General features: G+C 40.2%; 5 protein-coding genes across 11 annotated transcripts; 3 read left to right on the top strand and 2 right to left on the bottom strand.

The window, feature by feature from the left end:
• Positions 1 to 9,164: 9,164 nt before the first annotated feature.
• slc36a1 (solute carrier family 36 member 1) lies at positions 9,165 to 56,433 on the bottom strand. Of its 3 annotated transcripts, XM_072663847.1 has the most exons (13): positions 56,216 to 56,433; positions 54,833 to 54,927; positions 54,287 to 54,398; positions 54,104 to 54,194; positions 53,315 to 53,403; positions 52,662 to 52,751; positions 51,461 to 51,545; positions 49,503 to 49,721; positions 46,843 to 46,941; positions 46,016 to 46,182; positions 42,274 to 42,443; positions 10,766 to 11,056; positions 9,165 to 9,683 (listed from the first exon to the last, which is right to left on the bottom strand). In XM_072663847.1, the coding sequence occupies exons 2-12, from the start codon at positions 54,858 to 54,860 to the stop codon at positions 10,788 to 10,790; spliced, it is 1,419 nt and encodes a 472-aa protein (XP_072519948.1). In that variant the 5' UTR covers positions 54,861 to 54,927; positions 56,216 to 56,433; the 3' UTR covers positions 9,165 to 9,683; positions 10,766 to 10,787. The 3 variants fall into 3 exon arrangements, with proteins under 3 accessions (XP_072519948.1, XP_072519947.1, XP_072519949.1); XM_072663846.1 differs by having other exon boundaries at positions 9,165 to 11,056; XM_072663848.1 differs by having other exon boundaries at positions 9,165 to 11,056; positions 56,280 to 56,433.
• An 846-nt stretch (positions 56,434 to 57,279) lies between these two features.
• Positions 57,280 to 60,188, top strand: atox1 (antioxidant 1 copper chaperone). 2 transcript variants are annotated; one of them, XM_072663484.1, is made up of 4 exons: positions 57,280 to 57,420; positions 57,619 to 57,691; positions 58,813 to 58,937; positions 59,153 to 60,188. In XM_072663484.1, exons 1-3 carry the CDS (start codon positions 57,415 to 57,417, stop codon positions 58,935 to 58,937), a joined length of 204 nt encoding a protein of 67 aa, XP_072519585.1. In that variant the 5' UTR covers positions 57,280 to 57,414; the 3' UTR covers positions 59,153 to 60,188. The 2 variants fall into 2 exon arrangements, with proteins under 2 accessions (XP_072519585.1, XP_072519584.1); XM_072663483.1 differs by having other exon boundaries at positions 57,281 to 57,420; positions 58,813 to 58,977.
• A 17,534-nt stretch (positions 60,189 to 77,722) lies between these two features.
• sparc (secreted protein, acidic, cysteine-rich (osteonectin)) lies at positions 77,723 to 91,041 on the top strand. The gene is made up of 10 exons (XM_072663812.1): positions 77,723 to 77,810; positions 85,663 to 85,732; positions 86,106 to 86,132; positions 86,540 to 86,627; positions 87,281 to 87,402; positions 88,308 to 88,428; positions 89,051 to 89,184; positions 89,997 to 90,145; positions 90,315 to 90,463; positions 90,559 to 91,041. Exons 2-10 carry the CDS (start codon positions 85,676 to 85,678, stop codon positions 90,585 to 90,587), a joined length of 876 nt encoding a protein of 291 aa, XP_072519913.1. The 5' UTR covers positions 77,723 to 77,810; positions 85,663 to 85,675; the 3' UTR covers positions 90,588 to 91,041.
• Positions 91,042 to 96,458: 5,417 nt separating this feature from the next.
• g3bp1 (GTPase activating protein (SH3 domain) binding protein 1) lies at positions 96,459 to 101,683 on the top strand. Its single transcript, XM_072663264.1, has 12 exons — positions 96,459 to 96,581; positions 97,632 to 97,748; positions 97,907 to 97,988; positions 98,093 to 98,266; positions 98,504 to 98,594; positions 98,684 to 98,777; positions 98,984 to 99,194; positions 99,386 to 99,487; positions 99,631 to 99,751; positions 100,457 to 100,582; positions 100,776 to 100,885; positions 100,975 to 101,683. Exons 2-12 carry the CDS (start codon positions 97,654 to 97,656, stop codon positions 101,203 to 101,205), a joined length of 1,437 nt encoding a protein of 478 aa, XP_072519365.1. The 5' UTR covers positions 96,459 to 96,581; positions 97,632 to 97,653; the 3' UTR covers positions 101,206 to 101,683.
• Positions 101,684 to 110,754: 9,071 nt separating this feature from the next.
• On the bottom strand, positions 110,755 to 179,546 carry glra1 (glycine receptor, alpha 1). 4 transcript variants are annotated; one of them, XR_011977900.1, is made up of 11 exons: positions 178,326 to 179,546; positions 169,924 to 170,048; positions 160,747 to 160,785; positions 147,867 to 147,934; positions 143,362 to 143,585; positions 141,363 to 141,445; positions 139,826 to 139,963; positions 132,984 to 133,198; positions 128,698 to 128,844; positions 115,244 to 115,688; positions 110,755 to 111,532 (listed from the first exon to the last, which is right to left on the bottom strand). XR_011977900.1 is itself a non-coding variant. In XM_072663619.1 (11 exons), the coding sequence occupies exons 2-11, from the start codon at positions 178,379 to 178,381 to the stop codon at positions 115,401 to 115,403; spliced, it is 1,383 nt and encodes a 460-aa protein (XP_072519720.1). In that variant the 5' UTR covers positions 178,382 to 178,469; positions 178,846 to 179,546; the 3' UTR covers positions 114,284 to 115,400. The 4 variants fall into 4 exon arrangements, 3 of the variants coding, with proteins under 3 accessions (XP_072519720.1, XP_072519721.1, XP_072519719.1); XM_072663619.1 differs by lacking the exon at positions 110,755 to 111,532 and having other exon boundaries at positions 114,284 to 115,688; positions 178,326 to 178,469; positions 178,846 to 179,546; XM_072663618.1 differs by lacking the exon at positions 110,755 to 111,532 and having other exon boundaries at positions 114,285 to 115,688.
• Between the last annotated feature and the right edge of the window lie 40,708 nt (positions 179,547 to 220,254).

Below are 220,254 nucleotides of genomic sequence, written 5' to 3'. Positions count from 1 at the left end.
CTTGTACAAGAATTTACAAGAGAACAAATACAACAAATTGCAAGAAACATTCAGTGAGCCTTTATTATCTGGATTTATGAATTGATCACTAAGAAAATCTTGTCTGACTGTTATCTACATCACAATTAAAGACAGTCACAATCTAACAAAACTAATACAACAACAGTTGTACTGTTCATCCCTTTTACTGAGCACATTGAGTAAACATCCAAAGTGCAGGCTAGAAAAAGTAAGTAAACCTCTAAAAAAATTACTTCTCCAAGAGTTAATTGGCTAATTAAGTAGAAGAGATTGAAAGTGTTGCTTTCACAGATGTCTTGCCCATTAAATAAATTCACACAAAGCCTGGATACTAACAAATGAGTAAATCGCAAGAAAGACTGGTTAGTGTGAATCAGGTTAGTGTGAACCAGGTTAGTGTGAACCATGCCTCAAGGTGGGCAACATTTAGAAGACCTGTTATAGACGTGTTATAGAGGTGTGTAAAGCTGAAAAACAAGCTTGGCTACAAAAGTATTGCTAAATACCTAAGTGTTGGACAAACTGTTGGACAAATTGTCTACAAATTGAAAAAAAGCAGGACTGTTAAGGTCACTGCAAGAGCACAACAGACAATCCATAAAGAGGTGAGGGAAAAAAACATCAAAAGACCCAAAGAGGAACTTGTGTCTCCACTATTAGAAAATCACTCAATAAGGACACCACAATGGAAGGCAATGTTTTCTAAACCAAAAAAACCCTGCAGCCTGACCGCTGTACACTTAAGACCATCTAGATCTTCCACAATGCTTCTTGGAAAACATTCTGTAGATGAGACAAAAATGGAAGCTTTTAGTACAAAACAATACATTTGGAGGAAAGAGTTCACTGTATACAAACACCAAAACCTCATCCTAACTGTAAAGCATGGTGAAGGGATGAATGGGGGCTTCATGCTTTGCTGCTTCAGGATCTGGTTTTCTTTGTGATCACTGAGGGAACATTTCACAGTAAAATGACCCTAAGCACACAAGCAAATTAACTGAGGAATGGTTGAAAACAATCCGATTTGTGTTTTGGAATATCCAGGACAAAAAGTCCTGACCTTAACTCTTGAGAAGCTGTGGCATGACCTGAAGAGGACTGTGTACACAAAGTATCCTAGAAAAACCGATGCACTGGCACACAGTTACAGAGGAGTCATCCAGAACCCTTATCCTTAACATTACTCCTCACTGTGCAAATCTTTTCTGCAGCTACAGGAAACATTTGACGCAGGTGATTGCTGCGAAATGGTTATGTACTTACTTTTTCTAGCCTGCAATTGGGGTGTTTAGTCAATGTGCTCAATAAAAAAGACATGAACTACAAAACTAACTAGGTTAGTTAGATTAGTTTGTGACCACATTTTATTTGTTATCAAAGCAGAAATCCAGGTAGTTTCCAGGGCTACTTTCTACTGGACACCTTTTACACCTTACATTCCCAATTATATCTTCAAAAATTTAGAAATTGTTTGAGTTACAGTTCTCAAAGACGCATGAATTGCCACCAAACAAAGAAAACAACTATTTATTTTTAAATGTGTTTCAATATATATGCTTTTGATTTTTACTCAAGTCCACACTTGCATACATACACACAGTTAATTGACTACGCTTTTGACACAGTACCCCCACTTTCACTTCAACAAAATGACTTTTTATACCCATGGATACAGCAGTACACAAATGTCTGAGCACTCCTGGTCAAATGAAATGACTTGATGATTTTGTAGAAATAGACAGAGTTTATAGTCATTTATTTTACATACCATATCTCATGTCATGTCATGCCTTAGCTTCATTTATCAAGGGGGTGTCTGGTCCTCTTGCTCGAAGCAGAAGCCACCTGAACTCCAGCCAAGTTCTTAAAGTTCTTTTCCTCTTACAGTAATGCATTCTCCTCCCATACCATAGTCACATGCTGATAGTACAGTTCAAACCTGCTAACTGAATGAATGTACAAATGCTCTGCCAAGAACATACTTCTTTACCTATTAATGGACAACTACTAATTATTTTACCAATTTAACATTGGAAAACACTAGTGCAAAAAATAGAGCATGTACAAAGATTATGACACCTATTGTATTGATATGTTATGTGGGTCTTTTCCTCCAAAATGTTACAAAGAATATAGAAACTGTGTTGTAAAATTTGAGAAAAGCTATATTACAATTCTTCTTTCTTTGTTAACGTATTTTCACTTAGAAAATCAACAAAACACGTCAAATTCAATCTTGATTCCTGAATAACTACCTACTCTTAATCACAGCGTAGGTCTGTGCTGACCTTACAACAAGCTTCCAGACTGCAGTCCAGACAGCCAGTCACCAGTCCAGATTTTGGAACAAGCATGCTTGTCCGCTCATCAGCTGATGTTGATCAGACTGACTACCTACGTACTGAAATTTAGTATTGACTGGCTTGTAACTGGTTCGGTTCTTCAAACCTAAAGTATTGGATTTTGATATCCAGCCCAAGACAAAAAAAAAAACAAACAAAAAAAAACACACAAAAACAGCTAAACTGGCCTTATCAGTGCTTGTTTCTGTGAGCGTAATATTTAACTTAGAGTTCATCAGGGCTTCACAATCGCAGCTCTAAGACAGCTCTAACACCTTGGGTTTCATCAGAGGAGTCAGAGCAGGGCACACAAGCAATTTTCCAAACGGAGAGTGGCTTGAAACAAATTATTGATCTGCAATTTCCCAAATGACTCCTGAGATGATGCGTTTACTCCAAATGGGTTTGATCCTATTTGAAGAGGATCTCTTAAATCAGACGGAGGAGTCTGTCAGGATGTTCCTTTGTCTGCTTTTGAAATCCTCTAAGCACACATTTTAATTCCATGCATATTTCATTAAACCTACATATTTAGGCCAGTACCTAAGTGTACAATGTAATATAGCAAACATGTCATTGCTGTCAAAGCCTTGAATCACCAACACTGCAGTTTTCCAACATACAAACGATTTTATTCCGAGTCATTTTGGAGCATTGTTATTGGTCCATTCAACATGAAAATGTTGATACTGTCTAAAGAACTGCCAGATTTAAATTATGTAAAAAATGAAAAACGGTACAAAGGGAGACTAAAGGTTTTATATGACATTGGTGATACATGTGAAAACATTTTCCACTCATTTTGCACTATTTTGAATTAAGTTGTTACAAATATTTAATGCAAGTAAATTAAAATGATAGGACAGATATAATATATTATCTTTAAGAAAATATTTTATTGCGAGATCACTTTAATACCTCAATTTAATATATGATTACATGCTTTATTGATGAAAACCCTTCATATACATTTCAATGTGATCGTGGTTTGTTTTTAAAAGAAATTGTGACAAAACCAAGAGAAGAAGGTTGCTAAGGTTCATAAGAAGTGTTATTTGAAATGAATGTTCGGTTTGTGGAAAAGCACGAGGAATGTTATTCCTTATGAGTTATTTTGTGTTTGTTTGTGTGCCTCAACCCTAACATGCATAAAATGTTTGTGTGTGTGTGTGTGTGTGTGTGTGTGTATGTGAGAGAAAGATACGGGTGTATTGAAAAGAACTAAAAAAGAAGCGCTCTTTCACTCTCCACTCTTTGCACATTTTCAGGATGGTTAAATGTTTATGAACAATCATATTTTTTTAAATGTAGATACGCCATGACCTGAGGTCAACTTGAGTGTTATGTCCATAAACTCAGTAAAAATGTTTGAAAGTCTTAATAAAGATCGATCACTGTGCTCTGCCTCCACTGTTATAATATACTGTGTGCATATATATGCATGAGTATGTATATATACTCTTCTTTATGTCTCAATATTTCACAACTAAACTATTTTCTCTTTCAAAAACATGCTTTCTTGACCACAACAAAAGTCACAAGTTTCACCTGTTCTTTGCTCAGAACAAATGACCATTTAAAGAAAAAAAAAAACAACTAAAACTAGCGATCACTCAACAAACCTCTGCCTCTGTTTTGACAGAAACAATTGCAAAGGAATTTAGAAGTTCGCCTGCAGCTATTCTCTCGTAACATTGACTCTGGCCATCGTTATCCTTTCAGAGCAGGTGAAGCACATGGAAAAAGCAAATCTCTGACATGGAACTTTTCAGGTCAGTGGAAAATGGCTTAGGTGGCAGATTTAAGCCTCAGGAAAGGTGCAGACACTTCATCCAGATGCTGGGGTTATTGCAGGGGGCTAATAATGCCGCTGATCAGACACACACACAGCAAGCCGTCCCTAATGCTGTTAATATTAATGAAAACCTATTAAACGAATTAAAGTCATGTACAAGCCTAAATTGCACACTTGCATATTTAAAGTGTATGTTGCTTAGCTAAAAGCAGAGCCGACCCAAGGCATACTCAAATTAAGTGGCTGATTAGGGCCCCAACGCCACCAGGGGGCCCCCAAGAGCACCAAGATATCATGATAAAAAATACATATTTTAAAATATTTTAAAAATAACATTGAATAATAAAACTAAATGGTATTTCACAGCACTGATGCTATTTCTATATAAGACTACATGAAGCGGCATTTAAAACTGTACAGTGATACAAGAAAAGAATACATGTGTGAATTTCATGAAAATGAGCCTATTTAATTACAATATTTTTAGGTGTAAATTGGCAACTAGTAGAGTAGTTGCTCTGTAGGGCAACAAAAAATTTATATGTGGAAAAAAGCCAGACAACCAGCTTTTAGAGTCTCCTCGGAAAATGTTAGCAAACCAAACTATCCTGTATGCCATCCATCCCTGTTTTTTTTTGCATGAGCAAGCCGACCATCACGCTGGGCTTGGCATAGCTAGATTAGAAGTACAACCAGAAGCTGTAAGTAAATTAGAAACACAGAAAACAGTCATAAAAACAGCAATATACATTGATTACTAGATTGATCTTTCAAAACAGGGCACACAATGTCTCTCTGCACCTGTACTTTTTAAAATTATATGTACATGTATCAAAAAATGTTAGACACAACAACGCTAGAAACCATCTTGAAGCCTGAATTGTTCTGTTCCCTTCTCAGTATTTATCTTTGTCTAGATTCCACAAGTCTATGTGAGATTACTTAACATCTTGACACGGTAAGGTGGGGTAAATGTGAGCTGAATTAGGTGTGAATTAGGTGTGGCATAAGCTGCCAATGTCTCATAGTGCACCAAACATGCCTTGGCTGAATGAGTATATTTGGGATAAAGGGAACATTGAGCGAATCTGATTTCTGATTTCCAGCCAAACTATCACTGAAATCCAAATTAGTAATTAGAGCTTCATTTCCCAAAAGCACTGTAGCACTGTAAACCTTAGCACAGCTTTGAGCGTTTTTTTTATAAATATATATATATATATCACAGCATAATAGATTGTCACAACTACAAAGCTATTGAGGAATGCAGCCAAGACTGGCTCACTGGTGACCAACCAAATTATTCTTTGGCTACAGTTAGAAAGCTTTGTCATGACATGTTGATGGAAGTCGTCCAGGTACATTTGGTGCAGCTTATCAACAAGCAGAGCAGTTAGGTTCACACAGTGAATGACTGGGAATGAAGACTTCTGGCAGGTCTGATTTAGTTAATGACCACAACAACAAACACAAATATAATGATGGTTTACGGTCTATGGTTTACTGTGGATTCCATGTACTTCATTCCATGTAATTACCGTGTAAATAGTTTGTGGGCATTTTTCTGGAGAGAAAACAGACAAATAGGTCCATAAGTATTCAGACAGTGACAATGTTGGGGTAATTTGGACTCTGTACACCAACGTCATCAGGAAATTTAATATTAACCCTTAGGTAACTACACTCTAAAGCACATAAAGCTGCTACAACAGGTTCTTTGAACGATGCCATAGAAGAACCACAGTTGGGTTCCATGAAGAACCATTTTTGTAGCAGAGGTCTGACCTTTAAATTAATAAAGAACCTTTGCACCAAGAGAAAGGGTTTTGGGTCTTTAAAGGTTTCTGCACACTGACACTGATCTATAGGACAAACATGGTTCTTTATGGAAGCAGAGGTGGTTCTTCAGTGTCATCACTTAAAGAACCTTTTGTAAACCTTTATTTTTGTGTGTACAGCCAGTTTTAACATATTCCCTCCTATTTGAATATGCTCAAAAGTAATTGGACAGTACCACAGCCCTCTTAAGTTGCTGCTTGTCTGTGGGTCTTTCTGTCTTCAGCTAACTCCCGTTCAAATTTGAAGAGATAACAGAGATAATATTCTGACCTCTAACCAGAAAAAGAAACAGATAGAGATAATAATATACAAGAATGCAATTATCTAATCACATATACACATGCAGACCAACGGTTTCAGTTCACATCAACCATCAGAAAAAGGGAAATATATGATCTCTTTTTTTGAGTATTGCATTGCCAAATGAACTGGTTGGAGTATTTCAATAACTGCTGATTTCCTGGGATTTAATGCAACAGTCTATGTATTATGAGTTTACTAGTGAGTGGCAGGGTGGAAATTCCTTGTTGATGAGAGCAGTCGATGAAGAACAGAGACTGGTTCAAACTGAGAGAAAAACTACAGTTACTCAGATAACCACCACTTACAGTTGTAAGGAGAAGAAAAGAGTAGCTCAGAACATCTCTAACACTGAGGTGAATGGGCTACAACAGCAGAAGACCATGTCGGGTTCCACTTTTGTCAGCCAAGAACAGAACGCTGAGGTTGCAGAGCACAGAAGTGAAAGACCTGAAGCTGTTTTGATGTCAACCATGTCAACTACCATTCACATATCATTTACTTCTTTTAACATTTAAGAACACTGTGTAAAATTGAATTACCAAAAATAAAAAGCAACAACCTCAGCCACTGCATGTAGCTGCTCAGTTCTGCCACCACCACACCTTAATGAAGCATTAATTAGATGAACTAGGTCTTGGATGGTAACTCGTTAACTCGCTTACATGAAATCAACATAAAGAACTATTATAGTAGCAAAAATCAGGACACTTACCATCATATTACAGAAAAACTTTTGAGGACACTGAGGAGGAACCTTTGAGGAATCTTTTTTTTCTAAAACAAAAATGTCTTGAAGGTTCCTCAAAGCACCATAACCGACAGGAAGAGCCATAAAAACTTCATATATCAGTACTTAGTACTTCAGTTGCAGCATCAGTTTCTAGTGACAGCCCAGGAGAGGCAGGGTAGATGTTCAGATGCCTGCTCTGCTTGTTGTAGCCCTAGAAGGAAGGCAAGGTTGTGTCCTTGTTGGGAGGTCAGCTGAGAGGGCCATTTTTTATTTTTTATTTATTTTTTTTTTACTCGTACATGTTTTCAGTGAACAGGGTGATCCGACAGCATGAGTTAGTCCGGTTTGTGGGCAGGCAGTTGCCAAGTCGAACCAAGAGATCTCTGTGATGACCCTGCAGGGGACACTTGTCATTTCCACGGCTTTCACTGTTTCCAGCTCACACAGATACGAGACCTTACTTTCTCTACCTTGTAGCAGCTGTGTTCTCCTCGTCTGTCAGCATATACCTGTGCTGTTGCTCACTTTTGACTCTGATCTCACCAGAGTGCACAGTGAGAGTAGCTGAGCCATATAGGCTGCCATACTAAAAACAGATCGCTCAGGTCTATTTTTCCTTACTGGAATTCAGGTTTTGTATTCTGGTCTGTCAAACGGATACCTGTATCTAAAAGGGAAGGTCTTCTCAAATGTTACATTTGTTTATCTTAGCAGTCAGTGTGTTTTGTCCGCCTACATCAGCGCAAGAAAAAGAAACAGAAATAGAGGATAAATGAGCCAGATGGGTTGTTTTCAGTAATGGCATTGATATGTTGGATATAAGACACAGTTAAAAGAACAGATTAAATTTTTAATGATGCATTAATTAGCTAAACTGCTGTTTACAGATGTGGGGACTGTCTCCTGAAATAGCCCCCAAAAATCAAACGCCGTTCCACAACAAATGCTGAGATGTGGGGAAAAAGACAACACATTTTTTTTGCAGTGTTTTTACCTGAGCCACGGTCTGCAGGAGAATAGCTCAAATTCAGCTAGCTAGCTTGTCAGCTAAAGCTATCAGGTGCGAGCCTAAGAAACTGAAACTTGAAATCAAAATAAGGAATTGTTACAAAGTACAAGGAGGAACCTTCAAGGAATCTTTTTTTCTAAAAAAACAAACACACAAAAAAAACATAATATTTATATATAATGTTATATTATATATATAATATATACACACACAATATATACACACACATTTTCTTCATACATATTATATATATATATATTATATATAAGTGTGTGTGTGTGTGTCTTGAAGGTTCCTCAAAGCACCATAACAGGGTTTTCAAATGGAAGAACCTTGAAAAGTTCCTCAAGTATCAGTACTTAGTACTTAGAATCATGTAGAAAAGAATATCAGTTGCATCATCAAATATTTGTGTTTTTACCCGAGCCACAGTCTGCAGAAAAATAGCTCAAATTCAGCACCTAGCCTAAAAAAACTGACCTCATGGAGGAATCCCTTCAGGAAATCAGTGCGGAAAACACTCTTCAGGGAAGCGCAGCCAATAGCCAAGGAAAATGCAGTTTGGAAAGGCCTAGCCTTGGGAAACACCCCTCTGGGATAGTGGCACAGGTATCAAACATAATTATCCACAGTGTTCTTATTTTAGCATTAAAAACAATGCTAGGTTAGGCTAGGTCATCTGTAGCACTGTAGCAGAGCTACAACAAGCCAACCATAAAATCCACGTTTTCTTCATAGGTAAAATAGCAAGGGTATTAACGAGGGTGTTATACATTAATAAGCAATTAATAAACAACTTTAAATCCTCAATAAATGCAGTCTGTGGCACCGCTAATAGTAAAAAATGATTAGTAATAATAGTATTAGTAGCAACAGCCTCAGTAGTTGGTCATTTTCACCAAAACTAAACAATAAGAACTTTTTTTATATAGAGAGAGAGATTATATAACAGGGGTAGATAGCAGTCGCTTGCTAACAGCACTTTATACATTTTCATGGCTGTTGACATTATTGTAGTCTGCACATGCAACATCACAGCCCCCCTACATCCAGATGCAGCTTGCTTCATACCAGGTTCTGCAGCAAAGCGAGCTAAAAAAGACTCCACTGCACAGACATGGAGAAATCTCACGAGCACTTTTTATTTCACTTTGCATTCCCACAGAACACTTTCATCACTTCGTGACCGTGACCGCATGTGAACAGATATAGATGCAGTAAAAAAAACAAAAAAAAAAAAAACCCCAAACCGTTCTGCTTTAAATACCATGTTTACACACAGTGAATCAGTTGTTCTGTACAGTTTTTCATGTTGTTAAACTGTTGTTAACCTAACACTGATGATACACTACTGATACAAGATGACCCCCTCTAAGAGGGCAACAGACGATGACATTTACAGTGTAATGTATGTACATTTACAGTCAATGGACATGCTGTATATTAAGGCTCACAAAAATGCGTTCAAATTACAACTGCAGTACTAAAACAGACAGAACGTGAGTGCAACATGACGTGCAGCAGAACATGTAAAGAAACTTCAAGTTCTCTTCTGTTTGGCACGGATGTTGCAAAAGCAGCTGAAACGATAAATTCAAATAACTTATCACATGATCTGCTTACCTGATGCATGATATCCCCCTAAAAAAAAAACAACACATAGCTGTTCTTTTATTAACTCAATATATGAGAGACATTCAAAATATCTACAACTGATTCATCTCCCAAACAAGAATTTTTAATATTTTGGTGTATATGGTTTGTTTTGTTTGTTTTTTCATTTCATTTTTTTTTTTTTTTTAAATCTCCTGCAAATAATTCTGACAAATCACATCCAAGTTTCTTTGCCAAGTGAGGTGTGAAGTCTTTAGCTCCAGATCAGGCTCGCCAAATGACTCATCATCTGTGATTCATCTTAAAAACACAATCTTTAAACTGTAACGAAACTCTTACATTATATTTAATGTGTTCGTTCCAGAAAACCTCAAGGAAAATACAAACAAATAAACTGTCAATCAGGTACCAAGTATCACAACATTATGGTTGCTTTTCTACAATTAAACAATTAAAAAGTGTAAACTTCGAGCAAGGTTCTTCTTTTGAAAGAAACATGTGTCTTGTGAAACCACAAAGAGACTTCATTGTGCACTGGCCGATAAAATCCTCAAGAAAATAAAACAAGGCCGCTTTGTAGAATTTTAGGTAACCCAGAGCATATCAGAATAGTATGTAAATCAACAAAGTGCTGATTAATGAACGGTAAAAAAGAAAGCTAAAAAAAGCAGCTCAACCTCATTAATTGTCTGCATTTCTATTCCTAATAGGAAAAATTGTAATGATTCAGGAAAGAGCTTATGATGACGTTTAGATTAAAAATCTATGCAACACTGTGCCCTGATCATATTAAAATCCAGTTAACTAAATGAAATAAAAGAAATGCATACACATAAAAACATAAAAAATAAAACCCACAGTTAAAATAATGCTTTTTCATGGGCATTTAATGACTAGTTTCTGATTTTTCATTCAGGCGCTCACTGTGACATGTCCATAACCCAGCTCTGAGGAATAAATAGACAAATCTAAGCCACTTGGGGTCGGTAGTTCCACTGAACTCAGAAGTCAAGGTAATTTTCTAGACTAAAATAACCCCAAGTGTCATTCAATTCAAACTGATGGCCCATTTAGTGCGTGAATGGCTTTCGTTGTTTCGCTGTTTTCACCTTTTGTTTGATAGGACTGTCATCACATGACCTGAAAGTAGCCGTCAATCTGCTTGGACTGGCTGCGTGAGATGATCTCCACAATGGAAATATAGGTCCCAGCCACAAAGCCAACCAGGCCGAAAACGCTGATGACGATGTTCTTGAGCACCACCCAGGTCGACAGCCCCTCGTTATGGAAGGTGAGGATTTGCAGGAACGGAGGCAGGATGAGTGCGAGGGCGCTGCTGCTGACTGAACCCACCAAGGAGATCACCAGGTCCAGCTCTGGAATCATTATGGCCAGTGCACCTACAGAAACAAAAAATATGCTTTTATTGACTAAAGATTTCAAGACTTATATTCTGGTTTATTGGTAAACCTTGCAACCTTGTTGCAAGCAGGATAATAAGCACTTTTCAACTCTACATGTAGGGACCTGCTGATTATGGAAACACATGAAAATGGGATGTCATTTTACAGATTATTGTTGTTTTTTTTGCATCAAACTGAACTCGTGTTATACATACTGGACACTGCAGTGGTCTAGTTCTTGCTGCAATTAATTAAAAAAACAACCCAAGTAAAAATAATTAAGTGTATCAAAGAAAAGTGAAAGGATTTACTAACTCAGTGCGTTCTCAATGCTTGGATCCCTGTAGCTCCGTGTAAGCTGCTTTTGGAGATGGAGCAGATGACAAACCAATCTTTTTTTTTTTTTTACATTTGTCAAACTGACATTTGTCAGTTCTAGCTGCTGGGACACAGCCCATCTGTCATTTCGGTTGCTGCCAAGCCAAAGCCATAGACAGCAGTAACTGTAGTGATCACATCAACTGTAAAACTTTGCAGGATGAATAAAGCAAAAATTGTGCTTGAACTAATGTATTGTTATCAGGAAAACAAGAATTGAGCGTAAAGGCCTTAAGACGAAGGATCCACCATCAGGTAGTGGAATAATCAGAGTCGGTTGTACTTGCTAGGTTAGCTTTCATTCACTAAAGCAAGACCTGGAATTTATCAGCTTTGTAATAACACTAGCTTAGGACTGTTCATAGGGCCTACTTTATACATGCATATTATGTACCCATAAGACTTGCATTGACCTAGTATTGAATTTGATTTTGATATTGATTTTGGTTCCTTGGGACTTGGAGACTAACTATCCAACTACCCTACTACGAAACCAATATGTAAGCCGCATAATTATGAGCATCTTGATGACTTATTGGAGTACAAGTACAAGTGGGGATACTGGGGACGGTTGTTGTGGGTGAAGTGAGTGCCAGCCAAGGCCAGTCATAGGTATGATGCTGATGCCTGCTTGGGGTGGATTGCCAGGGCTGGGCCTTCTGTATCTGTTGCTAAGGTGATTGGAAAGAACATGAACAGGAAACCCAAATAAATTGACTCTGTTGTTGCGCTGCTCCCCTCCAGTATATTATTCCCGTTGCTCACACTGTGCACAGCAGGAAGAACAGCAGAGAACCGAATCTTCAAACGCTCACTTTGTAAATTCTCTCCCTCAACACACATGAACATATTGCTCCCGGATCCACGCTTGCTGTCACTTACAACTGCCTTTTGCAGGGACTGTTGCAGGTACTCGTTGAGCAAAGCCGACACACTTAAGAGCGGCTGATAAAAGACGCTTTGAACAGTTACTCTATTGCCTGTGTTCGATTTCAGAGAATCTGTCAAATTAACCAAGAAGGGGAAAGGGAGGTCAATCCTTTGTGTGACATGCTGCCAACCACTCTAAGGCACTGAGAGCTAATACATCAGCCAGCTTCAAGCACCCTTTCTTTTTGTTGTATGGGGGGGGGTCTTAAGGCCAAATTTTATGCTCATGGACTCAGACAAGACAAATGATGCGCCAGACCAAGGTGTTGGCCACTTTGAAGATTGGTTGACAGCAGAGCAAGGTGCACTCCGAAGCAGACCCAGGTGACAGAATCCCATAGAGGGTGAAAGAAAACAGAATAATCAGGAGCTTGAAGGCTATAGAAGGTGAATACAATGGAGCGACATCTGCAAGGCCAGCCAATGCATTCTAACTCCTAATACAATATCCCTTGGGTGCGTAAGCAGGAGCGAGCGGAGAAAATGACTCATGTATTACTGACCACAACAAGAGGAGGGGATCGGAGGAGTTTCCGTAGTTCTGGAGAGCACTCTTCTGCAGTCTTATGCATAGGATTGGGACCCCCTGTTTAAATGAGCCTACCCAAATCACTGGGTTTAAGGGAGGAATACCCCCAAAAAAGCGTGCTAGCCCATTACAGTGAACACATTCTCTACAAGAAACAAACTTCCATCCATCCATCCATCCATCCATCCATCCATCCGTCTTCTTATTCGCTTCTTCTTGGTCAGGTATGCGATGGGTCCGAAGCCTATCCTGAATCATTTGGTGTATGGCAGGAATACGCCCCCAACAGAATGCCAGTCCATCGCAGGGTACCCCAAACTCTCACACTTGCCCCTTTTTTTTTTTTACCATAGCTATGTCACCAACCATGTGGAAACCTTTGGCACAAGACTGCACATGAAATTCCATGCTTTACACCTTCAAATACTCCACTTTCATGTCTAACCTATAAGAGCCTGAATTCCTCAAGAGAAGAGCACTTGAAATTTATTTGGTCTCTACTGCCTCTGTAATCAGCTTGCAAACTGCTCACAATGGCACGTTTAACAGCACGGTGAGACGGAGCTTCCTTTAATCCATAGCTGTCTATCTGCATTTATCAACGTTCTGTGAGCTGACGAACACTTCACATTCAAAGGACCTTCAGCCTGCTTTCGGCTTCTCGGTTCGTGGGACACAGACAGCAGCTGGGGCTCTCGTCGCCTTATCTGCTATCTCTTTTCTCTCTCTGTTCTGCAATTCCGTGGCCAGTTCAGATTGCGGCTGGTACATCTGCGTGCCAGAGTCAGCCGTTTTAGTCTGGCTCCAGCTGCTAGGAGGTCACATCCCAATCGCTCCTCTACACTCAGTCGGGAGGTGTTTGTACATCATCTTTGGAACATAAGGAAAGCAAATCATCCACGATTGGAATTCATAAAAAACAAACAAACAAAAAAAGCCAAGAGATACAGCTTTTGATTGGATGAGCCAGACCCTTCTACTTATTAGTAGGACATCACTTGTAGCTTTGTTCCTCTCATCCATTTCACAGCTTTGGCTAACCTTGTTGTGTCACTGTCGCACTGTGTGAAGTCAGCACATCTTTCTCTTCCTCCTCCTCTCTGACAGAATGGAGAGAGAGAGAGAAAGAGAGAGAGAGAGATCTCTGCCAATTGTGGTGCTTCTAGATTAATGAAATCTGTTCCAGCTATTTTTATAGCTGCTGCCCCAACAAAAAAAAAACATTTGATTTGCCCATGCTGCAAATTAAACACCTCTGCTGATGACTGAGAACGAAACTGTTGAACAAATAAAGACTGTAACTACTTTAACTGCAATATAGTAATAGAATATAATAGTAATATAATAGTGACATACTGAAATACAATCATAATATTACAACTACATGTTATTTAATGGGCTAGTTTCTCAGACCCACACACAAAAGGTTCTTGGCATAGACAAACCACTTTTGGTTATTGGAGAACCATTTCTGTATAAGAGATGTACAAGTGTGTAGAACAGCATAAGCAGTTCAAAGAACCTCCATATAATGTAAATGGCTTAGGAAAACCACCCACGGCAGTGTGTTTTTGGGGATCAGATGGTAATAATCCATCAATGGCCTGACAAGGAACATGTTGAGAACATCATGAGTGCAGCAATACCAGATAATCCTAATTCAGAGGCCAAATCAGTTTGGCACATAATTACTTTTAGGAAAACATTGATTAAAAGGCATCTTACAGCAGGTGCAAACGAGGACGTGTTCCATGCTCTTGATTCATCTGCAGTCAACGTGGATACGCTGAAGCAGCGCTTCTGGGTCAAAGCTGGGGTGTCCGTGTTGAGACTCCTTTTCATAGCAATCTCTCCCTTTAAAGGGCTGTTACATCTGACACACAGCAAATTGAAGTTGGAAAAAGGCCAGTCTAATTTGAGTCTCTGACACTTTGAAAGCTCTCGAGTCGCAGGGCCACAGCCGTGAGATAATTTAATAACAAGGCGACTGAAAGGCATGCTCAGCTGAGCTCTTCTCAGGGCGGACCTGGGACAAAAGCGCTGAAGAGGATGAGCCAACTAACCTATTACACTCAGCTAAATCACTGCTGCAATGAGAGCCAGAGTGGGCCTTAGATAAGAACCTCATCACTGTCAGAATATGGATTAAGTACATTGAATCTTTGAAACCTCTGCTGGAGAAATGCTTTCATTTGATCAAATTGCTAATATCAAAGGTTGGATACAGAACTTTAGACAGAAGTTTAGCTCCATATAAAAGGTTGGGCACCCAAATTTCTCCGAACAGCAGCTATTATCCTGTCTTTGCCGCTAGATTAACACTATGCTTTTCATGTCATGCAGGATGGATTCGGAGCACGCCAGACAACGGTTCTTAAAAACCTAGATAGCGCACATACATACTGATACGCATCAGTATCATTATACTCTGTAAGTTATTGGGGTCATGCAGCAGAATCACGTGGTCAGTCACACAGGCGCACATCTTACCTGTGAATGAGCGTGAAGGTTGCTGTATGCTCTCTCCTAGGACGTTGATCAATACAGCAGCATGACTCATCAACACATGCCCCACAGAAAATCACACACTAATAGCTTAATATGTCTGGCTGCTCATGAGCAAACAGCTATTTAATGTTCTCTGGAGGCAGATAATAGTCAGGTGTTTCATGCAGGTCACCACTGCAAACTCTAAACATGCATTTTCAGAGGTTTGTTCGGTTTTAGCAATAAACTCTTCATTTGGGAAAGAAAATCCAAAACCCATGATTCATGGAGAAACCATGTATATCACGTAAATACTATATATATATATTTTATAATATTTTTAAATGTTTGGACACCCCCGAAATATCTCTCAGATAACTTTTACCAAGGTCTCAAACCTAGCTTCTTATGGTATTGCCTTGTTCACGTTCATTGTTAATAAAGGCCAGGTGATGCAAATCACACAGCTTTACTCCAAATACTCTGACTCCTTAAATCATGTCCCTGCAATCAGCAGGCATGGGCTGATCCAAGCTGCTGCTTAGCACTCTAAAAATGAGAGGAATTAATGGCCATAAAGCAAGAGAAGACTACAATAAGATAGCAAAGTGCTGTCAGGTAGCGGTTTCCATACTTCATAATGCACACAGCGACCCCTGCGCAAATATGACCTTTATGGAAATGCTTTGGGCTTGTTGTGCAGCCAGTGGCACAGGAACATTACACCGAGTTCTACAGCAGGATTATGATCATAAACACATCAAAATCTTCAACTGACTGCTTGCCGCTTGCTGAAGGTCATCCAGTACTCGCTTTCACATTGACAGAAATTGTGACCATTTATATATGTCAGGTCAGGGGACTATAAGGGGCCTTGCCAAAGTGCAAAGCAAAATGACACAGGAGATGGGGGTGGGTGGGATTTCGGTGTGGTGGGGGGAAACAAACGGTCTATGAAAACAACGACAAAATTTGTTTACACAGATGAAAAGGCTCCCCAAAATGATACGTCTATGCCGGCTTGGTACACAGTTTCTAAAATGATCGGTTTCAGAAAGTGTTTGAGGCCTTCATTACAACAGAGCTGTAATCACAGCTGCATGGCAGCATCGCTGAAGACAAATCAGAGGCCATCAATCTCATGAATGGAGCTGTGGGAAGCAAGACAGCTGCCCACAGTCAATAGAACAGATCATCACTGTACAGGTATAGTAAAAGGCTGAGTGCAGCACTACATTAGCTAATAAATGTATAGCTGCAATTCTGAACAAATACCAAGGAAAACAGTCAATAATATACTAAAATAAGATAAATGGATAGCGTTAGCATTAGCGTTAGATTAGCAACAAGGACAACATAGGTCAAAATAAGACAAGTACAAGTAGGGGTCACCGAAATGTTTTTAAATATACTAATATACTATATAAATACACTTATAATAAACTTAGAATAGTTTTAAAATAATAGATAAAGGCACAATGAAATAAATAAATGCAATTCAAGCACAGAAACAAATGTAAGATCATGACTAGCTTTAATTCTAGCTATAAAATGTGATGAACAACTGTATCTACCTTCAAAGCCTATTACATGCTTCTTTCATTATGATTAGAAATGCTTCTCTAGAGCTTTTTGTCTGTTATCATAAAGAGCAGAACACTCAGCCTTCAGTCTGTTTCTGTTTCTTTTACTGTTATTAGCTGGAAAACAAACAAGCAGGCTTTTGTTGTCTAGATCCAAAGACAGTTGTTTTCTGTAAAGTCATTTCAGATAAATGCCTAAGAAAACAAAAGGCTTGAACACTTTTCCTCTCCCAAGAGCTGCATGAGTCACGTTTCTTTAGCTAATTCACAGATGGTTCTGGACTGTGTGGTCCAGCCTCGGCATGTCTTTATGTCTCTCAGTCTCTAACGTTCTCCGTCTCTCAACCACAGAGGCACGAAAACAAAGTTTGACCGGTTTCATTCGACACACAGACAGTAATAATCAAGGTTTGATTGACCGTATTTGAAATATACTTATTCTGACCAGTTCAGTTGTGGTTGTGGGATTGAACATGAGGAGGACATCATGTATAAATATGATTTTTATTGACAAGAAAACTAGCTAAAAGGGATACAGATCATCAATACAATGACCACCATTGACTCCAATTATCAGCTGGGTCAATAATCGGTCAATTCTGGCTTACAACAGTAAAAACATATCAATTAGACCAGTGGTGGGCAATGGGGGCTGGAGTCCAGCACAGTTTGCTTGTTTCTCTAATCCAACAGACCTGCTAAACCGGGCAATTAACAGGCGAGTTGAATCAGGTGTGATTAAGCAGGAAAAGCACTAGACTGTGCACTCCCGAATTAGACAGAACCTACATCCCACATTTTAGAAAGACTTCTAAAAAAAATCTAACACTTTTGATAGGGAATAGCTTTATGATACTCTTATAAGGCCAGTATTTTAAAGGTAGTGTTTTTTCATGCTATGTCAGCGGGTCTGTCGTTATCTTGGATATGCCAGCTAATCACGGACACTGCAAGCAAGACAAAAGTCAGGCTATTTGTGACAGATGACACACAGCAGTGTGTTGGAGCTGTACATTGAAGGTCAACCTTACACGTGTTGACAGCGCGGAGTCTAAAAATAACAGCACTTTTACATCTGTCTTGACCTGACATTTATTTTGACCTATTGTTATGTAAGAAATGCCTGATTTGCTTACTCTATACATAAGCATGCAAACTTCAAATGGTAAAAAATTATCGCTACAGTTATTCCAATAGTGTCGGAATCCCAGGCTTTCTAGTGTTAAATAGACAGTAATTAAAAACCCAGTCTATTTATTACTAGATAATCAATTCTATCATTCCAATTAGCTAGTGGGACAGTGTTCATAGCACAGTACAGATCACGAACTGTCAGGAGAAAATCAGCTCATCTTAATTATCATAATTAGTATTAATGAGTCCATTCATTAGAAATCATTTAGAAGATTAACTAATACTCTGTATAAGATGCAGAATACAGTGCTGTAATGCTGAAAACCTTTAAGATCAGAATGTGGCTCAAAAATATGGCCTTCTTCACTTTTTGTTAAACAAAAGGATTCAACAGGTGAACGTGATGATGAAAGAAGTATCCTTTTTTTTGTTGCTAGCACTCGTCTTGTAAATGATGGTGGCTGGAGAGAATGGGGATGCAGGGCTTTCACCAAGTAACGTTCCGTACGTTTGTGTGTCACAGCCCTCCAAAACCGCACCACTTTGTAGTCAATAGCATGTACAAATAAGAAACTCTGAGTTTAAGAAGTTTTTCTCCATGCAGAAAATAAATGCGGTTTTGGAAAATTGCCTTTATTGCACAGTGCATTAAATGAAAATGTCCCACAGACAATATTTTCTGTCCTGTGCCTATTTTTCCTCAAGGAGGTCACTGGATCCTCTGAATTCTGAGGTTTTTAGGCAGTTGCTGATTTTGCTACTATGCTAAAACAGCTACAAATGCGCTACAAGGAAGCTTAAAACACTTGTGCAATTAATTGACATCACTAGTGAACGGCTTCAAAGTGAACAACACTGGTTTGCATAGTGTATTTTGGTGAAATTGCTAGATCATTAATTAAATGAGCAGAAGTGTTAGCTTGCATGTACATTTAAGAATTTACTACCTAATGAGTATACAGTACAAATAGTTCAGTATCATTCGTTCCCTTCATTTTCAATTGAGAATCCACTAACAAGAAATTAGGTCATTTGATCATTTCATATACTTTATTAATGTATCCGATACAAAGCACCAATTAACATCATAGCCATACTGTTGATTTTTTATACTTTCATATTTTTATGCTCAAATCAAAAACTAGAAAATGGAAAAACAAACTAGATTTAATTTGTGTGTTATCTGTACTGTTTTAAATAATACGGTATTGACACAATCACATCAGCACATCATGCACTTACTGAGAGGCGTCCATCAGCCATAAGAAATATGGCTACATTGTGTTCATCTGTAATGTAGAGACTAGGACCATGTACCGACCAAACGTAAACAGTGAGGCAAGGGGTTTACCTAAGGCTGTGCAATTCATCTAAAATGAATCAAAAACCAACATTCAGAAACTCTAATCGAGAGATTTAGAAAAAAAAATCATACATCCTCCCTGTGTGTTCATGGCCTGCCCCCTTAAAAGCACACTCCCGCATATGTAGTCACATGACTCCGCCCCGTACAGCGTGCGACACAGAAGCAACAGACGAGAACTCAAACACAGAGCCAACTAAGCAACTTGAGCAGCTTATATAATTAATTAATTATATATTTTTAGATTATTTATAGTTTATTATATTAATTGTAATGGAGATAAAATGCTCAACTAATCTGGATACTGATTTGGTCATCTCGTCCAACAATAGGGATACAAAATAATGTATGTTCAATTTACATAACTTTACATATCACGTTTCTTGATGAAGCCGCAATTGCTTGAGTTAAGGAGAGTTATTTTATCCAGCTCTCCTTAAAGAGATGAAACTCTTCACATTCCACTCCATCTAAAACTGTGAAACTCCAAGACTAACCACAACAAACACAGCAACTGCTGTTTCATGATAGATCTGATACATGATCCGACTGGATTCACGAGTTTCTCTTTCCGACATCCAATCCAGCACTTACTGCAGATCTCAGGCCAATACCAATACCTGGTATAAGCTCTGTGAATTCTCTGCTCATTGGTAAGCCATAGAGCACAAGGAGACATTTTCACAAATGGAATATATTTTTCTCCAATATTAAAAAACATCTTAGACCCAGGGTTTAAAAATGATAATGTGTCCTCAGAGGCCAAAAGTGCCTTGCTTCACTTGGGTATGTTTGATGGGGGACATGATACATTTATGTCCACTTAAGTAAGTCCTTCATCCCTCCTAACTGAACAGCACAGATCTTTAGATGTTGTTTATCTTTAGACGATGTCCAATGCTCACCCTCAGCCATAATCAAAAGGCCTTAGGGTCCTTCCAAAATTGTTGTTGACCTCCTTATAGCCTCTGATTAGCCTCCTCAGTGGTGGATGGTCCACTTTTAAGGAATGATCTGTTCAGGGCAGGGCAGGTGGCACCTTATCACTTTTTAAAAATTAGTTTAACCCTTCATAACTGGAGGTCTTGCCAACAAGACAGAAAAACAAGCTCTCTATAAAGCATCACTATTTTCAGAAAAGTCAGCAAGAGTCCCCCACCTCTAAAAGTGTCACTAATTTGTCAATATGCTGTCTTAGCCAAACAGTGTATCTGATTCAGAGATTTGAAAGACGTGGTGCTGAGCAAAGAGGAAGAGCTAAGCATCCATGAACTCTGGGGCGGTTTGTTTGTGGTAAGAAAAAGATCCAACCTAATATCAGGTGTATTCCACAAGTTTAAGCTAAACGGTTCCTAAAGCCAGCTATGAACAAATGCCATCTCTGCTGTTGCTCCATGGTAAATCTGTTTAATTTTATGCTCCCGCCCCTGACAGGTCTGACCAATATGTAGAGAGAACATTCTTACGTGGTTTGTTGTGACGCATTTTGGTTCGCTTATATGTCTCTGTGTGAAAATGAACCAAACCAAGGGTGGGAAAAATGCTCCAAGACTCGTTAACCGATTTGGACCAGAGCAAACAAGCTATAGGTGTGAAAATGCCTATTGGAGGTGACCCTCCAGAAGCCCAGAGCCAAGAGCAATGGCCTCTAACCCTTCTCCTGGAGAGCTATCTTTCTACAGGTTTCGATTTCCACCAAAATCTAATAGCCCATTTAGCCAACAAAGGACTTCTGAAGGCTATAATTAGTTGGACTGGGTGGGGTGGATTCGTGTTGCATCCTTTCAGGAGAAGAGTTTTCCTGTCCTTGTTTACCTACATACGTTCCCCTGTCCTTCTTTAAGCTCCAGAGTTCATACTACAGGAATACTGTTTGTGGACAATGACACCACAAACAGCTTCATACTCCACAAGGAAACTGATGAATGCAGTTGAATAGAAGATGCCCACGACCCACCAGTACTTCTGGAATCCTCTGTCTATATAACCAATGGGAATACCACTGAACTTTTGTCCTGGTGAGGAGAGGTACAATGAGCATGCATCAATGGCATTACACAGCCGGAAGACAAGACGAATAAAGCATCTAAAGGATGAAGATGATGCAGTCTCTGTAAAAAACACACACTTTCTGATGTAAGGCTTGCTAAGTGTTCCTCTGTGTAACTGTGGACAAAAACAGTCACACAAAATGCCATAGCCTATAGCACTCCCAGAACCACTGTCCACAACAATGGGCATTACGGTTTTGTGTTACTGAAGTGTCATAGGATGGTTGCCCAAAATAATGGTTTGAAGTAGTGTGTAGAAACATTTATTGAGGGGGATCTTATTGGCTGGGTTTGTGCCGAATACAGTGAAATATAATTGCGGTGTCAAAAATACAGCGCAAACCACAAAAGTATGCAATAATAGAAATCTCTCAGTGTAGGGCTTACAGGGTTAAACAGAGTTCTAAGGGAAGGTCATCACTTTCAGACAGAACACAGCCCTTTTTTGGCCCTTCTCCTGTCAGGAAGGTCCAGAAATTTCATTTGAACTAACTGAATGTTTGCTTTGAAACTGCTAACCCAAGGCAGGGAACACTCAGGAGTGACCATTATTTTTCAGATGGAGCCAAAGCAACCTGACACATTCTTTTGGTTGACCCTATGAAACCCAACGTCTAAGGTCCTGTTCATACCTGGCATTTTAAATGTGTCTCCTGTGACCGCTTGTGATCGGATTTTGGATTTCTTATTGTGGATTTTGTGGTTGGGGCAGTGACATGGTTGATTCGTCTGGTCCTTTGCTTTTAGGGACTCCTCGAGATGCTTTGCCGTTCACAAATAGCAGCACAATGTGGTCATATGCATCTCTGACCACCTCAAAATGTGATTTGAGTGATCAGATTACAGTGCGTCCTCGAGATACACTGTTCCCTGGTCACACCTGAATTCTGTGCCAATAATCGGATCACCCAAGAAGCATGTTAATGCCAGGCGTGAACAAGGTCTAAAGGCCATCATGTGGGCCCATAACTGACCTTCAAATGCCACAATGAATGCTTTATAGTACTTATTAAATACATAGTATTTACATATCCATTTAATAATAATAATAATAATAATAATAGTCACAGTTCCTTCAGATTACAAAAATGTAAAAAGGTGTTGCTTTACAAGACAGTTGTTCTTTACATTTTGAAAAACAATTATGATGAATGGACCAATAGAAGTGCTCCAAAATTTCATAAATTTTTTTTCATACAAGGTTTTTGTGAGAAAACAATTATATATATATATATATATATATATATATATATATATATATATATATATATATATTTTTTTTTTTTTTTTTTTTTTTTTTTTTCTTCTCATCACAGGAATAAGGGTGAGGCTGAGAGTCAATTCCAAAAAGAAAAAGTTGCTTCTTCCAAAACCATTCCAGTGTCAGACAAAATTAGTGAAGAAACTACTGCTATGTGCCTCAAACAGCTTATTAAAAAGCACAGAACTAGGTACAGGCCATCAGAGAATATTTGAAACCAGCGAGTTTGAATCCACCATCGGCCTCCTCAACACCATTTAACATCTCATCGCGGTCAGGCTGAGAAACTGAACTGGGAAAAAAAAAAATCTAATTAAATGAAATGGAAACTGAAAAAAATGTCTTTGGGGTGCTCGTCTAGTGAAGAGTCTAGTTACGGATTCTCAGAACACTGTTCATTACAGAGAAGCACAATATTCCACAGTGTGTTCATGGCTGTAGGAGATGCGGGAGTGAGAGAGAGAACTTGCTCTTTTGATATGGTTTAATTGAGCGAATGTTTCATCCATTTCGGAACGTGACCGAAATAAAACGCATAAACCCAAACGTTTAAAAATAAGAAGCGGCTCTGAGGGCTGCTTATACGTCTCTGGAAAAATGGACCGGAGGTGATGAAATGTGAAATTGCCCACATACTCGAAGAGCACTGGAATACCAGAACTCCAAATCAAAGCTTGATAGAAACATGAACTTTTGTGTTGCTATCAACATTCCTTACTCTGCTAGTTCTTTTTATTTGGTTTATAAGGTCTAGGTCTAATAAAATGTCCTGCTCTAATTCCAGGAAGGCTACAATAGCCCCCCCCCCCCACCACAACCACCCTTCCATGCGCACACATACAAACACATGCAGTCCAAAGGTGACCAGATCATGAGCACTGCATAAATCTGATCCTGAAGCCATTCACCCTTTATCAGCAAGCATTCTTAGAGACCCTGCAAACCTCCTGCTTCGGGTGTCTGCTTTAGTTTCACACAGGGACTGGATGGCGCTGGTTCGTGATGAGATAAGGAGGGGGGTGGGGGGCTGGTGGTCTGCAGGAGGTCAGTTTTAGCAGCTTCGGGGCAGCGCCCGAGGGTCCGGCACACACCACAATCCCTGGCGCTCACCTGTCACTGTTCTACCAATGGTGACAGTGCACTCGCAGACAAAGTACAGGACCTGAGGGGGCACACGCACTGTCCTCTCCACTTTCCATCAACAGCTAACACACACACACACACACACACACACACACACACACACACACACACACACACACACACACACACACACACACACACACACACACACACACACACACACACACACACACACGTCTTTGTGAGCCCAGCAGATACAGATCCTCCCTCCTCTACTGAGAGAACACACTCTTTCATGATAACTCCCACGTCAACGCACCTCTGGCACACAAGCAGAAAGTGGCCTAATAAAAGAAGTGCAGTTTCACACCCACCGTAATTCTGATGCCTTCCTTTCATGGTCAGTTCACCTTTGAACCTTTGAAAAGTCACAGACATAGAGGACACGCACATCTCTTTCTAAATAAGTGAGGATTAGGGCAGACACCATTTAATCACATTCTTTCTTTCGTACAAATCCTCCACAGCCCTAAACAAAAAAGTAAGGACTTGGCTCGCAATTAGTGAAATTGCAAAAAGTTAAACTTTCTGGGGTGCTCCGCATTGTACGTCAACAGATCACCACAAATCAGGGACGGATTAACAACAGGGCCTACTGGCTACGTAGCCAGGAGCCCCAGCCACCAGTGGCACTTGAGCAGCATTGGTAAACAATACGTTGGCCAGTATGAACTTGCTTTAAAATCACAGACAACTCAACCAAACCTACGAAGACATAAGCGGAAGCACAGTCACAGAAAGCACAGTCAGTCTCGGAAATGGGTGCCCGAAAAAAAGTGAGAAATCATTTCAACCCTTTAACGACCATTCAAACCTATCACATTCCAAAATGTAACAGGGTTGAATGTGACTGGGCTGAAAATTTTGTGCTAAAACGGCTAATGCTTTTCAATGCTAGCAAACATTACTGATGTGAAAATCACATTTTGTACAATTAATGTCTGAACTTGGAACTATGCCAAACATTTTTATGTGAAAAGTTGTTAACTAAGGTCTAAAGTAGGAACAAGGTTGAAACATTAGGCTTGACAAGCCTAAAAAAAAAAGTTTGAATATTTAGACAAGAGGGAAGATAATCTCTATAAATCTCTATTTGAACCACGCAGTCAAGGAGACTTGGTGATGTCACATTCTTAAAATTATGTCAAATAAAAGATAAGATAAGATAATCCTTTATTAGTCCCGCAGTGGGGAAATTCTCAGTGTCACAGCAGAAAGAGATAGCAAGACACTCAGTTACAAAAATGTAGATAAATAATTTACACTATATACACAATATAAATAAGAATTAAAAAAGCAGTAACAATATTATTAAATGACTCTTCCAATGATCCAACCATTATGTGGGGAAAAAGGACAGGGTTCTACGAGGTTCTACGAGGCTGAATGGGACTGAGGGACACCAAAAAAGCTTTTTTAAAACTTTTAATACTCTATTACAATGAGATGTCAATCACTGGAGACGTGCAAAATGCTGATATCTATCAGTAAACTAGCTTTAACTATTTATTTTATTAATTTGTTTTTAATATTTTAACTGTTTAGCATTTTTCATAATTATTAATATTAAACAATCCCTGATAACGACCTAGAAGTGTCCCACATTTTGTTTTTTGGGTTGTGTTCAGGTTGTTTATGCCAGGTACATCAGTTTATATCTTCCCTAACTGCACTGACCGCTGACCTATAGGCACAAACAGACATGGCAGAACCAATCAAAATCTCCATTTTAGCTGGTGCGATGGGACATTTTGTAAACAATGAAACGTGTTCCCTGAGAAACCGCTGCAGCACAAGGACACAAGACTTCTAACTCATAGTTATGCACTTGGTCACAGTTTGCAATGTACTAAATGCTGTCTTCAGAATTCCTTACTGCAGCCATGAAGAAATAGGAGCACAACTGATGCTATCTGTAGTTCAGTTTAGTCAGTCTGTGAGTGAAAACTTGCAATCATCAAACTTACGTAGCTCCTTTCAGCCCATCTGAGCCAATAACCTTTCTATAATATTGTGTTGTTAAAGGCAAGCCCAGTCTCTCTTAATAGCAGCCCTGATGGTGAAGAGGTGGGTAAAAGGGGCCAGCCCTTCATTCATTACTTATTACTTTATTGTAGTTTTTTTTTTACTGATTGTGAAAATGTCCACTTAAAGACTGTATTTGTAGAAGATGAACCTGCAGTCTCTGTAGTCGTTTACGAGCTTGTGTGAAACTTCATTTGTAGGTGTGGTGTTGTGTGATTTCTGATTTTACGTGTGTTTAATTAATCTAAAAAATACCAGCTGCAGGGAAAGTATGTATTGTTATTATTATTGGCATATATACAGTTGGTATAAAACCATCACAGTGCTGAGGGCTGCCCTACTGACATTCATGCCCAGGGGCCCAAGATTTATTAATCCGCCCTTTTCTGCCACAAATAGAAATTTGAAAAAGCTAAACACAGCCAGCCGCACATGTTGCCAGAGAACACAAAAATGCATTAGGACACCATGTTCTGACTGAGACACACTAAAGTAATGATTCTGCCAGGTCTGAGTGCAAGACAAATACAAAGTGTCCGCAATAAAGAGGGAGAGGGAGATGTGCCCTGCCAACAGGTCCAGAGTTCAACCGGAAAACAAGTCATCATCATTAAGTGCATAAAACAATATCTGTCATAAATAGTCATAAATAAGTCTTTCTATCGTTGTAGTAGCCTTAGGCCACCCAGAGAAGGATTACCATCTAAATAAAGGAATGCTGTTAATATGTGGGAAAGTTCTGTGATTTTCTGAAAGTTCTGCAGAATTTCTGGAAAAGGATCATCTATATAGTTTCATTGGTCACTGACAATGACCTTTGGGGTTTCTGTTACTGTTAGCTCTGGATAAGAGCGTCTGCTAAATGCCGTAAATGTAAATGTAAATGTTACACTGCAGTCAGGTCCATATCTGCAATACTGTTCCTCTTGAGGCTTCACGGCATAGCAGGCTAGATATATTTACTCAGTAACAAAATATAAAAGGTATAAATAAAGGTGCACGTATTCGTCACTGTACAGTGTGGACTGTACAGCGAAATGTGTCCTCCGCATTTAACCCATCTGGTAGTGAACACACACTCACACACACACACGTGTTAGGGGCAGTGAGTACACACACACACCCAGAGCGGTGGGCAGCCAACTCCAGCGCCCGGGGAGCAGAGAGGGTAAAGGGCCTTGCTCAAGGGCCCAACAGTGGCAGCTTGCTGAGCCCGGGAATCGAACCCACAACCCTGTTATCGATATCCCGGCGCTCTAACCGCTGAGCCACCACTGCCCCGTTAAGCATTCAATTATCAGTCATTAAAGTCAGCAAGCCTCCCATATATTGTTTAATTCTTTCATTTTGCCCTCAAGATATTTTTCTCATACGAGAAATGACCTCTTAGTCCTAAATTGTTTATTCTTCATATATTTCCAGATGACTTTTAAGTGCATAAAAAAAGAATCCCCCTTGATCTACCCATGTCTCCTTGAGGCCAAACGTTCAATCTTGAAAAATGGAAGAAATTCCTGTCACAGTGGAAATTCCTGTCACAGTGGTGAGGAATGAGGAATGACCTCAGGTCTCAAAAATGAAAAAATAACTTCAGGGCAAAATGAAAGAATTCAACAATATCTGGGAGGTTTTCCTGTATTTTCTTAAAAACTGGGAGCTTGCTGACTTTAATGACTGATAATTGATAATTGAATGCTTATATTTTGTTACTGAGTGAATATATTTAGCCTGCTAAGCCGTGAAGCCTCAAGAGGAACAGTACTGCAGATATGGACCTGACTGCAGTGTAACAGAAACACAAAGAGTGAAATTTTATCATTTATTTTCTTTATATATATTTTACTCTTTCTTATGTTTCCGGTCCTTGTTTTTGGAAAGTCATGAACTGTCTTCATAATCATTGTTCCAATTCTTTCTATAGTTTAGAAAATATATACACATTACCATCAGTGACTATGTGAGGTTCTGTAATGCTCACATGTGGTATTTTGTAAGTGAATTACATTTGTTCATTGTGATAATTCTGTGATAAAACCTTAATTTACATTATCATTAAATCAACAGCCAACAAAGACCTAAGCTAAGGCATTTCCATACACATCACACTTCTACACATCTCACTTTTCAATGCAAATGAAGACAGTTAATTGAATAGAAAAACTAATGTAAGCTAGTCAGTCTTGCAGTGCTCTGCGTCCCATCACACTGAGGCTGGCTGCGCTGAGATCAGACCCTACACACACAAAAACCAGCCGTGTTGGCTTTGAAGCTATGCTCAAAAAAAGCATCATCTGCATGTGTGAGGATAGTATAGCATTATATTAAAACGCTGCACGCCTCTCATTCAGTCTCGCTTACTTCACATCAAGCAAAGCAGCCGCTGTATGAGTGCTCTATGCTAATATATGGCTCGTTGTGGCAGTGTGTTAGCGTTAGAACAGCAGCCTCGTACTGCAAACATGCGCTAAGTGTATGTGACATCACTTATTTGTGTCAATTGGACACGCACTAAATACAAAGCCTAAAAACACGCTTCTGTGGGAATGTATGCACAGGTAATACAGCACACACTCACAAACTCACACACTTTCAACAGCTTTACATTCATTATTATCAAACCTAATGAGAGCCTAATCCAATGTGCATGTATTTGCAATATGCAAAACAGAAGTCCCATGTGTCCCAATTGACATAAAGCTTCAAACAGAAGGCACATCTACTAGATCAACATTAAAATGCTCTCGTGTTGATGGCGAGTCACATGCTGTTGGGTCATGGCCAATCACGCTGACAAGGGAATGGGAAATAACCTTCAGGGAATATACTTAATATGACAGCGTCAAATTATGATAAACTGCTGAATAGTTTCTCGTGCTTTACAAAGCAAAACGGATACAAACAAAGTCAATACAGCTGCAAACGCACATGACGGGCTCCTGAAAACAACTGCACTGCAGGTGCACCATCCATTTTTCAGTCTGCATCTCTGCATTTCATTACAGCCCATTTCACCAGTATGCTTCACTGCTCCAGAGAAACACCTCTTGCATTTTCTGAAGGTTTAAAGCTTCAAATAAACAAGTTTAGTTGATGCGCCAGACCCTGTGGATCAAATTATTAGCTGCTTCTGGGATTCTGAGAGATTTGTAAGCATGCAAAGTTACCGATCTCCGCTGCTTCAATTTCCTTTTCTCTGTGGTGGTCTTTTAGAAAACACACATTACCGACATTCAAACACGCCAGTTCCAACGTCAATAGAAAGTCTAATTAAGTGGTTCAGGCGTTCATAATTAATTATCCAGGGTATAATATTTAGTTACCCTTAAAAAAAACAAAACTACTACTACTTAGGCTGCAAGGCCATAAAACTATACACTCTCTAGCCTATCTCTGTTCCCTTTTCCTCAGTCTTCTCGCAATCTGAGGTGAGTATCCTCGAGCTAGCCCTCTACTAAACCTTTCCTCAATCTCTTATAGGGTTAGCCCCACACCTGCATCTCCTGAGCTGAACAATTTCACTCTGCAGGGGAGTTGCGGTCCTAGAAGAGTGGATTAAAAAACAAGGGTAAATAAAATCAAATCACAAGGTCTTAATCTGTAATCTGTTTTCTGTGACCTAGGTTAGAGACATCACCCCTCTCATGAGCTAGCTGTGGGCACTCAGGCACGCTCACGGGTGAGCGGTGTCTGCTTTGCCTCCCTTTTGGTAAGTCTACTAGGAAACAGACAATAGGCAAGTATTACAGGTAGGTGTCCAGGTACATATTACAAAAACACAGATATTTCTCATTGCCTCATCACACCCGGTTAGTTTGCTTCATTAGAGTAAGTGTCTTTCAAACTTGGGTGGGTCTCGGACCATTTTTAGACTAATTCTGATATGGTTCGCTTGAAGTATGACCACTATACGAACCAAAGGCCAGTGGACCCCTGTGTTTGGTGGTTGGTCACTGCTGCCCACAAACTCTAGTAGCAACCCTGCCTACCCCCTCTGCCAACGTAATGCCGCCCACATCTGCCCACTTCATCATGGGCGAGACTCTGTGCAGACCTGACCACATTTCTGTGCCTTACCTTTACTCTGTTTGAAGCTTCAGTTTAGCAGGGCTGTGTCCCAAACAAACCACACACTACCACACTACACAGTGTTTAAAACTGTCACTATTAGAACTGCATTCTTTAGCGTACAAGGGATGCAGATGCATTAACGTTATCTTTACACCTTTAATCTATGTCATTCTGTGAACAAATTAGCAGGTGTACATGGTAGCATGGTGTTGAAAAAAATGCAGCCAAACAAAAAAATTGTTATTAGAGTTCATAAACACATTATTCCAATAATTATAATTTTCCAGTTTCACCTCGTGTACGGTGAGTTATTTTTACAAAAATCTTTTAGATATAGCCTACTTCCATTAAAAAAATTGGTTTGTTTAAAATAAATAAATACATTAGAAAACATGGAGGCTGTGGTTCCATTCCTTTCCGTTCTATAGAAATTAAGCCAAAACTGTCCATCATGTAAAATTTGCAACAAGTGTCTGTGCAGTAGAGACCAGAGGCTGAGCCATATACGCCTACTCATTTGATTGACCCACCCACCTTCTCCTTGACCAAGTGTGTCTCAGACCACCTTCACTGAGCTTATAGCGCATAAGCAAAGCGGATTTTCCCCTGGATTCCTAGTTTGTCCGGGCCAGTATTAGCACAGGGAAAACTGTTGGAATTAGACACGGGAGATGGAGAGACAGTTTAGAAGAGAAAAATTAGATGTGAATGGGCTGTTTTGTCACTGAAACATATATAGATGGGCAGAGCTGCACATCATTTCACAACCCATCAGCAGAGGCTTGTTGTACTTTTGAGAGAAGCTGTACATACCAAAATGGCAATTCAGCTTTTCAGCCTTGAAGATACATCACATTTAGGATACTGTATGTACCACTGCCCATGCATTGACCGACAAAGCCCTTGAAGCATTTCAATCAGAACTGGATTCTGCTCATCCTTCTGAACCTTCAAGATGGTTCTCACCTTAATTCTCAGCTTGGATGTATGGTTCAAGGTAATCATTGATCGGTACTAAACCTGCAGAGATTCTTCATACTTTTTAATGGTTCATCACAATCCTCTCAGAACTATCCACTCAAAGGTTATTTAGGTGGTTCTTCAATAGCAGCCTTCCATAAAACCTTTTAGTCCACTCTGAGGTGCGTATGAGGTGTAGAAATGAAAAAAATAGAGGGTGGTGTTATGTCTAATATGAACATAACCTTCTTTTGCACTGAACTACTGCATGTTTAATTCATCAGTCAATTCAAGTCTTCTTCAGAGAGGACATCAGCAACTGCTGGAGGAACACGCCGTCAGTTAATCCGCAAGCCTTAAACTGGATCAACGTCAGAGCGCAGAAGCGACATGATGAATGGTAAACTCAGCCTTTTGTCCATCTCCTGCTGTGCATTTCCCAAAGCACTGGGCTTCACTGTATGTGTGTATGGGGTGAGTCGTATGGGGAAATGCGGATATCTATTTGTTCATTCATCTGGGGTGATTAAACCACCACGTTCCCTGCTGACACACCAATTACAGCTCAGAGGCTCGCTGCACAGACTCAAAGCACAGCTGAGAACCTTGAGAAACTTCCATTAGTTATGGGAGCAAACAAGTTGACTGACAAGCTCAGGTCTCCAGCAAAAGCCACAGGAGGAGAGAGGGGCAGACGAAGGAATGTTAATTTATCTGCTCAACATGCTGTTGAAGCTGTAAGAACTTCCAGTGCCCCGAAAGAACAGCAGCTGATCAAACAATCCCACAGATAAAGTTGTAGATGTCCTGTCGAAGCGCTGTATGGACTTTGAATCAGCTCTAATGGGTTTAAGCAAAAAGGAAATAAAAGTGTGTTCACAGGAAATCAAGAGCATTCAAATCTATACAGGACTGATATTAACTCCTTATGCTCCGCGACTTTCATTACACCCTAAAGCTGCTTTCACACTTGGATTTTGCATTTCACAAGGCGTGGCTGCGAGCAGGCCTGGAAATCAGAGGTGTTAACGGTCCCCCGTTTTGGTTCAGCAGTTTTACAAACCAGCTAACATGCTATCAAAACTACTAAAAACCCCATAAAAAAGGGTAATTAGCATCTAACCCCACCTCCCGACTGACTGCGTACCATCCTGCCTCACACTTGTGTTGTCGCATGAAAATATATTATCTCCCGTTTTTACAGTGCAACAAACAGCGCTTCCCCCATGTTGGCTCAGACAGAGCAGAGACAGTCAGGCCACATTTGAAGTCACACAGCCTGAGCCTCAGCGCTATTGGTCAGGGAAGAAAATTCACATGTCAAAGTGCACCAAAGTTAAACTTGATGCAAAAGTTTGCAGGTGAAATTTGGAAGAGCACAAAATTTTCCTGCCACAGAGAATCTCATTGAAATTCATAGGATTTTGCACATGAAAATTAGGGATGCACCCATGCCACTTTTTCCTTTCCGATACCAAATTTTCAAGTATCTGCTGAAACAGAGTACTGATACCGATACCAAATCTGACTTAAATACTCAATAGATGGCTAGAAATCCTGATATTTGTAGTGTTCCACTTTTCTGTGAATCTCTACTTTTTTTCTATCTGATCCCAAATGAGATATTATAAGCTTGAAGGAACAGCATGTACTGGTTGAGTAACTGCACATTTGTTTCAGAGCTAAGAAGAATTTAAAATTGCCACAATGCATAAACATATCCTATTAAGGAAGCATAATCTTGATCAACCAGCTCTTTAATTGGTGTTTAAAATTTATTTCAGAGCAGTGGGAAAAAAAGTGCTCATGCAGCAATTTTACATTCAAGTACCATGTAAAATGTAAAGGCGCTAAACTTCAAATTGCGAGCTTTAAAAAAGCTGCTTAAACTGAACTTTTGGTTTCAAAACCTAAAAAACACCACCTGGCAACAAAAGTGCCATTAAATGTCTGTTTAATGGTAAGAACTATTTATGACTGGCTTTTACTATTTGTCTAAACGTTTATTTTTTTTTATAAATTATGCAAACAAAAATGTAATTTTTTTTTAAGCTTCATGGTATCGGTGCTCTCTACTGCAGATACTGTGTGTAGGTGCCAGCATTGGCGCAACACTGGCGAAAACTCAAAACCCAGTGTGACCGTAGGGAAAAAGCCAGGAACAACAGGTTAAATAAGGTGAAGTAAAACAAACACACAAAGTGTGTTTTGTCCAACAAGAGCTTGTCATTAGGGCTGAGCAACTAGGACCCAAGAAGGCAGGAAGATGTGATGTCACAACATGCTACAATGTGGCAAAAGTCAACAATACATACATGTACATTTAAAACAATGAAGGCTCTACAAAAGGTTTCTTATTTGTAACAGAGATGTGAGAATTCAATTAATAAAAAAACCTTGCACCTAGAGAAAGTTTTTTGGGTCTTTTAAAGGTTCAACACACTCACACATCTCTAAGACAAACATGATTATTCATAGAACCAAAAGTGGTTCTTCTATGGCATCACTCAAAGAACCATACTGTATGTAGCACCTTTATTTTCAAGAGTGTAACTGGTGCATCAAACCCACCCTGCTAAGTTTTTGGTCTCTGTTGGTCTTTTTCTCTGGTCCAAGGTTAACACTTACAGGCAAAGAAAGGCTAATGAAGTGCTTTAGGCGGTTGATAATATCCAAAGGTAATATTCAGTTACTCTTGATAATCATAATCCACCTAAGGAGATGTTTCAAGGCCTCATTTACCTAAAGTATCTAAGGAGTTTAAGTGCATTGATGTCTTTCTTGCCTCAGGCTGCTAAAAAACATTTCGGCACCTCCAGCTATATGTCTACTGCCACTTGTTAGCATATCTATTCACTATTTATGTAAAAAGCCATAGCATTTAACTTTTTCTTGCTAAAAGAAACAATATACATTGAATCTCAGGATCTCTGAATGTGGGCTCACAAGGCTGTCAGTTGGAATACCTTTTAGAGCAACTGGTCCTTCAGGACCACAGCTGCCCACAAAGTTACTTACCATGAAGCCCCAACAATGCAGAAAAGGTCTATGAAATACATTAGCACTCAACTACAGGCGAAGGGTCAACCTGAAAATCCCATTACGCATTAGAAACACGCACTTTAGCAGCAACCTGATACACAAACAGCTTAAAACATCCATCCTCCACGACAGAGGATGAATGGTCCTCATAAATATGTCCTGCCAAATGCTCTCGCTCCCTGAGAGGCAGCAATCACACAGCGGTGGCCTGATTATGGAGCTGAAGATAAAGTATCTTGACTTTTCCTATTAGTCAATCCCCTTTAGAGGATCAGTCTAAATTGACGTCATAAACCCTCTACAAAATGCAAAGCAGATGCATATTTGTACACTCTGATCTGCAATTTCCCAGTTAAATGCTTAAGCTAAAAGATAAGCGTGTGAAAGGAGAGAAGTGTAAACAGACTGACACTACATCTGTGGAGGCCTTTGAGGAGCTGACCACATGCCCTTAAGGGGCGGGCTTGAATACTGGCTAATAAGAACAGAAGACAAAAGTCCTTAAGGATCCACTTACAGAAATGAATGCTGAATTCCCTGCTTTTCCCCCCTTTAACACAGGGAAACGACAAGAGGATTAAACACTACAAAACAAACAAATCCTTGACAATGGACGTGCATAATTAGATATTTTTCTATTAAGACAACTCATTAATCATTTAAAGTAGCAGACTAATGACAGCAGGAACTACTTTGAGGAAAAACAACAACACTTAAAGTGATAGGGATGTAGTCAGTAAGAAGAGTTTTTGAGCTAGCAGTCTGTAAAGTAAGGGAAGGCGAGAGTGTATTATGAAATATGAACACAGTTGGTCGGTGTGATGCAACAGATAACACCACTACCTGCCAGTGAGCTACCACACCTTGTTGGATTCCTAGTCTGGGTGAATATACCTTGGGCAAGACTACTAACACTGCACTGACCCACCTCTGTTAATACAAGTAACCTTGTAAGTGTATGGTATTTATATATATATATATATACATACACAAACACACACACACACACACACACACATATACACACACACACAGACAGGTCCATTTAAAAGTCCACTAATAGGTTCTCTGATGGAGCTACTAAAAGCACACTGAATAAACTCTTACTGCTAGATCTGAAGAAACCCTCGAAAAAAAGATTCACTATGCTGGGGATGGCTGTAGTAGAGGGTGATGTAATACATCATTCAGGGAAGTTCAGCTAAAGGCCCAGAAAATGAAAGAACACATAGAAAAATGCCGGAACATCTTCAGAGTATTCTAAGATATAATTTGTGTAGATGAATTTCAAAGCTCTGTTTGCATGCAATAGTAATAACACGGCAATGACTCAGTAATTGCACAGATATGATCTATAGTATTTCATTAAAAATCTACATTTACACAATCAAAACAATACTCAACTTTTTATACAGGTAAAAACCATCACCGAGGTCCTGATGCACTAATGTTGCAGTTTCAAATGCACAAATTATAAGTCATCTACAAGAACATTGCGCATTTACATTTTAGAAAGGGCCGGGCACAAATTGTGAGGATCATACAGATATTAAAATGGGGATATTGGAAGTCTGGGTGAGTATAAATTCCACCTGTTTTTCTACAGGGCTGCCCGCAATTAATTGAGGATAGTGAAACTGTGAATCGCCAATTACTTAACCCATACGCACTCCACTCCCCATCACATGCAATGCTCCTGACACTGTTGGATCTATCTGGACATGCCTACCAAGAGGAATAAACAACACCGACATAAGCCCTTCCATGTAATGTTCAGTTGTGCACATGCTATTCTTCACAATACAATTGAGTAATTATTAACAGCTCCAGAAAATGTCAATGTTGGATGCACTACATATGAATACTGCACCTGCGCTCGCAAGAACATGGCCAGAGTTCTCAAACATGCACTTAAAACTTATATTCAGGAGATAAAACAGGAGACGCATGTGGCAGGCTAAGTCAAGTGGAACCCTAGTGCTTTTACAACAGACGCCAGTCCTCCAGCTAACTATTCTGAAGAGTTTCTGTTCAGAGTCCCATTCTTGCTGCACTGAACACTATCAGCTCGACCCAGCTGCTGCTTTCCCTTTCAGTGGATCTAATGTACACGTTGTGATCATCCAAGGTGTGAACAGAACTCCAGCTCAGCATGCTAGATGAAGCCCCCTGGGTTTTTCTCAGGAGATCTGAGGATCCTGCAGCACACGCCAGCACACTTCCCCACCTCTCTCATCTCTTCGACGAAGGCCTGCACAACCCGGGCGCTCTCCACTGAATAATCCAGCGGAGAGCCTTTGGTGTATGAATTCAGAGTGATTTGAGTCTGTTACACAGTGAATATAATATTACATAGGGAATGTTCACACAATGGCTAAAGGATAACGGGAGAAAGAGTATGTATTATTCTGTGTGTAGAGTCATTAAACAGAAACCATTATTTTAATGTGCTAAGAAAATAACTTCTACTACAAATGAATGGAAAAAAGTTCTCTTTTTGGCCCTGAAAAACCCACAGTATGCTTAGGAAGCTGTGAGTGAAGTGCCAGGCAGTGAGTCTGGAGACATCTGATTGAACCATAGCAGTCCAGATGCTTTTGTTTACTTCCTGATCCATTCTACTAATGCTATCAGCAGCCACCTCAGCAATAAACACAAGCAAGTACAATAAGCAAGTGATCTAGGTCATACATGTCTGTTTATCACAAAATTAAATAAATAAATAGAACTGTTCTCTGGAATGATTGAGTTCCATCCAATATTTTTGGAAGGAGTTGGAAAGTTAGTGTGGTCAGGATGTTGGATGATTACCACTCCACCGCATTCCTAACGCGCTTGTCGCTGAATGCAATCAAATACTTACAGCAAAGCTCCAAAATCTAGTAGAAAGCCTTTCCTGGACAGTAGAGACAGTTACTCCAGCAAAAACTAGATATACTTGATTTCGGAAGATACAATGAACGAGCAGGTGTCCCAATACTTTTGTCCATACTTTTAGTGAATGTATAATAGGTATGCATGCATCAGAATCACCTTTCAGAGGTACAAACTAACGTTCTGGCAAATTACACACAGCATAAAAATGCTAATGTTAATACTCCTACTTGAAAACTTGTAGGGGTGTTACCTCTACTGACAAAAAGATCAAAGATCAAACCAATGATGGACCGACTGGATGGCAGCGCAATCAGTCAAGCAACTATCAGCAGGACTGTGCTCCTTCCCATTACACTGAGGGATCAGTGCTGGACAGGTGACTTCCATCTGGTACTGTTCAGAACTGCTTTTTAGGCTGCTCTGGCCTCTAGCATGCTCACAGTGGCATTCACACCCAAAGGTGATGAATGGTGGAAAACACGTGGCATCTAAAGATTGCCTGAACCAGATGGCTACTGGAGCATCGAGCACTCCGTTAAAGTATCATTCTGAGGAAATGACAACAGATTGCAGCCGGCGCAGGCTTTGATTAGGTACTCCTGAAGACAGCCATTTGAAACTCCCCAACACAAAGAGCGGCGGACTGTGAAGGTGGCTTGATGGCGTTTTCACTCCAAACCAATTCACATTCCATATGATTAAGATTCAGTGCGCCGGCCTACAATCAGGGGTTTTCACAACCTGCAATCGATCTGCTGAACCTGCCAGCCTGTGGAACACAGCTCTAACTTTAGTTTGTTTAAGTGAAATTTCAAATTTCGTTTTGCACATTTAATGGCTGGGGCGGGAAGGCAATGTAACAAGACGTACAGATGGAGATTGTTATTCCCATTCTTCTGTACAGAAGTCTAAACGATCTCAGTGGTGACTCCCACACAATCTCCATGTTTTAACTGAAACCTGTGCGAGCGATTACTCAGAATACAAAACAGCAATTATATTTTCAAACCAGTGTCGCATTGTTTGGGCTATTCCTCCAGCATCCAGGAGTCTATACTGCTGTTCTGAAGCCAGTGAATCATGGAAATTTACATTTACATATGCAGCATTTAGCAGATGCTCTTATCCAGAGTGACTTACAAAAGTGCTTTGCTGTTCACTCAGAATATATCCAAAAGACACCTCAAGCTCACAAGAGCATGGATACCGAGAAACAAGATGTTAATTATACTCGACAACAATGTACAAATACTACACTGTGGCTGAATTACCAAAAATCTAAGTGAGGGGGGCTTTCATACCTACACTATATGGAAAGAAGTATTGGGACACCTGCTCGAGAATTGTTTCTTCAATAATAAATAAATAAATAAATAAAATAAAAGGAAATTTCTAAAGAGGTTCTACATAGAGTAACTGTCTCTATTGTCCAGAGAAGACCTCCTAGATTTAGGAGCATTGCTGTCAGGATTTGATCCTATCTGAATGTTGGATGATCACTTCCCCTCCAGCCCATGTCTGTCATTAGGCATGGCGCAAATACGTTTAACATATTTACCCGCTCCAGAGAGTCCTATTGTATTGACACTGCTTTTCTGCAGGGAGTAGATGAGCTGTGTGTGTGCGCGCATTTGCACATCTATGTCAGCAATGGGTGCAAAGGGCGATGTAGCTGAATGCATTCATTAGAATAGGTGTCCACAAATATTTGAACATAGTGTACCTTGCATGGTCTGGACCTCAAGACTTTTCAGTTTGGTCCGAACCAAATAAGCAAGTGTGAATGATGCCTCGGCTCACCATCTGGACCTGAAGACCAAAATTTGCTCAGAGTAAAAGACACGCTGTTGGGCCGGATCATAACTGAACCATAATTCGGTTCAGATGGTTTTCAGATTTTCGGACCAGTTACAGGAAGTAGAGGCATCAGCTATTGAACGCTGGTTCATGTAGAACACTCAGAAACACCCAGTCACCCACTTTGGTGCCAGGAACAAGAAATAGACTGGACGCTGGTCTCCCATAAATTTTGAGGGAGGGTAGGCCAAGCTGAGCCGTACTTAAAGCTCTAAGGATTTTCCAATCAGGTCCAATTCATCCGATTGGCAGCTACAGGAAGCCAGCGTAGAGAACACTGAAGACAAATGTTGATGCTGCATATTGGATCATACATAAGAAGACCAGCCAGGACGAAATTGCAGTCTTAAAATGACGAAGGTCTGATCGAGCACCTAGGAGGCCTCTAAGACATTGTAGATATTTTTTTTGCCAATTTGCAGCATGAGTCAAGGACGCTAACTTTGCAAATGGTTAACTCAGGTTTGCAAATGCCAGGAAAGATGTTCCGTGACTTTTGAGAGATGCAGGAATTCCATTCTTTTTACATGCAATCGTGTGTAATCTTGTCATTAAGAGTATGGACCCACATGTGTGTTAAGCTAACTGCAAACTGTCACGCTCAGAGGACACATACAGAATTGATAAACCACTGAAAGAACAGGCTCATCCTCGGAGCTCAGTAACACACACAAATCTCTTCACAAGGCCAAAATAACTGCATTCAATGAATACTGTTCCCCCCAAAAAATCAATAATCCTTCTGCAGTGACGCGACCTCATTTGCTTTTGCTTACAGAAAGAAACTGATAGAAGAAAAATGGAGAACCTTTCACTTCAATAGTGAAGGAACAGCCTACGTCTCGGTTATTTAAGCTGCATATCTTATGAGCTCTGCTGCCTGTACAGCAGAGGACAGAGCCATTGGGCAATGTATTTACTCTACAGGGTTTGCGAGTGAACAACATTTACAATGTTCAATTTGACTAAAAACTACATACAAATCCCCAGCTGCACATCACACCGCATGCTCACCTCATAACGCTGACTGAATGAGGAGTGGCGAAGGCGAGCGAGAAGAAAAAGAGACTGAAAGAGAGAGAGAGAGAGAAAGAAAGTAGCACTAAAAAGAGAGACACTGAAAGAGAGAGAAAGAGAGATAGACAGCGAAGGGGAGAACAGTGATCAAGGTGAGAGGGAAGAGAGAGCGCCACTAAAAGAAGGAAGATAGAGGAAAAACTTGATACAGGTGAAAGAGGAAAGAGAGAGCGAGAGAGATAAAGAGAGATAGAGAGATACACTGAAGGGGGGCAAAAAGTGAATAAGGTGAGAAGAAATGGGGGGACACTGAAAGAAGATCAAATAAAAGAAAGAAGTAATAGAAGTGAGAAAGAGAGAGAGACAGAGAAAGTAGAGCGAGACAAACAGTGATAGAGGTGAGTGTGTGAGAGAAAGAGAGACTAAAAGAAAAAGGTAGAAGGTGAGAGAGGAAAGAGACTGAAAGAGGCCAGAATTGACAGAGAAAGAGAGACAATAAATAAGAGAGGCGGAAAGACAGAAGCGGTGAAGGTGAGAAAAGAAAGAGATATTGAAAGAGAGAGGAGAGAGAGAGAGCGAGCACTGATAGAGGTGAAATAGGAGAGAGAGGGACACTGAAAGAGGAGAGAAAAAAAGGTAAGAGATAAAAGAGATAGTGAATGAAGAAAGAATGGGGAAATGTAGTGATAGAGGTGTGAGATAGAGATAGAAAAAGAGAGAGAGCGCGCGAGCGAGGGACAGGCAGAAGCATCGAGTCATTGACGTATCACTTTGTAAAGCGTTTAGTAAACACTGCTGTTTTGTGAGCGTGACTGTGTGTTCTCGTCTGTTCTGGCTGGCTGGGGTGTGTTTTTCTGCCTCCTAGTGATGGCATGGGCCACGTGAGCTGCTGTGGCAGGAGAGAACCCTGACCGCTGCTCACGCGAGGTGCTCGGAGACAGAGGAGAATTAAGAATCTCAGGCTGCAACGGAGATCAATATTATGGAAAAAAGGAAAAAGTCATCCTCAGGTGCTAAAAATAGGCCGTCTATACAGGGGAGAGAGGGGCTCAGTGCAGCGTCACGCGAGCCACGCTGATCAGCGCCGCTAAGAGGAGCGATTTCCCACGTTCGGAAACATCAAACGTGACTCCTTTCCACCTGCGGCAGCTGAACACGCGGGCCCACTCTGATGGTGGTACTTGACGACACCCTGCTGCGAGCACACACACACACACACACACACACACACACACACACACACACACACACACACACACACACACACACACACACATACATACATAATGCACGGTTACACACACGCACACCAGAGAGTTGAACGTAACAAGATGCTGAGGACAAAAGCTAAACCTCTGGAGTCCAATTAGGAAAAGAAAGTGGACGGTTTGCGAGGAAATAAAGCTAAAAACAGAAGGCATGCTCCTGTCTTTCTGTGACCGATGACAGATTCAAAGGCATAACCTTGAATTGAGCTAAAATGGGAACACACTGGCTAAAGTGCATGCCCAAGCAAATGAGCTGCAGAGAGAGAGAGAGAGCACCAGGGACCCCAGAAGAGAACACACCTCCAGCTCTTGGAAATGAGGCTTAATTCCCTAAACATGTGTGATTTGAGCTTCAGTTAGCTGGTACACAGTCTGTGCTGTGGTGTTTAGCCTGCAAGCTAGCTTATCTATGCCTCCAACACAAGTTGCACGACTTAAAATACTCCATAAACATAGAACCATCTCCACTACTTGTGCATCTTGTGCCAACAAACCCCCCTCCCCCCATTCCATGCGTTAAGACCACCTCTACCTCTTTTAAATGCAAATAACTATTATACATGAACTAAGACTTTTCAGATACACTACTATCAAAAGTATGTGCGCTCTGTGGCCCCACACTGTCCTTGAGTCAGTGTGGTCTACTATTTCATAATAGTAGCACTTACAGTTGACCAGGGCAGCTCTACTCAGGCAGAAATCTCCCACACAGACTTGTGTCAAAGGCAGCATCCTCTTAAAGTATAAGTCACAGAACTTTTCAGTACTGATCTATTCTAGTGCCAGTGTTTGTCCATGGAGATTGCATGGCTATGCGCTTGATCAGTTTATAGATCAGTAATATGTGTGGCTGAAACACCTGAACTTAGTAATAATGAGGTACGCACACAAAATGTATAGCACAAGGAATTAAACAGTATATTAAAATGTCCAAAAGTATTCAGACATTAGTTGACCATCCCTCTCCTTTAGGAGGAGTTGACGTGGCATTTGTGAAGCAGAACTAGTCATTCAGTACCTAGTACCTGACCTCTCTAATGTTTTACTGGCCGAATATAATCAACAAAGAAATGTTACAACAAAAAGTCGTGTGACAATACGTAGTGAAAAGCACTCCCAGAACAGCTGTAGTGTTACAGCAGCAGATTGGAAGTGATTCCTAAGTTTGAATGGTAGCATGGGTGCATGTGCATGTGTGTGTGAGTGATGGTTGTGGAAAAGGTGTCTGTGGTCAGACTTACATGTGAAGATGACCAGGCCTACACGGATGCTGAGGTCCACCAGCAGCTCCCACCGGGGGTCTACCCGTGCCACGGCTTGGGGAATCAGGATCTCAGCTGGGACGTAAAACTGCAGGGCGTACGTGATGTAGATCCCAAATGAGTACAGCAGCTTAACGGCCTGATACAGCCTGCACACACACACACACACACACACACACACACACACACACACACACACACACACACACACACACACAAGTGAACAGTCTGGAAAGCATAAGGATCTGAGCTACTTTCTTAAAGACCATGCAAATGTTGGTCTGTATTGCGTTTATACCACAAACAAACCTCACCAAAGATGCCTAAATTGAGCAAATCCAGGACCCTAGAGTTTCTGCTTTGGTCGATTGCTTTGGTTCATTGCAAGTTTCTTCCCACAATGCCATCAGCGCTGGGTGCTTCCTCATAGACAAGCCAGCCAAACGCATCTTATTAAACTGCCACTAACTGGACTACTACAATTAAACAGTTCAACACACTTGGAGGAGAATGCTAATGACCAATTCTGTCATATAACCTACATCGCCTGCGATGTGGGGAGATGGAGGGTCATCCTACCTGCTTAGAGAGAGCAAAGCCAATTATGCTTTCTAGGCCTCAGACACACAGATGGCGGCGGCATCACTAGCTATTCAACTCACCAACCAACAATCGGGCGAATGCTTAGACGGCAACACCGTCAGGAAAACCAAAGTATAAATATAAGTGCACCTTTACGCACTAGCAGCCAAAAACAGCTGCACAAATATCATACACTAATGTTCAGCAGCTGTTTCGGATGGGTTTGGTCTCTCTTCTTTTTCACGTGCATAACCACAGAAAATGTGTTATACTCTGACAATACAATTCAAGATGGCATACTGCTCATGAAGTGATGGAGTGGGAGGAAGAGCGAGGAAGGTCAGGTGATGTCATTGACTACACAATAACCAGATTTAAAACACAACACACAGCTTCTGAGACTTTCTATTGTGTTTGATCCTGGTTATTGTGTGGTCAGATCTGACCTTTTCGACACTTCCACCCACTCAATCACTGTATGAACAGTTTGTCATCTTGCATTGTATTGTCAGCTTATCAACACATCTTCTGTGGTTATCCTCAGAGGTCCATTTAAACCCATTGGATTTGGAATGTGTGGAGAAGAACAGAATCCAACCACTATAGGGGATGTGTGGACAGCTGTGAAAAATAAAGCAATCATTTACATTTGATTGGTGTAGATCAAACACCTTATATTTCCAAAATGGAAAAAATGGGGTCAATTAAAAATAAATGTGTGAAGGGGGTTTAGGGAAGATCAGCCAGGGTAGAAAGGAGCCGGACGGAGGCTTTTTCAGCTTTGTACGTTGCTGCAACGACCAGTGGAAGCTCACCATTCGGAAGGTGGCCACCCATTGCTACATACCCTCTATTTGATCATCAATTGAGGGCGGAGTTACAGATGCAGCAGAACTGAACTTTTAACCTCTTGTGCCACACTAGCCAAGGCTGGAACAGCAAAAGTGTAATGGCTAGACAAGTCACTTTCTTAACAAATTACTACAAGGAGTACATGTATGCTTGAGTAAGTGTTTGTAGAAATAAATGAATGAATAAATAAATAAATACATTACAGAGTTAAGCATCAAGTTCACTTTAATTCTAACCTGAAATTCAATCTTCTAGAGGCCTTTATACTCCCTCTACATTCGGAAATGAACATGTCTGCTTTGAAAGTTGTACCCGTTACTGCCCACATTCTTCCATCCATCCTTGTTGACATGAATGTAAAGTAAAACATTCACTAGAGGGCAGTTCAGCATCAAACATTTCTGACAATAAACATGGCAGTGATGTAGGAGGTCATGATTATGAACTTAATAAAAAAAAAGACAAAAGAGGAAACAAAAAGAAAAGAAAAGGTTTCTTCTTTATCGTGTCTATAGTCGTAGTCGTGTTTCATTTAGACAAAGTGAACACAGTACAGCCAGAAGGCTCCATTTATGTTGACCATAAATGAGCCTCAAATGTGCTTTCTCAGAGACAAGCCAGCCGGCCACACCTTTTCAAATGGTCACTAAATGGCCTGCCCCATTGGACAGCTCAACACGCTTGGAGGAGAATGCTAACTGCCAGTTCTGTTAAGGAAGCTACGTTGGCTGAGTGAATGGGGATATGAAGGGTCATCCCACCCACTCAGAGAGAGGAATATCAATAATGCTCTTCTGTACTTCTGTACCCGGCCACAGATGGCTGCTGCATCCCTGGGTATCAAACTCACAAGCTGTGGATAATAGGACAAATGCTTAGACGGTTACACCACTCGGGAACCCAAAGGGATGTGTGTCTAATAGTGTTTTTGGATAAAACATATTCAAAGACATTATAAATATCTATAAAACACCTGATGTGCACACTTATGATGGCACACATTGTTATTAAAGTTACCTATTAGGGTTTCGCTGTTTTCTAAAAGCAAATGTGTGTTGCCAGCAATTTCATCACACTTCCCTTTATGGGAACACCATGGTGGCATTCAAGCTGACTTTCCCTGACTTTAACACAGCAGATTAAGTTTCACCAGCTAGTTAGTTACAAACTATAGGTGACTAAAATAAAGTGAAATAATAATAATAAAAAAAACGGACAGATTGAAGATTAGTACTCTGATTCATTAGTCTTGGGCTCTCTAAGCCCCCACTCTTCACACAATAGCGATTACACAACCGCTCTGAAGACGTTAACAAAAGTAGGATCACATGACTCAGTTTTGTTTCGATTCCAGCTTTCAGTGGTTTTACAGTGATGGACTCACTGAAAGGAGTGGAAGAAGCCAGTCTTAAAGCCTTCTGAAAAGATCTTATAACCAAATCTGGCAGATGAACAGAGAAGCTAGTAAACATACAGACATGCAATTGTCACTGATGCTTTACATAATCAGCAGCTTTTCCCAGAGATGACTCATTCGTCTCATGCGAGACACTTGAAATCACCGCGTGTCCCTAATTGCTCCTGGCTTGGGGGGTGGGGGGGTGACTGACGCCTCTGCCCGGCTATTAGAATGTACACAGTGGCCGTGTCTTCAGCGTTCCCAGCAGACGTCCTCGCACTGACAGGCATAGACTCAGCGGACGCCTTTTTAGGCTCTGTGCCAGTTCTTTTTTTTTTTTTTTTTTTTTTTAAAGATATCTTTTCTGGTCAGCTCTTTTTTTCCCCCCCTCGCACTCAGTGACCTGTCTGCATCCTCGGCACACCAGCCACAGCGTCCCGGGCTGGAGAAAGAGCCTAAGAGCAACCTCCTGCCTCTGCTGCCCAACTCGATTACGGAGAGCAGCGGTAGGCTCACTCCTGTAAATTGAATTCCTCCATGATCAAACAGTCTAAATGCACTCGTCTTCAGAACCTGAAAATTCGCTCGACTGATGGTGTGCATGGTGTCCGCCCATAAAGCGTATTAAAATGCACAGCAGAGTCTTGAGGAGATTAAAGCCGAGAAACAACGGCAGGCAGGGGGGCGGGCCGGCCGAACGTTCTGCGCGTGAATACAACAACTCCCTTGAAAATTCAAGCTTCTTTGTGATGGCATATTAAGGCATGGGCGTTTTATGCATTGCCTGTATGCCTCTAGAGTATCTTCCAAAGTAGCATGGGAAAAAACAGATCAATATATTATATAGCTCATCAGAAAAACAGTGATGTGTGCGTGTGTAAAACTCACCAGCAGTCCGGTAAGTTGAGGGTAATGCTTCCTCCAATGTGATTTCCGAAGCAGATGTAACCGATGGTGCCCAAGGAAATGTACAGCATAGTGACAATGCCCATTCCAAGGTAAAGGACCATACTGAAGCTCTGAGGTTTCTGCATTTTGTTTTCAAGTGGCAGAACCTACATGTTGGAATGCAGGAACAGCAAATTTTAGAAAAATATAGACCATTTCTGATTACATAAAAACATATCAATTAAAAACAAAAGATTAAATAGTAAAAAAAATTAATGTCTAAATCACCATTCACCATTTTTGTTTTGTCCAGACAGGAACTCCACAACTACACCAATAAGAGTCCATGGTTGTTTGGACTACAACTTTTTATTTTTTTTTAGATCTGGAACTCCAGCAAACTGGTAAAAGTTTTAGGTCTTATGGAACCTCAGGCTTTGTTCGCCTCAAATAATGTCAGTGTTTTTGATTCCAGCATTAGATAAAATTCTAGAAATTCTGGAGGTAAGAGGGTGGTACAGATGTCGCAAAACATTTTTTGTAATTAAATAAATCAAATAAAAGACCTTCTTGTCTTGCATTATGTTTTGTATGACAATCTGAAACCAATGACTGTGAAAGATATGCAAAAATGGCAGATATCGCTGCAAATACCTTTTCCTACTACTCTTATCGTATGAAGTATCATCAAATCACACTGTGGGGTCTGTGTGTGACACACAGTGACCAATGCATGGAACGCAGACAGAACAGAAATGTAAAAATAAATAAATAAATAAATAAATAACAACAACAACAACAACAACAACAACAACAAAAAAACTCACCACACCAATTCCCTCAAAGGCAAATATAGCTGTTCCGAAGAATAGAGGGAAGTCAATGGCTCTTCCAACCTTTGGGAGGTCAACGGGATTTGGGATATGCTGAGAACATGAAAGAAAGATATTGACGTTACAAAAAACATGATAGCTTTGCAAAAAAAAACAAAAAAAAAAAAACACAACAACATGACAGTGGCTTTGAGTAGAAGCAGTGGTGGAACACAAATGTCAGTAGTGTAAATGCAGACATTTCAAGCATCAGGCAGCTTTGGGTAAAATAAGATAAGCGCGAGAGGCACACTAGATAGTGGTGCAGTGGGGGTTCCTCTGGGAAATGTCGGCAGATTACAGAAGAGAGCGAGAGTGGCAAAACAACCAAATGAATCCCTGGTACAGGATTCGAAACAAGAGTTAAAACAGGCACATAATTGGGAAAACCCTCCGACATTGTGATGAATTCATTTTCCAGTCAGTTAGCACTTCTGTATACATCTCTGAGGCTGATCTCCCCAGCGTGGAACTTCTCTGCTACCAGCACATCTTCCACTGCAGAGATAAGCCACGCTGCAGGCATCAGTGTACAAATCACAGCTGTGTCATGTTCAATCTGTGGCTGGAATCCTTGGAAATGCTCTTTAGGAATGAAGGACAAATGTGTTTGCTCTCCCCTCCATAAGTACATGTAAGTAGGGGTTCTGGCTGGTCACATGGCAGAGGCAAGCCCTTCTCCAAGCAGCTTGAAGCACTGCTTGAAGCACAGACTGTGGAAAGGTCAGTGGTATGGTGCTGCACATGTGGTGAAGGATATGTGTGTGTGTGTGTGTGGGGGGGGGGGGTGGGTGTGTGCTGCATTTGCCTCCCAAATTCCTGGACGTATTACATTCTTTTAATTAAAAAGGTGCCAAGAAGAATTCTTTGTGCCATGCAACAGAAGGAGCAGTACAGGTTCTCTAAAGGATCTTTCAAAGGATCTACAAGAGGACCATTTTTTGAATCTCACTTTATTTGGAGAATACACTTCAGCTCCCCCTATAGACAATCTGAAAATCTTTAAACTACAACTATCTGAGGATATGGCCAGGACTAGGTTTGGGATCAGGATGAGGGTTAGGTATAGGTTTTGGGTTGAGGGTAAGGTTAGGGACCAGTATCTCGGTGAAGTTTAGGATCAGGGCCAAGTTTAGATGTTGGGTTAAGGTTAATGTTAGGGTTAGAATTAAGACCAGGGCTATGTTTTAGTACCAGAGTAAGGGTTAGGTTTAAGGTTTGAGTTGAGGTTAAGGTTATAGTTAGGATGAAGACCAGAGCTAGATTTAGGACCTGGGTGAGGGCTTTGGGTAAAATTTTGAGTTAACATTAGGATTAGGACCAGGGCTATGTTTATAACCTGGGTGAGGGTTAGGTTTAGGTTTTGAATTGAGGTCCTTTACGAATGCAGTGGAGTGCATTCAGAAGGAGAGATAATGACTGCACTAGATGTAAAAATAATCAATGTTATATATAAATAAAAAATAAAAAAAAGAAGTTAGTATAGAAGGTTCTGACTGACAAGGATTTTTGCATTTGCACATGGCATTACAAAAAAAGGTTCTTTAAATGATCTTCCTTTGAAAAGTTCTCTAAAGAATTTAAAGCAATTCTTCTACGGCATCGTTCCAAAACACATCAGCTAGTTTTTGTCGCTTTTCTCTGGAAACACACTTTTTTGGATCCAAAGAAAAGCAAACAAAAACTAGCTGCCCATCTTTGAAGATCTCCAAATGTTATATTAAAATCAACCCTGGCAATCACTTTATACACAGTGAAAGGACTTCACTCACTTCTTTCTTACTGCATGCAGCAGCTACCCACATATCACAGACAGCCAAGCAGACATTAAACGCTTCCAGTAAGAACTGGGCAAAAAAATACAACAAAACAAAAACATCTTGAGAGATATCCTGAGGCTGTCGCTTGCAGTTGCCTCTTCATCCATAACCACCAGCATTCAATCAAGAGAGAGAAAGAGGGGTGTGTGTCCAGGGGGGAATAGTCTGCGCGTGCCCGCAAATGTGATTATTTCATAGCTGATGTGCTTGAAGGCTCAGATATTTCAAAAGTTCACTGCAAACAAAATAAAGCAAGTATCCATTCTATGTATGACTTACACATGCATAAACACCATGTCCAAATGTTTGTGGACATCCCTTCTAATGAATTTGTTCATCCACTGCTGACACAGATGTACAAACGCACACATACAGCTTGTTAGTCCCTGCAATGAAGTACAGCCAATAGAGTAGGACTGTCTGGAGCAGATAGACATGAATTTAATGGTGCCATTCCTGATGCCAGGCGTGGGCCAGAGGGGTATAAAGCCCCTCAGCACTGAGCTGTGGAGCAGTGGAACTGCGTTCTCTGGAATGATAGTTGGTGCTCCATCCAACTTATGGAATGAGTTGGGGATGAAGTGGGGTGGTAATCAATAGACATCCCGACCTCACCATTGCTGTTGTTGCTGAATGCACTGGACAGTAGAGAAAGTTACTCCGACAAAAGCAGGAAAATACCCTTGCAGGTGTACCAAACCTTTTGTCCATGTATAACTAATTTTTAGTATGACCACATGTCAGGAGGTTAGTCAGTGTGTAACTGGCATCTGTGTGTGTATGTTGTGTGTGTACCGTTAGGCAGTAGTAGTAGATGAGGACCAGGCTGACACACATGACCACGTTGGCCACAAAGGAGAAAGGGGCCAGGAATTTAAGGTTGCGGGTAAACACCAGCAGAATGATGAAGGGGAGGATGAAGAGCATGTAGAGACGGGAGTCATAGCTGGGAACGATCACTGCAGTCTGGTTGGTTTCGCAGTTTCCTGTGGTCCCATTGGCAGCTTCTACCACCTGGACAATACAAAGTTTGACATGAGTTTCTGGAATTTTAACAAAAGGACTGAAAAAGTGAGTTTCTACATCAGTGATAGACTGTTAAACAGTTAGACTGTTCCTTGATTTTGATTGGTTTAAACCCATGAAACCCCTTTCTTATTAGGCTACTAATCTTATCAGTCAGAAAGTTGTTGGGTGATGTATAAATAGTAAGTATGTGACTTTGGTTGTGGCTAAAAATGTTCAGGTGCAATGTTACAAGCCTATTTACGACCCTGTTATTTTGACTGAATGAATGAAATACACAGACTTTCGTGTTTTTAAAAAAATGATAAGCTCTATTTTATTAATCGGCTCATGGCACTATGGCGACTCACAAAAGTCGCCCATCATGGCATATTTTTAACGCTGTGTTAGAGTTACCATACAGAGCTTCTGTTCTTTTAGTGCGATGTGCTGTCAGCAAGCTAAAGTGTTTGTAACAAGATTAGCTAACAGCCTTTTGCCCCATTTGCTTCCCCAGGTTTGGCTTTCTTGATTCTAACAGGTAAAAAAAGCTGGTAACTCCCGTTTGCTTTCAGGGAAGTGGGCAATGGGGAGATGATAAACGGCTAGCATTTTTTAGCAAACAAATTGACTTACTGGTTTATGCTGAACCTTATACAGACCTATGTATCATAATATCATAACAATAATTTTTATTTAAACTTAAATTATGATTATTATTATTATTACTTATTAAAGGCCTTTATTCTTCATATTGTGGCACTACTATTTTTCTACTTCCAAGTAATCAAAGTTAAAAAAAATATATATTTATATATATATATATATATTGCATCATATTGAATCACAACATATTTTGCATCATGAACATAAAGTTTAAGTATATTCGCTATACAGCTTAAACCTAATAAAAATAAAAGATTATTTAATCAGCAGATTTTATTTTGCTTAACGCAATTACACAAAACGGATGTGGCATGGAAATATAGTGTGTAATCTTGAGTTGCATGCCTTATCAGCTGATTTCTGGAGCTAACCACAAGGAAACCACAGGTATGTTGCAAACAGCACCAAGCATGCAGATTTCAGCTTCAATAAAAACTGCTGACATAAGCTAGGTGGTCAACGGAAGGCCAATGCTGCCCTCTTGTGGGGAAGGAAAAAACAGTAAAACAAAAAGGCAAACGCCTTTTATATCCTGGACATCTTAAGCTCCTCAGCAAAATCTCACACCTGTACACTCATGTGTCAATGTGTTAAACAGACAACAAAAAACAAATGTGTACACACTTTCTAAATATGAGCACCCAATTGATTCACCTCACCTCGCATTTCATTCAGTTCTGACAGCAACCCTTTCCAACAGCCCTAACTAACTAAACTGACATTATTACCATTGTACTATATCTCAAATTAGACGGTGCCTCCAGGAAAGTTCCAAGTGCTCAACTATCCACTATGCACCGTTCCATGAAAATCTGGCACTGCCTCAGTTTTCTGTCATTTGCTTGTGCTGTTAGATATCCATAAACCACCCCGTCACACTAAAAATATTCTACATGGAGGAACTGCACTGGAATTAATTCTCCTTTCTACAAGTTTTACACACACACACACACACACACACACACACACACACACACACACACACACACACACACACACATACACATACACATACACACAGCTGGTTACTTCTAAGATTATATAGAAAATTCAGCATCATGACTAACATCACAACTCCTCACCTGTTTGACGTTGTCACTGAGGAACACAAAGTACACACAGCAGAAGCCCAGCTGGGTGACGATCAGGAAGAAGTTCACCACGCGTCTAACATTAAAGCAGAAAGAACCAAAGAAAGAGAAAAGCGTGTTAACATACCTGCGAGACAGCTATTTCAAAAATAGGCAGAATACTATATGGTCACAAGTATTTGGACACCTACAGGATCTTTTATGACATTCCATTCTAAACCCATAAGCATTAATATAGAGTTGGTCCCCCTTTGCAGCTCTAACAGCAGGTTTGGAGCTCTGAGCTCAGCACTATGTGACCCCGCTCGGTCTCTTTGTGGCTGAGTTGCTGTGGTTGCTAAACAGTTCCACTTTTCAACAACACCACTCACAGTTGATTGTGGGGGGAAAAGATTTCACAAACTGACTTGTTGCAACTGTGGTATCCTACTGTAGTACCACTCTGGAATTCAGTGGGCCCTTTCTTTCACTAATGTGTGTGAAGGCAGACTGCATGGCTAGGTGCTTGATTTTATACACCTGTGGCAACGGGACTGAATGAAACACCTGAACTCATTAAGAGGTGTGCCCCAATTTAGTGTAAGTGAAAGGCCTGGAGGGTCTGAAGGAATCCTACATTAGAGACACATTAGAGATTACAAAAACCTCCCACATATTATGATTGCATGTGTTGATATGTATAAATGTAAAATAATAATGATATTATTCATATTATTATCATATTATATTTGTACCACGCTTTTTAAAACTGGTGGTCATAAAGCAGCTTTACAGAATCAGTAAATCGGTAAAAAATACAAGAGGTCAACAACATAAGAAGACATTAAAACCTAAGACCTCCAATGAGCAAGCCAGAAGCAACATAATAATAATAATTTTAAATAAACATTCAATGACAGTAACTCAGAAGCCAGGCCTCACGAAGTGATTTGTGTGTTGGGGAAAAAAAAACCTTTGACAAAAGAAGAATGTACCTGTTGCAATGCGACAATGCTGTGCTGTACAGGGTTAGAACACAGTGTCTACATTGAGATGCATCTTAAAAGTCATTTATAATATAATGCAAATAAATTCTGCCAAAACAATAACAAAGAGAGTTTGGACTGGATGAGATTTTAAAAAGATCTAATAAAGAGTACGAGTAAGAACAATCAAATACAATAAATTTACAAAACAGTAATAAATTACACACCTTCCCCAACGAGAATGATTCCTCAACCAAGACACATTCTCCATTCCATATTCTACCGCATCCCCGTAGGTCAGAAATGGTTTACCAAGCCTACAGAGAAGGAAAAAGAAAGTCAAACCCATTACACAAACACTTCATGCACATACATGCTCTATTAACTATGCTTAAACAGGTTTCATATTGTGTAAGACATAAAACAACCTTTCAGCATGATTGTCTCTACATTGGAAAGTCACCCTAATGTTGAAACTGCATTTACTGCATCAGATTCAAAGAGAGTCAAAATGCAAAACAAAAGAATCTAATAAAACAGTTTGTATTATAAAATATATATTTTTTAAATTAAATGACATCATTAAGCTCTGAAGTTAAATTTCTTATCAACTTGCAAACAAATTATTCATTCACTGTAGAAGACTTGTTTACAGTGGAGGCATGCGCCTGCTTGGTCTTGCACAGAGCTGCTGTGTATAAGTGTCTGAGACTAGTTGAATGAAGATCAATGAAGAACTAGTTAAAAGCAAGCAGTGATGTCCTACAGCAATAACGGTAAGTATGACAATACGGGTGTGACTCACTTCCTTATATGACTGAATTGAGCAAGCACACTCTAGACTAGCAAAATGATAACAGGTGTTTTTTAAGATTCTTACTTGGCACTTAGGTGATGGGAACATTTCACAAGGATACTCATGCAGTGCACAGCCACAATGCCCATCACCAGGAGACTTAGAGGACCCATCTGCAGAGAAATACAAATCACTGAATTGGGGGTATAAATACCAAAAAAATTTAAATAAGTAAATATATACAATATATAAACTTAATCTCACAAGTACCACATAAGTCAAATTAGTATAAATTAGTATATTCCATTTTTGCTGGTTTTCACTTTGACATAACGTGAATTTAGCGGTTGTCCTTTACATTGTCAAACAATTTAATGATGAATGCACCAATAGAAACACTCCATAATTACATGGAATAAAGCACTAGTTTAAAAAGACTCATCCTACATTTTCTCCCTCTTTAGTCCATTTATGAAAGGTGTGTGAATTTACATACTAAAAATAGCCAGAATCATCTTTTACATTACCACTTTCATTACAAATAAATGATCTTTGTTCTGATTGGCTGTCCTGTACTGAGCTTTATTTAAAAGCAGTCCAGACTAAAACACTACTTCCACCAGAGTCGGCGAGGCAAAACTGCTGTAAGCAGAACAGCTGGACGTATGTAAATGACTTTGTTTTTTTGACATCACAAAGACAATGAATTCAAAACAAGCAGCTTTCAAAGGCTAGATGCTGCATGTGACATGGGTCTCTTAAACGCATGTCATGCAAAGACAGCAGGCAAGCTACTGAGCAGAGAGATCAGGCTAAACGTGTATAATGTAACATTCGTAATGTAATTAGTTTAACTTGAGTGCAGCGTCCTACCACAAGCCCTGCATTCTTTACAGCCAGAGGCAAGCCGAGCAGACCAGTGCCGATGTTTCCCTTCAGTAAATGAATTAAGGTCTGGAAAAAACTGCAAACACAAAAAACATGGGGCGTGAGACCAGTGGTCTAGTCAGAACAACATCAGACCATTCTCTCAACTGACATAATGACTAGTCTTACGAGGATCCAGTTCTGCCTCCGATCCGCTCGTACTCTCTCTGCATGCGGGTGGGCGAATGGACGGGTTCTTCATCCTCCGCTGGGCTCTCCTCTATTTGGGAGAATGCAGGCCCTGAGACAAGATTTAAATACATTTTCAACCATCATGTTTCCATCTAATCTTTAATATAGCTAAAGAAAACTTGCACGTTGTTGACAGTGTAACAAAACCTTGTCTCTTTAGAATGGCTGAACCTTGTGGGAGAAGGAAAAAGCAATCATAACTTTAACATAATTTGCTGCAAGTTATTTTGGGCCAGTTGGATCAATCCATCTATCCTGAAATGTGCATAGACAGGAAAGGGCACAGTGCTACTTTGGAGATAGAAAGCTAATTACCCGAGAATACAGACAACTTAAAGGGTATAGGGACAAACACAAGAAATAAAAATCTTCCTCTGACCTGCACTACAAAGAAGCACTGAGACCTCAAACTACAGTGTAGGTTAATAAAGCAAAACAGGTCGCAGCACAAATGTTCTCCTAATGCAAGCTAAATTTGGTTACCATCCTGATAGTTGATGTCTGAATTCATGGTTGTTCTGCTTGGCAGGAAGCTTCACTGGTCCCCAGTGTTACTGTGGAGACGATTCATCCAGCCACTGCAAACCATCAAAGACAAGCAAACCATTATTATCTTTATCAACCTCATCATCATTTATTATTATTATTATTATTATTATTATTACTCTCCTGGTTCAAAAGAACAATGCTTTCTCTTTGCACATCAAATACTGCTCTTGATCACCTAAAAATTGCAAAAAGGCCACAATCCCTGTGTGTATGAGACATAGTACTAGTATATAAATATATATGTGGAGTATATATGAGGATATATACTATAACAGAGTGCTAGCATGACACATTTCACTACATATCTCAAGGGAATCTGTTATGTAAGGTGTATGGTTAAATTTAGCTGAGTAATTTCTTTCACACGTCTGTGAAACCACAGCATCTACATCAGCACTCTGCACGGGGGATGCTATTAACTGCTGAGCACTACAAATGTTAAACATGTGACTTTTTTTAGTACACTAGTCTTAACTATATTAACCAGGCCGTCCTTTTGAAAGCCTTCCTCATTTAGCTGATAAGGCTGCAGAAAGGCCTGTCTGTGCATGCATTCATTCAGTCAGCACTGGTTGTTTACAAGTAGCTTGGTTCCCTTTTACAGAAGGCTGGTCCACCCCCAAAATGTAAAGGTAATATGTTGAAATATATACAGAATGTGATTCATTATGGGTTTGAAATAGTTGGGAGATAATATATAAAAAATATACTAATTTTTATGAGCTTAATTCTAACTATTTAAACAAGGAAGGGCTTCATTGTACTGACTACTAACCACACACACAGTAGTTATATTAACAGTGCCGCCTTACAGACCTGAGGGAATGGTTCACTGTAGAGCACATTTAGACAATTTCCCCCTTAAAAGCTGTTTGATTAAGCAGAGTGTGTTTCTTTACCTGACATACGAGCTAATGTAGCTTCAACAGAGGTGTTCTATTAGTCTGTATTAGTCTCGTATCTCCAATGCAAAACTGCAGCAGCAACCATCAGATAGCAAACCTGCTTGGTCAACTGACTACGTTTGAGGTAGGAGGACAGTCGCGTGCGTGTATGTGTGTGTGTGTATGTGTGTGTGTTAGCTAATTATTTTAATAATGTGCTTTATTTAAACCGTTGCTTTAGCACAAACGCAGGGCTGTATTCCCTAGCCTGTGGTTAATACACTTTTAACAAGTACGTATAGATATAACACCCTACAGGCTAATCCTCCAGTGCATTCCCGGTTAACCTGGCTGACACACATTCGCTTCCTGCTGCAGCTAAGTCCTGCTGTAGGCGCGAGGCTGAGCATTCACTGGACTGTCAGTCACTTACCGTGAGGTCCGGACCACCGCAGTGGCTATGAAGAGGCCTTATCACGCTAGCGAAGATGACTGACCTGGGACATTTTCCAGTAACAACTTAAACGGATAGCACTGTTATGAAAGTGTGTTCCGTTTCGGAGCCCTCAGCCTTCCACACTGTGTGAATCCCACCGCTGCTCCCGCTGCCTGCGCCGCCGCCGCCGCCGCCGCCGCTTGTTGTTTCCTCAGAGCTCAGAGCGCGGTCACACGCGGTCACATGACCGTGCTGATCAGCTGATGCAGCTTCAGGGAGCTTCTGTGTAAAGCCTGACCAGGCGGGCACGTTTATGGCAAGCCGTTTAGACTTTAATCTAACAGTACCTCTAGTAGCAGGAATTCAGCAAAAGAAAAGTAAAAAATACATTACTTCTAGTAGAAAATAATAATAAATAAATAAATAAATACAAAACTACAAAGTTATTAATGGAGCTAATTTACATTTGCTAAAATTTACTAACATGCTGTGCTTCAGTTTGCAGCTATTAAAATAAAATGTAATATGTTAAAGTGTAAATAAGTTTAATACTAATAAAAAATGTTTAGTTTGCTAATTCAATTCTTACATGTAGAAATAAAACGTTTTTAGTCTTTAGGTTCACACTAAAGGGCCATTGGACTACATATTCCAGTGAGCAGGCAAAAACAACCCACAGCAGTGGACTTTGGGACAGAACAAACGTCACATGTGAGATCACATAAGGATTTTTTACGTTATTATCTACAGTATGATTATTTTTTTATGATTTAGTTTTCCAAAACATTGAATTTCAAAATATCAACATATCAAAATAAAAAAGCTCTTTAAATAGTCACCCAGACAAAAAAATAATTCTGGTGGGGCAACAGGGACTAAAATATGTATAAAATGCTGGAAAATTACCTTAAATTTGACTAGATAAAAAATAAATTAAAAAATAAAATATAGTAATAATAATAATAATAATAATAACATACTTTGCTCTTTAAACTCTTTAAAGCGCTTAACTAAACGGCTCTGTGTAGTGATGTGGTAATGAACGCTTCAGGAAGGGTTCGGTCATTTAGCGATCATCCCTAAGTCACACGTCTGGTCAGCACGAAAGAGCAGAGTTCCTGAAAGCGCTGGGTTTCGTTTTACAGGAGATTTGGTTGACTCGAATGTTTTGACCGTCTTTAAGCTTTAATCAGATCATGGCAGTGAGTGCTTTTTATCTTTGATCTTCGATAGCGCCTCTGTTCTGTCTGAGACCAAGGGTTCATTTTCCTGCTGTGTTGCTTTAGCTCGCTAAGCTAAGTCGCTAACTTCGCCTGTTGGACCTAATGGCTTAAGCTTGAGCGGTGTGGGGACTCGGACTTTAGACAGTCTGAAATAACGCTTATCTTATTTCTCCACAGACCCACGAATTCTTTGTTGATATGACCTGTGAGGGATGTTCAGGGGCAGTCACCCGGGTTCTCAAAAAATTAGGTAGGTCTGCAGTGCCTCTGTCGATGACCAGGGATTAGCCAGCTAAAGTTTTTCTAACGAAGCGAATAAAAAGGAGTACTACAAGTACAGTAACAGTAGAAGTGATAGTCTACATTAAAATGATGAAAGAAAGTCCAGTTAAAGATTAAAATCATACAGTTACAGTATTTAATATTTATAGAAGAGTTGACCTATTCAGTCCATTTTAATGTAAATATGGTAGGACCACCAAACCAAAATTTATAATAAAACAATTATTATAATATAAACTGTTAAAGTTTTATAATGTACAGTCCATATCCTCCCTGTCAAAACAAAACTCTCCACAATGGCAATTTTACAGGTGAAGGAAAAAAAAACGTTCTAACTTTTAATGGAAATCAATATTTAAAAAAAAAAGCTTCAAACCATTTTGAAAAACATATGTTGGTCCATTCATCATGAATCTGGACACAATGTAAAGATCAACTTGGTTTAAATTATGTAAAAAAAATGAAAAAGTGGATTTAAGGTTTTTGCATGATGAGTGATGATCTCGTCGCTGTCCCATGAAAAACATGTCTCCGAAATGATGACTACAGAAAGCAAAAAGGCCATACCTTTGAATGGAAGTCGATGTAAAATAGGACTTAATTTAAAGTAATATAGAGCATTTCTTTTAGTCTATTCATCTAGAATGCTTTAAACAGGCTACAGCACAGCTACAGGCTTCAAAACATGGAGAAACTAAAAACAGACAAAAATGGAGAGACATGTTTTTCATTGCACAGCAACAATATACAGTATGAAAAATAAACAGGACATGTAAAATTCCTTGTTTTTGTGGTGTCAGGAAAACCACAGTCTTCCTGTAGTTTAGTCTCACCCACTGGAGTTTCGATCTAGACTGATTTTCGAATGGTACACATAGTACAGGCTGTAGCATAGTTGGTAACAGTACTGGCATATCCACAGTAGACTGGGGTTTGATTCTTGGCAGGGCAAACGTGCCACACTACACACGTTATACACTAAGAGTAATAAAATATAAGAGCACTGTACGGTGTAAATTGTGACTGCAGTAAGCTCATGGTGCAGTGCTGAATGAGTAAAGTGCTTACACCCTGTTATTAATTCCACAGATGTCAAGTTTGACATTGACCTTCCCAACAAGAAGGTCTTCATCGAGTCAGACAAAGATAGCGATGTTCTTCTGGAGACACTGAAGAAGACTGGGAAAACCGTCACGTACATTGGCACAAAATAGGCAAGAATTTCAACCTTGAACAGCTCTTCTTCAACACCATGTAAGCTGTACATGTACTTCAGTTCTAATTAATAACTAGTGGTTGTTTATTTACTGAAGAGATAAAAAATATTCTTTTAAATAACTTTTATTTAGCAGAAAATGACACACGTATTGGTTTTTCTTCTGATACTTTCAGTTTCAATCTTATTTATTCATAATTCTCCTCTTGACAGGTCATAATTCCTGACGAGATTATGGGCAGGTGTGTGATCACACACTTCAAGAATGTGGTCTGGTGTGACTTTTGGGGACCAGTGGAAGGAGCTTCTTAGAAATATTAGTATCTAATGCAGCATAGTTTTAGTAGAACTGCTCCTTTTTTGGCTGCATTATAACACCAGAGTATAGATATACACTGCTACTCTACTGACTGCTCATGACTTTGTTTACACACACATGCAGAAATAAAGACAGTTTTCATGTAAGAAGTGTATTAAATAGGCAGATCTAAATATTTTACATTGAAGTTTTAAGGGTGGATTCATAGCATAGTTATTAGTTATATTGTACTATTCACTATAAAGAAATTGTATGTTATAGACACACCATATGTTATAGTTATATATAATTGTATGTTATAGTCCACACCCATGTGCCATGTTTCATTGTCAAAATATGAGTTTCAGAAACTAGAAATAGTCCTACTTAAATTTGAATGCACTGTGTCAATATTACATACAACCCTAACATGTGCAACAACTGGTGCATATAAAATCTTTCACATCTACATGACATGATTCTGTTATATTTGCATGTACTTTTCAGTGCAAAACTGTAGACGCACCTGGTCACATTTCTCAGTGAATAAATAATCAAGAAGCCCCAACAACGACATCCTCAACTGTGAACACCTGCTGCACATGTTAAAGGGCACTTTGCTTGTTTGGCCCATGCCATATGATTTTGGAGAAGACTGTAAGAGAGGGTAGAGAACTCAGAGGTGGGGGGCTGGAAATTGGGTGGCTTCTGCTTTGCTGTAGGAAGCCAGGAATTATGAATGGTGAAAGGTTGTTAAGACTTTGGTGTAGACATGTGGCCATGTAGACAAAGTGAGTCCCTCACTTTATTAAAATGTGAAAGTGTAAAGTAATATGTAAACACTGTTAAGGTTTTAAATGGAAACATCCTAGTTCATTTATGGAGACTAATTGTTAAATTCCTTGTTCCTCTGATGACTCAAGCAGGCAAAATAAAGGAAAGCCAATCAGAGCTCATTTATCTTACATTTGTTTTAAAGGTGCAGAAACAGAAATGGTAAACACAAACACAGTAGAAGGGAAAAATCTAATCAAGAATTTAGTGAATCGAACATAAATATAGAGAAATAGATAAATTGTGCTCAAAGATTTGCTGAAATTGTCATCTTGCAACATTTCTAAATTTTGACACAGTGAAAAAAGTTGGCAAAAATGTGTATATATATATATATATATATATATAATTCCTACAGAATGACGTGAGAGGCTGATAAAGCCGTAGAGAAAATGACTACTTTTCAGTTATTGCTGCTAAGGTGGTTATACAAGCTATTGAGTCCTGGGGTGTACCTATTTTTTCACACATGGCTTTTCCATTTTGGCTTCATTTTTGTCAAATTAACAAATAACACAGTGGAGTCTGTTGTGTGGTGTTCCTCTGAGGTTGTATTTACCTCATTTGTAAGCCTGTAAAAAACAGATATTTTATTATGTCCTGATATGTAAAACCATAGAATTCACAGAGGGTGTAGTTTGTTATGCAGATGGCTGTATATATAAAAGCAAATATAAATACAATTCAAATGTGACATGGCAATATGAAATACACACTCTCAGCGAATGACTGTGTTAGTGCATATGAGTGTGTCTAGAAGTGCCATCAGCTTGCCAGTGGGGGGCAATATTACACTTCATTAAAGGAAAAATGGCACCCTACTGCAGTCCAAACATAAGCCACAGTCTATTCCCTAGAATTTGCCAAGATGAAAACATGGCTAATACATTGGACTGCAGTTGAATGGACGTCATTGGCCAACATTACTAAGAAGATCCATTAATGCCTTTGTGGACTAAGGGGATATGACCGGCAGGCCCTGACAGTCCTGAGGGTTTACTGGCCCCACGCTTGAGGAGCCTTCCGCTAGTCCTAGAACCACAGATACTAGAGAAGCATAGAAGAGGGTAGCACAGCAGGTGTAAAACGCCCAGCCAAGGAACTTGAGCATGTCAGGCAAGCGCTCCTCAATGGACACCATGAAGGCAATGAGGGCACTCACGCAAAACGCCACTGTAAAAACAGAAAGAATCATGTCAGTCAGTTCATAGTAACAGCCCATGCCTCATTACTTTAGACTGAGGCATGAAGGGCAAATCCAAGGACACAGCTACTCCATTGTACATGCAACCACGCTGGCAGCAGCTGTGAGGGTTATTGTGATTTATTGGAAATCACAGGTTGTCAGATGTTGGTGAGATCTGGCCATGCAGCACCAATGCCTGCTCAGATAATTGTGTAGAAAACTGCAAGTGCAGCTGCTCCTACATCTGGCAACACACGAGAGCTCAGACAGTTCTTACCTGAGATGATGTTTAAAAGAAGGGCTGCAACGGCTCGCTTTCCCTTGATGAGAGCTGATCTAATGGCAATGAGTGTGGCCAAAGAAAGTATGGCGGAGCCTGCCAGGAACATCCAGGTCAAACTGTACGAGCCTAAGCAGGAGAGAAGGACATTCTTCAAAAGGACGGTGCTACAAAGAAATATTTGATTGATGCTTGAACCACTTTTGGTTCCATAAAGATCCATATTTGCAAAAGACGTTTGAGTCTGAGGAACCTTCACTGAATGACAGGGTTGTGGGTTCGATACCCGGGCTTGGCAAGCTGCCACTGGGCCTTTGAGCAAAGCCCTCTCTACTTCCCAGGTGCTGCAGCAATGCCTTCCCACCCCTCCGGGCACGTGTGTTCACTGTTACTGTGTGTGTTTTACTGGTTTGGTGTTCACTGCACGGATGGGATAAAAGCGTTCAAAGAGTCCAAATTTCATCTGTGTCTGACACTAACGGTAAATATGGTCTTGTCTTGTCTTGTAATGGTTCTTCTTCAAACTCTCAGCTCCTTATGGACCCAAATGTGGTTCTTTTATGGTGTTGCTCAAAGAACTCCTTGTGGCACCTTTAGGTGTGTAGTGTAAAGCCCTTAGCTGCAACTGTGAGAAATTAACCAAACAACAAAGATTTGTGATCTTAAACATTCCTATAATGATCACATTGGCATTGTTCCAGGTGGTGCTGGCTGATATTAGTAGAATTCAATGTGACAATATTTCCCATATATACAGTCCAGCACAAAAGCGACTCACCTTCATTTAATTTCCAGGTCATCCAATAAGTGGAGCTGTGATATAACAACAAAATTCCTCAGCCCTTTATACACCCTTTATTCTCACCCCACCTCCTTTCCATTGCTCACCTTAGCTACAGGGGAATTGGGTGTGTGGGGGGTCTCTGCTTCAAGCACCCACCATGAAGCCGCCCTGAACTCCAGCCTAAAAGGACTTCTGAGTTCGCCTCCCCATTCCGGCTCCATGGGCGTGGTCCATTACAGCACAAGTACAAGTTATTCACTCAGGAAGGTTTTTTTCCCAAACAACTGTGGGAGACTTAGTAAATTACCATAAACTCCCCTTCAGATAAACAGCACTTAACGGTTTCAACATAATCAAGCTCCACTCTCGGTTCGGACGACTTTAAGGGGCTGTGACTGACAGAGGCCTTGAAAATGAATGAATTGAGTACTTTGTCAGAATTATTGAGTTATGGGGCTTATTGTAATATCTTTTCATTGGGCTCAAAATCCATGGCAGCACCCCTGCGTGGATTAGATGATATCTACAAAAAATACTGAGCTGCTATGACAGGAGCTGTGAAATGTTGAGCAAACAAGGTGACAAATGTAATGCTATGCATTATTATTTTTAATAAATGTTTACTGCCCAGATAAATAGCTTTTTTAATGGACTTTGCACAGGTGCCTTGATGTACACAGTACTGTATGTTATCAGCTTTTTCCCCTGCCACTGGAAAATGAATAACATGCACTTACTGGCTGTTTTGACTGGAAATGAAGTAAATAGAGGGTGGATTCTGACTTTTGTATAGCAGTGTATGACAGAATCACAGTATAAGACTATGGGCCCTATCTTACACCCTATCTCATTGCTATCTTACACCTCGTCAACAGTCCATTTTCATGCCTGCGTCATTTTAATAGCAACGGTGCTTGCAAAAATATCTACGCCGATGGGCATGGTGATCTCGAAATGAGGTATGTTCAGGTACATTTCTAGGCAGACGTCAACAGTCAGACGTTCATTGCTATCTTGGCAGTGAATTGTCACAGGCACACCCACGCTTGTTTCACGTAGACACATGGGCGTGCAGCAGTGCACAAACCCATGGCGTGTGCCACTTGGCAGTAAACAAAACAATAAACAAAAACAAAATAAAATATTAAAACATTATTCTAGAGGGGAGGCGCTCCACCACTTCAGCAAGCCTTCCCAGACTGTGTGCAATGCGCCATTGAAATAGCAATCGGCCAAAGTCAGACTGCACTTGGCTTTGAAGGGGAATGGCAAGTGACACGCTGATTGATTTATTGCACATTACACCCGAAATATACCTTTGATTAATTAAGATAATTTATTAATATTGTTGCGATGTAAAAGACACACTGACACGCTCTAAATCAAGCTACGCTGTGCATGGTTGATGGCTCGAAGTCATGCTTCCTGAGTGCTGTTAGGATTTTTTATTTGATGGTTCTTTAAAGAGTAGGAAGTCTTCTTCTGATTAAAATATTAGAAAGGTCTAAAGTAATGACAACCAACAGGACACTGCAGTTAATATCAGTTAAGGGATACTGATATGGACATCAACAATATACTGAATCTCCATCAGTTCTATATTAAATATATTTGATGTTCACGGCCGACATGGTAGCAGTACAATTACTTCATTGTTGTCTAGGATGTCTGCTGGGCTTTGGAAGGGAAAGATAAAACGCAAGGAATGCTCACCCATCCAGGCTGGAAACGTGGTGCAACTGGACAAGCCTCTGTACGAGTCACAGATAGCAAAGAGGCCTTCGCACGCACCCCCCGGCTGCACCAGCCACTTAGGGGCACACAGGCACACGGTGTACAACAGAAACTCCACACAGACAAGGGCGTTCAACACTCTTCCTGAATTCTTCATGACAATTCCCAGTCCTGAATTTTTCCCAGTTTTTCTTTCAGTCATATGATGTGGATTCTTGCTTTATTCTTGATCAAAATCCTCCTCACCCAGATGCTGCTGATATCAACATTTCCTTTATGGATTACCCAAGACAGAGTTAGAGTTCTGTTTCAGCCGATGCAAGAGACATCCTGCCCTGCCTTGTTTACATTCTGATCGTTCAGGTGAGCTTTGATGGCGATAGTCTTCCTAGACAAGTTCTTATCCAGTGGGCATGGTCAGCACCGAGATGGCCAAATCAAAAAGGGAGCCAGATTGCCTCAAATAGAGCCTGTTTGCTTTCAAGGTTTTCAGCAAACAGAGCCCACCAGATATGTACACTGCAAACACACACACATGGAGTGAAGCAGCAGGTAGGGTGTTCTGTAGCCTTTTTCCATTATCTGTGTAAGGATAATAGCCTTGCTTATCTGCCAGAATGTTTTAAACACTCCATTACACTTCAAAACAGCCAGGGTTACCATGTTCATACTCCATCTGTATGTAAGTTGTAACCGATTATGCAAAAACACAGAAGTGCATATATATTTTTTATTACTGTACATAATTTGACAAATGGCGATGTTAATAAATCAGTTTCAGTGATACAATCTGTATAAACTGAAAGGATAAAGGATAAAGGTGCACGTATTCGTCACTGTACAGTGTGGACTGTACAGCGAAATGTGTCCTCCGCATTTAACCCATCTGGTAGTGAACACACACACACACACACACACACACACACACACACACACACACACACACGTGTTAGGGGCAGTGAGTACACACACACACCCAGAGCGGTGGGCAGCCAACTCCAGCGCCCGGGGAGCAGAGAGGGTAAAGGGCCTTGCTCAAGGGCCCAACAGTGGCAGCTTGCCGAGCCCGGGAATCGAACCCACAACCCTGTTATCGATATCCCGGCGCTCTAACCGCTGAGCCACCACTGCCCCTACTGGAGCAAACCCACCACACCTGAAAAAAAATAGGTAGGCCTCAAAGGAGATTTAAAGGTGCGCTTCAATGGACAACTGTAGTTGTTTCACTGTCTCTTCATTGAAAGAAAAAAAAACAAGGCTCTAAAATGGGCCAAATCCAAATCTCTTATTAGTCTTGTTTACAGTCACTTAGCCCACTAGCTAAAGCCCTGCTAGCCATAGTCAAAGCAGGCAAAGTGGTAAAACACAACAGCAACTTTTGGAGACAACCAGCACATCAACTCCAGACTGCCTGTTATAGGAATACAGGTCTCTGTGGGTATCTGCGCCAAGCCAAATGTCCATGCCATCTAAACAGAAATGGACTACCTCAGACCAGAGCTTATCACACATCAGAAGGGGAACTCAAACATGCTGTGTAAGAAAGTCAAACCAGGGGAAGTGAGCAAGTGCTTGGCTAAAAGTTAACAAAGGAACTGTAGTACTGTACTTCAATTCAATGTGTGCAATAACTCAAAATATTTATTATCAGTTATTACCACGATGCCACTTTACTAAATTCATAGAATTGATATATATTTACATTTATATACATACATTTCAAGTTTCTTGATTTTTCTTTCTCTTTTTGTTCTGAATTTATTTTATTTATTTTAGAGTGTTATTCTTACACAAATGGTTGCAGCTGTAACAACTATAATTTCCCTACTGGGATCAATAAAGTATATTCTAATAGAATAATATATATTCTGATTCTGAAAGCTACAATATTCAGCTATTCAGAGGATACAAGTACAATAACAACACTATCCGGTAAGACTGGGGAATATAACAAAAAATAATTACACTATTCTTGTACAATGTTTATAATAAAGCTATACTATGCTACCTGGCTTCATTGAACCCCTGAAGGTTGTAAAAAAACAAACAAAAAAAAAAAAAACAATAAAAGCAGAGCTTTCATTTCCACCATAAAAAGAAAAACAATGTGTTTCATTCTGAGGCAGAATAGCAGGGTTTTAACTGGTGTCTGAACTAGGTCTGAGCATTTTTTGCTAACCAAAGTCACACTTACTATTTAAACATTAGGAAGTTATTGACCAAGGTTGACCATGCTGATAACCGCATCTCCAAGCTGGATGATCAGCATTGACCAATGCATGACCAAGCATGACCAAAATCAAATACAATATACCCTACGCTGGTCAAGAGCTGGTTAACCAGCTAGCTTACCAGTGTAGGGTATGTTTTCACCTGGATAACCAGCTTTTCAACCACCTTGACCATGAAAGACCAGCTTAGACCAAAACCAGCTACCAGCAAAAGCTGGTCTCAAGCTGGGTTTTTCAGGAGGACAAAACTGAATACATGCAATCTATAACACCTTTAAAGAAAAGTGTTTCATCTGAAGTAGAGAGGGGCTGAATTGATCCATCAAATCAATGAAGGCTTCTCCTAACAGTTGACCATCCTCATCTGATCAGCAGGCTGCAGTGTGTAGCCAAATGAAAAATATTCCATTCATATCCTGTGTACCTTGGCAGGCTGAGATCATTTAATCATATAATCAAGGACATACTGTCCCTGCATTGATAAGGACAAATATGCAGCATAAAAAAGTATTCCAGCTTTCTCTTCAGATCATGTGCAGTAAATAAATGCAGACTAGAGAGCAGAACTGATGTGTCAACCATGTGAAGCGCACTCCATTCAGCGCACTCCAGTTCTGAAAAATGAAAATGCCTGAATGAGAGATTTGATAACATTAAGCCAATTAATGTGAGATGATGCTAATAATTACATCTAGTAAAAGTATTAGGTATCTGGGAAGAAGCTATTAAAGAAGCTATCTGAGAGATGCTATCTGAAAACAAGCTATTAAAGAAGCTATATGAGAGATGCTATCTGAGAACAAGCTATTAAAGAAGCTATATGAGAGATGCTATCCGAGAACAAGCTATTAAAGAAGCTATATGAGAGATGCTATCCGAGAACAAGCTATTAAAGAAGCTATATGAGATATGCTATTTATCTGACCAGCAAGAAAATTATTTAGAATAACAGAAATAAATCTAAATAGGGCCCCATGTGGTCCAGCAGAATAAGGCGCTGTCACTACGTTCAGAGGATTCGCTGGTTCAAATCCCGATCATGCTTGCTAGCCATCGGCAGACGAGGCCCAGAGAGAACACAATTGGCCTTGCTCTCTCCAGTGTGGGTAGATGGTGCTCTTCCCCCACATCGCTTTGCTGAGCTGCTGGCTGTCACTGATGTCTGGAGGCTAGCGCATTGGATCCAGGTATGTGATGCTTCCCTCCAGGCGCGTTGGTTGGCCGGCAATATTGCATAGGCAGCAAACGAGCAACTAGACTGTGCACATGTAGTCCAAATCAGAAAAAGAAGATTCTTCTTATACATACAAACATACAATATACAAATATACTAAATACAACTTTGTGTTTTGAGGTGTGAGCATGTTATCTAAACCCTTTCTGAAGTCCTGCTATAGATAACCCAGTATTAACAGTCACCATTCAGCACCTGTACTGCATTCGGAATGGCTCTCGCTACTGCTTCATTGAATTGGAACCGTGCATGTAATGACCAAAGGGTTTTTTCAGACATTCAGAGCTATACAGTATGAAAATGTTTGGGCACCCCTGATAATTTTGATGATTTTCCTTTATAAATCATTGGCTGTTCGGATCAGCAATTTCAGTTCATTTATATAGTTCATCATATAGCAGATGAACATAGTGATATTTGAGAAGTGAAATGAAGTTTGTAGGATTTACAGAAAGTGTGCAATAATTACTTAATTATTGGGCACCCTTGTCGTTTTTATTGATTTGAATACCTTTAGAACTAATTATTGGAACACAAAATTTGTTTTGTAAGCTCATTGCCCCCTCACCTACATAGACGGGAGAATCCATTAAGTTGGCCAATTGCCTAATTTCATTTCAATAATTATTACATACTTTCTGTAAATCCTATAAACTTTATCATTTTACTTCTCAAATATCACTGTGTTCGTCTGCTATATGATATATATATTTAACTGAAAATTGCTGATCCGAACAGCCAATGATTAATAAAGGAAAATCATCAAAATGATCAGGGGTGGCCAAACTTTTTAATACCACTGTATTTGTGTAATGCTTTCAGGTTATGGTTAGAGCCATTTAGAGCCAGAATGATTGGTTTTGAAATTAATGAATAATTAAGATGTTTACACACCGAGTTAAAAATAATGAATAAAGTAATGAATTAAGGGTTCTTCACAAACTTCTTTCAATGGCTAACACATTTCTAATAAGCCGAATTCAACAACATGCTACGCTGCTAAACTGCTTGTTGTTCCTAACAGCTTTCACAAGACTTTCTCATGTGACTGTTTTGCTACTTACTGTTCAAGTACTGCATCTGGGACCAGGGCTAAACTATCTCTTCATCTAAAAGTCCAGATAAACAGCTGACAGCATAACGGTGAACTGTGTTCAGAAGCTTTGTTGCTAAGCTTATATCATTACAGAAAGCCTGAAATAGTTGAAAATGGTAGCATTGAAAACGAAGGCGTCTGTGTGAGGCAGTTAAAATGACTGAGGATGAGGATAAACTCATGTTACCGTCACTCCGACAGCAATTATAGATTAGCGTAACTGTTATGATTTATAGATGCAGTGATTTGATTTCTGGAAGACAGACGCCTAAAACCCAACACTGGTTTGCTGAGGTAAAATGTTGGGATGGATGAGCAAAACTGGCAATCTGTCATACTAAAGCTGCTAAACCATTTATGTTTCCAAAAGGCTACTGCTCTTAATCACAGCCTGTGACTTATCTAGGACTTTTAGAAGGTCTGGAGTGATGTTATGTGACACAGAATCGATCCAACCCACTGGAAATCAAAATGTGACAGCTTGATTTCGCTGTCAATTCCTAATTATGTTGGTAATTAACTCTATTCAGTTCATGTAGGCCTCAACAATATGAGAGTTTGCTTGGCTGTAACTGCCTCGATTCCACAGAGAGAGAAAAAATCCTGAACATTTCCACTGGGTGTTTCGAGATTTACCATGCATACTTTTCAGTTCTCAGAAATCTTTAGGCTTCCTTGGAAGGCTAAGAAGACCCTGAGGATTCCCCCATTGCTGTATGGTGTATACTTTGTAATTCTTTGTATCCCAGATAGCCAGACAATCAACAAAATATTGTTTAGACTGCCCTCTGCTCCACTCTAACCATCTACAAAAAAAATAATAAGAGAAACTAGCACCTGCAGACATGCTGGAACGGAGCTTTCTTCTTCCTTTTAAAAGGAAACACTGAGATTTCTGCTGCTATCGCAAGATCGGAATTACGCATCAGCGTCAGGCCAAAACAGCAGAGGAGAGGAAAGAGATTCATAGGTTTCACACAAAAGAAGCTAGTATATGCTAACATGAGCTCCACAGAGGATGCGGCATATGGTAAATAGCATGGTGGAATCTTTCAGAATCAGTTCAGAAGGTGCGTTCGATTTTCCTGATAAACTGGGTAATACAGTGACATAGCAGGCCAGGAAGGCATCCCCTGATAAATGCAAGGTTCAGGGGTACAAAGCAACATTCCTTCTTTCTGTTCAAAGTGTGCAGAGCATGCAAGGCTGAATGTTTGCCTGCCTTACAGGTAGAGGCAAGTGCAGTCAGGCGAGCTGATAAAAAAAGAAGTCTCAAAAAACGGCTTGATTTTTTTTTTTTTTAAGTTGTAAGTGATCTCCACAACTCACTGTCCACATTTGTCCACACGGTTTTCTTTTAATAGCCTTCAAGTTTATTGGTAAACATTAAGAGAAGTCCACATTTTGCGACCTGCCAAAAAGAGTATTTGGAGTGATGCCATAGAAGAGCCACTTTTGGAATCCATGAGGTCCTGGCATGGCTGAGAAACTCAACATTTGCAGATATGAAAACCCTTATACACACAAACAGAATCTACTGTAATGTTGACAGAACAGGCTATTAGGTATCATAGGTGATGTAGAATGGATGTGAAAATGTATTTTGCTACATTGAAGTGACAAACTATGAACCTCACACACGTGTTTTTTTCTTTTTAAAAATCCAGCACAACCATAACAGGGCTGGCAAACAGGGCCAATTCAAATTCATTTGATTCTAGTTACATAACAGTCTTGGCTAATTTTATTTATGCCCCCAAAACTGCACTAAGACCAACAGTGAAAGCTCTGCTAGCCCTAGTCAAGGACGAACACGTGTTGTTGATACTCCAGACTCTGCTAAGTGAACTAGGCCTTGCGACCACCTCTTTTGTTGTGCCATTGTCTGCATGACAGAAGCTCAAACGAGATGTGAGACAAAGCAAAATCTGGGAAAGCGAGTGGGAATCCATGCTAGGCTAAATTGCTAACCACTTTTTCCATCTTATTTTTCCCAACATCTATGGCTTTGCCTGTGCCAGTGTTCACATTACGGGAGCTCAAAAGCAGTGTGTGATGAGCTGAAACTCAGAAGCGTGAACAAGTGCTAGGCGAGTGCTAGGCTAAAAGCTAACCCAGCTAACAGTCTCTTTAGCTAGGTAACCACACACTGTGCCAGGAGGACACTGAGAGGACAGTAAAACTAGGTGAGATGTTTATGATTACAAAAAACACTCAGCATACACTGTTCTTTTTACAGCCCTAAAACGATGCTAGGTTAGGCTATGTGGCTCCTGTAAGCTGTTGCGGTGGTGCAAAAAAGCCAATCAGAGCAGAGCGTATAATTTTTTTTCATCTGTTCCTTTGAGTTCACCGTAAAAGAAAAAATAGTGTGTTGTATCCTAAGGCAAAATAACAGTGTGGTAAATCGACTTGTAACACTGCATCTGGACATTTTTTGCCCAGTCACATACTTTAAAGCACCAAAGGTTTTAAGTCAAGGCCTATTTGCTAACCCTTACACCAGAAAAGGCGTTTTGCTTACCAGTTCAACAGATGCAGACAATATACAGTATTACTATAATTATTTATCTGTGGAAATTTAGACCCAGTGATTCTGAGGTATAACTCCTTTAAATGTCACTTAGTGGACAGACCAGCTACGTCAGTAATCAAATGCAGATTAGGCCTTTGAGGCAAAAGTGATGATGTGGCAATATAAGTACATGAATGGGATATAACATTTGACTCATTTATATTCTAATCACCAACCTATTAAAGCTCTTTAATCTGCTAAACTGCCTTTTCCTGTTGAGGAATAAATGAAATATTGAAATTCATTCGCTGCAAGCTTGTTTTTTGAGGACAGTCTGGCTGACACTAGCCAAGTTAAATATTAGAAATGCATCACACTGACACTTTTATTACAATATTGTGGAAATGGATTCAATTAGAAACAGATGAAACTACAAAAGACAGAATTCTTTCCTAAGTCTATACATGCTTAGCAGTCATTCAAACTAAAAAGACTCAAACCTTCAGGGCTCTTGAACTAACTCTTATCAAACTGAAAGCTTTCATCTTATCTCATCAGGCCTTAAAGTCTCTGCAGTTGCAACATATGCACAGCCTAACCATAGCCATGAGACTCTTTAGCCACTGCACTGCACTTTACTCCTTCTTGTTGTTTCATCAGCCGGCTGCGGACAGCCTGCTTGGCCAGAACAGAATGTGCAGCAGTGGCTTGGTCTCCACTGTACACGTCACCTCCTCTTCAGCAGTCAGGTCCAAACGCTGGCATTGGGAGTGGCCCCGCCGCAGACAGCCCTTGCTGTACCCCCGGTCCTGCCGTGCTGCCATTACACCCACTTAACAGCTGCAGGAGAAAGTTATAGACAATGCAACCTCGCCATGCTCACCGTCCCATTCGCTCGCTCCATCTGTCTCTTGACTGATCCCCCACATGTTTTCATTTTAGTTCTGTCACTCTTAAGGAAGTAAGTAGAGGAAGGAAAGGATGAGCAGCCATTGTGCTTCTAAAGCATGCATCCTGCTGAAGAGCCTTTCTCCTTTGGGCTCTAACTGCATTAGAGGTCCCAACAAAGGCTCCTTTACACCCTCTTTCCATTATTTACCCGTTCCTATTGTTAATTGTTACTGTTGTTAACATTACAAACAATTGTTCCTTAAAACGTATTGAAACAAAGGGATAGGAGGGAGCAGGGCCAAACATAGCTATTTAAATAACATGGACTTAATATAACTCTAAATATGTTAATATATATATATATATACTATCACATATTATTAACAAAACCATATACGGTTGCAAGAAAAAATAAACAAACCCTATGGAATTACCTGGATTTAACCAAACTAACAGCACACAAGCAGTTGTGTAGTTTATGCCTTATATTGAGTACACTGAGTAAACATCCACAGTGCAGGCTAGAAAAAGTGAGTGAACCCTTGAATTTGATAACCTGTAGGTCCTTACACATCTGCAAATGAGATTTGAACAACATTACAGAGGAATTCTGGATCATTCCTCCCTGCAAATGTGTTTCAGTTAGTTCATATTTCCAGGATGTTTTGCATGTGTCGTGTATGTTTCCTCGAGTCATACCACAGCTTCTCAAAAGGGTTAATTCGGCCATAATTTGGCCATTCCAAAACCCAAATCTCCTTTCAACCATTCTTTAGTTGATTTATATACCAGTGGTTTTATGTGTTAGTTTCATCATGGATCACAGGGCATCCAGGCCCTGAGGCAGCAGAGCACCCTCAAACCATGATGCTCCATCCACCATGCTTCGCAGCTAGGACGAGATTTTGGAGCAGTGCGGTGTTGTTGTTTTTTTCTCTTAACATAGCATTGTGTATTTGTGCTGAGAAGAAGGAGAGGAATGGTGAAACATCCAGGTCCTTTGACGAACAACACTCTTGTAGAAGTCATTAGCACAAAGCTTCACTTACTTTTTCTAGCCTGCACTGTGGATGTTTACTCATTGTGCTCAATAAAAGACATGGACAGTACAACTGTGTGTGTCTGTTGTTAGTTTAGTTAGATTGTGATTGTCTATAATTGTGACAGACCACATTTTATTAGTAACCAAAGCAGAAATCCAGCTCATTTCAGATGGTTCACTTACTTTTCCCTGCATCAGTATAACTCTTCTAAAGGTTAACGACAGAAAGAATTGCCAGTGCGCTGAGCTGTCCATTTCAAAATTACAGACCCAGACCAATAATCTGAGACAATGATGATCCTTGTGCTGAAAAAGCCTCTTGCTTTGTGTTGCTTTGTGCGGGCTGCCTGTGAGGTGATGTAATGAAAGAGAATGTGTGCTCTACCTCAGGCAGGGCAGCTTATGTCATCCCACATGCTGTTAGTGCATTTGTTTTTATCATGTTTTTAAATATGAAATGATTTCCACTGACACCCCACCTAAACTCACACCTTTACTCTGCTTTTGTTAGCACCTCCCAGAGGTCGGAGGTCATGCCATATTACTGTTTACTGCGTGGAGGTGTGGCACGTCTGGTTTATCTCCACTGTAAACTCAGGTGCTGTAATTTATTCCAGTCCCATGTTTAATATTATTTGCCGTTGCAGGATTTGATGTGCCCGGCGTTTACACTGGGGCAAAAACAGGAAGCAGGATGAATATAGGCCTTGTATCGTCCACTGAGGCTGTGATCCTTTTAAGAGTCTGTGGCGCTTTATTGAGGAAATGATGGTCAGAAAGATTCATACCGTCTGCTGCACGATACAGATTCTGTTTTCAGGCAGGCCCCCAATAGAGGTATTTCCCATAAACTGGCTAGAGAAAAGGTGCAGTCCAAAATACATCACACCCCCCATGTTTGTGGGGCAAGAAATAGAAGCTGCATTCCAAAGCAAACATAAAAACATTCAATTGAAGGACTGTGTGGTAATAAAGTGCAGTGTTTGTATGAACATAACAGGGTATTTTAAAGGAACATTACACAGGAGCCTCAACAACTAAATATAATATCAGATATTTCCGTATTTAATGAGTCCACCCTTTCTACTTTTCTTACAGCTTCCATTCTCTTCGGGAGACTGTTTTCAGTATGTCTGCAGAAATCAGCAGAAATATTTCGCCACACCTACAAAGGTCAGTCCCAGAATTCATCTTAATAAAGTTGAGGTCTGGACTCTGGGCTAGTCATTTTAACCGAAAACAGGGTTTCACCCTGGAGACCATGTAGCAACAGCCCAACAACTGCCCAAAAGTAGGAACCATTTACTTTGAGCTGTGCTTATAAGTCCATTGTTTTTGAAGAACAGCAGCAGATTCACCAGTTTGATTTGCAGATTTTTTTTGTGTGCTGACTGTCTGATGGGGGCAGTTGTGGTGGTGGTGTTGGTCTACCAGCTCATTTTTCTTTAAAAGCAATCACATTTTCTCTGTATCCCTTGGACCTACCAGGCAATGATATAGCACCCATTTAGCAACACTGTCACAACCCCTTGGGATACAGTGGAAACCACCTAGCAACCACCTAGCTAGTGACCACACAACAACAGCCTAGCAACTGCCGGAAAGTGGGAACCACTTACTGCAAGCTGGCCAACCATTCTGCATTTTCTTCAGGAAACGCACTTTTCTGTAAATGCTGAGGAGAACATCTTATGACTTCCCTAAAAAGGAGAACAGCAAATGGGAATAATCAGAAGACTCTTTTACAGCTTGTCCAATCAGGGTCAAATGCAGGCTCCCTCTGGATGAAGAGTGAACTCATGTGACTCATCCTAAAATAATCTTGTTTTGGTGCTTTGCAAACCGAAATCTTGATCACTTTTTACTTTGACTAGCAATCACGAAGCAACACCATAGTCACTACCTAGTAAGCCACTTTGCAAAAAACTACCTAGTGGCCACTTAGCAACTGCCACAAAGTGGGAACCCCTTACTGGAGACTGGTCAATCATTATGTGTTTTATGCATATGACTTGAAATATGAATATGTTGCACTTAATAATATGAAATAATTCAAATCTGATGAATGCACATTACTCTAAGCATCCCTTCCTGTTTGGCAACAGCGTGTCAGTACAGAATTAAAGCAAACCACGTACAATTGCATCCAATTTCAGATGGTAGCCTGTAAAATTACACCTAATTATGATTAGACTAAGGGGTGTGGATAATGGGGGGGGGGGGTGTTCCAGTGAGTCCATGGCCATGTGAAGACTTGTTAGGCTTCATAGACAGCGCCACGTCTGCAGCTTGAGAGAGCCTGAGTAATTACACCTCCTCCACCACCACGGCCTGTTCCCACTCCAGCTCGCTCTGTCTGCCGCAGCCAGAATGGAAAATGCCACGTTGCATAGCTGCTGTTTTTTCCAGCCTTTTCTCATCCAGATGTTTCTCTCTTTACTCGTCCACAGGCTGGGAAAGTACAGACATTAGCAATCCACCGCAGAGAGTCTCTCTGCCTGACCAGCGTGTCTGAGGCAAAGAGGCTGAAAGCTAAATTGAAGAGCTGCTGTGATTACTTTAGCCTGATGTACATTTCAGCAACCCGTGGTACACAGATACTCTCACACACACAAACACAGACACTTAGTAAGAACAGTAAGAATGGATTGAGGAATTTGATTCTATGACAAGGATTTTAAAGAATTGAACCGTATAGCATTCCCTTAGAAGCAGGTCTAGATACATGCCTTTTAAACATGTTGGCACACATGTTTATATCAAATGAAGTGATTGAGAATGTGTTTGCGAAGCAACAGAAACGAGATTATTTGAGGATGAGTCACATGAGTTTGGGAGTTGACTCCTACATCCAGAGGGAGCCTGCCTTGCAGGCCGTGCCGTCAGTTAGTAAAATGCATTGGACCCTGATTGGACAAGCTGTAAAAGAGCTTTACAGTCTTCTTATTCATCCCGTTTGCTGTTTTCCAATTTAGGGCAGCCATAAGACGTTCATTGAACTCAGCATTTACAGCTGATCTTAAGGAAAAGTACACAGTTATCCTGTCACATGTATCTACTGGACTGCCTTGTCTTTTGGGCCCATTGTCTTGTCTTGCACATTGTTATCCACCTCATTTCCAGTATTTCACACATTCTATTGTTTTGCCTGTGTACACACAGCTGTCCCCACTATACCACCCCTGCAACATGACAGTAAGTCCTCTTGTACCTTGAACATAAAGTGACCCTAAACTCTGAATAATTAGGGTGCCAGCACTGAGATGGGACCCTTCAGACTATACATACTGCCACTATCACCAAAAACTTAATACACTATATGTCCTAATGTTTGTGGATACCCATTCTAATAAATACATTCAGCTACTTAAAGCTTCACCCATTTCTGATACCAATGTAGAGAAGTACTGCCAACAGAATAGGACTCTCTGGAGTAGATAAACATGGACCTAATGGCACTATGAAATATAAAGCCAGGCATCGGCTAGAAGGGTATCAAACCCCTGAACATTGAGCTGTGGGGCAGTGGAACTCAGTGGAATGATGGTTGGTGCTCCATCAACAAAATACTTTTGTGATGAGTTGAGGAGTTGAGAATGAGGTGGGGTGGAGATGATCCAACATCCTGGTCTCACTAACACTCACTAACTCTTGTCACTGAATGCAATCAAATGCTCCAAAATCTAGCAGAAAGCCTTCCCTGGGCGAAAGCAGGGCGAAATCTGTTTAAATATACATGATTTCAGAAGAAACAATGAATCAAGTGTCCCAATACTTTTAATTTGTCCCAGCAATTTGAATCAACCAGATAAAATTAAATGTCACAACAAACTAAACAACAAAACAACAAACAAAAAGATATATGTTTACATTAACTTCTATTATTAGTAAATAATGTTTTTGCTTCCCCTGTAAACATACTATTTTGGAGATGTGTGGTTTTGTTCTGAAAAAAACAACAACAACAACTTTATATTATGATATTATAAAATACTCCATTTACTCCATGTATTAAGTTTTTCCTTATCCTGTAAAGTTACATTTTTTAAAATCCAACTGGTTCCAACAGCAATGATATTGTGAAATAACAATTACTCTTCAAGGTACATTATTTTAGTAGCATTACCATGTCCAGCAGACAAACATCTATACATATAACACAGAAATAAACACTTGCAAACACCCAAACAGCAATTTTCAATCTCCCAACCATATGAGACTATAATCATGCCATGCACATGCTATTTACTTATGAGTATTATTATTTGTATCAGTCTTAGCTGTACTGAGAGAAATACCATGTACAATGTAGACCATCACTGTTAATGGGTATCCTGTTTCAATAGTGTTCTCTCAAATGCAAACAATTGAAAAAATCAACAGAATTGAAATAAACCCCTCGTGATTTACCAAATTCAACCTTTAACATGTCCTCAACGATACAGTTTAGCCTAAAACCTTCCTTTCAGTAAATAACTGAACTGCTTTTAACAGTGAGTACAAATAACTGCCCTGTCCAAACACGCTTAGCAGGCCTGATTTGCATGGAACTGAGATCTTTAGCTGGATACATAGAGTTAACTGTGGGACGTCCCACTCCAGTGGAGCGGGGGGGGGGGGGGGGGGTGTCTACAGGGCCTGCCCACTGCAAATGTCTTCTTTGAGAACTTGTGTTGCTGTTAGATAGTTCCAGACCCCTGCACCAGCTGACTTCTCGCTTTGGCTTCTCGGCTCGCCGAACAGAAGGTAAGAACACTGCTGCACCCCATCACCTCTACCTCCACCTCAGACCCACGTCCAGTGTCTTTGTTAAAAATGTAACAGGCAGTCAAATGTCACTGATAGTGCATCTTTGATTTGATGCTTTGTCTGAGTAATCAGTGACATACCTGTATTAAAGAGTTTTCTGTTCCTGTAAAAGTTTCACTTTTTGACAGAAAGGACCTTTTTCCCTGCCTTTTGCCTTATTATGGGCCTTATTATTTCATATGTGTGCTACATTTCAATAGACTACAGGTCACTGAGTTTGTCTGTGTTAATATGGAGTTATTTGTGTTTCTCTGTGTGAGTCTAAACCTAGTTCTGGACTACACTCTTGGTTCCATTAAGAGCCATGTATGTAAGACAGAAATGCTAGTAGGAAAATCCTCTAAATTGGTAAAGAACCTTTACATCTGAAGGAACCAAAAGTGGTTCTCCTGTGACATCCCTCAAAGAACCATTTGTAGCCCTTTTACTTTTAAGAGTGTATATTTTCTGTTCAGTATAGAATCTCCATTCAGAATGCCATGCAGTCTGAGACTAGCCTTAATCCCTTTTCTGGGAAACCCGGAGTGCTGCGTTCAGTTCAGGAGCCCTGCAATAAAGTTAGTTAAGCTTTTCTCCTGCAGAGCTCATCTCAATTTAAAAATGACACCCACTTTAAGTCTAGCACAATGTAGCAAAGGATTGTGCCACATAGGCAACAGAAGGGGGGGACACAGTAGTGTGGGAGATGGGGGGAGGGGAGATCGAGCTACAAAGCCTGTGGGGGAGAGAGATAGAGAGAATGGAGAGAGAGAGAGAGAGATAGAGAGAGAGAGGGTTCGTTTTCACGGTCCCCTTCCCTCCCACTTACTCCCATCAAAAGGAATGCGAGTTACCATGGCAGTTCTCACCAGCTGTTGGGGCCTGCATTAAGACTGTACAGATGTCTATTCTCTTGACAAGCACAGAATGTCGTGAGAACACACCGAGCGTCCACAGCTGCAGGAAGGGCTGCTGTTCGATGAAGACAGTCGACTGGTGCCAAAAAAGGGGGGGGGGGCAGCTATGTTCCACTCAGTTTAATCAAAGGATGTTTGCTTATTTGTTTGTTTGTTTATTTATTTATTTAGGTGGGGAAACATTGCTGCCCGCTGAGTTGTTATTCAGCAAAGCCTACTGAGAGATGTTCAATTTCTCCCACCCTGATTCTCTTTTTTCCCAAAACAGACAGAGAGTGTCTAGCATTTCACAGTCATTGGGTGAAGGCTAATGTGGTAATCTGTTTTCCTCCACAAGTAGTAGATAATGGCTGATCCTTAAAAGTCCCTACGTGTTTTAGAAGGACGGAGAAGGGCTGAAAAACAAGCCCAGAATACCACAGGGCCTTGGAGATGTGTGGCAACCCTAAAAAGACAGCTTTCGGGCAGTCAGCATAGGCCTGCTGCCCATATGCCGTCACAGCTCCATTTGTGCGACACTGACATGTGAATCAAAACGTTAAGTTGCAAGATAAATAACGGCGGACAGACGTAAGCAGCTTTGGGCAGGAGAAAAAAAAAACAAACAAACAAAGAAACAGACTCTCAGGGTTGCAGTGGCAGGCCGGGTGAGAGAGAGAGAGAGAGAGAGAGAGAGAGAGAGAGAGAAGAGGTTTGCTGCAGTCCCAAAGGGAGACTGACCATTAGATCAAGCCAGACACTTGGCATGGAGCCAGACAAGATCTGGACAGACAATTCATACACAATATAAAAAAGAGCGTCTATGGAAAACCTAGTTGCTAAGATGGAAAACAAGAAAGGTTAGTTGAGGAGAGATGAAAATTACATAGAAAATGTGCTTTTAAAAAAATGTGGAATGTCTAGACGTTTGAGACCTCACTGAACATCTGGCATCTGATCATTTAAGCCTGGAAATTTGGAGAAAATATCTCGGTGTTCCGACCAATCTCAAGTGAATCTTCTCATCAGAGGTTTTTGCTTCTTGTAAAGTCTCCATCAGCTCCTCCAGCTATGAGAAAGATGAAAACTGCCATTAAAGCCAATCAGGACAAATATTTGCACTGAAAAACCCAACTTCTGCTCCACAAATCAATTCTATTGAATTATAAAAGGATGCAAAAAAGGTTTCTCACATTTACGAGCTATAGAATAAACAAGAGACTCACCGCTGGTTTAAACGAATATGGTTATAATTAATACATAAACATGCATGCCTCATCATCTCTGACACACCATTCTCAAGTTCAGAAGCTAATAAGGCAATGCAGGGAGATAGAGGGAGATAGAGGAGTTCAGCTGTTGTTCTTTTGGCTCGACTCAAGGAACCGGATGGAAGCTGAGTAGAGCAATCACAGAGAGCTTTTAGTTAGCTAGGGCTGGGGGGCTGGGGGCGGGGGATGGGCAGGGTGGCTCCGAGAGGTCAGGTGACTGCAGACTCAGGTTACACCGATGCAAGGGCTCTGCTCTGCCTCTCGTCTTTGTCTTTTGTCCAATTCTAAGCTCCTGTCAGGCGTGTCAATGGCAGCCTTTTCAACAAAGGATGGGATTTCACTCTGTGGCTCCTTCGTCCTCCTCACCTTTCTCTTTAGAATGAAATGGAGGCTCAGAACCTGGGGGCCCATCTGAAGCTAGAGGAAAAAGCGGTTGAGGTTAGGTCGAGAGGGAGAGACAGAAATGTTCATTTCCTGCAGACCGCAGACCATCAAAGCCAGCCCCTGACCAACACACCTGTGGTGTTTTTGGACAGAGCGCCTAGCGCCAGTTTATGGTCTTTCTTTGAGTGCCAGGTTTACGTTTTTCTAAAGCTTGTGGACTTCTGTCAGGTTTTTTCAGATCATTTCATTTCCATGCAGCAGCCGCCCTGCTGGCAAATTCCATGTTTATTTTTCAACAGGGATGGGACTTGTTTTCTGCATAATCGCTGAACATTGCCCAGACACAGGGGAATAATTGCCGGGTAATGGACAGGTGGCTTGCGCAGGAGTTTACTTTTTTTAGCCAAGTGGTTTCCTGCACCATAAATCAAAGCTGAGTACCACCCCCTGAGCTCAAGAGCCTGGGACTGGGCACTGATTATGGTCCTAACCATTTACTAAGAGGTCTAAACATTAGCTTGGAGCTTTTTAAGAGGCCCTGAATTATACTGAAGAAGCAGCCACCCAAGATCTCTAGATGTTTTCTGTGATTCTGAGGAAAGGCATAGTCCATTTATTCATGCATCTGGGTGCAGAGTGTTGTTTTGCACACGAACCGTTGGGTTGTTTCTATGGTGAACTGCTTCAGCAAAGGAAGAAAACTCCACTTATTTGTGGCTTCAGTGTCTCAGCGCCACTGTTTTTCCAGGCTCCAAACCACCTGTTAAGTCACTCTGGAATAGCAGAAAGAATTTCCTAATCCTTTGCCTGAAAAAAAGGTCAAAAGCAGTGCTGTGTGTTTCTGTTTTCCTCCCAGTTGACGACCCACAGCTTGCTTGCTTGCTTACTGAACTAACCCCTAAATCAAATAGAGAGCAAAAAAGACGGCCTTTATGCCTTTTGCCGTCAACTAATTTCGAGCCTGTTTGATTATGAGCGTGACTTTCCAAATAAAACAGCGTGTTTTGCTGTTACGTCAGCAAAGTCCACCGAGCTAACAGCCATTCGCCTCATCGGGGCAAAAGAAATAGCGTGCAAATGTAGAAACGCCTCTGGAAGGGCACAGACTGACCCCTCTAGGCCAAACACAGGAGACGGTCCTTAAGTCCTTTCCTTTGCTCGCTTTTGCCAAGATTCTAATTCCCAGTCTGCCTAAACAGACGAGACGCAGCTCCTGATGAAAAAACACCTTTTTCCCTCCCCTCCCTGATCGTTTGGAGAGATTTCTTGTGTGCCACGTTTGGATAAGTCAGCATTTCCAGGGCAAGCCAGGGCTTCTGTATTTTTCCAAAGTCCAGAGCTTCAGGCTGTCTGACTGACATCAGTTCCTGAGCACAAGACCTTTTTTTCCCTTTCCAGTGAAAGCAGACAGGGGAAGAGGCCTGGCCTGAGCTTGTCCCAGGCTTGGCTGGCCTGACACGCAGACGTCCCAGCCCAGTCTGGCAGATCTCTGTCTGCATCTGCGCAGAGAAATGTGAGATCGTGCCACATCGGCACAGCAAGCTTCTGCAGCTAAAGGATTGGTCTCGGAACAGAGTGTTCATGAGCTCACCATCTTTATAATGACACTCCCACCTAATGATGGGCCTGGAGATTCATAACGTACAATTGAAAAAGCTTGTGAATCTCGCTCCAGCTTTTCAGATGAATTCAAAGTAGCTCAACTTTCAAAGTACAAAGGTGTCCGAAAGGACTGGAGCACTGCCATGAAAGAAGTTCTTCAGTGGATGTTTCTTTAAAGAAGCCCCAAAGGACCTCCACATCTAAATGCTGTGTTGGATCCAAAATGACTCAGGTGGCCAAGCTGAGACACAGCCCCCCTTCCAACACACAAAATAATTTCATGATTCAGCCAAAGCACAAATACATCATAAATGAGTCATGATAAAATACAATAACACAATGATACATAGATTATACATATTTATTAACAAAATCTTTGGATTTCCACCCATTTCAATGTCTAAAATACAGTTTTCCTACTGTGGAGTAAAGCCTACATTCTCTTTACATGACAGTAACAACAATATTCTATATGGAAAATCTTAAATGACAGTACAATTGTTACAAATAACTGTTTATTAACTATTACTAAATAACTATTTACTAATTAGTTAATAAACGTACACTCCTCTGGTCAGAGACATTAGCTAGCTACCACAAATAACAAGCTAGCAGGTGTTCCCTCTTAACTGTTATCTACAGGAAACTCATCTTTAAATCCTTGTCTGAAAATGCAAATCTACAAAATAGTTGTTAATCATCTTCATTCCTTAAGTAAAACTTAAATAAGGAGTCCGTGTTCAGACCTTTACAGTACATGTTTAGCACAGGCACAGGAAGCTTGCAGACCGTTGCATTGTAAATATCACATATGATGCAATCAGATTTGTGCATTTACTAACAATAAATATTGAAATGTTTAAATATATTGAATTGTAATTGTATTTGTAACTGAATTTGACATTCATACATCAAATATTGATTTAACTACTATTTAGCTACTTTGATTACACAACTGGATCACAATGCAAGTTAGACATGAAAATGTTCTGGACCTTTGCTTGAGAACAATTTCTATAGCTGGAGCTACGAATTTTGATTAAATACACCCGTTCTATGCTATCTACAAAATTCCAAGCATTCTTGCTGACATTTAGCTGTGCTAGATAACACTTTTTTTTTTTTTTACTAAATAGACATATCAACCTTGACTGATATAGACAATCAACCTTGAACACATTCAACTGGTACCTGGAATAGTTTGGATAGCAGTTCAACTTTATTTGACAGCAAATTGAAATAGAAAAATAAAATGGCCCATTAAATGACTGTGGTGGCCAATGGAATTTCAGGCTACCCTTTAAATCCAGCTCAGTCTAAAAGTTCCACACCAGAACTGTACATGCAAGCCAGGGCCCGTTTCGGAACCTTTAGAAGTGAATGAAAAGCAAGTGTGACAGAACGGTCTAGGACTGATGACGTGCATGTTGTGCACAATAGCACAGTAAACACAATGCTGCATTTATGTCAAAAATCTCTTCGGACTCATTTCTGCAGAAGAATGTGAGGCGCGCAATGAGCTCTTTGTTAGCCCAAGCACAAGAATTCCTCCATCCTAAAGTGGCTGAGAGCCAAGAGCCAAGAGTTTTTCAGTTAGTTGCTGGGCAAATTGTTCATGGGTCAGTGCTTTCAAGGAGCCTATAAATCCCCCCAAGAACGTTACAGCTGGGCCAATTATGAACGTACAGATAAAGCTCAATAATCCCTCTCCATATTCAATCATGTGATAACACATCCATCACGGCTTGAGGAGTGGCAAATAATTCATCACGTAGGAGCTTCCACAGTCTATATGCTACAACGCCACCAAACTGTATAGAACAAAGTGAAAGAGCCACTGAATGCTCCTCTTGTTCATACTGAGAAGAGTCCTTAAACATCAGAGCCATCCCTGCAATTTTGTGGAAAGATGGGTCTTTGTCTTTCATGTTCATAAATGGCGAGACGTCTCATTGTGTTTTCACAGCAGTTCTGGACAGACGCTTTGACGACTGCCTCTCTGCATAGTTACAAAGCAAAACACAGTCTGTCTGGCTTGCATCAATGCTGCGTTTTAGACATCTAGCAAGGATCGCTTGATACCATCACTGAAATGACAACAGGCCCATGGCTTCTTTGAACACCCAGCCATAAACAAAAGCTGCAGAGCTCCATGGAGGGGAGGAGGATAAGGGAGGGGGTGGGGGGTGGCGAGCAAGAGAGTCTGCTGGAGATGAAAGAGAGAGGAGTGGAGTGAGCTTTCAGTCAGTCAGAGTTCCCTTATCGACCAACAGGGTAGTGAAGAATCCAGCATCTCTTGGAGGGACCCCTCTAAACTAGAGGCAGATCGAGGTGGGCCTAGCAGTACAAAGCCATTCACAGCTGTTATCTCAATCGCCCGCCGCCGTCTGGCCTCCCTGTAGATGCGAGAGTCGAGCAGGCTCACTGCTGGGCATGCAGTCGTCCTTCAAATAGCATGCGGGGCAGGTCTGATGGGAAAATGCTAGCTGTTATCCCGTCTGTCAAAGGCTAGTACACGGATGAAATCTGAAGCGTGAATAGGAGTAATATTGATTTCACAGCTCAGACAGACTTGAGCGGGAATGGGGGATGAGGCACAGCTTGAAGTGAGCTGCCATGCCGGGAAATGTGACAATGTAGAGCCTACGAGCTCTGGCTTCTGGAAACATACTGTCACTGTCGTAAGCAAATCTTGAATCCAGGGCCTGATTTTAGGGAGGGATGAAAAATGAAATGATAAATTGCCACGCCCTTTCCATGCCCCTAATAATCCCTTTTTTTATTTATGTTACTATGTAATTCTTTCAAAAAAAAGTCCCACACTAATGTCTGTGGGATTACAAACTCTTCTGATGTTACGCTTCTAATTTGTGTTGTGTATGAAGTGGCATTTTAATTACAGACTAAAATATCAGAGTTTAAACCCTGGCAATATCAAATCCATGCATGGCTGAGAGCCCCTTTCTCTCTGGGTGGGTAGAACTGGTAGTCAGTGTTCTCCTCCAAGCATGTTGAACTGCGGTGGCTGATTTAACGAGTTCTGGAGGAAGCATATGCTAGCCTTCAGCCTCCCAGATTGGTAGATAGCAAGTGTAAATGTAAATCATATGACCAATTTTTAATGCGATTTGTATCTCTGAAATGGTCAAAAAAATATATGAAATAATAAATTGTTACTTCTGATTGCCACGCCCCTTTCCATTCCCCCAGTAATCCCCTTCGCACTAATGTTACTAGGGATTTTTTTTACAAAAGTCACACACTTAATGTCTGTGGGATTACAAACTAAGCTTCTAATATGTGTTGTGTAATAAATAGTAATTACAGAATGACTAATTACAGAATATCACAGTTCAAATCTTGCCGATATCAACGCCATGTATTTCATGTAAATGTGTCTTTAAAAAATCTCTTATAATAATATAAAATAAATCAAATATGAAAGGGTTGCTTTTTAAGATTTCTGTCAATCCATTTATCATTCGAATTTCCCCACATAGTAAAGAGCAGCTGGTGTTTGGGGGGGGGGCTGCTTTCCCAACAACTCGCATGTAAAGCTTCTCTGCAGAGTAGCTGCTAGATATATAGTAGTCATGATTACACTGTGAAAAATGTTATATGGGTTAAACTCAGCTAATTGTTCCATTTTTACTGCAGGGTGAATCCCAACATGAGGGTGTGGATCGTCTTCCTTTTGTGCCTGGCTGGAAAGGCCATCGCTGCTCCAGTAAGTTCACAACCTTTACTGAGACCATACTGCATGTTTGTGTTTGTGTTGTGTAGCTATGGCGTACTGTTATATGCACTCTGTTACGTGCAAATGGCGTAGCTAAACAGTGAGTTTATGTGTGTGTGTGTGTGTGTGTGTGTGTGTGTGTGTGTGTGTGTTTTGAAGGTTCTAATAAAAGTGAACATGATGATTCAGTGGTTTTACAAGGAGCTTTATTTGCTTAAGCTAATTAAAAGAATCCAGTGTCTGTACTCCTTTGGTAGCTGAAGTCAGCATAAAGGACTTTGAAAAGAGTACACATCTAATCACAACAACACAACCTACAAGCAGTGAAGTTTGAAGTATTTATACATTACCATTTATTTTGCAGGCAGAGGAGGAGCCAGTTGTTGAGGAGGTAAGACCCATTTTATTTGGATATTTTCCAAATATCGGGTTTTAAGAATAACTGTGGGGAGGTTTGCTTTTAAGCTATGCTGGGCTTTGCATTGGTCATAAGTGGCAGGCCTTTTCTCTATATGGCAGCAGATGTCTTTTTGTATGCACATGTACAGCTTCCTGTTATAAGTCCTCCAGGGCCTTAAATCCACAATAATGTGTCATTGCTTTCCCACGTCTGTTCTTTTTGGACTCAAAACCACTCTTTGCATGGCCTGGTTAGAAATGTAGGCCATTCACACCCATTGGTTTCCATCGAAACGTCTTTTTCTCTATTAGCAGCTTCTAGAATAAAGAGTATTGTGCAAACGTCATTGGCAATATAGGCTGTTTCCAACAATGCTGTTTCCCTTTCTCTTCATCCAGGGAGTGGAAGTGGGAGCCAACCCAGTCCAAGTGGAGACCGGGGAGTTTGATGAGGCTATCGAGGTTGTGGAGGATGTTGTTGCAGAGAGTAAGTGTAAATATCATTATGCATGTCAGACTGTTTAGCGAAAGGGTCCGTATCCTGCATTTGTATGACGATGACGTTTGTATATGTCATAATTTATATTTACATAACCATTTTCTGAACTTTTTATCTCCTAAACAGGCCTTTTTTTACTGTGCCTTTAAGACTAATATATGTAAGTGGCGGCACTAGCAACAGCTATAGGCTGAATAGGTGTAAATATGTAAAATATATGGGTTTTATGACTTCACAAAAGCATGATGGATAGGTCCTCCCCAGCCAGTTTATTGTTGTTATGAGGACTGCAGATTGAAATGCTTTACTTTATTAAAATGAAATCTGGGATAGGTCATCTGCCACTCGGATACTGCCATTTTCATCCCGTGCCACCATGCTTTGTTAGGCTGAGTAAATTATACAGCTGCACACTTACAAAGCCCCTGGTAATGAAAGACTGCACATAAGTCAAAACTAGACAGCTATAATCATGGGTTATCCAGGCTACGCTCTTAGACAACCAAGCTCAAGTGCCACACATCCAGCAATGTGACGTGTCCGTCAGCCACAAAATAGCTTGACCAGAAAAGGGAAAGAAAGAGAAAAGAAACATCAACAAAACCTGCTTTTCCTTTTTTTACCAAACTCCCTCTCTTCAGATCCCTGCCTCAACCATCACTGCAAGAAGGGCAAAGTGTGCGAGGTCGATGACAGCAACCAGCCCATGTGTGTGTGCCAGGACCCTCTGACCTGCGCCGCCCCTGTTGGCGAGTTTGAGCATGTGAGTCTTTACGAATGCTAAGCCTCTGGAAAGCGAAGCCATTTACAATAACACATCCAGCTTAATGTAAAGTCAACTGTTCAAAATTGTTTTCTTACCCCTATTCTATTAATATATCATTAATAGATCATCTGAGACATGTTCTGTCTCATTGGTTTGCTTTGCTGGCTCTACAAGGCTAATGCATGTCCAAATCGTCACATAGGTACCATGTCACGCATGTCAGGTGATCTTGCATATGCTTGTTTTTGTCTTTTCTGACACTGCAAAGCATTATGTTGCCTTTACAAATGGACAAAAGTACATTGTGTAGCTAGTAGTTGCCAGCTTGATGCCTGACGTTTGATGTCTGAACTAGCTCATTTTTCAAAGCTAGCTAGCTACCAAATCTCATACAGTGTCGGAAAACACATCAGCAAGCCTATCTGAGAAAACTTTACAACTTAATGAGGTACAAAATAATTCTGTGATGATTATATGCTAATTTCAGAGGTAAATCCTAAATGGACCCCTTTGTACAAGGTTTCTTTAAAGAACATGGTAGTAAATATCACCAAAAGTGTCTAACCATTGTGAAAGAACCCTTTTCAGTTCAAGCCACTGTACAGAACCCTGCTGGTTAGCTACATTAGCTACAAAATCAAACCAAGGACACCAAACTATCTTGTCTCTAAGGCTTTAAATAAACACTGACAGCGATGTCTAGGACTGCAGGGACAGCATTCTCCTAAAGTCAGAACTCTGAATGAAAAGAATATTTGTGCGTCTGATAAATATTCAGTTAGCGAGTTGCTATGACAATGCACTTTTCGCTGGCAGGCGTACCTAGCTCTTTGATGAATAGCAATCTAAACCTGCCAGGTTGGAGAGCGTGGCATTTAGTGTTGCCTTCTTGCACTTTATAGGTGTGTGGCACTGACAACAAGACCTATGACTCCTCCTGCCACTTCTTCGCCACCAAGTGCGCCCTGGAGGGCACCAAGAAAGGCCACAAGCTCCACCTGGACTACATCGGACCCTGCAAATGTAAGTGTGTGCGTCACCAGGGCTGAAAAAAACGTGATCGAGCAAAAGAGCAGGGTGTTTGCCGCAGAGGATGTTTAACATTTAAGCCAGTCGTGGCGCAGGCTGTAAAAGCTGGGCGAAACCGAGTGCTTTGCTGTGATTGATGAGCTGCAGGCTGGAGGCCTCCCTCGCAGGGCCGTGCACACGCTGAGCACAGGGCAGGCCCTAGCAAGCCCGTGTTACTCTACTCCACAAAGCAGAGAGAATCCCCTCCTAAATCTCTTAGGGCTGGGCCAACTCGCTGGACCGAAAGGTTCAGATGGAGCTCCTGCTGCGGCTGAAGGCCTGCTGCAGAGCAGACGAAGCAGGGTGCCTGAGCTGCAGATGAACTAAGAGAAGCGTATGTGTTTTGACGTTAGTGACTTAGTTAATAACACCGTCACAGTTGTAACTGTGGGGTCGTAATTCAGCCAAAGGATATATTTAGCAAGGGCACGCTTCCCGGTTTTGTAATTGACTGTTTGCTATTACAGTCTGTCGAGACGTTTAGTATACAGAGTGTGTTAAGAAGCATGTTGGTATTTGTGGCGTTTCAGCTTTCGCTTGGCTTTTACTAAGTGTTCCTGTTGGCTGTCTTCCCCAGACATTGCCCCCTGCCTGGATAACGAGCTGAACGAGTTCCCCCTGCGCATGAGAGACTGGCTGAAGAATGTGCTGGTCACTCTGTACGAGCGCGATGAGGACAACAACCTGCTTAACGAGAAGCAGAAGCTGAGGGTGTGTTTTAGATTCTCTCTCTCTGACTTCACATGATCTGGAATTATTTTACATTATAATGTACTGACAGGCCATTAACTGCTCCAAACCATCAGCCTGCGGATTATACAGAAAATAAACAACATGGTTTCAATGGTTTCAGTGAGAACCCTTTTTAGTTCCATAAAGAACCATTTGTACTCCAACAAAATACATATTTCCAAGTAAAATAATCCTAAATGTTTTATGTATGCATTTTTTTTTCTTATAAAAGTATTAGATTATATAATTAATACTATATTTCTACTTTTACTTTGAATTATTTTATCAAGTTAAATTATTATAATTATAATAAGATAAGATAATCTTTTATTAGTCCCACAGTGGGGAAATTCTCAGTGGCACAGCAGAAAGGGATAGCAAGACACTCAGTTACAAAAAAATGTAGATAAATAATTTACACTATATACACAATATAAATAAGAATTTAAAAAGCAATAGCAATATTATTTACAGGTTATTGCACATGTGAGGTTGGGATAATAGGAAACACTCTCGACTCTGGTGGGACTCGAACCCACAACCTTTGATTAGAAGTCCAATGCGCTATCCATTGCTAATTATTATTATTATTATTATTATTATTATTAATTATATAGAAGTTGTTGGTGTTTATTATTTTGCTATTTTTGTAAATGGGATGTTCAAAGAACCACTTAGGAACCTTTATATAACCTAATATTCATATAAAACGTATTTATATAAAATATGAATGCCTCTGTTGACAACAGAAGTGTCCTCAGTTCTCTAAAAGTTCAGTGTTCCACATTCAGGTGAAGAAGATCTTTGAGAACGAGAAGAGGCTGCAGGCTGGCGAGCACTCCCTGGACCTGCTGGCCCTGGACTTCGAGAAGAACTACAACATGTACATCTTCCCTGTGCACTGGCAGTTCGGCCAGCTTGACCAGCACCCTATTGATGGGTATGTTCCCATCAACCTCTCCAAAGCTGTAGTCTCGCAGCCTGTAGCAGACACTATGGTGGCTTATTTTGCAGCAGTTTTCATTAGTATTCAACAGCCAGCAGCTCATTCAAGTCACATCCATCGGAACCTGTAAAGCTAGTGTTTGACCGAAACGTGTGCTTTTCAGGTTCCTGTCCCACACCGAGCTGGCTCCCCTGCGCGCCCCTCTGATCCCAATGGAACACTGTACCACCAACTTCTTCGAACAGTGCGACGCTGACCAGGACAAGTACATCGCCCTGGAGGAGTGGGCCAGCTGCTTCGGCATCAAAGAGCGTACGTTTCGGATTTCCCACTTTTTGACATGCTTTGTTTCCAGATGGTTGAATGAATGTATTCACTAATTCCTCTCTTTGTGTTTCTGCTTGCAGAGGACATTGACAATGACCTTGTCATCTAAACCATGGCCACCATCAACGCTTCCTAGTTAGCCTACTATTGGGATGAGGTGCTAACCATTAAATTAAAATCACATTAATGGTGCTAATTGCGATTTCCAATAACCTATGTATACCACTAAAATTAAAAACTGTAAAAAGAAAATGCACAGTCCACACTAACCATCACAGTAAGTGATAATGTCCCATTTTTTATTATTTGCTGTTGTCATTTTTTTTCCCAATATTGTGCAAATGCTAAAGCCAGCTGATGGAACTGAGTAGACGTTTGAACGGGCAGAGCAGGGTGACGTCGAGAAACATGATGGACTTTGTACGTCGAAAGGTGTTTTTTTTATGGATGCACAAAGAGATACATATTTTTCAAGGAATCAGGGCTTGAATTTAATGTCAATTCGGAGTTACTGAGGTGAACTTGTAAAAAAAAAAAAGACATAAATAAAGTTTCCAAATAAATATTCTTTCTGCTTGCTTTATAAACCTTTTAGTTTGGTTTGTTGCACTCTTTCGGTGGGGGATACACTGTTTTTTGTTTCTTTCTTTTTTTATTATTTGGATATTCGCTAGATTTTGGAGAGCTCCTTTAAATTTGAGCCCTGAAAAAAAAAAGCCTGTTTGTTTATTAGCCTGTCGTTTCTTGACCAAGAAACAGGGCACCATGTAGAGTGTTTAGAAAGTTGAACAAAAGGAAATATTCTTTGAACTCAAAGGGGAAAGACTCTCGCCGGATGAGAAACCTCTCCCACAGACCTGTTCACGTACGTTTGCAGTATTTGCCACAATGTGAGCACTATGAACCTCTTTACATGAATAAAGCTACTGAAATTTCCAAACATTGCATGCATTTTTCTCTATGTTTCATCTTTCAGCTCTGGATAGCTCACTGCCTGCCTTCTGCTTCTACAGTTACAAACTGCTCATCTTTGTTCTTTAGAGTTCTTTATATTGAAGCTTTATTTTGCTCAGTTCACTGTGTGCAGTTCTCCCTGGTTCCTGTTCTCATCATTTGGGTCAGACTGTGAAATTGTCATATTTCATTTGAAACAAAGGCATTTAAGGACACACCAAAGCCGCAAAAGCTGTGAAGCAGGCTGCCGTATAAACCCAATAACTGCATGTGCTAAGAAAGAAACAACAACGCACTCAGATCTGCAACACACACATGTTTGCAGTTTTGCTGAGGGTGGAGCGGGCATTTATATAATGTTTCTGCTGTGCTTTGGCATGAGAGGGTATTTCACTAGCCTGTACTTAAGAGGTTATTTCGAAGCAAAAAAGAGGCCTGCATTGAACTGCTTTAAAAATATAAATAAATAAAAAAGACCACAACAACATTTTAAAATGTATAAAAATCAGCAAGCTGGGACTGCATCTACAGTCTATAGTAGCAGTAACTGGGTAATAACCCTTCAACATTTTAAGAAATTATACATTTACTATAGTACTGTTTCATCAAATATTCCTATAGTACTTCCTTAGTGAAACTAATAGCTGCACAGTATAGTAATCTACAATATATGAGTAGTGTTCTAAAGCTGGAATAGAAATCTACAATATATGTAGATATATATATATATATATATATATATATATATATATATATATATATATATATATATATATATAAATAAATATATATATAAATAAATATATATATATATATATATATATATATATATATATATATATATACAAGGTGAGCAGTGCCCTATGGTATAATAACCTGCAATGTATGATCAGTGCCCTAATGTAGCAATAGTAATCTTCAATATATGAGTAGTTCCTATAGTAGCAATAGTAATATACAATATATGAGTAGTTCCTATAGTAACAATAGTAAACTACAATATATGAGTAATGCCTGATAGTAGCAACAGTAATGTACAAAATATGAGTAGTTTCTATAGTAGCAATAGTTATCTACAATATATAAGTAGTTCCTATAATAGTAATCTACAATATATGAGTAGTTCCTATAGTAGCAATAGTAATCTACAATATATGAGTAGTTTCTATAGTAGCAATAGTAATCTACAATATATGAGTAGTTTCTATAGTAGCGATAGTAATCTACAATATATGAGTAGTTCCTATAGTAGCAATAGTAATCTACAATATATGAGTAGTTTCTATAGTAGCAATAGTAATCTACACTATATGAGTAGTTTCTATAGTAGCGATAGTAATCTACAATATATGAGTAGTTCCTATAGTAGCAATAGTAATCTACAATATATGAGTAGTTTCTATAGTAGCAATAGTAATCTACAATACATGAGTAGTTTCTATAGTAGCAATAGTAATCTACAATATATGAGTAGTTCCTATAGTAGTAATAGTAAACTACAATACATGAGTAGTGCCATATAGTAGCAATAGTGATCTACAATATATGAGTAGTGCCTGATAGTAGCAACAGTAATGTATAATATATGAGTAGCTCCTATAGTAGCAATAGTGATCTACAAGGTGAGTAGTTCCTATAATAGCAATAGTAAATGACAATATATGAGTAGATTCTATAGTAGCAATAGTAATATAAAAAAGTGAGTAGTTCCTATAGTAGCAATAGTAATCTACAATATATGAGTAGCTCCTACAGTAGCAATAGTAATCTACAATATATGAGTAGATTCTATAGTAGCAATAGTAATATACAATATATGAGTATGTATATATGTATGATCCGTGCCCTAATGTAGCTGTAGTAATCTATAATAAAAGAATCTAAGAGTAGAGTAGAACAGCTCTATGCATTTTAGCTCCGTGCCCTTTAGTAGCAATAGTAATCTGTAGTATTTGAGTTGAACTGTATAGTACCAAAAGCTCAATATGGATATTTAGATGCATAAAAAAGCCCTTTTTTAAAATGTTGTTTAGAGTGTGTAAAAATCTTATTTAAATCCCTGCAGTATTGCTGAAATTCTTTTTCATAACCCTGTCCCTGAACACAGGACTGACAACCAGCTGCAGATCCATGTCTCATTCCCTAAACATGTGTGTGTGTGCTCAATATCCTGGGAAATACTAGTCAGTGGTCCCTGTAGAGCAATGAGGCTCAGTGCAGGCATGGGAAAAGCCCTGCTACAGTGAGCTGATTTCACCCAGTCACCAGCTTTACCCTTCTAGCCAGACACTCTGGTCAGGAATCTCAAACAATGGCAGAGCTCCAAGCACAAAAAGCGCGAGCGGCCCAACCCCTTCCACAACAGGGAGGAGGAGAAAACCTCAAGTTTCCAATCCTGCCTTGAGCAAGCCGATGCAGATAACTTGTCCAATCCCATACGGAATAAATTAGGAACTTTTGTGTGTGTGTGTGTGTGTGCATGCAAACCCATACATTCATACAGCAAGGAAAGTTTTAGAAGAATAATACTGAAGTATGGTAGTTAGTGGGCTACAAATAGGTCTGATAGGTGGTGAGTAGCTTAAAACATTCTAGATACTAATGACCTGGCTCATATATAGCAATAAATATGGAGGCTACTGTTAATTCCACATAGACATTCTGTAATTAGTTAAAAATAACCAGTGCTGCCCGGCTGACCTCTTTTAATAAGAATGTGATGGTGGCCTTTTCAATGGCCCGTCCCCCTGCGTCCTTGTGAATGGGATGTGGCGCCCCCTAGTGGACAAACAACTTACATTACAATAACTGAAGCTGACCCTGGACCTGGAGTCACCTTTTGTCCTGCACATTTTAGTTCTGTCCAGCTGTAATGCATCCATGTCCCCTCAGACTTATTAATCCTTTAGTTAGTCTTGGCTTTGTGACATCTGTAAGAAAAGGGGGTTCTTCAAAGGTTCTTTAGAAAAGATGATGATTACCATAACAGCTGGCATGGTTCTATATAATACTATGAAGGGTTCCACTATCTTTCTAAGGCAAAGAACTTTTTCACTCTACATACAATTCTACTGGCCAAGAGTGCAGGATACACACCATGCACTTACGTTTCTCAGTTCTGGTCCAGGAGTAGAACTGTTGTATATTTCAATAGATGTCACTGGGAAGCTGCTGGATTTCATTAAAATATGAATTTCATATGAAATTTGTAAACTACAGCCATTACAAGTCTTAATATGAGACTTCCAATATGAGACTGTTCTTATTAAGTTTGATCCAACTTTTACTGGATAAACACTAGAGCAACACAGCAAGGCTTCATACCGAGGTTAGACATGCCAGGGTTCTGTGCATATTGCTATAGTGTAAACAATGCTTATGACTAACCCAACAGTGTGTGCTACCAAGACAGCTACTGAACATAGCATTAATATAAATTCTGTGACTCATAAATAATGAGAATTCATCTGGACCAGTTTCTGTATTTTATACAATTTTGAATAAAAAAAAAACACGAATAGTTAAAAAAGTCACTTCTATGGCACAAGACTACACAGGTTAAATGTTGAGGAACATCAGTCTGATTGCTGTTAAAATCTTGAAAAGAAAGATGATGTTGATTTGGGAACAACACTCAGAAGATGGTCAAAAGCATGTTTTCTTTCAACCTGTTTCACTACATAGAATACCCATGCTTTATTTCACCTTGCATTAGGTTGCCCCGTGCTCTCCCCACCATGTAACCCAATCATGCTTTTATACTGTAGTACTACAGAGCATAGTAATACTTTTACATTAGTCTATAGCATTGGATAATCCAGGGTTTCTTACTCCAGCTCCAGGAGAATTCATTAGAAAATGGCTTTAACATGCAGTTCTGGTGCTGAACAACTCAGATGCACCACCTGTGTAGTGTTATTTCCGGCCAAAACAATCAGAAAAAAAACCCACTTCTGGCCGAATGGGAGGAGCTACATCAGGTTCGACACCACCTATAGGGACAGGAGGTGTCCTGAGTTTAAATAGTTTCAGATTCAATTCCATCAGTTTCACTTTCTATTTACAAATAAATGCAGATAATATACCATACAAATAATAATAACAGATCAAATAATCTTCTGATAATACATTGAATTTGCATGGTGTTTAAATACATTTAGGCTGCTGTCTGTTGGATGCACATTGGATGATATTTTATATCACTTTTATATCAACAAAAAAACCCACATGATTTATATATATATATATATATGCAGTGTATATATACAGTTACATATACAGTTGCTCTTATAATTAGTCTAATAGTAATAATTAAAATTAGTCTAATATTTTTGCAATGCAAACAGAAGTTCTTTTGTGTTTAAAGCAAACAAACAAAAAGCAAATGCAAAACTATGGAATAATTTAATTAAGTTGTACAGTACAACATTGCTTTTATATTAAAGTTAGCTGTTCATACTATAATCATGTCTTTAATAATTTACATTTACATTTACAGCATTTCGCAGACACTTTTTTCCAGAGCGACTTACAAAAGTGCTTTGCTATTTACCCAAGATAAACCTCAGCTAGTTTGAATAGACTAATAATTTAAAGATACCTCTAAGCTTAGACACTACTGCACACAAGTCAATATGGTGATCACTCCGCTATTCACTCTTCTATATTAATATGATACTAATTTTAGGTTATAGTACTGTACAGTATACCATCTTACTATTTGTATTATCTTATCTATTTACGCTTATATTTATTATATGATATAATATTTTCTTTTAGATCAGAAGATTTGGTACTATAAAATTCACCATAGAGTTTAATGCCAAACAACCAATCAGTGATCAAATGGACAACCCCCCACCTTCAGGATTACCCTATTAAAAAGGCTGTGTGAAATTAGCAAGATCATTTTTTATTGGGTGATTCTGCGGAGCCTCTCATCGCTCGGCAGCTGATTGGTTGAATCGACACCGAGCTGTGAGCCTATTGGCCTGCATTAATCGCGTGCGGCTCCATCGCAGCCGCAGTTGAAGCGAATTTGAAACCGGCTAAGCACGCGCTGCCATTCTCACTCCACCCGGTGCAGGAGGCGATTACATAAACCCGCTGGACGTTTCTACGCTACGAAATTAGAACATCCTCCCTCCTGGTAAGCAGTCTGAACATGAAGTGTGAACAAAATGAACAGTTTTTAGTTTGGGAAAATCAGATTTTTGTTTTAATCAAGCGTGTAGATAGTTAGCCAGCTTTTAGCTTAGCGGCTTCGGTATTATGTGGGCTAATGGACGGTCTCCTCTTACCGACCGCGTTTTTCAATAATCCAGTAATCAGCGTTGATTATTTCGTTTTAATCCTGCCACTTTGATCAAAATACGGACTCTCTGTGTGTAATTGAGCTGTTCTGAACGAATTTAGCGGTGTGAGCGTTAGGATATGGCAGAGTTAGTTAGCTAGCGTGCTAAGCTAAAGCCATTGTAATTCAATCAGCTATCGGCTAGCTAGCGAGCTTCCCGGCTAGCCGGAGCGCGTATGAACAACGTTAGACGATTAGAAAAAGATCGGTTTGTACTTTAAGGTTATGGGCGAGTTAATGTAGTTTTAGTTATTTTAATTGTAGATATCGATCTATTTATCAAATATAGTCTACTTTGTTCGTGTCCGATGTTCTAGGGCACGGCGCCTGGTTAGCCTAGCTAGCTAACTCGGCTAACCTGGAATAATGGTGAACACGTGCTTATTTTCGAAAATGCGCTCTCAGATATTCCGGAAATCGAATTAGTCGACGGTTTCCAGCGTGTTTCTGAATTTCTGGAGCGATGAATATTTGTCGGATTGGCCACAGTTAACGTGGGTATAACAAAGCCTGTCTCAAGCTGGCAACGAGGCATCAGTGAGCATGGCTTAATCACATGGGCCTGGTTAGCGAGCGAGCTAGCTAGCAGCGTCTCACGTCCCCTTCTTAACGAGGACTGAAAGGGTGTGCCTTCCGCTGCTCCTGGAAACCAGGTTTACTGATCCAAACGTGCCTGGAAGCAAACGGTTATTTAAGCCAAGGGCAATCCATGTGCCGCCACCTCGGTAGGCTTAGCTAAGGTTTTGTTTGTACAGGTAACGAGGTTAGGAGCCATTGTGTGTCCCCCCCCCCCCCCCCCCCCCATATGCCTTACTGGAGTGGTCACTCGATTTTATTCTGTTTCAGTTGAAACCAGTTGACCAAAGAAATGGTGATGGAGAAGCCAAGTGCCCAGCTTGTCGGGCGAGAGTTTGTCCGACAGTATTACACCCTTCTGAACCAGGCTCCTGACTACCTGCACAGGTAATTTCAGCACTTATTTAAACGTATAATTTAAAGTTGGTCAACCCATGCTTTATAAATGCTAATTATTCCATTTAAATGTGTTTTAAAATGTGTGTTGCGTCAGTGATCTTTGGCTGTAGAAATAAGGAAGTGCTTACCTGGGTTTTGTTCCATAGGTTTTATGGCAAGAACTCCTCTTATGTGCATGGAGGACTGGACAACAACGGGAAGCCGGAAGAGGCAGTGTATGGGCAGTCGGTATGTGAAATTAATCAAGACCTTTCCTTCTCAAACCTTTATTTTTCTGTCTCCTTATACATTTCTGAAAGCTTGTCTGACCCATTTTCTTCTCTTTTGAACAGGAGATTCACAAAAAGGTGATGGCACTGAGCTTCCGAGACTGCCACACTAAAATCAGGCATGTTGATGCTCATGCAACCCTAAACGAAGGTGTGGTAGTGCAGGTGATGGGAGAGCTCTCCAACAATATGCAGCCTATGAGGAAATTCATGCAGACCTTTGTGTTGGCCCCTGAGGTATGTACACCTAGTCAGTATTTCAGATTATTGTACCTGTAATTACATCCAGAAATGTGGTCGGTTTATGAGAACCCAGACGGAGTTATTATATTGTGGCTCAAACAGAACCCTCTTGTTCACCAGGTGTCTTCATTATGTCAGTTTAATGCTTTGTTTCTTGATGAAGTGTTTCTTATGGTTGTCTGGGGTTCATAATGGATTATGCCTATTCATTTGGGATGCCTTTTGTTTCAGGGCACTGTTGCAAACAAGTTTTATGTACACAATGACATTTTCCGCTATCAAGATGAGGTCTTTGGGGACTCAGACTCCGAACCTCCTGAGGGTGAGTCACTGAAACGTTATTTACAGGGCCTTTAGTGGCGGCCACCTCAGTGCATCACAGATGGCATCATTCATCTCTCTTTTTTACAGAGTCTGAAGAGGAAGTGGAGGAGCTGGAGGAGAGGGTGAACTCGCCTGAGGTGCAACAAGAAGAGACTGCTGCATTCTACGAACAGACACCATGGTACTGCCTTGTCCACTTGATGACCTTTTTAAAATCTGACCATTCATTCTTACCTATAGTAGTCTGGCGTAAAGAGCTGCGATGTTGGCTTTAACGTGTTTTATTAAGAGCTTCTGTTTTGCTTAAGGTGAAGTTTGCATAGCATGGAAAACTGTAGATTCTGACCTAGACAAACTGGTGTAACAGGAGTATGTGCACTATTTCAGCCCAGATCCAGAGGCCCCTCAGGAGGAGGTGGTTGTAACCCCAGAGCCCCAGGCTGAGCCTGAGCCAGAGCCAGAGCCTGAACCAGTTACAGTAGAGCTCAAACAGGAGCCAGTTATTCAGGCAGAGCCCCATCCTGTGGAGAAAACCCAGAGAGCCCCACCATCGCCCACGCCGGCTGACCCTGCACCTGCTGCACCAGAAGACAACCGGGTATGCCCTATTCATCTTGCTGTTATGTAAATGTAAATCTTACCAATGTAAAGTGGTGGGTTTTTTTTCCCTAACCCTTCTAGTTGTAAGTTTTTATTTACTAGTTATGCCTTTGTTAATGCTCAAATTAAAAGCCCTTTGTTTTAACAAATTATAAAAGTATGATTTAAGATTTCCCATTTGTCTTGCAGCCTTTCTCATGGGCATTAGTCACCAGTAAAAATCTCCCCCAAGGAGGAGTTGTGCCACCTTCAGGAATTCCCCCTCATGTCGTCAAAGCTCCAGCAACTCAGGTATGCGGTCATAAACAGCTTTTTGGTTGTTTAATGTCCAGTTGTATTTGTGAGGCTATACCGTTGTCTTGATCAGTTGTATTTGCATGCTTTGGAGATGCATGCTTGCAAATGTCCTGTACTGAATATGATTATTCCTGCAGCCCCGTGTAGAAGTAAAAGCAGAAGTCCCGACCACAACACAGAGACCTCAAAGAGACCAGAGACCACGTGACCAAAGACCAGGTCCCCCTCCTGCACAGAGACCTCAAAGACCAGGAGGAGGTATGCAGCACTGTTCACACTTAATTCTGAATATTTGGAATTTAGCGTTTTAAATGTAACCTGTATTGGGGTTGCATGACCTACTTGGGTGATTAGAAATTGTGGACCATTCCCAGTGAAACTAGCTCATTGTACAGTGGAAAAAGATGGTAAAAGATTGAGTGGCCTCTTGCTATACTGCTGAAAACCTGCTCAAAGAAGAGCGTTTGGCCATGTGACTGCAGATAGGTTGTTGCTTTGCATATCCCATGGCTACACAAGATACTGTGCCGTTTCTTTGGCCTGCTCCATTAGAATGTGCAGCAGATGGCATACAGCAGCTAGGGCCTAAACCTGAGGTGGGGGTGAGGTTTGTTTGGGGTGGATGTTTTTTTTTTTTTTTATATATATTTTTTTCCTTTTTTTTTTTTTTTTTTAAAAGGATGCCCTTAGGGGAAGTAATTAGGACTTTTTAATCAAAGTAATTACAAAAGACCCACACATGAATGCCTTTTTCCTTGGTAACTTAATTTAAAAATTGCCCTGCTATGTAGTAAGACTGCCTGCAGCACTTTTTCCCTTGTTTATCTATGCTATGCCTCTTTCTCCTGTCTGCGCTAAGCAAATTGCACCTCATCCCACCAAATTAAAATTATAAATAATGTTGGATTGCTATTGTGCTGGTCCAGGCTTAATTTCTAAAAATTTCAATGTGTATGTTTGCAGTGCGAGAGGGTGAAGGTGGAGAGTCTGAAGTAAGGAGGGTGGTGAGGTATCCCGACAGCCAGCAGCTCTTCGTAGGAAATGTACCTCACGATGTGGACAAGGCTGAGCTTAAGGAGTTCTTTGAACGTGAGTGTCTCAATATTACATGCTTTCATACATGCATACTAGCATGCATGCAATCCTCAATGTGTAAAACATGCCAAATGCACTGGTTGGGTCAGGTTCAAAAAATGGCGGTCGAAATTGGAGCAGTTTTTGATAGTCTTGAAATCAATCCTGCTTTGAGGTGGAGTTAATGGCGTAAACTTTCTCCCTGTAGAGTATGGCACCGTACTAGAGTTGAGGATCAACAGTGGTGGAAAACTGCCTAACTTTGGATTTGTGGTATTCGATGACTCTGAACCAGTACAGAAGATCTTGAGCAACAGGGTAAGTCTGATGACTGTGTCAAGATGCAATGCTTGTTTTACTGCATGTTAAGGGAGTCAAAGCAGTAACTCTCTAAACCTCCTTCGCAGCCAATCAAGCTACGCGGTGACGTCCGTCTTAACGTGGAAGAAAAGAAGACCCGTTCGGCACGTGAAGGAGACCGGCGGGACATCCGCCCCAGAGGCCCTGGCGGCCCACGAGACAGGATAGGAGGGCCGAGGGGTCCACCTCCCAGAGGCGGCATGGCTCAGAAGCCCAGCTTTGGTGCTGGTCGTGGAGCAGGGTCTAGCGAGGGTCGCTACGCGGGACCACGTCAGTGAAGCAGCTTTCATGTCAAATCACTGCTGATGCAAAGTCACCCGAGTAACAAACGGCTTCCCTCATCCCCCGTTTCCGTGCCACGCCCTGGGCTGTGCAGTGGCTTCCCCTTTTATCTGGACTCCTCCTTGTATTTGAGTTTGAACTTGAATTTGTTGTAGACAAGCAAAAACTACTTGAATTGTGGAAAAGGTAAAACCCAACTTTTTTTGGTTTTAGCGTTCTCTCCCTGTTTCTTAAAGGAACGTGTTTTTACTGCTCGGGCAATCCTGTGTATTGCTAGCGCCCGCTGTCAGGTCAAAGTGCAAGTATGGTTTTATTTGGAATTGTTGCCAAGTCGAATCATGGTTGTGTATGAGTGACTGTCTAGCATGTAAAGAATCCTGTTTGCCTTCTACTGTTGCACTTCATCAAGAATTACGACATATTTTAACAACTCTGCTGACGAGAGAACAAATAAACTTGATGTACTGTTTTGAATCGTGTCTGTTCTGCGTTCTTAAAAGAAGGTGTGCTGTTCAGGGTGTTTGTTCTCAGCAGTGTTCTCCTAAGGGGCAAATTGGAGAGAAATGCAGAGAACATGTACCCAGATCCAATCTGAGAAAGCTCATTTTCAGGTTCTGGCAGAACCTCAAGGCACCTGTTCAAGATATTTCTTCCCCCTCCTTTTCCCCATTACTGCCAGAATGGTCTTGGTCATAACACAACAGGGAGCTCTGCTCACATGTGAAATCAGATTGCCTACGTGACTGTGAAGATTTTCAATATCCTGCTGCTGCTGTCAAGAAAATAATGTTAAACACAGCTGGGGATTGGGTTTTATCATCAAGAGCTTGATGCATATTGCATGTCTTTGGGTTGTGAGCTGGTAATTTTATTTGCAAAGGTGGTGAATGGGGGTTGAAGTTCAGATTCGTGTGTGTGTGCTCTGCTGAACATGTATTTGTGTTACTAACAGTCTGGAGTGAGTGTAAAATGCTGAGCTTCTTGCTTTCTCTAATTACTGGTGATCAGGTCCTGCAGAAGTGTATTGTGATACTCCTTTTTACAAAAGAGTAAAGTCTGCAGGACTATGGTTAAGTTCTTTTGTAGAGTTTTGGTGGACTCCTGCACATTCCATATGCACTGAAGGTAAAGTCTTTGGTGCTGGACACAAGATTCATGCTAGAGTCAAGGATGACCAGCAAGGCTTGTTCTTCTCCCCACCCCCTTCCAGATGCAAGTGGTCCATGTCCAATTTATTTGTATTCATCTTTACATGTGACCGGTTTCTAAATCATCAATCATTTAGATTATTTTCTTTTTCTGGACAACCTTGAGAAGCAGTTCTGTCAACAGGAGGAAATGGATCAATATCTTTCTGCTGGTGAGAGGTCTCCAAATAAAGGAGATCTACAGGGGGAGGTTTTAGCAGTACATTCACTCTTCGCTGTTAAGATTCTCGTCTTTTTTTTTATCCTTTTTATAGAAAATGTCTACAAGTGCAAAAGATAAATAGAGGCAAGGAGAAAGTGAGGTTAAAAAAAAATGAGGTTACAGTCTTGAGGCCAAAATGCTGGCCATCAAATGGATGCCACTTTGACTATCCATGCTAAAGTGGTAGTTATTTAAAGCAATCCCTAAATAAACTATGCTTTAACAAAACCTTTAGCAAGTAGTTCTTTAAAGTGGTCCTAGAATGGAAACGAGTGTTTTCCTTGACACAGTTTTATAAAGACAGCTATATCACACACCTCAAACACTGTTGTGTTCTCCTTTAAATGAAAATAGGTCACGTCCCAAACCAGGACTGAAAAACAGTCCAATTCCTAAACTCCAAAACCCCAAAACTGTTTTGTAGGTCTGGTGAAAGCCCTAGTCAAAGCTGCTGAAACCGTAAATGACGACTGAGACTTTGGGAGAATATGGTGTTGATACTGGAGAGCCGCACATCACCTCCAGACTGCTAGTTATGGGAATACAGGTTACTAAGCTATAGCCAGGCCTCGAGACCATGGAAGGGGAGCTTAAACTCTGCACATGATAAAACAAACAGGCATCAGCACTAGGCTAAAAGCTAATGCTAGCCTGTTCCCTTAAAAACAAACTGGAGTTAAACACACACCAGAAGGGAATGTACCGGCTCATTTACTGGTAATACTGGAGAAAGCCAAACCTGTGAAAGCGTAGGGGCAAGGCTATAAGCTAACTGTCTACTATAGTTTTTGAGCTAGCTTACAGCACATCAGGCGGAAAAGGTGCAAGGAAAGGAACATCTGTTTCTCACAAGTCCTCCATAAATGGAAAATCAGCATGTTTAATTCTGAGGTAAAATATCATGGTTGTAAATAGGTTTGTAAAAATGTTTTTGCTCCAACTAGTGTAAATTCTTACTATTTATACTGTACATCAGTTAACAACTTAACCCTTTAAACAGCTATTACAAACTTCTATTACCGAAGAATAGCCCCACCAGTTTGTCCTGATGTCCCTGTAGTTACTGAGAAACACACCTACGTGTTTAACAGACCTTTCTGCATTAAAGGGTTAAAATACTCAGTAAATGCATTCTTTGGCACTTTCAAAGCTGAGGCATGGCATGAACACTGCCTGCTGCATCCGCAAAGCAACCAGCATTGTGGATGACTCCACCCACCCTTCACACAGACTGTTCTCCCTCCTGCCATCAGGAAGAAGGTACCGCAGAATCCGGTCCAACACGACCAGACTCTGCAATAGCTTCTTCCCTCAAGCCATCAGACTCCTCAACTCAACTTCTGAACTGATGTCTTTTCTGTTACATGCACACTCTCTCTCTCTCTCTCTCTCTCTCTCTCTCTCTCTCTCTCCACCAGATAATATGGAAAGCATTTTTGCACAAAGCATTTGCACAAATAACTTTACTACCTCACTGGACTCAATATTTATTACACACTGCATAATTTGCACACTACCCCTAATTATTATTATGCTCTGTCTGTACTTGTTTGTGTTGCACTTGTGTTTTGTATGCACTGTCTATGTTGCACCATGGTCCTGGAGGAACGTTGTTTCGTTTCACTGTGTACTCTGTATGTAGTTGAAATGACAATAAAACTTGACTTGACTGGAATGGAAGTAAAATGTGATATTTCTCTGATTAAAGGAGCATTCTGTAGTTCTCCAAGCTCACCTCTATTTAGTGGATATGTAGTGTATGATAAGTTTCCACACAGTAGTTAGAAAAGATCAGGAAATTTGAGACATACTCCAATGTGATACTACTAGGTAAATCTGAAACTATACTCTCTTTGAGGTAAGAGTATCAACTCATTTTCACATATGATGACACTACATCACAAGTTTGGTTTTAGTGAGATCGGTAACAGTAAATAAGTCTATAAATAATCAGGTTTTAAAGCACTCTGAATTCACCGTCAACATGAAATGCATTTTCAACAGCAAGAATGAGGCGTACAACCTTCAGAGCATGTGGATAACGTGTTAGCAGCTCAGCGAATTGATAAAAGCCTAAAGCTGCACATCACTAAAGAAGAACTCTGTGCTCCCATCAAATAAACTTGATGGTTTGAACAGTTGGACTGTATTCAAAAAAGTAAATAGGTAGGGGGTCTGTGGACGTTTCTTTTTTCATACAAAAAGGCTGCAGAATGTTTGAAACCCCTTGCTATGATGTGCACTTTTGTATAGGGGATGTGTAGATGTGTAGAACCTGATACGAGGTTAAATATGGTGGTTGGTGTGGCGCAACAGATAACACCACTACCTGCCACTTAGCTACCACACCATGTGGGAGGCTGGGGTTCAATTCCCAGTCTGGGTGACTATGCTGCGCTACACCAATAAGAGTCCTTGGGCAAGACTCCTAACACTACATTGGCCCTCCTCTGTAATACGAGTACCCTTGTAAGTCGCTCTGGATCAGAGCGTCAACTAAATGCCGTAAATGTAAATGTAATGTAAAGCACCTATCTGGAATGTACACGTTTTACAGCAGGTAAAGATATGTCCTAGAACATTTTGTGTCTGAGCCAGAAACATTCAGAACCGACATTTTTAAGAGTGTAGGACTCACTAGAAGAACCTGAGCCTGAGTGCTAATTCAGTTTCAGCTCTGACAGTTCAGATAAGGAAATAATCCATACCTTATAGTGTTAGTGTGTAGTTTGGGTGTAGGACTGCAGGGGATGTCCAAAACATGTCCTGTATAAAAATTGGGTTAAAAGGGGGGGATGTGTGTTGATGGATCCTTGTGGGTGTGTAGATGGGGGAGGGTTTGGAGTGCCAGCAGGTGGTCCAGCATTAGTATTCCAGTACAGGCCTGACACAGCTTCTGTCCATGACTCTAGCATGCTAAAAAAAACACCCTAATGACCTGCATGTGCTCAAGATGTCTTCCTACAGCTGGCGACAACCTAGACGCAAGCAGACCACCAGCTGGAAGACCCTTAACACAAAAACCCTGGGCCCAGTGAGCCAGCAACAAACTAGCTATCTAAAGCCACAGTATATTCTGGGCTCTACTGTTTCCCTTTTCATACATCTGTCCTAGTGCTGTATCATTTATCTGATTAAAGGAGCATTCTGTAGTTTTCCAAGCTTACCTCTCTCTAGCGCATCTGTAGCGTATGATGCATTTCCACACACAGTAGTTCTGTCACAAATTAAGTATTAAATAAATTTCAATTAAATTTGCTATTTTTTTTTGCAGTCTAGGCTGTCCAATATCCATTCTAAATAAGGTGGCACATATGAAAACTTCACCAACACTATCTACAGATTTACAGCTTCAGTTACAAATCTACTATATTGAATTCAGGTCAGGAAAAGAGGTAATGAACAGTATGAGACAGATTCTGAGGTTAGAGAGTAAGTTGTACATTTTTTTAACAGGGTTTCTAGGAATTCCTAAAAAGCCTTGAAATAATAGAATCATACAATCTTTATAACATCTTATTTTGTATGGTCAAAGGTTCTAAAGCCAAAGATAGAGCCCTTTTATATATTAAACAATATTCAGAATAGTGTGAAACTAGAAACACTCATCTGATAGAGGCTCTGTTTTCAGAAGCCAACCACTGACTGAGGACTGGGGCAGCAGAACTGATAACAAAGCCAAGGAAAAAGATAGAACACTTATCAGGCCTTTAAAAAGGACAGCAGTGGCTATAGCCTATGTCTTCCATACGGTACATCTCAAAGCACACACTGTACGCATTTCACTGTAGCTTCTTAAAATGCACAGAACCAACTGCTAGCCCTGAACGCCTGCTATCCCCAGTAAAAGCTTGCGAAGTAGTAGAAGTTCAAAGTAATGGCCAAAAGCTTTTAGTCAGTTATCTGAGACAAGCAACACATCACCACCAGACCCAGGCCAGGCATGGTGTGCATTGAAGGGCAACTCAAATCCAAGGGTTGAGGAAGTTGGGTAGCGAGCTAGACTATAAGCTAACACCACCCAAACAGACTTTACCATATCTTATTTTCAACTGTTCCTCCTTTGAAAACAAACTGGGAAGAGGAAGGGGAGCTCAAAAAAAAGCAAACCTGTAGAAGCGAGCTTGTACAGCGCTAGGCTAAAAGCTAACACTAGCCAGCCAGCAACAATCTTCTTAGCTAGCTAACCACACATCATGCTAAGAGGACATTGTTGGGACAGCAATACTATCTGGTAAGACTCGGGAATAATAATTACAATGATTTCCTTGCACTGCTAACTATGCTAAGCTACGGTATATAAGGCCAACAAAAAAAAAAAGTATTGGTAAACAAGCCAATAAAAGTGAGAGCTTCTCATTTCTTTTTCACCAAAAATAAAAATCAGCACATTTCATTTTAAGGCAGCGTAACAGGTTCTGAATAGGCTCATTAAATGGCATCTGAGCATTTTCCCAACCCAACCAAAGGCACATCCAACTAAAATAGGAAAGGAAATCTTTGGATCTTGTTTATTATGGAACTTCATGAAAAGTCAATTAAGACGCAGAACATTTTTTAGGCAATTTGACTAAATGCTGGAGACCAAACCACATAATAATAGGCATATGTTTTTTTTTTGTTCCCAACTGAAAATTAAGTGTTGTGTATGAGAGGAACAGTGCTACACAGCGAGGATGGCAAATATTCATATTTCATACACAGAGAAACAAATTTCTGTCCCAGCCTTCATGTTTCAGTGGCTCTGGGCCCCGAGGTGATTTTGGATGTCAGCTGTAATGTAATTCTAGTGGCAGTGCAGCGGAGTGCAGTGCGGTCAGAGCGACCGGGTGGTCTGGAGGATGGGGGGAGGGCTGCCTCTTCCACGCTACTCAAGCAAGGAAGAGAAATTGATTGAGCGAGTCCTTTGTGGGTTATAATCCACTTGCATAATTTGAAAGCCATGGCGAGCAGAGCCACGAGACAAAGCAGGGTGATTTCGCATTTAGTCAAACCATGCGTCTGTCAAATATGGTTAAAAAGGGACGTTTCATTAGAGGCGGCTCCTTAATTGACTTTCCTTGGTTTGGGTGATTGTAAACGCTCGCATTAACCAAATGCTAAAACCATTCCGTTCTACTGTAATCTCTGTTCGTATTTACACTCGATATTCAGCTGAGCACATTTTGGGATTAATCTTGCATTAAAGTCTATGATTAACCAGTGTTTACATACAACATAAAATAATGTAGAAACCTTGTAATCCATACTGAACATTAGGGTGGTGTTAATAAGGAGGATACAGGCGGTTAGTTTGAGGCCTGTAGGATCAGGAGGCTAAATGTTGCAAATGGAGGAAAGCACAGCAAGCAGAGCAGCGTAATAAGCCAAGAGAAAGTCGTACTCGCTGAGCCTCGGGCGCTCTGCTCAAAAATGATGACTGTGTGACCAAAATATGTATGTCCTGTGTTCCTGTAGCCCGTAGCAAAAACAAGGCTGTAGGAGCGCTCGGTCTTAATGAAATGGTGGACTGGGAATGTGGAGAAGCGCTGTTTGTTCTGGAAAATATTGAGCAGTTTTAGTGGAGTATTTTTTGTTTAGCAGTAAAACGGAACAGGACAGACAGAACAGAGTGGCAATGAGACAGATCCGTAATTGTGAACTGTAATGCACGTTCCACAACGATATTCACAATAATACAGTATATAGTTTTGTTCTGTAGGTGGACGTGATGGCAGGGGAGGTAAAACATGAGATTTTCTCATTCAAAGTTCCAATGACAAAAACCCTGAAGGGTGAAGGCTAGCATATGCTATCACCGAGGCACATAAATCTAGCCGACCACATTCTTCTGAATGGCGGCTAGCATAACACTATCGGACAGCTCAATGCGCTTGGAGGAGAACACTAGCTGTCAATTTTGTTATAACAGCTAACGGGCGCTTATTGGGTGGAGGAGGGTCATGCTAATGCACCCAGAAAGAATACGGCCAGTTGTGGTGTGAAATAAGCAGAAAATGTCTTCTAAAAAACACTGGTAGAAAACCCTGTTCTTAACCAGAGACAATATAAATGAGGAGACCTGCCACTGGGGGAAATATAAATGGTAGTTCTTGTAATGCTCAACAACATGGCATACGTTTACGAGTCCCGCCTTTCAACAAAATGAGCCAATCAGCTTGCTGGTTAGGCCGCAATGTGGAGAGCAGAGAATTCACGTTTATTTTTTATTTTTTGCATTATTGAGCCGAACGCTAGAAAACTGTAGATGATGTTTTTTTTCAGTGATTTAAAATATGCTTGTGAAATGGAACTTTGACCTTGAGTTTGGAGTATTTGGTCTCTCCCTATTATCTCTTAGATAGAAGCCTGGTCTTGTATGACTGGAAATAACTGCCCGGCAGCGTTGCAAAGATGACCAAAGGATTTTGACTTAACATCTAAAACGTCTTTAAACTGCTGGACGTCCAGACTTGCATTCCTCACTACTACAGCTCAAGAATACCAGTTTGAATCAAATTTTTATAAGAACTGTGTAAGAACTGAATAATAACCCTTAATAAAAGTTTTGAAGTCTATGTAAAGGTTTGGGTGCAGTGACAACAGTAAAAGAAATAGTTTGAGACAAAAATGTACTTTAAAAAAAAAAAAAACACAGCATTTTAAATGTACACTTAATGAGCACTTTGTTAGGAACATCTGGTACACCTGCTCAATCATGCAATTATCTAATCAGCCAACCATTAGGCAACAGTGCAGTGCATATAACAATGCAATTACGGAGCAGCTGCCTCAGGTAATGTTCACATCAATCATCAGAATGAGAAAATGTGTGATCGCACTGATTAAGACCGTGCTGGGTTCCACTTCTGTCAGCCAAGAACAGAAAGCTGAGGCTGCAGTGGACACAGGCTCACCAAAACTGGACAGTTGAAGACTGGAAAATGGAAGCAATGTTTTTTTTTTATGTCTTGTGGAATCTATACCACAAAGACGTGAAGCTGCTTTGAGAGCAAAAGGAGGACCTACTTAGTAGTGTTCCTAATAAAGTGCTCCTTGAATATATAAGTATATAACATTTTGAAAAAATATTTTAACAATATTAAACATTTTTTTGGTGTGTGGGAGTAATAGTAATAGTGTAAAAGTGTAACTGTTTAATAATATTTGAGTAAAAAAAAGGTAAAATCGTTCTAAATAATATAACGACAGTAACAAAGTACAGTTTGGACTGTATTAGGGGACGGAAGGTCTTCACTATAGAGGTCAGCTGGTTCACAGTGGCGTGTCGATTGCTCTGTACCCCTCGCCGGAGTCATAGTTCCCCTCTGGCATCAATGGCCCTGGAGCACCCGTTATGCCGTTGGGAGGCACTCAGTGTGCAAGAAACACATTCTCCGTACACCTTCACTAGATATTACCACTCTTCCCCCGGTACCCTATTATCATGCCCTTTTGAATATTAGTCAAATCGTGTCCATTTCCCATGACAACTGACTGGTGTGCTCGCTTATTTCTACATGCAGCAAAACCTCTCATGTGACATCTGTGACATCCCAGGCCAAGTTCATTCCAAACCAGGGGTGGCCATTATATTCTGATACCACTGCCACAGGTGAAGGGAAACCTCTCACTTTGTGGGATGTTCTAGAGCTGCTGTACTGAAGGTGTATTGAGAATGGACTTCTTGCACATCGGGTGCCTCCACACTGCATAACAGTGGTACCCCTAAGACCACTGACGCCAGAAGGGAACGACGACTTCGGCAAGCACTAGAGAGCCATCGGCGTGTCACTGTGGACCTAATACAGTCCACGCCACAATGTCTCGCTAGGATCATCTGAGCCGAGGGTGGTTATTCCTACTATTAGGAAGGTGGTCATGTGATATGACTGTTTAATATGATACATGTGCTTAACAATAACCAGGAACATGAACTGATACCATAAAACAAACACATAAACCCCCCAAAAAACTAACAAACAAAAACCAAACAACCAAACAAACAGGGAGCCTCGTTTCCTTTGAGGACATCCCTCCTACCTCTGAGAATGAACACAGCCCAGGGAGCTGCTTTGGTTTGGACGTTTTTAATCTTTCAAGATTACAGAGATCCTTGAGTTCAGTGACAGAAAACAATTGTCCGACTCCCACGACCTTAAACAATTCCCAAAAACAGTTTGGAGATTTCAGATTTTTTTTTTTGTTTGTTCAGAAAACCTTTAATAGTAGAATTAGCTTTAGCATAATGACATATTTCAATAAATATTTAATTATATACAGATACAGCAGAAATGGTACATTCCGTTTTTTTCTTCAAATTGCTCACATTTCTGTACAAGCCAAAAATATCTGCCATTGTATTTAATATTCATGCAAAATATTCCATGTTTCAGATTTAGAAACAAAAAAAAAAGAAAAAAAGAGAGAGAAAGGATTTGCTGAAGACGTTTTCACTGTTGGGAAGTGCACTCTCGGGTTATGAGAATTAGCAACTGAAGAGGTGCACTTTGTGCCAAATACACAAAAGAAGCAAGAAGAACCGAAACAAAAGAATTAAGGCCATACCAGCTTGTGCAAAAAACAAAACCTCCACAGTTTTGTGTTACAGAGGTCACGTGAAACGGCCATGCCCATGGTCACTCTCAGCGATCGCTTCGTTTCTTGGATAGTTAACAACAAAGACAAAGGAAATGACGCTCGAGAACGCCAAATCATACAGAAGTAAATCAAACCGATCATATCATGCCTCGTAATTCGAACACAATGCAAACATTTTTCACTGATATCTGCAGGATCGTTTGGCCTCGTAAAGGTTCACTGTTGCACTGTCCTCTTCCCCGGTCAGTGTTAGTTTTCTACAAACTCGGAGTGCGCCAAGTTCCTCCAGTCTCTATACTGTAGCTAGCGCTGAGGGATGGTGGGGGCTTCCGGCTGTGGCCATATACACAGAGAGAGGACAAGACAGCAGCATGGTTACGTTAGGTGGCTCTAAGCAGCGTTCATCATTAAGGGGGTATTCGGGAAATCTGTGAAACAGCAACACTGAACTGAGCATCACTTGTCCAAATCGTGAGTTTCAGATTCGCTTCACAGCCAACAGAAACAGCGAGGAAACGTGTAAAGCAATACTGCAGATTTCCAATGTACAGTATACATATGGTGCCTCAGTCGTGTGTTCCAGCGGAACATGTCCCTTCTCAGGAATGGATGGCTGCATGAATACACTGAATGAATGAGGGAATGAGTGTGAGCTGTAATTGAATGTAAATTAGGTTGGTGTCAAGATCTAAAAATCTACATCGCTCAACTAATATTCCAGCTGCCAGTGTTCGGGTTAAGCATGAATCGCTGCTTCACATTAGAATAAACGGGCTGTTGCAGTGATTAATAATGCAATAATAGGTATAACGAGTATAAACAGGTCATTACAAAGTATGTTCTGTGTTGCGTTATTACATACAGCATTATAATGTGTGAAGGAACTTGAGTAATTAAGATATTTTGTTATCCAGTGGACTGAGTTCAGGCTGCAGTTCATGGGCCACAAACTGCACAGTTCAGACTCTTTTCTATTCCAATTAGGGTTGCAATGGTATGAGATTTGCACAATTTCACAATGATCAGACTCTTAGAGGAATGAAAGCAGAGGGTTTGTTTTGGGTTTCTCTATGGGGTCAGTTTGGGGTCAGTGTGTGGACCCCTTTATATTAGTAGGGCACTACTGAGTACATCAGCAACTGTTCTCGGAGCGTCTGAATCGTAAAATTCAGAAATTCAGGTCTTATTCTAAGGGTACTATAATCTCCCACAATGCACTCGTAATTTCTAGTCAACAGTGTAGCTCAGCACATGAGCCGCATTCGGACCTAAGTGCATTGCGAGTTACAAAGCAACAGACCGTTGTTACAAGCCAACGGCTGCCATAAATTTCAGATATTTTTGCTATGCAGTTTGTTAACAGTAGACTTAGGCTGCTAAACAACAGTCAAATATGAATTCATGATCAGCACAAAGCAAACACTAACCTTCATTCGGAATTCAGTTTGTGTGTTTACAGAGATTTCACCAGTGTCTGTTGTGGCCGATTATGTGACCAGCGCTCACACATGTAAATGATGAGGAAGTGTCCATGTTTATTAGTGTTTCTATGTGTGAAATAGTGACTAAATAGTCCCTTCCTATATATCGCAACGCTAGTGAGGCAGTAGCACTCCATTTCGGTCACGGCCAATGTCTGTTTGCAAGTTTAAAAGAAGTAATCAGGAGTCTGAATGTGGAAAATTGCGGCTTATTTTGATGCACCGTTAAACCAGTTACCGTTGCAACTCTAGTTCCAGCACGCTAACTCTAATTCTCATTTTTTAAGCCTATCATAAAGCTCAACTGCCTGTTCTGGAATGGGGAATGTACTAAACTGTGCATTTCTGTGGCCCACCGAGACTGCAGTTTGATTACCCAATTTTAATGCAGCACACATTCATTTCGGATATGGACGAACTGATATATTAAATGCTTAATAAGTAAATGAATCTGGGCAGTCGTTTGTCCCAATAATTTAAAATAGCCCTTCAAATTTAGCACAAGCCCATTTCACAGACACACCAAACGCATTTTATTGTTTCAGCTCTATGACTGACTAATCGAAAAGCAGAAATATGAGCATCTTTTGTGTTCAACGCAACCCAGAGTCTCTCACATTAAAGGAACTTGCCAAAATATCAGTGGAGATGAATCTCTGCAGTCCTTTTTTGCCTGATCTAATTAATTCCATGATGTTTATCTAGATGACTGCACTAAAATATATGAATACATACTTAGTATAAAGAAACAAACACAGACACAACTCATAACTGTGGAGATACAAAAAGACTGCATATTTATCTCAAACAGATGCTGAACGGTTCACCAGGTACTCACTTCCAAACCTGAAAGGCAATGGCAATGGTTTAACATGATTACTCTTTGGCTCTGAAAACAAATCAAATGGATCAACATAATTTGGCAAATAGAAGAAATGGAACGCTGCACGACTCTCCAGAACGGTAATATATAATCATCATCATCGTCATTCACACCGCCTCCTGCTCCTTGCACGGAAAACACACTCTTACGCTTGTGCGTGTCTCAGGAATTTGAAGCGAAACGTTAGAAAAAGTGAAAAAATAGCAGAAGATTAATGTGAAGCGCCATGAAGAAGCTAGCTTGCCATGCATAGTTGGGTTTTAAAAGACTGGAGAGCTCCATTGAGCTTAATAAATCAATCAATCAATAAATAAATCAATAAATAAACACTATAGATATGTATGATATGTATGGCAATGCGAGTGCTATCGGCCACTTTGTTTAAAAACATATTTAATAATCATATTCACTTCTTTAACGATAAGAAATGAAAATAATTGCATATATTGTTCTTGCATAGAGAAGCCAGATGAGGATGTATTCCATCAAAGCGTGTGGTCAAATGAACAGTGTTTCAATACATCGCAAATGATTAACTCGGCTTCACAATACACAGCTCGTTTTTATAGCTTTTTTTAAAAGACATAGTAATACACATTTGGTTGATAAATATATTTCGCTGTTAAATGTAGCTCCAGGTGGATGATGGCACTGGCTTCTTATAAAAATAACACTTTTTTTCTGAGGTTGGTTCATAAACCACAAACCTTATAAGGGGTAGGTAATGATGAGAAACCCACACCGCCCTTCCCCGCCCTCCCTCCCGCCTCTTAAAGAGTCTGTTCACAACTTTTTCAGGTTGTTGGCAAACAGGTGGGGTAAAGTAAATGCGAGACAATGGAGTTTTCCCTTTTTTTCACTCATCCGTGAGTGTGATTCTTTTTTTTCCGACTCATTACAGAGCCATTCCCCCCCAACAAACCCTAAAAAAAAGCAAACAAACAGGTAAAGCGTTTTTTTTTTCTTTTTTTCGGTCAACCCCCAGAAGTTGAGGACAACCTTTACAGCAATATGCTGCTCATTTGGCACATGAGTAAATTACTTAAGTAAACAAAACAAACAAACAAACAAACAAACATGTGTGAGGGACAGATAGCAGATAGAGGAACACATTGACCACAGCTTGTTATAAACAGTAGAATTTTTGACTGGCACTCGTCAAGCTTCCGTCTGTAATTTGACAATGTAATCATGACAGAAATTCATCATGACGTCGCCATCTTTTCGTCAATGGCCTTTGCATTACTTATTTATGGAAGCACCGAACTGTGTCATCATCTGTAATCTTTCCATTTCCAGTTACCTCTCCTGAAGAATCGTGAGTTTCGTTTTAAGTATATGATATATTACAGTGCTGCACGTCTCTCCTTCGTATTCTAGTAATGCAGTATGCCTTCAAGTTGCAAAAAAAAAAGAAAAAAAAGAAAAAAGGTCGGACAAGAGCAACCCCCCCTTGGATTTCATCCGTCTGTTTAGAAGTTCAGATGTGTCTGTAAAAGTCTAGTATTTATTTAAGAGTCATTTCGATTTTTTTTTTTAATAAATATATTGCCACATTCATATATCATGCATTTTACTGCATTGCTATTGCACAGGTCCGGATTATTCAGGAGATCAGAACAAGGGCGGAAAGAAAGAAAGAAACAAAAGAAATAAATATAAATGAACACCAGTAAATACCTCTGCCAAGGACTTGCCACTGAAAGCAAGTGAGTGCTGAGAAGAGGAGGTTGGCACTGGGAGAGAGGTGAGGGGGAGGTGGTGGTGGTGGTGGTGGTGGTTGGCGACAGCGGCGGCTTTTTCGGTCAGGGCTCTCCCTTCTCGCGAGACGTTTTTTTTACTGCTTGTGAACATCCTCGCTGCGAATGATCTTGTAAATGATCCAGTAGAAAATGTTAAAAATGAGGAAGACGAGGGGGAAGGCCACGCGGGACACGGTGTCGATGCGCTTGGCGCGGCTGATGAACAGCTTGCGCATCTCCTCCACGGTCTTCTCGGGCGGGATGCTGGAGGTGGGGGCGTTGTTGTTGTTGCCCTTGATGGCCATGCCGTCCTTGGCCTGCAGACATGCCGGGCCCATGCCGTACGCAGCGAAGCTGAAACGGCCTTCACCTGCTTCGTCCTCCTGCAACACACAGCCACGGGTGCAGATCAGTACTTGTGAAGATCTTGGGATTTTATTTCTATACTCATTCCAGTATGCTGACAAATACATAGTGTCACTGAGGAAAAGCACCAAATGCTCCTTGTGGAAAATCTTCAGCCTGCTAAATGTCTGAGTCTGTGATACTGTGGAAAGTTTTTTGTCACTTAATTCTTTGTCCACAGGAGGATCTGAGCTGGGCTAGGATAATCTCAGTGCACACAAAAAAAAAAAAAAAAAAAAAAAACTACTGGAATTGGTTTGAACCAATATTAATATTTATTAGCAAAAGAAAGATGGTATAAAATATGTAACAATGTTCCTATGATCATTACTAAGGAACTACATATCAAATATAATACAGGTACTGGCGTCGGTATTGAAAGGGGAAAGGTAGTATAGGCACATCCCCGGTGTTAAAAAGCCTATGTAATGTCTGAAGGCTCTTCGGCTCTTTAGCCATTGAAACTCTAAGGGCTTTTAATGTTCAGGAAACGTTTTGCCTGTGGTGATAATTTGCTGTTTGAGATAACACACTAATGTGGTAGTGTAATGCTCCCTCTAATGAAGGCCCGCACCAAAGTGTGCTGGGAAGGCTCTTCAACCTTTTGTTCATTACCACAACACAATAAAAGCTTTTAAAAAAATCAAACTCACTTTTTAACCATTATACATGGAGCACCTTCATCTGACACATGACTCTTCAGAGCACGCTCTACTCTGAATGTTTTTTGAACACCGCTATCTGTTCAGGGACCAAATGTCCATTTCCTGTGCGCCTGTGAGCCTTAAACACAAAAGAATGAGCGGCACTTTGTGTCCTTTGATTGACTTGTTCAATCCAGTTGGGCGGATCCGTGGGCCATATTTATCACGTCGTGAGGCTTTATTCAGATTACATGAGTTTATGGGAATTAATTATTGACATAGCAGCTTGGGGAGAGCGCAGGGTGCCGACAGAGGTTACAGTTTTTCAGGTGAGTTAATGGAATGACCTCACTGCTTTCACCCACGTTTATTCAAGACTGAGCAGTTTCTACACTTTGTTAATGAATGCAGAATCAAAGCAGTCCCAAGATTAATTACAATGGAGTGTGCATCGATATTTCAGCATAATCATACACACACACACACACACACACACCAGCAGAAACGCAAAGCAGGAAACTTATCTGTGTGGAATGCCTGGTCTTAGGTTTAGAAAGCAAACTAATCTATGGTTTGTTTAAAAATGTACATTATATCAAAGACATTTCATTACAGTCACATGCTAACAATTGATTTCCTCAGTAAAAAGTGCAAAACAAAAAACACATTTAATTTTTATTTGCTAAGGTACCCAAGCATATGAAAAGTATCGACTTGTACATGACATATTGGAATAATTAGAGCTCAGTACATGACACTGATATCACTGAAAAAAAAGCAGCATAACATAAACAGAGCTGTAAAGCAGGGCGATTTCAAGCCCCCAACTGTTACGTAACAGTCTTGATTAAACTTATTTACGCACCATTTTACATAAACCCAGTCCACTAGCGTAAGCCTTTCAATACTAAATGCAACAGCTACTTTGGGAATATTTAGAAACGAGGACGGAGAAGGTGCTACGCCATGCTATGCTATGCAATGTGGCTTCTCTGAACTGTTGCAGTGGCATAAACCAGCCAATAAAAGTCGAGCTCATAATTTTGTTTTCCAATAGCTCATCATAAAGCTCATCATTCTGAGGCAAAGTCACAGGGTTGTAAATAGGCTAAAATATGCTGAAAAATACCATCTTTATGTTTGTACCTGGTAGAGTGTTTAGAAAACAACAAAAACACGCAATATGAACAACGGTGTTACTTTTCCACAAGAGTGAAATGTAATGACGTACAAGTCGGTAATTACTGTACTTAGGTCATTAAAGTATGTACTTTACCTGACTATTTCTGTCACATGCTTTTATTTTTTACTTCTACTTCTATTTCAAAATAAAAACCTGTACTTTTTACTTACTGTCACTTTCAGTTCTTTCACATTGATCAACTCAAACTGTATTGACAAAAAATTAAATAAAAAAAAACACATTCAACTTGGATAATTAGCAATGTGTAAGAAATATTGGCCACTGGTGTTCAGACAATGATGAGCGTTCAGAATTTTTGCCATTGCATCATTTGGCGACACCTGGTATCAGTATCAGAATCAAAATGCTGGTACCTAGACATCCTTAACATGGCAAGATTATTACCAGCAGGAAAAAGTCATAATGAATTTGGATCACGATAATAACATTTATTATCACGAGCACTATTTTAACTTCAATCTTTTACCAGATTTTTAGCTGGAGTAGAATTACTTTACCAGATTTTGTCATTTATTAACACCACAACCCATCACTTAATCTGCTTTTGGTCTTCTGTCCTAAGCTTGTTGGCATCTCCATCACAGCGCAGTGTCCTCTGTACACTTTATATGAGTAGCTCCAGCCTTACTAAAGTGACTATTAATTACAGATGCACTGCGGTCATATATTGCGGCTGCATGGAGGCAGGTTGAGCGAAATGTAAACGCGGTGGGGGAAGAGGAGGCTCCTGTACAGTGAGGGAGCAGCCATTTTATTCGCACGGCTCCATTTTTAGACACTTCGTCCTCCTTCTGTCCTTGTCTTTTTGCCACTCCATTTATAACTGTTAATGTGTGTGGGGGTAACTGGAAGAACACACTCGGACGTGTTTGTGTGTGTGTGTACGCGGGTGTGTGTGTGTGTTTCTATCAGTGTGAATAAAGGAAGTGCCTCCCCCACTTTAGCGCCCTACGGTTTAGTACACAGTACCCTTTGTAACGGTGGGATGTTGTGACCTTGGCACGTCCTTCCGCTGCGTACCCGCTCGCCATTTGTAAGTATTACAGATGCTCCACTTTATTCTTGCTGCCATATGATTAATGTGGTGGCGTGGGGACGTGACGTGGAGCTGCAAAGAGGAGCAAGTGCTGCGAGGCTGCGGCTCTGCGTCATCCCCCCGCCACCCCCGTTCCCCCGCCCCGGCCTGATTCATTACCTCCCTCTCTAATTAAAGCGCTGCCATTACCGCATGCCACAGTGTGCCAGGCGCTCCTCCCCTGCCTTGCTGGTTGACGAAAGGAAACAAACGACAGGGCGAAATGGAGAAATGCATCCTTAAGACTTTTCTGGCAAAAGAAATGAAAAAAAAAGAAAAAGAAAAAAACAAAAAAGCAGTCCCCCAGCTGGCCATCAGAATGCAGCTCACTCCAGCGTTTCATCGGCATGGCGACATACCTCTCGGCTCTTTCATCCATCAAGGCTTTTTGCTCGCGACTGATGCATCCACAGCCTCCGCTCAGCCCATGTGATTAATGTCACATATTATACGGCTTGCTGTGTGACGGCTCGTCTTGGCTTTTATCTCTCATACACCAAATTTTTCTGCATACAATACTGGGTGCAGATGCGCCCTTATTGGAACAGCTTGTTTTCTGAATGTCACCTTTTGGCATTATCGGCATCGAGGTCAGGATGATGCATTACGTGTTTTCCGTTTATCTCCACACCCTCGGCCTGTATTCCATTACAATGTATTACATTTACATAACATCGCTTGCTTCTGAGATCTCTATCAGCCATTACGTGACTCTGTGTATGATCCGAATTAATTTACAGCCACACAAAAAAAAGCAGAGAATATGTAGACGTGTAGTAGGGCTGTGTATTAGCAAGAACCTGGAGATATGATCCTGGTATATTACGATAGAGCGGCGATTCAATATATTTCGATATACTGCGATACTGTAAGCAAGGTTCTGGATTACATCAAATTTAAGTAATTTTTTTTTAACACAAACAGAAAACTGGGATTTGAGGAGTACAAGAGTGCTATCTAGTGGTCTGTGTTTAAACACAATCAATCTTTGCATGTAAACTAATCCTTAGGAAACTGTTACTGGGAGGAGCTCCGAGTGACCACTATGACCCGGGGCTTGCAAACCATGCCGCTTTGCCATCAGCAGCCGGAGTCCGAGAGACCACAATTGGCCGTGCTCTCTCCAGGGTGGGTAGATGGCACTCTCTCCCGTCATCACTGTTAAGCGTCCATTAGCATGTGCGGTGGAGCTGGGGACTGGACATATGTCGGCTACCCAGCAATGTGGCACTGGAGTAAGTACAAACAAATGGTGGCTGGCTTTACATATCGGAGTAGACATGTGTCCCTACCCTCCTAGTGTAGGGAAACATTTCTAGTGCTAGGGGGAGCTACGGGATCAACTTGACTGGCAGTAATTCTACCAAAAAGGGAAACATTTGACCAAAAAATGTAAAACAAATAATAAATAGTGTGTTTTTGAGAATCAACACAGTATTGAAAATCACTGCAGTACTTCGATATTTTAATATGTGTGTAGTACAAACAGACAGAGCAGTTGTTGAGTATTGTGGTCTCCATACTGACTTTTGTATTCAGTAGTATCTAAGCTTAGTCATAGGTTTTGGATCCTAGCCGACAAAAACTAGCTAAGGATATTTTCTGAATAAACCGTGAAGGACTTTTGTAAGTCGTGCTGGATAAGAGCCTCAGATAAATGCCTGCAATGTACATGTAGTTATGATTCCTCTCACAAAATCAGCCACTGTCATTTGCTTTCAATTTAGTGTGACTTCAACTACAAGCCCGACATGCTCTACAAAACCATTCCACTCCACTCCGCTCTTCACTAAAGAACACTACAGCTCCCCCCCCCCTCTTCTGTCCTTCAGTACACAATCCCCCCACTCCACTCTTCAATACCTGCTCTCATCAGCAGTGAGTAAGGCTACTTCAGATAAGAGCACAAACCCACCTCTCCACAGAACACGTGCCAAAGTGCTCGAACCGAGGACGTCCCTGCCGTTCGGAGCACAATCCCTAACAGCGGCTTAGTTATCTCTCGCACTTTTGCTTATTTACATAGATAATCCTTGCCCTTATCTGCCGTGTTCGCGGTTGGAAGGATGTGTCTGTTGCGAGAGGGGAGACGGTCTCTTGCGAGCGATCCACCCGAGCAGCAATCAGCCTTAACGAGCTGATTAATCTCTATCAATAAGATACTCCCTAATCCGCTCCTGTTGTTTTGTAGACAGCACAACGGCATCTGCAGTCAAATGGTCGGTTCCGGCGCGCTTCAGTTGGATATTCACAAAGCTGTGTACGGGCATAAACAGCAAGAATGTGCGCCTGTCAAGCGCTGAACTCGTGTGTAGTTTGTGTATCCTGCTGTATTCCAGCACTGTTTTCAGCTCCAGCTACTTTGAGCCTGTCAGTGGTTAAAGCAGACACTGCAGAACACACACTAATAAAGCCCTTAAAGGTATAGCTTTACAAAACATGGGTTTTTTTCCTGTTGTCTGAAAAGTGTTGCGGCCACAAAAACCTTGCATCTTAGCTTCTGACTGCTTTTTACATTTTGACATCATTTGAATCTGGACCAATAGAAATGCAAAATGACTTACTCCAAAATGAAATCCTTTTACATTAAGAAAAGTAAGTTCCCTCTGCCATTTTGGGGAGGTTTTGCATGACAGCGACGGAAGATTGCGTTTTTCCAGGTATGCGATACAGAGGCTTAGATCCATTTCACAGGCAACCGAGTGTCATACAGCCTCAGAAGGCACACAAGCTAATCTACTTGAGGTAGAGGTCTGCATTCCCACAAGTCCCATTGAAGTCCCACTACAATATCTTGCTGCGTTGGGCAAATGTTCAGTGTGGTGCACGGGGAGCTATGGTTAACCAGCCTAGTGCAGGTGAAAGCTTGTAGAAAAACTCTGCGAATTATTTCTGAACAGCCAAAATCAAGCGATAATGTAATAACTAGCACATGTAAAATGAAACAAATAATCTCATCCTAAAAATCACATGAAAAAAGCATGAAAATCGCATGGAGTCTCGTGGACTACTCAGTTACAGAGCCTTCAGAAGGCCAGATGGCACGACTGAAATAAACGTTCAGAAATAAACGTTCTGTGGTTAAATGATTGCTGTGTGTTTATTAGGAATAAATAGCCTCTGCTGAATTTGCCTTACAATAAAATTAAACAAACAAGACAACCATGACTTCTATATTATGTCATCAGAAAATTGTGAACAGACCATGTCAAATATTTGATGTCCTGGACTGTGGGAGGGAGCACGACGAAACAATGAGGTTGCAGGCAGAAGTGGGGCAAACGGTACAGATTTTCTGCTAAAGCAGGAGAGAGCTGGAAGAAATATTGCAGGAGGGTCTCGCTCAGTCTTCTATTTTGAGGTTACTTCACAAACCCATACAGGCAAGTTTCAGGCAAGTGTAGCAATGTGAGCGGTTTACACAATGCTAATTAGAAGGTGTATAAGCTTCCACTACTAGCTACATTAGCCTAATAGCATCAGTGCTAAAGCAAAGAGCCAAATACACAACATCCAAATGTTTGTGGACACCCCTTTTAATGAATGCATTCAGCTACTTTAAGTTGCACTCATTGCTGACAAGGCTGTGCAGATGCACACACACACACACACACACACACACAGCTTGTCTAGTTAAAGAAGTACTATCAATAGAACAGGACTCTCCAGAACAGACAAACATAGACCTATTTCCTATGAGCTATGGACCTATTCTGTGAAGAGATCTGCTGTTTTGAGTAAAATTCCCTCTCTCTTTCCTCTCTAGATTCCCTCTCCACCTCAGCCACTGGTCTCCATGCTGTCCAGTAGGGGGAATCCTGTTTCTGCGCTCTGCCTGCCTGCCTGCTTCTCTGAGGCAGAGGGGGTCAATAAGCTCCTGTGCAGATGCTGGGGAATTTTTTTTTATTGTGGAGTGCGGGGCAGTGACAGCGCTGGGCGGCTGAGTGATGGCCCCTGCGAGGCAAGATGGAGGGTCAGAGCCCAGCGGTGGATCACCATGGCCATGGTGCTTCATTAGCCAGGGTGGTGATACTGCAGCAGCCCTGCTGCTACCACTCAGCCTGCTAAACATTGATCAGTCCGCAGCGTCCCGTTGGAGGACTGCGATACTATGCTTACAAGAGACTCAGCCATTTTCTCCCTCGTCGCTGAGCTGAACTGTGGAGGGCTGCGTGAGGGTTGCACAATAAATCACACTGTCATCGTGATCAGTAGAGGTAGGAATATCAACATAATGCTGAAAAAATATGCACAACTAAGGTTCATAAAAAATGTTTACTGCTATTTAGAACCATATTGATCTACAAAACATGACAAAAAATTTAAACAATTATTTTTGTGGCATCTTACATGTTGATATTTCAGGATTAAAATTACAAAAATGCTACATAAGGTTTTACATATTATTTATGTTTTTAAGGAATGCTAAAATTAAATTTGTACATTTAGATTTGTTTTCTTTCCCTACAACTAATAATTCTGGTTATAATGAATGGTATTTTTTGACCTGTGAGAAAATCAAAACATTTACACCTGTAAAATGAATTATCTAACTGAATCCTGTCAACACTCAGACTAGGTTTAAACATTATTGGCAGATTTTTCATAAATAATTAAACATATTATTTATTATTATTATTTATATTATATTATTGAACCAAGCTAAAGCGAGTTAACCGTCTAACATTAGATATCATATCTTCTTGCTCTATCATATCCTATTATGTCGACAGACTGCTGTTTCTTACACTTTCTGTGGGAGGGAGCACGACGAAACAATGAGGTTGCAGGCAGAAGTGGGACAAACGGTACAGATTTTCTGCTAAAGCAGGAGAGAGCTGGAAGAAATATTGCAGGAGGGTCTCGCTCAGTCTTCTATTTTGAGGTTACTTCACAAACCCATACAGGCAAGTTTCAGGCAAGTGTAGCAATGTGAGCGGTTTACACAATGCTAATTAGTAGGTGTATAAGCTTCCACTACTAGCTACATTAGCCTAATAGCATCAGTGCTAAAGCAAAGAACCAACAGTAATGTTTGTGGACACCCCTCCTTAGGACGCATTTAGCTGCTTTAAGTTGCTGACACAGATGTGCAGATGCACACACACACACAGCTTGTCTAGTCACTGTAGAGAAGTACTGCTAATAGGAAATAATCATGGTTACTAGTTAATAGCCATTATTGTGAAGCACTAGACCATTTAATGCAAATCCAATAAAAGAAGGTAAAGTAAATCGTTGGGTCGTGTGTGAATCAGGACCTGTCAGTAGCAACAGTAACAGGTCACTACCATTTTTTAGATGGAACACAACATGCCGGGAGTAGATCACTGCAGGCAGGATAAGATGTTATCCATCAGGATGTGATTGGATTGTGAAAAGTGGGTGTTTCAAAACAGACACGGAGTCACACACAGGCAGCCACAGTGACAGAGGGACAGGAGGATTTTGTATGAGAAGTTGGGCCGTATTTGAGCTTATATGTGCAGCCGAGAGCAGAGGTAAGCGCTGGTATTTCCCTGCCCCTGAAATCCAGTGACATCAAGTGTTTTGAGGCAGGGGCAAAAAGGTTGTCTTTGTCTTTGCTTAATTTGTCTTGGTTTTATTGTCTTTGGCTTAATTTGACAAGGATATAAACTAACAAGATAACAAAGAAGCGTTTTGATCACTTTAAATGCTTTGGGTCGCAAGAAACCTACAAATTGCGCTATTTCCAGGACTCTAATTCATCCACTTTATATGGTGCAAACAAAACATCCAAACAATATATATTACAATACCCCTTTTACACCCTTATCCTATATAGTATTATTCAGATTACTCTTCACCTACTCCTCAAAGCTTTGGCTAAAGAGTAAACATGTCACTTTGTTGTCCATAACAATTCAGCATCTTTGAATCTCTAATATATTTCAGAATATTCATATTATTATTCATTCTTGCTACTGAAATGTTGTTAGTCTTACATGTAGACTTGTAGAATGTGTGTTAGATTTATATTAAAGTTATTACTTTAATATAAGTAGTGACTTCATATGTGTTAAGGGATAAGATGTGATGGTGCATGAAAGCTGCTGTGTTTTTAGGATTTCCTTAACCCATTTTAATTGATTAAGGGATAGAGAAAATGCCTGCAGGTCTATGAATGGTATAATATTTACTCTAACTCTACTCTTTAATATCCCAAATACTAGTGGGAAATGTCATTACCTTGTACATACATTTTACTGGACTTTAGCGGTCCTACATCATTTAACATGCAACAGCAGCAGCTACCTTTTACACTGTGGGAAAACTTCATCATAATTGGGACAGTGTTGAGATGCTGTCCTTACTAGTCCAAGCAGACGTTCGTGGGAGATAAACAGTGAAGCTGGTTTAATGTAGAAAGAGCAGGCCAACAGAAGGGACAGCAAACAGGCACAGGTCAGCAACGAGAATACAGTAATGCAAGGCATGGGGATACATAGATATCATACACAGGAGAACAGGTGAGGGTCTAAAAATCTAAAAGAGAAAAAAACGAGCCATTCCAAAAGGGGCAACGAGAGGCGGAAACGGTCAGTACACGAGTAATACGTCCAATAAACAGCGCTCAGTACGCACGTGAAACAGTGACAATACTTCGCAATGAGAAGATAAACTCTGAGACATGATTACACACAGGTGTCAAGTGTTACTATTCCGGTGACACTGATCTGTGAAACAGTCTGTGATTGGCGGAGGGAGCACTCGTGGCCATGACGTAACGATCTGATGAATAAGGAGATGGAGATTGCAGGCTGGTGGGCTACGTTTGGAGAACCGGGCGGCGTGACATTCTGCTGTACCACATGCCTAAACATTAGTCTGCAGTTCTGCTAAAATAGACACTAATTTTTTAATCACATTTCTAGTGATACCATCTGGAATTTCACCAACTTATTCATGAGGTTGTGTCCCATAGCGGTCAGGGCGAATTGGGCCATTCATGCCAGACTGTTGGATTTGCAGGCTGTGCTGTTTGCTGGGGGCTGCTGAATGGCGGAGGGTGCTATCAGCGTGAACTGTGTACTTTTCTCTGTGCTGGATTTACCTGGAGAGAGCTGGGGGAAGAGGACACTAATCTTTCTGCACCTATTGGGCTGGGGATTACAACAATGGGATTCAGGATTTATTTTGAGCTTTTTTTTTTCTTAACTGTGGGAATAACTGTAAACCCACCTCCTCTGAAAAACGCTCGCTACAGCAAAGCGCACTGAAATGAGAGCTTATGGAACGGTTATGTTTCGATGTCTCACCACTTTTCTGCTTAGACACATTCCAGTTAAAGTCAAGATTCAAAGAAACGCAGCCTCTAGTGGTTAGGAGGCGGTGAACACAACAACACTGGAACTATATTTTCCTTTTAGAGCCACCTTTCATTCCTGACCACAAACACAAAGCACACCTCTAAAATCTCGTTCTCAGAGAGAACTGTTGTCTAATCATGCTCCACATATATGCAAACAAACTCTTCGTATTATAACAGCACCATTTGTCCAGAGTGGCATCAACTTTTGTGTATGAGGGGGTTGACATGGCTTTAGCGATATATACTGAAATGTGGTGCTTGCCAGTGAAATTATAAACCTATAAACATTGAGAATTCGGCTTGTAATGATTGGCTGCTGTGAAAGCAGTCGAGTGTATTCGCTGCCCGATGGTTCTTTGTAAAGATCTCCCATGTGTTCATCAGTCCCTGCCTGTGTTAGCTTTTAGATTTACAGTGTTTACAGATCATCTGTATAATTATGTTAATAAAAAAAGCACTTCCAATGTTAGCTTTCAATGCATGGCATTGCAGCACAGTGCGTTAGGAAACAAACAGAGCTCTGCAGTGTGTCTCAAACAGACCAACAGGAGATTAGTGTAAACACAGAGAAAATGTGGGCCGGGGCGCTGTTTTTCAAACTAGTTTTTACAGGTACTCCATAGGCACCATATGGACAAAAGTATTGGGACACCTGCTCATTCATTGGTATTAAAAAAGTTCATCCTGCTCTTGTTAGAGTAACTGTCTCTCCTGTCCAGGGAAAGCCTTCTACTAGATTTTGGAAAATGAGTGAGGTCAGGATATTGGATGATCACCACCCCACTTCATTTAAACTTCCTAACTCATCCTAAAAGTACTGGATGGAGCACCATCAATCCAGAGAACACAGTAGCACTGCTCCACAGCTCAGTGATTGGGGGGCTTTATACCCCTCTAGCATTAGACATGATGCCAATAGGGTCGTGTTTATCTGCTCCAGAGAGTCCTATTCTATTGGCAATACTTTTCTACAGGGACTAAACAAGCTGTGTGTGTCAACAACGGGCATAAATTAAGGTAGCTGAATGCATTCATTAGAAGGGGGTGTCTACAAATATTTGAACATATAAAGTGCTGATGTCATTCTTAAATGAATCATTATTTATAATTAAAAATTTTGTTGTACATATATTACACAGTTTTGAATTAAAAGGGAGTAAAAAAATCAAGACCATAGACAGTTCGGGATTGTGCTATTAACGTTACTGATGTCTACTATATGGTTATTAGAGTTATCCAGTATCTGCTACTGAATATTTGTCTAGAAATGCTCCTTGAGGATGAAGGATGATCCTGCTATGAGATAAATAGAGCTAGAAGTACCGCCCGGCTAACATGCTTGTAAGATGTTTTCATTTCAAATTGGACAGCTCCTTCAGCTCCTTATCCGAGCACTCTATGTCTAAGCATGGCTTAAAGCTGATGTTATGAAATTGGGTGCTCCTCGCTGAATTGCTATAGAGCAGCACTACTCCACAGGCACTGCTGTTCCGCCCAGAATCTAATTATCCTCAGCACTCTCCCTGATGAAATATTAACTCTCTGTGTGTTTTGTACTTCCTAATGCAAACATTAGACCACTGAGGCCCTGAATATTTAACAAAGTGAATATTTAACAAAGTGTGTACAGGGACTGTAGTGTGTGTATACGGGATGAGTGTGCGTACCTCTGAACGCAGCCCCACTAAACGCATGTGAATGTTTGTCTGTGAGTAAAGTATGTGTGTCTTGACAGAACCAAAGGCATGTGAGAGTGTGTATAGGCAAACTAACTGGACCTTCCAGACAGGTGTCTTTATATTACAGTCACTTGAGAAACAATCACTGCACTCAGGTGAGCTCAATTTCACAACTGTGAGAATACTAGCACCAGTTGCCTGGAACTGAATTAAGTCAGTCAATTTAAGGGTGAATATTTATGCAACCACTTATATATATATATATTGCTGTTTCCACTTTGAAACATACATATATATATATATATATATATATATATATATATATATATATATATATATATATATATATATATATATACATACACACACACACACACACACATATATATATAATTATTAAAAAAATAATAATTATATATTGACCATGATTTCATTTATAAAAGCAATAAAATTGAAAAAAAAAAAATCCAAGGAGATTTTATAGGCACTGTAAAAACAATATCAGTGAGGCATCACATTAGTAAAAAAATAGATACGGTGGCCACCAAGGAAACAGGTTAATTAGACTAATTTCAACATAGTTTTTTATATCTAACTTGATGTCTCACTGATATTGTATTTACAGTGCCTATAAAAAATTATTCACCCCCTAGGATATAAATTTCTCTTTTATTGCTTTTATAAAAGGAATCATGGTCAATATAATTTGGCTTATATTGCATCTTGCAGGATGAAATGAAAGAAGATAAAAATGAGATTGAAAAACAAACTATACATACAAACTAATCATTCATCATTTGTAATGGGTACCACTTTTAGACAAAACAGTATGATGATAATACGAGTTTTCCATTAGCTTGTATTAGCCAGAATAAAATGATTAGAGAAAATATATTTTATGCAAAAGAAAGTCTGGCGTATGTTTTTTGGCTTTGGATTTTGGCCCAGCATGGTTGGTTTCGTCCTAGAATTTAATAGCACTGAAGCAATAATGCTTTACTGCGAGAAGAGGCTGAGCGGTGACATGCTTTAGTGTGTGTAGGACTGCTCACCTTGAGGTGCCGTCTCCTCCGCTGGAAGCGCAACAGCTCCTTGTGCTGGCGGGCGATGAAGTTGACAGCAGCATACTCCAGCAGAGCGGAGAAGACGAACAGGAGGCACACGGCCATCCAGATGTCGATGGCTTTCACATAGGAGACCTGCAGTGGAGGCACAGAGTCAGGGTTGGCAGTGTGGAGCGAGCACATGGAGAAAACATAGCTGTTGAGTCATTGCCTGGCCCACGGTTCACTGGTGAGTCACACACTCCTCTGCCGAAGGGTCCAAAAGTTGCCAGTTGGGGAGAGTCGTAAAAAACATAAGCCCATTTTAATCAAAATCTCCTCAGAGGCCTTTCCTCAGACAGGCAAGGAGGTAAAAGCACAGTGTTCAGGCTAACCAGATGCATGGGATAAAGAATTCTTGAGTAAAACCCAGCAAATTAAAAACTGTAGCCCTGTAGCCCTGCTGTGGAGCATGTATCTTTATTAACAGCAATTAAATTATTAGGCAACAGCCTACATAATTACATGATTTCAGAAATTGGTTTCAAAACAAAATTCCATAAAATTCATTAGAAGATTGAGATTTCATAAATTCAGAAGATTACACACTCCTAAAAACAAAGGTGCTACAAAAGGTTCTGTGAACGATGCCATAAAGGACCCATTTTGGTATGAGAGATGTTTGTGTGAAAAACCTATTAAAGGCTTAAAGTAGTCGGCAAATAGGCTCTTTACCAACTGTAGGGTGCTTCAATTTCTTTTACAAAAACGGTTCTTCTGTGCCTTTGCTCAAAGAACCCTTTGTAGAACCTAAATATTTAATTTATATTTCCCCAGTAGTATTTATATTTCCCCTATAATCCCCAGTAGAGTGACATGTTCTAGAGCAGCTGCACATTAGCTTCAAGTCACTGTGCCCAATGCCAAGCACTGTCTGTTTTAAGTCCTTCAGCATTGAGCTGTGAAGCAGTGGAACTGTCTGTAGCTCCAGGATGAGCTGGAGTGGAACTTATGATCCAAATCATGATCATCAAACATCAGTACCTGACTTTCTCTAATGCTTATATGGCTGAGAGCAAAGTAAAGCCAGCCCAGAAGAGTCGAGGCTGACACTACAACAAAATCAACTTCCCTTTAATATTTTTGATTTCAGAAGAAATGCAGGATGAGCAGCTGTTCCCGTAATAAAGGGAATGTCTTCCATGTCTTTTCTTCCCTATTACCACTATTAGTACTAGAATTTAGATATTAAACACCCCCTTCATTTCAGCAGACGGTGACCCATGTAAATGCTCAGATATGTGAGATGTGTGAAAGCTCTGTCTTGGGCTTATAAAGAGTTTGGCTGCAGGCTTGTCTGGTTGGTAGAGAGCCACTGCATTTAAGGAGCCAGTAAAGGCAGCTTAGGAGGCTTTACTGAGTGCATGGTTCATGGGGCATCATACGAACGAGAGAGTTAGAGAGAGAAAGAGAGAGTGAGGGTCGGCCTGCTGGTCCCGATGCGCTCCCTCTCTCGCCCAGATGCACCACACTACACCTCACTTCTCCTTCATTTATAAGATACAAGACTATAACATCACCTCCAACGAGATTAGATTTATAATCAAACATGAATCGTCTCCTAAAGATCGAATAATGTGCATCCCTTGTGGTTATTATTGAGGAGGGAGAGAGAGGGAACAACAGAGAAAGAGATGAGGAGAGAGGAAAAAAGCCCAAATGAACAGAATCCTGATGAAATGAGGGTGTGTGTGATAAATCTGGAAGGACCAAGGAGGAGGCAGTATAATGAATGCCACGAGGAAAAGGGCTGAATACGGCCGTTTCTATCCGTAAGCCGGCACCAATGCAGCAAATCAGTGCATCGTCTCTGAACACTAAACACAGCATGCGTGCACCGTCCCTCGTCTGGCGCGTCTGGTGATTATTGTGACAGCACAATGGAATAGGAGGCACGCTTCAAATTTTCAGAGCATACAAATCTCCTAATGTCTACAAACAGTGGGGAACAACATTACAGAGCATAATTATACAGTCCTGGGAGATCACGCAAAGCAGAAATTTAATCTCTTCATCCACACTGAGAGAAAGTGAGCGACGGATAGTGAGAGACAGATAGAGAGAGACAGACAGAGGTAGATTTAGATATAGTGACAGAGATAATAAATTATATGGACAAAAGTATTGGGACATCTGCTTGTTCATTGTTTCTTCTGAAATCATAGGTATTAAGAAGGGGGGCTTTCTAGGATCTGATTACATTCAGCAACAAGAACGTTAGTGAGGTTAGGATGTTGGATGATCACCACCCCACCTCATCCCCCAACTCCCCAACTCATCCCCCAACTCCTGCTCCAGAGAGTCCTATTCTATTGGCAGTACTTCTCTACAGAGACTAGACAAGCTGTGTGTGTGCATTTGCACATCTGTGTCAGCAATGGGTGCAACTTAAAGTAGCTGAATTCAATAGAAGGGATATCCACAAACATTTGGACATGCAGTGTGGATATAGTGAGATAAATTTTTTTCTTGTCCTCTTTGGTATCAAAAGGCCAATCTTTTTTATTTACAATTGTTCTTGTATTCTTTACCTCCTGATACCCATTCATGACATTAGTGTCTCTTTTATGCATCAGAAACAGGCATAATTCATAATTCACATGGCCATTTTCCATATCTTAGTCTCTAAGAAGTAAACAGGCTGTTTTGGTAATAAACCTTGAAGACTGATATATTGCCGGCTTAACAAAACCCCTGTATCTCCAAAATGGCAACTTCAAGGAGAAGAAAAAAAAAACTTTCTTGCCATTCTTGGAGCGTTTCTGTATGTTCTCATTCAAATATCTGGCAGTTGTTCTTTACATTGTGTTAAAATGTGATGATGAATAGACCAATAGAAATGCTCCAAACTGACTGAATATTTCTTTTTCTTTATACACTGACTGTAACTGAAAGTCTCCTGTACTTTTTTGGAAATGTGAGTGTTTTGAGTGACAAAAGACACTGAGAGGTTAAAACTGGCATACCACTGTAGAAAACCTACCTATAACAATTCTGTTTATTTACTACACTGTATTCATTTTTTTGAGTTTTTATTTTTTTCCAGTCCAATTAATAATGTGGTGACATAATTTCAATATATGTGACACTGCTTTTTAAACCTTACAGGTACAGTGCTAAGTTTTCAGTATCCCATTCCTTATTCCCCCATCCCTGGATTTCTACATTTAGCTGAATCCAAGCACAACGGGATGATGATTAGCATGACTGTCTTGCTCTAGCAAAACTGTATCACATAGAGTTCATCTCCTTGGTTTAGTGGAACATCTGTTCCAAAAACAGTACGTGGAGTCTCACATAATGTAAAAAAAAGGTCATTACAAGCTGTTGAGGAGTGTGCGGGCAGATTTAATTAGAAAATCAATTCAATTTCAAGGCTTATAATCAATGTGACAGATACACCGCTCACAGTCTCTCCGAAGAGATATAGCTTAAATTACAGAACTGGGGCTGAATTCAAATTTCTTCATGTGGTCCAGTCCTCATGAAACTAATACGATTTAAGAAATTAACAAACTCTTGATTCTGATTGGCTGCCCTGTATTGTGGCTGAATTGTAAGATTTAACCGTATGTTTTGAAGCCATAAAAGTTTTTACATATTACTTCCAACGTCTTTATTTCAATAATGCCAGTGAAATTCAGTTTTCCATGATTGGTGGCCTTTTATAGGAACTGGTCCATTATATATATATATATATATATATATATATATATATATATATATATATATATATATATATATATATATTGGTAGATATCAAACTTTAAACTTGCCTTTGTGCCATAGATTGTTTTGGAATAATAGCTCAAATACATAAAAAATTATTATAATTTTATAAAAAATAACTTTTCCTTCTGTTTATAACTGTCAGGTTTGTAAGACCTCCTTTTAGCACATAGTAGCAGCACTCAGAAAGCATACTCTGATTAACTTCATTCATGCAAACACAAGTGTCACTGGATATTGTGATATTCTGATATTGTGTTGTGATATTAAATTTTATCAGCGCTACCCAGCGCTGATCAAGTACTCTGGTGAGTGTCTTGGAGCTGTAGTGCTAAATCACTGACTACAAAATGCACTCTTGACTGCAATCACATGTGTGATTAATGATCTCAACGAGAATGTTGAGAGACAGAAAGAGAGGAGGGCAGAGGGTTGAGGTTGAGAGAGAAAGAGAGAGAGAGAGAGAGAGAGAGAGAGAAAATGTGGTGTCTCTTAACCAGGCTGACCTTAGGCAGAGAGGCTCTGGACCCTGAGCTCTGAGTGGTCATGGTCAGCACAGTGGTGATGCCCAGGCCAACGCGAGCAGGGGCGGCGTCCATGTTGATCCAGAAGGACACCCATGACAAGATGACAATCAGCAGGCTGGGGATGTACATCTGAATCAAGTAATAACCCATCTGTCTCTCCAGATGGAAGCGGGCCTCGATGCACGTGAACTTCCCTGAAACACACACCACACAAATACAGTTAGCACCGGTGCACAGGGGAATCCCCTCATATCCTAATCCTGTCAGGTGAGGATTAAACTGGTAATTCCAGAGGGTCTATTTTAGCCCACTCTTACAAGAACTGGGTGCACGATTCAGCTTGAATTCATGCATTTCGGCTGCTGTTCCAGATAGAGAACTGAGGCTGAGGTTTGGTGATTGCTGGTCAGTTAGAGTGTCCCAGTGTTTGGTCACAGCCATGTATGCTAAATATGTCACAGATGGTTTTGAACCTATGAACTCTACTGTTGTGATCCTGAATTGTGGGAGTGTCAGTGTTGTGTCTACATGGAAAAGGGGATTAAGGTAGAGGGGCATGTAACCAAGAATTAGAGAAAAAATGATGCATTTTCTCTGGGTAGCCAACTCTGGATTTTATTTCATGTACTTGCTTTTTTTGGCATTTTTCACTTTTTGACATGTGAAGGACAAACTGACGGACGTCTGCACCAACAGAAGCCCTTCAAAATGCCCTGGACATCCATTGAAAGTAAAGATTTTTTTTCCATTTGCGGTATAAGCTGGCATTTGAGAGATGCAAGGTTGTGTGTCAGTGACAATATATTTCTTATCTTAAAATGAATTACCAAATAAGATTATTCAGATTATTCAGTTTTAATTACTAAAAAGATCAGTAACAAATTAGCTACCTTCTACCTGAATGAATAGCTTAAGTCAGTACAAGATGAGGCAAATGAAATTGTAGTGACATAAGAACCCCTTAAACCTAAGTGACAGACATCTGTTATTTTGATAATGCTTTTATGAATTTCATAATCTATGGATTTTAGAAAGCAGAGCACTAGTTATATATCAATCACTATACATCAATAACAGATCAGTACTTTAATGAAGTGGTTCCAAACCCAGCTTATTCTGCACATTTTAGTTTTTCCCCCAAACACACTACCTTCAAATCAGGAAGGGCTTGTTAGGACTTCTTCATTCATAACTACTCTATTATCATAGTTAACAAGAAGTTCATAGGCCCTGAAACAGAACCCAGTAGCACACTACAAGACATGCTAAACCAAACAGTTACCAAAAAACAGTTTCTGCATTAGAATTAGTATCTGAATGATAAACTTGACCTCGACTTTGCTGTTATTACCCTCACATTACAAGAGTAATGTATTCACACCTGTAATTCACTTGTACGTGTGACTGCATCACCAGTAGTTACATTGTTGTTGTACGACTGTAAATGTGTATTTACACAGTTATTAGAAGAACTTACTATAAGATAGGACTAATGACCGACCCAATGCACCAGAAAAACTGCTATCTAAAGATTACTGGGCTGCTTTTTCTCATATACTGTACTGCACTGAATCCAAGTATCAGGACTGATCAGACTCTTTTCTAAATTAAAGCACAGTATCAGCAGAGCTAGCAAACACCACTAACCACACCGAGCTCCACAACATTGTAAATGTGCCCGATTCCAAAAAGCAATGTACATTTCATCTTGAGAGGAAATACGCAGAACCTTACAGAAGCCCTGCATGATGATGTACAAATTCACAATCACTTGTGCTCCTCAGCAATATTATATATTTATGATAATGCACAGCATAGTCTTACAGTACAATTCCATGCTATACATAGACATATAATTTAGTGTTTTTTGTGGGCCTCATAAGGCCAAAGACTTCACAACACAACACAGCAAACAGAATGCTAAACGTGCTCCCATTGATAATCACTGAGGACTGTAAACAATTCAGTGAGCAGAAAAAGTACATAACATACAACTGTGGCGCTACAATAACCAACACAATAATTAAAATTACATCTACGGCCTGGCTTCTCCACAGGCGCCCGGTGGGGAGGGGAGGGGGGTTGATTAAGAGAAAACAAAGACAAAATGAACTGATTCCAGAGGACAGGCCAGAAGAGCCTGAGCTAAACATACCAGACTGCGGCTTACAAATCAGAAATAAGCAACACATAAGCGAAACATTATTATACAAAAAGTCATTACATTAACATACATTTCCACTACAATTTTTGCCAAGAAATGTTTGGTATCCAAAGTTTCTTAAGATTTGCTGCAAGGCCAATGTATGCAGCTAGTTTATTATCTAACTAGTGTATTATGAGTTATAGCTTATTATCTAGCTAGCATATTATGTTACAGCTAGATTATAGCTAGCTTATTATAGGTTATAGCTAGCTTATTATCTAGCTAGCTTATTATGTTACAGCTAGATTATAGCTATCTTATTATAAGTTATAGCTAGCTTATTATGTAGCTAGCTTATTATTAGTCTTTAAGCTCATGTTCAAAACTAAAGAAACAAAAACTACCAAACTACTCATTTATTATTAGTAGTAGTTAACGGTGGATCAGGGACCAATGGAGCGTTTGTGTGTGTGTGTGTGTGTGTGTGTGTGTGTGTGTGTGTGTGTAGTGTAAAAACAGGCCTAGCTGGGGAGACGGTTCGCCCTTGAAGAGTGTGTTTATGCTGGGGGGAGGAGAGCGGGGAGATGGAGGGGCGAGGGTGGGAGACCCTCAGGGTTCTGGCTGGTGTTTCACCACCGAGCTAAAATGGAAAGGTGACAAGGCCACAAGCAGAGACAGCATACTGCAGTAATCCCTCTAGCCTAGGGATGTGTATTTTTAATATTTAATCAGCAATTAAATAGCAGCAAATATTTTGATTAATATTTAAATAACTGAACAGAATTTCAGCACACCCAACAAAGACCAGTAATGACTCATTTGAGTAATGACATTTCATGGACATAAAAATAATAACCAGTGCTGTTTGAAAATGAGAATACACTGAGTCAATATTTATCATGTGCTGACAGTGCAGTCCACTGGACCAATTCTGATCCAAATCAAATTCACTGCAATATGGACAGGGATTTTTATTCCACAAAAAGCAGACTTCATTGTAGAACCCTGTAAATGCATTCATGAGTCTTTGCTGGGTAAAACGGTTCTTCATATACTGGGTAAACCTCTGGTAGATGGTTCTTTATAGAACCTTTGGTACAAATGGTGCTATATAGCACACATGTTACAAGAAGTAAAGAAACTAAATTTACTGCTTTACAGAACCCTGGGAGTGTAAGCCTACCTACAGTCTACTAAATCGTTTCTTTCATCCCTTCATAAAAAAAGCTTTCCTCTAGTTAAATAAATCAGTCCCTCAATTTAATAAATTGTTCTCTTAGTTTAATAAATTGTTTCCTCAGTTAAACAATAGATTGTTGCCTAAAGTTACATAAATAGATCCACCAGTTGGTTCCCTTCATTTTATAAATAATTCCCTAAATTCTCTCAATTTATTTTATTATTTTTCCCCCAGTTAAACAATTTGTTTCTTCAATTTAATAAATCGTTCCCTTTACTTAATTAATTGTTCCTTCAATTGAATATATTGTTCCCTCGATTCAATAAATCGTTGCCTCAGTTATATAAATGGTTCCCTCAATTTAACAATTTGTTGCCTCAATTAAAAAAAATGTCCTCTTGAATTAATAATGAATTTCCTTTAAGTAATAAATTGATATAATAAACTGCTCCCTAATAATTATGTATAATAAAGATGGTACCACTCCATAGTTCCGGTTCTGACATTAAAATCTTACAGACACCGATCTCATTTCTTACATTTATGGCATTTGGCATTTTATCCAGAGCAACTTACAAGGTTACTCGTATTACAGAGGTGGGCCAATGTAGTGTTAGGAGTCTTGCCCAAGGACTCTTATTGGTGTAGCGCAGCACAGTCACCCAGCCACCCAGCCTGGGAATCGAACCCCAGTCTCCCACATGGTGTGGTAGCTCACTGGCAAGTTCTGGTGTTATCTGTTGCGCCACACCAACCATCCAGCATTTCTTCTTTCTGTAAACTACAAAGCTTTACAAATTAAACAAAAGAGCTTAATTCAAGGTGATCATCTAAACATAGACTTTCACACTTAATCTACTGAGACCTATCCAGCATTTTCTGATGGCATATTAATACCCATTAATACCAATACCCATCAATCCTGATACTGGCATTAGCTAAACAGCACTTCTGAATCCGATCAGCAGAATCAGTCTGTTTTCCATGTCCATCCCTTGGTTTCAATGGACTGGAATGTAGTGCAAGAAAGGAAAAGGCATAAAGAAAAGAGTAGTAGAGAGAAAGAGAAAGGGAGATCTCAAAGCCAGCACATTCACAACCTCTTCACTTGCTCGGCTTACTCTAATCTGTTCCATTATGCTTACAATGAGTGAGCTTACAATGAGTGAGAGAGCGCAGTCAGCCGGCCTTCGAGCTCCAGCTCGTCACAGACAGACAGACATGCGCACGCTCCCAGACAGCCAGCTCTATCACTTGAGTGGTGTCAAGCTGGGCTGAATTGCGTGGATTTTATTTGGCGAATGGAAAAATGTTTCAGATATGCCATTAGAATGAGCAAACCGAAATGTGGAATTGAACATTCAATTTATTTGACGTGGAGACGTCAAGAACGTCTGTGAAGTAAATTGCACACGTTTTCACACACCAAATACGGCTCCTACGACTAAAACAGCCATGTGTGACTGCTTTTTGCACATGAAAGAGCCCAGACATCGCCCTGATGACCTTCATCTTCCCACAGTCTCTACACCTCTTAATTCCTAAGGAAACAACAATAGGGCCACAGTGCCTTCCTCCCTGTCTGGTTTGGCCTGTTCTATTTTAGATCCTGGCTAGATTGGCCTTCAGCCCTTTTTCCCCACTTTATCTGGAGGGTAACAAATCCTGACTGGCGAGGATAACCGAACAGATGGTTTTCAGCCCAACTGAACGACCATGAAGGAGAAACAGAGCATAGCCACACTGCTTCTACTGCAGCCACACACTATTATCTGCTCCAAACACTCACGGTAACAAGGAATGGTAGTGTGTGTGTGTGTGTATGTGTATGTCTGTGCATAGGTGTATGTGTGGGTATTCATCTGTGTATTGCGATATTATGTTTTATGACACTGTATTGATTCTCAAACGCACAGTATTGTTTTTTAATCAATAGTTTATATGTAAAGATTGGTGGCATATAGTGGTTCATTTAGTGTTGGGAGTAAACCCCGACCTCTAGATAGCAGTGTCTTCAGATCCCACTGTTCTGATTGGATAAAAAAGGTTCTTTTTTATCCATATGATATTGTGCTTTTGTACAGTCAATTTTACTATCATTTAAATATAAAGAATTGTTTACAATATTGCAATACATAGCAATATACTGAATCGTAACCCCTGTGTCGTAATATGTATTGTATTAATAGCATGTATGTGTGTAGGGCTGCACCAAATATCATTTGTTAAGCATAACTACAGTGTTGACTTTTAATAATGCAATAATGATTTTGCAAAATATGCCACCAACCAATCAAGAGTGTTTATCTTACTGTGACCATCTTAACCAATCATAGCTCTACATGATGTGGGTGGGAGGAGTAGGGCACAAATTAATGAGGGGTAGAAGATATAGTTAAACATGTCCAAGAACAGCATGCTGACTGCATTCCGACAAACAATTTATTATAAAGAAAAATGTGATCTTAGTGATTTTGAGCAAGGCATGGTTGTCGGTGCCAGGCAGGCTGGTTCTAGAGTATTTCCAGAACTGCTTATCTGAACTGACTACAGTAACTCAGATAACTACTCTGTACAATTGTGGTGAGCAGAAAAGCACCTCACAATGCTCAACACATACAACCTTGATGCAGATGGGCTACAACAGCAGAACACCACTTTGGGTTTCAATTCTGGCCAGAACAGGCCAGAACAGAAAGCTAAAGCTGCACTGGACAAAGGCTTATCAAAACTAGGCAGCTCCAAAAGACAAGAATGCATCAGAGAAATTTCTCAATTTCTGCTGAAACTGAAGTAGTCAAATGGAAGGTCAGAACTTGCCATTAACAGCATGAATTCATGAACCCAACCACCTGGAGGTGGTGTAATGGTCAGGGGGACGTTTTCTTTGTCCACTTTGGGCCTGATAATATCGACTGATCATCACTTGAATGCCACATTTGCCATTTGCCATCATGCCAGTTGAATACGGTGGCTGACCATGTGCATCCCTTCATGGCTGCAATTTACCTATATTCTAACGACTACTTCCAGCATGAGAATGCACCATGTCACAAAACACAAGTCGTTATAAATCACAGGATTTTTTTTAATACTATGTTATCATCTTATTGATGGCTGTAATCATGTACATAACTCTTAGTGAGAGCTAACCAGGCAAGAGTACAGCATCCACACAGAGGGGTTAGATTTAGGCTAAGCCTATTCAGAGAAGCTGTATCTCCCCTATCAAACACTTTTAAAATGATTTCCCCTGATACAATGAAGGACCATTTTTTATCAAAATCACGGTATTTGTTTGCACTGGCATTTTAATCAGCAGTGTAATCACAATAAAGCACATCGTCCACACTGTGCAGTCTTAGCATGTGTGTGTGTGTGTATGTGTTATAGGCTGTGCTGGTTCTGCACTACAGAAATAGCAGGGGAGCTCTCACAATCTCTCCCAGCCTCCCTGTGTGTGTGTGTGTGTGTGTGTGTGTGGAAGCAGCTGACCTGTGTTGTAGTGCTTGGTGCAATAGCGCAAGTCCTTCTCCTCCTTCAGGATAAACTGGGGTAACGTCAGCCCGTCAGCCACCTGCACCGCCCCCTTTTCGTCCCACTCGAATATCAGATCGTTCATCGTGTAGCCGACTGGTAGAAAAAAGAGGCTAATTAGGGGCAGGCGATATGGCAAAAATACAACAGTATCCAGTACAGTACCCGGCAGACATGGAGAGACCTGGGCACATTATTTAAAACCATTTCTCTCAGCAGTAAGAGTTTCACCAGTCCACATCAGAACATTAGATTAGACATTAGATGCAGGCAAACATAAATACAGTATTACACAAATTTCTCATTCTGAAGAAAGTAATTGAGATCCTGGTTCCAGATTTCTCTTGGTTGCCTCCAGCCAGCGCATGGGCGTGTTTAATTTCAGCCCCAGCTCACCTGATTTTACATTAAGCACTGATTTACCAAACAGGGCTACAATAGTCACATCGTGCAATGTCATGTAAGGAAAACTGAATTTATACAAAAGAAAAATGTACAATGTTCTCATTTTCCATGACAGATTATATATCAGCCCAATAGTATTTATATAACTAAAATATTCAATACTCAGAGGGCATTATTAATATAATGACATGCGGATCACTAACTTTTTTTTAATATGGCAGATTTATAAAAATATCGTAATGTCAGTTTTTTTTTTCAATATTGTGCAGCCCTAGTTGGATGACACCTATAAATAATACTAGACTCCAACGAGGAGACGTTTAAATCATATTTATCCATTTCTGAAATACAGCCAGAATAAAAGTGATTAACATCTTTCGTTAACAGGTCGTTTGTTACGGGCAGACAAAACAAAAAAACAGCTACAGTTGTGACAGAAATCTAAATATATATATTTATTATATATAACACCTTAAATTTATATGTTAAGATGTAACTGACAACATCTTAAATTGTTTTGTATATGATACATTTGTCTTTTTACAAATCAAAAGTCTTTTTAATAGCCAAGCAAACACCTATTGGTTCTAATAGTGTTCAGGAGTTCTAGACCTGCTGAAGATACTCAGATACATTCGCAAAAGCATACTACAATGTAATTTACCCCGATAACGATATGAGATATTGGCATATTGGCCACCCCTAGGGCAAACACAAAAGGAGTTTACACCTGAGAGGAAAGGTGAAGCTCATAATCTGGACAGATTAACGCTCATGAAGCAGAGAACAAGCATTGCATAGCCGATCACGCCAAACCACTTCTGACACGGCTTTCTTGCGCTAAGCACCGAATTGCTTGAATGTGCCGCACCCCTGAGAACAATAACTAAATAAAAAATCTATAAGAGCAAGGGCAGGAGCAGCCAGCAGCCTGAGCCTGCAGCATCTCCCCACTGACTGCTGGATCTACTTGAAGGTAGGACTTAAATCACTGTGCTCTTCATCTCTTCCTACGAGCCAGCAAAGCATCCATCTCTGAGCCAGCGAATAAATCCTGGCCGGCTGGCCGTTAGGAGCAGAGTGTACTTACAGCTCTCCAGCTGCATTATACAGGTCTGCACATCCATAGGGAAGTTCTTCAGGTCCATAGGGCAGGCCAGAACCAGTGTTATCCTGTTAACAACAAGAGGATTACAGGTAAATAAGAGGCGCCAAATGCAGCTTCTGCCTTTAAGCTTTCAGCACAGGTCAAAACTTACATGACTGGATGTAGAAATCTGATACATTTTAGGCCACTTTCTCAGATCCATATTAACCAGTAGGACTAGAGTTATTCCTCTGCTTTTTCGACACTATTTAAATGTAATCAGACAGATACATAATTTGTTGCATTGCTTGTCACTTCCAATTTTTTTACCTTTGTCTCAAACACAAGACAAAAATACTGATATGTATTTTAAAGCCTGTTTCACGCCAGATGCAGTAAAGGTGCTGCTCGACGTGCCACAAACAACACACTACTATATTAATCTATGTAGCCTTTCACACCGCAGCTGTAACTCGCTTAAAAATACGCTTTGGATCTATTTTTAACACATGCTGCGAACATCATTCTGCTTTTTCTAGACAGAACCAATTCACAGTATTTGCAGTATTATATATGCAGCATTTTTGCTATGTACAATCTAGGCCAACAAACATATCCTTCTGCTTCTTTGGAAAGTAAGTATTCACTTAAAAAATCACAGAAAAACTATTTATCATCTGATTGTATTTAAAACAAACCAGCAAACAAGATCAAAAACATGCAGTGATGTCTGATCACAGCTAATTAACAAGCTATGTTCAATTATAGTCTACATAAAGATTATTTAAGCAATACACATTCTGTGCAAATGACAGCTACACTTGAACAAAATCTGATTTGTTTTTGCATGAACAAGCGAAAACATGTCTGGCCAATAGATTTCACCCTGATATTGTGCCAACAGGATTCTCTGTGTTACCTGAGCATGCAATTTTGCAACATGGTTGGTTGATTTAAGCTTTTTGTGCATGTGCGAACACTACAGGGTTTCTCAGTCTTGCACACCAGGAGTCTCACATGCAGTTCTTGAAACTTTCCCAACTTTGGCTCTTGGCACAACTATTTTGCATACTGGGTGTCTATTTCACTCACTCCCCACGAAGGCATTGCAGTTAGGCACGCAGTCATATTTAATGTAATGGTAAATTGTCTGGCTTAAAGGCTGTGAGAGCAAGTTACTACTAGTTAATACGCTTTCTCTTTTTCCTCTGATATGAATCCAAGATATTTCTTAAATAAACATTAGGCAGAAGGGTCTAGTGTGCCATGCGCTCCATGTTACTTCATGTGATTCAGACTTGTGAATCTGCAGGTTATCTGAACCTTTTTTCTCCTCTGCAGTACCATAAATGCAAGGTCAATGATCAGTCTGAAATGCTGCTTACATTTGATGTCTATGTTATTTAAGCAGTTTCCCTGATATAAATTCTTATATTATCTTAAATCCCTCCCAGGCTTGATCCATGTCCAAACAGGTCTTTCAGCGGTCTTTCTTGCAACATCTAGTTTTGGTCCCGAAATTAGTCTAAGGCTGTGCACTTCACACATATTCTCCTGCCTTCGTCCTGTGATAGCATCACTACCGCAGAATAACAGTTATTTACCAGTTATTTATCAATCAAAGTGTGTGTGGCGGCTGGTGCAATTTAGAGGGAGTTCACAGCCGAGACCAAACTGAACTGAAGGGTTCATTTGATGGTGTCAAGTTAAGAGATGAGGAAGCTCTGGATCCTACACAAAGCTATCCATTACCCTCCTGTCCTCCAAGCTCTGTTTAATGCTGTGCTGCACGACAGATGAGATCTAAAATCAATCTGGAAATTGGAATTGACTATGTGCTGCTTTTAAAAATGCACAGGCGCATTATCTATTTTGTCTGAGCTTTATCATAAAAAATTTCACGCCTCCGTTCAGGGTTACGACACACAGCCTAAATAAACACGCATAATCGTCTCATCATCTAAATCTAACAGTTAGATCTGGCTAATGCAAGACTGATCACCTTATGCTGTATAACACGTTCCCGTTTTTGGAGATCCTGAGCAGCTTGTTGTCGGTGGTAACCTCGTGGAAATTAGCTCCTTTTTCGTTGGCGAAGAAGAGATCAGGCTTCCAAATGGAGTCCAACATGGAGGGGTCCAGGTCGAGCGAGTCGTCGGGGTATTCGCTGTAGGCCAGTCGCGGGTCATTCCACTGCTGTCTCAGGAAAATGTTCACTCTGTAATCCTGTGACACACAAGCGCAGCAAAGTCAACAGAGCAGAGGTGAGAAGAGCACAGCACCTCCCCTGCAGGCTCTCTACTAACATCAGCACTACCAGCATGTATTTTACTGCTTTTCAGCATTTTCTAGTTGTGTGGTAAGGATGCAGCACAATGCAGAAAAAAAAACACTTTACTAAATATATTGAAATATGTGGACTCTTAATATGAAGTGCTTAAAGATTGGTCTACATTGGTCTTCAAGGTTCCCAAATGGCTGTTGGAAACATCTTCCACTGGTATAGTGTGTGTGCTGTAGTCTCAGAGTCTGATCTCAGTCTCAAGACCAAGTCCTTTCTCAATGCCTGAGCAAGCAGGACGTGCCTTGCATTGTTACTGAAATCAGTAGCATGGTAGAGGGTAGAAAGCCAACCACATCACTGAGTGTGTTTACATGCACTTAGTAATCTGTTCACAATCGGATTGAATAATTGGTTACCAACAGCATACCAATTTCTCCAATACTCCAATTTCTTAGATCGGAGTAAAGTTTAGAAATCAATTAAGAAATCCGATAAAGAGAGAGATTGGATATCTCTTGCTTTTCTCTGTCTGTGCATGTGTGAAAACACACCATGGTACTGCAAACAAACAAATAGTGCCGAACACAGCTTTTAGAGTGATGCTGAAACCAACAACATTATTGATAAATGAAAGTTTGGGTTTTAAATACCGTTTACGCCACGTCTTATTCTGTGAGTTTTTTGGTGGGTTGCAAAGCAGAACTTTGATTACTCCCTGACTCATGTAGACCTGGAGTTCCCCATTATCTGATTACTCATTTGCAAGTAAACTCACTGATCGGATTACTGGCAATATGTGATGTTCTGGAGTTCTGGCATAGTCTACACTCTTATATATAAATAAGCAATTTAAGCAATGCCATAGAAGAACCACTTTTTGTTCCAAAACAACCAGTTTACATAAAAACTGGTTGATATTATTAGGGGTCCAAGCACAAAGTGCTGGATCCTTACTGTTTTTGTTAGGGTTTTCTATATTCTGATTCTGATCTAAAACAAATCGGCCAGAGAAAAACATAGCATGTTAAGCCTCCCTGTGCTGAGAGTGCTTCTTACAACCTGTTCTGTTTGTGTGGTCCTAACTTGGACACAACCTGTCTAATCTGACCACCCTGACTCTTGACTTTAACACAATGTACTCTTTACATTATGGTGAGGGTCTTTAATCCTACTGACAACTGTTCTTTGAAGAATCATCCTTAAAAGTCTGTCTATGGAATGCAAAAATGTTCCTTCAATGGCGCCACTCAAAAGAACCCTTTCTGGCACTTTTCTTTTAGATCATGTGTTTGTGTGTTTGTTGGATTTGGTGATTCAGTTTAAAATGAATCTCATCTTGAAGTCTGATTCAAAATGCTCACAGCACACAAACAAATCCTGCGATTGGCTGGAGGGCCCATTTACATATTGCAGCCAATATTACAATAATGATTAACAAATATATTGTGCAGCTCGTTCATTTGGCTAAATGCGGCTTGGGTGAGTCAGTCCATCTCTTTCCTAATTGAATTTCTGAAGACAGGCTGGCACAAACATGAGCCGCGTGAAAACGAATCCCATAAAGGCGAGTAGCAGTTCCTCCCCACACCAAAAGTCTCAGTCGTGACTGTCAGCTCCTTGCAAAAACAGACATGCAGTTTCTGGAAGATCATTAAACTGTCTGGGCAGTAATGAACCTCTGGATGACTTATTAGTATAGTAGGAAATATACTAGGTGACCTTTGCGATGGCAATCAGCCACAGCATTTCGGGCAATTATACTAATGTGAGGTGACCTGTCAGTTCTCCGAATTTCTAGATATTTTGAAGGAGGAGAATCATCTGTTTCAGGTTATTAGATTTATGTCTCGGAAAGAACAATCGCTACAGCCCAGTCGGGGTAGCAGTCCTTATTGATTTCCCAGTGTCAATATTTTCCCCTTATAATAAACAACCCATGCCCGCTGTAAAATAACAATCAACTTCTCTATAATAAATAATCCACGTGCACTGGAAAATAACAGTGCCGCACAGTAAAACAGTGGTGCACGTTTCCTTTGTTTTTATGGCTTTAGGTCATTTCTCAGGTGTTCTTTGTTCTAGAGGAACATGCTAGATTACCACGGGTTTCATAGTTAATTGTAAATCGTTTTCTTTAGTCAACTATGGTTTTATGACATCCTTTACTACAGCCATCTCTGGACGGAGAACAGGATGCCTAAAGCGAAAGGCTATCCTTCAAAGACATTGCTATTTTCCAACAGAATGATCTAGCAAACAAGCAGAGAGTGGGCACACATTCATCAGCACAAACTAAAGGGGAAAGAAAAAAAAGAGGAAAAAAAGACTTCATATTTCCCTCTATGATTTCTTCAGGCTAAAGAGACTGATTTATGACAACAGCCCACACATAATGTGATTCAAGCCCAAGGCCAGATCCCTTCCTGACGGTGACATATTAGAAAAAGTTTGGCTGTTCGCGCGACTCTGCCTCAACTAACTCCGCTAACAAATGGCGAGACTTTCTGGGATTTATGCGCTTACTCTCTAACCTTCTCTAGCAAATGAAGAGCCGGTGAGCTAATTAAATAGCCACTCGTCACTCCCCTGGGTGCCGTACCTTCGGTGCGGCGTAAACAATTAGGACAGGCACGGTCCAGCGGGGATTGCTGGTCCCAGCAGTGGCCGGAGCTGGGCGGATCATTACGGCATGAAACATTGTTCTCAGCAGCCTTATAAGCACTAAAGATTTATCGACGTCATTCCGGCTGTGAGCGCCTCTCCGCACTCCATCGGCCGGCCTCTCTCTCGCGGGTCTTAGGCCGAGCGTCGGCCACGCGGATCAATTCCACTGGCCGTGGAGGGAAAATGCTGCATTCGTTCTGCATGAACTGTTGTCCTGCAGGCTGCAGCAGTTTCCGGGCAGCACAGTGGTGGCTGAGTGGGCCTCGTAATCTGCAGGCCTCCTGGAGAACGTCTGAAAGGACTGTGAAGGGCTTGTGAAAGGGTGTGAATAGACATCAGCAGGCGCGTTTCATCACCTCCCGTGGTGCCCTTAAGTAATACAGGGTGTCCTGTGTACTGTTTGTCCGACAACATGGTGGGGAAAGTTGTCGGATTGTGTGTGAATCAAATGTGGCGGCGACTAAGGGCAAAGCCGAGTCAGCACTTGCGTGTACGAGTGTGAAAAGGCACTCACTCACTGTGCGTGCTTAATCAAACATTCAATAAAGCAGCAATGTGACACCACAGCCTATAGGCACAGACTTTTTATAGGCATGCACAATGGTGCCACAGTGTCTTCTCTGCATCCCGTTTAAAACTCTGTCTGAATGTATGCTACAGAATAAATAATTTCTTAAGAGTGACTTGAGAATGTGGTATTTATTAGGTTTTTTAATGATTCAGAAAATTTAGTATTTGCTTAATAAAGCGGTAACACTTCATTTTTTAAGATTACAACTTGAGGTTGATTAAGATCATGTTTTTTGTGCAATAAAGCTTGATGTAGACATTTCTTTATGCATTATGCATTGGCATTTAGTCTTTATGACCTGTATTAGTAAATAATTAGAGGTACGTATGTAAATATTACTAATGATAGCATTATTGGTTTTTATAATGCACAACAAACATTGTTACCACCCTGTTATGCAAATTTTAGTTTTTCTAATTAGTGATGAACGCAACCTATAGCACCTAAAATGTCACACGAACCAATAAATCTGGCATTATCTAGAACCAGTCTAAGTGCTGCCCATTATATTCTTACAACATGTATATTTATGCAACAACTGGTGCTCATCAATTATTTGAATAACAATAACAAAGTAAGTAGAGTGGTAACAAAGTGAATTGTGAAAGTTTATTGTGATTTATTACAATTAACCATGCCATTATTAGTGACTTTCACATGACATACCTCAAATTATGTTCTAATAAAGACCATAGGGATTAAATCATGACATACCATAGTGAATAAATTAATTAGAACTAAACTAATTAGACTCTATTTTTGTTGCTTAAAATTAAATGTTTCCCATTAATGCTATCTTAATTCAATACATATTTAAATGCAGGTAAAATAAGGTATTCTACACATACTACATTTTCAGTAGATTAGAATTAAAGTACACATCATAAAAGGTGCTGATTTTGGCAAAATATCACATATATGTTGTTTTGTTACATCCATAGTATTTTTGTTTTAAATGCAAGCCAATAAAAGAATTCATCACACTCACCATTGTTGTTTCAGCAATGGATCCAAAACTGTTAATAAAAATGTTGCATGTTACGTTCACAGGGGGACCTGTGGAAAAGCGCAAAACAGATATATTAGCCAAGCTAGATATAATACCAGCCAAGCTACCACATATTAAGCTTAGTTGAGCTCTATGCTAACACATACTTTAACATTAAAAGCTTACAAGCATCATAACTTACCTGCATGTTTTTTATTTGTTTTTTGGGGCTTAAGACATGCACAAGTTAATCTTTGTATCATTTACAACACAACCTATGGCTACAACCATTATCCTTGTAAAGCATTACTGGCCAAGGTGACACTGGCTAAGGTGCATTCCCTAAAAATAAAGGCAGTGTATTGTCAGATGAGGTAAGATACTTTGTTAACAGACGAGCTAAAATAAATTCCTCTCGGAGGACAAGCCTCAAGGTTAGAGAAAATAATGCAATGTTGAGGTGACCCTCCTTGGTGGGCTGGAATACCTGCTAGTACAAGCATTAATAAGATTAGACCATGGCAGGAACAGACTCTCAATGAAACCTGAGAGGGCAACGCTGTAAACAAGCAAGCCATTATTCTTTACTTGAGTCGTGAGGTCCATGTCTATTGTATAAAATATGATTGCCAGGATGCTTTCTGTTTCCAAACATCAATAATGAAATTAAGAGGAATAATGAAAATCAAAGAGGAAAGTGCTATGAATTCCTTATTGCTGAAGAATTAAAAGTAAAAACACCATCATCTCTGTACTGTGGTATGAAAGGAAGAGGAGATATTCAAAGAGACACAACGCTCACAACCTCATAAATACTCTGTCAAACTGTTCCATGCTTCCCATACGGTCACGCACAGGCCTGCTAAACAGCCTGTTGAAAATGTAACTCTGTTTCTGCCTGTGCTGAATAGGTAGGTTTGTTGGAGAGAAACACATTTCGGTATATTTACCCCACATACTTCTTGGTATTTTCTTGGTATGAAACCTAAAGTTTTCCATTATAAGACCCAAAATTTGCACTAAATTGCAGAGCATTACTGTAGAAAACGTGAAGATTATGTCTAAACGAAAAGGTTTAAATCAGCAGCAGGTTGGACAACTTTCAATTTGAAGGTTTCCTTCACAGGGACTTCATAACATACGCATACATTTCAAAACTCCTGAAGAATGATTAGAAATATTCCAAAATGAACTGGAATAAAATCTGTATACATTCATTTCCATTGAAAGTTACATTTTTTTCTCTCCTCTAAAGTCTACATTTTGAAGATAAAAGGATTTTGCATGATGGCAATAATGAGCATTGAACTATGTACTTATAAAGTAATATTTTAACTCTTAGATCTAGACACAATCACACACCTCTGAGATGACATATGATTATTTTGTGAAGTAAATGATATTGTATTGTGTTATATTATGTTAATTGTTCCATTTATTTTACACTGCTATGAAGCAGCATTTCCAGGTAAAAGTTTGGACCACGCTCACTGTGGGCTTTAGCAAGGACAGGCAACTTAAGAAACTTGGGCTAGAATTCTGGCCAGTGTTAACTGATGAGACTAAGCCTATGCCCCTTACCGAGCAAAGGCCGAACATGAGTTGGAAGAGGAGGCGGAGTTGGGGCAGGAAAAGGAGTGTTTTTATAGGGCGTGTAATAATGGAAAGGCATAGTCCTTCTCTCCCAAACTTTAGTTATTTTATAACTCCACAAATGCTCATCATTTTCGTTTAAGGCCCTTAATGTCAAGGTATTGTCAAATTCATCTTCATCATCTTGTGATCACTGGCATAAGCTGCCTATAAACATTAAAGAATTGCTGTATAAATATCCTATTCTATGCTTAAGCAGGTGTTATGCAGTCCCTATGTAGATAGCCAATTAACAAATGTTACTTAATAACAATTTTAATTGTTTTTTGACTCAACAGGTTTTCTGTTCTTTTCCGAGTACCGGGAAACATGGCCAGATTACTGTCTGTGGTAATCGAGCGTACACTACAGATGTGGTAGCTAGAGATGAGGTTGAATACCACTGGAGCGAGCCTTTTGAGGCCAATTAGGTCTATACGTGCACTGGGTGGCTTCTTGTCCTTTTGCTGCCGGTGTTCTCTCTCCATTCGGAATAAATTGTCTGGTCTTGACATTGCCGGCTGCACGTGACGCAGTGCTATAGGGAGTTGTAGCGCCCTCACTGCTGCAGCCCTTCATTTGCCGGCCCCTCCAATGAGGAGCAGAGAAAGGGAGAGAGACGGTGGTGCACTCGTTAACTGTCAGGCCTCAGTGACTCATTGCCCGGGATGATTTGCTTTACCATGCTTTTGCCAAATGATCTGCTAAACCCTGCAAACAAAGCAATCCTGAACCCGACATGCTGAGAACGGCCCCAACAGCCGGCAGATGACAACTTTTTTTTTTTTTTTGTAAGCTGCTCTGCCTTAGCCAATCAAATTCTCATTTCAGCAACCATACCACCCCGTCACACTCCGTGTAGAAAATGAAGTAGTTAAGAAGCGTCACACGTTTCACTGCGCTACTGTGTATTGCGCCATCATAAACACAACGCATACCCTCCCACGGGGCTGCTCTGCAACACCCACCCACACGCCCCCCAAGAGCTTTTCAAAGCTTCACGAATACTTTGTCTCAAATAGTAAGGTAAGACAATTTAGTTCTTTAAAAGCTGAATGAAGACATTTGCAGATTCATTACAGAGATTGTTTCGTCACCTACAGCAATAAATCTCTTTTCCGCGCCCCCCCCCTCCCCCTCCCCCCAAGTAATTCTAACCTTCATGGGTTGCAGACAAATTACACGTTTGCCCACAGATGCAAATGCAGAGTGCACCTAGAGAGCAATACACTGTTTTATTAACCAACCAACACTCTGCAGCGTGGCAACTCCTTTCTTTCAGGCTGAGTCACGAGTAGCCCTGTTGTCAGCTTCAACTGTGACAGTGATGGCAGTCGAGCATCCTGGAGCTCTACGGTCCTGCAAGTTTCAACTCTAACCCAAATCCAGCACAACCCATGCAGCCATTCATAGACTTCTGAAGGCAGTTGGAACAGGTGGGGTGGATTAAATTTGGATGTAAGGTCTGTGGGAAGGTAGCTCATCAGAAGCTGGTTTGGAGACCACTGGTCTACATGATCCATACATGGAAACAGAGCTGCTAAATTATGCTACTTTATGGTGAGGTTATATTTATGAGTTTTTTAGCCTGGATTTTTGAATGAGGCACAATACAGGGTAGCCAATCAGAGCAGAGACCATTGTTATAAAGGCACAGTTTCATTTTAAGAAAGAAAGGTAAGGTACACTCTTAAAAATAAAGGTGCTTCACAGGGTTCTTTGCATGACTCCATACAAAGAACCATGTTTGTAATAGGGATTAAGTGAGTGAGTGTGAAGTACCTTTCAAAGGCCTACAGAAAACCTTCAACTGATATAAAGGTTCTTTACCAATGTAAATGTTCTCCACACTCACACATTTCCATTACAACATTTTTTTTTAATGGAACTAGAAGCAGTTCATCTATGGTGTCATTCAAGGAACCCTTTGAAGCACCACTAAACTCATGCAAATGTCATAAATAGACCTTGAGAAAAAATGAACTACAGGACAAAATTTAGGACATGGGCTCTTTAAAGCCAGTTCTCCTACAGAACACTGTGTCCAAAATAGTGTCCCCACATGGCACCCCTCCGAAAAGCGAAGGGAATAAATTTATTACAATCAACAGGCACTCAAGATGCCTCCCCGATAAGTGGAGTGCCACTGATGAAAATGTGCCATATAAATAAAGAAATCTTAATGATATTGCTTAGGCTAAAAATCCAGCTGCTCTCAGCAGAAAACACAATGGTCGGGGCACATTAAATATTCATATCGCTTAGGCTGTACCTATAAGGTGTTGGCAAGGCGAATTCACTTTTTATTGCACTAATATACAGGATATTGCTCACAAGCATGGACGAGTGCTGCACTACTCATCCTGCTCTCTGCGCAGAAGCGGAGAAAACAAAGTGCTCTCCAGCCTCCTCCTCCAGAAGTGCACAGCGCTGTATGTCAACAGTAGGGTAAATGTCAAGAGCCCTTTGCTGCTCTTCATGCATAAACGTCTGAGCTGACTCGCAGGGTTTCTACTGGAATGGAGCGTTTTTCAATTTGCGCCTCAATATAGCAGCTTCTGCAATACACAAAATAGGACGTCAAGCTCCCACTTGATCTGACGAACAGAGAAAGTTCAACCTGAAGTTGCAAGCAAATGGCCCTGGTGGGTATTCACTTTGCAGAATACTAATCATATACCCATACTTTCTCCACTGCATCAGCAAGTGTGGGAATCCGGTGTAATTTTCTACAGATTCCCAAAATGTCACAGTGAATGGCTTTACAACTCCCTTGTGTGAAGTAGAGAAAACTGTCTTGCCATGACAATATAGAAAATAATGTTGAGGAAAGAGGTTCTGATAGCCTGCCTAACCATCCCTATCCATACCATCAAATGAATAAAGATTATTTCTGGTAGACAGCCTCAACTAAAAGCTTTTCTAAACAGCTCTAGAAATAAAATGGCTATTTAAGCCTGACCCATGTCCGATCCTTTGTTTTTGAGCCATTGTACTAGAGGCGCTGTAAACTGACCTTATTCCCAACCTGCAGTAGTGAGGTGTGTTTTTAAAAGGTAAGAAAGCAGTTTAGGTGCCTACATTGTATAAATACAGTGTTTTATAATAGGATATAAATAAAAAAAAACATCTGTAGTTCTTCTCTTTTCTCCTGATATGTGCATGGAAAATGGGCATGTTTGGCCATTTGAACATGACTGTTTGAATATTATCTCCAATTTCTGGCCATAAACTACTGTAAAACAGTTTGCCGGTTTACCAGTAGGAGTTCAGTATTGGCATTGTACCAGCATTAATACAGCACACTCAACATTTGGTGCTTGTGTTAAAAAAATAATTATAGCCCCAAAAATAAATCTGTCCAGAGTGTTTACTATTACACACATCAAAAATGATTTAATGGCAAACAAATCACAAGTAACCTTGCATTAGAATGTATAACAACCCAAAAATTTAAACTATAAAACAAAAAAGGTTTTTGGAAATTTCCTTTCATGATTAACTGCCAGCAAATCTTTTATTTAAAAAAATTGTATGGGGTTGTATTCTCAATCAAAGCACAAAGATCAGATGAGTATCAGCTGAAACTCAGCGTTTAGGGGCTTGGATCAGGATATAACTACACATTTTGTACTGCTGTTGGTAGTTAATTTCAGCTAGAAGTTATACCGCTTTCCTAACCAGCTCCATAAGAACAACTAAATTAAATGCACTGAAATACACTCCTGCTGGTAGATACCTTCAACTGAAATCCAAAATGCTTTGTTAATTATATTAATAAATGCAACCAACTAATGCAAATACAAACAACCACATAACTAAAAAAAGGAAACAAAAAAATATTATTACTTTTGGAAGGTACCTTCCACGAACAGCTATCCTAACCAGCGCAATACATACAATAAAATGAAATACACAGAGGCCAGATATCATCAACTAAAATCCAGTCTAATCTATCCTAATAAATGCAACCAAATGAACAAAAAAAAACAAACAAACAAATGATTTGTGTTGGTAAACATATTTACCGATCCTGTCCTGAAAATCTGAAGCAGCCAAATATTCCTACATTCCATTTCTACTCTACTTAAGATTGCCTACCTAAACCACAGCAACATCCAAATAAGGAGAAGGAGCTTTGAACACAGGCCCACCATCCATCATTGTACGGTTCATTCAGCTAGAGGCGACCCTCACCATTAGAAGGATTGTATTAAAATTCATAAGCGCCTGGCAGCGGTGGGCCAGGCTGGGGGATGGGGTGGGGAGGGGGGTGGGGGGGTGTAAGGCTGCATGGTGACAGCCAGTTGCAGAGAGAGAGAAAGAGAGAGAGAGAGAGAGAGAGAGAGAGAGAGAGAGAGAGAGAGAGAGACTGAGCTTGCACTGTCACATGCCTATAAGTAATGACAGGCTGCTAAATTACCAGAATCCCTTCCTGCCCTTAAGGCTAGCACTGACTGACGGGGGGACATGACAGCCCCGGAGGAGTGTGCATGGAGAGGGACATAAATCAATAGCGGGGCTGCGGCACACGGGCTGGGATAGAGAACCAGTTGACTGTGGCGTGATGATACTGGATTACGAGGTTAGCTTTCTTCCCCAGATGAGATGGATATCACACAATGGTCAACGACCAGGTGCCAGGTGTTTACTGCAGGGTTCTGCTCATGGTTTTAGCCATTATGTCTAAAGCTAGCAGTCTGCACGGGAACATCACTGCTGCGCAGAGCAAATAAAGAGCATGGAAAATATAGTTGGGCATCCAAATTAAATCATTTTTTTTTTAAATGAATAAATTATGATTAGTCAGATTGCACAGTGTTAATGTATTCTTTAAAATCTGAAACAGAGACTGATGGACACACCCAGCCATAGTTTCTTATAGGTTTATAGTTTATATTATTTCCAGTGAGACATTCTGTAATATTTCAAAGGCTTTGAGTAATCTTTGTTTAGTTAAAGCAACATTATGTAGTATTTCCTTTAAAATGGCAGCTTCACAATGACTGTGATGCTCCACTGACTTGTAAAAGGGAGAACTGCATCTGCATTGCTACTAATCTGGGTTCAGCATGCTGCTAACCACACTATGTAACTTTGGTGAAGCAGGTAAGGACAACACTTGGGAGAACTGTCCCAAGTAACACTGTCTTTGGTCATATTTGTGTAAAATCCTTTAATATTACTGTACCATCAGCCCACATGCTTCTTTCACTTTCATTGACGTTTTAGCAGCTTTTTCAGAAAATCACGTCATTTAATGGTGATCTTTTTTGTATGCCATAAATTCTCAGATTACTCAACTGAATTAAAATCATACAATATATAAGGATATATTGGTGTCTGGATGTCAATACATAATGATATTGTACTGCACTTGGTATTATAGTTTACATGGTACAGCCACTTTACCTCAATGAGACGACGTGAGTGAATCTATCATACAAAACAATCAATAGGTCACAATTACAGATTATTTGGGACATCACATGTGTCTTCTGGATATCATTAATGCAATGTACTGCACTCCCTGCATTTAATATTCTTATTTATTTTTCTACTAATCTTATTCTATCTCATTTTCTATCTGTGTATAAATCCTTATGCTGCTGCAATGTGAGACTTTCCCTCTAGGATTAATAAAGTGCTCTATCTATATCCTAATTGTAAATGTAATCAATAGAGACAACCCTAAAATACATACTGAACCACAGGTACGCCAAATAAATAGAACCATATCAGTATCAGCAGCGCTGTAGCTGGATGTTTAGATGATGCTGAACAACTGTGCTAAACCATGCCGTGTTATTCATTTAACTGCCCTTCGTACCATCTACAAAAGAATGCGACATTTCTCTATTTATTCTCTCTTTTTTTAATATTTATGTACCAAAAAGGCATCGAACAATCAAACCAGTGCATTCCCAACATAGTGATTTCCTTAAGATGGCACTTTTTAAATATCTTGTCATTGCATTTGTGACAGCATTGAATATAGACAAATATCTAAATGTGGCAAAAAGGTTTACACTGAACCTTTCATTTAAGAGTAAAAATAGGGTCGTCCATTATGTTATAATAAAAAATTATATTTAAAAATTATTTAAAAAACAAATTGAACAATTTAATTGATCATAATTCCCCTCTTTTCCGAAATGTTATTGATCAGTAAAGACATGTTTGTCTCTGAAGTTTGGTTCTTTCGTTTTGCAGTGGGCTAAAAGACTAGTATCATAGAAGTCTATTAAAATAAATAGTTCAGGTATTTGGCAGAATTTGCACAAGCAAAAATATCGAACAATCACCCCAGAATTCCCATATCAATGCATCCCTATGGCAGTATCTAACACTGAGATCCCTAACCCTAATTAGGTAACCCTAGTATCTCTCTATAGCATTGAAGGGGGGAATTCTGAACAGTACTGAGTGTAGAATACAGTTTTTGTGGCCTAAAGGTTTACCCTGCGATACACAGGTTCAAATTGAGGATAGGCCGCATCTCATGTTCTATCTGGAGTGAAGTCCACGATAGAAGCAGCGCCGCTTTAAATTGCCTGCCAGTTACCGGCGATATGACTGTGACCATCTGACTGGCTGTCAGCTCTGTCCTATACCAGCAGCATTTCACTGTACTGTGTTGTATTGTGGTGTACAGCATGATCTCAGGGGATTGTTACAGCTGTCTACACTCTTTTAAAAAAGCGTCTCTTAAAATGTGTGTTTTGATGAGGCCACAACAGTTTTGGATGCAACCGTTTTTAACTCCTCAGCTCCTGAATGGTTCCTTTTTCCCATCTAGGATGAGATTTGATAGCTATAAGAAGCTGCTACACAACATGTGTTATTTTTTTATTTTATTTATGTTTGTTGTTTATTTTTTTTATTTAACGTACATTTTTACTAACAACTGAAATTGCCACATATGTCAAGTAAACCAGTAGTATTTTGAACATTTAACCATACAATTCAGCTGTTAAAATGTATTCATAGATGCCAATGACAAGTGACCTTTTATTGACCTGAAGATGCAATGAATTATCTATTTAGTAGTTTTTACACTGTAAGTGAAATGGTCACATTTGGACACACTTTCTGGGCTAGTTTCTGCTTCTGGTGGGTGAGTTTTAAGACAAATTAAGGTTGACAATCCTGCCTGTTCAGTCATAGCATCATTCAGCATCATTCAGTCATGTTGCTCTTCTAAAGCAGGCCAAAAAACACACCAGCCCAGCACAATGTTTAGCAGAAACTCATTTAGTGTGTTACTGTACTTTCTGTAAAACTAATTATTATTATTATTATTATTATTATTAATTGAATATTTTACCAAAGACATGCAGTTAATCACCTTCTCTATTTTCCCTCTGTATGATCTGATCATAATATTACAGCAACTCCTAATTTCTTCATTATTTTGCTAGTTTAGGTTCTATATTGAGGAAAACTAAGCTCAAAACAGTGCTGTTTGGAGGAAATGTGCACAGTACCAGTAAAAAGAGACAACATGCCTCAGCTTAATCTGAACTGACTATCACTGTATGACCTTTATTCAACACAACATATTACATAACAAAGGGAAATGTAATTCCAAACACAATAAATTACTTATAAACCTGATATATTCCTACCTGACTCCGGCTCCTGTGTTAACGTCACTCACCCAAATGATTCAAATGAGCAGATAAGGAATTATCTTGCTTAAAACGTAAGCCTGCAGTGTGGTGGCTGCACTATAGCCAGACTAGCTCTAAAGAAGATATTTAGATGCTTCAGAATGAAGCACAATTTACCACAAAAAAGGGAGGCTGATTAACATAAATTCTCTAAATGCATATCCTGGAGTCCATTTCTAAATATGGGTTTGTATGGATTTATTCAGCAAAAATGTTCTTAAATATTCTCGACGTGACCTGTTTTTTCCTAATTCTTTTTGTGCCTTGAAGAATTATGTATGTGCACCCTTAAGATTTATGTGAATGATCTCTGTTTTGATTGGCTGTCCTGCTGTGTACCTCACAACACTGATACAGCCCTCACAGCTTCAATGTGAATAGACATGGCTAAACTACTGCAGGCTGAATATATGCAGTATATGTGGATATATGCAGAAATGTTGGTTTTGTGATCTCACAAAAACAATAATCCAAAGCAGACCATTTGGATTTGGGAGTGAACGGCATGTTTACAATCTTTAACTGTGTTTATATAATCCATTACACTCTAATTTTATTGCAAATAAGTAATGATACTTTAAAATGTTATGATATGGACATCACAAAACATCACAAACCTATTGAAAATAGATCATAAATATTGATATATAATAAATACATTGCTTTAATTGCACAAAACAGGCATAACATAGACGTTGCAGGAAAATGAGATAAACGACCAGATTGCCTTCTTTGGACAATGACAATTAGTCAGTCCATCAGCAGAAACTATGTGTAAATTAAGTGGAATTCCGTACCTGGAGGAGTAACAGCCCTGCTTCTGTCCAAACAAAGAGCATTAGGTACTGTATCCATTACTCAATATGTTATTCAAGATGTAGACATTCTAATATTTACACATCCAAAGCAACCCCAGAGAACAGAGCACAAAAACAACAGTGCTGGAAGTGTACAAACTGTAGCTTTCCAATTCATCTGAGAAAGGCAGAGCTCCAGTACATCATTAATAAAAAAGCCAATGTAATGCATATCACACGTTTTCGGGGCATTTGTGAAGAATACTACAAAGACCAAGTCCTAATCTTTTAGAGAATAAGTGATAATTAAAAGCTGGATGATGAATACAGAATAATCCCCTGTAAGGAGATTTGTGGATCCTGATTCTGTGATCGTTCATTTGAGAAGCTGGCGCATTGACAAACATCCCCGAGGCTCAGCATTACTCAACACAAAGCCTTTGCATCCGGGAGCGAGGCGCGTCTATAACAGGCTGAACAGTTCTTAATAAAGCTAAATAACAGGGCTCTAATAAGAATTCAGTGCCAGTGCTGAGCCCAGAGGACTACGACTGCAGTCACAGTCACGAGTGCTACACTTCTCCTCACCACACACAGCAGCTGAGAAACACCACATCAGCAGCAATATCGGTTTGTACGTAGACTTTAACTCAATACAGTATTTGGGTTTAGGATTTGTTTTTTAACCCCTGAAACTGCAATCTTATTATCCAGGTATTCTTCTGATTTTTATTTTGCAACTAAAGGGCATATAAGATGGTATGGAATATGATCATGATACACAATTCAGATTTCCACAAATATGTATTTACACAATATGTATATATCACAATTGTTTTTTGCCCTAAAATACAAAATATAATTTTATATATAAAATATATAAAACAATAATGCAAATTAAATTATTTAATATTTTTATAAGATAACTGAAAAAAACTAAAACATTTGTAATATTTTTAAGGAATATAAAAATAACTGTTAAAATCTAGTAATAATAATAATAATAATAATAATAATAACAACAACAATAACAGGCCAATGTCCAATCAGCTGTATGTTAAATGTATTGTTTAATGACTACCCACACCTTAAAAGGGGTTATGCAATAATATAGAAAAAACACAAATCAGAGACAACAAGATTTAAGGCTTATTTGCATTCTGGTCCCCACTGTCCTTACTACTACTATGTAGTTTACAGTTAATAAATACTGGATGTTGATGTTATTTGTCTACAATTCGTGTACGTGTGTGTCATTTGTGATACATGTGATATTTAATAACCCTGTCACAATGCAAACCCCAGTAACTACTGTAACTTAATCCGTAATTACTATGGAATTACCATACATACACATACATACTTCCTATAATATAATCCATGTATTTGTAAGGATCTGAAGTGTGTGGTCAGATACGGGCTGTTGCAGTTTCAGGGGTTAATAAGCAAAAAGCTGTGTGTTTTTACCCAAGTACAGCAGTGCGTTTCTCACCCTTCTGGCTGAACTTAGCCACGTGTGAAAACTCAATTTGATCTTAATCCAGCAATCGAGGAAAATCAGTGGTCCAGCGATAACGCCTAGCCCAGCCTCTTGAGTCTCAAGGGCAAAACACATTTGACAAAATAGTTCTAAAGCCAAGCTCCCCAGCTCAGTACAGCACCAGGAACCGCGGAGCATCCAGAGCAAAAATCCAAAAAGGCCATTTCCCACAGAGATGCCATCTTTAATAATAATCCAGACCAGACTGAATGTTTTCTGAACACTGAGCCTGTTCAACTGGTGCACCAATGCTATAAATAGCTGCACTCCATGGGCAAAATACCATATTGGGATTACAGTGCATCATTATTAACTATACCACTTGTGATATAGTCAAACATCTTGATAAAACAGCAACAAACACTGGACGGCAGTTTTCTTTACCAAACGTATTTACGTTTGTTGGATAACATGAATATCTACAATTATTAAAACCCACAGAATTACAGCTGGAACATCTGGAGCCATTCAGGATTCTCACAGCACACCATAAAAACTACTACGATATATTAAAGGGTGCATTCAAATATATACAATCCCATTACTGCAAGAGCCAATACTGCAATAACAATTACCAAATAATATATTGCACAGCTCTAGTAGACCCTCAGAAAAATAAAGGTGCCAAAATGGGTTCCTTAGAGTGAAGCCATAGAAGAATTACATTTGGTCCCATTAAGAACCACCCTTCAGTGGCTGGATCTTTACCCAAATGTGTTTGTAAAAGAGATATTTGAATTTGAATCTTCTGAAAGCTTTAGGGACCTCTTCATATTGTAAAATGCCCAGGACCAATTTGAAATTACAACAGAACCATATACATACATCCAAGAACCATTCAGGAACCTTTATTTTTTTAAGAGTGACACAGGTTTAGCGAACAGCTGGATCTTAGCAGAAAATATCAGCTATGTTATGCTCAGACTCAGACCAAAAAACAGCATTGACAGTGCTACAACAGCACTGGGCTGCACAAGCTTTCAACCGTTAAAATGCTGACAGTAGGCTGAAAGCGCTCTTAATTACTCTCAGCATCACCATTTCACAAACAAACAATCAGACTGTCTGAAGAACATTATGGAGAGAAGGAGCTAGAAACACATCAGCACACATCTACAGGTAGCCCATGTAGCCCAGAAACTAGTCTAGGTGTTGCTTTAACTATGTTAATGGGACATTGCTCCAGGTGCATTAACCACTAAGCTTGATTATTCCTGGATTGAAGAAAAAGGAAGTACCTTTCTTGTGAGTACCATCCGATTTGGAGCCTTGTGGGTCTAATAAAAAAAAGATCAGGATTAAACACATAGTATTCTAACAGCAATATTGTTATGTTGTTATTTCCTCTGAAGAAACAACAACAGGAAAAAAAAATCAGAAAAAATAGAAGCATTGCTCAATCCTTCGATTAGTTTTACTTGCCAACACTTTGGGCTTTGAAGTGTATGGCGGGGAAAGACTGGGGCCAACATACTAAAGGCAAGAGCAGGTAGGAAGGATGCACTTATCTGTCCACAAGGTCAGCGGGCAGGAGAGGAGGCGATGCATAGAAATGAAAGGGGGGAGGGGGGGGGTTGCAATGCAGATTTCATTATGGGAGGCAAAAGGTGGGTTAGCAAAATGCACTAAGAGATGCAATACACTAGAGAGAAGGGAAAATGCAAAGACTACATGTCAAACTGGCTTCGCTTTGAACGTTTTTCATTTTTCTCGGCTGGTAAATTGAAGAAAACCAATTTCCTTAATCCTTTCCTTAAGGCTCCTTTACTTGACATTGATTGTATCTACTCCCAACAGATTGCGGGACTGTGCCATACCAAAGGAATGAGAACTTGCTCGGAGGCAGTGGGAGCATTCAAAAGAGAATGCCTGGTTGGTACTGTAGCCTCACTATGCTTCATTAGAGTGTGTAATCAATGAATTGCGGCATTTTCCCTTATGTATTTTTTTTTTAAGCAGACAGCGAAACAAGCACTATTTGGCCTTCATTTTTCACCGTAAGTGTGAAAATCTTTCAAAATTGCCTTTTACCAGCTTGCGCAGAGGGTACTTTCATCATCATTACCATGTGTACGGGGCAGCACCACACAATGAGAGCATTGTATCCTCGGTTTGAGACATCAGAAGGATTAATATGGCTAAAAGAATAACAATGGATTTCTTGTAGAGTGTAAATGCCATTAACCACGGTGGAATGGATAATACCACACAAAAGTTTCGAGAACATTTGAGCTTGCCTGTTGAGCAAAAAGGATTAGCCTGGATATTATAGGAGGGATTTTTCATAGGCAGATATTCCTCGCAAATACACACATACATACACGCGCATACAAACGGCTCGCTCTGCGCTCTGGAAAGTCTGTAAGGCAAAATCATCATTATCTGCCTGGTGAGGAATGAGAATGTGCCTGGATGAAAGATTCTTGTTGACTGCAGTAATCCATCTGTGTTACTTACAAGGGAACTCACTCGGAAAACGAAGCGCAATTACTTGGCACAAACATGAACTGCTGGAGACAGGTGACTTAAGCTCTGTAATGTGAGGCATTTTTCCTTCTATCATTCTACATGACCCCCGATCCTCAGCACCGGCGTAATCCTGCACATCCAAAAGAGGCTTATCCTTTGTGAGGAGGAGCTATATGAACTATTCAAGCTCAGACACCTCTGACCCAGCTTTGAGGGGGCTTTGTTAAAGTTCCGTATTAGATAATGGCCAATTACAAAAATCAGCCCTAATCTTTCAGTAAAAGAGCTGAATTTACGGAATTATGTGAACTAGCAGCACAAAAACAGTCCGATCTGTATTAACGAACACAAAGAATATAGTAATGCTGTTGCTCCATTTCTTCCCTTTTTAATTTATTCACACCAGGCATTCCCAACCTTTTGGGTCATTCAAAATTTTTTAAACCTAAATTAAAATTCTCAATCTCCTCTTGTGATTTTAAATAGGTTAACGGGCATTAATTTGTTTCCACATGTCTTTTGATTAGAATGCTAATGCTTCATGAAGTCATGAAGACTAACTTAGCTAGCGAACGATTACCTTTAATAGCGGACTCTAAAATAAACTGTTACAACTTTTAGCACAACATCATCTACTCTGTAATAACTGATTGTGGATCATTACCATTATTCATATTTGGTAAACCAGTATTTAATGATGGTAAATTAGGTATTATGTAATTAGATATTCTGTAATAACTGGTTGTGGATCATTACCAAATGGGAAAAAAAGATTACTGTCCACTTTGTACTGACAGAGTCACAATAAGGTTGGTATATTTGGTTTTAAATATATAGAACTGTGCAAAGGATTTAGCCACCTGTGACAATTGGAATTAAAAGCTTCTTATCTGGGCAGCAAGTGTTTATTTCCTCAGTAAAACACACATTTTATTATAAATACTAAATACTTTTTTACTGTGTTTGTGTTTACCTGCATATGTTCTAGCATGATCTGTGAGTTTTTTTTTTTGTTTTTTTTTTACAAGTGAATCCACTCGTTTTGCCCAGGTAAATGGTACCTTCTACTGTAGTAAGTGTAGGTAAATCATTTTGGACGTAACTCATATTTAAAGAACACGCATATTTTACAGCACTATTAACCTAAAACCACTGCATCTACTCAAATACTTCTCAAATCAGGCTCAGATAACTTCTATGTGTACACTGAGGAGCTAGAAAACTGCACTTTTCCACCTCAGGTCTCTAATCCTGTGCCTTTGAGTAAACAGAACTAGATTGCAGTGTTGGCGCGCCACTGACTTCAAATTCGAGCAGTTGTGGAATGGAATTCCCACGCTCCAGAGTTCCTGCAGTCCTGGGAGACTCAGAACGAGCTGTATGAAATGAGTTAAAATGTGTATAAAATGTTCAAATCAAATCTAAGCTGTTTTATCTCTGTGCTGGCTGACTGCTCTATCATTCGGTATATTCGCTGGCCTGCAGCAGCCCACTGCAGTTGGGCTCTGCCTTGTCCTTACTCAGGGGACAACAACAATATTTCTGCTACAACCTTGTGACAGTCGGTGTCAAAGCTGGAAAGACACTTCAAAAGGTTTCTCCTTTTTTTAGGAAGCACTGTTTGGTGGGACAGAATCCATCCCTAGGACACCTTCGATTTTAGAAGTCTAGAATTAATACTGTTAATTGCTTTACTATTTAGATGTAATTGAGAAGTTATACAACTACGCAAATTACATTTGCATTCAGTATCAGGAGTGACAAACAGCAAAAACAGCAAAATGTGAGGTGTATTTAAAATGACTTAATATCTTTAATATATTATTTATTTAAAAACAAAACTCTACACTTGCAACTGACAATACATAAGATTTTTTATTTAGATTTATTTAGATTTAAACTCCTAAAGATAAAACCCTCGCATCTGGATGGCAAAAAATTACAAGCACTTTTCTATTACCCAAATGCTTGCATCATGCGGTCATATGGTCACGGGTCAGTTTGGGGCGAAGGAAAAGTTCCAACAAACGGATTTTATTTTCACGATTTTGGAAAGCGTTTAATACACAGCGGAGGATTTTTCGACACATACGAAAGCTCAGAGACTAAATACAAGCCGTAGCATCGGCTAAAAACCTTTTCTTTCCCAACAAAGGGCAACATTTTATGTATATTTGAACGGGGCTAAAAGAATCAGTGGAGTAGAGAGAGAAAAATTCTGGATGGAAATCAAATCCAAGAGGAGCTTCTGTGAAACAGTAAATTACTCCAGGACCCTAGGTCAATTTAATCCCATCCAAAAAGGGCCTTGGTCATCACTTCATATCTGAAAAACAAACATTTAAAAAAAAACGAAGACTAGACTTAAACTCTTGATGCAGAACGGAAACTGGACGGCAGTTTACTTTACTGCATAACTCCCTGTACATTTTAATATTTGACAAATGTTACACATCTACAGATTATTAGATGATTCAATTAGTAGATATTTCTTTAATTAACGATAGAAAAAAAAATGCAACTTCTAAGTGTAATAGACAATCAGAGCAGTTTTAGAGGGAACCCACACTTGTAAGCCTTGTAAGAATTGTGTACATATCATTACTATTACATTTATTTTCAACCAAATGAAAATATTTTGTGTATTAAAAGAAAAAAAATGACAAAAATTTAAAATCCATCCCTCTAGCAAAAGCAATACTTTAAAAGCATTTTAAACAGCTAATCAAACTACTTAAAGCTATGTCTCAGCTGTGTGTTGCCTGTAAAAAAAACACATACCACTGGAACAAACGCAAACAGACCCAATAAATGCAGTAAAAAAAAGCTGAGCTAATTAGAAGAACACAGGTTGGATTTCGGTGCCCCTAGTCTTCGCGCTTTTTTGAGCTTTATTCATGAACCATTCCTAAGAAAATAATGTCTTAAAAAACACTCTCACTAATTCCATTCATCAATGTTTTCTTATTTGTAATTTGTTCAATTTCCAAGGACAATATGATCCATCATTATCAAATCATGGCTGTGAACCATTCTAAACTTAAAAAAAAATCTGAAAAAATTCACAAATTCTTAAGGTAGGTATTCGTGAATGAGTAAGTTCACCTTTTTAAGGCTTACATATCTTAACAGAAAGATTCCAAGCCCCTTATTTACCATTCTTAATCTGAACTCTTTCGTAAACAGTACTCCGTATTGCTATTCGCCTCAGTAGATTTCCTCAGCAAGCCAAAAAACACTCAAATAGGCCCACCATTACAGCTGTATGAGAATGCTACACTCCCACTCATTAGATGATCCTCATCAAACCTATTAAAGTCCCATTAACAAGTGCAGATAGCACAAAAATTTCCATCAAGCTCCTTCAGCGAATCCAATATCTTCTCTCCAGGTTACGACATGGATGAGGAGAAAATGCAGAGAGGTAACGGAGACATACAGAACATCCAAAACGAGGTAAGCAGTCAGTAAATATACTGCAGCAGACTGTATATTTACAACAGTACACCTGTGTTTAAGGGCCCATTCCGAAGCAAGGTGACAGTTGTTATAAAGCGTTACACTGATCATCACTGTGATGCGTTACAGCAGCTTATTTGAGAATCTGCAGGTGATTGGGGTGGGGTGTTGGAGGCTGGAGGGGCTGTTGGTGGGTGGTGGGACTGCGGCAGGGCAAAAGCAACCCATGGTAGTGATATTTGGCGGGGATGCGGTGCACCTCATGGCTGTCGAGCCCGCTGCTCCTCACGGCGACTGATGAGTAGGGACAAGGTTAACGGGGAGAGTGGAGCCGCAGCTGCACTGCACAGCGTTCATCAGCAGCGGCTGGAGATTACAGCACAGCCCGGCTCCCCATGTGTATGACTGTGTGTGTGTGTGTGTGTGGGGGGGGTGGAGAAACTCACTCCCCTATCTCACTAACACTGCCTCACACTCTCCCACTCCCCAATTTATTCCAGCACCCGCAGCTGTCAACAAGCACTGTGCAACAAAAAAAACCTTAGTCTGGCAAAATTTGAACCCCTTATATCTTTATATAGGCACACGTTTCACTTTGTATAACAATGATTCGGTTGGAATTTTTATTAACACTGATTACCATTCCATAAATACTTTATTTATGTCTGTTCATTATCTGATACATTTGAATGTAATTACATTTTAGGGCTAAAATGATATTTTTGTTCTAGTTTTATTATCTATATAATTCTACTATAGTGTAAATTGGGGATATCATAAATATAACTGCCTTAAAATAATGAGTAAAAATAATCAGTATAGAGGTGAGAAATATGGCAAAAATGTATCATCACAATACATTTTCACAACAGATAATACATATCACAATATCATGTGTATCTAAAGTTGGACCGGCAATACATAAACAAAATAAACTAACAGTAACACGTTAAAGGTACTACAGGATCTTTATGCAATATTCGACTAATTACACTCTACACAATTATTTTTCAATGATAACGATACTAATAAAGAATGATGGTATCAATATCCATATCATATTGCCCATCCCTAGTATCAGACAGACAGTTTTAATTTTAAATGGTATTTTGAACTTTTTTTAATGTATTTAGAATTTATATCTATAAATATATAAATATATATATATAAATATAAATATATATATATATATATATATATATATATATATAAATATAAATATACATATATATATATATATATATATATATATATATATATATATATATATATAAATATATATATATATTATATAAAATAATATATATAATATAACAATTATTATAACTAATAGAATGTTACCAATAATGATGAAATGGGCTGGTCCAAACATGCCAGGATAAGATTTTTTTTTTTTATATATATATTTCAATTGAAACTAAATTGATTTCCTCAAAGTGGGCCCCAGTCATGATCAGTGTAGTTTCTTCTCATGCTGGCACATTCGTAGCTTCAGGCAATTCTTATACTGTATATCCCCATATCTCTCCCCACCCCACCCCACCCCACCCCACCCCGCAACACTGCTGGCCAAGGCACCAAATGAGCAGGAGAGGTGCCAATGTGCAGAGGTGTGCTCCTCCAGAGAGCTGGAAACAAATGTCTTCTCACATTACATGGTGTTTGTTAGGAAGCAACCTTCGCTCAGGCTGAGTTGGGCTGAGGACACCCTTGCAGCTTCAGAATACGCTACTGTGTCGAGCTCCTCGCTGAATGAATTTCATTACTGCGCTCTGTGGCTGAGGAGCAAAAGGCGAGAGCTTCCGGCTCACCGTGCTCATTCGCCGCCGACCTGACAGCCATGACGAACCATTGAATTTCATAATGTCGGGTCATGTGACCACGGGCTGCCTCCTGGCTCTCAGACAATGATGTTAATTCCACTGTGATGTAAGGTCACACTGGAAGGGCCGAGGCTTTTCTCAAGTAATAATCTGTACATTGCTTTGTTGCTCTGAATGATCCCCTTTTGTATTATTATGACATTATTCCTACATGATCGCGGTCCAAAAGGGTACTGCTGAGGTTTAGCCCAGGAAGGATTTGTGATATTTGAAAATATCTTATAGTCAAAGGTCAGCTCAGGTGAGAAAACAATTATCCCACTGTGTAGTATGAAGTGGTTTACAATGTTCAAGAGCGCAGCTTAGCACAACTTAAAATGTCAGAATGCATTCCCCAAACGCCAACAGCGCTAACTTTCAATGTAGCAGAACATTTCTGCATACAGCACAAAAAAAAAGGCAACCTTTGCCATGAGCAAGGTTAAGATGCACGCCATCACAGATTAAGGGAGGGCTTTCGCTATCCGAGCATTCAAGCAGGTTTAATAGTGTGGACAGAGTCACGACAAACATTCTTCTCACGTTCACGTCACTTTTACCTACCTGCACTGTCACAGGGAGAATCATACACACACACACACACACACAGCTAGAGCTATTGTTCTAAGCAAGCATGTTCATTCAATTGCTCAGTCAGTATTAGAGCTTTCTCTATTAGCTGCATATTTCCCTTAATAAACATGAGTAACATTCATATAACTGCATATTATAGAGCTATAATATGCATGCATGCAATTAAATAAACCCTTTATTTGGATAGGACACTTTAGATGCACTGTAAATGCTTTACTCTAACACTCACATTCAACTGGATAGCTATTCAATTCACCTTAATTCCCCCCTAACCTTAACTTCAACTCAAAAGCTAACCCTAAATTTCACCAGATAGTTTGACAGCAATGGAAACGTTTGTAGATAATGTACAGGAGGCTGTAGTGTCCTACCCAAATAAAAAGAAAACTTTTATATATTAACTTTTACCATTCTGATATATACAGTACCTGGCGAAGTCTATTTATCTGGGCAGTAAATGTTTTAGAATAAATATTATTAAATGATATACAATAAATTATTGGGTGTGAATGTGTGCTAGCTTAGTATTTACAGTTACAATCCAAATGCAAATGAGCTGATCTAATCAATCCTTCATTGCATGAAATCAGGTGTGCGGCTGGTGGAATTAAACAAATCCATGATACCACATCCCTGTTCTTTTTCACTCTGTTTATGCAGTTATTCTTGCAGTTATTCCAATGTTACAGTGTTTTAAAGACAAAAACACACTTACTGCTGAGATAAATAGTTAACGTAATAAATGACCCAATATTTGAAGACATTTCCATGATACCCGTCATAATATTGTGCTTATCGAAGGTTGGATTAGGCAAAAAAAAAAGAACAGTGGCAACAGTGACATATAAGAAAAAACATTACTTAAAACTGTAAATACAGTATTTTATGCAATATTTAATTCAATTCTCTTTATGCATTGATCTATATACTTTTATATATGCAAATATATATATATAAACCATTTATTTCATAATTAAACAAACATGCTTTTATTTTGTATGTAAGACATCTAAATAAATGAATGTTATTGTAATTGCCTACAACTTTGTAGCATCCAGCATTGTTCTGGATACTATTATTTAATTATTTACGCATTAATGTAATTACTATTAGTCCTAAATTAAAAGTACAACAGACAAAATCTGACAACAGCACATGTAATACTAGTAGCAATACATTTATCAGACACATCATTTTCTCCAAAATTAGAGAATCCATTCATCTTTCACTTCTTTTCCATATAATTTGGGAGACTGACACATTAAAAAGAGAGCAAAATCAGCAGCGTGGATCACTGTTGAATAAGGAAACCTCTGACATGTATCTTTCAGTGCCTCTAGTTTGGGATCAGGCCATTTCTAACACTGTCAGTGTACATTTCACACCAAACACTGAATCAGTTGTGTAACACCACAGACATACTCTTGGGATACCGACACAAGGTTCTAAGCCTCATACAGGAATGTAGCCAGCCTAGAAACAGCCTCTTAAAAGTCTTCAGCGCAGATTATCACAAGGATCATCATTTCCGAGAACGAATAAAGAAATGAAAATCCAATTCCAGATGCTAATGTTTATGCCATGCTTCGCTGCGTTGAGACCCAGCTCACTGTTCTGTTCACATGCAGATGTGATTTTGGAGTATTTCTTTAGGAGTACTGCAGAACGGTGATGGAATGCATTTCTTTTTCTTTTCATTTTTTTTTTCTTCCAAAATCCGATTTCGAGCTGGAAAATGATACCTTGTTTTCTGGAGGGATACCCAGTAAAGCTCGAGCATTTCAGTGGATGCCGCAGACGTTTTGGATCAATAGCACAATTGATCACTTGCTTCCGTGGCTTTTTTGCTTGACCAGTGATCAATGGTTGAAATGCACTTACTTCAATATGTAATTTGGACCGAATCCCCAGCTCTTAAAGACACATTTCCAAAATCTATTCAATCCCCCTCTTTTTTTCTTTTTCTTTTTTTTTTTTTTTGCTTGGCTACATTCCTGCGTTATCCAGCCGTGTCTCTGTGGCTGCACCTACCTTTAAAATTAGGTCTGATTCTTGCATCGTAACCAGACACTTTTCCCATGAGTTTGTCCAAGAATTCTGAAGGGGGCATGGGGGAGGCAGCTTTCCGCGCTGCAGCTTGCTGGGACGCTGCCAAGCTGAAGAATAGGACAGAGAGACAAGAGAGAGGAAGACAAGCGCATTATAGAATTATTTCATCAGCTGAATAAGAAAAAAAAACTCCCTACACTTCATTCACTGTGCAGAAAGCTGGTTGATCTGTTGAATGTTAAAGAATAAGCTAAATATTACAAACAGGGAATTGAATGTAGCTTTAAAAATGCAGGACACTTTACACATACACAGCACGTTCACTTGGTTTGTTCAATTCTGATTCGTGCCACATTTATGTGTCATTACAGAAGACAAATAATACTAAAAGTTTTAATGTAGCCTAACAGACCCTTTTTTGTAATAATTTACACAAAGAATGACCTGACAGGATCTATATTGGAATCACAGTGTTAAACAATATAGCAAATTCTTGCAAAAAAAAAATCATTCCCTGGGTAAAGCTCATCCTTTGGCTGGACTGGAGTAATGAAAGTGAATACTGAACCCAGGAACACTCTCACGGGCCTAACGGAGTAACAAAGAATGAGAATGACCTGACAGGATCTATATTAGAATCACAGTGTTAAACAATATAGCAAATTCTTGCAAAAAAAAAATCATTCCCTGGTTAAAGCTCATCCTTTGGCTGGACTGGAGTAATGAAAGTGAATACTGAACCCAGGAACACTCTCACGGGCCTAACGGAGTAAGACGTCATTAGACATCACGGGCACAATTAGTAACACGTGAGAGTCCCACTGTGAGCAGCTCATCCAGCTCATTCTAAATGACAGATCGCTAACCAGCCTGGAGGTCACATGACCGCTCCAGCTTCCACTCTCACTACTGTTACTCGCTCACTCGCAGAGTCCAAGAGAAACCACTGAGAATCTGAAGCACTACCAGACGAAGGCAAAGCACAAAACCGGGGCTGACGCTATAAAGTCTGAGCAGGCAGCTGCAAGTAAAAAAGCTCATTACAGTATCAAAACATGCTGGACTACAGAACTGCACCTCCTTAAATAAAAATAGGCTTAAATTGTCTTTTTAAAGTTGCTGAGAAAGCCTGTAGGGTAGAGAGACAGCACTACACACGTAGGGTTGGTTTCCAATGCAGGTATTAAGTCCTGTTCTACACATCAGTCTGAATGGAGATTCTCAGTTAAAAGAAAAAAAATCTGTCCAGGATTAGATTAAACCCCTTTTTTAGGATTTTTCAGATTTTAATGCAAAATGATATTAGAAGTCATATGAGCAGGTAATTTTAGCTTTCAAACCTATATATTATATATAGGTTGGATATATATCAAATATATCTATATATATCATTTTTGGAGTGTTTTTTATGGGTCCATTTATCAGTTATGTATGGCAGAATATACAGAACAACTGCCAGGTTCAAATTATGCCACAACATGAAAAATGGCAATACTGGAGATACAAGGTTTTTACATGACAGAGAACATTTGCTGAAGTATTTATCAGCCAGAAATGCAGAACATGCAGAAATGCAGAACATTAAGCATCTAGTTGTCATAATTCTATACAGAACCACCGTCTTTAGACACCATGAGGGAGGCCCTTCAGTATCCAGAGCATTCTGTGAAATGTAACACTGCTTTAACTCTTCTACGGAAACTCACTGGCTACAAAGTCCAAACCTCCATTTCCAGAAAGATCTGCAGGGTTAAGGGAAGGTGTAACGATAGACACATTTGTCAGGATATGCATTTCTGATCTCAAGATTTGATGGCCTATATTTTGTTTATTGAAAAAGTCTTATTCTATGAGCTATGCTCTGGTTTTTAAACAAATAAGCCTTGTGAGCCTGGTGAACCCATTAGAATGAAAACCAAACCCATTTCATTCTTAATATTGTACTGAAATTGCTACACCTAAACAAATAAACAAATAATGAAATACACAGATATCAAAAATTACTAATTTACCAAACAGAATCAGAGTCATTCATAAATGCTACAACTGATTTGCCTCGCTGACTAGTTTAACTAGTTGGCTTAAACAGAACAGCCCTAGCAACAAACCAAGCGGTACTTGATTTTTGGAGAGACCTCTCATGATAAAATAAAATCAATATGGAGAGAATAAAGACAGTCGATGTAGCCTGGCCTTCTGCACCAGTGCTCTTTCCCTGCGTACTGATCCCGTCTCTCACTGTCCTGCACAGCTCGTCAGCTGTCTTGTCTAAAGGTCACTACTCCTGTTCGTACAGCTGAGGTTCAATGATAGACTTTCTCCCTAGACAATGTTTTCATGTTCAGCGTCATTGCACGCAGGCACGCACGCACACACACACACACACACACACACACACACACACACACACACACACACACACACCTCTAAGATAATGATTTCAATGAACTGGCCCAAAGGACAGTTCTGCTGGTCGCAGAATCAATATTTGACAAAAAGAGATCAATAATCATAACATTGCCTGCGGCGTATTGATTACACCTGCGTCCTTGAAATTGAACCTCTGGCCAATTTCACTTGCTGAACTACTCCATTTATCCATTTCGCCGTGTGCTTTCTAGCTGCTTCTAGTTGGTGCTTCATCTGTTTTTTCCCCTTTTTTATTTGACTCCTCTCGAATTTGCGCTCGACTCAGTTCTCAGTTAACTAGCACTCAGCCTCATCCAGTTCCACACAACATTAGGCTTACAGCTCATTAAGATTTACTGGTGTGGCAAACTGCAACAATGACATGTCAGTGAGACACGCCTGTCGACTTTAGCACACTCAGGGATGTGCAGTATTGATTAGGGATGCACGATACTGTGAGCCGATACCAATATTCCCCATGTACAATTGTGCAGATACTGATACCTGAACCTTTATTATATGGTTCATGGATATTGCGAATGAATCTCTATAAATTTGTGGAGTACATTTAAATGAATAAAATGCAGATATTGAATAACTGGTCAATAATTACATAATTCAATATCGGTTTAAGATATCGGACGAATCTAGGCATCTGTACGATGCAGCTACATTTTCCAAAGCAGCAGATCATAACCCTAGTCCTGGATGCCCTGCCTACTTAAGGGTTTCCTACTCTGACACACTAGCTTTAATTTTAGGAAGGGCTTGCTAATTTAGTTGGGAGCAAGGTTAGCACTAAAATGGGCAGGACAGGGGTTGGGAACCCCTGCTTTAGAAAACGTAGCTGAATTGTACACATGCTTAGATTTGGCCGATATCGCAAACCGATACTTGATTACGTATTTATTGATCAGTTTGTCAATATCTACATTTCCTTCATTTGCATGTACTCCATGCTAATTCATGGAGGTTCAGAGGATGCTCTGATGCATCTGCCAGCAGACGCCAAGGCCAGCCAGCAATGCACCTGGAGTGATGTGAGGAGAAAGTGCCATCAACCCATCCTGGAGAGAGTGGTCATAGTGACAGCGCCTTATTCCGCTGGACCACTCGGGGCCCCATGGGAACCAGTGTACTAAAGCAATCTGCCAATAACGATATGAGTGAAATCCGCTGCATTTCTTACTGAAATACAATATCTAGTGAAAACCCAGACCTCAGGGAAAACTGTATAAGCCGGGGGCACACAATATATTGTCTGTTAATCCTTATCATGATACCATTGATATTTGCAGTATTTAACTTAGCATTCTAACCAGTAAATGTGAACATACCCAATCACAGCTCCAAAAAGAAGGGTCTTTAAGTGAACAGCAGCAGCTTATTCATGTAATTCACCAAAAGCAAAATTATTAAGCCAATATCCTATTATTGGTTCTTTACAGGTGACTTTAAATTAAATTTAAAAATACATAGCAATACATTAACACTACTAAAATTTTACCCATATTGTAGAACCCTATGAGTTTACATGTATTATCCCAATGAAAAACTGAAATCCTGAAGACCTGAGAGTATGATAGTTTACAGAAAGGTCAGTAACTGCCAGCTAGTATTATAGCCAATATCATAACGAAACCAGTCTAAAAAAAAAAAATTTATGTAGTACAGTACAGTTATTTCAGACCACTTCTACTGGTGCATTCACAGGTATGCTGACTATGGTACTGCGTTTGCCTGAATTACTAATGATTAGGACTAATCGCTATTAGAGGATTCCTAAGATTAGCCACATTTTCTGCATACATGGCTAAAAGACATGGTTATCCAGATGTGTAAAAAAGTAATGATGTTATTAACACGTCACGACGACTACACAGATCGTCCAACACAACACAGAGGCCTCATCTGCCTCTGTACTGGATATACCCTCAGAGTGAAAACATAACAACATTAGTCACGGTTCGCCTGACTGTTGTGTCCCTTTCACATATTCGTAACCCCTTCGTAATTCCCTTACATGAACCCATACTGCTGAGGGAATCTTTATGACGGTGTGAAATCGGCGGACGCTCACGCTTTTCAGACCGTTTGTTCTGCTGTCCTGCTGCTTTCTATTGGTTTCAGCTTAATCAGTGGGAATGCACTGGTTAGCGTGATTCATTTTCAGCCCACTACTAAACTGTGTCTAGCGATTAAAGATTTTAAAGATCAGAGCCACGCTGTTGTTTTAATTAATTCCGATCAATTCCAGCCGAAGCAGTCGAGAGGTCTTGACGCTGGCGCTGACGCAGCAGGGTAAAAAAAAAAAGAAAAAAAAGGGGCTGAGCATCCTGCCAGAAAATAATATGCAAAACAACCTAGAGACTTGCATGCTTTAATGTGAAGCTCCAATCATTAGCCCTAAGTGTAGCTCATTATGTTCTTAGAGCCTCTGAAGAACCAAATCCTAATTGATCCTATCCTTGCATTTTGTAACACTCGAAAAATCAAAGAGCTCTTTGGCTCCAATACTCTGCTTCCCCTGGCCATTCCTCACTGCAAACCAGTCAGCCAGAGTCTTCCTCAAAGGACAGGGGAGAACCTGTGTGAAATGAAACCATTACAGGGGTAAAGTGGTTTCCAGAGGGTGAGTGGTATTATGACGATATTTTTTTGTAATAAATTACGCCATGATGCGGTCACTATTTCGTCTATAGTGTAGACAACAACAATCAGTCTATTGTAACTTTATAAGCTTTGTAGTAAAAAGTAGCTGATTTTTGCATTTTTTATTAAATTAATTTAGTCATTTATTAAGGAGCTCTTCAATTTTACATTCTTTATTCTTAAACATTTTCCATACCCCATCAAAATAAACCTTTGAAATTCTTTTTAATTCCTTTCTAAACTAACAGAACTAAATAATCACTACAGTTTGTCATACACTAAGCAAACAGGGTTCAGTACTGTACCGAAAGGGATTCTTTGACTTGTAGGAGTAGAGCGCTTTTTGGTGCTATGTTAAACCATTTGTTTATGTTCTATATAAAACATACATACACCTGCAATAGGTTAAGCTTGTATCTGTAGAAGCCTTTAACGAGGCAAATTGATCTTTGAGTTGTAATGGCTCTATTTAGAACCATGGCCTTTGCTGAAGAACCCTTGATCGGCCTTCTTTTCAAGACCAAAGCAATGTTTTCTGGTGTATTTTAATACATTCCCAACCAGGAATGCTCCAATATGGTGAATCATGGGCTTGATGGCACTATCTGATATTTTTCTATTTTTATATCTGCTGATGCCAATGCATACATATTTATCCAATGTGGACACTGAGGCAAATTCCGACTACAATAACATTACAGAGAATGTAGTTGTAAGAATAATATCAGATCTGAACATCTATTTGAGGCATATTATCTTTTTTTTCCCACCAACACTGACATGATCCAGATTTCACTGTGCATCTTCACTCTAAACGAAACCATATCATACATCCCTAGTACTATCCAGCTCCAGTGTCACGCCACTACATTCATTCAAACCTGGGATAAGTGTAAAGCATCAATCTCCATAAGTACGGAAGGAGTTCTGAGAATCCTAAAATCCAAACTGAGTTATAGCTTTACTGATTGGAGTGCACAGCACTGCTGAATCACCTTTTCACATGAGTGAGATTGATAGTTCATTGATGATAAGCTGATTCGTCTGAAGTGCAATCAGTCTCAGTCCGGGCTAATCAATAACGCATTATAATGTCTTTGAACATTGGGGGGAAAAAACAGCAGTACAGGGAAAATCACAGAACTGCATCAGGCAATTTCTTGGGTGGTCAAAAAAGCTTTGGGTTTAGAAGCGAAGATTCTTCTCCTTTGTTTCCTCCGCTTGTAATGCCAAAGATAATTACGTCCAGATAAAATGCTGAGGAGACAGAAATCAAGCGCTGGTCCACTGCCACTGACTGTGCTTGGCTAATTACCACAGAAGGTCTCAAGTGATCAGACCAGACATACTGAGGCCCATTACTACAAAACATCACTGCTTAGAGTGCAATTTTCTGTTTTTTATCGGTTCGGGGTTTTCACAAGTGGCTTCAAAGACCTAATTTATGACATGCTGTCAGACACAAGCAGTGAGGCAACCTGGCCATGCCCTGGCATTTTCAAGGCCGGCCCAAGGGCATGCTGGGGTTTTCCTATAACCCAACCAAAGAGCGGTGCTTTCATAAGAAAGCGCGAGTGTGAGGCGGTGTGCTTTATTTGTATATTATTTGGTTGATATTCTAAAGGCCTGGTGCATAATTTATCTCTCATTTGTCATATAGTACAAAAGCCTCATCCATTGCTGCATTTAAGTGTTCCAGTTCAGAGAACTCCATTAAAGTCTATGTATTTCCAACTGGAATGAGGAGACAGGACATATAAAGAAGCAAAGCACAGCATGAGCAGCCAAAGCCACGAGAGAATCAGTCTCCTAAAGAAGAGGAAGAAGATCTCGCGTTCATGACATATTATGGCATAGTGTGAATATCTTTTTTTACTCGCTCAATCCATAGATGGGATTCACTTGCACTTTTTAGCCATTTATTAGCAGAAGCTTACGTTCCACTGCATGTGCTTTCCCTTCTCTGTCATATCATATATACTAACAAATCAAGTGTGAGTACATTTGTCAAATACAACCGTTATTCAACTGTCTACGTTTTTTTTCTTCTCCCTTTACAAATGGCATATTTCCCTTTACGATGATATAATATCATATCTCTTTTCTGCATGGGCAGTACTTCAGTATTAGCCATGCATCAGTCCCTCCGCTGACATCCCCCTTCTCAGACAGAAGGCAACCTCTCATAAGGCAGCTCAAGCATGGATAATAAGAAAGCAAAATATGAACAACACTTAGAACGGTGCACTTCGCAGGACAACAAAAATACTAATCATCACGTTAGTGCACAATTTGTATTCCTCGGTGGTATTTGGCATGGACAGAGCAATCAATGGTCGGTAATAAGTCTGCATGTCAAATGAGGTCTGGGGTGCGGGCTGAGACTGGGGGAAAGAGATATCAATTAAGAGAACTTGCAAAGTTCAGCAGCAAACGCTGAAGCTGCAATATCCTGACTCCAGTTCATGAACTAATGGCGCATGCAGAATACAAAATAATTATAGCAAGCCACAGTGCAAGGCTGAAGAAAACACTGGACTGCATAATGCAGTGGAAATGCACTGATATAGTGCACTGAGAGAATGTGCAGAGATGGTCAAAGCAGATACTGTGGACAGAGGGGACACATTTAAGGTGTTCTGTGTTATTTTCTCTTTGTCTTAAGGTTTCCAGAACATTCATGGGTGCATTTTGTTCAGCATGTCGGTGGAGATTTTTGCATCTCTTTCAAATATGAATTAACCTTAGGTTGAGGCACTGCAGAGGTCAGGAAGCTTCTGGGTGCTCTCAGACAGTGCAATGTACATAGGAATTATTAGGCTTCTTATGATACAGATAATGGCACCGTTAATGACTCCACTGTCTCTAAAAGGCTCTTCAGGTTCAGACATGGGTAATATATAGACAATAAGAATAAGGACATTGCCAACAAGAGACTAAAGGACAAAGAAGCAGCCCCTAACTGCATACAAACGCTGTACAAGCTGTAATGCATTCTAGTCCCCTTCAAATATGCCTGTTGATTATGTTCTTTTCTTCACAAGCAACTGGACGTGGCGCTCCTCGGCCACTAGTGGTCGCTGTTGCAGCGGTTGAATAGGACCTTAATGCAGCTGCCTGAATGTGAAGGAATTACAGTCCATTACTAACATTACAATAACAGACTTTTACATTACGTACAAACCCAGCAGTGATGAGCCTGTGGACTAACCTAAACCCTCAACAGACTGACCTTTAAACTAGAAAAGAAAAAAAATTACAAAAAAGAGCGATCTCACAATTCTCACAAAAAAGCAGCAACACACACACACACACAAACTCACCTGAAAAACACTATAGTTTCCCACAAATAAATCCCGAGTGCGTTCAATCTGCACATTTTGGCAGGCTCAGGAGGTTTGGGCCACCGCTAGCACAATCCCTGGCGTGATTTCAGACTTCCGAGGCGGTGATGGACTCTTCTGTTGCTTGTTTCGGAAAAAGGTAAGCCAAAAACAAGCATGTGTTTAAGACCATAGAGGAGGCGAGGCGACCATTTTCCAGACAGTGGCTATCGATTAGCACACCGTGAGGTTCGAGTTCACGTTATAGGACCGCGGGAGAGAGACAGACAGACAGGCAGACAGGCAGAGAGACAGATAGAGAAAGTAGTAAAGAGACAGATAGTGAGAGAGAGAGAGAGAGAGAGAGAGAGAGAGAGAGAGAGAGAGAGAGAGAAGGGAGAGCAGCTTGTGTGGTTGCAGCCGGTTAGAGAGAGAGAGAGCTGCTTCGGGGGGGAGAGAGAGAGAGAGAGAGAGAGAGACACTAAGGTATAACTGAATGAAACAAATTTCAGCTGTTTACTCTGAGCAATCCATAGCCAGCGCTGTGAGACCTTCAGGAGAGCTTCTTGCATAGACGTTTGGGTCGCTACTCGCTCCCTCACAACAACTAGTAGTAGCTACAGCAGCAGGACCGGGATGCTCTCGGGATGCTCTCGGGATGCTCTCGGGATGCTCTCAGTCCTCTCAGTGTCCGCTTTGGAAAGAAATGAAACTCTCGACCTCCTCAGATCAGCGCAATCCCACAGAAGTTGTGTGTAACAGACACGGATAGCCTCTACCTACGTGACCGGCGTGACCGGCGCTTCAATTTCGCTCTCCCTGCACGCTCTCAGCACCGCGCATCCCAGTAAACACAACCAGAAAGGGAGAAGTGTGCTGCTTTCCTGCCTCCCGTAGTCGCAGGGACCCCGCCGGCGCTGACTGATGTGCTTCTTCTGCAGGTGCTCTTATTTCCTACGTAGTTGTTTCCCAAGGGTGAGTCGTTACCGCTTCTGCTTCTGCTGCTGCTGCTGCTGCATGGAGCTACTTCCATTGTCTGGTCGAGTTTAGGGGACGCGGCTCGTTTTCGCTTTCATGTTAGTTTCTTTCGCTCCTCGGTTTAGGACCACCGGGACGGACGCAAAGCGGCGCAGATTGCGGCGCTCAGAGCTTCTTCTTCCATCGCTCGGAAGCCCCGCGTGAAAAAACGCTGCCAAAGCCCCTCCGCGCTCGCTGCTGCAGTCATTTACTAAACTCAAAAAAGCAGCTCACCTTTCAGCACACGCCCCCTGGCCGCCGCCATTGGTCCGCGAGGAGCTCGAGACGAACGCCGGCGCTCCGGATTGGACGCGAGCTTTGCCATTAACATGCAGCTCTTTGTGCGGCGCATGCATGGCGAGAGCATTGCAGCAGCTTCAGCAAATTACTTTTAAACGTGCTGTTGTCACATGGAGCTCAGAGGGAACTACAGTGAGGGCTTAAAGGGCCATTGGAAAGTGGATCAGCACACGACGTAGACCTTTATGTATTCTAGTTAGCTTAAATATTGATGAAACCCCAATTAAAACATTAGAAAAAATGAAAGTAAATGGGTTTCATTTAGATTTGAGCTCTGGGTGAATCTGGAAACACTGCACGACCTGTTAAGCCACCTGTCATTTATTTCTCCAAGCCAATCGATAGACAGGGCTCCTGGGGAGGACACCCAGATAGGGACTCTCCGCACTTCTCGCTGAATTCAATTGTCCACTGAAACGTGATGCTGTTTCTGATGCCTGTAGGTTCACGGTTCTCGCAGTTTCTCCACCTGCAGTGTTCATTTATGTCCTGCTGGGCTGTAGGTGTTAATTTAACACTGTAGGTGTTCTCTCAACGCTTGCTGTTTTGCAATACATCAACCCAAAACACCTTTTAAAATCTTTTAGTTATTGTCTTTGGTCATATTCAGGACAATCCCATGTGTAATAATCTTCAAGTGACAACTGGAAGTGATGGTTACCCTCCTCTATATGCTTTTTTATCTTTGATGATGTCACTATGTATAAACAGCAACGGAAATGAATATATGAATCAATAATCAATACCCTTAAAATGTTATTTTTTTTCCTCCTTTCACGCCCCCACCTATGACAGCAGTCATCACCTCCATTCCTGGTAAACTCCTCCTGTGCCTCCTCTACCACAAGGATTTCATCCCCCTCATGTGGCGAGAAGTCATCCTCCGTTCCTGACTGTAGACTAGTTTCCGACTTTTGTGAAAGCCAGTTCGCACAATCCAATAAACCCTAACAGATAAAATAATTCTCTGAGGAGAATAGCCTCGCTTTTGGCCTATGCTCAAGGCTAATGTAAGTTGTGTAAAGGCCTTGAGAGAATGTGGTGTGTGTTCTACTTGGCACTTGGCAATTTTAAAACCCCAAAAGTTGGTCACAAAGCTTTCCCTCTGGTCTCATCTCACAAGATATCTCATCACACCTCCACCCCAGACAAACTCGCTCTGCACCTTACATTAACTAACTTACCAGAACTGTGACCAACTGCTGCTCAGTCTCACTGCACCCACCAAGGGCTTTTCCCCACTCACACTACACCTGAATTCATGTTGTATCTATTGTCTACATGTAAATATTAATGTAAACATTTTACAGACATATATTAAACCTGTACATTTTAAACAGAGCGACAATGCATGTACAGAGTGTGTCTAGTGTAAGTTATTGTGTTTATTATCACTGTCTAATGAAAAACAGGTATTTCCAAAATGATGACTTTACAGGAGAAGGCAAAAATATGATTAACGTTGAATGGATCACAATTTGAAATAATAAGAGTTTATTCCAGGTAATTTAGAGCATTTCCATTGGTCTATTCATCCAGAATTAGTGACAGTGTACAGAGCAGCTACAGGGTTCAATAGAGAAAACTAAAAACGGACAATAATGGAGATAAATGGTTGTCTTTGGATAGCAGCGATATATTCTGATTTTATTAATGGTACATTTTTGTACCACTTTTTTTTACTACTTTTACTAGAATATTAGAAAAACTGTTGGCATTTCTATTTATTCCACACAGTTCAACAGTGCTACTAGAGTTACAGTCTTCTTCATGAAATTCTGAATTTATCATCTTTTATTTTCAGCCCATTGCTGAAACCAGTCCCCTGGTCTGCTTCTATCACTTAAGCAATGGTGGGACATGTCTTGGTAAATTCAGCAGAATCTGATCAGCACAGTGATATATCAGTCTACGCAGGCTTTAGTAGAGCTCAGTAACACTGAGATAAATAACTGATCAGCACAATGATTTATCAGTCTACTCATGTTTTAGTAGAGCTCAGTAACACTGAGATAAATAACTGATCAGCACAGTGATTTATCAGTCTACTCATGTTTTAGTAGAGCTCAGAAACACTGAGATAAATAACTAATCAGCACAGTGATTTATCAGTCTACTCATGCCTTAGTAGAGCTCAGTAACACTGAGATAAATAACTGATCAGCACAGTGATTTATCAGTCTACTCAGGCTTTAGTAGAGCTCAGTAATACTGAGATAAATAACTGATCAGCACAGTGATTTATCAGTCTACTCAGGCTTTAGCAGAGCTCAGTAACACTGAGATAAATAACAATCAGCACAGTGATTTATCAGTCTACTCAGGCTTTAGTAGAGCTCAGTAACACTGAGATAAATAACTGATCAGCACAATGATTTATCAGTCTACTCATGTTTTAGTAGAGCTCAGTAACACTGAGATAAATAACTGATCAGCACAGTGATTTATCAGTCTACTCATGCCTTAGTAGAGCTCAGTAACACTGAGATAAATAACTGATCAGCACAGTGATTTATCAGTCTACTCAGGCTTTAGTAGAGCTCAGTAACACTGAGATAAATAACTGATCAGCACAGTGATTTATCAGTCTACTCAGGCTTTAGTAGAGCTCAGTAACACTGAGATAAATAACTGATCAGCACAGTGATTTATCAGTCTACTCATGCTTTAGCAGAGCTCAGTAACACTGAGATAAATAACAGTCAGCACAGTGATTTATCAGTCTACTCAGGCTTTAGTAGAGCTCAGTAACACTGAGATAAATAACTGATCAGCACAATGATTTATCAGTCTACTCATGTTTTAGTAGAGCTCAGTAACACTGAGATAAATAACAATCAGCACAGTGATTTATCAGTCTACTCATGCTTTAGTAGAGTTCAGTAACACTGAGATAAATAACTGATCAGCACAGTGATATATCAGTCTACTCATGTTTTAGTAGAGCTCAGTAACACTGAGATAAATACCTGATCAGAAGTGATTTATCAGTCTACTCAGGCTTTAGTAGAGCTCAGTAACACTGAGATAAATAACTGATCACAGTGATTCATCAGTATACTCAGGCTTTAGTAGAGTTCAGTAACACTGAGATAAATAACTGATCAGCAGTGATTTATCAGTCTACTCATGCTTTAGTAGAGTTCAGTAACACTGAGATAAATAACTGATCAGCACAGTGATTTATCAGTCTACTCATGCTTTAGTAGAGCTCAGTAACACTGAGATAAATAACTGATCAGCACAGTGATTTATCAGTCTACTCAGGCTTTAGTAGAGCTCAGTAATACTGAGATAAATAACTGATCAGCACAGTGATTTATCAGTCTACTCAGGCTTTAGCAGAGCTCAGTAACACTGAGATAAATAACAATCAGCACAGTGATTTATCAGTCTACTCAGGCTTTAGTAGAGCTCAGTAACACTGAGATAAATAACTGATCAGCACAATGATTTATCAGTCTACTCATGTTTTAGTAGAGCTCAGTAACACTGAGATAAATAACTGATCAGCACAGTGATTTATCAGTCTACTCATGCTTTAGTAGATCTCAGTAACACTGAGATAAATAACTGATCAGCACAGTGATTTATCAGTCTACTCAGGCTTTAGTAGAGCTCAGTAACACTGAGATAAATATCTGATCAGCACAGTGATTTATCAGTCTACTCAGGCTTTAGCAGAGTTCAGTAACACTGAGATAAATAACTGATCAGCACAGTGATTTATCAGTCTACTCATGCTTTAGTAGAGTTCAGTAACACTGAGATAAATAACTGATCAGCACAGTGATTTATCAGTCTACTCATGCTTTAGTAGAGATTAGTAACACTGAGATAAATAATTGATCAGCACAGTGATTTATCAGTCTACTCAGGCTTTAGCAGAGTTCAGTAACACTGAGATAAATAACTGATCAGCACAGTGATTTATCAGTCTACTCATGCTTTAGTAGAGATTAGTAACACTGAGATAAATAACTGATCAGCACAGTGATTTATCAGTCTACTCATGCTTTAGCAGAGCTCAGTAACACTGAGATAAATAACAATCAGCACAGTGATTTATCAGTCTACTCAGGCTTTAGTAGAGCTCAGTAACACTGAGATTAATAACTAATCAGCACAGTGATTTTATCAGTCTACTCATGCTTTAGTAGAGCTCAGTAACACTGAGATAAATAACTGATCAGCACAGTGATTTATTAGTCTACTCATGCTTTAGTAGAGCTCAGTAACACTGAGATAAATAACTGATCAGCACAGTGATTTATCAGTCTACTCAGGCTTTAGTAGAGCTCAGTAACACTGAGATAAATAACTGATCAGCACAGTGATTTATCAGTCTACTCATGCTTTAGTAGAGTTCAGTAACACTGAGATAAATATCTGATCAGCACAGTGATTTATCAGTCTACTCAGGCTTTAGTAGAGCTCAGTAACACTGAGATAAATAACTGATCAGCACAGTGATTCATCAGTCTACTTAGGCTTTAGTAGAGCTCAGTAACACTGAGATAAATAACTGATCAGCACAATGATTTATCAGTCTACTCAGGCTTTAGTAGAGCTCAGTAACACTGAGATAAATAACTGATCAGCAGTGATTTATCAGTCTACTCAGGCTTTACATTGGTACATAAAACTTTAAAGATATTGTAGATATTGTCATGGTTATATGGGCAGTTTAATTAATAAATGAACAGGTAATAATAACATTAATAATAATAAGAACAATATATGACCTTTTCATAATAATACTGTATATGTACTGCATATATAAATAGCAAAGCTGCTATGTTATGTCTAATTGTGTCAGAATCAAACTAGCCAACTTAAACAAATGGCTAAATGATGTAGATGTTTGTGGTAATATTCTCCAGTATGGAGTTTGATGTACTTTTCTAGGTTTTCTCTTCAGAGCTGTGACGGGTTGACTGATGTAAAATACTACAGAGAGGAATAGTTCGGCAGACGTCTGTAGCGACAGAATAATCCAATTACAAAAATGACAGTAAAGGTGTTGTTTTCATTAATAAGCCGCTGCCATTGATTGCAGCGAATAAAGAATGCCTCAGGAGAGCCAACCAATTTTGAATGTCAGCCACATTGGCTTTGCCTGCCCGAGCTTTATGAGATGGTTTTATGTTGTCTCAGATGGTGCCTGTCTGGCCATGGGTTTTTATTAAAGCCGGGCCGCGCTGTTGCGACTAGCCATTGGTTCATAAAAAGTGAGTTTGCGGAGCAGGAAGTTGTGCTTTCGAATGTTTGTGTCAGGTGACAGACTTTGTGTCAGCTGTGTGAGCTGAAGCGCATGGGGAAGGGCGTTTGAGCATTGAGCTGTTGGAAATCTCTGTTTTCAGGTGTTTCAATGTTCTGGCCAAAGGGCCCAGAGGCAGAGGCCCGACCTGAACCCACCCCGTTACTCTGTGAAACATAGTTGATTCAGATGAACACTGCATGCTCAGTTTGTTAAGAATCTCACACCGCTGTGTTGCCCAGAATGTTTTGGTATAACAACACAGAAGCTCCTCTCAAGAGTGAAATATGGGCCTACATGACCAGAAAACACCAGAATATGGTTCAGTTTATGGAACTGTCTTATTTTTTTTTTCCAGCTAAACAAAATACAGGGAATAAAACACTATAGGTTGGTTTGGTTTGCCAGATGTGGGTTTAGACCTAATCTGGGATCTAGCTCTTAATCTTATCTACTCTCATGACCAGTTTCTGTCTCGGTACCATTCAGTGCAGATTATACATTTGGAAGGTTGTATTTTCCAGCACTACACTCCTAAAAACGAAGGTGCTACAAAGGGTTCTTTGAGTGATACCATAGAAGAACCAATTTTGGTTTCATAAAGAAATGTTATTTTAAAGGGGTCTTTGTGTCAGGGGGGTTTCTAGACTACTTGTACTTGGGCACACAGAATTTAGAGGATCAAAGCTGTACCTTTCTGCTTGCTTATGAATATTACTATTTGAGATTATATATACTATTATTAATAATATGTTAATAACAATATAACAAACTATTATTAATTTATTAGTAATACTGCTGTCAGCCAAAATATGTCCCACTTTTAATGACCCAGGTTAGCATTGTTCGCATCGTCCCGGGTTAGCACAGTTAGCTGATTACGTGTTGTATACAAATGTTTTGCACATCCAAACATCATGGAAACATGTCCACACATAGACGTTGGACAGAACTCTGTGCATAACTGATTTAATGAGACACAAATGGATAAAAGTGCTAATAAACAATATAATATCACTGCTTTTATTACTGTTGATGTGCGGTGGGAACTTAGAATTCAGAAAATCCGACGTCCCAGGTCAAATGGAATGCAGCATTAGATAACTAATATTCTGGCTATACCACAACACTCATTTTGCAAGCACTTGTTATTAATGCCCCTTTTACTAGCTAGCAGAAATAAAGCCTAAGCTAACATAACTGATGACTTTGCTAGTTTGATTGATGCCTTTGCTTCAGTGGTCTAATATGCATTTTTGTTAGATTATACGGTTAGAAGTGGCACCTAACCACCAAATATAGCTGTGAGCTATCATTATCTTGTCTGCTCTGGCTGACTTTCTTTTTTGGTAAGATGCTGGGGCATTATGGGAAATGTAATGCCTGTAGCAAATTTGTGTGCCGTGTCCTGTGTGGAGGAGAAATGCTCAGCTATCCAGAATAAAAGCAGACTTTTTACCACCGTAATCTTGAGGGTCAAGGGTTCATGAGCAATTAAAAGGTTCTTCACACTCACATCTTTTATAAAAATGGCTATTTAATGAACCAGAAATGCTTTTGTAGGACCCTTATGTGTAAGAGGATAGGGGTAATTCCTTTAAAGGAATATTTACCATAAAGTAAAGCACAAAAATGCTACAAACTCTTTACATGAGAGGAGGACAGGGCCGTCAGATCACACTGACACCAGCCTACAGTCACTATATGGAGTTTAACTGAGTAAACAAAACCAAAGCAAACTTGCTGAAAAGACTTCAAAACATCATTAAGGATGAGTTCACTAGAAACTGAGCTGCAATTTTGCTCAAACACTGGCTTAATTTCCTCTGCTCTCTTTATTGCATCCAGCCCATATCAACACTCACGCACCCATCGAAACTGGAGAACACACTCCACTCTCCACAGTATAAAGCAGGACGGCGGTGAGCGGTGATCATGCACGCTGAGTGGGCACACCTGTGACTGGGACTCGCATCCAGAAGCAAGAGCGCACCAGAGAGACGACTGCAGCAGGTCACGCACGCTAGTCCTGAACAGCAACTGTCGAAGCATGTTCGTTATTAACGGCAGTTACACAGAATCACACATTTGTCACACACTGCTGTGTAGCAACACATTTGGATGTGCTTAAAGGGATCCATTCCGTCTGTTTCGGAGGAGAACCATACAGAAATCACTTGATAAAAACTTGATATGTGAGCAAGACACGGGCAAGATGCCACAGCACACCTTAACATGGGCTGAGGAGCTTAGAAGTTCAGATCATGGACAACGCCATCGCCAAATCACTGTGAACTTGTCGGACTGTGTTGGGAAGACGTAAAGAAGAGTTAAAAGGCTTTAGATACTGGAACATGAGGGTTTGACTGCATGCAGCCATCAGAGCATTAGTGACACCAAACTCCAGCTCAACCCAAAGGCATTGGATAGAGCTTAACTATTCTAGAGAATGCTCCACTGCTCCACAGCCCAATGCTGCATTGACACATGGCATTGCACATTATTGTTATTAGGCTCAAGAGCATCCCATTTTACTGATCACATTCTTTTCTATGGAGATTTTAAAAGCTAAGCGAGTACCTAAAGGCAGCTGAATTCACTAGTTAGTAGGGATGCAACAATGCACTGAAACACTGGGATATTGCTATGCAGCTGCAATATGATATCTAATGCAAGTGCATTGTTTGAACAGCGAAGTTTGAAAATAATCAGTACTACTCTGTAGGCCTAACACACTCCAGTATGGTCATGTCATGTGCTGCACTCCTCATGCTTCCCAGTTCCATGGCCCTGGTAAAACGAGATGGCAGCTTCAGGAGAACATGGGGTTGTGTTGATACTGGGGAGTATTACATCGCCAGAGAAGCAAATAGGGATCCATGGTAGACTACAAACTAATGACAGCTAATGCTAGCTTTTACCATGACTGGTAAGACTGGACTGCCTCAGCTGGCTACCAAACTGGAGCTAAATGCATATGACACTGCAAGGATACAGCAAGAGAACAGCAACACTATCCGGTAAGACCTGTGAGTAATTACAGTGTTTTTGTTACTGTCTTAAAACAATAATGCAGTAATAAAAACAAAAAAGGCGAAATAACAGAGTTGTAAATAGGCTTGATAAACGACGTCTGAGTTGCATTTTCTGCCCGAACCAATGTCTCACATGCTCTGACATCCCGAACCAATCTAAAATATTTAATAAATCATTTTTTTGGCACCCTTGCCAATGTCAGCATCTTAGCATTCCTTGGCTGAACTCGTCCTTTATGAATGCAGCGTGGGGTTTCTGTCATTTTTGGGAAAAAATGTCTTGCATTTGTGAAGTGCGTGCTAAATCCACCTGTCTTAGTGTGAAAGATCACATTCTCTGCTGTTCATCCTGGCTCAGTATGATTAGAGAGAGTGCATGTAGGTCATGCCGAATGATGCATCAGAAGAAGACAGTATGAGATTATGGCTTTCTCTACAAATGCCTTTGAAACTACGATGAAGCCTCTGCTCAGTGACTTGCATTACAAGCAGCTTCAAAAACTCCTGGCAGTCCGAAATACTGTATCATTTACCAGACAAGATACTGCTGTCTTAACTTGTTAAAACACATCAGTTCACTTGACATGGGAAGGATGTATTCTGCCGGAAGCGAAGGAGAATCCGGGTAGTAGTAGTAGTAGTAATAGTGGTCTAAGACGTACGTTTTTCCTCTAAGCTACTCCAAGGCAATGCCTGCAGTAATCAAAATAAAGTCATGTAGAAATGCAGGCACCAGCCAGTAGAAGTAAAAGTCAAATTAAGGTAAATATGGCATTTGGAGCCATGCCATAGACTGCACACCCCAACGACAAATTCCCCCTGTCCATGGAGAAATGGTTGTGGCATGTACTAAATTGGGAGGAGATCTGACTGCTTACTGCAGAGAGTACTTAGCAATAATCTCTTACATAAGGGGGGGGGGGGGGGGGGGGCAGATCCCTGCCTGCCTCATGAATTTTAACAGGTGCTCCTCAGACCAGTATAGCTAGCCATGATGCATGCTTGGCATCACTATAGCAATGCTTTCATATAATACAGTACAAGGCTCCCTCTCCGCAACCAACCTTAACCTTGAGTGATAGCACAGCTGCCACTGGCAATCACATTAAAAGCCACATTTCTTCCTATTCGCGCAAGGGGACCACGTTTCGCAATCTCCTTAATTTAGCCAGTCTGATCAATTGTATCAAACAGTGTCCTTGAGACGGTTATTCAGACTGTTGTGTGTCATGCTATTTTAATAGACCTGGGTGGACGTTTGAATGAGGAGAATGGATGACCGTGACCATGGGAGATATTGAAAATGCACGTGAGATCACTCTCACAGGTAATGCTCCATTACACAACCCAAGTCCTATTTAGATTGGACTGGTTTATCAGTGCATCTTCTCAGTGGATGTAACATGTAGTTCCACCATGGCCTCACTGTCATTCCTTTTGCTCTTACTTCAGCACATGGCTCTGTGTGTTTTGACCATTGTCTCCACCCTTGTCCCACCTTGCCCCCTCGTAGCTCCTGTCAGGAGTACCAAGTTTCGTCTCTGGGTATAAGTAGTCCATGTGTTTCAGTGTGGCTTTGTCTGTTGTTGTGTGTTCTGCACGTTGTCATGTATGGTTGCATATTCTTGCCGTGATGTTCTCTGTAGTTGTTGGGGTCTCTGTCCAGTTTTTGCTTCCTCCAGATCTCCAGTTCTGCGATCTTGGTTTATTTAAATAAAGCCACAAACTTACGCCACATACTCACACACTTACCGCCAGCATCTCCCTGCAAATGTGACCGTGGTAAAGCTCTCGTCATGAGAATCGGCACTAACGTAACAAGTCTGTACCAGAATTGGAAAAACATGACGGTACTAGTTTACTTTCATAGCCAAAGGAACCGAAACTACCGCAGTCGTCAGAGATACATGAGATTGTGGTTTCTCCTGAACTGAGGGGGGCAGCATAATAAGGCTGCGCTTGTAGGCGAAGAAAAACACAAGGAATGGTGTTGAGAGTTAAATCGTATGATGCCTGAAGTAAATTGCTGATATTTTGAAAGCATCCATTGTTTCATTGTTTAGGAAGTGTTTAAAGTGCTCAGTATAAGTCAATCAGAGGGGTTTGGTGTGAAATGCTCCATTCTAGAGAACTGTACCACGTCTGAATTCTTCACAGTGGTGGTGACAGGAAGGTGTTCAATGCATTTAATGCTCCTGAAATCTACATTACATAAAGGAACAAATACAAAATGGTTACAAATACAAACACATTACTGAAAGTCTGGGAAATTGTTTTATGATAGTTTTTCTGGCCTAAAATATGTCAGAAAGGTACATGCAGGGCGTTCTTAGGTAAAAGTGAAAACTTAAATTGATACTGTTCCACTTTACCTTTTACATTTACGGCACTTAGCAGACGCTCTTATCCAGAGCGACTTACAAGGTAACTCATATTACAGAGGTGGGTCAGCGTAGCGTTAGGAGTCTTGCCCAAGGACTCTTACTGGTGTAGCGCAGCACATTCACCCAGCCACCCAGCCTGGGAATCGAACCCCAGTCTCCCACATGGTGTGGTAGCTTAGTGGCAGGTAGTGGTGTTATCTGTTGCGCCACACCAAACCACTTTAACATGGATATGCATGCTAAAGACACTAAACACAGCTAGTAATAGTGGGCAAACTCTTTTTTTCCCAATGCAGGACATCTGTTTGGAAATATTTTCATACATTTGTACCCAGGCATGGCTACAGCTATCAGAGCACTGCTGTTTGGTGGAATAGTAAGTAATGCTTCTGTGATATCACTTATAAAGGGGGAAATTACCCAAGTACCCTGTGTAAATGTAAGCCCTGGCAAAAGGGGGCTATACACTGGGACTTTCACATTATATCCTCAGAGATGAATATCACGCAAGCCACTCTCCTTAATTGTGCTCCTATGGCACTCAGGGTAAACCTGCTGGGTTATTGAGCACAGTGCCGCTCCAGCATAGTCAACAACCAGTAGGGACACCTGAAATGGATTATGAAAAGTAAGCGGAGATACGAGGCTGTAAAAAACAGCTTGTCGGACAACAGAAGTGTGTGGCTGAATTTGTAAATACGATGAAAGTTTTATGGCCCGGTTGCCCAGCCCAGTCGCAGCTTTATTCCCACGAGCCGGCGTAATACCACCTCGTTCTCAGTTAGAAGATGACCTCTAATTTGAACTACAGCATGGAGAATGCCCATGAATAATGCATCAGACTAGTCCGCTTGTGTTATTGGTCTGGGAAAGATACAATTATATCCCCCTCAGGTGCCGAACTTAACTATTTTTCTCCATGAAAAGCATGAGGCCTCAAAGAAGACGATATGTCTCAGGGTAGCACACTGTTAATGTTCGACTACAATGTAATTTGATGTTCTGACTAAAATACTAACACTTATGAAAAGCAGTGGTATTAGTGATCTTCTATCCAAAGTCAAACTTCTATACAAGTCTTGTTGACTTATTTTATTGCTGATATCCTAAATGGTCTTCTCCTTCAGGCATAAATACTCCACCATGCTCAGTGATTCAAGCTGGAAGCAGAAGAGTAATGAATTTGGCGGTGTGCTGAGTTCAGGCATTGCGTGACCTCTGCATTAACATCATTGATTAGGAGACTCTCCTGTGCTGACTTATGACAAAGGAGCAGATGGGACCAATACATCCTCCACAGTATAGACAGGGCTGTTAGATCTACAAGCATGTTTAATTTTTTTAATCTTTTTAACACGTATGCACAAATTCTATACGACGACAGGCATGGAGTGTACAGCTAGTAGGCTAAGCCATAAGAGTTATTTAGGATACAAGAGTAACGGAACTCATGGCTGTCTTTTAGGCTTCATAACCCAGGAACTCATCTTAATTTACAGACATGATACACACATCATGACACACAGCAGGACATTTATGACTGTATAGATCATTTATGTGCAAAGAAAGTTACTAAAACCTGTAAGAGTCACGTAAAATGAGCTTGGAATCATCTACAAGCGGTTTTCCATCATAGACAAGAACTATTTAAGGTAAAGAATCATTGAAACATTCATAAGGTTCTTTTCATTTTCACGTTTCTATATCAAAAGATTGTCTTTACTAAAGAACCCTAGAAGAACCCTTATTTGTTATTTAGGTGTAGAGGACGTTTCTGCTTTAAATCCGTTGCTCAAAGGAGCCCCATCACATAACACAGCCTTGCCTAGCATAGCTTCTAAGGCTGTAAATACAACACTGATTATTATCAATTTTTATTATTCTAAACTCTTTCTAGATATTATTGCTGTCCTCTCAGGGTCCTCTTTGTGTCCTTTTGTGGTTAGCTAGCTAGTTAGCTGGCTGAAGAGATTGTAGCCAAGTTAGCTTTAAGCCTTGTCCCTAGTCGCTTCCTCAGATATCCCATAAAAAAAACCCTTCTAATGTGTTTAGCTCCAGTTAGTCCAGGTAGTCAGCTGAGATGTCAGCTAGCACAAATTTCCTTTTAACACAAATTAAGGCACAATGCTATACGAAGACAGGCATGGAGTGTGCAGCTAGTAGACTTTACCAAGAGGGTTATTTAGGGGCAGTGGTGGCTCAGTGGTTAGAGCTCCAGGTTACTGATGACAGGGTTGTGAGTTCGCTACCCAGACTCGGCAAGCTGCTGAGCCTTTGTACCCTCTCTGCTCCCTGGGCACTGGAGTTGGCTGCCCACTGTTCTGAGTGTGTGTGTGTGTGTGTGTGTGTTTGTTTGTATGTTCACTACCACAGATAGATAAAATGCAGAGGACACATTTACATGCGAATACATGCACCTTTACTTGAGTCTTGTCCCGTGCTGAAACTTCTCTGAAAAGCTTTCTTCTGAAAGCTTCTCTTATGTGTACATGGGCACAGAAAAGGCTGTGGTCACAAGACTTGGACACAAGACTCGAGGTGATGTGCTGCTCTCCAAAGTATGTAAGTATCAACACCACCATACCTCCTGAAGTGCTGTTTTGCGGTTTTACCACTTACCGTTATCATACCGCAGCGGCTTTTGCTAGTGAACTGGGTGTATGCTAATTTTGGAGTACATGAAATGTGTTTCGACTGGAGAAAAGGAGAAAAGTTTGGGGTTTAGGAATTTGCCAGTTTTCCAGCTCTGTACTGGGTATCCTGGATTTTCTTTTGAAGGAGTTACCAACAGTGCTGGAGGTTTACAGTATATCAGGTCAGTGTACTAAACTCTTATTATTCAACTGTGCCAAAGTACATAGTTTTCCTTTCTCGGGCACCTTTAAACAACAACTACCAGCACAATAACAAGCAGGTGACTGAAAGTCGGCCCGTTAGGTCGTTCTCTTGTACAGTATTGTTTAATGTGGCACTGCTGTTTTGCTGGTGCTGTGTGGTTCCCGATACCCAGAAGATCTCAATTTTGTAAACATACTGTTTAATGCAAAGGTCTTCAAGTATTGCCCTATCAGATACTACATGCTATATCGCCCACCTTCTGCCCTGAATAAACTATGTATGATTGTAATTATGATAGCAGGTTCAACCTGCCGCATAGATGTATTTGATATGACACGAGGAAGATTGATAAAGCTTCTAGAAGGCGACGAAAGGGCAGTGTTTCTGCCTTCAGGTTCCTCAGCAGCAGTGAATAGGAATTCTGTCATTAACTCTCTGCCGGGGCGATAATTGGCAAGGTCAGTGGCAGTTGACATCTGCTTGTCCTACTAAATGCTATCAAACAGATCTGAGTGGCCCGAGCGAGAAAGAGAGAGAGGGAGAAAGAGAGAGAGAGCTAGATAGAGAGGAGTCAGCCAGAAGAAGCTGCGAGCTAAGACAACTCTGCTGAATCGGAGACTCTCTTGTCCACCCTGCAGCGAGGGAATATACTCATTAGAAGTGCCTGCTGCGTGCTGAGAGCTGCCATAATGTAGACTCAGTGTGCTTATTGCAGCCCATATTACACACGTCTCATAAAGCGGAGAGAGGATATGGGAATTTCCGAGGACATCTGAGCCACGCTTCATGAAACGGTCCTCAGATGAACCGTTACTGAATGTGCACAATCCGAGCACAGCTTACATGATATTCCTGCAGTTACCTTCAGCGGTGTGTGTTTCCCTGCATCTGACTGCACGGGTAGAGGTAGATAAACACAAAAGCAAGCCTACTGAGCTTAAGGACACTTTGGGAATGTGAGGGAATGTGACTGTAATAAAGCTATATGTATTATTCTCTCTCTGCTCTTCATCTATATTGTTCCGCGTAGGCCGCAGCCCAGCTGCATTCCCAAAGGGCATTATGAGCAGATGTAGCAGACAGGAAGTCAGAATGAGTGGAGGGAAAAAAAAGCTGCGTTCTGCAAAAAAAAACGGAGTCCGAAAAATCGTGCAGCACTTGATGAGTCATCGAGCCAGCAGTGCCACATACAGCATTTCATCTCCCATGTAAATATAGTCCTCTGACACACACTTCTCATTGACTTGCAATTAATATAGACAAACAAACGAGTCTGAAATGCATCTCAGCCAGAGGCTACGATGTCAAATTGTACAAATTTAACAGTCATTTGGCTTGAGGCTAGCATTCCGATACCCCCACCTATGTAATTCTAATTTTCATCCTTTTTGTATATTATGTGCACATTTAATGAGGAATAGAGCTATAGAAATGGTCTAAAATGACATGCATATTAGCATATAGTCATATGCATATAATAGGATGTCTGTGTAAAAATAATTTAGTCCCAATTTTGGAGCACTTCATTGTGAAGTTTGGACACAATAAGAGGAACAACTTCCAGATTCACATTATATCAAAAAGTGAAAAACAGCAACAATGGAGACGCAAGATATTTGCGCGCCAGTGATGATATTTGGCAGTTTTCTTATGCCGGTGGTAATATATAGGAAAGCAGTGCTATGAAGCAACACAGGAACAAATGCCACATGGACATTGTTGTTTGCAGTTTTCTCGTGTTGCCATAGCAGCATCTGCAAGTTTTGACAGTTATCAGATGGGAAATCTGAGGTGTGTTCTGAAACTAACAATGTGTACATGCTCCATCCTCATTGTTTAATTAAAAAATGGGAGGAAATTCCAGTTTTCTATGATACGAGCCCTGGATATGAAAGTCAGGCTGGTACTGATAGATCACTGCTTTAAAAAAATGATCAGCACTGGATGCTTAGATATAAAAGTCTAGAGAGTAGAACATTTAGGTGAAGCTGTTCTACTGGACAAAAATACCAATATTTTAGTCATTTTACAAATACAATGTATGCCCAATATGTACTACAATATATGTCCAAATGTTTGTGGACACCCCTTCTAATGAATCTATTCAGCTACTTTAAGTTGCACCATTTGCTGAGACAGATGTGCAAAAGCACACACACAGCTTGTCTAGTCCCTGTATTGCCAATAGCATAGGACTCTCTGGAGCAGATAAACATGAACCTATTGGCACTATTGCTTACTGTCAGGTGTGACATTACCATAGCAACCATTGGGAACCATTTGAACTGTGCAACTTTTCAGGAATGGCACTTTTCTAGTTGTGTAATGTTAATAGTAGTACCAAGTCAAGCCAAGTTTATTGAGCTAGCAACTTTAGACTTCAGGCCTTGCCAGAGATTTGGGTTCGATGTCCGAAATGAGCAAGGTGATATTGTACCCATTCACTCAGATCTCAGAGTGAGAGGAAGAAACCTTAGGAGGAACTAAGACTCAGGGGGGAACCCACTCTCCCAGAGCCAGACCAAGGCATACTTGATTCACGCGGTCGCTTAGGGCTCCAACGCCACCAGGGACCCCCAAGAGCACCAAGCTATCGTAATAAAAATCTATATCTTAAAAATAATGTAAAAATAAAAAACAAAATGGTTTTACACAGGTAACAGCAGAGTTTCTATTAATTTATTTTCATAGTTGGCACACCAATACTAGCATAATCAATTCCTGCTGTTGGCTGCTGCCACTGTTGGGCAAATGCATATATGCGCTGCTTGGGTGGTCGATAAAGGCCTGGGCGCTTCAGCGTATTGCACATTATCTCTCTCTCTGCAGATCGCTTACAGAATATTTAAAAAGATGCCAGCTCCCACATTAGGCCTTCCGCTTCCTTTTTTTTGGTTGTTTTTTTTCTGGCCCAGGGAGAAAGAGAATTGCGCAATATGCAGAAGTGGTCAGAGTTAGGGGACCTGTCGATAATAGGTGCTTTCCTCCCACGTCTCAAAAAAGAAATTATTCATCTGGTGCTAAGGTGGTGGTATGGGGGGCCCCAAATTAATATTTGCTTAGGGGCCCATAAAAGCTTGGGCCTGCCCTGCACTCTCCTCTGGCCAACACTGCATAGGAAGACAGATGCCACAACACAAGCATAAAGTAACCAGATAACTAATGAATGAAAGTGGCCATATTGCATTTTTTCATCACCTTACCCTGACAGTAATTTATCTGACTTATGACATTTTAAGTCATAGTAATTGACAGGAGGTCATTTCCACTAAGGCATTTTAATAACACAATGTGACAACTGTTACTTCACAATGTCAGCCGAGTGTGTTCTTAAACACCAGCTCTGTGGATGGGCCATGCTCTGGTGTGTTCGCCTGTTTCTGGGCCTTTAAAACAGGCAGAAAGCTCTGTCTCCTTTCTTCTCTCCAAATTACCAAGCAAACCCTCGTTCACGCTGACAGGCCCAATTTCGGCCGCCGTTGCTCTGAAAGTGAAAGTGACATTACTTAACTTCAGAGGCTCCATTCAGACTGCAAACGGCCCAATAAAGCTCGAGGTAAACACAGCTCGCAAACCCCTCTCATGTTCCCCCGCCGATTATCGGAAGGTTGGTTCGTTTGGTAGTTTGATCAGTCCTCGATGGAGCTACTCTGCAGAAAGAGCTTCAAGGCTCTGTTGTAGCTGTCACGTCCAGTGCCATCAGGGTGATCTCACCAGGATGCAGACCGGGGTCTCTCCGCTAATTATAGTGAGTGCTTTGTTGTGCACTCCACGCCGCACTGTGAGATGGTCTCTCAGTGGTCTTGACGTTCGCATCAATAGCAGCTTGAGGATGATGGATTTTCGGTGCCAGCAACACAGGCTGCTGCTTGATTACAAAATTCACCACATCCTGTGATGCAAGAGGTGCATGTAGAAGATCGGACACGAGCAGGCAGAACGGGGGTGGGGGTTCGGGGGGGGGGGGGGGGGGGTGTACTCGAACCCCTGGGTTTCAGGCAATTTTAGTAGTCCGAAGCTGGATGACAGCGTCATTCTTCATGTCTAAAGAATAGCCCTGAGAGGCTTTGTGTCAATGACTAATCCTTCATTAGTGAAATGATGTTCTCATTAGTTCCTTTGTTCACCTAGAGGCAAAAGACAAAGTTTGGGTATTGCAATATATCTTACATTTTTAAATCCCAAGGAAATGACTACGTTTTAATTTTCGAAACACGACATGGAGAGAGAGAGAGAGAGAGAGAGAGTGAGAGAAAGAGAGAGGGGAGCAGTGAAGTAAACATTATGTGGCAAGGCAGCGCCTCGAAGAAGATAGGAGAAGGGCGGGTGTGGTGGTGGTGGGGTTGGCTCCTAGAACACGGAGGCGTGTATTTTATGGTTTCATTTCGTCTGGGACAGGCTTCTGTTGCAGGCCTTATCCTGCGTCTGATCGTGATGAGTGGTGATATATGGCATGGCAAGATTAATACAATTTACTCAACAGCTTTGCTGTAGAACCTGTTATCAATATCAAGGACCTAGCCTGAATTATTCTTTTATCATCTCAGGCATCTATGCCCACATTAGTTTGCCGGCCAAGGCTAGACTGCAGGGAGGGGGAAAAAACGGGCTGTACAAGACGCTGTCGTGGTGAGGGATGCTAATGCGTGGAGAGGTTGTGAGTAAGAGTTGGGAGACATATTGTGAGTTTGCAGTTTGAACAGTCATCCAAACGCACAGGCAGTGGCTGCATGCAGACTAATACAGAGTCAGACTGCAGGTTGCAGTGCAGCTAAATTTAAACCAAATGTACTCAAAATGTCACACATATCAGCCCACGTACGATTACTGCCCCCAAACCTCCTAAATTTGTAGCCAGGTGATGTTGCACGAATGGTATATTTAGGGTGCCAGCGAAATGGTACATTTTCAAGGAAAACTCTCATCCTAATTCATTCTATTCTTGAATCTGCAGCATCTTTACTGTATGCCCATCCAATATGCTTATGTGGGGTTCACATGGGTGTAATGTGGGCTAGGTGGGTTCCAAGTTTTTACATCATTACAGCCCACCATTATCTTACATGGGTCCCATCTAGACCCCATTTGCAGTGTACAACCCAGCTCGCTTACCCTGGTGGCCATCTATATGTGCGGCCAACATGGAACCCATGTACAAAAAAAGTTCTGGTTCCCAGTTGGGCTACCCATCAGGCCCCACATGTGCCTGAGAACATGTGCATGTGGTTGCCTCAGAACCTGCCCATTGGCCTGCGTTTAATTGAGTTTAAAGTTAATAGGCTTTCTGTCCTAAACTGGATTATTTGATCAAATCCCAATAGTCTCAATAGCCATTCACTCATCTGCATACAGTATATTATGTTAAACACAGACTCTGCTAGTCATGGGAATATGGGTTATTACAGAGCTTTTCCTGTGCCAGCGTCCACAGAAAGCCCACCTTCAAAGGAAAAGCAGTGTGTTTCATTCTGAGGCTCGTGAAATGATATGAAATTAGAATTTTTCACCCAACCAAAGTCACATACTATTTTTCAGGATTTCAGAGCTTATTAAGACAGAAATCAACATTAATTTGAGACAGCTTCAAATGTGACTCAGACAATCAGATAAAAGAAAAGTATAGGTCATGCAGAGGGGATGAATGGATGGATGCCTTTACTGCCTACTAAAATGAAAATTATTGTTACATTTGATAAAACTGAGAAACAGGGTCTTTTCTCTATTTTCACCACAACTGTAGTCATTTCTCATTCCCTCCCAGTGGCTAGGACTCCACAAGGCTACCAGTGCTGGGAGGATGAAAGCTAGAAAGTGCTTCCAGCCAAGCACATCTTATTAAACTCCCGTTAATATAACGCCATTAATCAGCTGACCACACTTGGAGGAGGACAACTGATTGCAAATTCTGTTACGTCAGCTACCAGATGCCCACGCTTGCAAGCATTGTGCTAAAGGATGGGTGGAGATGGAAGGCTGTCCTACCCACCCAGAGACAGTGGGGCCAATTATGCTGTCTGGTACTCTGAACGGCAATCCGACCGTTAGATGGTTGCACCACTCGTTGCTGTTGAAATTATTTGTTGCTGTATTTTAACAGAGAACTTCTTTGTTTACAGTCCGTAGCCATGATAAATTAGCATAAGCAAGAGGTATCGGAACCCTGTTCACAGCCACAGTGATTTGGGCTTGATAAATTGGACCTCATTACAATACCACACATTTTGCGTAGTGTAATTACCACTGAGTTTTATAAATCTGGCCCTTGTGTCTTACACATGTGTATTATGTATATTATTATTATTATGTATTTTTGTGATAGTGAAACCAGTATATTTTTACATTTTAGAAGCTTAGAAGTAGGGCCAGGTTGTGTGAAAAGTCATATAATATAACTAATATTTGCTTGATATGTCTGTGGTGTTTTTGTTGAGACCCTCTAATCTGTATTTTCGGCCAAAAGCGCTTAGATGAGCAGTGAGGTTCTTCTTAAAGACCATGTAGCGTGGGCTACATCTCAGGGCCTATTAAGCTGAATTCAGGCAAACCACACTCAGCCCCACTGTGTCTCCCCTCGGCTAAAGCACTAATGATTATACATAGACTGCTCTGAGCTTTTAGGAACATTTGTGTGCTAATGATTCCTCAGCGAGCAAATATGCCACAGACATTTGTCTGCCACTACATTAGAGCACACAGTGCTGTAGCTACTATGCTTGACATGCTTTACACAGCAAATGGCTAGTTGAAAAGAATCAGAGCACAAGGTAGCAGATCCCCCCCCCCCCACCACAGACAACAGTACCACCTTACATCGTACATAGTGTATCTGCATGATTCTAAAGACTGAATGATTCTTAAGACTTACAAATGGAACAAGATGAAGACCCTGAGGTGAAGACATTCCTGGCTACCCACTTTAACAGCCTCAGAAATAGCCGTGTATCAGGATTCCAGCTTTGCTTTCTCCTGTTTTTGTGGCACACTGGATGTATTTGAGGCTTAGCTGCTATTCTTCGTTTGTGCTATGCTTTTTGTTTGTCAAACAGGCAACTCTCAGTAGCCCACGAAATCAAATTACCTGTGTCACTGGAAACGCTAACGTGTACATGTGTGAGTCAGGGATTTGTGCTGGAGGCACACACTGTGAGGATTTTTCTATTAAATAATTCAGCTCTTATACAGAGCAGTGGGCATCAGATTTGTCAGCCGCTGTCCATGCTGTGAAATAGTACAGTTTAAACCCCTTAAACTGGCCATTTGTGGAGCCACATTTTAATTCCTTACTCCCATAGCAGCATAACATACAACATAGTATAGTAGTGTTTTCAAGGAAACCTTTATACAGGTTATAGTTTATGTATGTAGTTATCATATACACACATGGACAAAATTGTTGGTACCCCTCGGTTAATGAAAGAAAAATCCACGATGGTCACAGAAATAACTTGAATCTGACAAAAGTAATAATAAATAAAAATGCTATGAAAATTAACCAATGAAAGTCAGACATTGATTTTCAACCATGCTTTAGACAACAGAATTATTACAAAAAAAAACAAACTCATGAAACAGGCCTGGACAGAAACGATGGGACCCTTAACTTAATTTTGTTGCACAACCTTTTGTGGCAATCACTGCAATCAAGTAATTCCTGTAACTGTCAATGAGACTTCTGCACCTCTCAGTAGGTATTTTGGCCCACTCCTCATGAGCAAACTGCTCCAGTTGTCTCAGGTTTGAAGGGTGCCTTTTCCAGACTGCATGTTTCAGCTCCTTCCAAAGATGCTCAATAGGATTTAGGTCAGGGCTCATAGAAGGCCACTTAAGAATAGTCCAGTGTTTTTCTCTTAGCCATTCTTGGGTGTTTTTAGCTGTGTGTTTTGGGACATTATCCTGTTGCAAGACCCATGACCTGCGACTGATACCAAATTTCTCTCTAGAATCCCTTCATAGTCTTGGATTTCATTGTACCCTGCACAGATTCAGGACACCCTGTGCCAGATGCAGCAAAGCAGCCCCAGAACATAACAGAGCCTCCTCCATGTTTCACAGTTGGGACAGTGTTCTTTTCTTGATATGCTTCATTTTTCTGTCTGTGAACATAGAGCTGATGTACCTTGGCAAGTAAAATTTTTGTCTCATCTGTCCATAGGACATTCTCCAAGAAGCTTTGGGGCTTGTCAACATGTAGTTTGGCAAATTCCAGTCTGACATTCTTATTCTTTTGTTTTCAACAATGGTGTCCTCCTTGGTCATCTCCCATGAAGTCCACTTTGGCTCAAACAATGACGGATGGTGCGATCTGACACTGATGTTTCTTGAGCTTGAAGTTCACCTTTAATCTCATATATTTGCAGCTCAGAAATTTTTATAATAATTATAATGCAAAGAAGTTATTATTCAAATTTAAACAACACAGCACTAATATTTGAACTTGAGAGCATTCAAAAATCACGATGGTGAAATATCTTGACTGCCAATCACAGCTTTCATGTCTTGGCAGGCTCTCCACTAGTCTTTCACATTGCTGTTGTGTGACTTTATTCCATTCATAGTCTGCAAATTCAGGTAACTCAGCTTTGTTTGATGAAATGCCTGAAAAAAATGGCTGCCAAACACATAGAGATGCAAATTTCAGAAAAACATTAAGTGGTCTCTTTATTTTTTCCAGAGCTGTATATATATCATCACTGTCCAATTAAAAAAAAATGTATCCTTACAGGAGAAGGCAAAAACTCTACAGAAGTCATAAAAAAGGAATGACTTTCAATAACATTTTGGATCATTTCTATTTGTCTCTAGGCCTGCTTGCCAGCCTGCGTTGTTCTGTCCTAGAACACATTTTTCAGTGGCCCTCCTGTTTGACGTCAGAACAAACGGCTTCCACGAGAACAGCCGCAGACTGGAGATATGTAGCGATCGATAGAGCAACGGACTAGCATTCAGGATGAGCTGTCAGGCTTACAAACACTAGCCCACAGCAAAGGTTTTGAAATGATAAGATACACTGCATGTTCAGTTTTGCCAAGCTGCATCATTAGATATATTTTCAGGCTCTAACAAGCCTAACGTGCTTCAAACAAAATGGCTTGTGGAGTAAAAGTGGGGTTGCGGGGCCCACACAGCACAGGTCAGTATACCATCAGGAGAAACATGCCCTGAAGCTTGAGTTTCTGGCATGGACTGATATTTGCAGGTTACTGGTTTCGTGTATTGGTATTGTGGTCAGGTACACACACACTGTCTGGACACCCCTGGCCATATTACATGTGTTATAGATTTTCTACATCAAAATAAGTGGACATTGTCTACACATTTCTGCACACTTTAAGGCACAGTTACTGTTTATTTGCTCAGTTTAACATATTGGTAAAAAATTGCATACATTTTTAATATATTATACTTGTAGAAAATATCCTAATTGACCTGAGTGATTAAAGCGTGATATCTTACAAAAGAGTGAACCTGAACTATAAACAATACAAAATACGAAACATTGATACAGTGCACTTAGATGTGTAGTTTCGATCATGATCAATACTCCAGGTAGTTGTGAGGTCTATCATCGCTCTGGTCTCCAGGTCCACATGGGTTATTTCTAGAAATTCAGATTTTAGAAGAAACAGTGAATGAGCAGGTGTCCCATACTTTTGCCTATATAGCGTATATCAGTTCAATCAAGGGCTCGCCTACCTCGCCTTGAGTTTGTGACATGACTAATGATAGCCATTGAATCAGGGAGCTTCCCATTAGTAAAGTGGGAAGAAGGAGTGGGACTTATGTTACGTATGCATCCATGCAAAAAGGCCTTCAAATTCTAGAGGTTTTGAGGACTTGTTCAGTTAAAAGATTGGCACAGACGTTTGAGTTCTGTGGGACCAAGATGTTTTTGACACCTAAAATATCAATAATCAAATCGAAACTTGACCTCAAAATCAAAAACTGATTCATATCTGCAAACATGTGCAGATCACCCTTTGCCTAGATGTATCTCTTGGCTGCAGACCAGCGCCCATGCCCTAAAGGTGACTGATAACTTAATTAGACCGCCACTTGGGGCTATGCAACATGCTTTATTTCTCACTTAGATGTGGTCTAATCAAATTCATCAACATGTGTTTGCCATAATGGAGGGACAGCCTCGCAATGAACAGCTTTTCAACTGCCTATGAGCAGTAAATATAAGGCACACCATTTCCTCCTGGTAGAATTACCGGGATTAGAGTCTTTGGGGACGAAAAAAAAGCGCTGAGTGTTACTCCCCAATCATTCCAAAAAATTCTACTTAAGGACTTCAATTAATATGCAAATGAGCCAGCAACAGTGCTGAGCGCAGTCATGCTGCAATAATATCTTTACCAATCAAATCAAACACTACCGCAGCCAGAGTGGGTGTAACCTAAAACCGTGAGTCTTTTAGAACACACCTTTTAAAGAACACAACTTTGGAAATGTGATGGAAATGGGTTTAAGTGCAAACATTACATTACGAGATTTTCAAATCCACAGGAGAGAGCGTCATTTCCTAATGCTCCTCTGTAAAGATGCCTTTGAACTTTCTGAGTGTCTGAGATCTTTTACCGTTTAAATAAATCAGGAGAGACTGTTTTAAATGAAGAAGCCTTTTGCAACCATCTGCAGTTGAAAATTTGAGACCCAAAGTACTGGTATTGTGCCGGCTGAGTGGCTGTAGAACACATGGACAGTGCAACGTTTCTCAAAAGTGGAGCTAACACAGATCCAGCGCCTCTGCTGGCTGGTTGCAGTATTTCAGCCTCATTTGTTTTGTCTTTTAATCTTCAGTGCCTAATTCCAACGGTTAGCGTTTCCTGTGCTAATATTGGCACATTTTTTCCTGCAACTCTTCATACATTCTGCTATTTTGTAAGAAGGCGGGGTTACATTTAAGAGACCCTCTGCACGACCTTTCTGTTCATTGCATGTAGCATCTGTGAGCTGTCAGACAACTAGCTAGTTAGTCATAGTATTATGTATCATGTATTGTGCTGTTGATTGTTGATTAACAGACACTTTGTACAAAGTTCTTTGCAGTTTTTCTGGTAAGTTTGATGTTAGCTTAAAAAAAAGGCCAATGTGACCTAATTACCTGTTAGCAAGTCAGCTAACATTAGCAAAAAGAGGCATGCTGACATCGGCAAATGTATTATTATTAGTCCAGAAAACATTATTATTTTTTTATTATCACCAGTGCATGCTGAAGCTCTCTCAGCAGCAGCTTGGGGGTTAAACTGGATCGTAGGAGCTTTGGTTTGTCTCAACGCCAAACAGAGCAAACGGAGCAAACAGAGCTTCAGTTCTGTGATTTCCTGGAAATGTAAATCGTTTTGTAATAAAATACATGAACTGCACTTTAACTGCTGAAACACTACACTTACTGAACTGAAATGGGTATTCAGTGAAAAAAGGAAGGTGGTCTGAGGCATGCTTGGCCATGGTGGACATTTTTGTTTTATTTTTAATAGAACGGTAGGGAATGGAACCACGACTTTCCTGATTCTACATTCATTGTGCCAGCTTACTGATTTTTTAAGGACAAAAAAAATTTGTCTAACCATGTGTAGAGAATTGACCACCCACAAACCTTTTTACTGTAGCAACTGTTGCAAGTTCAGGGCAATTTTGACCAAAAAGCCCATTCAACCTGATTAAAAATTGTAGCAAAGTGAGTTCTCAGTTTAAAACACCATACAACCAAGCTGAGCATGACCACGTTGTTGCAGTAGATCTGTAGTAGTCCAGTCTGTTCTTGGACTCAAGGCGCTTGTTCTATTGTCTCAGACTTCTCTTGGACTCCAAACTCTGGTCTCAACCAAGTTTGACACAAAATATCATGTTTCCATCTTGTTTGGATGGTAAGACAGGTTGAAAAGCAGAAAAGCATCACCACAGTGTGCCAAACCTTTAGATGCATGGGCTACAGCAGCAGAAGACCACATCAAGTTCCACTTCTGTCAGCCAAGAACAGAAAGCTGAGGCTGCAGTGGGCACAGGCTCACCAAAACTGGACAGCTGAAGACTGGAAAAACCTAACCTGAGTCAGAATTGACCCAACTATCATTGGGATGTGGTAGAACGAGAGCTTAGCAGCATAAAAGAGCTCCTGAACAATCTACAGGAATTGCATGACACATGAGTCATGTTAACATGGACCAGAATCTCAAAGAAAAGTTAGAAAACGTCACTTGGTCAGATCTAGGGTTGCATATGAAAGCGGCTGAGATGTAGGAGGTTACGGGACATCGAGAGTTAAACCATGCGTGCAGTGAGGTCATCTTCACAGCTGTACGTTCAGGACAGAAAGTCAATTAGTGCGTACTCATCACTCTCAAGGTAGAGGCAAGCTGTGAGAAGCCAAGCGTCCATAAGATCAGATGTCAGCTACACCAAAATCTATTGGGCATCGAGGCACCGAGATAAGTCTGGGGTTGTACCAGCACAATATTGCACACAATATATTTGGCAGGAGGATGCCCTGCCGATATACGGCTGCTGACTAAGCTTAAAGCAGAGGTGGTGCTCTATGGCTTCTATCTGATTTTTCCTCGAAAGCTAAAAAAAAAATGTGCTGCTTCACAATGAGTTCACTGACCCATGAAGGACTGCGAGTCAACATTCTGGACTGCTGGACATCTTTGCTATATATGGTAAAACAGACAAATGAACAAACAAGTAGTGCTGAGCAATATGAGAAAGGTCTAACAGAACAATACAAACAGGTACACTTTGTGCATCGCCATCTTTCATTTTACCTCAGGTTTGATGAGATGGAACATCAGGACAGCACATTTAAAATGTCACTATTCAATTGTGACAGAGCCAGTTTGAACCTCAAAAGTATGTATTTGTATTTATTTATTCTCTCTTTATTTATTGTCTTTATGTACATATTGTACAGTGATTAAATGCCCTAATGTTAGACCTATGATTCACTAACTGTTGTAAATTATTTAGTAATTGCGATGTAATATATAGTATCCACTATGAATTATTCACTGACTACTGTCATTTTTTCAGCATCCACTATGAAATAGTCAATATCCACTATGAATTATTTAGTATCTACTACAAATTATTGAGTTTCCACTATGAATTATTCACTATTCACTATGAATTATTCACTATTCACTATGAATTATTCAGTATCTGCTATGAATTATTCAGTAACTACTAGACATGTTTTAATATCTACTATGAATATATAGTATCCACTATGAATTATTCAGTATCTGCTATGAATGTTTTAATATCTACTATGAGTATATAGTATCCCTTATGAATTATTCAGTATCTTCTATGAATAAAATATCCACTATGAATCATCCAGCATCTACTATGAATTATTTAGTAACTACTATAAATGTTATAATTATAAAATACTCAGTACCTACTATGAATTATTTAGTAACTACTTGGAATACTATAGTAACCAATATGAATTATTCTTTATTTACTATGAATTATTCAGTAACTACTGTGAATTAAATGCATGAGGTTCATGCAGGCCTTTAGGGTTTAAGTATGTCAATACCTTTGCTTCTGACTGACTTCGGAAAATGATTTCCTGCAAAAGAGTTCCTGGGGTTGGGCAAGAAGCCTCACGACAGATATGTTTAGTTTCATTTTATACAGGGTTTATTTTATTATTTTTGTTTTTGCTTATGGAAGTGTAAAAAACTCCTATCTATGTTCCAGTCTGCGTTTATAGGAGTGGAAAAACACAGCAGATTGTCTTATTCCGCGTTTATCACACCGAGCATCACTACATCCAATTAAACGCCACTAATTATGCTCTCTTACACTCTGAGCATCTGAGCATGAGATCAAACCTGCAATTCTACACTAGCGCTGCCACTAGCTTCATCCAAATCTGTTCATGCTGAAAGCTGATGGATGTTAAAGTGCTGGCGATACCCAGGAAAGGCCTGTCATGGAATGTACTGTGATGACGATGTCATACTGTTAAAGAGCCTACTTCTATAAAAAAGCTTTACCATTAAATCATCCAGCATATTCCAGTTTGTATACGGATGAGTTATACTATCAGAGGGAGACTGAGAGTTGGGCTTTTACTGGACTCTCTGTGGTCTCATTTAGCACAGTTTCACACCAGCCTGCCACAAATCTCCACTGCAGAATTACTCACTACTCCCTGTATGCACATAAACTGTACCCATCTCTCTCTCTCTCTCTCTCTCTCTCTGCCCCTCTCTCTCTATGTCTCTCTCTCTCACACATACACACACATACACAGATATCATGTCTTTCTTTCTTTTTCTCACACACACAGTTCATGTGTTCCTCCCTCTCTCTCTCTTTCTCTCTCTCTTTCTCTCTCTCTCTCTCTCTCACTCTCTCTCTCCACCCTTATTCACTTGTTCACTCACTCTGTCAAATCATCTCTCTCCCTCTCTTTCTCACACACACACTCTCTTTCCTCTCTTCCTAATGATCTCTCTCCCCTCCTTCCATCTCTACTCCCCTCACCCCCCTTTTCTCTCTCTCAGTGCCCCATCTCTAATTCTATTCTTCACCCTCTCTCTCTCTCTCTCTCTCTCTCTCTCTCAAATCACTGTACCCATCTCTCTCTCCCTTTTTTAATCATCTCTCTCTTCTTTCTTTCCTCCATAGCCCCTTCTCTCTCTAATTCTATTCTCTTCTATTCTCTATTTGTCTCACTACCTCCCACTCACTGCATACTATCTCTCTCTCTCTCTCTCTCTCTCTCTCTATATATATATATATATATATATATATATATATATCAAATGTATTTATTTATTTTCCTATAGATATGAAAATACTGGAAATCCTGCATTCAGTGTTGCTTTGCCATGTTTCTGCTTATTAATCATTCTATCAGTGTGGAGAGTCCTGTGCTGCACCTTCGCAGGTAATTAATCATTCTGTCACAGAGCTGGGTCTGTAATTCTACAGCACCTTCGCTGTGAAGGCGTATATTTAGCCAGCATTCCTAGCCAAGCAGCTTCACTGTTCCCTGTGCACAGCAGCTGTAGATATGAGCTAAAGCTATAGGCTCAGTGTAATTATTTGCATGGCCCAAGTCCCAAGAGGAGCAGGTCTAAATGGCACATGTGAAGGTTTGAGAATCACCCCCCCCCACACCCCACACCCCCATTTGACCAGCCAGGCAGCCACAGCTTCTGGTAGCAGTGTGGAGGTCGTGTCCTCGTGCAGCAGCTTTGACAATACGCCTGGAGTAAGTTACTAATTCAGTCTCAGTGCCGCCCTATCCCTCTGTCTCTGCCCCATCTCTCTCTCTCTTTCTCCCTCTCACTGAATTGTGCAATGCCTTCGTATAATGTGCCCTCACGGCCACTAGGGACAGAGCTAAGACCGCACAGTTTTTTTTTTTAATGCAATTTGTCCGACTATGAATCTGAGGCTGTGGTGACAGCTTCATCCTGGAGCTGTCACTCTGAAGTGCACAATGTCTGGACCCACATGGTGTGAGTTAGTGGGTCATATTTGAATTGGAAAACGCCTTTCATCATGACCCTTGGGTGGATGTGGGAATTAGAGTCCAGGGAGGGTAAAAATAATCAGCACGTTTCAGATGTTTTGGAGCCGTTTTAATTATGAGTACAGTGCTGTTCTTAAAGAGCCCACACCCTACATTTTAGCTGCATTTCCACCCTGATGATTTTTATATATAGGTTGAATGAATGGATGGGCTAAGTTACTGTAGGCTTAATAGGTAGGAGTTTTACTGTCCAGAGGCGTTTCACAAGGATGTCCACAAATGTTTGGACAGTTAGTATACATAAATGTATGTGCTGTGAATCCTTACATACACACTGCCAGGCGTGGACTAGAGGGGTGTATAGCCTCTAGCATTGAGCTGTGTTCTCTGGAATAATGGTTGGTGCTCCATCCAATACGTCTAGGATGAGCTGGGAAGTTGCGGATGAGGTAGAGTGGTGATCATCCAACATCCTAACCTCACTGAATGCAGTCAAATCCTCACAGCAATGTTCCAAAATCTAGTAGAAAGCCTTCTTTCCTGAACAGTAGAGACAGTTACTCCAACACAAGCAGTACCAGTAACTATTTTTAACACTCTTGATTTCAGAAGAAACAATGAATGAGCAGGTGTCCCAATACTTTTGTCAACGGTGTATAAAGTGGACACATGCAAACATATTAGCACAGATCTGTTCAAAAATAAGGCAAAGAAAAAAAGAGTAACAGCAGTATGAAGAAGAGTGCAGTTTAATTAAGGAAAGAGAGGCGGGTAGAAACACAAAGCTTCGGGAAAGCTCTTTTGTGCGCCTCCGAACATTTTTTTCCTCATTATATTTAAACAGAGCAGGAGTATCTACCACCCATATAGACAAACACCAGGAGCGCTGAAGTGATGTACGGTTATTCATTAAGAAAATGTACCTCTATATCCACTTATGGGGAGCTTTATTGTGGAAAAAGCAGGAACTGCTGGTGAGAGGTTTATGCATAAACAGCTGCAGATGCAGGTATTTTGCTGGATCAGACACAAACACACACACATACGCACCAACACAAACCACTTCTACACACTTTGCTGGGTGCAAACTTTCCCCCCCATATTTCCGTTGGTCCATGCCTTCTCATTAGATTCATTTGTACTTTTCGCGCGTCTCTACAGCTGACGTACTACAACAGTCTCCAGATGATTTTTTGCGATTATATCTTCGACGATGGATTACTGCATGCCCCGAAGATTGTAATGTATCCTCCACTTGCCTTCAGGCAGTAAATATAAATCATCTGCAATCAATATCCCCCATTTCCAGCCTCGCACACTGCAGCAGAATGCTACATACATAAACACGGCTCTGCTACGAGGAGTTAAGGTCGCAGGCGTTTTTGCGCAGATGGAGGCCATATTAATTGAAGGTTAAACACTAGCACTAGCTGTCTCTCCCTGCTGACCCGAGCCTCAGAGTGGATAGTGGACAAACAAGCGCTCTACTTTCCACTTTATTTTGGTACCACTGCAGTTGCGGCCTGCTGGATTCCCTCATAACTCATACCTCTGACTCCAGCGATCACAACACTGCATTTCTTCAGACTCACCCTAGTGAAAAAAACCTGCACGTCATTGTAGATTTGTAAGTATGTTGTAAATGTATTAGCAAATGTATGTACATGTACTTAAAATATGCGAAATGCTTACAAGTACACTATGATCACACTTAAATATAAGATTAAAAATATAGATAAAATATAATCTAGTAAAAGTTTATTTTAGTTCAACTTTAGTTCCTTTTCATTTAATAGACGTCTTACATACTTGCATCAAAATAGTCTTTGGTACATTTCTGTAAAGTGGAGTAAAAACAGCTACTACAGTAATTCACTTAAAGTTCACCTGAAATGTCTTATGATGTAATTATACAGTGATCCTAAAAGCTGTTCTTACCCAAATAAATGAAGTCTATTGTACATAAAACTGAAATTATCCCACATGACTGGTAAATGTTTGTGATCATTTTACAGATTTTTCAGTTAAATCAACCTATAATAATTGAGTTTATTTATGTTTGTTTATTATGCAAGCTTAAAAAGGGCACAAAAATATAAACATGTTGGATTTACTCCTTTCTTCCATATTAGCATTTCTCAACAGTCCAGTAAGCGAGTCCGCTGTGCTGCTTCAGTAATATGTTGGGTTGTGTGTGGAATACAACCTATTTGAGTAAAACTCACAACTTTCCCATTGGTTCCTGGCGGCACCTATTTGCACAGTGGGCGTGTCTTTCTCCTTTTACTAATGACTATGAGTAGTCATTCTCCCAGGTTACCTTCCAGCTGCCTAGACATTGTGTTACTTGTTATAAGACCAAGTTTTATTTGTGTGTTTTTTTGTTGTGGTTTGTGTTTGTTAAAAGCTACTTATTGGTTTTGATGCTGTAAACTATGCTTTCATGTTGAGTTGCTTTTCATGAGTGTTGTGATGGCTACTAATACATTAGTATGCTGTTGATGTAGTTGTTCACTGTTTCTGTTTGTTTTGTGCAATTAAAGTTTAATTAGTACAACGATAGTTTTGTGCTCTGTACCAGAGCTTAGTATCCCTGAGTTTACTTTCTTTCACCAAGGCAGTTTTTGGCATTGGTTAGTTTTCAGCAACAATAAGGATTTGTAATGACAATCCTGTATGATATTGAAGTCAGCTAGACCCTCCTTAACACATAAAAAAACATACACTTCCCACATACATTCAATCTTATTATTCCCACCATAACATTACATAGTTGCATGAGTATGTAGATTGAAAGGTAACACAAAGGGTAAGGTCACCTGGGGGGAATGAGTACAGGTTAAAGGTGTGTAATGAGAAAAAAGACACACACAGTATGCAAATATGTTGTGCAATGAACCAGTGGGAAAGCTGTGACTATATTATTGAAGCAGCACAGTGGACTCAGTTACTGGACTGTCGAGACACACTAAAGTGGGAGAAAGGAGTAAATCCAACATCAGTGCAGGTTTGTGCTGTTTTTGAGCTTGTATGGGCTAATCACTGTCCATTTACCAATGGCAACCAAAAAACTAAATGGGATAGATCCCCCTTTTTATGTACAAGAGACTTTATTATTAAGCTTGCCCATTTATTTGGGCAAGCTTTTAGAATTACTGTATAATTACATAATTTTATGCAACATAAATAAACTTTATAGCAAGTAAATAAAAGAAATATATACAAGATCAGATTTTTCAAATTGTGATCAAAGTTTACTTAAACACATTTAATGAAATCATAATACAAATGCATTTGCAGCATATTTTAAACCAGTGCATACATTTGTGAAGTCTTAGTATGTACAATGAGATACAATGAAGTGCAGTTTTTTTTCACTAGGGTGAGTCTGAAGAAATGCAGCATTGTGATCGCTGGAGTCAGAGGAATAAGTTATGAGGGAATTCAGCAGGTGTGTTTTTCCCCTTTTACTCACCATCAATGTGTAGTCGTTCCCCTCAGGCTGTTTCCTCTAGTTAGCTAGTTTAGTTTGCTGAGAATGACTTTGAGTAAGTTGAATGCTAAAAGGGCTGTAAATGCTGATTTGTGTCCAGTTATTGTTAGGTTGCCTCACATGTGAGTGTGTATCAACAGTTCAGTATCTGAGCATCTATGTTTTCTGCCTATGGAGTAGTGCCTTTGTAATACACGCTACACTGTAGAGAGTAAATTAGTCAGTTGTGCTGCTTTCATAATATAGTCATGACATTTCCATTGGTTCCTGGCATCACCTATTTGCATACTGGGTAGGTCTTTTCCCCTTCACTCACCATTAGTGTGAAGTCACTCTCCCCAAGCTACCTTCTCCTATGTGTTCTGTAATCACTTGTTTAGTGTTTTATCTGTTTGTGCTTATTGGTGCTGGTTGTGAGAGCTATCCAACAATGCAAAATTGTGTGTGAAATCCGTGTGAGTGGTGATTGCTGTTACAGTATGTCATGCCTCTTCCAGTGAAAACAAAAGTGTTGTGACCTGAGTCTGTTTTGCTGCTTCACTAAGACACGGTGGGTTGATTTGTTAATTATGTGAAGTGAAGTGAAACCTATTTCAGAAGAACTTACAACTTTCTCATTGGCTCCTGTCACCACCTATCTTGCTGCTTTTTGTGCTTTGATTTTTGGTTTTATTGCTGTGACGGTTGTTCATGCAATCAATTGAGCTGTTATGTCTTTCAATATTTGTAATAATGAACCTAAAATGCACTTTAGCATACTTAACATGCTATATACTGTTTTTGTTTAGTGTAAGTGTAATAAGTGCAGAAATAGTTGCTACACATATCAGTGGTTATCGACAGTTCAATAACTGAGTCCACTGTGCTGCTTCAGTCATGTACAGTTGGTTTGTGTGTGCACTACAACCTATTTAAGTAAAACTCTTTCCCATTGGTTCCTGGCATCACCTTTTTGCATACTGGGTGTGTCTTTCCCCTTTACTCACCATCAGTGTGAAGTCACTCTCCCCAAGCTGCCCTCTCCTATGAGTTCTCTTATAGCTTGTTTAGTGTCATATCTCTTAGGGCAGGACGTACAGATTGTGAGAGCTGTCTGGGTGTGTCTCGATATTGGTTGAAAACTGCAGTGATCACTAATGCAGAACTTTGCTGTCAATATCCATGCATATGTCTGTTTTGGTATGGTTCTAATACTGTTGGTTTATAGTAGTAGTAGTAATTTCACAGAGTTGACAGTGCGCCAAATATAGGTTTACATTCATATACTGAAGTGTACTTACAATAGTTCCATTTTAGTACAATGAAGAACACTTAACCCAAAGCTCTGCTTTTGTTCTGTTTCTGTATAATGAAAGTAAAATAAGTACAAAACTAATTGTTCAAATTCAGCTTTCTTTAAGTGCACTGATCATTAGTGTGGCTACGAGTCTACTTTTTTTTTACTAGGGACAGTGGGTTTGCGTGATATTTCCAATGGCTTCCGGCACCACCTATTTGCACAATGGGTGTGTCTTTCACCTTTTACTTACCATCAATGTGTAGTCCTTCCCCCAAACTACCTTTCAGCTGCCTGGACTTGATGTGTCTCAACATTGGCTAGAAACTGCAGTGTTCACTAATTAAGAATTTTGTCGTTCATGTATTTTGATGTGGTAATTGTTGATACAGTATATCATATCTTTTCCAGTGAAAACAGAGTTATGGAAATGTGAAGATATTTATTTATGAGTATGTGTAGATATTTAATGTATGGCTTAGTCTATTCTGAAAGCCGTCAGTCTATAATAGTAATATATCTTATAGTAGTATAGTATAATATATGTAATATATAATAGTGGTTTAAGTCCTTATTAAATGTGTTTTAATTTCACTAAGTTGACAGTGTTTAAAATATAGGTTTACATACATATACAGTAGTATGATGAAAGTCTACTGAAGTATACTTACAATAGTTCCATTTTAGTACAGTGAAGAACACTTAACCCAAAGCTCTGTTTTTATTCTGCTTCTGTATAATAAAAGTAAAATAAGTACATAACTAGTTGTTGAAGTTCAGCTTTCTTTAGGTGCATAATAAAGCTTAGCATACCTGAGTCTTTTTTTTACTAGGGACAGTGGGTTTGTGTGTAGAATACCACCTTTTACTCACCATCAATGTGTAGTCATTCCATCAGACTACCTTCCAGCTGCATGGCCTTAATGTTAAAGACTACAAGTACAAACTGCTGCAGACTTTGCTGCTTTTGTTGCTTTTTGTGTTGACTGCAGTGCTACACTCATCACTAATATGTAACTGTTTTGTGAGCATTTATGAAAATGAACTTGAAGTTAGCTACTAGTTCAGCGGTTATGCTTGTGTTTTATTTCTGTTCAGTTAAAGAATAAGCACAAAAGTAGTTGTGCAGTTTTAGTGTTTTGTTCAGGTTAATTTATTATTAGTGTTGTTACAAGAACACTGCAGTGCACTGTAGCATAGTGAAGGTTAGCACACTTGAGTCTACTTTTTTCACTCGGGCAGCCACACTAATGATCAATGCATCTAAAGAGTGCTAAAACTGGCAGATCATTTTGTACTCATTATAATTTTTATATTGTTGTACAGGAATAGAACAAATGCAGAACTTTGTGTTAAATGTGTTAAGTGTGCTAAACTGTACTAGAATGAAAGGATTTTAGGTATGTTAAACACTGCTGCAGAAGTATTTAAACCTCACAATTTACTTTTTACATTTTAAATTCTAGATTCTGTCTTCACTAGCCGTTTAATATGGCCACACAGTGTCACATCTCAAAAACTGCACTCTACAGACTTGCAGAGTGGTCAACTAAACAGAAGCCATTGACTTACCTGGCATCACCTATTTGCATACTGGGTGTGTCTTTCCCCCTTTACTCACCATCAGTGTGAAGCCACTCTCCCCAAGCTGCCCTCTCCTATGAGTTCTCTTACTGCTTGTTTAGTGTTGTATCTGTTGGTCTTTGGGAGTACAGGTTGTGAGAGCTGTTGAACTCTCTGTGTGAACGTCTGTGTAACTTTAATGTTCTGCTCATTAGTGTGGCTACAAGCACATTTTAGTGCACTGAATTAGTGTGGCTACACTGTTGTGCACATTAATGCACTGTAGCATAATAGAGGTTAGCATACTTAAGTTTGTTGTACTTGGGACAGTGGGTTTGTGTGTGGAATACAACCTATTTCAACTCACAACTTTCCCATTGGTTCCTGGTACCACCTATTTTCACAATGGGTGTGTCTTTCACCTTTTACTCACCATCAATGAGTAGTCCTTCTCCCAGACTACCTTCCAGCTGCCTGTCAGAGTATTATGTTTGTTGTTGCTTTTTATATTTTAATTTAGGCTTTAATGTTGTGATGGTTGCTTGCGCAATTTGGCTGTCAGTATTTGTAACAATGATTAAAATAGTTTAATGCTTTAGCGCACTTAACACAATTAAAGCTGTGCTTAATAATGTTTTTATTCAATGTAAAAAAATAGAAAATCAAGCATCAGTGCAGTTTATATTTTCTTGCTGTTTTGGGCTAAAGCTTGTACTTCCACACAAGTGTTTGTGAAATGTAATTTAATTTAAAACTTATATTTGTATTTTAAACTAAGAGTAAACAACATAGTATTGAACTTATTAAAACACACTAGATTATATATCTTTGATTTCATTTAAAGCTTACTTTCAAGCGCTTGATGAATGCATTATATGAATTAAATTATTTAACATATTTTAGACCAGTGAATTAATTTGCTAAATCTCAGTACGTTTTAAACACAATGAAGTGCAGTTTTTTTTCACTAGGGTGAGTCTAATTAACTGCAGTGTTGTGATCGCTGGAGTCAGAAGAATGAGTTATGAGGGAATCCAGCAGGTGTGTCTTTGCCCTTTTACTCACCATCAATTTGTAGTCGTTCCCCTCAGGCTGCTTTCCTCTATATGATGCTTAGCTGCCTGAATGGGGCTGCGGCCAACTGGTCTAAATGCCGGGCTTGGTTTTTTTTCACTTGGGTAGGTTTTGTTTGTTATTGGTTAATGTTTTGGCAGGTATTTTGTTTTTATGTTTCAGTGCCTTGAAATGCTACACTAATGTTCAGTATGCTTAAAGAGAGCTGGACTTGAAAAACTCTTTTAAACTAATTACACTTTTATTGTGTGAAAAGAATATAAAGGCAGAACTTTTTGTTAATATTCTTGTGCAGAAATTAAACATATTGTACCTTTATATCTTAACATTTTAAATTAAAACATTCAAAAAGCGTTACAACTGCATTTTTAATTACAACTACAAGATACAGATTTGAAGACCTGTGTCAGACATAAGAGAGCGTGATCACTAGAAAACTAGTGTTGTGATCGCTGAAATCAGATGAATGAGTTATGAGGGAATCCAGCAGGTGTGTCTTTCCGCTTTTACTCACCATCAATGTGTAGTCGTTCCCCTCAGGCTGTTTCCTCTGTATGTTTCTTGCTTGTATGAATGGTGCTGCAGCTGTCTGGCCTTGATTTTGGAAACTGTAAGCCAAAATGATTTCTTTTTTTGGTGCTTGAATGCTGTAGTAACTATTAATTACTACATTATTGTTGTTATTATTAGTGTATGGTTGGCAGCTTGTTTGCTAAATTGCTAGATTGCTAAAATAGGGCCCCATCACTTTAATATAGATTTCTCACTTTAATTCCTTACCAATGTTTTTGCATTTAATGAGGAATGCAAAGCACCCACAGGAAGATTTAGCAGACGCTGGAGTGGTGGTGCACTTTTCTACTATGCAGTGATACTTACAAAAATGTAAACTTAATGGAGGAGTCATCAGAAGAAAACCTTTCAGATTCCTGTGCTCCTGGTAAAGTCAAAACACACAGCTGGCCACAATGTGCAGGAGTATGTTTAAAAAAAGGTGCAGAATTTCATGAAAAAAACATCTATCATCCATATAGAAGAAGCTGCTCTCTTATGCACAAAGAACCTGTTTTTCCCAGACAGAAATGTGATGGACAAAGGACCCAGCATTGCCAATAGGCACACAATGCAATTAATAATGCCAGGTAAACAACAAGGCAGCAACTGAAGCTGAGTGCATTATTATTTTAGAGATTTAGAGAATTACTGATGTTCTTTTATTTGCTAAAAACAGGATCTTTATTTGACAGAGTTCCACAACCTTGTTATTTTCCCCTGTATGTTTTTCTACTTTACTTGGAGTTTGAGTTTTAACCATTGTTTTATAATTCTTATTTAGTAACAACTTTTTATTTTGATTGGCTGTTTTTGGCATTTCAAAGACAGTCATCTAATGGTTAAGCAGTGAATTGGCTTCAAATAGGGCTCATATGATAATAGCCAGTGAACTCTGGTCAAATGAGTGATATTTAACTGACATTTATTGGGGGCAGATATCCCACCGTCACTTCAGATCCAGCCCAGAAGCTTCTCCATTCAGTCAAAAACACTCAAGTCACTGAAATCATGGTCTACCATGCCTGATACATGGAAAGTCAGGGGGTTTGACCCTTTAAATCTTGAAACATAAAATAATTGGCAGGAAATTCTTTAAAACTAAGGAGTTTATTTAACCTTCTGACCAATTATTATAACACTTTGCAGATATGGCTTTTGGAAAAATGTTTTTTTGTAAACACACTAAAGAACACAACTCAAAATATGTATGTATAAAGAATATTTTTGATTCTGGTGCTTGTAGAGCATGGCTAGTCCACCAGGCAGCAGAAAATCTGCCTGAATCTGACGTAGCCAGATTTTTTTTGGATTTTTCTTAAAAACAAATGTAGGATACTAGTGAATGTGGTCCATTTTATTCAGTCTAATTTTTGGTAATAGAAGTGTGTAGATACACTTTTGGTGGTTTAAAAGTATTTTCTTTCAAATCTGGTCCCTGGTACTAAATTTTGTTGGGTACAAACACTGCTGTTAATGAGGTGTACCCTTAAGGTTATGTCCTTGGTACCTTTACTCAGGGAACATGACTGTGCTATATTTCATTGCAGTTCTTCCTTTATTTCAAATCCTGGCTTGACTCCAAAGTAGTGTTTCAGTTACATCTTAGGCAGGTGCCTTTCCCTTGGGAAAGTAAGTAGTGTAGTGTAGTGTAGTGTACCTCTAAAATTACTTAAAGGTACCTTAAGGATCATTCTGTACCTTTTGAGTGCACATTTACTTTGGTTGTACCCTGGGCACAACCTGGCAGCTCGGGCACCTCTAGTTTTTTAAAAGAGCACAGTTAAAAAGTGTGTGTGTGTGTCCATGTGCGCTGCAGTGCGGCCCTCTAGCAGATTGCTGCGCGCTCCCACATGAGTGGGCTAATGAAGAAAATGGAGCGAGGATTGAGCTTCCGGAAAAAGCTGAGGTTCCACCACTGCGGTTCCGCTAATCTCCCTAGTACTGCTTTCAAAGAAGCGCAACAACAACCTTTAAAGGCGTCCCCGGCTCGGCAGGCCTCAGCTGCAGCCCGGCCTCGCTCGCTCTCCCTCGCTCTCCCGCTCCACAATGACAAGCCATCTGGCAGCAGCCGAGCATTTTTAATGGCTTCATTATAGGATGGGGATGATGCTTCGGCTGCACAAGCTGTGATGGGGAGGACTGCTCCTGTGCCCATAAAACAAACATGGCAATGCCAGCGATAAGTCAGAGTGCCGCGCGGCTGCGCTAATGATAAAGGCCAGGTAAAAGCAGGAAAGTAATTTTTCATAAACACAGGCGAGGGGCGGCTGTTTGGAAGCAGTTTCGGAATGTGTAGTGTGCCCTGTATATTACACAGGCTAATGCTCCAGTGGGAGTGTTGCCACAGACCCCAGAGTGGCGCATGCCGCGCTATCACTCATAACTCTATTTAGGCTGGCACTAACCCATTCAAGCTGTACATGCTCTGCCTCCAACAAGGCAAAAGGCATCAGTGTATTCCCCAGGCAGCCACAGACAATGGGCTACATATCCGTGTGCAGGGAAGTGCGTGTGTGTGTGTGCACCACTGTTAAGTGCATTGTACCGGAGGCTAATGTTTACCTGAGCCCGTTATGTGTGTTCGCCTTTCTCTCCTGGTACCGAGTCATTGGAGAGAGAAAAAAGAAAACAAAACAAAAAAAAAAAGCTCCTGGTGTTTTATGGACTGCAAACATGCTTACAGATGCACTTGCAAGATGCCACCTGGACTAGCTGTATTTTACCCATTCATTTTTATTACGGAATCTGCAGGTACACAAAGTAAAACCTCCACATGAGCCCCTCCTCCTGCTTCCACCCCAGACCTCACCTACTCTTGGCTTCATAAGACCTCTATGTCCAGGGGCGTCATCAGACACAATTTACTGGGGCACGTGTCCCAGTAAAATGTTGCTGTGCCCCATTAAAATCACAGTGGTAAATGCTCAATTTTATCCTGGATAGCTGAGCAGAACTACAGGACACGCAAATTCACTACAGGCACTAGAATTCCCCAAATGCCCCACAGTCTTTCAAAAGCTTGAACACCTAATGCTTTCAGTCAGAGCCAGTTTACTTGGGTTTCACGCAGTAATGGATGTTCATAAATAATTAACAGAAAGTCAGCCGCAGAGCAGACAAGGTAATGATAGCTCTTAGCTGTATGTTTTGATTAGGGCCACTTATGACCCTATAACCTGCTATAAATACATAAAGGCATCAGTTACATTAGCGGGGACTTTATTTATGCTAGCAGGTAAAAGGGGCATTGATATCGCAAGCTTGCAAAAAGAGTGTCGTGATATAGCTGATATATCAGCAAACATTTATTAAAAACTTTGAAAAATACTTTTTTAAAGGCCTGTATTATCTAGTTAATATAAATTACAAAGACACAAATCACAATTTCACATGTAGTTTTATGCCGCAAAGGAAATTTTTCATGTTTTACAACTAGTAGTTACTATTATAAAATTATTAACATATAATACCACAGCTGTGCTAAATTCTCTGTGCCCCAGTACAACAAGTAGTCCAGAAATGCTTCTGTCTGTGTTCTGTCATCATTCTGTAGTGTGTGTTGAATGCAAAAATAAATAAATGAATATAATAATAATAATAATAATAATAATAAATAATAATAACAAATAATA

The sequence above is a fragment of the Salminus brasiliensis genome, chromosome 19 (assembly GCF_030463535.1).
Source record: "Salminus brasiliensis chromosome 19, fSalBra1.hap2, whole genome shotgun sequence".
NCBI lineage: Eukaryota > Metazoa > Chordata > Actinopteri > Characiformes > Bryconidae > Salminus > Salminus brasiliensis.
Note: the sequence above shows the minus strand (reverse complement) of the source record. Positions and strands in the feature narration are given on the sequence as shown.

Excerpts from the sequence above, each read along its gene's own strand:
- atox1 (XM_072663484.1), top strand. Across the intron at positions 57,692-58,812 it reads CCGGGTTCTCAAAAAATTAG|ATGTCAAGTTTGACATTGAC; the intron begins GTAGGTCTGCAG and ends TTAATTCCACAG.
- sparc (XM_072663812.1), top strand. The coding sequence starts at position 85,676 with ATGAGGGTGTGGATCGTCTTCCTTTTGTGCCTGGCTGGAAAGGCCATC. Across the intron at positions 86,133-86,539 it reads AGGAGCCAGTTGTTGAGGAG|GGAGTGGAAGTGGGAGCCAA; the intron begins GTAAGACCCATT and ends CTCTTCATCCAG. Across the intron at positions 86,628-87,280 it reads GGAGGATGTTGTTGCAGAGA|ATCCCTGCCTCAACCATCAC; the intron begins GTAAGTGTAAAT and ends CCCTCTCTTCAG.
- glra1 (XM_072663619.1), bottom strand. The coding sequence starts at position 178,381 with ATGTGCAGATTGAACGCACTCGGGATTTATTTGTGGGAAACTATAGTG. Across the intron at positions 160,786-169,923 it reads AATCAGACCTAATTTTAAAG|ACCCACAAGGCTCCAAATCG; the intron begins GTAGGTGCAGCC and ends TTTTTTTATTAG. Across the intron at positions 139,964-141,362 it reads TATAATGCAGCTGGAGAGCT|TCGGCTACACGATGAACGAT; the intron begins GTAAGTACACTC and ends TTTTTCTACCAG.
- g3bp1 (XM_072663264.1), top strand. The coding sequence starts at position 97,654 with ATGGTGATGGAGAAGCCAAGTGCCCAGCTTGTCGGGCGAGAGTTTGTC. Across the intron at positions 98,595-98,683 it reads AGACTCCGAACCTCCTGAGG|AGTCTGAAGAGGAAGTGGAG; the intron begins GTGAGTCACTGA and ends TCTTTTTTACAG. Across the intron at positions 99,488-99,630 it reads TCAAAGCTCCAGCAACTCAG|CCCCGTGTAGAAGTAAAAGC; the intron begins GTATGCGGTCAT and ends TTATTCCTGCAG.
- slc36a1 (XM_072663846.1), bottom strand. The coding sequence starts at position 54,860 with ATGAATTCAGACATCAACTATCAGGATG. Across the intron at positions 53,404-54,103 it reads TAAAGAATGCAGGGCTTGTG|ATGGGTCCTCTAAGTCTCCT; the intron begins GTAGGACGCTGC and ends ATTTCTCTGCAG. Across the intron at positions 46,183-46,842 it reads CCTTTGAGGGAATTGGTGTG|GTTCTGCCACTTGAAAACAA; the intron begins GTGAGTTTTTTT and ends TCCAACATGTAG.